Genomic DNA, 280,912 nt, shown 5'->3' on the forward strand with positions numbered 1-280,912 from the left:
TATGCCTTTCTCTAATTATATTTGTAGTTGTGAAACAATTTTTATAAACAACAAATTGATTCTAAATAAAATATCATATCGTCCTGTCCTGCTTCTCTATCGATACAAAGATAATTCAAAATTTGAGAGGTCACAAATTTGATTAAGCCATAATTTCAAATTAAGAATATGGACATTCTTCCATGAGTATATTATACTCAACTTTTTGCTAAAGTATATAGTCAAAGTTTATTGTAATAAAATATTGACATATTTAATACTTACTTGCCTTTGAAGGATTTAATTTACAACAACAACAACAACAATAATAATAATAATATCTAGGCAATGTGGATTGCAAGTGGACAAGTTCATACGTGCCATAATTACTGAAATTTATATTGGGAGCCAATCTTTTTAATACTGTATATTCTTTAATCAGTTGATTGAGAATAATGATTTATTATGAGCCCACGTTTTTCAGAAAATTATGCTACAAGCCATTTTTAAATCAGAATCAATAATGTCAGGTTTTTTTATAAAAATAAAAAAATCTAATTTAAATTTTCAATCCAATACAATAAGGGTCACGATCTTTAAGTGCTTTCTTTCTTTTCTGGGTATTTGCCTCTTCTTCTCCCCATTCAACATACAGCTTCATATACCTTCAATACAACTTAATATACCTATATCATTTTTCAAGTACGGTACAACAAACTAGATAACATTCCAATTTTGCTTTTTATTGTTTCATCTGTATCCATCTTCCTTCCCTCCACTTCCCTCTTTCTATCTCAGGCCTCTACTGGCTACTTTCTTACTCCTTCTCCCTCCTTCTTTCTCCTACTTTTCCTCTATTCTCTCCCCTTTCTCTCCTTCTTTTCCTACTTCTCATCCACCCTCAAAATCCTTCCTTAAGTGGAAAATTCTATTACAATTACATGACAAACTAGAATGTTTCTCTAGATCTTACCTTTCACAATCATCCTTCTTATCCCTAAATCTCCTATCTATTACAGTGGTACCTCTACTTAAGAACTTAGTTCGTTCTGTGACCAGATCCTTAAGTAGAAAAATTTGTAAGTAGAAGCAATTTTTCCCATAGGAATCAATGTAAAAGCAAATAATGTGTGCAAACCCATTAGGAAAGAAATAAAAGCTCGGAATTTGGGTGAGAGGAGGAGGAGGAAGAAGAGGAGGAGGATAGTCGCTGCCGAAGGAAGAAGGTGAGATGAGGGGAATCAAAAAAATCCAAAACTTTAAGGTTTAAAAAAAAAAGAGGGACACTGAGGCAGCAAGGAGGACATTGACATATTTAATACTTAATTGCCTTTGAAGGATCTAATTTACAACTATAACAACAACATCTAGGCAATGTGGATTGCAAGTGGACAAGTTCATACGTGCTATAATTGGTGTTGGGCGAACCGAACCCGCACAATTCGGGTCTGTACCGAATTTTGTGGTGTTCAGTATGCCGGACCCAAACCCGAATGTTTTTAAAAATTCGTGCTTTAGTTCGGCGTTTGTGCCAAACACCGCGAAAGCCACCGCCCAGCTGCCACCTGCTGAGAAGGAGGAGGAGGAACCGGGCGCCGGTGGTGGCGGAGGAAGGTGAACACCGGGGAGCTGTTAGCCGGTCGGGAGGCTGGGAGGGAGGCACAAAAGGAGCTGGAGAATCCCACGAAGAGATTCCGGGTGCGGAGCTTTGACGTCACGTACACCAGCAGGTTGCTAAGGATGTCAAAGTGATCACTTCCTGGATTCCATGGAATCCAGGAAGTGATCACTTTGGCGTCCTTAGCAACCTGCCGGTATACATGATGTCAAAGCTCCGCCCCCGGAATCTCTTCATGGGAGGGATTCCCCAGCTCCTTCAAAGGGAGGTCTTTTCGTGTAATTTTTTTTTATTTTTACAAAAAAGGATGCCTCAGTGGTGCTGCAAGCAAAGGGAGGACTTTTCATGTAAAAATAAAAGTTTTTATTTTCACGTGAAAGGACCTCCCTTTGCTTGCGGCGCCGCTGCGGCGTCCTTTTTCATAAAAATAAATAAAAATAAAAAATCCGTAAAAATAAAAAATGATAGGATTCCGGGGGCGGAGCTTTGGCGCCACGAACTGTTTGGGTACGGCCGAATTTTGCGTGAAGTTCGTCCAAACTTGCCGAACCCAAACACCGTTGGGTTCACCCATCACTAGCTATAATTACTCAAATTTATTATATTTGCAGCATAAAAATGGGAGCCAATCTTTTTAATACTGTATACTCCCATACACCCGGCGCGAGGCAGCCTTACATACACTGCACCAGAGAGAGAAACTCAGATGGGCGAGAGGGGGGAACCTCCCGCTCCTTTGAGCAAAAGGTGGTGGCTGCTGCTGCTGCAACCTGCTTCCTCTTCCTTCCCATGCTGGTATTCAGAAGGTTCTGTCCAGTTCTGGAGAATTGTTAGTGGAAATTTTGAGTCCTTCGAAGTGGTTATGACCTTATAAAGCCCTTCATGGCATCGGACCAGAATATCTCCAAGACCGCCTTCTGCTGCACGAATCCCAGCGACTAGATAGGTCCCACAGAGTTGGCCTTCTCTGTGGCGGCCCCGACCCTCAAATCAACTCCCCCCCAGAGATTAGGATTGCCCCCACCCTCCTTGCCTTTCGCAAACGTCTTAAAACCCACCTCTGCCGTCAGACATGGGGAAATTGATTCCCCTGGGCCATTTCCGCTTTATGTATGGTCTGTATGAGCAGTACGATTGTGTTTTATATCAAGGGTTTTAACATGTCTTAACTATTGGATTTGTACTGTTTTATTGTTGTTAGCCGCCCCAAGTCTCTGAAGAGGGGCGGCACACAAATCTAATAAAATAATAATAATAATAATAATAATAATAATAATAATAATAATAACTGGTAAATACCACCACTGACTCCCCCCCCCGCATCTATTTTCTGTCTCCCGTGTTCCAGCTGATTGGGAGGAAATTGTTATTTTGCAGTAATTTGAAATGGAGAGGCAAGGGAGATCTTACAGTATCATTCTCCTGCCACACCCACTAAGCCACACCAACAGAAACAGTAGTAAAAAAAAATGAATCTCACCACTACTTCAATACAATTGTATAAGTATCTGGAACTTAATTACTTTTCAAGCTTTTATATAGCCATTACAAATACAGTAGATAACGTCTTTCCTGTCAATGACTATTTCACCTTCAACCACAACAACACACGAGCACACAACAGATACAAACTTAATTTAAACCGGTCCAAACTCGACTGCAGGAAATACGACTTTAGTAACCTAGTAGTTGATGCATGGAAGTCACTACCAGACTCTGTAGTATTATCACCTAACCCCCAAAACTTTACCCTTAGACTATCTAATGTTGACCTCTCCCGATTTTTAAGAGGTCAGTAAGGGGCGTGCATAAGTGCACCAGAGTGCCTTCTGTCCCCTGTCCTAATGTTTCTTTTTTACTAGAATCATGTGTGTGTGTGTGTGTGTGTGTGTGTGTGTATATGTGTGTGTGTGTGTGTGTGTCAAATGTTTTTTTTTTGCTGAATTTGAAAATTAAGGGAGACTAGGATAGATCTATTTTGGCGTTATTTTGGCCTCATCAGCTAGCCATACCCACTGGGACTTTATATATATATATATATATATATATATATATATATATATATATATATATATATATATATATATATATATATATATGTTAAATGTTTTTTAGCTGGAATTTTAAAATTAAGGGAGACTAGTATAGATCCATTTCGGCCTTATTAGGCCTCATCAGCTAGCCACACCCTTTCTTTACTGGGATTCGATCTGGGAAGCTTCTGCATTGTAAAGCAGAGAGCTAGCAATTAGACCCATCAGATCTGAATCCTCCCAGCTCTGTACCAGGGAGGGGGTATATGTTTTTCTTATGTCGGATCACCCTGGTATATTTTTAAGGAACGTCACAGCTCCTTTTTTGCCTCTAGGCCCAACCCGGGCCACTGCAAGGCAGTAATATATTTATAGCCGACAAACTATATTTTGTATGTGTTAAATGTTTTTTAGCTGGAATTTTAAAATTAAGGGAGACTAGTATAGATCCATTTCGGCCTTATTAGGCCTCATCAGCTAGCCACACCCTTTCTTTACTGGGATTCGATCTGGGAAGCTTCTGCATTGTAAAGCAGAGAGCTAGCAATTAGACCCATCAGATCTGAATCCTCCCAGCTCTGTACCAGGGAGGGGGTATATGTTTTTCTTATGTTTTTCTTATATATATACACCGTATTTTTAGCTCCATAAGACGCAGTTTTTTTCCTCCCAAAGTAGGATGAAAAATCAGCCCCGTCTTATGGAGCGAAGATGCAGGCAGGGAGGGGGGGGAGGCACTGGAGCAGAGGGGGGGCGGCGATATACTTACCAAAGGGCCCCGGGGAAATTGAATAATGGGGGGGCCCCGGCGCTTCTCCTGCTGAGCCCAGCTGCTGCGGCTGGAGGCGCGCCCGCTCTAGCGTTCTTTTCGGCCGGCCGCCGCCTGTGCAAAGTTTGGCTGTGAACTCGGAAGCGCCATCCCGCCGGCTGGCTGGCTAGCTGCTGCCTGGCCCCCTCCCTCCCGGAGGAGGGTCTCCCTCCGCACCACCAGCGGCGCTCCCTCCGCCAGCCAGCCAGCCAAGCCCCGCGCCCGCCGGAACCGGCTCCTCGCTCTCCCCCCGCCGCCCGCCGCGTTTGCAGGAGGTGGGGAGGGGCGGGCGGCCCGCCAAGGCCAGGAGGGATGCCGCTGCCCCCCCTTCCCTCTCTCCGCCCACCGCTGCGCCTCCTTGACGCCGAGAGGAAATGCCGGCAAAGGTTTTTCTTATTTTGAATATTCCGAGTGGGCTAGCAGGGAGATAGGAAGCACGTGCAAGAGAGGGAGAGAGAGAAAGAGAGGGAAAGGGGGGAGAGGGGGGAGAGAAAGAGAGAGGGAGAGAAAGAGGGGGAGAGAAAGAGAGCAAGAGAGAGAGAACAAGAGAGAGAAAGAGCGTGAGAAAGAAAACAAGAGAGAAAGAGTGAGAGAGAGAAAGCAAAAGAGACAGAAAGAAAACGAGAGAGAAAGTGAGAAGAAGAGAGAGAAAGAGGGGGAGAGAGAGAAAGAGAGGGAGAAAGAGAGTGGGAGAGGGGGGAGAGATAGCAAGAGAGGGAGAGAGAGAAAGAGAGAGGGAGAGGGGGGAGAGGGGGGAGAGGGGGGGAGAGAAAGAGAGAGGGAGAGGGGGGAGAGATAGCAAGAGAGGGAGAGAGAGAAAGAGAGAGGGAAATGGGGAGAGAGGAGGGAGAGAAAGAGAGAGGGAGGGAGAGAGAGGAGATAAAGGAAGAGGAGAGAGAGAAAGGAAGAGAAAGAAAGAAAGAGGGATAGAAAGAGAGAGAGAGTGAGAGATGCTCAGTGAGCCTTTCTTTGAAGTTGCCTTTCTTTCTTTCTTTCTTTCTTTCTCTCTTTCTTTCTTTTTCTCTCTTGCTCTCTTGCTCTTTCATTCTTTTTTCTTTCTCTTGCTTTCTTTCTTTCTCTTGCTTTCTCTCCTTCCTTCCCTCCTTCCATTTCTTTCATTCCCCCTCTCTATTTTTATTTCTCTTTCATTTTCTTTCTTTCTCTCTTTCTTGCTTTCTTTCTTGCTCTTTTTCTTTCTCTCTTTTACCTTCCCTTCCTCTATTTCTTCTTTTCTTTCTCCTTCCTACCTTCTTCCCTCCCTCCCTCCCTTCAGTCCTTCCTCTCTTACTCTCCCCTTTCATAAGTTTCCTTGCTTCCTTCCTCTGTTCCTGTCCCTTCCCCCTTTCTTTCTTTCTTTCTTTCTTTCTTTCTTTCTTTCTTTCCTTCCTTCCTTTCCTCCCTCCATTTCTTGCTTTCCTTTTCCTTCCTCCCTTCTTTCCTCCCTCACTCCCTTCTTTCACTCCTTCCTCTCTTCCTCTCCCCTTTCACACCTTTCCTTGCTTTCTTTGCACCCTTCTATGTTATTGTAATAAATATTTTAGCCCACTTTTTGGCTCAAAATATTTTTTTCCTATTTTCCTCCTCTAAAATCTAGGTGCGTCTTATCAGCAGGTGCGTCTTATAGAGCAAAAAATACGGTGTGTGTGTGTGTGTGTGTGTGTGTGTGTGTATATATATATATATATATATATATGCATTTATCTTTAAATGTATGTGGGTATGTGCATGCGTGAATATATGAATATATACAGGTAAGTAAGGTTTTAAATAAGGAGCATGTAACAATTATTTTACATTATGTATTTTACTTCAATTAGTCCAACTTTAATTGCACAGAAATACAGCTGAGATATTTCAAAACGTAATAGCATATTAGCAATTTTAGAGTAGAGATTGCTGCAATTTAAAGTACCTTACTGCTATTGTCATGATTTATATCCCCAGTTATAAAAGTCTCAAGATGATTTACTATGAAAAATAAAGCTACTGTAATCATTGATAAAAATAATAACAGCATGCTTCAACAAAATAAAGCACTGGAAATTTAAAAAGTGTTCCAAGTAAAAAAAAAGTCTAGGAATATTTTAAAAATCCTCAGCTCTTTGCATTGCTATGAGCATTGCCAGTATATTGAACCTTTTATTTCTGTTCTTTCAGAAAAAGAGTGATTGCATACAAATGAGGCATTCTGGATTCTTGACAAGACTCCAGTACGTCCCTTCTAGAGTGAAACTGAGATAGATAATCACTTTCCTTTTAAATCTGGCTTTGTCAGTGTTTGAGCTGGGAAAACTCAAAACAAAGTTGCTTAAAAAAAAATACAAACGTAACATCTGAATACCATAGGTGAAAAGGCACAGTTTAAAACTGACTGGATGGCACAAATGTAAAAAGTATATAGTCACTTAAGTCCAAGCAGTTTGTTTCTTAATGACTGCAAGTACACAAAACAAAACATAGTATTATTGCAAAAGAAAATAAAAAAGTTGGGATCACGGGTTTCCTAATCACATGGAAATGGAACTATTTTACCACCTGATGGCCATATCTTATATGTTCAGATACAAATTTACAGGGTTCAGGTTTGCAGGTAGTCTAAGACTGCATTTATACAACAAACTTAATTTAATTTGAATTTACCAATTTATTTTTAAATTCACACAGTGCACTAAATGTGTTCTTTGTCACTGTTTGAATTAGACTATTTAATTCAACTTCATCACTAATTTCGGGATTGTGTCATATTGCCATAGCGATGTGCATATATTACTTTGATATAATAAAAATTTTAAATGCAAAGCCAAAGGCACATAACATTTAAGATTCAGCCTTTCCTTGATATATGAAGTTGTGATGTGTGGTATGTGAAGGGAAGAATATTGAAATTTATACTGCTTCTCAAAAAGAAAAGTTATTTTCATTGTCTTTATTTATATCCTGCCTTTGTTATTTTAATTTTTACATAATTATTAAATATTAACAGTGGACGCCTCCAGATGTATTTGGCTACAAAAACCTCCCCATGAAGCATGAGCATCCTAACTGAAGTCAATGGGAAGTGCAGTTCATCATTTTTGATGAGGGCTGCAGGTGGAAGAGTTGTAGCAACCGCAGCTTGGAAAGATTGTGTGTTCACTTGCACTAGATAAAAGTTTTGCTGCAAGAGGGTAACCACTACCTCCCCACTACTTAAAGCGTGGGTAGAATTTGTACAGTTACGCCGTTCATCGAGATTGTTGTATCCTGGAATGGCTACCTTGTAACGCTGTAAATAGTTTGTTCCTCTTTTCCAGCGCTGTCTGAGCCCAAGCAGGAAGTCGCTCCTGATTGGCTCAGACGCGGCCGGCTCTAGCTTTGGCGGGAACCGCAAAAGTATAAAAGAAGCGGTTTCTCCCGGCAGAGCCAGTCGGTACTCGCTGAATTGTCACTTTACCTTGCTGAGCTGTCACTTGTTCTCTGAGCTGAATAAAAGTACCGATTGCTCAAACCCTGTCTCTGGGTCTACTTCACTGGCGACGAACGAACGGAAGAAACTTCGCGTGCAACATGGACAAAATCCAGATCGGCCAGGCTCCAGAACTCTTCGATTCCGAGAAAATGACATGGGACGAGTACATGGCCACCTTCGAGATATTCCTCGAGGCGGCGGGAATGCAGGACGCCGGAGCCGATCGCAGACGGGCTATTTTTCTCAACTACTGCGGCGCAGAGATCCGTAGACTTGCCCAAACTCTCACCGAACCAGAACAAGCAAGAGCCACAGCGTGGGACGTCCTTCAACAGAAACTAGCGAGCCATTTCAAGCCAACCAGACCAGCCATGGTTTACCGGCATCAATTTCACATGATGGCTCAGAGAGAAACCGAGTCGATCAGCCAATTCACAACGCGGCTTCGAACGGTACTTGCTCAATGCAAGTTTCAAGACCCGGAAGCTCGCCTCACCGACGCCTTGGTTTTCGGCATGAAGAGCAACACAGTGAGAAATAAACTCCTCACCGAAGAAGAGCCGACTCTACAAACCGTGATTAAATTAGCGCAAACCGCGGAAGCAGCCGACGCAGCGGCAAGAGAATTAAAAGAGCACGGAAGGCGAGAAATCATTGCCAAAATCGACGCTGAGTCTCCCAGCGCCATGGGAACAGACGACCGCAGCCAGCCAACTAGCAACGGGGACAACTGCCTCCTCCTGCAAGACCAGCCGAGACACCCTAGAGCGACTCACCCAGCCCCCTGCGCGGGCTGCCGGGGAAATCACCAGCGCCATCGATGCCCTTTCCGAGACGCTACTTGCCACCGTTGCAACCGGAGAGGCCACATCGCCATCGCATGCAGGGCAACGGCACCAGAAGAAACTTTTGCCACACAACAATACCAGCGACCTCAAAACCACCACCCCCAATCGCGAGAAAGGAGACCGTTCCGCAACCCGGGTCAAAGGAATTACTCCACCGCTAACCAAGACTACAATAGAGGTAACTCTCAATTTTCCGTGAATAACACGGCAACCAAAAAGGGGGCTAAAATTGTTATCTCATTGTTACTAAATAACCAGCCTTGCTCAATGGAGCTGGATACGGGCTCGAGATATACCATCATGCCCTGGGAAAAATTTAAGCTATATATGCCTAATGTGTCTAAGGCTGACCTAATTCAAACCTCTTTGGTGATCAGAGACTTCCAAGGGGGGGTAATCTCGGTCCTGGGAACAGCAAATGTACCTATTGCATTTAAGAATGTTAAATGTACCCTTCCCATGCTTATTGTGACGGGGGCCAAACACTCCCTGCTAGGTCTAGCGTGGATGGAACCGTTGGGGATCGAAATTTCGGGTGTGTGTAATGTAAACTGTGATATTATGCCTAACTTTGTGAAAGAGTTCCCTGAAGTGTTCAGCCCCACCTTAGGATTGTATAAGGGACCCCCTATATCTTTCTCTATTGACCCCAAGGTCCCACCGGTTAGACTGAAACCTCGCAGGGTTCCCCTTCCGCTTCTCCCCAAGCTAGACATACAGCTGGACAAACTCATTAGTCAAGGTATCTTGGTCCCTGTGGAACAGGGGCCATGGGAAACTCCCATAGTGACACCCCTGAAGCCAGATGGCTCCTTAAGAGTTTGCGCTGATTACAAATCAACCCTGAATAAGGCACTCCAACACCACCCCTACCCCATTCCGGTTGTGCAACAACTCTTACACTCCCTGGGGGAGGGGAAAAGGTTCGCAAAGATCGACCTGGCGCAGGCTTACCAGCAACTTCCGGTCGATGAACAAACAGCAAACGCTCAAACGATTGTAACACACAGGGGGGCTTTCAAATGCACGAGGTTACAGTTTGGGGTAAGCATAGCCCCAGGAATATTCCAGAGCATCATGGAACGCCTATTGTCAGGGGTAAATGGGGCAATTCCATATTTTGATGACATCTTAATTGCAGGGGAAAACCAGGAACAAGTGAACAAAAGAATAAGGGAAGTACTTAAGAGGCTACAGGACAAAGGGTTACGAATCAAGCCTGATAAATGTGTCTGGGGAACTGACAGTATTGAATTCCTTGGGTATAAGATAGATAAAGAAGGTATCCACCCCACAACAGAGAAGCTGAGAGCAATTAGAGAAGCCCCAGAGCCACGAGATAAGAGTGAGTTGCAGGCATTTTTGGGCCTCCTTAATTTTTATTCCGTTTTTTTAAAGCAGAAGGCAACAGTAGCAGAGCCTCTCCATCGTTTACTCCAGAAGGAAGCCCGCTGGACATGGGGGAAAACTGAACGTGAAGCTTTTTGTCAAATAAAAAATTTATTAACGTCTAAAAGTGTAGTAGTCCAATATAGTGCTTCACTACCCATTAGGCTCACGTGCGACGCTTCGCCGTACGGCATAGGAGGAGTTTTAGCTCACGTTCTACCCAATAAGACAGAGGCCCCAATAGCATTTTTTTCAAGAACCATGACCAGCACGGAGAGGAATTATAGCCAATTAGACAAGGAGGCTCTAGCATTAGTGGCAGGGGTAAAGAAGTTTCACAATTACATTTTTGGAAGAAGCTTTGAGCTAGTCACTGACCACAAACCCCTACTAGGCCTGCTAGCCCCCAACAAGCCCACTCCACCTTTTATGTCTCCAAGACTAATCAGATGGGCCCTTTTCCTCTCAGGGTATCAGTATGAGCTCACCCACAAGGGGGGGAAGGAAATCAATCATGCAGACGGCCTCAGCAGATGCCCCATAGCAGACTTAGTAGAAGACCCTGTTCCTGCCACAGATGTGCTAATGATAGAACTCGAGGAAAACCCACTAACCACAGCAAAAGAGGTAGCTGCACACACGCAGCAAGACCAAATCCTTAAACAAGTGGTGAACTGTGTTCTAAAGGGATGGCAAAATGATATTGTTAAACCTGAATTGTGTGATTTTAAAAACAAAAGGCTTGAATTATCATATGTAAAAGGTTGTTTGCTGTGGGGGGATAGAGTGATCATCCCCAAACGCCTAAGGGAAAAGGTACTCAGAATGTTACATGTGGGCCATCCTGGGATTGTCAGGATGAAGAGCCTAGCAAGGGGGCATTTATGGTGGCCAGGGCTAGATGCTGATATTGAAAGTTGGGTTTCAAAGTGTGACCCGTGCCAAGAGTCAAGGCCCAGTCCCCCCAAAACAACTCCGGCTGAGTGGGAACAGCCTGCTGGCCCTTGGTCTAGGATCCACATTGATTTTGCTGGCCCAGTGGGGTCTCAGTACTTTCTAATAGTGGTTGATGCCTTCTCCAAATGGTTGGAAATAATAGCAATGAACAACATAACCACAAGTGCCACTATCAAGGTATTGAGCAGACTGTTTGCATCCCATGGTTGCCCTGATCTATTAGTGTCTGACAATGGGCCACAGCTAACAGCCAGGCAATTCGAATTATTCCTAGATGGCCTAGGGGTCAGGCATGCCCTCATCTCGCCTTACTCGCCCTGGGCTAACGGGTTGGCAGAACGTTACGTAAGGGTGGCAAAGGAGGCATTGCACAGGTCAGGCCCTGGGGATGTGCAACAGAACTTGGACCAATTCTTATTAACCCAGCACATTACCCCTAACTCGCACACACATGTAAGCCCTGCAGAGTTATTGATGGGGAGAAAGTTGAGGTCACCATTAGACAGGTTAAATCCAAGGTTCTGTGTGAACAATAACCAAATGTGTATGAAACCAGAAAGAGAAATGTATTTGGGACAAAATGTATATGTAAAATGTTTTGATGGAAATGTAAACTGGATGAAGGGAATTATTGTTAAGCAAAACGCACCCAAGACTTATGTTGTTAAACTGGAGGATGGTCGTTTGTGGAAACGACACATAGACCACATTCGGAAACGAACTGAAAACCAATTGCAACAACCCGCTGACTTGGACTCTCCCCCTTCAACAGACTTTAGTACATTGCCCGAACTAAGAAACACGCAAAGAGACTTATCGGGCCAGGGGGAACCATCCAGCGACGCCGAGCCATCCTCGTCCTCCGAGGCCTTCGTTGGGCCCGCCAGGCCAAGTCCGCCGCACCGGGAGAGCAGCGGCGAGCCATCCTCCACAGTCAGTGGCGAAGGAGAAATTGGACTGCGCAGGTCAGCGCGAGAGCCTCGGAGGCCTCACCGATTGGACGACTTCGTCACATGGCTTTCTTGATGGATGAGTCCAACTATGAGGGGAGGGGTGTTGTATCCTGGAATGGCTACCTTGTAACGCTGTAAATAGTTTGTTCCTCTTTTCCAGCGCTGTCTGAGCCCAAGCAGGAAGTCGCTCCTGATTGGCTCAGACGCGGCCGGCTCTAGCTTTGGCGGGAACCGCAAAAGTATAAAAGAAGCGGTTTCTCCCGGCAGAGCCAGTCGGTACTCGCTGAATTGTCACTTTACCTTGCTGAGCTGTCACTTGTTCTCTGAGCTGAATAAAAGTACCGATTGCTCAAACCCTGTCTCTGGGTCTACTTCAGAGATTGAAAATAAGGGTTGGGAGAGGGGAGAGATACCGTATTTTCTCCCTTCCTACCTTCATTTGCAGGGTAATCCCATCCATGTTTATTCATACACCTGAGCCCCGTTGATGCTCTATAGGAGAGCAGCAACCCACTGGCCTCTAACCCCCACCTCACCCCTTACACCCAACGGCAGCACCAGCAATAACCAAGGAGCGCGTCAAGGGGCTGGGACATGGCCAAAAATCAGCCCGGAGCGCACCCGGAGACACCATCGCGTCTTTTCAAGGGGAGCGGCTTTAACAAGTAAGAAGCAAGGGAGAAGGAGAAGGAGAAAGAAGAGGAGGAGGAGAAAAAGAAAGAAGGAAGAGGAGGAGAAAGAAGGGGAGGAGAAGGAGAGGAAGAGAAGGGAGGAGGAGGAGAAAGAAGAGGAAGAGGGGGAGGAAGGGGAGGAGGAGAAAAAGAAAGAAGAAAGAAGAGAAAGAGGAGAAAAAGAAAGGAGCAGAAGAAGAGAAGGAGGAGAAAAAGAAAGGAGAAGAAAGAGAAGAAGAAAAAGAGGAGGAGGAGGAGAAAAAAGAAGAGGAGCAGGGAGGAGGAGGAGAGGAAGAGGAGAAGGAAGAAGAAGGAGGAGGGAGAGGGGGAGGAAAGGGAGGAGGAGGAGAAAAAGAAGGAGGAGAAAGAAGAGAAGAAAGAGGAGGGGAAGAAGAAAGGGAGGAGGAGGAGGAGAAAAGAAGGGGAAAGAAGAAGAGGAGGAGGAAGAAGGGGAAGAAGAAGAAGAAGAAGAACTAGTTGTAGTAGTAGTTGTTGTTTTCGCGTACTACCCACAGAGAAGTCAAGGTGACAAGAAAAGCCACCTCGAAGGAACCGGCCAGGAAAGGGTCAAGGGAACTTAACGGGGCGCAAAAGCCGGAGAGTCACTGCGCGGCAATCCACACCGAGCCGGCCGTTTAAGGCTGCGCCGGCTCCTCCACAACCGCCGTCCAGCCGGCTTTTGGGGAGGGTTTTCCTGGCTTCCCCGCCGCTCTCCGCCAACGCGCCGCGCCCTTCGCTTTCCATTCCCAACCGGGATTTCCTCTCAGGGGGAAAAGTGCTTGGAAGCTGGGCGAAGTCTCCGCGCCCGCTTTGGCTGTCGGACGCCGGTTCCCGCCCCCCTCTTCCCTTCGCCTCCCTCTCCCTCCCGGCGGAGTTGGTCCCCCTCGGCCACTCCGGTCCAGGGAAGGACGGGGACTCTCTCGGCTGGGAGCCGTCATGTGACCCGATTGGGCTGCCTGGGTCGGCGCCGCACCATGAGGGAACTGGGGGCCGGGCAGGGCGCGAGCCGGCGACACCAGGTAGCGCCCCGGGGGCCGCCGCTGCTCCTCCTCCCTCGCCTCTTCTGCCTGCTCCTGCTTTGGACCAAAGAGAGCGCCGCGCTGGCTGACTTCTCAGGTAAAAGGACGCGACCCTTGGCCGCCGCCGTCACCTCCCCTCATTCCCTGTCAGCTCCCCTCAAGGCAAGGCGGCGGGGAAACGATGGGCGCCGGCGAGGGACGTCTAGGGACCCTGTTGCTTTAGAAGGGGATGTTTGAGCGCTTTTGGCGATTGCGCAGTCTGCTATCTCTGTTTCTGAAGTCCAATAAGGACGAGATCAGGAAAGAAAGCTTTACCTGTCAAGTTCCTACTCACCCTGGAACTTTTCAAGGGTCGGCAGCAGCCTTCGCTGACATAACCAGATGAGTACTTGCTGATCGGTACCCAGCCCTCCAGGGTCCTCTGGGAGTTGGGCGATAGATAGCAAGCATTTAGACTTATATACCGCTTCACAGTGCTTTCCAATTCCTCTCTAAGCAGTTTATAGGGATATTGCTATTGCTATAGCATAGCAATAGCATTTAGACTTATATGCTGCTTCACAGTGCTTTACAGCCCTTTTTAAGAGGCTTACACAGAGTAATAGCATAGCAATAGCATTTAGCCGCCCCGAGTCTACGGAGAGGGGCGGCATACAAATCTAATAAATAAATTTAGACTTATATACCGCTTCCCAGTGTTTTCCAGCCCTCTCTAAGCGGTTTATAGGGAGTAATAGCATAGCAATAGCATTTAGACTTATATACCGCTTCACAGGGCTTTTCAGCCCTCTCTAAGCGGCTTACACAGAGTAATAGCATAGCAATAGCATTCAGACTTATATACCGCTTCACAGTGCTTTCCAGCCCTCTCTAAGTGGTTTACAGGGAGTAAGCATAATTGCCCCCAACAATCTGGGTCCCCATTTTATTGACCTTGGAAGGATGGAGGGATGAGTCAACCTTGAGCCTACTGAGGTTCGTTCTGCCAAACGGCTGGCAGTCGGTGATCAGCAGAAGGGGCGTGCAGAAGTGCACCATTGTGCTTATCATCGCTGTGCTACTGTTCTACTGTCTTCTATCATTATTTTTTATCATTACTTTGCTAATGTTTCATTTCTACAAATTACCATCCTATAATTGTTTGACAAATATATAAATAAAATAAGTAAAGTACTGTAGCTTGCAGCACTGTACTCTAACCACTGCACCACCGAGGCTATAGATAGATAGATAGATAGATAGATAGATAGATAGATAGATAGATAGATAGATAGATAGATAGATAGATATGATAGGTAGGTAGGTAGGTAGGTAGTCCGGCAGGCTGGCAGACAGGCAGGCAGGCAGACAGACAGACAGATATGAGCCCACTATATTACAAAACTGATATGCCATGAATGTACCTTTGATATTTCTTTCTAGTTAATTTTAATATCGGAGTCCTTATCCATTCTGATATTATCCAGACCCTCCAGTAGAGACAGTTGAATAATTATTATCAGCTCTGTTCAGTCAGGACATACTGTACAAGTCCTGAATGCTTTCAAACAAGCAGGGGACAGGAGCAGGGGAATCTGGTCAGAAATACTGTATGTATAAGTACAATGCATATGAATAATGCAGAGATTGTTAGATGCCTGTCCTTGTTGTGAAGTTTACTCGTGCTGGGGATATGGGTGGAGAGGAAGGAAAACTCCATCTAGAAGGTATGTTTAGAAAAGATAACATTCATTTTTAAGTATTCTAGAAAAAATATGTGCATATGTAATTCATTCTCCATTCTTTTATACATCACAATCTAGATAACTAAAAGGCTTTCTAAAAGGGTAAAACAATAATTCTGTAATATTTTCCAAAGAAAAATATTTCAATATCTGTTCATAGGTGGTAAGAATCTAAGTAACATTAGAGGTTTCATTTTTTAAAAATAGAAAAATACATTAGTTTAAAATAAAAAAGCCAATAGGCTTTTTAAAAGAACAATTATAAATTTCAGGGAACTCTGTCAATGTTCAGAGATTTTGAGAGCTGCAATTCAAAAATCTGACAGGCAGCTGATTGCCTATAAAGGTTTAACCATTAAAATAATAAATCGTTTAGCATAAACATTTGAAATGTATGATATAGTTATTGTACCAAGATGATTACTAAATAGTATGTTTGAATGATATTTAATTGTGTGCTACAGGTTGGTAAGAAAATGTTTGATAAATAGCTACACTAAAGTAGTCAGTCCGCAAATATGACCAAAATACATACTGACAGAATAAGTCAAAATCCCCAAACACACTCAGAAAATAATTAGGAAGCTATCATTGCTGAGACACGTTGATAGATGCTCAGGGATTCTGGACAAAACTTGAGTACATTAAGTATACAAGAAAGAAAATCTATGTGCTATGACTACATAAAACAAACATGAGTCAACAAGAATTCACATATTTCCTCACCCACACATGCAAGTGATATAATTGAATGGAAAAAGTGCTGCATGTTTAATCATTCAATAGCCATTGTTTTTGGAACCGGAAAGTCATATAGTTTAGGTACTTAAAAGGGCACAGAACGTTTGCTAGAAATTCCCGTATTGCACAAGCACAACTAATAAAGCATGAAAGGAACTGTAAAAAAATTGGTGCTTAATTTAACTAAACCCCCTGCAATTGTTACTTTTTAAAATTATGCGTGAAATAATGATTTTAAAAAACCTAAGGAAGGATTGCTTGCATGTTATTAGTTAATAATATGTTTCTTATTCCCTGTAAGATACAAGAGTAGAACATGGTACTTCACACAAGCAAAAGACATACATCCATTTTACTAGATAAATGGTCAAAGCAATGGAAACTGCAGTTTAATGTTTCCAAATGTATAATAATGCACTTGGGGAAAAGGAATCCTCAATCTGAGTATTGCATTGGCAGTTCTGTGTTAGCAAAAACTTCAGAAGAGAAGGATTTAGGGGTAGTGATTTCTGACAGTCTCAAAATGGGTGAGCAGTGTGGTCAGGCAGTAGGAAAAGCAAGTAGGATGCTTGGCTGCATAGCTAGAGGTATAACAAGCAGGAAGAGGGAGATTGTGATCCCCATATATAGAGCGCTGGTGAGACCACATTTGGAATACTGTATTCAGTTCTGGAGACCTCACCTACAAAAAGATATTGACAAAATTGAACGGGTCCAAAGACGGGCTACAAGAATGGTGGAAGGTCTTAAGCATAAAACGTATCAGGAAAGACTTAATGAACTCAATCTGTATAGTCTGGAGGACAGAAGGAAAAGGGGGGACATGATCGAAACATTTAAATATGTTAAAGGGTTAAATAAGGTTCAGGAGGGAAGTTTTTTTAATGGGAAAGTGAACACAAGAACAAGGGGACACACTCTGAAGTTATTTGGGGGAAAGATCAAAAGCAACGTGAGAAAATATTATTTCACTGAAAGAGTAGTAGATCCTTGGAACAAACTTCCAGCAGACGTGGTTGGTAAATCCACAGTAACTGAATTTAAACATGCCTGGGATAAACATCCATCCATTGTAAGATAAAATACGGGAAATAGTATAAGGACAGACTAGATGGACCATGAGGTCTTTTTCTGCCATCAGTCTTCTATGTTTCTATGTGTGAAGGGACTTAAGGAACAGAGCAGGAAGTTGTCTCTTGACCATGAGACTGCAACCCAACATGAAATATTGTGCATCTTAAAAGCTCATCTTGAATGCATGTAGAGTTTAACCAGGGGTGGGCTACTGACCGGATGGAGGGGGAAGCAGTGGGGTAGCAAAAATGGAGCTCCACCCAGAGCACCCAATTTGCATTGACAGATATTGAAAGAAAATGCAGGGCGTCCTGCATAAGCCACGCCCACAGTGTGGTAGTAAAAATTTTGGTAGCCCTTCACTGAGTTTAACTATTCTAAAATTAGCAATTGGTTAGTGGGGAGGGATGAAACCAAATTCTATTCGGTCCATTTTATGTAGTTTTTAAGCTGAGTGTTTAAATTTTTAAATGTATGTATGTACAATCTAGTTCTTCAGTCTCCTGCAGGACAATAGTAATATGTGAACAGCTACAAGCCAAGGGCTATATATTTATTTATTTTATTTATTCGATTTTTATGCCGCCCTTCTCCTTAGACTCAGGGCGGCTTACAACATGTTAGCAATAGCACTTTTTAACAGAGCCGGCATATTGCCCCCACAATCCGGGTCCTCATTTTACCCACCTTGGAAGGATGGAAGGCTGAGTCAACCTTGAGCCGGTGATGAGATTTGAACCGCTGACCTTCAGATCTACAGTCAGCTCCAGTGGCCTGCAGTACAGCACTCTACCTGCTGCGCCACCCCGGCTCTATATATATTTAACCCAATGAAATGAACCCAGTTCTTAAATGCAAATAGTCCTCGAGTTATGGAAGTAATGGTGCCTGCCTGTTATAATCATAAGTTGTAATAGATATGAAAAAAGATTATAATGAATCCAATTTTAAGAGGTTTTTTACAGCAGTTGCTATGCAAATGCTATAACCATTATATGAATCCATTATTTGCTGTGGCTCTGCCAAAATACAAAAATACCAGTTTTCAGCAAAACCAGTGCGATCATATGACCCTGGGATGCTGCAAATTGCTATGTATGTCCAGCTATGTTGCTAAGCACCCAAACCTCAGAATTTTCGATCTGGGTGGTAATTGCCCTTTTCAGGTAGGTTGTGACTTTGAACCGTTGGTAATCAACCAGCTGTAAATCTAGGACTGCCTGTATAAAGTTTTTAGTTTACATCAGTTTAAATACTAGTATTAGATGATCTGGTTTATGGAGTAGAACCAGAGGACTGTTTCTTGCAGCTGGATGCTATGGACCAGGGGTGGGTTCTGGATCCTTTTGCTGCCGGTTCAATCAAGGTCACACCACATCCTCAGCAATCAAAAAATAGCTTTTCTATATATGCAGAAGCAAAATCCAAGATTGCGATGCCCATGGAGACACTGACAGAACTGACTCCATGACATCATCGCCGAGTTACTAACTGTTCTGTCGGGCTCTCTGGTAGAATCCTCCCAAAAATTCACAGGTACAAATTTCAGACACACACACGTTTGAAAATTCAAAACAATGTTCTTTATAATGAAAATTCACTTAAACTAAGCCCTCTTTTGGTATAACAAAGAGCACCCCTCTCCAAACAAACTGGTAATTTATACAAGTCCCTTATCAGTTCTGTGATACTTAGCTTGCAGCTGTGAGGCAATTCACAGTCCTTCTTCTTTCACAAAGTGAAACACACTTTGCTCTGGTTTAGTTTCAAAATGGGGAAAAATCAGCACGCACAAAAAGTCAAAGTCAGTAAAGCAGTCACGAAACACAAGGATCAGATAATCCTCCACAATGGCCAAACCCACAGGCTGCTCTTTATAGCAGCCTCACTAATGACCACAGCCCCACCCAACCACAGGTGGCCTCATTTTCTTTGATAATAATCTCTCAGTTGTTGCCTATGCATCAATCTCCGCATGCGTGGCTGTATCATTAACTCTTGTTCTGAATCCAAGGAGGAGCTAGATAATTGATCTCCTTCTGAGCTGTCTGCCACACTCTCCTCCTCCCTGTCACTCATGTCTTCTTGGTCAGAGGAGCCTTCATCAGCAGATTCCACCAGGGGCAAAACAGGCCTGCAGCATGTGGATGTCTCCCCCACATCCACAGTCCTTGGGGCAGGAGCTGGGCCAGAGCTAACCACAACACTAACGGCTTTAAAGAAGGTAGAAACCTACTTCTGCTATGGATGCCAAATAAGACACGAATATTCGTACAATTCCTGCAAGATAGTGAACATCTGATTCCTAATATTTTCTGAAGTATTTGGATTTTCTGTGCTCTAGACTTCAGGTTTATTTGATCTGGATGGGTTTGTTTGACTGAGTGACTGTCATCATTAATTAATGTCTGAATATTATACAAATAGCATGTGATGATCCAAGGCTTAGCCTGGTAAGGATCTGTTGGTACTTTATTGGGCTATTTTGATATTTGCTATTAAACTTTTGGAGAGTTTGCACTTCACTACAGTTTGGGGAGAAGGGGGGCATTGATAGCAAAGCTTCTCCAGACAGCATGCTGGTTGGAGAATTCTGGGAGTTGAAGTCTATACATCTTAAAGTTGCCAGATTTGAAAAAAACAGTCATACAGTCATATTTTCCATTTCCAAAAATTTGCTAGTAGATGTTCTGTCCGGGTCACTCCAGAAGCCAATAGCAACCCAAAAAGAGAAGCCAGACACACTGGTAAAAGGCAAAGGCAGTTTTATAAAATTCAAGAAAAACACAGGTAACAGAAAATGTCCTTACAAACAGGAAAATGCTGTATCTTCAGATATATCCACGAAGGCAAAAGTCCATGCAGCAATACAGAATTCTTGCTGCCAAGCCGAGGCTGTAGATAGCAGACCTACATCTCCCACGGGTCTTCCAAAGCTGCTGGGCCACAAGCCAGGAACAGAGACGCTGAGAAACAAGACAGGATAACGCAACTCCAATTGATAACACTCCACATGGCTTCAAGGGCTTGCCTGCCTTTTAAACCCTGCTAAGGAGGATCACACCCAAACCCAGCTGTTCCTAATTCAGTGCTGATAATACTTCTTTAATTGCTCCTTTCTTTGATCTGACCGTCTCTGTCGCATGTCAATGACGGCTTGAGCATCATCACCTAATGACTCCAAACTACTGGCTGGGGAGAGCCCCCCCCCCCGGGGCTCTCATGCTGTTCTCCTTCATCCCATTCCTGATTTTCCTCTCCCCCGTCCGACTGTTCAGCCCCCTTCTCTTCGCTGTCATCCTCCTCTGGGCATGGAGCCAGCAGAGACACAGCCGGTCCCTGAGCAGCCTCAGGCTGAACCACAACAGTAGAGTTGACAGCCAACAGGATGGCTGTCAAAGGACAGAATTTTGATCCAGGTTTATACTATGCCTTAAATCATGGGTCTCCAAACTCAGTCACTTTAAGACTTATGGATTTCAACTCCCAGAATTCCCCAGCTAGCTTTTCTGGCTGAGGAATTCTGGGAGTTGAAGTCTACAAGTCTTAAAATGGCCGAGTTTGTAGAGCCCTGCCTTAAATAAAGCTTTAGACAATGTATTCTGGCTTTCTTCCCCTGAAGGAGTATTAGCATTCCTTATCCTTTCTTCCAATACAGCTGATTTTTTTTCCAGGGGTACCTTGAAGCATAAACAGCTTTTGAACTCTTGCAAATAATTGAATGCTTTTCCATATTAGTATATAACCCCTCAATCTAGCCAAACATCTGTTTATAACATGGCACTAAATGACAGCCCTTACTTTAACACTAAACAGAATTTAGAACTAATTTGATTTTCCATACAAGTCATTCCGGGGTAGAGAATAGAAAATCATTATTGCAGCATGTGGTCATAAAATTTAATTTCTGTGTTGGCAAACACTGCAAGATTATTTCTCTGGCACTTCAATTAGATGTTTCAGAAATAACTATTCAGAAACAGTGCCAGGTTACTTTAGTTTCACAGGTTCCAAATGGGACTTAGGTTTAAACTGCAACTATGAATGTGGTTGCATGGCACAGTTTCTAGCTGGATGTAACTTTTCAAAAGGATTGTCCTAAAGTTCCAATGCTTTTAGTAGCCCCGTAATGAAGCTATTGTAACACTAATATAACTTAATCGTGATCTTATGCTCAAGGAGTAATTTGGCTAATAATGTAGCAATAGTTCAAGAAATAAATAACATTGATCAATGCTCCACAGCATCCTTTGCAAGTCAAGAATCACTTGCAAGTCACAATGCTACATGCTGAGAATCCATCACGAATAAAAGACTTCAAGATCATATAGGACAGTAAAAGGCGAAAGATTTATACGATCTGAAGAGAAACGATATTAATTAAACAAAGAGAACTAAGAGATTTTAAAGAAATAAAAACTGCAGCACTGGAAAGTGCTGAAGCAGTAGTGGTATTGGGTTGGAAAGAGTCTATAAAATGGACACTACAGAAGTGGTACTGGTACATGGTGGATCACATTCATTTTGAAATCATGGAAATAAGATTAAACAACTTTGATGAAAATAAACTGGAGAAGCTGATGGTACGATGGAATAAGGTGAAAGGTTATATGCTGAGTAGAATCTGTGACTAAAAAGTGAAAAATAAACTCCAATCACTCTTTCAATAATAACAAATGCAAAGTAGAGCTAAGGAAATATATATATTTCATTATATATACATTCCATTTTACAACAGCACGAAGCTTGGAACTTCAGCCTGATGATGGTGAATGTGATTTCACCGAAACGTCGCATAGACATGCAAAATATTACACAGGGCAAAACCCGAACTCAGAACAATCTACATACACACACACACACACACACACACACATACATACTAGTAAATATTTGACCCCCCCGCAATTGGTGGTGGTGATGATGGTTATTGTCAGTCGGGTGATGGGCACATGCACTGTGCACTGTTTTATGTTTTTTTTATGTAACCTTATGTGCAAAACCAATAATATGTGCCTACACCCATAATTCAATGCCTGGGGAGGCAAAAATAGCTTTCCACACCACCAGAGGCCCTCTGGAGGCCGTAAATGGCCTATTTTCCAATTTCCCATGGGCCCAATAGGCTTGTGTTTCATCCTCCCCAGGTTCCAAAGGCTTCCCTGGAGCAGAAGGAGGGTAAAAGTGCCCTCCCCCATCCCCCCTGGAGGCTCTCTGGTTGAAAACGCCCTCCCAGAGCCTCTGTGCGAGCCAAAAATCAGCTGGATGGCACACACATGCATGTTGGAGCTGAGCTAAGGCAACGGCTCATGTGCCAGCAGATATAGCTTCATGTGCCACCTGTGGCACCTGTGCCATAGGTTCGCCATCACTGATATAGAGTATCAAGCTCTTCATGGCAGCGGACCAGAATATCTCTGGGATAGCCTTCTGCCGCACGAATCCCAGCGACCGATTAGGTCCCACAGAGTTGGCCTTCTCCGGGTCCTGTCGACTAAACAATGTCATTTGGCGGGGCCCAGGGGAAGAGCCTTCTCTGTGGCAGCCCCAATCCTCTGGAACCAGCTCCCCCCTGAGATTAGAACTGCCCCCACCCTCCTGTGTGAATGCTGTCAAAGTCCCTGATGAAGACAATGTCTTCAAAGGGGCTAAGTGCAACCCAGCCGTGTGGGATCACTCACGAACGCGAATCCTAGAAAGAAGACTTGGACACATTCTCTCTCTGGGTGAAGTGACACAGCATAGATTTGTGCACTTCCCTTTATTTGGGAGCATAAGGAAATGGGGATAATTACACGTACATGTCAAGTGATACACAAACATCGAATAACATAACTTCAAACATATATTTGAGTTCTTCCTTTTCCCACAGATATCACAAAACAATTTCCTAGAAACACTTCCTCAGAGCAGATGTTTCTCACACCTAATTTCTCTGAAGCCTTCTGCCTTATCACAACTAATCTCCTTAATCACCCTCTCCTCCTGTGTATGCTTCAGGCAATGTAAATCTCCCCCTGTCTGGAGTGATGTAAATTTGTTTATCAGTGAGATGTTTATTGAGCCCTTTTGTTTCCCTGTTGTAATACACCAGTGATACTGACTAAGCTGTTAGTGCCGTCCTATCCTGGCTTATAATAGAATCAGGGTAGCAGAGTATTTTTATGCTAGAGGTCCAGATATATATATTCTATTCTAACATTTATGCCATACTGCAACACTCCTGGCCTTTCATAAGCTCCTTAAAACCCACCTCTGCCGTCAGGCATGGGGGAACTGAGATAACTTCCCCAGGCCTATACTGTTTATGTATCGTATGTTGTGTGTATGTTTTCTTAAATTATGGGTTTTTAGTTTTAATTATTAGATGTGTATTGTACATTGTTTTTTCTATGACTGTTGTGAGCCGCCCCGAGTCTAAGGAGAGGGGCGGCATACAAATTAATTAATTAATTAATTAATTAATTAATTACATACATACATACATACATACATACATACATACATACATACATACATCATCCTATACAGCTGTGCCACAAGCAAAATAATAGCTAACATTATTTCCCATGATAAATAGTTGGAGAAGGCTGTCTATTGATTTTCAGAGCTCTCAGAAAAAGAATTATAGTTTTGTTGGGGTGCTCATAAGGTCATGCACAACTTGAATGGTATTGATGTTACATGTAGCATGTATAGATGCTGAGCAACCATTGGGAAAGCAGCTAAAGTTAGCAGAAACAAGTCCAATCCAAACTGTAAACTTTTAATGAGCTTTTATATTTCTCCTCCAACTGTGGTTTGTATTTTTGTTTTTGGGATACTTATTATGATGGGTTTTTTTAATATTTATATTTGCTGGTTTTATATTTTATTTTTTAAATTATTGTTGTATACTACTCAGTGGTGCCTTAGGTAAGATAGCAACTATTATTATTTATTTAGTAAATATTTATTTATCAAATAAATAAAGTCTCCCATGGAAGCTAGAGTGAGTAGAACTGATGGATTATCTGTAATTATTTTTTCATGTTTTTTCACTTTGCCAGATGTGTTGAGATCTTTGTTTGAGTGACAATATGTAGCAATCACAATTAGCCATAGCAATAGCACATGGATTTATACGAGTAATACATATACCACTTCATAGTGCATTATAGTCCTCTCTAGGTGGTTTACAAAGTCAGCATATTGCCCCCAACAATCTGGGCCATTAATTAATAATTAGCTATTATTAATTATTTTATTTTATTTTAGAAAATAAATATTGCTGCCTACTTACACTGGCAATTCAAGGCAGCTTACACGGGTTAAAAAAACCACATAAAGAAAATGATAATAATAAAATAATAAATTAGTAAAATAATAATTCCCCACCCCTTTGTCGACAACACACATTCATACAAACCATTTAATGGGCTCCATCCTGCTCTGGATTTCCAAGACCATTGACAGAACCATGTCTTCAGCATCTTCCAAAAGAGAGTGGGGGCTAATCTAATGTCAGGGGGAATAATGTTCCAGAAAGGGGGGGGGGCTACCACAAAGAAGGCCCTTCTTTTGGGTCCCTCCAGATGTATCTACCTAGGTTATGGGCTCCACAACATTCCTTGGCTGACAACTCTAATGGGTCAGGTAGATGTGACCAGCAAGAAATGATCCCTCAGATAAACCAATCCAAGTCATGAAGAGCTTTAAAGATAACAACCAGCATATTGAATTGCCACCTGGAAACAAATTGGCAAGCAATGCAGTTCCCACAGGAGAGATGAAACATGCACGTTGAGGTCTGCATAAAACCATGTGGCCCATTGCACACTGAAGCTTCTGGATGCTCTTCAGGGGCAGTCCCATATAGAGCGTGTTGCAATAGTCAAGACAGGAGGTGACTAGGGCACGAGTGACCAAATAATAAATAAATAAATAAATTGTTGGTCCAGGAAAGGGCATAACTGTCTCACAACTCGCAGTTACAAAGGTCCTCCTGGCCACAACTGCCACCCGCTCTTTCAGCAGAAGTTGTGAGTCCGGGAGAAACCCAGATTATGCACAGGGTCTGTTTGGGTCAGTGCCACACCATCCAAGACCAAAGGTGGCAATTCTCCATGGGCCAAAGAATCCCAATCCCAAAGCCACTTGGTCTTGCCAGGGTTCAATTTCAACCCACTGCTCCCCATTCAGCTCCTAACGGTCTCCAGGCACTGTGAGAGGGAGGTCATGGAATCGCTTAACTCACCACGGACTGAGACATATAGCTGAGTATCATCAGCATATTGATGATATCTCAGTCCATGGTGACGGATGATCTTACCCAACGGCTTCATATAGGAATAGGAGCAAAGAGAGTAAAGCAAAGCAGTGGGCGAGGGCTGGATCTCTCACCTACTATTAACACTGACTGAGAGCAGCCACAGAGGAGGTAATTGAGAAATTATTTCCTGCTATGATCTCCAATGATAGTATTCTTTACATCATTGCTTCTGTATTTCATTATACAGTTTAAATAGTTTTGAATAATTTGTTTAATTACTTTTTCTTTGATTTGCTTAAAAATGTATTATTTTAATAAGAATAGAATATGATCCAGGTTTTAATTTGTAGCTATTTGTCGACATGTATAAAATCGTATCAATTTGTCATTATTTACAAGGGTTAGTGACCATAATTACTGGAAACAAAGACAAAATAAGGATTGCCAATGGGGACAGGAAATTTTAGAGTTGTGGTTTCCTGCTCATTCAAGTTTGTGTGAATATAAAGACTTGCAGTTTTAAAGAACTACAGGTTGTCACAATATTCTAAATACCAGGCATCTAAAGTTGTTGATCTGGATCCAACTTTCTCTTCCTTATTAGTAGCTACAGAATAGATTTCTTTCTGAGTGTGTGAAAACAAATCCTTTAAGAGAGACAGATTCTTCTTCCTTGTATAAACAAAAAGTTTATTATAGGGAAAGTTGGGAGTTACATTTGATTAATAATTCGCTCTGTGTTTCATATAAACTTTTTTCCAGTAAAGTAAAACTTCATATTTTATTTGGCAGCAACTGCTGAAGTGTTACAATGAACCTTGCCAAGAAGTAAAAAGAAAAAAGAAAAGAAAAGAAAAGGCAACACAAGATCCAAAATACCAAGAATTTCTGCATCCAATAATGAGATGATTAATGAGGCATTTAAAGTTAAAAAAATATTCCTGGTTAAGCCCTTTCTCATCTGCATGAGTCTTCAGCTTTGATATTAAGATTATTTAGTGATCTACTTTCCAGGGTCCCTGATTTTGAAAATGTGGTTTTTATATTAAAGAGACTCAGGGTTGTAGTTTTTGTCTACTCACACATGCCAATAATCAGCGTCATTAGTCTGAAGTACTGCAGTAATTTCCTTACTTCCTGTGAATAAAATATATTTATTTAAGTTGTTAGACAGAAGACATCCCATTTTTTCCAGAAGTCTAGAAATAGATTTGGTTGCATCATCATTGTTGAAGGTTTATAAAACAACACAATATGCTTCCAATTGTAATGGATTTTAACTGTCAGATTTTATGCTTCTCAATGTAAGAGTTGATGTAATAATGGTATCAGATCTTTTATTTTCCAAAGCTGCAGTCCTTAGCATTTTAACTGAAAGGTAGATTTTATTGAAATCAATATTGCTGACTTAATTGGGCACATTAAGTATTTTGAAGTAGGTTCTGAAAATTATAATTGACTTTATTTTCAATGTGCAGTGAAGTTTAGAATCACTAATTTGTAATTTTATTGTTATAGCTCTGAAGTGGGCTCCATTTAAATCTGTAGACTTTATTTTCAATATGGTATATCAAACACTCATATGATCATGATTATTATATAATTATATAAAGCATCTGTCATATTTGTGTACAGCTAATCTCCAAGTTATGATAGTTTACTAAGCAATTAGGCTAAATCCAAACTTGGTCTTTCTTAAAGAAGACTCATTGAAATCAATATGACATGTAACTTAATTGTTTCCAGTCTATTTACTGTAAGGACTTTTCCTCACTACTGATTTAAGAAAATTATAATAGCCAATGGTATTTGTGGAGGCATCAGGGAGGGCAGAAAATCGATCAAGATGACACTTACAACATTCTGACCGATTCCCCATTCTGTTTATACATGAACAAAAAACATTTACACATATAAAGTGCCGAGGACTTTTGATCATGATGCCACCCCTGATATCTTGTCTAGTTTGACCTCCCTCCCATGAAACTACTGTGTTTTGCAGTGTGTAAGACACACCTTAATTTTGGAGGAGCAAAACAAGAAAAAAAAATTCTGATAACAAGCAGCACAGATCTCCCCATTTAAAAGAATTAAACTTCACTTTAAACTCCCCAGTTCCAAAAACAGAGCACCCAACTGTGTGGAAAGAGAAGTTGCAGAGCACGAGATCGCGGTTCTTTTGAAAATGCTGACATCTTTAAAAGCTATGCGGGAATCTCAAACCCCAAACTGTCAGTTGTGCAGAGACCAAAGAAGGGCATCACATTTTGGGTGGCGGGCAGCTCTGCTTGCACACCCTATTTTGGGAATGGAGGAAAGAGTTTTTGGGCAGCAGCGCCGGCCGGAACTGACCGCCGCCTGATATGCAATGTTCTTTTTTGGTCTCTGCATGCTCCAATTTTGGAATCAGAGTGGGGATTGCTGCGCTGCAGCCTGAAAACCTCCAAAGGGTGGGGGCTGGGGTGTGGGGGGGGGGCTACATTGGAAGTATAAGACGCACCTGGTTTTTTACCCTCTTTTGGGAAGTAAAAAGGTGCGTCTTATACACTGAAAAATACGGTACTCATATTGGCACATAATTTGCAGTCCCTATTAGTGATTTCTACCTTGTATCTATTTTCCTTTATTTCAAGTGACTGCATTCACTTTAAAGTTTCCTTCAAGGTAAAGGGTGACCAAGCCTAAGAGATGTTAAAGGCTATGAGGTTATCCTTTGAATGTAATTGGAATAAGGGAAAATATTACACTACAGATTCAAGATAAGGACATTTCAAGTTTGTCTCATTAATGCACTAAGAAGGAGATCAGGGCAACATAATGGTGCAGAAAAAAAGGATGGGAAAGAAAGAAATGGGCATGTTTGTACCACCATAGTTAGGTAGAAGCAGAGAAGGCGGCATGTAGAGATTAAATTTGTATCTAACTGAATGTTCTCAATATGAACAAAGTGTTTTGTCCTTGGCTCAGTTGTAATAGTAACATAATACAGTGTTATCTTTGGTTCAGCAGTACACAAAGTTCCGTGGCACTCAACCTTGAGAGCTTTCAAGTATAATCCACAGAGATGTTACATGTGAAAATTATATCTGGCAATCCTTAGTCCCAAGGAAGATGTATGCTGACATGTATGTTCTGTATGTTTAAGACAGATGTCAGTTGCACATGAAAACCAAGCAAATATTGTTCTTTCTTAATAGAAACTGCTATGGAGCACATACACACACACACAAAAATAATACAGGGTATCTTGCATGAATGTTATTCTTTCTGAGCTAATGGCTGAACCAAGAAATAAAACTTATTCTCTGTGTTATGTCTTATGCTAAAGGAGATGCTTGAGAGTTGACTGTTTTGCTGATTGGAGCTGATAACTAAATTTTTCAGTCTGAACATCTACACCTTATTACAAAGAGTTAATAAGATACAAAGAATTGTCAACTTGCCAATAATCGAAAGAAAGGCTATTGTGTATTGTGAATGTTTTCCTTCTTTTGCCACTGTGAGAATGGGCATTGCCAACCCACATTGCAAAAATTTGAGTAATGTTTACAATCTGCAGTGGAAACAGAAAAAAAGGAAAAAGATAAGAGTTAGCTTTGTGTAGCTGTTCTTGGCTGGCTGGGTTTTGAGACAGCATGATTAGTAAATATTGGAACTTTTAAGAAATGGGAGAAAAAACAGAAAGGCAAATCTGATACTGAAAGAACTGTTAGGGACAAAAATTAAAGTCTTCAGCAATGGAGAATCAATTGACCTACAGATGTTGTTAGATTTCAGTTCCTATTAGTCCAGCCTAGAAAGTGATTAATGAATAACAGATTATGGTAATCATGTTTTTTTCTGGGTTGGACATCATTTCATCAGATGTATACAATATTGCCCTGAAAGAGGACTCACAAAGAGTCTCACAAACATAGAGACAGATCAATTTGGGAGATAGAAACTAACAAAAGAACAAAATTATTGGATTAACACAAGTATTCTTGCATTGTTGAGTTGATTAATGTCTTGTCCTGTTCCACCAAGAAAGACATACTGAGTTTCCTCTAAGTAGTTCTTCTATTGTTCCTCATCTTTAGAGAAAAATATTGCAAATTAAAGCAATTTACTTGCAGCACAAAGATATTATTTGAGAACTCCTAGGGAGCAGCTGTCTTCATCCTCTTCCTCCCAACCAAACATTGCTGTCTCTTGCTCCTCTGGAATGCATCCCTTCTCTCCTGGGAGTTTGGGCTGCATTCCACCACATTTCTATAGTGTAATAAGAAAATTTGACCTCTGATTATTCTGTGAAAAACTGTGGCTTAGCAAAGAATAAGCAGCATACTAGTGAAGCTACTCAGATCTGCCCATGTGTTCATCTTATATGTGGGCAGTTAATGGATACAAGTTAATAAAGGAAAGAAATCTCATTTATCTAACAAAAAAGAATATTTATTTATTTATTTATTGGATTTGTATGCTGCCCCTCTTTGGAGACCTGGGGCGGCTAACAGAAATAATAAAACAGCATATAATAATAATCCAATACTAAAAAACAGTTAAAAACCCATTACAGTATTATAAAAACCAAACATACATACAGACATACCATGCATAAAATTGTAAAGGCCTAGGGGGAAAGAGTATCTCAATTCCCCCATGCCTGGTGGGAGAGGTGGGTTTTAAGCAGTATACGAAAGGCAAGGAGAGTGGGGGTAATTCTAATCTCTGGGTGGAGTTGGTTCCAGAGGGCCGGGGCCGCGAGAGAGAAGGCTCTTCCCCTGTGGCCCGCCAAGCGACATTGTTTAGTTGACGGGACCCAGAGAAGACCCACTCTGTGGGATCTAACTGGTCACTAGGATTCGTGCAGCAGAAGGCAGTCCCTGAGATAATCTGGTCTGTAAATAGGAGGATGGATACATAGAAGAATATATTTTATGATTGTTATTTCATCATCGTAGCAAGTTTATGCTTTTAATCCAAAGCCCATGTTTGAGTCAAAACCTTAGATTTACTGCTTTGCAAGTAGAGTAGGAAAGATTGCTCCATAAAACCTTAAGAATGGCTACCACTTTTTCTGGAAAAATATAATAAGGAAGATACATATTTAATTGTTCGTGTAATTACAGCAGCTAAAATTGCATTTGCACAAAAATGGAAGGCAACAAAAATTTCTTCTGAAGGAGAAGTGATCGAGAAAATCTTGGACTGTGCAGAGGTGAATGAAAATTAAAGACAAGGAAGACACAGAATATTATAATGTATGGGTGAAGTTTTATGAATGGATAGAAAATGAATATACATAGAAATTAAACTAGAATGACTATAAAATAAGAAAATGGAGAATGTATGGTGGTAGACCCAGATGACAAAATTAGGTTTTGAGGAAGCAGCATTAGATAAATAGCAAATACGCAAAATAAAAAACTGTATGCATATAAATGATTTTAAAATAACAAATCTAGAAGAGACACTGACAGTTTTAAAATGTATGGGAACAAGTTGTCACTGTTAAACATGAGATGAATCAGGATAAGAACCACTCAGGGAAAGGTTAAGAAGGAGAAAAGGGAAGTAGAAAGGTGAAGGGAGAAGAGAAGGAGTGGAGGGAAGTAAGAACGGGAGGGAGAAGAAGTAAGAAGATAGTGGGGAAGAGATGGAGATAGTGGGAGGGGAATGTAAAGAAATGAAGAAATGAAGAATAACAGACTGATGAACAGTCAACGAAGCAGTGGAAGTGATGTGTCGGTGCCTGGAGGCTGTTGGGGCCTGGATGGGTGTCAACAGACTCAAACTCAACCCGGATAAGACGGAGTGGCTGTGGGTTCTGCCTCCCAAGGACAATTCCATCTGTCCATCCATAACCCTGTGGGGGGGCGGAATTATTGACCCCCTCAGAGAGGGTCCGCAACTTGGGCGTCCTCCTCGATCCACAGCTCACATTAGAGAAACACCTTTCAGCTGTGGCGAGGAGGGCGTTTGCCCAGGTTCACCTGGTGCACCAGTTGCGGCCCTATCTGGACCGGGACTCATTGCTCACAGACACTCATGCCCTCATCACCTCGAGGTTCGACTACTGTAATGCTCTCTACATGGGGCTACCTTTGAAAAGTGTTCGGAAACGTCAGATCGTGCAGAATGCAGCTGCGAGAGCATTCATGGGCTTCCCAAGGTATGCCCATGTTACATCAACACTCCACAGTCTGCATTGGTTGCCAATCAATTTCCAGTCACAATTCAAAGTGTTGGTTATGACCTATAAAGCCCTTCATGGCATCAGACCAGAATATCTCCAGGACCGCCTTCTGCTGCACGAATCCCAGCGACCGGTTAGGTCCCACAGAGTTGGCCTTCTCCGGGTCCCGTCAACTAAGCAATGTCGTTTGGCGGGACCCAGGAGAATAGCCTTCTCTGTGGCGGCCCCGACCCTCTGGAACCAGCTCCCCCCAGATATCAGAGTTGCCCCCATCCTCCTTGCCTTTCGCAAGCTCCTTAAAACCCACCTCTGTCGTCAGGCATGGGGGAATTGAAATTTCTCTTTCCCCTAGGCTTATAGAATTTATACATGGTATGCTTGTATGTATGAGTGGTTTTTTAAATTGGGGTTTTTAAGATTGTTTTTAATATTAGATTTGTTTACATTGTCTTTTTATATTGTTGTTAGCCACCCTGAATCTTCGGAGAGGGGCAGCATACAAATCTAATAAATAATAATAATAATTTAAAAAAGTAATATAAAATAGGTGAAAAATAGGATATTGATTTAAGAATGATTGGATAAAAATGTATAATTATGTATAGTATTGATATACTGTATTTTAAAGTATATGCATTGATATTGTGGAGAAAAAATAAAAACAATTATATATATAATTATATAATTATCCTGATTCATCATATATATGTACCATTTGTCTTAGGTTTCCTGCCTAAGTAGGGGGTTGGACTAGAACAGGGGTAGGCAAAGTTGGCTCTTCTATGGCATGTGGACTTCAGTGCCCAGAATTACTGAGTTAGCATGATTGGCTCAGGAATTCTGATAGTTGAAGTCCACAAGTCATAGAAGAGCCAACTTTGCCTACCCTTGGACTAGAAGACCTCCAAGGTCCCTTCCATCATCATCATTATCATCATCATCATCATCATCATCATTTTGCAAGTACTTGGACTAGAAGACCTCCAAGGTCCCTTCCAACATCATCATCATCATCATCATTATCATCATCATTATTTTGCAAGTACTGTGATGTCTATATCCAGATTAGATGGACCCATTCAATTGTTCCTAAAACCTGAAGAAACATTAACAAATTCAGCAGTACCCTTTGATATTCACTTATGGAGTTTTAAATGGAATGAGATAATCTTGCCAATATGATAGCTTGCACCTTACTTGTTGTTCTGTAAGTTTCTGACTTCACCCTTCTTGTTGATTGCTGTTGGTTGTTTGCTGTTGGTTGTTTGCTGATGTTGTTATACATTTTCCAGTTGCATCTGACATATTCTTGTGAGAACTTGATGGATGAGACTTTTAGGAACCTGGCCAATCAATTGTGTGGTACTCGCTCTATTTTGATCTGAAATAAATAGGTCTGTAATGAAAAATATATTTTTCAGTCAATAGTTCTTATTACAAAATATAAATTGAACTGTTCCAGCCAATATAATTAACATTTATGATGAGCCGGGGTGGCGCAGCAGGTAGAGTGCTGTACTGCAGGCCACTGAAGCAGACTGTAGATCTGAAGGTCAGCGGTTCAAATCTCATCACCGGCTCAAGGTTGACTCAGCCTTCCATCCTTCCGAGGTGGGTAAAATGAGGACCCAGATTGTTGGGGCAATAGGCTGGCTCTGTTAAAAAGTGCTATTGCTAACATGTTGTAAGCCGCCCTGAGTCTAAGGAGAAGGGCGGCATAAAAATAGAATAAATAAATAAATAAATTTATGTTAATTGTCTTAGCTTGATGATACTCATGTTAGCTCCTGAAATAAAAGACTGGGTAATACTTGCTTTCCTGGAAGCATTCTGCCACTGTTGTGATTGTGGTTTATGAAGGGTTTAGTTGTTTTTCTTTCAATACCAAGATCTGCCACTTAAAGCCTGGTGCCATAGATAACCACTTAGAATTTAAAAAATTCTATGGTCAGGAATTTATTCTGAATAGCAAGAGTAACTGAAAATAACAGCACTTCTACATAGAAAAAAAACAGTCTTGGTTATCACCACAATTTTTATTTTTGCTTCAATAGTGTAATTTAGGTGGTGAAAAATATAAAAAGATTGGGTCTGTGGGGCTTTTGTGGCCTCTTGTGTCACAAAGCACCTATTTCTGCCCTTTAATTCTGTCCAACACTCTTCAGGAAATTGGGCTTGTACCTCCATGTTTGGAAAGTGGCCTTCAATGTGCTATATGAAGGGGAATCATTGTTGGTTAAACAATTAAAATCAGAGCTCTCCATTCTATCAATAGATTCAGGTCTACTGTTTAAATTTATTATTCACTGCATTTGTGGAGATACCCAAGGTATTATCAGGAGATTTAAAAAGGCGTGTTTCTTATTTGTCACTCAGCACATGCTTTGTGGAAAAAAAATGTTCTCAGAATATAATCCTTTAATTAATCCCTTACTGTGTTTCTGAAGGCAAATGTCGTTTTGGTCTAAAATACTTACAGTAGTTAAAAACAAATATTACATACTGTATTCAGCATCGTTATTTAGAAACATTTTCTAGTGGTATTAATTACTATTAATGCAGTAATCAAAATCTTGAAGCCTAACTTGCTCATGTTCGTTATTAAAAATCCATACATATATTATTTCATGTGCTGTGCATGCTTAAATAATGATTCAATAATTTTTGAGCTCATGGATATCCAGCATCTTTTTTATTTATTGTTTTGTTTTGTTTTGTTTTGTTTTGTTTTGTTTTGTTTTGTTTTGTTTTGTTTTGTTTTGTTTTGTTTTGTTTTATTATTTTATTTTATTGGATTTGTATGCCGCCCCTCTATGTGGACTCGGGGCGGCTAACAACAGTGATAAAAACAGCATGTAACAATCCAATACTAAAACAACTAAAAAACCCTTATTTATAAAACCAAACATACATACAAACATACCATGCATAAATTGTAGAGGCCTAGGGGGAAAGAATATCTCAGTCCCCCCCCCATGCCTGACGGCAGAGGTGGGAAATCTTGCTGCTTTCATTAAAGCATCCTGGCTTTTTTCAGGCGTCTGCAGAAGTCTGAAAAATGATGATGATGCTTTAAGAAATCATCAATTAAGGTTAATATGACTGTTAAAGCAGAAAGAGCCATGTTCAAGTTTGTGCTAGACTCAGGATAGAGGGCAAGAGAGTTAGTTATCTGGCATTGGTCTGAAACTGAAATCAGAGTTACATGTAGACATTTGTCATTTTCATTTGTGTTTTTCTCTCTGTGTATTATTGCTAAGAGCTTCAAGAGTTGCAAATGGCTTAGATCGCTGAAAAACCTACATGTGACTTACTCTGTTGAGTCAGTAAAACTGCCATTGATCAGCACAAAATATGGAGGAGTTGGGTCTGGGGAAATGATGAACCCTGAGTACAGTTAGAACTGTTATATAGATTTGCAATACATTCGTCCAATTTTATTTTAAAATGTTTTTGTTTTGTTTTGTGTATTGTGTCTATATATGCATTCAAATAAAATGTATTTTTAATTCAAAAAAACCCTACAGCCATTGATTTCATGAGATAAAAGAGGCTATATAAATGCATTACTATCCATTGTTATAGGTGTAGTGTAACCCAATGTCAAGGGCATTAGTGTGCTCCTACTGGTGTGCCTAATTTCGCACAGCTCCACGGCTCTTGCACGCAAGCGTGCATTCGAACGAAATTTTGCTTCCTGCACCTGTGCAGGTAGCAAAATCTCACACGGGGATGCACATGCGCAAGTTTTTTTGCTTCTGCGCAGGCAGACAGAAAGAAAGATGAGGGGGAGTATTGTGGTTCAGCCTGAGGCTGCTCAGGGACCAGCTGCGTCTCTGCTGGCTCCATGCCCGGAGGAGGAGGACAGTGAAGAGGAGGGGGCTGAGCAGTCGGATGGGGGAGGGGACAGTCAGGAATGGGACGAGGAAGAACAGCATGAGAGCCCCAGGGGGGGGGGCTCTCCCCAGCCAGTAGCTTGGAATCATTAGGTGATGATGCACAAGCTGTCATTGACATGCGACAGAGATGGTCAGAGCAAAGAAAGCAGCAGTTAAAGAAATATTATCAACATTGAATGAGAAACAGCTGGGCTGGGGTGTGGTCCTCATCAGCAGGGTTTAAAAGGCAGGCAAGCCCTTGAAGCCATGTGGAGTGTTATCAGTTGGAGTTGCGGTGACCTGTTTTGATTCTCGGCGTCTCTTATCTTGGCTTGTGGCCTAGCAGTCTGGAAGACTCGTGGGAGGCGTATGTTTGCTATCTACAGCTTCGTCTTGGCAGCAAGAATCTGGTATTGCTTCATGGACTATTGCCTTCGTGTATATATTTGAAGTTTCAGCGTTTTTCCTGTTTGTAAGGACATTTTCAGTATATAATTCCTGGAATTATATAAACTGCCTTTGCCTTTTACCGGTGTGTCTGGCTTCTCTTTTTGGGTTGGTCTTGGCTTCCGGAGTGACCCAGACAGAACAGGGAGGGAGAGAGATAGGAGAGGGAGAAAGAGAGGTGGCGAGAGGGGGGTTGGAAAGAAAGAGATAACTTTTTCTCATAGAAAAGAAATCAGAGCCACAAAACCTGGATAGCCACAGCTGGGGGCGGTGTCATGTGACTTGGTGGTGACTTGGTCATGTAACATTGAGTTGGCCACGCCCATCCAAGTTTTGTGACTCCAGGTGTTTTTTTCCTCTGGGAAATGGGTCCAAATGGCTCATTGAGTTTTTAAGGTTGCCGACCTCTGTACTAGAATAAGGATGATCTAAAGCAACGTGGAAAAGACCAAAACTTGCAGCCTATTAGAAGCTTCTATTCTATTCTGTTCTGTTCCTATTCCCAATTTCTGTTTGGATGCTCTTCCTTTGCCAAAAGATGAGCTTGCAGAGGGTGTGTATGAAGCTAATAATTCTCTGGCAATATCTACAGAAAATTTCTCTCAGCCCCTGCAGGTATGGATCCAGGAAACAGGACCTGACTGGACCAGCCAGTACTAAGAGTTACTTGAACCTCAGAAGTCAGTGTAAATCCAAGATTTCAGTTTAAATAATTTCCTGTTGGGGCTTGTTTTTATCCTGATTCAATATAGTTAAAAGCCGTAACTAAGAGAGGATTCCAGGATAAGATCCTTTGTTTCTCCTTAACTTGAAGTAAACATCTATAGAATGTATTGGCTTCATATTAGGAATTTAACTTCAAGATGGAGAAAACAGAAAGTTGATGAGATAGAATACAAAGAAGCATCTGAGTTTTAATTTAGATAATTATGAATAGAGGACTTCTATATGCCTCACTTTATGCAACCTCCCTAGGCAGGATATTTTAATTCTTAGCCCTATATTTGCAGCAGCATATTCCTACCTCCTTTCTTACTTTTCACCCGTGTATTGCAAGGATGTTTAATATCTCGCCAAAACAAAATAATCAGAATGGATTCCATAAATGAAATAAATCTAAATAATCTAAATAATTTTGAGTTCCTTGAACATAGCAATGACTGAAAGCCTTGCTGTACTAATTCTGGGCAAGGAAAGTAGCTACTGTTTGATATCTTTATATCAATCCAAATAAAAAATAAAGAAGAGATGGATGTATGAATCCCAGCGACCAGTTAGGTCCCACAAAGTGGGTCTTCTCCGGGGCCCGTCAACCAAACGATGTCGTTTGGCGAGACCCAGGGAAAGAGCCTTCTCTGTGACGGCCCCGGCCCTCTGGAACCAACTCCCCCCAGAGATTAGAATTGCACCACCCTCCTTGCCTTTTGTAAGCTGCTTAAAACCCACCTTTGTCGCCAGGCACGGGGGAATTGAGATACACTTTCCCCCTAGGCCTTTAAAATTTTATGCATGGTATGTCTGTATGTATGATTGGTTTTTATATAATGGGTTTTAACTGTTTTTAGTATTGGATTATACTGTTTTGTTACTGTTGTTAGCCGCCCCGAGTCTGCGGAGAGGGGCGGCATACAAATCCAATAAATAATAATAATAATAATAATAATAATAATAATAATAATAATGTAAATTATGATTGTCTCTGGAGATAGTATGGCCTGAAAAGAAGCAGTCTACATAACAGTACACCAAGTTTCCTTATCAAATGGAAACAGTAAAATCCCATAACTATTTTCACCCTTTATGGTGCACATATGGCAATAATATCACTTTCATTTAAATGACACTTCAAGGGATAAAATTTCTATTGAATACCTGGTATTTTTTCATTTTTGTCTGACAAAATAAATGTTATTGAACCATTCATGGAGCCACTGAATAATGAAATTGATGGTAAAAAGTACTTAGGCACAAGGATAGGAATTTGCAGATCAAAATAACAGCTAAAATGCTCAGAAACTCATTCAAAAGTCTGCATAGCGAATATCCTCAAGAGAATACTGGGCTGATTGGTGCAAGGGAACATTTTGTTCCAAACAGATAGGAAACCAAATGAGCATAGATGTAGGTCCACATTCTTCAGTGTCCTGCGTAGATGCAACTTGCAATCCCTCAAAGGCTGTGATTACAGATAAACAAAATACGGTACATCTTTGCAGAAGATGACAACGAACTTGCAAGAAAAGCAGTATGAAGCAACAAATACCAGCCATTGTTTTTCTTTTTCTCTTCACTGCAAAAAAACTGCTGGAAAATAGCAAGTGACAAGCAATCTTCCAGCTACGAAATCTTTTCCCCTCTCTGTTTCCTTGCTTCCTTTTCTGAACTCCACTTCTCTGAAACTTTCCTTATTTCCTCCTTGAAGTTGAAAAGAAGGCTCTGTCTACTCCTACCTCTTGCTCACTCTGAGTAGCAGACAGAACTGGTTTCACCTGTTCTGTTCTGTTCCGTTCCAATACAGGCAACTGTACGCTGAGCATAAACAGTTACCTCTGCCGGCGTGTTTATCCTTCAACTTTTAGCTGTGTTTTTTCTGTAAAAGTGGTGATGGTGGGTTTGCTCCTCTTCAACACCTTCCAGTAAAAAGGGACAGTTGAGAAAAATTTATTTATTTATTTATTTATTTATTTATTCATTCATTCATTCATTCATTCATTCATTCATTCATTCATTTATTTATTTATTAGATTTGTATGCCGCCCCTCTCCGAAGACTCGGGGCGGCTAACAACAATATAAAAAGACAATATAAACAAATCTAATATTAAAAACAATCTAAAAACCCCCAATTTAAAGAACCACTCATACATACAAGCATACCATGTATAAATTCTATAAGTCTAGGGGGAAGGGAAATTTCAATTCCCCCATGCCTGACGACAGAGGTGGGTTTTAAGGAGCTTGCAAAAGGCAAGGAGGGTGGGGGCAACTCTGATATCTGGGGGGAGCTGGTTCCAGAGGGACGGGGCCGCCACAGAGAAGGCTCTTCTCCTGGGTCCCGCCAAACGACATTGCTTAGTCGACGGGACCCGAAGAAGGTCAACTCTGTGGGACCTAACCGGTCGCTGGGATTCGTGCGGCAGAAGGCGGTCCTGGAGATATTCTGGTCCGATGCCATGAAGGGCTTTATAGGTCATAACCAACACTTTGAATTGTGACCAGAAATTGATCGGCAACCAGTGCAGACTGCGGAGTGTTGGTGTAACATGGGCATACCATAATGGTGGTAGTTGCTTTGTGATAAGATCTGAATGTATGGGAAAATGTGGACATGCTGTCTTTTCTCTTCACTAGCCAGTCTCCATCTCAGCCTTCTCCATTTTCATTCTTGAGTTATTTATTTATTTATTTATTCATTCATTCATTCATTCATTCGATTATTCGATTATTCAATTATTCAATTATTCAATTATTCAATTATTCAATTTGTTTTTTGTTTGCTTATTTACTTATTTACCAAATCGTGTACAAGATAGGTATAGTATAAACATAAACAAAAGCAAAGTATGTATAAATAAATTTGGACAATAGGACAGTAGGACAGGGACGGTAGGCATGATGGTGTCCTTATGCACACCCCTCACAGACCTTTTAGGAATGGGGTGAGGTCGACTACAGACAGTCTAAGGTTAAAGTTTTTGGGGCTTGGGGAAGAAACCACAGAGTCAGGTAGTGCATTCCATGCATTGATCTCTCTGTTGCTGAAGTTGCATTTTCTGCAGTCGAGTTTTGAGCGGTTTACATTGAGTTTGAATCTATTTTGTGTGCGTGTGTGCTGTTGCAATTGAAGCTGATGTTTTCATTGTCCGCTAGGTCATTGTGGTAGATGATTTTATGAACTACATTTAGAACAATGAGTTCCTGATTAAGACATTGTATTTTTCCCACTTTCTGTTTTTGACACAATCTCCCCAGGTTTCCAGCCAGATACAGCAAAAGGCAGCAAATGAAATATACCTGTATTTGTGTTTATCAGTTTCCTCTACATTTGTCACTTTCAATAACTTCCACTTTTATGGAGTAGTAGCCCAGCAGATAATGAGTTCATTTCTCCCACTGTTAGGGGACCTAGTCATATACGCAATCATAAAAGGGACAACTCCTCTTGAGACCTATACAGCAACACTATTTATTGGGACTTGAAAAAAAGACATAGTTGAACAGGGATTAACAGGAACAGCAAATTTTATTCTGGCATTGTTTTATTTTAAAGATAAGTGGACCTTTCCTGGCATCCCAAATTCAACAGATTAACAGAGTTGGAAGGGGACCTTTGCAGGTCATCTAGTCCAACCCCCTGCCCAAGTAGGAGACCCTACATCTGCTTCTACCTAGGATTGAACTCTCAACCTCCTGATTGTGAGGCAAGAGCTCCACCTCTAGGCCAAAGCACCTGATACTATTAACCAAGCCAAAAGTTATTGATCATTTTAAATTCAAATTTAGAAGAGAAAGGAATATTGCTCCACTGAATGTAACACAGTTAAATATTTTTTTAGGTTACCTAACCAAACTCCTGCGAAACCATACTGTGTACGCCTGTGACGGTGATCATTTGAGTCTCCGGTGTCCTCGACATTCAACAATAAGTGTCCAATCTGCATACTATGGGCAAGCTTACCACTTGTGTAGTGCACAGCAACCTGAAGTCATGGTGAAAGAGCCACTAAACTGTGTGGCGTCTACTACCTTGCAGGTATAAAATACTATATTGTAGCACTTAAAACTAATCAGGAATATTTTAGATAATTTATTTACAGTAGATTAAAAATGATATGAATAAAGATTCAGCATGTTACATCTGGAATATCAGTTATAAAGCTTGATTAAGTTTCCAAATGAGTCAGTTTAATTTGCTGGAGGATTTTTAGTATATAATTAATTTTGAGACCTTGTCGGATGACATTTCTTCATAATTTTCTCTCTTTAGAATAAAGAGTTTGTCCGTATTGATATAGAGAATAAATCTGTGTACAGTGTTCCCTCGCTTTTCGCGGGGGATGCGTTCCGAGACCGCCTGCGAAAGTTGAATTTCCGCGAAGTAGAGATGCGGAAGTAAATACACTATTTTTGGCTTCCCTTAACACTTTAAACCCCTAAATTGCAATTTTCAATTCCCTTAGCAACCATTCAGATTATTACTCACCATGTTTATTTATTAAAGTTTATTTTAAATTTTTTTTATTAAAGGCAGCGAAAGTTTGGTGATGACATATGACATCATCGGGTGGGAAAAACCATGGTATAGGGGAAAAACCCGCAAAGTATTTTTTAATTAATATTTTTGAAAAACCGTGGTATAGACTTTCCGCGAATTTCGAACCCGCGAAATCGAGGGAACACTATATTTTTAAAGCTGATATTTGATTGTTCAAAAATTATAAAATGACATTCACATTTTAAAGTCCATAACTTTTTAAATGAAACTGGCTGAAGCTTGAACTAGAGCGGCCCAAGCTATTCAAGAACGCATTGGAGCAGGGTCTTATCGTCGTAAAAGCAATCCAGTTTGGGAAGTGGGAAGAGTTGTCACACACACACACACACACACACACGAGTTCCTGCCTGAGTTCCTCTCTTGCCAAGCAGATTGGGACAAAAGACCATCTAACAATGTGAATGTCTATTAAGATTCATGACCAATGGTCCAATGTTAATTTGTGCCAATCCACTAGTTTTGTCAGAATTGTCTTGGCATTAGTTTAGGTCAATGGAGTTTCCTGAAAGACTTAAATTGATATTGCCAACAGAAAAATTCTGGCTCCAGATTTTCAATCAGCCACAAAATGTATAGCACAGCATTGATAAGATAATGGAATACAGTACTACTAATAATACGGTAAGTACATTGAAATATCAACCAATTTTCTACTGAAACTGTTTAGTACTAGTCTAACAATTCAAAGGATCTATACAGAGATTTTCTGGTTTCTCACCTTTGGCCTTTTTGGTTTCCTTCTTGGAGACACGAAAATAAAATTGTAGAGCATTTTTATGTTCCAAGCCATACTAATGCTACAGCCCAGTCACTTCATCATTCATTCATTCATTCATTCATTCATTCATTCATTCATTCATTCATTCATTCATTCATTCATTCAACTTTTATGCCATCCCTTTCCAAGGACTGGGGGGGGGGCTCACAACATACTGGCTAATTATACTTACGTTTTCTGGAAATATTGCTAATGCTGCCCTCTTCTAAGGTAAGAATTATTTCCTTAAAACAGTAACTTAGATATAGAAACATAAAGAATAGGAAAGTCTTTCCCTGAACAAAAATAATGACAAAAATGTGGTCAGACCTGAATGTACCCTACACAATAGGATCTTTAGTCCTCCTAATTGGCATGATATTTGCACATGAGTTCCCATTGTATTCATTCAAATCCCATAAAAACATACCACTGAACTGTAGAGGTTTGCAAAGCAAATAGGATTGTAGGTTGAAGCTTCATATTCCTGACTGAGTTTAGAAGCAAACTCACTGATTTTGGTTTTGGTTCTGCATTTTATCCTGTGTTTTATCCTGCTATATTAAACGGAGAAATAATAATATATTTCAGCATTATTCTTGTTACCACAGAATTCAAACATTTTTAGAGGAACAAAGTGAAAGGATATAACTTTTCACATCTAGGATATACTGTATATGTATATGTATATGCAGGGGTGGGCAGCAGGCATGACAGGGTGGAACGCAGTTCCACCGGCAGAAATGAAGATGCATGTGCAGCTCCAGCTCTCCTTTTTTCCCTGCTGCTACTGCTGCATCTGCACTCCTTGCTTTTTTCCTCTTTTCTCCTTCCTTGCCTCATACGAGCTTCCCTCTCTCCTGCCCCTCAGCCTCATGCGGCCTGAGGTGCAAGCAGAAGGCATGGGTAGAAGCGGCGCTGGCAGCATTTATGCTTCTGGCAGCACCCATTCGCCTAGCTATCCAGCCTGAGGCAGGGGGGCGACCCAGGAAGGAGAGCGCAGGAAACGCAAAGCAAATTGTTACCCCAGCGAGCGACACTGGGAAGGACTTAACAGTTTACTTGAACGATAATGATCGTTCAAGCCACTCCCACTTGGTCACATGGCCGACAAGCCACTTCTACCCAGTCACATGACCATTAAGCCACACCCACAAAATAAGGCACACACACAGTGTGGCAGTAAAAACTTGGTCTGCCCATTACTGTGTACAGGTCGTTCCTTACTTATGACGGGGATCCATTCCCACGGCCAGTTGTAAGCCGAGTTTGGTGTAAGTCGGAATATTCCGATTTACATGAATATTCTGACTTACACGGGGGCGGGGGCAGGGGCAGCGGCTTCTTCAAGGAACCAACAGCCGGTCCTTCTCAGTGCTGTGTTGCTGCAGCCTCTGAGGCTGCCGCCGCCGCCACCTCCGTTCGGGCGAAAGGATCTCCGTGGTGGGAAGCCCTGGAGGCTACAGCAACGCAGTGCCAAGAAGGACCGGCTGTTGGTCCCTTGAAGCCGGTCCTTCTCGGTGCTGCGTTGCTGTAGCCTCCAAGGCCGCCCACCGCGGAGAGCCCTTTGCCCAAACGGAGGTGGCGGCAGCAGCGGTGGCTTTGAAACTGACTCCGGGTCGTCGTAACGATGAAATGTCGTACATCGGGGACGACGTAACCCAGGGACAACCTGTATATGTATATGAGTGTGTGTGTGTGTGTGTGTGTAAATAGATAGATAGAATAGAAAAAGAAACAAGTTTAATACTTTAGTTACAAACTAGATTTGAACATAAAAATTGAAGAACATTTATTTATTTATTTATTTATTTATTTATTTATTTATTTATTTATTTATTATTTAGATTTGTATGCCGCCCCTCTCCGCAGACTCGAATACATGAATACAAAACAAAGTCCTGATAATTTATTTAGGATTACTATTATAGCTAATTACTTTTATTTTGCTTTAGTAATAATGAGCATTCAGTATGCAGTATTTGAATCACAATAAAGATAGTGTCTCTTACTGCTAAGCAGAAATCCCCACTATATTTTTTGATGGTAGATAGTCTATATGTCACTACTTTCTTATTCCTGGCTAGGTAGGAACATATCCAAACAAATCACTGCAACCACCTGTAATCTTTTTTCCCAAGAAGCCATTTTGAGCCAAATGTACAGTAAACTCTTTGATATAAAGGTGATGCTTAAGGGTTGTAATTTATCTTTAGGCATGCCATCTTTCAATTTTTAATGTATTTCACACTTTTAATTTTACATTGAGTGGGACTATGAAGTGTATGGGACTCAGTGAGGTATAGATCTTCATTCCGAGTCTTCGGAGAGGGACGGCGTGCAAGTTTAATAAATTATTAAATTATTATTATTATTATTATTCTGCAGTGTATTGATTTGGGCAGATTATATTACAAATATGTAGGTGTATGTTCCTTTTTTGTCCTGACCCCTCAATTTCTTTCTTCTAATCTTTCATATTTTGCAAAATGCAGCATTTAGCCAACCTACTGCAGTCCTTCCACATGCATACTTAGAAGTAAAGGGCATTATGGTCAATACAGCATTTGTCCAAATATGTTTGCATAGAATATTCCTATAAATGGGATAAACGTGACTGTTCTTAATCAAATAACTTTGCAGCTACAGAAGATAAGATAGGAACCACCATCATTTTTTACTTAATAAAAACTCATCATTGTTATTAAAGGAGAATCATAGTGCCATGTGCTAGAACAGTGGTTCTCAACCTTGGGATTGGGACCCCTTTGGGGGTCGAATGACCATTTCACAGGGGTCGCCTAAAACCATGGGAAAAGACAAATTTCCAATGGTGTTAGCAACTAAAGCTTCTATTCTGGCATCTCAGAACATATTTTTACAATCCAACCAATCAGGTGTTTACAGTGGGGTGTCCCTCTGACCTCTTGCCAATCAGCTTAAAAATCTGTTGGAAGAATTGGCGCTAAACCTATAGTTGGGGGTCACCACAAGATGAGGAACTGTATTAAGGGGTCGCGGCATTGGAAAGGTTGAGAACCACTGTGCTAGAAGTTTCATAAGCTTGATTTATAAGTGCTGCTTTGCAACAGTGGAAGTCTGTGCAAGTCCAGCATTTTTTTAAAAAAATGTGAATTCACATCTGTACTTGGAGTTCTGACTGGACTGAAATGAAAAATATTTGTCTGGTTTTATTTTAATTTAAGAGACTTCCAAAAATGTTCTAAATATACATCTGATTGTTCCTATTTCAGATTGTTCCTAATTTGGTTAGAGTATTATTTTCCAGAATAAATGCTTTATGTACATGATTTTTTTGCTGAAGTTCCGAAGGAAAATTTTAATATATAAGTATTCAGACCATTTCCATGCTTGAGCACTGAAAACATCATAAATAGGAACCAATTGCCAAGCCTCCCAATTTTGATCATGTGGGCATGGGGATGTTGCAGTGGTCATAAATGTAAAAAACGGTCATGTCACTTTTTTCAGTGCTGTTTTAACTTTGACCAGTCACTAAATTAACTGCTGTAAATTGAGGACTATCTGTATTCTGTTTCCTTTTTATATGAAATGAGTGTAAGTTTTTTGTCATTTGAGGTCTGGGAAAGGGATATCATTTGGCTTATAGTTTTTAGTATATATTTATTGAATTTTTTTGGGATATTTACATTTGGCTTATAGTTTTTGAACTCTTCCTTTGTCCAGGTGTAGGGAAGAAGGTGATTATTGACTGATTTATTTTATTTGCTGGTTTTCTTATTTCAGGATTGAAATAGACGGAGAAAATTGTGGCTTACTTTCACATTGTTTTTTGAGAAACTGATTGTACATGGAAATGCTGGTGGTGTGGAAGAACCCTTAAGTCTGTCTGTCTGTCTGTCTGTCTGTCTGTCTGTCTGTCTGTCTGTCTGTCTATCTATCTATCTATCTATCTCTATCTATTTTATTTATTTATTTATTTTATTCATTTGTCCAATACACAAATACATAGGAAGAAAAAAAAGACATGTGGTAATATATATAAGGGTAAAAGTGAACTTAGAGGAGAGGATATATGAAAGGAAGAGAATATATATGATACATGAAAGAAAGGAAAGACACGAAAGCACAGGAATTGTATTCTCATTTATGCAACAAACAATACGTTTTGGCTATTAGAATCACAAGTTGAGCCATAAAACAGATGCAAGCAACCTTAGAATAGAATAGAATGGAATAGAATGGAATGAAATAGAATAGAATGGAATGGAATGGAATGGAATGGAATGGAATAGAATAGAATAGAATAGAATTCTTTATTAGCCAAGTATGATTGGACACACAAGGAATTTATCTTTGGTGCATATGCTCTTAGTGTACATAAAAAAGATACATTTGACAAGTGTTAAATCACTGCACCGGAATGACCGAGCTCATGGTTGCTTAGCGGGAGTTCAACCTCCTCGTCGCCACTGTTAAATCACTGAACCGGAGACTCTTGCTTGTTCAAAACATATTTATTTCCAAAGACATAACAACCAACTGTTCCTCTCAATAGCAACTCCCAACAAGGGCAACGGCTAATCCGTTGCCCTATTTATACCTTTTCTTATGCGTGGGCTTTTCCACTGACAACCGTTTATTTTTGGCGGCAACCTAAAACTAGCTGCGTCTTAACCAATCAGCAATTTTCTCTTATTTCTTTAAACGAACACAACAACAAGAATCATGAAGTACAACACAATGATTGTCACAGGGTTCAAATAAGCAATCAGGAAACGATATTAATATAAATTGTAAGGATACAAGCAACAAGTTACAGTCATACATCATAAGTGGGAGGAGATGGGTGATAGGAGGGATGAGAAGACTAATAGTAATGCAGCCTTAGTGAATAGTTAGACAGTGATGAGGGGATTATTTGTTTAGCAGAGTGATGGCGTTCTTGTGTCTAGATGGCTTGGTGTGCAGTGCTCTATAGCGTTGTTTTGAGGGTAGGAGTTGAAACCATTTATAATAGAATCAATGATCCATGAAAAGAGATTAAGAGCTCCAGTTGTCAAAACCAAGATTTCTCTCCTCCCCGCCCCCAGGTTGAGGGGAATTTTGAAGAGTTTGGATTCTAACTACAGTATGTTAAATACAAGTAGTCCTCAAATTACAACAACTCATTTAGTGACCATTTGAAGTTACAATGGCACTGGAAAAAGTGACTAATGACCATTTTTCACACTTAAGACTGTTGCAGCATCCCAAAGGTCACATGATTTACATTTGGATGCTTGACAACTGGTTCATATTTATGACTGTTCCAGTGTCCTGAAGTCTTGTGATCATTCTTTGTGACCTTTTGACAAGCACAGGCAACGGGAAAGCAGTGATTCACTTAATAAATATGGTAAAATGGGGCAACACTTACTGACAAATTTCTCACTTAACAACATAAATTCTGGGCTTAACTGTGATCATAAGTCAAGGACTTGTACATGTCATGCCAGGGATGGTTGGTTATTAGGACTTTGATTACAGTTTCAATATATTTTTCTCCTAAAATTTACTTGAAAACTGTTTTCTGCAACAGGGGTTCCAGGGAGCTTTAAAACAATATTCCCCTTCTTAAATTCCAATAGCTAGATTGTATTAAAAATATAGAATATAAAATTATTAGGTAATAATTTTCACTATATTGTAGTTCTTTTAGTTCTCTTCTATGTAATGTCTTCTTAGTTCTTTTTATTTGTTTGCATGCAAATTATAATGCCTTGCCCATTTAAAATATTTTGGCTCAGGATATTTACTTTCAGAAATTTGAGGAAAGCGGTTAAAAGCACTTTGCTTCTTAATGCTAATAATGGCAGTAAAATCATAGTATATAAATATTTGAAGCCTTAAACAGCCCTTCATTAGAAGATAATTTTAGGACAGCCAAGTATGATAGAAATGCATTATGCTTTCATTATAAATTTCATTTACTAGTAGCTGAATGTGTCTTCATTTAGCTGGGTTGGGGAGAATTAAAAATGGTAATTTCAGAAGTGATTATGATCATAATGTTTAATTATGTACTTAAAATTCAGTGAATTGTCAATCTTCAAACTGCTTCTCCCTTGACCGTTTCTGAAATGGTACCCTAATATTACTACAGCTTCCTGTTTTTACAGCATTGGTTTTCATAAAATAACCTGTAGTGGAGATTTGAATCAAAGCTTCTTACTTTTAAGTTTACTCTTTAGAACAGAAACATCTCTGGTAGTGATTTGTTACTAATATTATTTCACATAATTTGCTTTGGAAATCTTATTTTAGTGCTCTAGAAGATAAATTTATTACTGTTACTCAGTGGATAAAGTTTGTCATGGTAGATGTTAAAAGTTGGGATTTGTATAGTTTTTTAAAGTGATTTTTAAGACTTTTTTTTTTGTCACTGTTGTAGAAAGTCTTTGATGAATGCCAGGACCTGAGAGACTGCCAACTCCTTGTTAACAGTAGACTTTTTGGATCTGAGTTATGTCCAGGAGTCACTAAATACCTCCTAGTCTCCTTTAAGTGCCGACCTAGTAAGTAATTTGCAGAATGACCACTTTTTATGTATGTTTCTTTCAATTTAGATTGTGATAACAATACAAAAACCCTTACATGGATTTCTGCAAAGCCCTGACCTGACTAAATTCAAACATTGCAATCACATGTAAAAATGTTTGTTGTACCCTTACCCTTACCCAATCTTACTAATCTTGTAGATTAGCGAATCTCCCTAACCAGGATAAACTTTAATGATAATTCTTTGTATTGGAGTCCCTATAACAGGAGGACACCTAGAGCAGGAAGCACTGGCTAGTAGTAGCTGATAATGAAGAAATTATAGTTCATGGGTTTGCATGTGATGTGAATTGTAGTTTATTAAGTAAACTATGGTTATAAAAGTGTAGTTTAGCACAGTGTGCAAGCCAATCAAGTTACTGCATAAAATCTTGAGGATATTTTTGAGTGCATTATTCTTCCCTATTTGTATATTTGTATGTAATGCTAGACAATATACACAAAGATTTGACAGAGCACCAGCTTCTTGTAGCTGCTTTTCCAATATATTCACACAAAATGGGTGAGCAGTGTGGTCGGGCAGTAGGAAAAGCAAGTAGGATGCTTGGCTGCATAGCTAGAGGTATAACAAGCAGGACGAGGGAGATTGTGATCCCCTTATATAGAGCGCTGGTGAGACCACATTTGGAATACTGTGTTCAGTTCTGGAGACCTCACCTACAAAAAGATAAAGACGGGCTACAAGAATGGTGGAAGGTCTTAAGCATAAAACGTATCAGGAAAGACTTAATGAACTCAATCTGTATAGTCTGGAGGACAGAAGGAAAAGGGGGGACATGATCGAAACATTTAAATATATTAAAAGGTTATATAAGGTTCAGGAGGGAAGTGTTTTTAATAGGAAAGTGAACACAAGAACAAGGGGACACAATCTGAAGTTAGTTGGGGGAAAGATCAAAAGCAACGTGAGAAAATATTATTTCACTGAAAGAGTAGTAGATCCTTGGAACAAACTTCCAGCAGACGTGGTTGGTAAATCCACAGTAACTGAATTTAAACATGCCTGGGATAAACATATATCCATTGTAAGATAAAATACAGGAAATAGTATAAGGGCAGACTAGATGGACCATGAGGTCTTTTTCTGCTGTCAGTCTTCTATGTTTCTATGTTTCTATGTGTTACATATCCTGTGCATTTTCTTGATAACCAGTTGTACCCCATTGGACTAGAAAAGTAGGGCAAGAGTTTTCTTTGGCCATAGTCCAAACTAATCCCTTAGTATACTGGATTAAGACTTTAAGAAAGAGAGAGGATTCACTCCCAGTGACTCTGGATACTGATTGGCAAATTGTTGCCTCTGGGCTGCATGCACCGCTAAATCCTTTTTTGTTTCCCAGCATCTATTGGGAAACAAAAGATGTTGGCAACTACAGAGACTTCGCCCAGCATTTCTCACCAGACCCTTGAAAAGGAAAAAAAAGTGATAAAATTTAAAGGGATGTCAGTAACATCTTTAACAGGCCTTCCCAGCTCCAATGAACCAATGATGCTGCATGGTAATGGAGACTGAATGCACCATCACTTTTCTATTAGAAAAACAGAGCATTAATGTAATATAAAGAGGGTGGCCTTCTTTTGTTTTTGTTTGTTTGTTTTTGCTTATACTACTGTATATCCACTCAAACAAACTCAGAAGAAATGTGGCTAAAACAACTCAGGCTGTAGAGATGAACCCACAACCATTTGTGATGACTCTACAATTTTTATTTTGGGATATTTTCTGGCACAAAAGTACTGGTTGTTTCTGAATAATATGGGAAAACATTTGCCAGGCATTTCTGATAATAATGTTGTATATAGAAACATAGAAACATAGAAGACTGACAGCAGAAAAAGACCTCATGGTCCATCTAGTCTGCCCTTATACTATTTCCTGTATTTTATCTTACAATGGATATACCGGTATGTTTATGCCAGGCATGTTTAAATTCAGTTACTGTGGATTTACCAACCACGTCTGCTGGAAGTTTGTTCCAAGGATCTACTACTCTTTCAGTGAAATAATATTTTCTCACGTTGCTTTTGATCTTTCCCCCAACTAACTTCAGATTGTGTCCCCTTGTTCTTGTGTTCACTTTCCTATTAAAAACACTTCCCTCCTGAACCTTATTTAACCCTTTAACATATTAAAATGTTTCGATCATGTCCCCCCTTTTCCTTCTGTCCTCCAGACTATACAGATTGAGTTCATTAAGTCTTTCCTGATACGTTTTATGCTTAAGACCTTCCACCATTCTTGTAGCCCGTCTTTGGACCCATTCAATTTTGTCAATATCTTTTTGTAGGTGAGGTCTCCAGAACTGAACACAGTATTCCAAATGTGGTATCACCAGCACTCTATATAAGGGGATCACAATCTCCCTCTTCCTGCTTGTTATACCTCTAGCTATGCAGCCAAGCATCCTACTTGCTTTTCCTACTGCCTGACCACACTGCTCACCCATTTTGAGACTTTCAGAAATCACTACCCCTAAATCTTTCTCTTCTGAAGTTTTTGCTAACACATGAAGTTTTTGCTAACACAATGGTGAAGAATATCAATAATTATGAATATTTAAATCATCCAACATAATAGGGATTGGTCTTAATCTTATTTGAATTTTCATTCTACCTTTTTACCAGAGAAAAATATGTGTGTATGGCACTCAGTAGCACTCAGTGGTACAGAATAAAAATATGTATTTTTTTCTCTGAAATTAACTAATTGACAGTGATACATGGAGTTATTTCTGTAACATTTTGTTAAGAAAAATAGAATACAAAAGTGCATAGAATGGAAACTACCTAAAACTTAGTTTACTGATTGCAGCTTCTCTATCAGGAATATTCTAATTGAGTATACTATGTATAATTCTGCCACAAACACTATGAATAGTCCCTTTTTTCCATAGCTAATAACTTTTTAAAATTTATTCTATAACAACGTTTGAAAAGTACAAAACATCCAACCAAGTACAAAAACAAAAGTGAAGAAAAATATTAACCAGCAAAAGTGGAACAAATTATAAACAGTCGAGATATAACACATATAATAAATACCTATCTCTAAAATATCTATTAAGGCTACCTTTGAAACAAGAACCAACAACACCTGTATATGAATATTTCAAATTAGAACTATTTTTTAATAAATTATGAAATCTGTGCTAAAAGGAAATGTATTGTATCATTTTTTGGAATGGTAAAAAGACTGTTTTCAATAATTGATATGACAGGTGTATTGCATCTAGTCCCTTACTGCTTTTCCAATTTCTCACAATAATTTACTTAGCAATTCCTCAAGCTCCAATTTTGTAATCAGCGATCTCAAAAATTATTAAATTCCACGTGTTAATATAATTCAATATTTAAATATTTAACATTAAGAAATGTTTCCATAAATCTATATATACATTCAAGTATTGTTCCAAAAAAGATGTCAATACTGTAAGTCACAAGACTAAATCATTTGAGTTAACAAACCCCAATTTAGAACTATGATCTCTCAGTAAATATGTGGATCTCTCAGTAAATATGTGATGCTTTCACCATTTCATCATTTATTACCACACTAGCCTCTGCGTACACAAGTGGCAACAGGACCTACACATAATTTCCCCCCCTGCTTACTTAAGAGCCCAGTTATCTCTCACTATTACTTTCTTGTTCTTTTCTCTTTCAGGTGAATATAAAAGTAGATCAGTGTGTGAAAATGAAGAACTGAAACTACACTGCCATGAATCAAAATTTCTCAACATCTATTCAGCCTCTTATGGCAGGTCTGCCCACCAGATGGACTTCTGTTCAACAAAAATGGATTACATCCCCCAATATGGTAGGCTGACAAAGTTTAAGTGAGACTCTTTATTCTAGAATTTAAGGGTTACAATGTTTGTTTTTATCCCAGAGGAAAAAATAACAACAATGTACCTTTCCTGACTCCCATTAGCATGGGAGTTGAATGCTTGTAGTTGTTTCCCAATTCAGAATTCTTGGAATTGATCAACTGTGAGGGTATGACATTAAATTTACCTTGGAAAGTCAGTGATGGCTTCCTTATAATCATGTTGCTTTTTTCATGCATTCCTTTCACTCTGCGTCTGTGTTATGGAACGGCATAAGTGGTTAAAAATGATTAAATGGAAATAGTTCTTATGGAAATAGAACTATGTAGATGTTAAGTATGTATTGATTACTATGACCTGGACATTGTTAACTTCCAGGTATATATTGTATCAAACAATGACTTAAAAATAGGTCAAGAGCTTCAAAGAGCTTCAGATCACATTGTGTATAAAAATAAGATGGGTTTGGTTCAGGGTGAAATGTGAAATTTTTCCCTACTGATTCTGTGGGGGTGGCTTATTTTGTGGGTGTGGTTTGGAGAGCAAGTAGGTGTGGCCAGGCTGTCATGTGACTGAGTGAGTGTGGCAAATTTAACAGTCCATTTTGCCAGGGAGCAGGGGATTGGACTAGATGACCCCTGAGCTCCCTTCCAGCCTTTGCTGTGCTGTTTCAAAGCATCCTCTGAAGCCAACCAGGTGTGTGGCCCCTCCTTTCCTTCCTTCCTACCTACCTACCTTCCTTCTCTTTCTCCCTCTCCCTCTCTTTTGTTAGAAGCACACACATACACACCCCAATTAAAATATTATTTATTTATTTTATTTTTTTATTTTGTCCAATACATAATACATATTGAAGAGGATAGACACGAAGTGTTATATATAAAGAAAAGATATAAAAGTAGAGGAGAAGATATATGAAAGGAAGAAAAGATATATGAGACAATTGGACAGGGGACGAAAGGCAGGCTAGTGCACTTATGTACGCCCCTTACTGACCTCTTAGGAACCTGGAGAGGTCAATCGTGGATAGTCTAAGGGAGAAATGTTGGGGGTTAGGGGTTGACACTACTGAGTCCGGTAATGAGTTCCACGTTTCGACAACTTGATTGCTAAAGTTATATTACTCATAAGAAAAAGCTCACAGAAAAAAAAAAAGGAGAAATCAAGATTTCTGAAGCTCATTCCACATTCCTGCCCTATAGAGATAGTAAGATAATGACCATATAGAAAGTGGAAGCCTGACTTTTGGCTCCATTCACACAAGCAGGCAAACAGATCTAGAAAACCCATTCACAACCCGATCAAAAACTAAATAGAAAAATCCTTGGAAACTGAAGGAGTGAGGAACAAGTTACTGAAGTACAAGGTGGAATATTGGACTTGGAATTGTATTGTCGAGAATAACAATGCTCACTTTCTTACTGGTCTTTCCTTCAAATCCTCTTCTAAAATGGAAAGATTTGGCTGACAAAGTAGAAGTGACAATATTGATTTCTGAGATGGATGCAGCGAATCATGTCTCTTTGCTTTTGCTGAGCCGGGCGATCCTTTTGGGCAAAGAGAGCCATACATTCCCTGTCTTTTTTGTGGTTAGTACTATGGCAATGACCTTAAATTCAAAGAAATATTATAAGACTTGTGTATACTCAATTTGAACAAGTTGACATAAGTAATTCAAGCCTATCTCTTTAAAAATGATTAAAAATAATAATGGAATCCCATGTTAGAACAAAGAAGAACAATACAAAATTTCAGTTGATTAACTTAATGATTTATTTAAATAGCTGGTCCACTGTATTTATTAGTCCGCCCAGTATTTTGGATTGGCTAAATTAGGAGGTTTAGCCAATTCAAGCTTAGTCCTTAGTGTAATTTCAAACTAATTGTTTGCCTTCAGATTCCTAATAACCAATTAATAGGTAATATATCAGTTGAAAGACAATATATTGCCCAAGGTAAATTTACCTGAAAGTATCTGGCTAAAAAATTAGGTTAATTTTTGCTCCTAAAACATACTCTAGGTACCATGCTTGAAAAAAGGTTGTACAGTACATAATTTAATGAAAAGATCACGTTCATGGTGAAATCATATGTAACAAATACGTGGCATCACTTATTGTTTCTAATATAGTCTTTCTATATAATATATTTAGCAGAACAGAATAATCTCTATTTAGCATTTTCAGCTTCAACCGCAACAACACAAGAGCATGCAACAGCTTCAAACTCAATGTTAATCGCTCCAAACTTGACTGTAAAAAATATGACTTTAACAATCGAGTCATCGAAGCGTGGAACTCATTACCGGACTCAATAGTGTCAACCCCCAACCCCCAACATTTCTCCCTCAGACTCTCCACGATTGACCTCTCCAGGTTCCTAAGAGGCCAGTAAGGGGCGTACATAAGTGCACTGATGTGCCTTTCGTCCCCTGTCCAATTGTCTTTCCTTTCCCTTTTATCATATATATTCTTTCCTTCCCACCCACTTCTTTTCCTCTTTACTTCCTATCTTTACTTCCTATCTTTTATATATCACTTAATGTCTATTCTCTTTCATATGTATTGTATATTGGACAAAGAATTAAAAAAAAAGAAGAAAAAAAAAAGAATGGTGTTTCTTCTTCCCATTGTTGTGATTCCAATTAAAAATAATTTCCCTGAAGCCATTGCTAGTCCTAGGAATTAACTCTCAAAAGCGAATTGCTCTGAATAAGAGCAGAAAGGAATCTGCACCAGAATCTATATGCCACATTCTTATCCTTCGCGTTCCCACCCCACGGTATTTAGAGCTTTGATTAATACTCTTCTGTTTTCCAAACATAATTGAGATCATATTTCTTTCCGACACATATCCTTCCAGTATTATATGCTCACTAATATACACATTTGAATGCCAAGGAGCCTCAATTTCACTATAATTGGCTGCAGTTATTCCATTGAATAGATAGCTTTTGTGTAGTAGAGAAGAGACACCAGAACTTGAAAATAGAAGAGGGTTTCAATAGAGACAAGAAGACTTGTCAGTTTTATTAAACTTTGGGCAATTTATGGCTTCAACAACTCCGCATAATTTGCATGTCAAAAACCAGCTAATTGGTGACTTAAAGGATCTTTCCCTTGAAAACAACAGATGCTGGACTATTAAATAGCAGCTCAGACTAGGGCTGATGTTTTACCACTAGTCTCAGAACTGCTTTGAGGGCTGTTTCTTTTATTTCCAGCTGGATATATGTGGGCCAAATAAAAACGATCAGCATTATTTGGCACCTGTCTGGTTGCTAACCACTAACTGGAAAAAATGGGCAAGGATTGCCAGGGTTTAGAGTGAACAGTATTTTTCCTCCAGAGGTGATAATGAAACACAGTTTGTTTTGTTTTTTGCTTTTAATTCCTGTCCTTTATTTTCAACTTAAATGAGACTGCTTTGATATAGTTTTTTAATGGCATGGACCTTTCTTATCCTAAACCCATTCACTACATTTGGATATACTATTGATTATATTAGAAATCGCAGTCTTAAGAAAGGGTACTTCATCTAAATGACATGCAGTCTTAAGATGCATAAAAGGGAGATAGTTTGCATTTTCAGGACAGTGTAGAAGTATCTTAATATATTTGCAGTCCTGTCATGTCCCTCCCTGTAAGTACCAGCTGAATCAATAGTGCACAAATCTACATGAATTTAAGGTTTTACTGCCTTGTTTTGAAATAACTATTTTCATCTCTTCCAAGATATTTCTCAAATAGTCTTTTACAGCAAAACTGCAATTTCGGTATGGTAATTCTGTGTGTTTATTTATGTGAAGCAAAGAAGGAGAGGGGTATCATCGTCACATTCTTCTTCTTCTTATTATTATTCTTCTTCTTATTCTTCTTATTATTATTATTAATTAGATTTGTATGCCGCCCCTCTCCGTAGACTCGGGGCGGCTCACAACAATAACAAAGACAATGTAAGAACAAATCTAATAATTTAAAAAACGCTAAAAACCCCATTATTAAGAGCAAGCATACACACAAACATACCATGTATAAACTGTATAGGCCCAGGGGAGATGTCTCAGTTCCCCCATGCCTAATGGCAGAGATGGGTCTTAAGAACTTTACGAAAGGCAAGGAGGATGGGGGCAGTTCTGATCTCCGGGGGGAGCTGGTTTCAGAGGATCGGGGCCGCCACACAGAAGGCTCTTCTCTTGGGTTCTGCCAAACGACATTGTTTAGTTGACGGGACCCGGAAAAGGCCAACTCTGTGGGACCTAACCGGTCGCTGGGATTCGTGCGGCAGAAGGCCGTCCCAGAGACCTGAAAGCATTTTTTCCTATTATTAATTAAAGTAAATTACTGGCACACATATTAATGCTTAAAATCTAAACCAAAAATAATAGGGAATCCACCGGTATTGTTATTCTAGCAGTAAACAGTAATATATATACAGTATGTATGCATGTACATACAAATGCATATATCAATAATGAAATATGCTTTCATTTTAAATTAATTAGAATAATATATTAATTCTATTTTATTTTAGGAAAATGTCTAGAATTTTAATCTTATTTTAAATGAAAATTTTAGGATGCAATGGTTTTGTTCTTAAATTTGATGATTCTAAATCAGACATGCTGTATTTGCTCCAGAACATACAGTATCTAAATCCTTCTTCTGATTCTAAGACTGACCCTGGGGTGTTGGGGTTTTGTTTTTTGCCAAAATTCTATTAGTTGGCTAAATGGGATTGTTGTATTTAATAATTAAATTTAGCTGGTCTTGAACTGGTTTACCCTAACTCAGTCTGTGCATTCAGTCCACAGGAAAATCTCTTTTTGCTTGTCTCTACAATGTGTTGCATGGGGGTCACATAATTGGCTCGACCATACATTTTTATACCATCACTGCATAGAGCCAACCACAAATTCTTGGAAATTGTGTAAAGGATCACTTCTTCCTTGCCATCAATGGCCTTCATCAGAAGCAATAGCTATATTTATCGTAGTTGGGCTTTCTGAGTTAGTGTTATTTTTGCACCAATAGATTTATATCTCTGTAAGCAGGTACCAATAGTCTCTTCAGATAAATCATTTTTGTTTATGTGTGCATATTTCTTTCTCCTTTCAGATTGTTTTTCTTATTCAGCTTTAGAAGTCTTGTCAAATAAGTGCTATGGAAAGCAAAGGTGTAAAATTATTGCTAACAGTCACAACTTTGGAACACCATGCATGCCTGGTGTGAAAAAATATCTCAACGTCAGCTATGCATGTGGTAAGAAAAGTATGGAAACCATAATTTTCACAAACTGTAAAACCTGGGCATCTTGCATATGTAGGCAAAATTCATATTATTCCCATATTTTAATATCTAAGATAGGTATGGTATGATAATAACTTTGTTTACAATTTATATAATTTGACTAGAAAACACATTGGCAAAAATCTAATTACTGTATGTTTCTTGGACTGATCCAGATTCTTTTGGGATGATTATAGCTTTGAAATTAGTCAAGTAATATTTGAAAGGTGTTGTAGAGCTTGGCCTGTTGATTGTTGAACTTTCATATGTTTTCAGTTAGTTTATGACTGGCAGTGAAGCAGCAATGCAATGCATAAAAGCCCCCAATTCAACAAGTGATTGGTATAGAAGTTGACTTCTTTTTATAAATATTCTTGATTGATTGACTGACTTCTAAAATGTGAAGTGTGAAGGAAAATAGCTGCTAGCCAACTTTCCAGTTTTGTCTGTAGGAGGAGCAAGATATACATATATACCTGTATGTTTTAAAATCAACAGATAGCATTTCTTATTTTCAACTTTTCAGTTCCCAGATTCATATTGGCGGCTGTTAATCCAATGGTTACCATACTCCCTACCTCTTGGAAGCCTAAAGAAGAGAAATATGGTAAATTTAATTGTTTGCTATGGACATTTGCCTTTAAGTATTTGAGTAATTTAATGAACTAGAAGAGGAGGGGGTCACACAAAAAGTGATGAGGCAAAGACACAGAAATGGGCAGAGCTATGTAGAAGTTGAATCTAAACTAACTAAAAACTGACTTCATTGACTTCATTGTTGTTTATCACATGAACCAAACTTTATTGCAGAACTTATCAATAAATAAAATAGTCATCACTTACCGTATTTTTGGAGTATAAGACACACCAGAATATAAGACGCACCTTAGTTTTTTGGGAGGAAAATAGGGAAAAGAATCTGCTTACCAGGCATTCATCTGGCTAGCGTCCTTAGTCTGGTCAGCTTCAACACATTATTTTCTCTCCTGGTTAAGGGCTTAATTTTTAAAAAATTTTGCGAGAGTAACAATGAAAGAGCTTGCAAGCCAGTAAGAACTGGGCTTGGGAAACATTCTTCACAGAGTGTAACTATGAAGGAGCTTGGGTACATTCATAGCACCTGGCTAGGGCTGGAAAGAAACATTTGGAACAAATAGAGAATGAAAAAAAACAAACACAGGGTTTGGAACATATTCTTCGCAGAGAGTAACAATGAAAGAGCTTGCAAGCCGGTAAGAGCTGGGAACATCATTAGCACCTGGTTAGGGCTAGAAAGAAACATTTGGAGCAAGTTAGACTAATTGGAAAAAAATCCTGCAAAGTCTTAGGGCTTGGAAATAATCTTCACAGAGAGTAACAATGAAAGAGCTTGAGTACATTAATAGCACCTGGTTAGGGCTGGAAAGAAGCATCTGGAGCAAGTAAAGCAATGGGGGGAAAAAATCAAAGACAGGGTTTGGAAAACATTCTTGACAGAGAGTAACAATGAAAGAGCTTGCAAGCCAGTAAGAGCTGGGAACATCGTTAGCACCTGGTTAGGGCTGGAAAGAAACTTACTCAGAGCAAGTTAGAGTAATAAAAAAAACCTGCAAAGACTTAGGGCTTGGAAAACACTCTTCGCAGAGAGGAACAATGAAAGAGCCTGCAAGGCAAGAGCTGGGAAGATCGTTAGCAGCTAATTAGGGCTGGAGGGGGGGACTACATTCAGAGTATAAGACGCACCCAAATTATCAGCCTCTTTTTGGGAGTAAAAAGGTGCATCTTATACACCGGAAAATACGGTAATTATTAAGTTAAAGAAGTAATTCTTCTCACATCTAGCTGGTGAGAATCATAGCTTGGAAAAGCGATCCCTACCTAACCTTTGTAGCTTGGTGTTCAGGCTAGGAGAAAGAAGAGGGGAACTGGGCCATGCAAGCAGTGGGCTGGCATGTGCACAAACGCATGCAGCCCTTGCATAAATGCTGAGCCCTTGCGCATGTTCACTCTGGCCAGCCACAAAGGTGGCCCAATTCTGAATAGGCCATCGCCCAATAGTGGACCATGGTCTGGGGAACCCCTGGCTTAGAATATGTTTTGTGGGAAGAAATCTCTTATTAATTTCCTCATATCAACAGTGCTAAAAAATTCCTAGGGAAAACAGGAAACAAGCATATTGTCTTAAAAGACATTCTCATGTATTTATGAGTTGGATTATATAATAAAGTAAACTAGAAATTAAAAATTAATTTTGCTTTAATGCATAAAATGTGTTATTAGACAACATGGAAACATGGAGACATTAAAGAAGGTAATTGCTTGTGGTAGGATATTTAAATTATTCATTTAACAAATACACATTTCTTTTCAATTTGGAAAGTTAGTTCAACTGCAATCTGATTTAGGAACCTTTTTCCCCCCTTTCACACAGATATAAATTTTGATCCAAAAGAATCACGAATTCCAAAGAAGGAAGGAATTATAATTAGCAGCAGTTTGGCTACGTTTGCATACATTAGAGGTAGACCACTTTACCTTATATCCTTGCATTCTGATAAGAAATCCTGTTAATGCTAGCAGTTACATTTTCCAGAATTAGTATGAAATATTAAATACACATAATATTCGCAGCATTTTAAACTTCATTGATTTATTATGGTACAATATATCCTTTTGTGAACAATATCCTAATTAACAGGTGTTTAAAGTATTATTTTGATTTAATTACCTCCATGGAGGAAAAACCCTTGTAAAGATATTTTTTCTAGTACAGTACTGGTGGCTACAGGCTGAGCTAAACAGTAGCATTTTGCTGACCTTGAAAAATGGGAGGAAATGGATTGTGAGCCGCCCGAGTCTCCATACAAGTATAAATAATTATGATGTTGATGATGATGATGATGATGATGATGATGATGATGATGATGATGAAATGAATTATTAAGGTCCACGGACCGAATCCGGTCCGCGGGATGCTTAAATCTGGCCCATAGGATTGGGCTAGAGTGCCTCTGGCAGCCAAAATTGAGCGCAGGAGGGGTGGTGCACGGCCCCTAGCCCATGACCAGTACCCCATTTTCTGCCTGAATGGCCTCCTCCAGCACCCTGCCAGCCAAAATGCACATACACCCCTGTGGCCCAGTTTGGTCAGCAAAGTACTGTAGAAGGCCATCCAGCTCCCTCCCCATGGCCCATTTTGGCCAGCAGAGTGCTGCAGGGTTCAAGTCTCCCCACTCCCCCAGCTGGCCCAAGGAGAACTACAATGCTGACCCGGCCCTCAAAGAAATCCAGCTTGAAACCCCTGTGTTAGGACATCCAGATTTGTAGGCACCAAAATTGGAATCTCAGAAGAAGATAGCAGTAAACTATTTTCATATTGTTGCAAGAAATTGTATAGATCCATCTCTTATGTCACCTAACATCATACACTGCTCAAAAAAATAAAGGGAACACTTAAATAACACAATATAACTCCAAGTAAATCAAAATTCTGTGAAATCAAATTGTCCACTTAGGAAGCAACACTGGTTGACAATCAATTTCACATGCTGTGGTGCACATTCAACTTTGTACAGAAAAAAGTATTCAATGAGAATATTTCATTCATTCAGATCGAGGATGTGTTATTAGAGTGTTCCCTTTATTTTTTTTGAGTAGTATATTTTACCTAAGAATTTTCTTCATTTTGGTTTTGTACTTTATTTTCATTTCCAGTAACATGTTATCAAGGTCTGATGTAGATTTAGATATTAAAAGTTTGTCTCACAAGCTCTATGCTTTTCAGAAACGACAGCAAATTATTATCATTCACATCCATCTATCTGTACCTAAGGCTCTAGTCTGTAATTGTGTTTCTAATTTCAGATCACCTTGAAAGAGCTGCTCTCTTGTTTGTGTCTAGTGTTTGCGTTGGCCTGATGCTCACACTTTGTGCTCTGGTAATGCACATTTCTTGCTGTGATGATTTGATCAAGCTACGGAGGATGAAAAAACATCTGGTGCTAGAAAATCAGAAGGCTGATGAAGACAATGAGGAGGAAGAGGAAGAGGAAGAGAGAGGGGAATCTTCTGATTCAGATTTTACTGATGAACTAACAGGCTTATGCAGGACTTCATACTCAGCTTATTGTTCCCTGGATGCAGCCGAATTGGCTGAAAGGATAGAGCGGCGAGAACAGATTATGCAAGAAATATGGTTGAATAGTGGCTTGGAAGCATCTCCTACTAGAAGCCTCAGCCCATTCTATATAAATGAACAGCAGTGCATTTGTTTTGGATAAAACGCACCTCTTTTCTTAAACTACCTTCTGTGAAGGATCATCTGCCATGTAATATAATAATTATTACAAAGCTATATAAATAATTATTTAAAACACCTTAAAACAATTTTTAGTGTGGTATATTTTGAATGCTTGCCTCTGTTCTGCCTGGCAAATGGCAATTAGCCACCCACGAGTTCAGAATGAAGTCAAACACACAACCATTAAATTAAGAAAGTCTCTTTATGTTCAGAGGCTAAACGTCGGCTTGAAATGCAAAAACCAATTACTGTTTTATTTAGTCCCAAGAGGTGACAGTTACTCACACCAACAGTTCACTTGAAGTGGAGGCTTGTGCCAAAGCAGAGGGGTGATTTATGGATCAATAAAGCAGAGTTCCACACAGCCTTTTCGGGCTGGAGTGTGTCAGAGTTCACAGGAATCCCGAAACAGGAGCAAACCACGCTGCTCAAATCTTCTTTCTTTTTCTTCCAAAACGATAACGATAAACACCCATGCCCAGCATTCCAAACCTCCCTTATTTATCAGAGTCTCAGCAGTGTAATTAACCTCTGAACAGCTGCACTCCATTATCTGTTTTGGCGCCTGTGCAGCTGTTCCCTCCTTCCCACGATCCTGCGTATACGGGGATTAAAGATAGGGTTATTCATGACGTCTTCCCCTTCTGAGTCAGAGGACGCTCCAGCTGGGGAAATAGCTGGTGGGCTGACTGCACCCATTCCCCTGTCTGTCTCTCCCTCCCCCCACTGTCTGTCCCTGCTGGTGATTCACCTTCACTGTCCAAGGCAGCTGGCAACCAGACAGGTCTTCTATAAACAGAGGACTCCCACAGATCCACATCAAAATCCCCAGCTACAGGAGCTGGCCTAGAGCCAACCACAACAGCCTCCAGTTTATTCTATTTATTTTATCTCTGAATTGTTTGTAATTGCTTGAAAATGAGAAGGTATGTTAAAAAACAGCACTACATATATTTGCACTAAGAAGAACCCAGTTTTGGAGCATAAAAGGTAAGGCTGATACAGCTAAGGTCATTATGCAGATCATTTTTTTCAAAATAACTTCTAGATATGTTCCATTGGTTCAAGCCAATCAAGTCTGCATGTATTCGTGTCTTGGAAATATCCTATATTTTATTGCAATCTGCAGGAAACCTGAAGAACAAAGGGAGGAAAAATGTCACTTCCTACTTAAGAATTTTAGAAGTGTCTAAACTTTCTCTATATGTTTATATAGTGGCATGAAATGTAACGGGTGGAGCACCTTTTGATTTTGTTTTCTTTCTGATGGGTTTAAAGTAAAAAATTGGACCTTGGGAAAATATATGCATGATTTTTTCCCCAATAACTAATTAGTGAATTAATATTGTACTGGGAAACTTCAACTGATTCATTTCCTAGTAGCGCAGGACGTCAACATTTGCCAAAAGAGTTTTTTTTTAAAGCAAGAATTGACATTGGTATTGAAAAGAACTATAATGTCATTCAAAGTCAGAAAATAAGTCTGATTTAGATTGATTGACTATGCTGTAGGCAAAGAGCAGATGCACATTCTATCCTCTGTGACATATAATATCCATACCCATAATGTTCATTCTTTTGGGGGAAACAGTGCCATGCAAAATAACAATAACAATAATAAGGGGAGGAGGAGGAAGAGGGAGAAGAAGAAGAAGAAGAAGAAGAAGAAGAAGAAGAAGAAGAAGAAGAAGAAGAAGAAGAAGAAGAAGAAGAAGAAAGTAGTAGCAGTCGTAAGCAAAATAACTCAAAGAGAGAATATATGAGGAAATACAACTAATTGGAATTTACACCAGCACTTCATACACTTTTCAGTCTTTCAAACCAGATTTGATTTCACTGTGTACATACACTTAGTTGTTTTTCTTTAAGTTTGCACTGGGTTTTCAAGGAAGTTTTTAACTTTTCTTACCTCATTCACTCATATTTGTTTTTTTATTTTATCCTATTCATTGTCTGTGAAACCAAACCTTAACATCAACCCTAATCCAAACTTCAGTTAATTTTGTCATTTGAGTCGTTCATATCTGTATCTTATCATACAGCTTACTATTTAACGCTCATTGCAAATCATTTGGGTTCTCAGCCACAAACAGCATCTTTTACTTACAAAACTGCACAGTAAAGCCTGCCCAATCAGCACATCCATACAGTAATGTAACACCAGCATGTATTATGTGTAAAACAACCAAGGGAACATCATACATTTTTGTCTTACTCTCTGCTTGTACCATTTACCAACATTCCATTTATTTTCAGCCATGTTTTACTTTGATTGTATACAGTTTTACAGTAATTGCATTCATAAATCAGTCTTTAATTCAATATTCATGCAAAATGTTTCATAATTATAGGATTTAAAATATTTCAGAGTATACCTCTGTCATCTCAGAAAGCTAAAAGAAAAAAAATTGACAATACTAAAGTACAGTTTTATATAATCTTAAGGTTGCTAGAACTTTAACACCATGTTACAAAAATACATAAATCGAAAAGGTAATTCATTAACACTTAAGGCTGGACAAAACCCTTCTTCCTAAGATACATATCTTTGGCTATTGTTTTTTCTCAGTTGTACCCTATAACAGAGTTTTAAGAAACAAATCATATAAGCAGAAATTTTGAAATTGGAACGAAAAAAGAGAGTATAAATAGTCCTTGACTTACAACCATTATTGAGGCCAAAATTACTTTTCCTATGTTTCTGTTTCTGAAAGTAAGTTTGCCCCATTTTACTATCTTTCTTCCACAGTTGTTAAGTCAATCATTGTAGTTGTTAAGTTAGTCAAACTGTTGTTAAATTAATCTGGCTTCCCCATTGACCCGTCAGAAGGTTGTAAAGGGGTGTGTGTCATATGACCATGAGCGGTGGTGGTGAGCTATGAGCCGGAAGGCTAAATTGTGTTTGCTGGCGCGGCTCATAAAGTTCCTGTGGGACCAGTGTGATTTTGCTGCTGCACCAGTGGAAGAAGCAAAATCATGCACGGAACCGCAGGCGCGCCCGTGTTTTGGGGAGGTTTTTTTGCTTCCCCGCATGCTGAAACACAGGCGCACCTGTGGTTCCGTGCACGATTTTGCTGCCTCCAGAGGTGCCGAAGCAAAATCGCGCTGGCCCCGCAAAAACGTACAAGTCGCGGCGGCGATTGCAATTTAGTGTTCCAGCTCGTAGCCCACTGCTGACCATGAGGCACTGAAGGTGGCATAAATATGAGTCAATTGCCAAGTGTCTGAATTTTGATCACATGTCTGTAGGGATGCTACATTAGTTGTAAGAGTAAAAACTGGGCTATTGTAAATTTGAACAGTCACTAAACGAACACAGAAAAAAAAGGAAACCCAGCTTTTATAAAATTCCTGACCTGCAGGAAACATGAAGTCTGCTTGGAAAGTCCCTTTTCAGGCTTAGTCGAGTACTATTTTAGCTCAGACGAGTCAAGCTAAAATAGGACTCAACTAAGCCTGAAAAGGGACCTTCCAAGCAGACTGACAGCATTTAGAAACATAGAAACATAGAAGATTGACGGCAGAAAAAGACCTCACGGTCCATCCAGTCTGCCCTTATACTATTTCCTGTATTCCATGTTAAGATGGATATATGTTTATTCCAGGCATTTGGGTGTAAATGCTGGAACACAAGAAAAAAACAACAGTTGCTAGCATAATTTCAAAACAAGTATCCTAAATTGAAAGGCAAAGATTTAACAGTATGGCACTGTTGAAGAATACAAATGTAATAATAATAATAGAATGGATAGCAGTTTGATCTACTCAAGGGAATAACAGAAGTTTATCCGTTATTTGATTGAATGCCATGCATATTAAACTTAAGTTATACAGTGATCCCTCGAGTTTCGCGATCTCGATCTTCGCGAAACGCTATATCGCGATTTTTCCACCCGATGACGTCACTCTCTTCCTTCCTTTCTCATCTTTCTTTCTCTCTCTCTTTCTCTATCTTGCTTCTTCCTCTCTCACACTCTCTTCCTCCCTCTCTCATCTCTTTCTTTCCTTCTCTCTCTTTCTCTATCTCTCCCCCTCTTGCTGGCGGGCGGCGGGCGGCGGGCGGGCGAGCGGGGGCATCAGCGAGGAGCCGGGGTTTCCCCTTTGCATGGGCGGCTGGGAAACCCCGATCTTCGTCTGCTCGCTGCTGCTGCGCCGAGCAGATCAGCTGCTGGGCGGCCGAAGGAACCTTCCCTGGGTCTTCCCCCTCTTGCTGGCAGGCGGGCGAGCGGCGGGCATCAGCGAGGAGCCGGGGTTTCCCCTTTGCATGGGCGGCCGGGAAGACCCAGGGAAGGTTCCTTGGGCCGCCCAGCAGCTGATCTGCTCGGTAGCGCAGCAGCAGCGAGGAGCCGAATCGGGGTTTCCCCGCACGCAAAGGGGAAACCCCGATTCGGCTCCTCGCTACTGCTGCGCTACCGAGCAGATCAGCTGCTGGGCGGCCCAAGGAACCTTCCCTGGGTCTTCCCGGCCGCCCACGCAAAGGGGAAACCCTGGCTCCTCGCTAATGCCCGCCGCTCGCCCGCCCGCCAGCAAGAGGGGGAAGACCCAGGAAAGGTTCCTTCGGCCGCCTAGCAGCTGATCTGCTTGGTAGCGCAGCAGCAGCGAGGAGCTGAATCGGGGTTTCCCCGCACGCAAAGGGGAAACCCCGATTCGGCTCCTCGCTGCTGCTGCGCTACCGAGCAGATCAGCTGCTGGGCGGCCGAAGGAACCTTCCCTGGGTCTTCCCGGCTGCCCACGCAAAGGGGAAACCCCGGCTCCTCGCTGATGCCCGCCGCTCGCCCGCCCGCCAGCAAGAGGGGGAAGACCCAGGGAAGGTTCCTTCGGCCGCCCAGCAGCTGATCTGCTCAGTAGTGCAGCAGCAGCGAGGAGCTGAATCGGGTTTCCCCTTTGCGTGGGCGGCAGGGAACGCAAACTCCACCATCTACGCATGCACGGCCATAGAAAAAAAGGGCGCGCATGCGCAGATGGTGTTTTTACTTCCGCAACCCTACATCGCGAAAAATCGATTATCGCGAGGGGTCTTGGAACGGAACCCTCGCGATAATAGAGGGATCACTGTATTCCAATCTTACAAAACTGCATATGCATCCAGATACACACATTGCTCCAGCAAATAATTTTTATACTTAAATTTTGATATCAGGTTTTTGTGGAGATTTGCAGATTTTGTTGTTTGCTTTTATTCTGTGTGTTCCCTTGAAATAGGCCACCCAGGAAGCAAAGGTTCATCAAGGCTACCCATACTAAAGCAGAGAAAGAAAGAAAAAGGGAGTGGGAAATATTCTTGTTTGAAAACTAAGCCGTTTATTCAAACTCGTTCAGCTGTTGCATGTACATTTGTCTTGGTTTCCTGGCGTGCAGCTGCACTGGAATTTTCAAGACGTTATTTTGACTAGCCAGCGAGAGCTTCACCGCTGAAGAAGGGTGGAGGAGGTGACAATGAAAATAGGTGTGACATTGCCCTAAAGAAATGTTTAGGTTTCCTTCTACATGAGGATGTGAAACACTTGAGAAAATAAAACAACTAATGGGCATGTTGGAAACGAAGGACTGGAAAGAAAAAACCCTGGAAGCAGTTCAATTGGCTTGACTTAAGTACTGTGAGAAGTCTAGATGTTTTGTAAGCTGATCTATTTCACCGTAACATGGCTGAGCAGCATAGGCAGGCTTATTTTATTTATTGCGAGCCACACAGTGATAGTCATTTGAGACTTAAAAGCACTTATTTCAAAACCAGTTGATGTTGGAATCCTGAAATGGCCTTGATGGTGGTGTCCGATAAAAGATTAGATTTCCTTTATGACTCAGGAATTTTATTTTTTAAAAATATTTTCCGGTCCTTTTTATTCCAAAACAAAAATGACTCTTAAACTTATTTTTAATATTATAAGCTTAAAAATATTTTGGGGGGATCTCAGAAAAGACTACAATCTTTTTAAAAAAGATATTAAATCTTTTGTAAGAATACTAAATTGAATTATCATGTTTTTTGGACTATAAGATGCACTGGCCACTCCAGAAGCCAATACCAACCCAAAAAGAGAAGCCAGACACACTGGTAAAAGGCAAAGGCAGTTTATATAATTCAAGGAAAACACAGGTAACAGAAAATGTCCTTACAAACAGGAAAAACGCTGGAATTTCAAATATATACACGAAGGCAATAGTCCATGAAGCAATACCAGATTCTTGCTGCCAAGACGAAGCTGTAGATAGCAAACATACGCCTCCCACGAGTCTTCCAGACTGCTAGGCCACAAGCCAAGATCAGAGACGCTCAGAATCAAAACAGGTCACCGCAACTCCAATTGATAACACTCCACATGGCTTCAAGGCCTTGCCTGCCTTTTAAACCCTGCTGATGAAGACCACACCCAAACCCATCTGTTTCTAATTCAATGGTGATAATATTTCTTTAACTGCTCCTTTCGTTGCTCTGAACGTCTCTGTCTCATGTCAATGACAGCTTGTGCGTCATCACCTAATGACTCCAAGCTACTGGCTGGGGAGAGCCCCCCCCCCCCGGGGCTCTCATGCTGTTCTCCTTCATCCCATTCCTGACTCTCCTCTCCCCCGTCCAACTGTTCAGCCCCCTCCTCTGCGCTGCCATCCTCCTCCGGGCATGGAGCCACAGAGACGCAGCCGGTCCCTGAGCAGCCTCAGGCTGAACCACAACAGTGTGTAAGACACACTAAGATTTCAAAGAGGCAAGGAAAAAAAATTGTCCTCCCTGGCCCTTAGGAGCACTCTACAAGCCTCCCAAACCCTCTACGTGCCCCATTTTTTGCAAAACAGAGGCATTTTGCCTTTTCCCCAGCCCCCAGGAGCACTGCAGGCCTCCCAAACTACTGCGCACCCCTTTTTTTTTTTTTGCAAAATTGGACCCATTTTTCACCCATTTTTACAGAAAATGGGAAACGCAGAGGGTTTGGGAAGCCTGCAGAGTGCTCTTTGGGGCTGTTAGAAGGCAAAAATGCCCTCGCTTTTGTAAAAATGGCCCCCTTTTTGCAAAAAACAGGGTGTTTTTGCATTCCCCTAGCCCCCCAGGAGCATTCTGCAGGCCTCCCAAACCCTCTGGGCACCCGATTTTTGCAATGGGATGAAGGGCGAAAAATACAATAGTTCTACAATGGATGCTGGCACATTTAATTGGGAATTATCTGATCAGGCCAATATATCTGGAAAGTAACATATTGAAAAGCTTTATGGTGTTAATGATATGTAATTGATTATTCTGTACTGAAGTACTACAAATAATACATTACAAAGCTAAATCTTAATTCAAAACTGAGATCTTATGAGCATGATTGCCACTCCAAATAAAACAGACATAACGTTGACAGAGACAGCAGTGCCTCCATCCTTGGAAACCTGTTTACATCTTGAAAGAGAGATGCAAGGCTCTTCTTGGGAAGAAAGAAGCAAGTGAGCCAATTAGATGGATGGGACAGACTGATTCAGACAGTTCGATCTAAACATAGCATCACGTTCTGGCACTTTGCTTCCTTAGTGGCAACATAATTTAGATCCAGAGTGGATAATTTAATATGGGAGGACATTCAGATGCTTTTTGTCATGAATTATTTAAAATTGATACATGCCTAATACTTTCCAACTTTCTGTTAATGAACCCCAATGGTGTTGTGGTTAGCTCTGGCCCAGCTCCTGCCCCAAGGAATGTGGAGGTGGAGGTGGGGGAAACATCCACATGTCACAGGCCTGTTTTGCTCCCGATAGAGTCAACTAGTGAAGTATCCAATGATGAAGGAAGTGTGGGTGTGATGGAAGAGGGGGGCTTGGCTGACAGCCAAGGAGGAGATCAATCTTCCTTATCTTTTTTGAATTCAGAGTAGGAACGTATGACAGACACACGTATGCATAGAGCTATGCATAGTAGAGAACAATTTAAGACATATTACATGAGATAAGAGAGGCCACCTGTGGTTGGGTGGGGCTCCAGTAATTAGAGCTGCTGATAAAATAGCAACGTGCTGGCTTGGCCGTTGTGGAAGATTATCTGATCGTAGTTCGTCAAGGTTAATTGTTGTTTCCTGATTGTATTCAAGACTGTGTTTGGATTCCTGGATTCCTGGACTTTGGATTATACTTCATTGTGAGTGTTTATCACTATTTGGACAACAGTATCTGTGACCCAATTTCACAGTTACTGAGTTAATAATTGGACTTCATTCTTGTATTGTATTTCAACTGTGCCTTGTTGCTACAAGAAATCCCTTTGAAGTTTAAAAGGGAGTTTTTTCTTCTCTTCTGTTGATAAAGAACATTTATTTGCCTACTATCTTGTGTGTGTGTCTGCTTGGACTAATTAACCTGTAATTAAGGACGGTTGGCACACGCCAGCAGAACAAATGGGAGATATTGAATCTAATTGTTTGAGTCAAGCAAAGCTCCCATACTGACCCGATCATCCCAAAAGTAAGAACTAATGATGGATCACTAATCAACTTCCTTATTTATTCATTTCAGCCAATTCTCTACAGATCCCTAAAGAATGGACCAAATCTATCAAAATGCGAATATACAATAAAGGTGATAAGACCAACCTAGCTAACTATCTTAAAAACAATTTACTATGTAAAACCAGTAAACTATATGCAAAACAACTCTATCATAATTTGCTTACTCAATGAACGAAGAAAAAAAATAGCCAAGGAATAACTGGTTTTAGGTCATGCTTTTCTACTGTAGATCAATGTCTCACCCTGTGCTATTTGTCTGCAAAGCATGCCAGCCCATCAAAGATTCCCTCTATGGTGCATTTATAAAATTGAAAACATTTAATTTTTCAGGAAGGGTTTCGGTGCAAACTAGAAACCTCCTCCATCAATCACTAGCTTCTGTAATTAATTAGGATAATGCAATGCAGATGTCATGTTTGAATGATGAGGAATTGATTGATGAAATCCCAAACACTAAAGGAGTCAAATAAGGCTGCATACTGACTCCTATTTAATTTGTATGTCAATCCAGGTCTTTTCAGAATTCTATTCTCTCACTCTAGCTAGCAAACTAATTTCTATTTTTTTTAAAATGCTGATGATGTATGTTTCATATGCTGAGAGTGCTGTTATTCTTTCTGTATACCAAATGGGATCATGATCCAACCTCCATATATTTTCCTTTAATTGTTAAGGTTGAAATGCTGGAACTCAAGTACACAAAAACCCAAAGTAGTGATATTACTAAAGGCATTCAACCACATTCGGACAATTGATTGCTATCCGATTGGGCATATGAAACATTTACTGTAAGTATCTAGGCCTACATATCTATCTATCTATCTATCTATCTATCTATCTATCTATCTATCTATCTATCTATCTATCTATTATCTATCATCTATCTATCTATCTACCTACCTACCTACCTACCTACCTATCATCTATCTTCTTCTTCTTCCTCCTCTTCCTCCTCTCCTCCTCTTCCTTCTTCTTCACATTTCTGCATGCCCAAACAGCATCTAATGCCATAATTAGATACAGACCATATTTTTTGCTCCGTAAGATGCACCTGACCATAACCTGCATCTTGATTTAGAGGAGGAAAACAAGACAAGAAAAAAATTCAGGCAGAGCCCGAGAAGACCACAGATAGGTGACCTCTCATGTGCCAGTTCTGCCTATAGACTCTTGCACTGTGGAAAAGAGATAGAAGAGGCCGGCAATGACAAAGACAGAAGAGGCTGGATTCAGCACTGTAACAGGACCCCGCCACTGCGGCCCAGCTGTTATAGCTGTGCTATAAAGACGTACAAACATTTCCACCCACTTTTGGTGGGGGAGTGTGTCTCATGCAGCAAAAATTACGGTAATCTGAAAAGTCAGTGGCTATAATTCTGTACTTCAGTGGTGCGTTGCTAGCAGTGTGGCTGTACACCTTAGCGACAGCTAGATTGCGCAATTTGTGTGTGGCCACTCTAGTGCTGGTCCTTTGGGAGCTGCCATCTTTTTTCTTAAATTTTTGGTCTTTTTTTCTTTCTGCGCATGCGCAGAAGCAAAGTCTCGCATGGGTGGGTTTTGGGTGATTTTTTTGCTTCTGCACATGCGCGGAAACAAAAAATCACCAAAATCTCATACCCAAGTGCATTTCTTCACAAGAATTTGGTGCGTTTTTGCATCCTGCACATGCACGGAAGCAAAATCACACTGGGAATGCACACAAATGAATGATGCACACACACGATAATCTTCATGCTGTGCATGCAGCGCACCAGTAGCAGGAGGTAAGAGGAATCCACCCCTGTTGTACTTCCAAGTGTTGAGATTTTTTATTGTGTGGTGCCTCTTGAACATCATCTTTGGAGCTCTGGACTTCATGTTTGAGAAGGAGAACCAGCAGTCCACCCCAAAGCCTCCCTATACAGTGAAGGCCATGTGGTGCCATCCCAGAAGTGGGCACCATTTTGGAGTAGATGCGGTTAATTGCGTCTGTTCCAAAATGGTGCCTCCTTTTGGGATAGCGCCATGTGGCCTCCCTTGTATAGGGAATAGTTGGCTGTTCTTCTAAAACACCATCTTTCAGAGTCCCTTGACTACAACTTTAGATTATCATCTTGTACACAACAGGCCAAAAGTAGGTAACAAGTGGTTCATACATTCAGATTTTATATTCCTGTTTGGAAATAAAAAGAAAGTTTAGTACCACTCAACTTCCTACATACTTTTAGTGAAATGCTTTACTGCTGAAATAAGATATTTTCTTCATTAAGATAAAAATGTTACCCCAAAATTTGCAAGCTATTGCATTCAGTAAACACCCGTACAGATATCCTCAACTTACAGTAAATGCCGTAACTTCAATTAAGACTTATTAATCATACTTCAGTTGATTATTTCTTTAAAAAAAATTCCCCTGTAATTCATAACCTTGAGACAAAAAAGCAATCGGAAGGGTTTTGTTTTTTTAACTTCTAAAGGAAGTGCCAAGTTTTCTAATTTTCTATAAACTTCCTCATTCCAAACACCCTCCCACCCTCCCCAAATTTACTGCAGTACACTGTGTACTTATTGGTGTAGAAAGAAAAATGAGCAAGTCGTGTCTTTGAAAAAACAGGGACAGGCTTAGTTGTCTCTGTCTGCGTGCATGACATGTGCTTTCAAGTTTTCATTTTTAATACTCTATGCATAAAAACTATTGATTGTTTTCCATCTAGCCATTGACTATAAGAGGATCTGAGACTCAGTAATGTGAAAGTAAATGATTTTCTTCTTACAGGACTCAAACATAACAGAATAGTGATGGTGAGAATAAACAACCTGATTTTGTTTCCTAGGGAGTTGTTATCAATATTTCTGGTTCAAATTGCCTGATAAACAGGCTGCTTTACAACAACTCAGTACATAATACTGTATTTGGGTTAGCCAAGTGCATGGCTTATTATGGGATCAAGCAGAAGATTGCATTTCCTTCCAAGACTTCTTTGGATTTCTACACTGCCTTCTGACTATTATTTTACACTTGCTTCTGCTGATGGATTTCAGATTCTCATAAAGAAATAAGGTTGAAATCTGCACATTCTTTAAGTCAGCAGCTGTTGGAAGTCACCTTAGTGAATTATGAGAGATTAAATTAAATTAATTTGCAATAAGAAAGGGAAGGCTCAGTCTGGTGTTTTTTGCAGTGGGCTGATCGGGGGCTTAAAATAAAGGGGGAAATGACATCTTCCCACCCTCCCCAAATTTACTGCAGTACACTCTGTACTTAATGGTGTACAAAGAAAAATGAGTCTCAGACCCTCTTGTAGTCAATGGCTAGATGGAAAACAATCAAGAGTTTTTGTTCTACCGGCATGTTTCAACCGCCTGTAATTACAGGGTAATTAGTCCAGGAAGACACACACCACACGATAAAAGGAAAACCCAAAAGTTTTTATAAACAGAAAAACAGAAACAGCTCCCTTTTTAAATGTCAAGGGGATTTTCTGGTACACACAAGGCACAGGTTAAATGCAATCCAAATGCTCACCCAATAACTGGGAAATTGAGTCCAATTCTAAAGTCCAGAGAGTCCACACACAATCTTGAACAGCACAAAAACCACGATCTTGACGAAACAATGAATCAAATAAACTGCCACAAGGCTAAACCTGCACGCTGTTCTTTTTATCTGTAGCACTAATTACAGCAGCCCCACCCAATGACAGGTGGCCTCATTTTCTCTTGTAATAATCCTTCAGTTATTGTCTCCTATGCATCACTTTATGCATGCGTGGATGTGTCATTAATTCTTGTTCAGAATCCAAGGATGATAGAGACGATTGATCTCCTCCTGGGTTGTCTGCCAAACTCCCCTCTTCCCTGTCACTCACGCTTCCTTGGTCAGAGGAGGCTTCGTCGGCAGATTCCATCGGGAGCAAAACAGGCCTGTGGCATGTGGATGTTTCCCCCACATCCACCTGCACATTCCTTGGGGCAGGAGCTGGGCCAGAGCTAACCACAACAAGTTTTTATGTGCAAAGTATTAAAAACAAAATCTTGAAAGCACGTCAACTGAGCCTGTCCCTGTTTTTTTTTATCAGTCCCCCTTTCAACGGGGAGTTGAAAAACCACCCAACACGCCCATCTGGAGATTGTGAGATAAAAACCCTTCCATGGAGAAATTGAAACACTTATTATAAAATGAAATAAACACTGTTCCTACCATTTCAGACTGGTTCCACAGAACTGTTAATGACTTGGGGGCCTAAGTTGCTGGAACCGGCAGCGATCCAGGCCTGCCATGCCCCCGAGCCGGTTCTCTCGGTGGCACCATAAGTGGCATCAAATAGCAGAAGTTTTTTTTAAGTACTGTGCATGCATGCACCCGTACACAAAGCACGTGCTCGGCACACAACATGCACCCGTCTGCACAGCACGTCCTTGAGTGAACCGGCAGTAGCAGAATCTGGAACCCACCCCTGCATTGCTCATATTGTGAGAGCACAGACTATCAAGCTACCGTATTTATTTATGTTATTGCCACAAAATCTTCAAATGGATCTTTTCTTAGCAACAGAAAGCACTCAGAAGACTGGATCAATAACACATTCTCACTATAGTTACTGGGCTATTTCTTCTCCTTATGTAACAGTAACTCAACATACACTCAGTGTGCAAAAGATAAAGAGAATCATTTATATATGATTTTTAAAAATATATGAATAACTGTCTTTTTCCTATGATTGGGGAGGTAAAGTTTGCTCTGTTGCATACAATAGTTAGAATTTTAGTTGGAGTGTATGCTTATATTCACGACACAGGATGTGTCATGCAATCTTATATTATTTTGTATATATTTTTGAAATTCAGTGAAGTACCTAAGGCAGGGGTAGGCGAAGTTGGCTCTTCTTCCTCCAGAATGTTCTTTCTGCGCCAGCTCAGGAACTCAAACTGCCCAAGGAGCTGCTGATACAGTTCTACAGAGGAATCGTTGAGTCTGTCATCTGCACCTCTATAACTGTCTGGTTTGGTGCTGCAACCCAACAGGACCGACACAGACTTCAGAGGATAATCAGAACTGCAGAAAAAATAATTGCTGCCAAGCTGCCTTCCATTGAGGACCTGTATACTGCACGAGTCAAAAAGAGGGCGGGGAAAATATTTACTGACCCCACACATCCTGGACACAAACTGTTTCAACTCCTACCCTCAAAACGTCGCTACAGAGCACTGCACACCAAGACAACTAGACACAAGCACAGTTTTTTTCCGAACGCCATCACTCTACTAAACATATGTATGACTGTATGACTGTAACTTGTTGCTTGTATCCTAAGATTTTTATTAATATTGTTTCTTCATTGCTTATTTGACTCCTATGACAATCATTAAGTGTTTATCCCACATGCCTGGGATAAACATATATCCATCCTAAGATAAAATACAGAAAATAGTATAAGGGCAGACTAGATGGACCATGGGGTCTTTTTCTGCCGTCAGACTTCTATGTTTCTATGTTTCTATGTTTCTATGATTCTTGACAAATGTATCTTTTTCTTTTATGTACACTGAGAGCATATGCACCAAGACAAATTCCTTGTGTGTCCAATCACACTTGGCCAATAAATTCTATTCTATTCTATTCTATTCTATTCTATGACTTGTGGACTTCAATTCCCAGAATTCCTGAGACAATATTGCTAGCTCAGGAGTTCGGGGAATTGAAGTCCATATGTCATAGAAGAGCCAACTTTGCCAACCCCTGAGACCCAAGGCAAAAAAATAAATTATGATGCATGTCACTTAGTTTCTTATCAGGCTGATATCAGTACAGTAAAAAAGCGATCTAGTATCTAGCTCTGAAGTTCTTAAATTTTAAGATCCAGGCCAATTGGCCCACCTGTTATCCTCCTAGTTTTAAATTAATTCTAGCAGGCATGCCCATTGTTAACAGTTGGTACACCATTAGGATATCTTTTAAGTTTTATTTTATTAGACAGGAGGAAAGTTTGATTTGCATTCATTATGGTGATTGCTCTATTATGTAATAAATACATCGTTGTTATATATATAACAACAATCTGCTGCAGGTGGTAGCAATTTAATGGCTACCAATATATCTCCCCAAGGTACATTTCATAAATGTGAAAAGGGATTTAGAGATACCATTAACTTCCTTTTGTTTAGTAAACATTTTTTTCAATGTTTGAAATGCTACTTCACAATCTCACCTAATAAATCCGATTCCTTCAGAAATAAATATGATGGTCAAGAGGCACAATCATTTTTTCTGAGGTATATGTAATGGTAAATACATGATTTGAAAGATCCCAGCAAACTGAGTGGCTTCGAGAAGGGCGGCATAGAAATCTACTAAACAAACTATAACTTGCTAACAATTTTTTTTGGTCCATTTAATTCTTCAAGCGATAAGCAGAGATCCCCATTTTTAGAAACATTACTAGAGCTAACACCCATTTCCTTTGGTTACTTAAGCCCCAATCAGCTACTTTGACATTCCCTATGCTCTCCTTGTTCTCTCACTTCCAAAGACACCTTCCTTGTCTTAATTCAGATACATTTTCTTTGGAATTTCTTTTAAAGAAATTATTTTAAAGCACTTTCTTGTTTTTCAAAATATTGTTGTCTTCATCCTCTACTTATCCTTCTTCTTTCATCTCTGTAGTCTTTTATCCTCTATTTACATGTCAGGGCCTTTTTCCAGTCTTCAAAATGCCCGAGGTTTGATTCCCTGAAACACTGAAATCCTCTTCATCACAATTCAGTACAGTGATATCTCTACCTACAAACGCCTCTACTTATGAATTTTTCTAGTTAAGAACCAGGTGTTCAAGATTTTTTTGCCTCTTTTGAAGGACCATTTTCCACTTACAAACCTGAGCCTCTGAAACGGTAACCAGAAAAGGCAGGGAGAAGCCTCTCTAGGAATCTCCTGGGAGGAAACAGAGCCGGAAAAGGCAGGGATAAGCCTCCGTGGAGCCTCTCTAGGAATCTTCTGGGAGGAAACAGGGCCAGAAAAGGCAGGGAGAAGCCTCTGTGGGGCCTCTCTAGGAATCTCCTGGGAGAAAACAGAGCCGGAAAAGGCAGGGAGAAGCCTCTGTGGAGCCTCTCTAGGAATCTCCTGGGAGGAAACAGAGCCGGAAAAGGCAGGGATAAGCCTCCGTGGAGCCTCTCTAGGAATCTTCTGGGAGGAAACAGGGCCGGAAAAGGTGGGGAGAAGCCTCCGTGGGGCCTCTCTAGGAAGCCTCCGTGGGGCCTCTCTAGGAATCTTCTGGGAGGAAACAGAGCCGGAAAAGGCAGGGATAAGCCTCCATGGGGCCTCTCTAGGAATCTTCTGGGAGGAAACAGGGCCGGAAAAGGCAGGGAGAAGCCTCCATGGGCCCTGGCAACTGGTTTATATTTATGACCATTGCTATGTTCCAAAGATTATGTAATCACTTTGTGTGATCTTCTGACAAGCAAAGCCAATTGAGGAAGCCAGATTCATTTAAGCAGGTTACTAACTTATCTACTGCAGTGATCCACTTAACAACTGAGGAAAGAAAGGTCGTAAAATGGGACAAAATTCACTTAACAGATAACTCACTTAACAAAAGAAATTTTGGGTTCAATTGTTGTAAGTTGACGACTGTACTTTCTCATACATACAGGACGATATAAAGAATGTGCTTCATTTATAATCAGTAGAGCTGACCAGTTCCACTATAGATTCACTTACCATAATTCAAGAAAATAATGCAGGAGAAATATGGCATGGGCTAGGACCAGCAAAATATTCCTCTGACTAAAACACCTTTTAAGTTGATTGAATCATTAGTGAGAAAATTGAATGTACAATAAAAGGATTAAAAAATTTATTTTTCTATTTTTTTATTTATTTGTTCAATTTCTAGGCCGCCCTTCTCCAAGGACTCAGGGCAGCTTACAACATAAATAAGACGTAAATAGTACATAAAAGCGCATTAGAAATTGAAAGTTTTAAACTAAATTAATAATTAATCCCAATAAAACATTTAAAAAAACCTTTCCAACCGGACTCATCCAATCCTGTAGGATTGGGCGGCATAGAAATCAAATGAATAAAGAAACAAACATTCAAACCATACATTCAATCTCCACTCATACTAGGGCTGAAGCAGTATGTCCAAGCTCAATAGCCCCAGGCAATGGAGGAATGAATGTAATTGGCTGAGATGGCAAAATTAACAACTTTCATTAGAGAGAAGACATTGAATTACTGTTGACTTTACACTAACATGATGTACTAAACCAGTATTGCTTAAAATATAATGATTTCTGGAAACTTACCTGATACAGTGATACCTTGTCTTACAAACTTAATTGGTTCCGGGACGAGGTTCTTAAGGTGAAAAGTTTGTAAGACAAAACAATGTTTCCCATAGGAATCAATGGAAAAGCGATTAATGTGTGCAAGCCCAAAATTCACCCCTTTTGCCAGCCGAAGCACCTGTTTTTGCACTGCTGGGATTTCCCTGAGGCTCCCCTGCATGGGAAACACCACCTCCGGACTTCTGTGCCAGCGAAGTGCCCATTTTTGCACTGCTGGGATTCCCCTGCTGGGATTCCCCTGCAGCATCACAAAAACCTAGAAGTCCGGAGGTGGGGTTTCCCATGGAGGGGAGCTTCGGGGGAATCCCAGCAGCGCAAAAACGGGTGCTTCAGTGGCAACGTAAATCCAGAGGCGGGGCATCCCAGCGGTGGCGGTGGGTTTGTAAGGTGAAAATAGTTTGTAAGAAGAGGCAAAAAAATCTTAAACCCCAGGTTTGTATCTCGAAAAGTTTGTATGACGAGGCGTTTGTAAGACGAGGTATCACTGTATATATTTTCCTCCACCAATCTGAGTTTCCCTTAGTTCCTTCTAGGCTAAGCTATACTAACTGGAATAATTTTATTTAAATGCAAAAATGTAAGGAGATGGAGAGGGATAGCTTTATTGTTTTTAATAATAGTTTAAAATAATAATATGATAGCCATGTCAGTATTTTTTAATATGAACTTTTCATCAACAATCCTAGAAATATACCATAGATTTATTGAATACAAGGCAACCAACATTATAAATAAATATAGATCTAATATTTTATTTAGCTTTAATGAGTAAATTTAATGAGTGCATTGATATTACCAAATGTATCTTGATGTGTTAATTTATCTTAAATATTTTTTCTTGAATAATTGCTTTATCTTGGTCTCCACTTAATATCCTTGACACCATGAAAATGTCTTTTCAAGGCATGCGTATCAGCCCATTCAGAATCTAAACACGAATCATCATCATTTTCTTCCAATTTCTGAAAAACATGAAAAGAAAAATGAATTATATATTGCAAGTAAAATGTAGATCTCTTGTTTTCAATAAAGTAACAAAGCAACAACACTGGATACCTTGAGTTCTTCTTGTCTTCTGTGATAAAAAAGAATCATTTGTTTATGATCTTCACTACTTATGACAGGTTCACGTGCTGGAACTCCTTGCCCTTTCTGGAAACATAACAGAAGTTAATCTATTTCAACCTGCCTTCATCTGACAATGGAATGCCTATTGTTATGATGAATAAAATGTCAGGTGAGACAAACATTAATCCCTCTAGAGCAGGAATAGGCAACATAAAATTCCAAATACAGTGGTACTTACGAACTTAATTTGTTCCGTGACCAGGTTCTTAAGTAGAAAAGTTTGTAAGAAGCACAGGAATCAATTTCACACAGGAATCAATGTAAAAGCAAATAATGCGTGCGATTGGGGAAACCACAGGGAGGGTAGAGGCCCTGTTTCCTCCCAGGAGATTCCGAGAGAGGCCCCATGGAGGCTTCCCCCCACTTTTTCCGACCCTGTTTCCTCCCAGGAGATTCCTAGCAGCCCCATGGAGGCTTCTCCCCGCCTTTTCTGGCTCTGTTTCCTCCCAGGAAATTCCTAGAGAGGCCCCACGGAGGCTTCTCCCCACCTTTTCCGGCCCTGTTTCCTCCCAGGAGATTCCTAGAGAGGCCCCACGGAGGCTTCTCCCTGCGGAGGTTTGTGTTTGTAAGTGGAAAATGGTTCTTGAGAAGAGGCAAAAAAATCTTGAACACCCGGTTCTTATCTAGAAAAGTTCGTAAGTAGAGGTGTTCTTAGGTAGAGGTACCACTGTACTGAATTGCAATGTCATAGCAATAGTATTTAGCATTTTAGACTTACATACCACTTAATAGTGCTTTACAACCCTCTCTAAGCGGTTTACAGAATCAGCATATTGCACCCAACAATCTGGGTCCTCGTTTTACCCACCTCGGAAGGATGGAAGGCTACCTTGAGTGGTGGTGAGATTTGAACTGCTGAATTACAGCTAGCAGTTAGCTGAAGTGCTGCACTCTAACCACTGCGCTACCCCGGCTCTTTATGGTGAATGCTGAAGAATGTTACAGGCTGTAATTCAGCCACACGTGGAATGAATGGGATTCTCTGCTTCTACTCTACAAAGGCAAGTTTCTCTGTATTGTGTGGCACTCAGTAGCTACATTTGGCTCCCTTCAAACTGGAATAGTGCAGAGGTATGATTATCCATTTTATAGCAGTCAATGAGGTCTACCTTGTTTTTGAACATCATTCTTACCTATACAAAGATTTAAAAATATAAAATATGATAAAATCTGAAACATAATAAATATTGCTTTGGGTGAGTGTAAACCATATAAAAACTTACTTTTTGTATTTTGATAATGATTTTTGTTTTCTCATTTTTGCCAACGTAGTCAGAAAGGTGGTTTGTTCTTTTCAGCTCCTTTGCTGCCCACCACAGCTGGGCTTCTGGTTCTTCAATAACCTCAAGGGCAGCCTGTAACAAACTGAGCTTTACAATAGGCAGAATCCAAGGGCACGCAAGCAGAAGGCTGCTCACAATAGACTTCCTTCCTTCCTTGTACTACTCTCAGTAGCCTTTAAATCTGCTCTGAATGGTTAAAAGGTTCCTTAGAACATGGTTGATATCTATAGAAGAGATCTGCAAAAAGAGAATTGCTCATCTACCATTTAGTTACTAAAAATCACCAGTAACTAAAATGGAATTTATACACACCCACACACATCCACACCGTAACAAGACAGAGTGGCTGTGGATCTTACCTCCCAAGGACAACTCCATCTGTCCGTCCATTACCCTGGGGGGAGAATCACTGGCCCCTCAGAGAAGGTTCGCAACTTGGGCGTCCTCCTCGATCCACAGCTCACATTAGAGAACCATCTTTCAGCTGTGGCGAGGGGGACGTTCGCCCAGGTTCGCCTTGTGCACCAGTTGCGGCCCTATTTGGACCGGGAGTCACTGCTCACAGTCACTCATGCCCTCATCACCTCGAGGCTTGATTACTGTAACGCTCTCTACATGGGCTACCTTTGAAAAATGTTCTGAAACTTCAGATTGTGCAGAATGCAGCTGCGAGAGCAATCATGGGCTTTCCCAAATATGCCCACGTTACACCAACACTCCGCAGTCTGCATTGGTTGCCGATCAGTTTCCAGTCACAATTCAAAGTGTTGGTTATGACCTATAAAGCCCTTCATGGCACCGGACCAGATTACCTCAGGGACCGCCTTCTGCTGCACGAATCCCAGCGACCAGTTAGGTCCCACAGAGTGGATATTCTCCGGGTCCCGTCAACTAAGCAATGATGCCTGGTGGAACCCAGGGGAAGAGCCTTCTCTGTGGCGGCCCTGGCCCTCTGGAACCAACTCCCCCCAGAGATTAGAACTGCCCCCACCCTCCTTGCCTTTTGTAAACAACTTAAAACCCACCTCTGCTGCCAGGCATGGGGGAATTGAGATCCTCTTTCTCCCTAGGCCTTTACAATTCTTTGCATGGCACGTATGTATATATGTTTGGCTTTTATATTACAGTGGTCCCCCGATCATTGCGAGGGTTCCGTTCCAGGACCCCTCGTAATGACCGGTTTTTCGCAAAGTAGCGCTGCGGAAGTAAAAACACCATCTGCGCATGCGCAGATGGTGTTTTTACTTCCGCAGCAGCAGCGAGGAGCCGAAGATTGGGGTTTCCCCACCGCCCACGCAAACTCCTCGCTGCCGCTCGCCCGCCCTTCGCCCGCCCACGCCGTTCGCTCGCGCCGCTTCCCAGCTGAGTCCTGAAGCGAATTGGCTTCAGGACTCAGATGGGAAGCGGCGCGAGCGAACGGCGTGGGCGGGCGAAGGGTGGGCGAGCGGCGGGCGCGCGGGCAGGCAGGCGGCGGACAAGCCGTTCGCTCGCGCCGCTTCCCAGCTGAGTCCTGAAGCCAATTCGCTTCAGGACTCAGCTGGGAAGCCGCGCGGCTGTTTTAAAACGTCGCCGCCGGCATGGGGGGCTTCCTAGCAGCCCCCCAAACCTGGGTTGGGGGTCCGGGGGGTGCTGGCAAGCCCCCCATGCCAGCGGCGACATTTTAAAACAGCCGCGCGGCTTCCCAGCTGAGTCCTGAAGCGAACTTCCGCGTTTGGCTTCGGGACTCAGTTGGGAAGCCGCGCGGCTGTTTTAAAACGTCGCCGCCAGCATGGGGGGCTTGCCAGCACCCCCCGGACCCCCAACCCGGTTTTGGGGGGCTGCTAGGAAGCCCCCCATGCCGGCGGCGACGTTTTAAAACAGCCGCGCGGCTTCCCAACTGAGTCCCGAAGCCAAACGCGGAAGTTCGCTTCAGGACTCAGCTGGGAAGCCGCGCGGCTGTTTTAAAACGTCGCCGCCGGCATGGGGGGCTTGCCAGCACCCCCCCGAACCCGGGTGGCCGGGCGAGCAGCGAGCGAACGGCGGGTGGCCGGGCGAAAGCCGGGCGAGCGGCGAGCGAGCGGGTGCTGGGGGGGGCTTCTCGCCCTCCCGCCAGCAAGAGGGGGAAGACCCAGGGAAGCCGCCCAGCAGCTGATCTGCCTGGCGCCATCTACGCATGCGTGGCCATAAAAAAAAGGGCGCGCATGCGCAGATGGTGTTTTTACTTCCGGGTTGAAAAATCGCGATTTAGCCCGTTCGCAATGATCGGGATCGCAATACCTGGGGGATCACTGTAATGGGTTTTTAATCATTTCTAATACCAAATTACTATTGTACACTGTTTTATTGTCGCTGTTATCCGCCCCGAGTCTCCGGAGAGGGGCGGCATACAAATCCAATAAATAAATAAATAAACTTATAAAATTTCTTTTTGCAGAGTGCTGGGAGCAACAGGGAAATGATTTAGATTTTACATTTGATTAACTCTCAGTGAAGGAAATATAATGACTTAAAAATGCTTTGCTTTAACAGTGACGAAGGGTGTCATACTTCATCATCAGTTTTTTTCAATAAAATCTCCAGCATGATCTTTGATTTCCAAGTCTAATACATATGTTCTGCCGGGCTCTCTGGTAGGAGCCTCCCAAAAATTCAAGGGTACAAATTTCAGACACACACACGTTTGAAAATTCAAAACAATGTTCTTTATCACAGAATTCAAAAGAAACAAAGCACCCTTTTTGTATTGCAAAGAGCACTCGTCCCAAAACAACCTTGTAGGCTATACAATTCCCTTAATCAGTCCTTAAATACTTAGCTAGCAGCTGTGAAGAAACGTCACAGCCCTCCTTCTTCCAACGAAGTGAGACACACACACACTTTGCTCTGCTTTGGTTTCAAAGGCGTGAAAAATCAACAAACAAAGTCTGGAAAACAGCAAAACACGGTCCTGAAGAACTGCGATCAGATAATCTTCCACAACGGCCAAACCAACACGCTGCTGTTTGTATCAGCAGCTCTAATTACTAGAGCCCCACCCAAACACAGGTGGCCTCTCTTATCTCCTGTAATATGTCCTCAATTGGTCTCTTCTACGCATAACTCTGCGCCTGCGTGGGTCCAAGACTTCCGCATCCAAATTGACCGAAGATAATGGAGATTGGCTTCCTGGGCTGTGTGCCAAGCCCCCCTCTTCCAAGTCACCCCCACCTTCTTTTTCATCCGAGGAAACTGCACTACCTGCCTCTGTCGGCAATAAAACAGGCCTATGACGTATTGATGTTTCCCCTGCATCCACCTCCACATTCCTTGGGGCAGGAGCTGGGCCAGAGGCAACCACAACAACATAACACTTTTTAAGATGTATTTTTGTTCAACACTTACCTTTACCAAGCGGAAGGAACAAAATTTACTTTCTTACAATGAGAAAATATCGAAAATGACCCTTTTTCATGTAAATATATAGCACTGTGTAAAAGTTTTATATACTGTATAGCCAGGGGTGGGTTCTACTTACCTTTGCCACTGGTTCGCATTGCGATGTTTCACACATGTAACTTGCTTCGCTTGCGCGCACCTGTGTCCCCTCATACAATTTCACTTCCATGCATGTTTAGAAGGTGGATTCATCCTGAAACACAGCTGAGGAGCTTATCAGCTGTGCTTCGGGTGAAGACATAAAAGTCAGTATTAACCCGGGGATGGGCAGGAGGGCTTTTTTCAAAGCAGAGAATGAAGAGAAGCCATCCAAACACAGGAAAATGCGGCAAAAATTCAGAAAAAAAAGATGGCGGCGCACACGGAGTGGCACTGACAGAACCGGATCTGTGACACCAACGTTACGTCACCAGCGGGCCGCTATGGTTCGGCCGATCTGGTATGAACTGGGAGGAACCCACCCATGTGTACAGCAGTATAGAAACCATATACAGTTTTCCCTCGATTTTCGCGGGGGATGCGTTCCGAGACTGCCCGCGAAAGTCGAATTTCCGCGAAGTAGAGATGCGGAAGTAAATACACTATTTTTGTCTATGAACAGTATCACGAGCCTTCCCTTAACACTTTAAACCCCTAAATTGCAATTTCCCATTCCCTTAGCAACCATTTAGATTATTACTCACCATGTTTATTTATTAAAGTTTATTAAAAAAAAATATTTATTAAAGGCAGACGAAAGTTTGGCGATGACATATGATGTCATCGGGTGGCAAAAACCGTGGTATAGGGGAAAAACCTGCGAAGTATTTTTTAATTAATATTTTTGAAAAACCGTGGTATAGACTTTTCGTGAAGTTTGAACCCGCGAAAATCGAGGGAACACTGTAAACGCATGGATAATGAATAAATTACATTACCCAAACATCTCTCTAGGAAGAACAATACTTTTTTAAAAAAATAAAAACCATAAAATCAAAACCAACACTTACTTGAGTTCCTGACAAATCTTCTTTATTTTCAAATTCCATTCTAATTGGGTCGTGTGGAGGGAGCCCCATTGGATAAACAATCGTTACAGCTCCTCGGAGCTGGTCAAGGGCATCTTTCACCATGCTGGTAGTAACACATACATTGGCTTCCAATTGTTTCTGCAACACAGAGAGAAGCAACTCAAATCAAAAAGAGGGATCTTGGTGTCCTAGTGGACAATCACTTAAATATGAGCTACCAGTGTGCTTTAGCTGCCAAAAAAGTACACACAGTTCTAGGCTGCATTAACAGAGGGATAGACTCAAGATCATATATATTTGGACCGGGAGTCACTGCTCACAGTCACTCATGCCCTCATCACCTCAAGGCTCGACTATTGTAATGCTCTCTACATGGGGCTACCTTTGAAAAGTGTTGGTTATGACCTATAAAGCCCTTCATGGCATCGGACCAGAATATCTCCGGGACCGCCTTCTGTCGCACAAATCCCAGCGACTGACTAGGTCCCACAGAGTTGGCCTTCTCTGGGTCCCATCGACTAAACAATGTCGTCTGGCGGGACCCAGGGGAAGAGCCTTCTCTGTGGTGGCCCCGACCCTCTGGAACCAACTCCCCCCAGAGATCAGAATTGCCTCCACCCTTTTTGCCTTTCATAAGCTCCTTAAAACCACCTCTGTCGTCAGGCATGGGGGAATTAAGATATTCCTTCCCCCCAGGCCTATACAATTTATGCATGGTTTGTTTGTGTGTATGTTTGATTTTTAATAAGGGTTTTTAGCTATTTTAAATATTAGATTTGTCATACGCTGTTTTATTATTGTTGTTAGCTGCCCCGAGTCTACTGAGAGGGGCGACATACAAATCTAATAAATGAATGAATGAATGAATGAATGAATGAATGAATGAATGAATGAATGAATGAATAAATAAATAAACCAACCACTTTTTAATGCCTTGGTAAGATCACACTTGGAATACTGCATTCAATTTTGGTTCTTACAATATAACAAAGATGTTGAGACTCTGGAAAGAGTGCAGAAAAGAGCAACAAAGGGACTGGAGCAGTGTTCCCTCTAATTTCTTTGGGGGGGTGGACGGAAAAGTATAGTGTCTGAGCGGCAGTCCCTTTGGGACTGGGCGGCACAGAAATAATAAATAAATAATAAATAAATAATGAATAAATAAACAAATAAACAAACAAACAAAGAAACAAATAAAAAACCCACCCTGTTTTGCCTCAGAGAATTTCAAAATAAAATACTGTACTGTGTGTCTATAACAGTGAGTTCATAGTAGGGCAACTCTATCAATATCAAAATGCCACTTAAATAGTTGATTTTGATTTTCTCTCTCTCTTCCTTACTCCCATTCTTTTTCTTTCTCTTTTCCTTCCTCTCTTTTTTCTATCTGTTTCTCTCTCTTCCTCTCTCTCTCCTTCCCTCTCACTCTTTCCCTTTCGGCTTCTGGGCAGGTTTGGAAAACTCTGAGTTGATGATGATTTTTAAGTGAGCGATTGCTCACTGCTCAGCTTAGAGGGAACTATGGACTGGAGGCTAAAACATTATATGTTTTATATAAGATAATAAACAAACAAACAAACAAACAAACAGACAAATAAATGAGATAAATTTATATAAGAACAGGAATTGGGTAGGGATGACATGATAGCAGTGTTCCAATATCTCATGGGTTGCCACAAAGAAGAGGTAGTCAAGCGATTCGCCAAGGGCAGGACAAGAAGCAATGGATGGAAACTAATCAAGGAGAGAAGCAACTTAGAACTAAGGAGAAATTTCCTGCCAGTTGGAGCAATTGATCAGTAGAACTACTTGCCTCCCAAAGTTGTGAATGCTCCCAACACTGGAGGTTTTTAAGACGAGATTGGACACCTATGTGTCTAAAATGGTATAAGAGTTCTTGCCTGAGCAGGGGTTGGACCAGAAGACCCCTCCAAGGTCCCTTCCAACTCTTATTGTGTTATTCTTTCAAATGAATAAACCAACACATTACAGAAGAAAGAATTCTTCCTTTGACATTTACAACGAGACAGCACAGTATGAGATAAAGCCAAATAACAAAAAACATTTCCCAATTTTAAGAATAACATTTCTCTGTCTATTAGCATTATTCACTACCAATGTGTCATCTATTCAAAATTAATTATATTAAACATTTTTGTTCAATTGAGGAATACCTATTGTGTACCTGTGCATCTGGTTTTTTCTACCTAAGTGTTGAACTTTACATTTATCACTTCATAATATTCAATGAATAGCCCCCAGTGTTCAAGTCTTTCAAGTTTCTTTTGAACTATGAACCTGTCTTTCAGATACTAGCTTCATGGAACAGCAACATAGCCAAGTTGCTGGCACGCAAAAAAAGCTGAAAAAATAGGCCTGTTGTGATAGGTATTCAGGTGTGAAGAATAGAACTGGGATGCCTTTTTGTTTTAGGGGGCTTTTAATTCTGGTTAATTTTTATGTTTGAAAGTGACAAATTATAATGGGGGTTGAAGTGGGGGGGCATATAAATCCAATAAATAAATAAATAAATAAATAAATAAATAATGGGTTTTATTGTACTATTTAATCCTGTTAAGAGTTTATTTAAAGAACATTAAATAGTACCTACATTAATTGATAGTCAAACAAATAAACAAACAAACAAACAAATAAATAAATAACAAATCTGTTTATTTAAAAAAATGTTTTATAATGCATTAGGTGTGAATCCAGAGATGTGGTTATTTAAATAAATACAAATTTACTTCAATTAGTGGTTTGGATCAGACTTCCTGCTATTCTTTGAATAGATTAAGAACTCATAAATTATATCATATTTCACACCAATATTATAGAAACATAAAAGATTGATGGCAGAAAAAGACCTCATGGTCCATCTAGTCTGCCCTTATACTATTTCCTGTATTTTATCTTAGGATGGATGTGTTTATCCCAGGTATGTTTAAATTCAGTTATTGTGGATTTACCAACCACATCTGTTGGAAGTTTGTTCCAATCATCTACTACTCTTTCAGTAAAATATTATTTTCTCATGTTGCTTCTGAGCTTTCTCCCCACTAACCTCAGATTGTACCCCCTTGTTCTTGTGTTCACTTTCCTATTAAAAACACTTATCGCCTGAATGTTATTTAACATATTTAAATGTTTTGATCATGTCCCCCCTTTCCCTTCTGTCCTCCAGACCAGTGTTTCCCAACCTTTTTTGAGCCGCGGCACATTACAGTGGTACCTCGAGATACGAGTTTAATTCGTTCCGGACCTGGGCTCTTAAGTCGAGCAGCTCTTATCTCGAACGACTTTTCCCCATAGGAATTAATGTAAATAATTTTAATTGGTTCCAGCCCTCAAAAAACTCACAAAGTTAGTCTAAATTATGCAGAAAGATATGTTTTTAATGAAGAAATGTACATGTACATATAAATGAATAATGAAGTTTCTTTCACTTAACTTGTAAACTTTCTTAAACTTTTAAATTTACATATGTTCAACTTCTCTGCCACCCAATCCTGTAGGACAGAGGTCCCCAACCCTTTTTGCACCAGGGACCGGCTTTAAGCGATCAAGAGAGGAATGGGTGAATGAATGGACGGAGGGTGGGAAGGAAGGAAGGAAAGAGGGAAGGGACAGGAACAGAGGAAGGAAGGAAGGAAACTTATGAAAGGGGAGAGTAAGAGAGGAATGAGTGAAGGGAGGGAGGGAGGGAAGAAGGTGGGAAGGAGAAAGAAAAGAAGAAATAGAGGAAGGGAAGGTAAAAGAGAGAAAGAAAAAGAGCAAGAAAGAAAGCTGCAAGCACCCCCCCGAGCCCCCCAGGCCGGCTGCAACCTTTTAAAACACGCGCGCCGCTTCACAGCTGTCTCCTGAAGCCGAACGCGGAAGTTAGCGTTTGGCTTCAGGAGACAGCTCCTTGGCGCTTGTATCTCGAATTTGGGCTTGTAAGTAGAACAAAAATATCTCTCCCCTCCCAGCTCTTATCTCGAGTTGCTCTTAAGTAGAGCAGCTCTTATGTCGGGGTTCCACTGTATTCATATTTTCAAAATCCTGGGGCACATTGAAAGGGGGGGCGGGGGGGGCTAAAGAAAAGTTTGGACAAAAAAACCCTCTCTCTTCCTCCCTTTCGCTCTATTTCTCCCTCTTTCTCTCTTTTCCTTCCTTCCCTTCTTTCTCTCTCTCCATCCCTCTTTCTTCCTTTCTTCCTCTCTTTTTTGCTCTCTTTCTCTCTCCCTCCTTCCCTTCCTCTATGTCTTTCTCTCTCCCTTGCTCTCTCTCTCTGTCTCTCTTGCTATCTCTTTCTTGCTTTTTTCTCTCTTTCTTGCTCTCTCTCTATCTTTCACTGTCTCTTGCTATATGTCTCTTTCTCTCTCTGTCTCTCTTGCTATGTCTCTCTTTCTTTCTCTTTCTCTCTCTCTCTGCCTCACTTGCTAAGTCTCTCTTTCTCTCTTGCTATGTCTCTTTCTTTTTCTCTCTCTCTGCCTCTCTTGCTATGTCTCTCTTTCTCTCTCTCTTTCTCGCTCTGTCTCTCTTTCTCTGCCTCTCTTATATGTCTCTCTTTCTTTCTTTCTCTCTCTCTCTCTCAGCTGACTGCAAGCGGGAGCCCTGACGGCGGCAGCTGGACGTGCTGCTGGACGCAGTATATGCCAGGCCCGCAGCGCCAGCATGTACGGCGTCCAGCAGCACGTCCAACCGCCACCGTCAGGGCTCCCGCTTGCAGTCAGCTGAGAGAGAGAGAGAGAGAGAGCTCCCTCTCGCCGCCGCCTGGAACTCCCTCTCGCCGCCGCCATCTCCCCGTGACTGCCTGCGGCCGCTGCAGCCGCCCCCCCCCCGCTCCCACCACCAGTGCCCTCCCGCCGGGCCCCAAAGGACACTTGCTGCCGACGCCAGGGAAGCTCCAGCTGGGCGGGGCGCTGCCGGTGCCTCTGACCTGGGGCTCCCACTCGCAGCTGTCCCCCGGCTCCTGCCTGATGCCGTGGTTTCTGGCGCTCTCCTGCTGGGCCCCAAAGAAGGAAGGCGGGAAAAAGGCACGAAGAATGAAGCTCTCCTTCTTCCTGCCTTCCTTCTTTGGGGCCCAGCAGGAGAGCGCCGAAAACCGCGGCATCGAGCAGGAGCCGGGGGACAGCTGCGAGCGGGAGCTCCAGGTCGGCATCGGCAGCGCCCCGTCCAGCTGGAGCTTCCCTAGTAGCTTCGCGGCACACCTGATTGTGTCTCGCGGCACACTAGTGTGCCGCGGCACACCGGTTGGGAAACGCTGCTCCAGACTAAACATATTGAGTTCATTAAGTCTTTCCTGATAAGTTTTATACTTAAGACCTTCCACCATTTTTGTAGCCCATCTTTGGACCTGTTCAATTTTATCAATATATATTTTGTAGATGAGGTCTACAGAACTGAACACAGTACTCCAAATGTGGTCTCACCAGCGCTCTAAACAACTTCCCTCTTCCTGCTTGTTATACCTCTAGCTATGCAGCCAAGCATTCTACTTGCTTTCCCTACCGCCTGACCGTACTGTTCACCCATTTTGAGACTGTTGGAAATCACTACTCCCAAATCCTTCTCTTTTGAAGTTTTTGCTAACACAGAAATGCCAATACAATACTTAGTTTGAGGATTACTTTTCCCCAAGTGCATTATTTTACATTTGGAAACATTACCTTACCTTAGAAATCAGTGCCATAGCTTCTTCTACAGTTGCTTTTAAAACTTGTTTCATTTTCTCATTTGGAGCTTTAAAAAAAAAAGAGATGATAGTATAAAGTATTGTATAACTGAAGTAATATAAGTAATAATGGTTTGTACTGAAAGAGCCTGTAAATTAAAAATGAGCTATTGTGCTTAAAAATCAGCTATTATCTTAGACAATCCAATATTAAAAGATCATAAAATCCAATGATTTGCAGACTCTGGGCTTTAGCTTATTCCCATTAGAAAACTTAAGTGTGTGGAATTGACCCAAGGGAGCCAACAACAAACCTTCTGATCAAGAATGTTAAACAGAAAAATTCATGTCTATTCAGGAATAAATCTCAGCAGGGATTAGATCTAATTTTTTTTTGAAGCACAGCATGATATTGGAGCCAGAGGCAACAAAGAATAAGGGTTAAACAAAGGAAAGAGAGCTTACACAGCAATTAAAAAAATTGCAAACAGTAGCAGGCTCTGTTGAGTAATTTAGCCCCATATAACCCTGGCATTTGTCAATATAGCATGTTAAAGAAATACATGGGCAGTGGGATATATTGAATAGAAAAAGCAGTGGTAATGCCATCTTACCTAGCACAGCATAGATTCTGGAAGCTTTGTAGGAGGGTGGCATCAAAATAAAACATACGTAAGCCTCAATTGGCAAGAGGGATGGAAAAGGGAGCAGTCGACAGACCAGGAGTAGTAAGCATGCCAAGTAGCTTAATATTGTTATTAATAGGAATGTGAGTAAAGTCCCACATTCCTCCCTTTTCCACACAAAAGCACTGACACAAAAGCAATGAGGCCCTGACTGACTTTTTGCAAAGGAGAGCAGGACTGTCCTTTTCAACAAAGGGGATCTTTGTTGGTTATGGGAATATTGGTTATTACCACCTTCTCTGAACTGCTAGGATGGGAGAACAAAGGAGAAAGATGGCAAATGACAGGTGTGGGATGAGAGGGATATATATGTGCAACAACTGTACTTGGAATCTTATGGCTCGCCTGCCTCATTAAAATACAGGCCCCAGAATTGATGGAAATGGGGGGAAAGTCCATTGAAGAATTTTTGTAGAATACTGATATGGCAATAAATAAAATAACGGAATAATAAAAATGGTGCAATAAATTAAGTCAATAAAATCCTAAAAATGCTCTCTGGAATAATTGTGTTTTTAATTATTTACTAGCTTTTAAAAGGCCAGTAGGGAGGGGGCAAGTCTGATCTCTAAGAGGAGGCCACTCCAAAGCAATCATATTGCAGGGAAGGGCTGCCCATCGCTGGCGCTCCTGGTGCATTCCCGGGAGCGGGCGCACACATAGGCGCAAGATTCAGCTTTCTGTGCATGTGCAGAAGCTGAATCTCATGCGAGAATCCTTGTGCGTGTGAGATTTCGCCAATTTGCATATAGATTGCATAGATTTTGCATGTAATTATGATACAATTTGCATACAATTTGCATATATTTTCGCATGCACAAAAGCAAAAAAACAGCAAAAATCAGTGAACTCTCACGTGTGTGAGTGTCCTCACGTGAGATTTGGCTTCCTGCACATGCACAGAAGCTGAATCTCGCACCAATGGGCATGCCTGCCAGCCGGTCAGCTGGAGCTGTACACACAGCTCCATTTTTCCAATCACAGCTGCGCACCTGACCATACCCAGCTGCAGCCCAATACTGCCACATTGCTAGAGAAACGGTGCCGCCAAGCTCCAGCTAATCTTGCACTTCAAAGCATGGAATCATTAGCAGCTGTTCCCTGTAAGAACTAAAAGGTACCGGTACTTAGGGAGAAGATTGCCCTGAAGATACTCAAGGGAAGGGATTTAATGTTTAATATCAGAACCTTAAATTATATTCAGAAATATAGTGCCAAAAGTCTACAGTGAATTTTAGAAAGATGTTTTAAGTTATGGCTGGCTGAACATTCCTGCACACAGGGCGCATAATGTTGCATCTATCATTGATATTGATTAATCAAAATTTGAAAGTGTACAATATGACATATTTTTTTAGAAAACTTGTCAGGCTATTTTTTATATGCAAAAGTGATATACCCATATATATATATTTATTTACCATGACCATTTCTTCGTCCAATGTCATCTTTTTTAAATGTGCTTCCACCACTGGGAATACATTTTTTTGCCCATTCATCTGTCAGTTTCAGCTCTTCGATTTGCTCATCTGTCAGACCTTGCATGTTAGGAGGTATGAAAATACCATGTTCTGCCAGTGTTTCTATTTCTTTCAAAAGAAAAAAGAGTGGGACATGGAAATGTTACATAAAATGTCCTATAACCATCTATTTTTGAGAAATTGTTAAAATAAAGCATCACTGCAGCAGTAAAACAAATTGTCCAATTTATTTAATGTTATTAGAATATACAGTATTTCAAATTTCCCAGAGGACATAATCATACTTTTAAAAGATTATAATCCTTTCATATTTGGATATATTGTAAATATTGCTAAACGGTATATTTAGAAAAAGAGACAACAGCTAATAACAAACTGAAAGACAACAGTAATCCATGTAGAGAAACTTTAGAAAAAAGTACAGCCAGCAGAATTGGTTGAGTAGTTACCAATATTCAGACAATTCACCTGTGATAAGAATGGCCCAGAGTTGCAAAGAAATGCATTTAATAATTATTAAATTATAATCAATATAATTATAATCAATAATTATATTAAAATTATTATTTATTATATTTATTATTTATTATGTTTATATTGTAATTATAATATATCATATAATAAATTTTTATTAAATTATTTATTTGTTATATTTTTACCTAAGTAATTTAGGTAAAAGGGCAAAATAATAAATTGACATATTTAATACCTGTGCAAAGACGTTGAACTTTGAGTCTTCCGTTGTAGATTCTGCTCACTTCCTGTGTTAAGTCTTCAATGGAAACCTTACCTGTTGTTTCCAGAAGAAACTGGCTCTCATCTCCGTGCTTCACATGGAGCAGAACCATTTCTATTAAAGCAGAAACACACAAAAATATATTAATTATGTATAATATTAATTATGAGTTTTTCTGCCTTGGCAGACTGAAATTTAGACCCATGGCAGAGAATAATCATATTTCCCCTTGGGGTGATGTGAATAAACTTTGTTGAAAACTTACAGACAACTAGACACCAGAACATTTTTTCCCCAAACACCATCACTCTGCTAAACAAATAATTCTCTCACCACTTCAAACTATTTACTAAGTTTGCATTACTATTACTATAAATCTTCTCATTGTTCCTATCACCCATCTCCTCCCACTTATAATGTATGACTGTAACTTGTTGCTTGTATCCTTACGATTTATATTAATACTGTTTCCCCATATTCACTAATATGCACCAAAGACAATTTCCTTGGGTGTCCAATCACACTTGGCCAATAAAGAATTCTATTCCATTCCATTCCATTCCATGGCTGCATTACTATTACTATTAGTCTTCTCATCATTCCTATCACCCATTTCCTCCCACTTATGACTGTATGAAGGTAGCTTGTTGCTTGTATCCTTAAGATTTTTATTAATATTGATTGTTTCTTCATTGCTTATTTGATCCCTATGACAATCATTAAGTGATTCTTGACAAATCTATATTTTCTTTTATGTACACTGAGAGCAGATGCACCAAAGATAAATTCCTTGTGTGTCCAATCACACTTGGTTTTTTTTTGTCAAGAACATATTGGTGGTATACAAAGATATAATAATAATAATATTCATATACATGATACTAATAAGAGAGAAACATTAGGACAGGGGATGGTGCACTTATGCACGCCCCTTATTGACCTCTTAGGAATAGGGAGAGGTCAACAGTGGATAGTCTAAAGGTAAAGTTTTGGGGGTTAGGTGATGATACTACAGAGTCTGGTAGTGAGTTCCAGGCATCAACTACTACTCGGTTACTAAAGTTGTACTTCCTGCAGCAGAGTTTAGAGCGGTTTACATTAAGTTTGTTGTGTGCTCATGTGAATAGAATTCTATTCTCTAATAACCATGGCTTCAAACCCACTACCAGCTTCTGATTGGTAAATATACTGCTCAAAAAAATAAAGAGAATGCTCAAATAACACATCCTAGATCTGAATGAACTATTCTCATTGAATAATTTGTTCTGTACAAAGTTGAATGTGCACAACACCATGTGAAATTGATTGTCAATCAGTGTTGCTTCCTAAGTGGACAGTTTGATTTCACAGAAGTTTGATTTATATCGGAGTTATATTGTGTTGTTTAAGTGTCCCCCCCCTTTTTTTTGAGCAGTGTATAATCGACTGCATTTATCAATGTCATCTGCCACAACTGTGGAGGAAAGAAGCAAAAGCAAAAATAAAAAGAGCCAGAGAAAGGGCGAAGCGTGTACTGCACTGTAGTCGGTATCCATGGCAACCAAGAGACGCAGTGGCTTATTGATCACCTGAACCTTCTCGATCACCCCGACAGCCAAGATCGAAACGTTTCTCACCTGGATCGGTCAACCTCCTAGAACTAAGCCTGGAGATCGAACTTCCCCTCTAGTCCGGCAGAAGCTCGGCAACAGCGGGGCTCGCAGATCCCTGCCCGGTGCACCAAAGGCGGTTCTTGACCCAGGAAGCCGCTGTGTCTGAGAGCCTATCCTAGAGAGGAGCTCGGCGATGACCTCTGGAAGACTCGCAACTTCCCTGTCACTCAAAGTCACCTGCGCCGCCTCTAAAAGGGGACAGAGCGCTTTCCATTGGCCATTTAGGGTTGCTATAGAAACCAGACTTTGCTGAAGAGAAGGGAAACGCGCGGGCTTTCCTCTGGCGGCGGCCTCTTGAGTTTATATTACTATCTTCTGGGCGAGCCTTTGGCTGAGTCTGAAGGCAGGTTAACTGAATTGTATAGCCTCAAAACGGACCGCAGCTACTGTCTTTCTTATTCCCTACTACCCTTGTGGGTGTCCGCTATTATTATTACTCTATGGCAGGGGTAGGCAAAGTTGGCTCTTTTATGATATGAGGACTTCAACTCCCAGAATTCCTGAACTAACTTGACTGGCTCAGGAATTCTGGGAGTTGAAGTCCAGAAGTCATAGAAGAGCCAACTTTGCCTACCCCCTGCCCTATGGTAAAATAGGTGGCCAATAAATAAATATTACATTTATTAGCCGTGTATCTCGCTAGGCAGCTCATCACCATTAAAAACCGAAGAAATAAAACAACAGGGAAAAGGAAAACACATCTCAATCAGGAGTCTCTCGTTTCCTTAACCCCTCATTTCAACCCTGAGCTACAAATAGTCTCCTTTATTGGTACATCTCAATCAGTCAAACAAAATGGAGCTGGAAGGGAGCTTGGAGGTCTTTTAATAGAAGTCGATTACTACTTCAGCTTCAACCACAACAATACACGAGCACACAACATATACAAACTTAAAGTAAACCACTCTAAACTTGACTGCAGGAAATACGACTTTAGTAACTGAGTAGTTGATGCATGGAACTCACTACCTGACTGTAATATCATCTCTTAACCCCCAAAACTTTCCCTTTAGACTAGTGTTTCTCAACCTTGGGCATTTGAAGATGGGTGGACTTCAACTCCCAGAATTCCCCAGCCACCCATCTTCAAATGCCCAAGGTTGAGAAACACTGCGTTAGACTATTCACTGTTGACCTCACCCGATTCATAAGAGGTCAGTAAGGGTCGTGCATAAGTGCCTTCTGTCCTGTCCTAATGTTTCTCTCTTACTAGTAACATGTATATAAATATTATATCTTTGTATACCACCAATACGTACTTGACAAAACAAATATAATAAATAAAAAATAAATAAATATAGTCCAACCCCCTGCTCAAGTAGGAGACCCTATACCAGTGATGGAGCATCTTAGGCACTGAGTGCCTAAAGTGCATGTGCACACTGAAAACTGCAAGATTTGGATGCATGCACATGTGCCTCTCGCCTGAATATGCACCTGCACCGCACCCAAATTGTAAGGCATGGGCATATGCGCCCCACACAAATGCGCGGCAGATACTCAAAGACCAGCTGGCCGGTGGGAGGCATGGCAGAGCCCTGAAACAGCTGGGGCGACAGAGGATGTGCCCACAGAGAGCTGTGTGCGCCATTCCAGACAAGTTAAAAACCTCCAGTGATGAAGCACCTACATTTGAAGGCAAGCTGTTCCACTGGTTAATTGTCCTCAGGGTTGGGAAGTTTCTCCTTAATTTCAGGTTGCTTCTCTCCTTGATTTGTTTTCATTGTTTGTCTTGTCTTGTAAAAAAAAAAAGAGTGTGCTGGGAGCAGATAAGGGAGGAGTCTGCTGTCAATCTAGCAAACTATCTCCACAATTGAATATCCACATTGGGGAGCCCAATTTGCAAAGCCAGGCCCTTACTGAAGGATATTGAGGACAGAGCTTACCCCGGGGTGCTGGTGAAATACAGTGCAATACCATACTGTTTATTACTTGCCATTTGGTATGATTCAGAAGTCTAGATTGCACTACTTTGTAGCTTTAAGTTTGCCTATAGATATTTTTTAAAGGGTTTTTTTTTTTTGCTATTGATGTTTTTATGGCCAACATGGTTACTTTGGTATTTTTGCCCTACTGCAGGACTGTCAAACTCCCAGCCCATGTGTCAGATGCATCACATGCTGGCCACGCCCACACTCAGTTGAGTGAAGGGGGGGGGAAATCCCAATATGTCACATGACGCCACCTTGACGTAAGTTTGACACCCCTGCCCTACTGGATTAAATTGTGTTAGTTAAGAGCTTTCCTGTTCCCCAGGTCCTGCTGTGTTGCTTCATCATGATAGGGGGAGACATTCCTGGGAGAGATGAGGGGAGATTATTGGGAATAATACTATATGTCACGCATACACACTCCCAACAGTGTCACATGTAAGGCATAGAAGTTATCCCAATTCCCAAGCAAAAGCTAGTGATACTTACCGTATATTCTCATAATAGTGAGAATTGCTATAAATGTCACTTTAGTGATGACAGTAAAGGCATCATTTCATACTATGCAGAGAAAGGTAAACTATTCCTGTGTTTTACCAAGAAAACAACATGGAAAGACAACATTTTGTAAAGTGATTGGCAATGTAGTGCCAGATGATGGGCTTCTCAGGTCACATGGACGCAACAACTTACTGAGAAAGAGCTGAGGAACTTATAGTTGTTTATGATATACAGTGGTACCTCTACCTGCAAACACCTCTACTTATGAACGTTTCTAGATAAGAACCGGGTGTTCAAGATTTTTTTTGCCTCTTCTCAAGAACCATTTTCCACTTAGAAACCCGAGCCTCCGAAATTGTCACCAGAAAAGGCAGGGAGAAGCCTCCGTGTGGCCTCTTTAGGAATCTCCTGGGAGGAAACAGGGCCTCCACCTTCCCTGTGGTTTCCCCAATCGCACGCATTATTTGCTTTTACATTAATTCCTATGGGAAAAATTGCTTCTTCTTACAAACGTTTCTAGTTAAAAGGTCACAGAACGAGTTAAATTCATAAGTAGAGATACCACTGTATTAAAATCTTTGAAGTGACTAGTTGCTGATGTTACTGTGTAGGACAAGAAAACTGGAAGCTGCAAACACAATCTGGACCTAATTCTCTGCAGAGGTTCATAATTCTAGGAAAGGTACTGTATTAGGATGGAGAGAGGACAATTGGTAGCAGGCTGTATGGACTAAATTACAGTAGAGATACTGTTTATACACTATTGAAAGACTTGAAGGATCATGAAGGAGTGTACTGGAAAATCCATGTGGTTGTTAAGAGTTGACACCACCTTGATGGAAATTTCCTATTATTATTAATCAAAACTATATGGCCCCATTTCAATCTAAGGCTCTAGGTCAGGGCTATTTAACTCATAGCCCCAGGCCGGATGCGTCATGTGCTGGCCACACACGGTTTAGCTAAGGGAAAAATAGGTGATACATCTCAAGGCAACGCCATGATGACACACTTTTGACACCCCTGCTCTAGGTGGCTCAAAAAACAAAAGTAGAATGAGGATTATCATTAAAAAATTATTGCAGCCATTCCATGTTTTCACTTTTTCCAGTCTGTTTTTACAGGTTACAACTGTTAGGGCATAGAAACTGAGGCAGCATTAAGATGGAAGTAAGAACCAAGAGAATGTTCAGACCAGATATTCTGCAAAAGCTTTCATCAATCAATCTTATTGCTTCAAGGAGTTTGTTGGTTCCCGATATCCTGGGCCTTTATATAAAGATTGCCTCTGATGATCTTAGATTAGAAAATGATCTCAAAATTTTAAGTCCACGAGCGTAAAGCCAAATTCTGACAGCATCAATAATGGAGATATATTCCTAATAATGGAAAAATTTATTTCATAAAGTAACATGTTTCACAGTATATGTATATGCAGTATTGTAAACCATCGATATTAATATTTTAATGGAGATAGTCAATTATTGCGTACCACAAGCAATAAATTGTTATACACCAACAAAGCAATTTGCACAGGAAAACACCTAAAGAAAATAGATAGGATTTTAGACTGTTGTAACTTTGACTCTCTAATATTGATTTCCTTTAGCAGTACACATTATAATAAATTATTCATCCTATGCTCATACATGCTTTGTTGCAATTTTTGTGGTACTTCGTTGCCAAATTTTATAATCCATTGAAGATGCTGAGGCCTGTAATTTGAAATTTAATAGAACTGTAGAAACTAAAATTAAATATTTAAACAAGGAGCACATATAAAAGAACTCTAATTGCACTACCGAGAATACAGTTGTGTTGCTAACATTATAATACCAGTGCATAATACAGATGTTAATACATTATGGAACCAGAATATTTATAGTTCTGCTGCTGTTTCAAAATGTACACTTTTAAAAGCACAATATAGAAGTCACTCTATTTAATGACTGTACTTTAATGAGAAGTGTTATATGAGATGATTTATATAAATACATTGGAACAATATCAGAGAAATTGAAATGATGGTTTATTTTTACTGCTTCATGGAATGAGGTGCTTCACTCAGATACCACAAAAGGAAAATGTTTTGTAAACAGAGCATACTATAACAGTCTGCAAATACAGCGAAAAGAACAGACATTTAGCATAGCCCTTCTCAAAAAATTTGAGAACTTTCATAAATTTAAAAAAGCAAGCAATATAAATAAGTGTGACAATATGACTAAGAAAAGACTATCTTGCTTAACAGTAGTATAGAACAGACATATATTTCCTTCAGGACATGAAAATACTACATTTAAGTGCCATCTGTTGTAAAGATTTTGGAGGCAGACTATTTCAAGTTTACAAAGCATTATGTAGAGGATTATAGAATCTGCCTCGAGAAGCATCACCTATAACACTGATATTTATCTGTGGAAAGTGATATATTTAACTTGTCAAAATAATACATAAGCTATTGTTTTGTTTGTTGATACCATATTTGAGACACATTACTTCTATACATTGTAAAGGAAAAAGCTGGGAGAGTTGAAATATAAGGACCATCTATCCAATTACTTCTTTACACAGATCTTCCTATCAAAATGAATATAAAATTTCCTTCAACTTAGAAAGCAACATTCATATTAGAATAGGAAGGTATATAATAAGGTCAGGAGAATAACAATAAAGCTGCAACAAATCTTCTCATATCTGCAAAACAAAGCATGTGCAATGATAGGAAAAATATATTACTATATATTGTTTAAAATTATTTCAATTGTTGGGGGAATTCACTTTTACAAATCTTCATAAACTTCTATTATAATTTATTTCCCAACATTAATAAACAATTGGCATCTTAATTAAACTTTGACATTCTTTGGTGAATACTTACGTATAATAAATATACCAGTTATCAGATACTGGAAGTGGTTCTATGTTCTAACAGAAGGGCATTTAAAACGGTATTTAAATTCTTATATAAGAATATTCAAGAAACAATTGTTTAAAACTCTTATGTGCGTTATTCAGAGAAACCAATGCATGCTTGTTGGTCTTGAAAGACAAAATGCTATACTTTCCTATGAACTAAAGTGGAATTGAAACAAGCATAACTTTTCCTTGCATTGTGTCCATTAAAGGAATAGAATGAGATCTCTACTTAGATTCTGTGCATGATTCACCACCTTGCACCTTTGTGTAGTAACCTAAGAATTAACGTTCAGTGCATCTGATTAAAATATTGCACATACAGAATTAAACCAATGCCCAGTTCTATTAGTTAATTTTTAACTAATAATTTCTACCCAGTTTAAATAATTCTATCTTAAATAATTTATCTTTCCATAAAATCTTGTGTCGGTAATGTTTTAGGTGCTAAACAAATTAAAGGATCTGTGCTTGAATTGCTGTTGGTAGATCTGGATGGTATAGGAGGTGCAGGAGGAGGTCTTGCTGGCAATAGATGAAAAGATCCAGAATTTTTGTTGTGACCACTGTAAACAGTAAAATTTGAGTCAGTGATATTTTGTTCAGTGCCCAGTGAAAAATAAGTTGCTTGCAGGGAAGAAGCTCTTTTTAAATCAGTAGGATTGGCCAATGGTTTCAGGGTTAATACTAAATCGTCCTCTTCAAATGTTACCCAATCTTTTTGTTTTCCATTGTTAGATATAGAAGATGTACTCTGCAAACTAAAATCATCTTCAAATGTATCAACATAAAATGTAGCTTTGCTTTTCTGATGAATAGGAGGCTTTAGAGATGGAAAAGGATTAGAAGTGGGTCCTTCTGCTGAACAATGTGAAGTTGCTCCAAATTCTTGAGATTTGGTTCTAAATGGATTTCCAGTAGTAATATTTTTTTCAGTAAAAGGGTTTGTGGTGTTTAATCTGGTAGCAAATGGATTCAAATAATTGGACATGTGTACCTCAGATTTACTGTGTGCTAGTGTATGTGGTGTACTTATGTTACTGAAATTGAAATTGTCTGTTGTAGAAGGCAGGTTTGTCAGCTTCTTTTGACTTAAAGATACAATCGGTGACATTTGAACTGACTGAATTTTAGATTCAGAAAACAGCTGAAAGGACAGATCTTCAAAAGGATCATTGTTTAGTTGTGTTTCTTGCTGAACTCCATTTCTTCTAATCTGAAAAATAAATATAGCGTTCAATTATGTAACTTGTCTCATAAAAGATCCATTGTTGCAGTGGATTTGAACATTGTCCTTTTGTAATTTGCTTCATACTTGAAAAATATTCCAATTTCTATTCATTATTTCATTATTTTCGCTGCATTATCCCTGTCAATATACAGTATATGCAAATGGGTTTACTATACACAGACATACTAATACATACTTATAGTTTAAAAGAAAAATTACAGGAAGTTTTAAGATCATAACAGAATGTTTGGGTTAAAAGCACTGCATGGTATAAAGAATTGAAGCATTAAACTGATAAAAATTCATGTGAAGAAAAAAGGTAATATAAAATATTTTTTCATAATAAAAACTTAATAATTAAGTCTCAAACCTTCTCATTTTTAAATATGGGTTATGTTAATTTGAAAAGAGTAATGGAAAGTTCTACTCGTACTTGATAAACAGGCCAAAATGGAAAATAATTTCTCTATCGTTTATCTATTAGAAATATGTCCCATGAATTTCAATAGAATTAAAGCTCTGTGAGAATGGAAATCATACACAAGCTCCCAGCCCTAACCAACATTCTCACACATCCAAAGCCTTTCTCTAGTGAGCTCAGACAATTGCCCTAAGGTGCAAGCCAACGACCTGGCTCAAACTCCCAGCACAGGGAACGTAAGACGCCCTTGCCCAAGTGAAATGATCTTAAGCTTAAAGACAAGTTGTTTGTAATCATTTAGACATAGTCTACATGTTTCTTTTAATATTAAAATATCTATTATGTAAAACTAAACTCCAATAAATATAATATTTAGATACAATGTAAAACCATCAAAGGTTATGACTGGAAATATTAGACTCTAATGTTGAGATTACATTTAGCAAAGCTTGACTTGAAAATTCACTATACTTAATGATCAATATATAACACTGAAGCTTAACGGTGGAATAAATAGATATAAAACAGTTTAGCAGCAATTAATGTCATTAATTAGATTACCAAAACCGAAAATAGCAGCTTATAACATTTTAAATAATGCTTCTTGCATTGATCTCAGATGCAAAGAAGCTTTTGTGTTTTTTTGTTTTTAAAAAGGTAAGATTAATTTAAACTTAAACTAGATAGATTATATGTTAAAAGTAACATTTTAAAAAATATGATAGAGTAGGGTTGACTTAACCAAAAATAAAATTTGAAAAAGGTTGAAACCAATATTTTTCCTGATTCTGAAATGTTGTCTCAGGCTACTTGTGTTGATCAGTGTTAAATAGTTTCAGATAGTGAGAGAATCAAGCACCCTCAGTTGCAAGAGTTCTCAAAATGTGAGTAAGGTACACTTGGAGAATTGTAAATAAGACTTCAATTTTTCATTTTATTAAATGAGCTGCTAAACTGATCTGCTCCCTTTTACCACGGCAGTAGCAAGAATCTGTACATCCCCATCTCTCTTGTCAATTAATGTCAGGAACAAAAATAAGGCAATTTTTGAATAAATGCTAAGTCTGTCTAGCATTCTGTCATACTACTTTCATTCTCTCTACTTCCAAAGAATAATTAACAATTAAATAAATTAAACACATTTTGAAAACTCTTGCCCTATAGGGCATAGCATGTCAAGTTAAGTAAGTTGCCTTAAATGTCAATAACATGATGCATATTTGCCTACTCAGACAGGCAGGTGATTTCAGTGCAAGCACAGATGTATGAACATAATTGTTCATACATCTTTTATGCTAGAATTTATGGAGAACATAGAATGGATGAAAAAAATGTAAGATCAGTAAAGAATCAGGTACCTTTTACCCTGAAGGTTGATCCTGCTTGTGAAAAGGAGACAGATACCAAAAGAAAACATTAGGGAGAAATCCAAGGTAACATGCTTCCAAAAGACTCAGTATTATGTTGATCACATTAAGGGGAACTATAATTCAGATACAATGTACATACAGATTCCTTTTTCCTGCACTAATCTGAGTACCTCAAAACAAACAGCTTTTCTCTATGGGCCAGGTTTACAGAGAAGGCTGCTGGTTGCAAGAAGTGCATTTTCTGTTGCCTTAACAAAAACGCGTATATTCTTATCCTTACTCAAACTTTTTTATATTCTTATGAAAAGTTGGGCAGGGTTTGGATAACGGCTGAATTCTCTTAAAATAAATTGGATATAAGGTAAATGTTACTTACATCAAATACCAATTATATTGTACATTATGGAATTGCCAAATTATAGAAATTCTAAAGGCTCATAATTTTTCTCTTCCTGTTCTATTTTCTGAAGACAAATTAATAAAGGTATTAATTTTCCTATTTGCTTCATAGATCACAATAATATGCTGCATGTATGTACAATTGCTAACATACATCAACATTAGGACAGGTTAAAATCTATCAAATTAAGTGTTTCTTAAAAATGGATTTTAAGACATTTTTGAAAGTTATTTTACTTTTAAAACAGCAAAGGTAAATGGGCACATACAATTTTCAGATTTGCAATTATTTTCTTACAGCCAATAAAAAACTGTATTTTTCCATCTGGCTGATCTTTGATTGTAATGGATTAAATATAATTTATTTGCCCACGTTTTAAAGTTTTAATTACTCCCCCTCTTTATTTTGTTGTTGCAAATTTTATTCCGTATTAATTTCAATATTTGTAATTTTTTGCCTTTTGCAAATTTAAATATTTTAAATATTTTTCTGTAAACTCTTCAGGGAACAATTTACAGAAACAGAACCTCTCCAGGAAATAAAATTCTGGCACAGATTTTGTCTATGATGAAGATAAACCTAACTAACGTCCAATGTACTGAATCCAAGATAATTCTAAACATAATTTGTTCACTTGAATTATGCCTATGCTTCCTTGTGACAAGAGATTAGGAAGCGAGTGATGGAACACTTCAGCCTTAATTTGGACTTTAATAGTTTAAGCCTATATTGGCAATTTATGAGTTATTCAGCTTTCTACACTGAATACAGCAGTATTTTTGAGTTGAGTAGTACAGAAGAAGTAGTAGATATGTTTCACCCAAAAGAAAATGTTTAAAAAAATATTCAGTACATACTTGCTTCTGTGATGGAATGCTGTCAGAAGGCAAACTTTGGGATGATTTGCTGCGGGGGGGAGGCTGTGGTGGTGCCTCCAGGTTTGATGGAGCAGCTGTTTGAGACGTTGCTGTCATGGGTATAAGTGGCTCCTGCATCTTTACACCAGACGTGGGTTGAACAGGAACTGCTCCTTGTGGTTTAAGTGGTTCGGGAAGTATAGATGACCCTATAAATACATTCAATATTTTCTTAGATTCAATACCCAAAATATTTTTAATAATGATAGTGATAATAGCAGTAATGCCAAACCCAGTCTGAACAACTGGCTGACTGTGCAACAGACTATAATGATTTTTTTAAACTATTGGTTAGTGGGACACAGATACACTTGATTAACCTAAGAACAAAAAACTGTTATTCCCTGAACATTATTTTAGAAGAAAATAGATATAAACCAGTGATGGTGAACCTATAGCATGTGTGCTGGAAGTAGCATGCAGAGCCATCTCTCCAGGCATGCCAGCCATCACCTATTGCTCTTCTGGAATCCGGTGTGCACATGTGTGCCAGCCAGCTGGTCTTTGCATGCACGGGAATGCTGTAAACCAGAAGAGCAGCTCCCTGACATGCATGTGAACGCCAGAAAGCTGAGCTTCTAGTTTCCAGCGCACCAGCTGTTCTTCAACCGTGCATTCATGCCAGAAACTGGAAGACCAGGTGACCAGATCAGCTCTTCTGGTTTCCAGTGCTCCTGCTTCATCACTCAGTGCTGAAAAGGTTTGCCAACACTGATATAACCTTAAAAATAAATAAATAAGTACAAAAAAATTTAAACTCTATAATTCAGTTGCACTTTCAGTACAGTGTGCAACTGATATCTAGGCTGCATTTTAACTGACAATTTCTTTGCAATACAGGAGAATAATACTAATTTCTGAGCAGTTGTGTTGCTATTCAGTCTCAAAGTGAAGCTCTACTGAAGAGAAATTGAAATCTTGCTTAACACTATACATACGCATTATAAAGAGCTCCAACTGTTTTATAATCTGCATTACTACTGTAATCAATATGGATCAGGAACAGTGCATTTTCCTTGAAACTTCCAAATACAAGAAAGCCGGACATTAATAATAGATACTGGTACCTACAGTTATCTCAATATTTTGTTACATTCCTATTAGAATGATGGACTTTTATTTGTTTGCACTGAAAAAGTAATTTTTAAATTGCTTTTTAAATATTTAGACATTTTGAAAAAAATACTAATATTTAAAGGAGATTGACATAAAATGACCTAACAATTTCCCCTATTTTTTCCGATATTATATGGATACACCACTACTCAAAAAAAGCTATACCACAAATCCTGGATTCTAGAATTGTTTCATATAATGCAGTAGTTATTTTAGATTTGAATACCTTAAAAAATAATTGGGAATTTCCTTTTCCAAATCACTGTTAAGACTGTTAATTTATTAAAAGCACTAAAAAAAAGTAGTAATTGTTTCTTATAGACAAGGAAAGCAAAACATACTTTGCAATCTTTATTTTATATATTAATAAAATTTATATGATGGCCCAACTCACGGTGAATCTTGCCTTATAGTTGACCTAAGTTGCTTTAAAAATAAGAAGTGAATATTTTGGAAATAGATTTCATCCAAGGGATAGCATCTGTATTTCCTTGACTGAATTTATAACATTTTTTATGAAGAAGAATTATATTAAAAATAAAAATGCATAATATACTGACCAATTTTACCTGTTGTTAATTCTGGTGGCTTAGGGTGATGTTCAGGCATATGCTTTCCTGCAGAAGATCGCACATGACTTTGTGGTGCACTAATAACTCCAGCTCGTGGAGGAACAATCTGAAATGGAAGTATAAACTTTTGAGCATGACTAATTTGGAGTTGGTTTGTTTCAAAGTAAGCTGGCAACTTAAGCTAGTTTTCCCTAGCTTAGGGTCCTGCAGATTCATCGGGCTTCAGTTCTGTTGTCTTCTAGACTGATAGTTTCTAGATGCCCATTCATGTGGAGGTTCTCAAGTCAGGGAAGGCGGCTTCACCTATTTCTTGACATCTTAGCAATTAATAAAACTTTACATTCTTCAATATAAAAGTAAGTACGTATAAAGGAATAGCTATTTGATCTGCACAACTCTTAAAAGTAATAAAGTCAAGGAGAAAGAGGCTATCTTGTGGTAACCTGCAAGGTGTGTGCTATGTTTGTATTGCTGCCCGAGGCCTCTAATTTATACATGCATTTATTTATTTATTATTTATTACTTAGATTTGTATGCCGCCCCTCTCCGAAGACTCGATGCAAACTGATCAAACTACAGGAGGAGAAAGTGCAAGACCTCCAAATGTATAACCACTCAGAGACTTATCTGTGGAAATGAGAAATTCTGGAAAAGAAGTCTGTCTACAAACTGAACCCACCAAGGAAGAAACAACTACCAAGAAAAATGGAACCTTAGAAGAAAAAGGAGGCAACAGGTCACTCAAAAGACAAAACACCTGAGAGGACTATGCTTGCCACTGGAGCTTAAAATTCACTTTCTTACCCTCCCTCTGGAAGAACACATGCAGACATCTGGAGAAGAACCTTCATCGACTGTTACAGTAACAGGAAGAAAAATAGCTCAGACTGTCACAGAAAAGAAGAGTCTGATGGGTATCCAAGAAGAGGAAACCTTCTCAGAAATACAAATCAGCAGTCTGCAGACCAGACAACCTATAAAGCTGCTTCCCAGGTACAAGGTTCAAAGAAGTGACAGAGAGGCTTACCCAACTAATTGAATTCATATTCCTTTCTCCTTGTTCATGTTGGGACGAATGATACAACAACTACAACAAAAAGCCTGGGGAAAAAAAATCAAGGGAGGCAGAAAGGCAAAATGAGAGAATGGAGGATTTTTGAGGTAAACTGGTTCAAGGGATAGTGCTGCCTGGACTGTTTTCTATCTACTTATATGTAGGGCTCCTGGCAAGAGACAGGGTGCACCTCACAAAAACTAGGAAATATGGGTTTGAAATATCTTGCTTGAGTCATCTGAAAGGCTTTAAATTGAATCTGGAGGCCAATCTCTAGGACCAAACATGAAGCATAAATACCAACACAATGAATCTCACAATAAGGAAGGAAGTGGTGATGAGGAAATGACACTCAAGTACAAAACAGGAGATGCAGCTAGCAAATGCAAGATCAGCCATAAAAGGCTCGGATGCCTGTACACAAATAGGGAGAAATAGGGAGAATCTGAAGTTGTAGTGCATGCGGGAAGCAATATTATATTGCTGCTATTACTGAAAATTGTTATGATGGAAGCCATGATTGAAGCATACTGCTAAAAAGAAATAATAGGGAACAAATAGGGAGAATCTGAAGTTGTAGTGCATGAGGGAAGATATAACATTGCTGCTATTACTGAAAATTGTTATGATGAAAGCCATGATTGAAGCATACTGCTAAAAAGAAATAATTTGTTCAAAAGAAACAGATGCAACAAAAATGGAGCTGCATTGTATGTAAAAAATACTAGACCTTTACAGAAATACCCAACACTAAGGATGAAGGTCTTTTGAAAGTATTTGAGTGAATACTAGGAGGAAAAAAGAAATAATGAGTCAGTAAGCTGAAACGTGCAGGAAACATACCACTGGGGATTTTACCCTGACATCAACTGGGAAAATTTTGCAGCAAGTGGAAGATGGAACAGCTACCTAACATACATTGTTGACAACTTTATCATACTAAATATGAGGGGGGGAACTACAGGATCAGCTATACTGGATTTCATGCTTAATAGGGATAAAATGACTGTGGAAATGGAGAGTGACCATGTCATGCTACGATTCACCATAATGCAGGCAAGGATAACTGAACAAAGTCAGATTCGTGTTCCAGATTTTAACAGAACTTCAACAAACTAGGAGGATGAACAGGGAGGATTCCATGGATAGAAATTCTGGTGGGGAAAAACAGTTCAGGATGTTTGGAAAATTCTGAAAAAGTAAATAAAAAGACCCAAACAGAAACAATACCACAGAGAAGAAAAACAAGACATCTAAGGAGTTTGGCAGGATTGTACAAAGAGCTCTCTGACAAACTGAGGGACAAAAAAGACAAATATAAAAATGTAAAGAGAGGCTTAATAACTGCAACAGAATACCAGCAAATTAGCAAATTGTTGCTGGAAAAGTTGTGATATTTTGATTGTTAGTTACTCAGACCCTTTGTCAAACCTTCCAGGAATTGCCCAAATAATCCCTCCCCCTTAATTTCCCCATTTTAAGAAACTCTGTCCCATACAACCAATTATGCCCTCCCCCCCAATATTTCCAACTTTGGTATCCCATTATCTAATCACAAGCAGCACATCCTGCTTCCATGTTTTGTCAATTTCAAATTGAACTCCTCAACCTCTTCTTCAGTATCAGAGATCAATGGGTTATCAATCAAGTCTAATTGATACCATTCAGTCATGGACCCCATGGTATAGTAATGTTCTTGCTATATCCTGCCTAACCATGAAAGCAATATCATTTCTTCTTTGTTTTCCATGTAGTAAACAATTTGGGGAGTAAACAATATGATTTTCTGACTGAAGATGTCCAGTTCCAGTCCAGTTAGTTTGCTAAGAAATAAGCTTCAATGTATCCAGTTAATTCACTAATTTGGAACTAACTCTTGTCAGAAATTCAACCATGTTTGTTATTGAAATATCCTAAGTGAGGGTACAGGTTTATGTTTACAAAATGGTGAAATGAACTATATAACAAGGAACTAGATCTTCATCCTTCTATATAATTTCACTACATCCATTTTTCAACTCCAGCCCATATTTGAAGGTGGAAATAAGCCATGCAAAAAGAAAAGTGATTGAGATAATAGACTCAGGATTTCTTTTGGTAATATTAAAATTAACCACACACTTTATAAATGGTAATGTTTATAGAGATATCCTCAGATTTAGCTATATGGATTTAAACTGAAAAACTAGAATATTTAAGATCATGTTAAAATACACACCAGGGGCCTTCTGGTTGGTATCACTAGAAAATATTTTTTTAAATGTTTCATACTGTATTTTTCAGTCTATAAGATGCAACCTTTTACCTCAAAAAAGTAGGGCAAAAAGTGGATGTGTCTTATACATTGAATGTGGCTGGGGGTGGGGGGGGGAGTTGGGTGGTGGTCAGCAGCGGCGGCAGCCCTCCCGTAGTCCTGCAGTGGGGGCTTTTCATGTGGTTTGGGGGCTGGCACCAGGCACCACTGCCAAACTGTGCGAGAAGCCACCACTGCCAGACTACAGGAGAGCTGTTGTCGCCGCTGTTGAACGCCACCACTGCAGTATGTGAGAAGCCGCCACTGCCAGACTACGGGAAGCAGCTTCTCTCAGCAGTGGCAGTGGCGGCTTTCCCGTAGTCCGGTGGTGGCAAGCCGCCTCTCTGCAACCCCGTATTAGAGGCTCCTGGACCCGCTTCGCAGGCTCCTCTCCCCAGGGATACAAATAAAAATAGACCCGCGCTGAATTCAGCAAGGAATTCAGCAGCGATTCCTCCCGGCAAGCTGTGGACTAGTTAGGGCTGCAGATCAGTCTTTTACCACAACCACCACCATCCCAAAAAACCCACAAACCGGCACTCGCCGAGCTGACTTAGGCGCCAACTCATTCCCGCGGTAACGGTTGGCGTGCGAGGCTCCCAATCTTACTTCCTTGGATCCTGCCTCCTGTGCGAGTGGTGGGAGCCAGTGGCGGCAGTAGCGGCTTTTCTGAGCACGCGAGGCTCCCAATGGGGAGGGCAACCGAGATGGCTCTCATTGCAAGCGCCACACTGCTCTCTTCGGCGGCCGGGAGGGGGAAGGAAAGATGGGCGCTCTCGATCTCTCCACTCGAGACAAATCTATCAAGGGAGAGAGGCGCCCACACGATAGAGGACAGAAGCTTGACTTTCCCCCATGCCTGCCAAGTTTCACGGCATTACCAGAAAATATATATCCTTACCGGTCTACATGTACTGGGTCCAGATGTTCCTGTGTTTATTTGTCCAGTGGGAGGCAGAGACTGATTATAAGCTAAAGAAAGGGGATGCTTAATTAGAATATATTTCTAAATTCAGATTCTCTATGATTAATAAATATTTAATATTGATATATAGCTTCTATTATCTTTGTGGAGTAGGGGGTTTCTGAGCTTTCAGATATGAAAGGATGCCCCCGCTTCCAAATCTCTTGTGCATGTTGGTCACTGAAACTACACACTGAATACTAATGATTCTTGAAATACTAGAAAATTACAATTTCAAATTCAACATCCCATTTAAATTTTTTAAAAAAAATTTATGGAATAAATGGAGATATCAGTTAATGCCAGGTATTTCTCCTTTAACACCGGTGGTAGAAATGAAGAAATTCCCTAAGATTGGATTAAAAGAAGAATGGATTAATAAATTAAAAGAAAACCAGATATATATGCTAAATGGGAAGACTGGAAGAAGATAAAGAATATAACACAACTGAACAATGTTTTATCATATATTAAATTAAACTGGTTGAATTTAATACAGTGACAGAAATTGATAAAAATGAAAGAGAGATTCAAGGAAAAAAGACAGACAACAAAATTTGAAATGATGATAAAAGAATGTGAGGTGAATGAAGAATATATAGGTAAAGGAAGAATTGGGAAAATATGTAGATTATTAACTGGATTATAAAATCAGGCAAAAGGTTTAAAATTAATTTAGGAATCAGATTTAGGAGAAATAAATAATAATGACTGGAAAAATATTTGTAAGTGTATATAAGAATATGAGAGTTAAGAGTTAAGGAAAATGGATATAAAGTTATATGGAGGTGGTACTTAGCACCAAGTAAATTAAATCGAATAGATGTTAAATATACAAATATTTGTAGGACGTGCAAGAAAGAAGTTGAACATATAAACATATGGGTGGTATTGTAATAGTACACAAACACATGGCACATGATGTTTAGGGAAATTAGAGCACTTCTGAATGTAAATTTAGATATGTCACCGAGGATTGTATTAATATTGCTAGTGGAAAAACAGGATATAAATGAAACAAAAAATGAATTGATTGTAAATTTGTAAATGGCAAGATAGATTAGTAAAGGATAAATACTGGGGACAAAATTGGGATATTCAAAGAAATGAGTGGTAGCAGGGGTGGGATTCTGCGCAGCTTGGTGGACTCATGTGACTGATTGGGCATGGCCAATTTGACATCACTCATGGCAAGGTGGAGTGGCACCTTGCTGTGAGTGACATCGAGTTGGTCATACCCACTGAGTCATATGAGTTCAATCAAGTCTTGAGTGCGGGTCTGACAATGGGGTGCGGTCATACACATGCATCAGCAGGCAATGGAGTGCACGTGTGCAGCCAGCACAAAGAACAGGGTGGCGATGAGACTACAGGCCTCTATTTTGGACTGTAGTTTTTGACGCAAGAAGCCTGCAACCACCACCTCTGCCAGCCAGACCGAGCCGGCAGTGGCGGCTGGAGGCTTCTTGCATCAAAAAAGTAACGATGGGTGCAGGCCTTTTATGCCAAAAATTACCAAAAATTATAGGCTGAAAAGAGGCCCGAAGTCCCGTTGCCACATTGTTCTTTGCACCGGCCGTGCACCCTATTGCCAGCCAGAGCTACTTGCGGCCAGACCCAATCAGGAGAATAGCCTGCTGCACTAGAGCTGCTCAGAAGGCAGCCAAAAACTATTGGTGGCTGGAAGCTTCTTGTGAAAGGCGGCTGAGCCTCACCTTGTCCCCACCCCACCAAGGAGCGGATGAAGGTAAGTGAGGTGGAAGATGAGCGGGCAGCGGCATGCTGAGGCCCCAGGGAAGCCCAGAGCTGGGGAATAGTGTATTCCCTGACCTGGTCAAGGCGAATAGGTGGAGGTTACAAGGCAAGGCTGGAGCTAGGAAATGGCGCATTCCTTGACCTGGTCAAGGCAGACGGAGTCTTTGGCCAAGGCCGGAGCCAGGGAATGATGAGTTTCCTGACCCAGCTGAGATGAATGGCAAGTGGGTGAAGGCTCCAGGGCCTCAGGGAATGGCACATCCCTGGGCCCCCGACTCAAGGCGAAGGGAAAACTAGCGGCATACTTAGTTTTGGTAAGCACAGCGTTTGAGGCACGAAGGTGAGGTGATTAGCTGGGCAACATATATAGGATGGGGTGGGGGCAAGCAAGGGGGGTAAGGGGTGGAGGCAGGTCTAGGCAGAAGTGGTATTTGCGGGTTTGGTGAACCAGTTAAAATTTCTGCTACTGGTTCACGTGAACCGGTTTGAACCAGCTGGATACCACATCTGGAGTGGTATAAGAAATTAGAGTATGGCAACAAACGACAGAAATTAAATTTTAAAAAGGGATGATGAAAGTAAATAATTATAATGAAACATGGGAGGACTTTATAAAAGCAGTGTTGGTGGAAGGCAAAGGGAATAAGTCTATTGAAGAATATATATTGTATTGGATAAGAGCACAATTGGAATATATTGTGTATCTATTACTTGTTATAGAAGAAGAAATATAGAAATTTTTTTTTGTCTACTGCCAAACTGAACTAGCTTGTTAATGGCACAGGTAAGAATGTGAATTATTATTGAAATGAATAAGTTGACCATTCCAAAAGTCTACAAATAGCTAACAACATGATTCTATTTGGTAAGATTATTTCAAACATTAACATTAAATTTATGAAATATAAAGAGAAGTCTAAATGTTTATTACTTGTACATATGAAATTTAGAGATTAAATATTTATATATTCACTTTAAAAATTCAGCATGACATTAAGAATAAGAGTACCTTCTTCTTTCCTAGCTACAACAGGGCTGGGAGGAGCACCAAAACCTTATCAGAGGAAAGCAGAAAAGTAAGCATGTAAGCAACATACTAGATTAAGAAAAGGCAAAAATAAAAAGAATTGTAAGGTTTTTTTTAATAAGATGATTAATAAATGTTTTAATTACAATAGTTGCATTGTATATTATTGTAGTAAGAAAAATAAAAGCTGACAATCTTAAAATAACACAAATAAGTGGAAACACCAATTTACCACTGTCATAGCCCTTGGGAGGGAATGGTCATCCCCCACAACTAGGCGTAAGGAATGTGTGTTCTTTGCCCTAGAAGGACTTAGTTGAGGCCACCAAGTGCTTGGGCGAGTGTAGACAAGAGTAGTTGAGTCCCTTGAAAGGTGGGATGGGTTGTAGTGCTATGCATATGTGAAGAGCCGTGTATGTGTGTATGCATGTGAAGGTGAGGGAGTAGGCAGGAATATAATCATGGTGATGGGAATACAGGATCCAGAATTTGCAAGTGGTCTTGTTGTCTGACAGCAAAGCACTCAAACTTTAGTCCCTGGTTATTAGAACACTGAGCTCTGCTGTTGTTTTTGAATGTCAGATTACGGTAGTTTGTAATAAGGCTACCCTCGTCTGTAATCTTATAATAGATGAGAGTGCCAACCTGACAAAATCTGGGTGGGCCTGAAAGAGGGCATTACTCTCAGAATTATGCCAGCTGGGTTTCGGTTTATGGTTATACATCAGCTGAGATACTAGTGGAGGTAGAAGGAGAGGCAGCTGTCATTGCTGTTTTGCAGATTTGAGGTTCTTTGATTAAAATTGGGCACTAGGGAACCGTTTGGGATTGTTTCTGGTATTGCCTTTCATACTGCCCAGCATCATCCTTGTCTGAACTGTTGAATTCCGTTGCCTGACTGGCAATAAAATCTCTGAGGTTGTTAGTACTTGGATTTCAGTTAGCCAGAACAGATTAAGCAGGCATACTTCAGGCCCTTCCCTTTAATGTTGCTATCTAGTGGGGAAATGTTGGTAAACAACATCTGGTCCGACATCTGGAGCAGTTGGAGTATGCTGTCCATTGTGGACACAATGGGCACTTGCCTTCCGAGGTCGGCAGATCTTGGTGGAGACGCAGCTACTGCTGCTCTGGGGCTGAGAAGGGGGGCAGCAGCAACAGCAGGGCTCCGGAAGGCAAGCGTATGTTCTGGGGCTGCACATGCACTCTCAGACCCCCCCGGAACTAGAGGAATAGCTGCAGCAGCGGCCGCCAATTTCTCAAGGGCTTAGCTGCAAACTGGCGTCCCTATCCAACCTGGCTGAGGGCTTCCCCCACTTCTCTCTCTCTTTTCACCTTTGCAAGCCTTGCCTTCATCCCGTGCAGCTCAAAGTTCCTGCTGCCTGAGCCCTAAACTGCCTCTCTGTGCTTTTCCTGCATACTCTTAGCCTTCCCTACACAGCCTAACTTTTAGCTTCTCCCAACTTCCTTCCACTCTGTATGCACGTTTCTCTATTTCTCTCTCTTTCTATTGACCCTATGAGCCTTGCTTCTCCTCTCCTCCCGCCCTTTGTAGCTCCAGGTTTCTGCTGCCTGAGCCCTAATGGGAGAAGAGAGAAGGAAAGGAAAGAAAGAAGAGGAAAGGAAAGAAGACAAAAGAAGGAAAGAAGAGGAAAGGGAAGGGAAGAAGCAGGAAAGCAAAGGAAGAAGAGGTAAGGAAAGAAAGAAGAGAAAATGGAAGGGGGAGGGGAGGAGAGGAACTACAGCTACAGCTCTGGAATATGGGACTGACTTTCCCAACAATATCAGCAAGCCACTGTCAAATAAGCTTCAATTATTTTACAATACTTACACCAACTTTAATAATTTTGTTACAATTAAAACAACCTTTAAAGATTTTGTTATGATTAAATAAGCATTTATCATTTTGTTATAATTAAATAAGCATTTATCATTTTGCTATATTAATTAGGTACATTTCATATTAATAAAATGGAAGTTCTCTGATCATTATTTTCCAAATGTATTTATCTTTTCCAAAAAAAATCTTATTAGTGGGCTGTGGGACTTAAAATTATGAATTAGGGTCTGTGGGATTTAAAATTATGATCTTGGTGGTCCCTGAGGTCCAAAAGGTTGGGGACCCCTGATCTAGTAGAAGCATGCACTTTTTATGACAGTCCTTCTTCTGTAGAACACCCTTCCTCTTTAGTCTCTGTTTTAACCTTCTGCAAAGCTGTAAACAGCTGTAAAAACTGGCTCTTTTGTAACTATTTTGTAAAACTTTTTGGGATTAGTTTTATTGTAGCCTTATTTATTGATTGGTTTTATGTTATTCTTTACTTTGTGAGCTACCCAGCCAACTAAAATCAGCATGAAAATCACTAAATAAACAAATAAATGAACAAAACATCTGCATTTGTTAAGCCATAGTTAAATAATCATTACCTCCAACTTCTTTTCTAGTAAGTGCAGGACTCTTACTCCCTTAGGAGTAAGAGATAAAGGCAGCAGTAAAAAAGTATTAATTGAAAAATGATTAGAAAGAAATTAAGAATCATAGTAAACAAATTTATTATCATTCATTATATGGGAGCTTCGGGCTTATATTGTGTAATGACAATAATGATAATATTCCCGTATATACATAATCCAGAGCAGCTATCTTATAGAAAGCTAAGAAGTCTTGCTAAAACTTCTGTTATGTGCAAATAAATAATGTGATTACAGAGAGAATTTAGTATGGAACAAAATGCGGAGATCCAATCTGAGTCAGTCACTGGGAAATGTGGAGAATATTAATTATAATTGGGTTTTGAATCAATAGAAATGATGGTTGTAACTGTTTCAAATAAAGCATGGTTAACACTATATCATCAGAATTGATAGAAAATGGGTAGACCATTAAGTAATAACAGAAGCAATTCCAAAGTCTTTCTGAAACTGCATCAGAAGGGTAGGAGGGTAAATATATAAGCCTGAGAGTCATCTGTTTTTTCCATGTCAAACCAAAGTAAAAAAAACAAAAACCTGTAGCCTTCTAGCTGTTAATGAGTATCATGACCCCAAAGTAGCATATCCAATAATCAGTTATGAATGGGACTCCAACAGCTACAAGACTACACATTTCGAAGCACTGTGCTGAATTACAATTCAACATATCTAAATGTGATGGATAATAAACTTATGTTATCTAAAAATAACAGAAAAATCTTATGTCTATACTGTTTTCATGTTTATTCCATTACCTGATGGAGGAGGGGGTCTTTGTGGTGGAGCAGGGCGAGGAGGTGGCATTCCTGGTCGAGGTGGAGGTGGGCGTTTTGGTTCCAAGCCTTGAGTAGACTCTTTTAGTTGAGTTATAGGTTGAAAGTCTACTGGTGAATGTGAAAATAATGTAAAGGGATAGTTCACAGAGGAAATAATGCTATCACTGTGTTAGTGTGTGTATTACGAAAAGCACTTCAAGGATTATACCTTAATATAATCTCACATTTTTGAGATGTTTGGTGAGCAGAAACCATATGTATATGTGTGTGCATGCACATCCCTCCCCCTAGAACTAAACTGGCACCAATAAAGGTTTCTTAGTTGCTTTGTGTATTTTTATTTTAGTTTCATATTTTATTTATGTTTTTGTATTTGGCTTTATGTACATTGAATATATTGTAAAAAGTCTACACACCCATGTTAAAATACCAGGTTTTTGTGATGTTAAAAAAAAATCAGATGAAGTAACCAGAATTTTCCCATCTCTAATATCACATAAAAGGCTATACAATTCAATTGAAAAACAAACTGAAATATTTTAGAGAGGAAAACAAAAAAGTACAATAACATGATTGCATAAATGTGCACACTCAAACTAATATTTGTTGAAACACTTTTGATTTTTTGACAGCATTCAGTCTTTTGTGATAAGAGCTTAACAGCATGATATTTCAGGCAACCTCTGATGATTGCTGGCTCTCTGCAGTTTAGCAGTTCAATTCTTAATAGCTCAAAGTTGACTCAGCCTTCCATCCTTCTGAGGTGGGTAAAACGAGGACCCAGATTGTTTGGGGTGATATGCTGACTCTGTGAACTGCTTAGAGAGGGCTGTAAAGCCCTGTGCAGTAGTATATGTCTAAGTACTATTGCTATGCTGCCTTTTTCTGGTGAAGTTATTTTTTTGTTCATTTGGAAGTTTGCTTTGGATCATTGTTGTGTTGAAACGTGGAATTCCTTTTTATCTTCAGAATTTTAGTAGAGATCTGAAGATTTTGTGCCAAAATTGACGGATATTTGGAACTGTTCATAAATCTCTTACTCTTGACTATAGCCCTAGTTATCTCTAAAAAAAGCATCCCCAAAACATTATGCTACCACTACTTTTCACTGCAGTTGTGGTGTACTTTTGATGATGCAGTGTTGTTTTTGTGCCAAAATACTTTTCTAAATTATGGCCAAAAAGTTCAACCTTGGTCTCAACAGACTATAACACGTTTTCTGATATGCTTTTGTCAGTCTTGATATAGGTCTTACAAAATGTAGCTGGACTTATGTGTTTTTTCCATAAGAAAAGGCTTCCCTCTTGCCAATCAAGCCCAGGCGAATGAATTATATGGGAGATTATTGTCACTTGTAGTACTTGCCCAGAAATTCCTGCTGCTCCTGTAATATTGTAGGTCTTTTGCAGGCTCTTGGACTAATTTTCATCTTGTTTTTTCAGCAGTTTTGATAAACATTCAGCTCTTGGTAATGTCACTACCATGCCATATTTTCTCCAATTATTGATGACTGTCTTCACTGTATTTCATGCTATATTGGAATTTTTTTTGTACCCTTCTCCTGACTGATGCTTTCCAACAATGAGATCTCTTTGATACTTTGTAACGGCCTAAGACCATGTCTTTTGCTGTAAGAAGCAACTATGTAAATGTTGGGAAAATTCTACTGGAACAGTTGAACTTTATATGTACTTGATCAGAGTCAATTTAATTGATGACAGGTGGATACTGATTACTATTTAACACTAGTTTGTATGTGATATGTTAATTCTGAACACAGCCACATCCTTACTTATAAGAGGATGTGCACATTTATGCAAACCAGGTTATTATACATTTTTAAATTTAATTTCCCCCCAACAGAATTCAATTTGTTTTTCAATTGAATTGTACAGCTTCTATATTATCCTAAAGCTAGGATTTTTTTTGAAGTTATAATTTCTTTTACATCTCAAAAAACTGCTTTCTATATTCACTATAGTTAATGTTAGTGCCTTTGAGAATGACAGAATGGAAGTTTGATTAATGAATAAATATCTACCTTGAGAAGACACCGGAGGTCCAGGCGTCTTATTAGGTGTCCTGCTTGGCCTTGATGGTAGAGTTGGAGGCAGACCCTCTGATGGAGTAGGGGACTGGCAGGGGCTTGAACGAGGGGAAGAGGCAGGTGAGGCTCCAAGATTAGAGCCTGAAGCTAGCTGTAGATGTTGTGGGATAATTTCTTCTACTTCAGCACTATAATCATCAACATCACCTTGAAATGAAGAAAAATATTCCTATAAATGTTACCACAATTGGGTGATACGCTGACTACCACAATTGGGTGATATGCTATAAAATGAAAATTATTATGCAGAAATGTCACACTTTAACATGTAGTCTCAAAGTTTAAAATGTGGATACATCCAGATTTCATTTATTTTAATGTCATATAGTGCAATGTGAATTATTTTAATTTATTTATTTAAGCACCTTTCAACTCCAATCTGATAAAATAAATGTTAACAGTTATATAAAAATAAAGAAACAGGAACTGATGGTAGACCTAGCTAAACTAAGCCTCATACAATTTGATAGGGAGCCCAGCTACCCTAATCCAAGGCTTGGGACAACAGTCAAGTCTTTAACTTTTTTGGTACACTGGCACAGTGGAAAACATATAGATATTAGCAAACTTATTGCTAATTAAATTATTGGAATCCTGGCATCTTGACAATAAATAGGAGCTTAACTATTATATACTCCTCAGTATTCTATTTGAAATTTAGGTACACTTTAACATCTCATTCTGGTAAATATGTGCCAAATAAAAGGTAATAATGACATATAAATTGTTGCTGCTAACGGTCCCATACAGAATCAATAAAGTAAATTTAGAAAAGATTTTGTTGATAGACAAGTTTATGAACTAAGTATAGGAATGTGGTATTAACAGATGAGAAAAATAGTTTTTATTCTCATCCTAAAATTCAGTGAATTCAATAGATTCGACTGTGATGTGTTATACATTAGCAATATGTGCTATAAGATAGCACCCACTGAACAGAATCAATCTTAAATCTAGCAAACCTTCCATATCGTAGTCTGCAGTAACTTCTGCATCTTCACACAGCAAAGTAGAACTTGTTGATGAAGGCAGACCAATATTAACTCTCTCCAAACTAATTTCATCTTCTAAACTCTGAATCCAATCAGGGTTTTTCAAAGAAATATTAGCAGTTTTCCCAAGAACCTGAATTTCAACCAGAAAAAATAGTTTACCCAATTTCTTAAAAAATCAAACCAAAACAGCTCCCAAAAAAGTTCTTTATACGGTAATTAAAGAGAAATGTACAAATTTGAAAAATTTAATTTGAAAAATTAACCAAGAAATACGAACATCTGCAGAAGTGTGCCCAATGATGTCATAACCTAAATGATATTCTGTCCCTTTTTGTTTGTCATGATATCCCTCATAAGTAGGATTTTATATGACACAATACAGGTAGTCCTTGACTTACAACTGCAATTGAGCCTAAAATTTCTGTTGCTGAATGAGACAGTTATTGAGTTTTGCCCCATTTTATGACCTTTCTTAACACAGTTGTTAAGTGAATCACTGCAGTTGTTAAATTAGCAACACAGTTGTAAAGTGAATCTGGCTTCTCCACTGATTTTGCTTGCCTGGTGGTCACAAAAAGGTGAGCACATGACCGCAGGATACTGCAACTGTCATAAATATGAGGCAATTGCCAAGCATCCAAATTTTTATCATGTGTCATGGTGTGCGGGAATGGTCCGAAATATGAAAAATGGTCATAAGTTACTTTTTTCAGTACTGTTGTAACTTTAAAGAATCAATAAGCAAAAGGTTGTAAGTTGAGGACTACCGCTATATATTTTGCTGAGGTTGCCATCATTGTGTCGAGCTGCAAAACAAAATGGCTGTACAGTAATGCCTCGTCTTACGAACCTAATTGGTTCCAGGGGAAGGTTCGTAAGACGAAAAGTTCGTAAGAAGAAACATTGTTTCCCATAGGAAACAATGTAAAATCAATTAATCCGTGCAATGAAAAAAAAACCCTCACAAAAAAACACAGCCGCCCGGCTCTCACCTTTTAAAACAGCCGGGGGGCTTCCCAGCGTCCTCCTGAACCCGAACGCCAAACCCGAACTTCCGGGTTCAGCATTCGGGAGGCCTCCGAGAAGCCCCCCGGCTGTTTTAAAAGGTGACAGCCGGGCGGCGGGGCTTCTTGGCGGCCTCCTGAACACCGAACCCAGAAGTTCGGCAAAAGTTCGGGTTCGGGAGGCCGCTGGGAAGCCCTGCCGCCTGGCTGTCACCTTTTAAAACATCCGGGGGGCTTCCCAGCGGCCTCCCGAACGCTGAACCCGGAAGTTCGGGTTTGGCATTTGGGTTCAGGAGGACGCTGGGAAGCCCCCCGGCTGTTTCAAAAAGCGACAGCTGGGTGGCGGGGTTTCTCGGCGGCGGCAGCAGCGGGTTCGTAAGAAGTAAAAAGTTCGTAAGAAGAGGCAAAAAATTTCTGAACCCCGGGTTCGTATCTCGGGTTGTTCGTAAGACGAGGGGTTCATATCATGAGGTACCACTGTACATGCAAACATATGTGGAAATAATTAGGGAAAATTTTAGAAACAACCACTTCACATTACTTCATCATTCCAAAGCTGACTCAGGAAGAAATATGTACATTGAAGCACAGTCCAGCTCAAAATTAGGTCCCAAATTTCACAAGAATGACTTATCAAATATCTAAACCTAATGATTATAGAATACTAAAATGAATCACAATGCCACACACTCTGCTTACATCAGAATTATTTACAGAGGTATAAATAGGAATATAAATGATTATTACCTCAATACCATCCAGATCCAAAACATTTAAAGCAGAGCTGCCTTCCAAAAATGTTACCCACATTTTATCTTCTACAAATCTGTAAAGTATAACAAATTTTAAACATGAATGACACAACATGCTGAAGATTACTACTCATCTATATTTTGTCTTTGTAGTTTGTTTTTTTCAATATTTCTACTTTGGCCAAACTGACTAGCATGATATGGTTACCTGAAACAAAATGTGGATGCAATAATATCTATAAAACATTCTAGAAAGTAATTTAAAAATTTATTAAAAAGAATGAAGAGAACCCTCCTGCCATTCCAATTTGGTTTTTCTATGAGCAGAATACTGGAAACAGTCATAATTCTTAAGACAACTTTATGTATTTAACATGCAGCGTAACACAGCTGACATATAAACACTAAGCCATTAAACTACTTCAAAATGATTTGGCATAGGAAATGTCCAAATATGTTACAAATTATTATTTACAAATGTTGATAAGTTAAACACTGCTAAACAAAACTGCCAATGCTGTTCAATCTATTATTCCCATACCATTCGGATTGTTTCAATGCTTCTTATTAAACAATATTATACTACAGTACATCACTTCTGATAAATATCCAATCCCAGGTATCTTCATATTTACAAGCAATGCATTTTATAGCAATATTTACAAGCAATGCATTTTATAGTATTTTCAGTTATAAGCATGGTCAGTATAAAAAGGCCTGAAACAAATACGTATAAGAAACTCTAAAACGAATACCTATAATTTGTATTTTATATGTCTACTGCTGAAAATATATAAGTAGCCTTTGACTTTCGACCACAATTGAGCCCAAAATGTATATTGCTAAGTGATACACTTATTATGTGAATTTTCTCCAATTTTACAATCTTTCTTGCCATAGCTGTTAAGTGAATTACTACACATGATTGTTTGGCTTCCCCATTGACTTTGCTTGTTAGAAGGTCATAAAATGGTGCTTTATTTTTTGTAACTTTGAATAGTCACTAAATGAACTCGTAAGTTGAGGACTACCTGTAACTGTATTATCATTAGTCTCATAAAAGACTATGTTGGGAAGCTTCTCTGATAATTGAAATAATTTTGAATTCTGTCCTACCATAATCTCCCCAAAATATTGTAGACAACATAAAGATTTATCATTTTAGTTTATTCTAAATAAAAGATTTTGAACATTTTAAGAAAAAGTTGCAGTATTTACAACTGAATTTGTTCTAACCTTATAAGTATAACTTCACCATAAGTTGCAAATTTCTGAAGAAGTTCATCAATCAAATTATCATCAAAAAAGTTATCTTCTAATGACGATCCTTTAATGGAAATCATTATAGTGCCATCAGGAGGTCCCTGAACTGCAATTACTTCCTTGTAAACTTTATGTCGCTCTTCTGCATCAACTTCAAAAATATCTATATCAATCAGTGCAACAACAGGCCTGAAAATATATAAATAAAAGTCATGAATTATTCCAAAACTATGGATCATATTGGAACAGTTTTTCAAAGGATGATAAGCTATTATGAAAGGATAAGTTCAGACCTGTGGTCAGATGTTTTTAATTCTGCCCGTCCATAATATAGAAGACTTCCTGGATTCCATGTGTAAAGAAGTTTATTTTCATCATCAAAATTGGAGTTCAAAAGGTCCATGTCTTCCGCTAAAATTAAAAAAAAATGTGATATGTTCTAGAGACCTCAGATTAGGACTACAAAGGGAAAAAGAAATCAGTCTGAAATTCTCACTTCAGTTTTGTACTGAAACATACATTCTACTGTGTTTCCTCTATAATAAGACATGTCCGATAATAAGCCCAACAGGGCTTTTTGGGACATAATAATAATAATAATAATAATAATAATAATAATAATAATAACAACAACAACAACAACAACAACAACAACAACAATTTTAAAAAAATTATTATTATTATTATTATTATTATTATTATTATTATTATTATTAATTAGATTTGTATGCCGCCCCTCTCCGAAGACTCAGGGCGGCTCACAACAATGATAAAAACAATATTATACTGGCACAAATCTAATATTAAAAAAAACCCTAAAAACCCTATCATAATTTTTTTTAAAAAAACTTTCTGGGGGAAGCGGGGACATGCCAAGAGCCTCTCTTTCTCCGGTGGGCACTCTTTTGGCCAGGAGAGCAAGAGCAAGTGGGAGGCTTGAGAAGCAGATATCCCTATTGGGTGGCTCTTCCTGCAGGTCATTTGCATGCACTGCCCTTGCCAGCATCCCCCGTCTGAAGGACGCCAGGAGGGAGGTGGAGGGTAACAGGCCTGAGCCAGCCAGTCAGTGAGTGAGGCGGTGGCAGGAAGCGGAGCCGAAGGGGAGGCAACAGGGACGTCTCCTTCCCAAGCCCTGTGCTCATCTGGGCTCTGCTTATGACAGTTTGAAATGTGCTCCTGTTTGTGAACCCACAAGCATAGGGCTTGAGAAGCAGACGTCCCTGTCACCACCTCCTCCCTTCCTCGTTTGCCGGCCCAGGCCTCTTCATCTTCCACCTCCCTCCCCGCAACTTTCAGACAGGGGAGGCAGGCGAGGGTGATGCATTCGAATGCCCTGCCGGAACAGCCATGCATTCCTCAGTGCTGTGTATGCTGACCCTCCTCTGCCTTTGGCTCTCAAGTAAAGCGGGAGGGGAAAGACACTCTTGCGGGCTGTGTAAGAAAGCCCATCTGTCAGTCAAACTTCCAGCCGGGCTGAGCCACACTTCCTTGTCTTTTCCAAACATCTTTCTCTCTTCAAAACTCCACCAGAAATGAGTGTTCGTGAGACTCTTGGAGCGAAAGGGGAAAGACTTCTTGTGTTGAGTCCAAAGGCTCTTTCTGGTACTTTGTCTTACATGCACTCTCCCCCCTCCTCATTGTTTAGAGGAGGATGCGAGGGGGGGTGGAGACAAGGAAGTGCATGCCTGGCTGCTTCTGCCATTGAGCTCGACTAGAAGTTTGGCTGCCAGCTCTTCCTTAAGCATCCCTTAAGAGTTTCTTCAATCGAGAGCCGGAAGTGGGTCAGTGGACACAACATCAGGAATGCAACGGAGTTACAAGGCCAATGTAGAACACGCGTCTTGCAGCCCACCTTGTACTACTGACACCCCCAAATTCCACCCCGCCTCGAACACGTGTCCTACCTGGCACTTGTACCAGTACTTCCATCATGTTCCTCAGTGTTGTGTCCAAGGTAGCCCGTTCTAAAAGAAAACAACTCTCAAGTTTGAGAAGTTTGATTGAACCTGAGAGACATTTTCTTTTAAAACGGGCTGCCCTGAACACAACACTGAGGAACAGAGGTAGGATGCGCGTCTCTTGGCCCGCCGCGCCCAACCTGCCATCCCCAAATTCTGCTCCACTGCAACATGTGTATCCTACCTGACACTGGTACCTTTGTCGTGTTCCTCAATGTTGTGTTCAGGGCATCCTGTTCTAAAAGAAACCGTCCTGCAAGTTTGATTGAACTTACAAGACTTTTTTTTAGAACGGGCTGCCTTGGACACAATGCCGAGGAATGTGACAGAGGTACAAGTGTAAGATAGGATGTATGTCTCACGGCCCACCCCATCTACTGCACCGTCCCAAAATAAACCATCTCCAATAATAAAGCCAAGAGCATTTGGGGGGGGGTAGGTAAAAAAAAGTAAGCCCCTGTCCTATTTTGGGGAAACATGATAAATATAATCTACAAACACACAAATTAAAATACTTGAAGCAATGAACTGGAATTTCACTGCAGAGCTTTTTTCACAATACCTATTTATTAGAAAGAAACTTTTAGAATGTATTCAATGCATTTCTAGTATTATAATGTTTGTGTTCCCACATGTAAGTAAAACCAAAAATATCCATGAATCAGATAAAATTATTTCTTATAATTGTAATACAGTACTTCCCATTTTTTGTACAGAACTAATCCTTGTCACACTACTTTGTATTGGTAATATTAAATTTCATTATCTGACCTGATCGATCAAAAGGCCATTTTCGTCTTCTCCACAATATCCGATCTGTCCAAGCTGGTGTACGACATTTTTCACTGGTATCGTAGTCATCCGAAAATAAATCGTATTTGTACGTAGGAGCAAAAACTACTTTTCCCTCAACAAAGCCTCTAAATATCTGTAGGAAGGAAACTAGAGCATTAGGAAAACTTTAATATTATACAAATATCATACAAAGCTACAAAGCAAAACTTATCCTTGCTGTATAAAATTTATTAATGACATTCTGAATATTATAAGTGGTATTAATACCTTAATTGACACTGCTAATAGATTAGATAGAATTTAGAAAAAAAACACTGTCTACCACAAAAAAGAAAAAAATCCGAACATAAGTGCTGCAGACTATATAAATGACAGATATATTTGAAGAAGTGACAAAATATAATTATTAAAAATAGTCAATATATATTTTATGAATGTTGGTGTTAGGGATTTTTTTATTCCTATGATCTCCATGGCTCTTCAAAGATGGGGAAAATGTGGCATTTTACAATACTCAATTGTACTGTATAATAAAGAGAACTGCATAGTAAAATCTAAAGTATCTTTGATGGGAAGGCCAAATTGGTATGTGCAGGTAGGCCTCGGTGGGATCGATTGAAGTGAGGAGGTCCCCCTGCCGAATTCCATTTAAGAAGGACTGAAGCATCTGCTTCTGTTAAAACAATGTAAGTGCAATCAAGGAGCTGCGATGGTACTTCTGGAGCCAAACTCCGTGGCCAGACCAAAATGCTTCTAGACAGCTGAAATAAAGGATGGAGCCACACTGCTGATGCCAATACAAGCAAGAACATGCTTACTTAGATCAAAGGGCCCTCAGCTGGAGGCTTGGCAAGCAGAGCGAGCCGAAACCCACTATCGCACTCAACCCAGCGATTATAGATGAAATGGTAATCTGCTGGGGAGAATAACTCACATAATCTACTCGATGACAGATGGAAAAAAATACCTCAAGAATGGGAGCTGAAAACACAAGTCCAATCTTGTCTGAGGACTGAGTCAAAGAGGGGGAATTAAGGAAGGGGGGCGAAGATATACAATTTGTCAGGCAGTGCTCATTGGTTGAAGGGACGGTGTTACCCCATTCTTGGAGGTTAGCTCCACCCACTATGGAGAATGAACTTCCAGTTTTCGATGTATGCATGGACATGGGTTTCTAGCATGCATGCACATGCGACAATCAGCTGGCTGGCGGGCATGCTCACAGGAAAACAGAAGACCAGCCCTTCCAGTTTCCAGCACACACGAAGCTCAGCTGATCATCACATGTGTATGTGTGCCAGAAACCTCAGAGAGGATGCCAGCTGACATGACTCTGTGTGCCACCTCAGGCACGCATGCCATAGGCTTGCCATCATGGTATTAGGGAGCATGCTTTCAATTTTTTATTTGCATGATTTTATTCTCACCAGTCAAAAGAGAAATCCACAAGTGTTTTAAATCAATAGGCTATTCTCTTTCTCTCAGCAGCTTCTGAAACATTTTTTACACTTTATTATATACACTATACAGTATCTTCATTTAAGCTGCATAATCATAATCAAACTATAAGCTGCTATCTTATTTGGATTCAGCTTCCATTGACTGAGGTAAAGTGATACACTAAACATCAAGAAAGCAATATCTGAGCAGAACAAAGGCATTCAAATGTTACTTAATTTACCAATACCACATGTACAATATATGCAAACTATGGTTAAGACGGGAGCTTATAGGATCTTTGGCAGATAAAATAAGAAATATCAAAAGGTTCATTAATATCAAGAACAAGAGGATCCTAATGGCCCAGTAGCAATGAAAAATAATAGCTTTTATAATAAAAAAAAACCCTAATCTTTTCAAGTTGTGCAAAAACAAAGAAGGCAGTTCTAAGGTTTTCTTTGCTTAAGTGCAATTAAAAGACGTTCTAGAGCAGTGGTCCCCAACGTTTTTTCCACCAGGGACCAGTTTCAGCAAGACAATTTTTCTATGGCCCAGTGGGGGCCAAAAGGGGCGTGGTTGGGGGCGGGATTAAGCATGGGGGTGCTGGTCCTCCCCGCCCCTCTTTCCCGCCATCGTCCTGTGGCCGGCAGAACCTGCCTCCCAAGCCCTCTTGCCCAGCGGGAGCTAAGCGCTGGAAAGAGGGGGTCAGGCTGGCCCTCCTGCCTCCCCCCAGCCAAAAACGCAAAAGCGCCCTGCGGCAGAAGCCAAAAGAGGCTTGAGCCTCTCGGTCCTTCCCGCCCCTCTGTCCCATCCATTGTCCTGTGGCCGGCAGAACCTGCCTCCCGAGGCCTCTTGCCCGGCGGGAGGCGAAGCGCTGGAGGGAGGGGGTGGTGGCATGAGGGCCGGCAGCTGCTGACTCCACGGACCGGTGCAACATGCCCCGCGGCCCGGTACTGGTCCGCGGCCCGGTGGTTGGGGACCCCTGTTCTAGAGCCTCAAATATGAACTGAAAACTTCCTATTTGCAAACAGAAACATATTAATCTGGGGCGCAAAATAGCTGATATGACCCACCAGACTAGTCATACTTCTAAAAAGCCAGGTAACTAACCAGCCTTTGATACTGAAAATATTATGCAACACTCAACAGTTAACAGCAAAGAGAAAAACCATAAATCTTTAAAGGAAATATGCAATGTTACCTGCCCTGCATTTTTCTGATTAACAAGTTGATCTCCTGCAATAAGAGCATCCCAATTCTGCTGCCGAATTAGTTCTTTTACTTCCTCATTAGGAAGATCTATACGATAATTAAAATCTCCACACCAAAATACATAGTCATGTGAAAACAGCATTCTGCCCTAAAACACAAGAAGAAATCAGTGCAGCCACTTTGAATTTGGACACAACACGTATTTGTTATTAAATTACAGTACAGTACAGTTGACATACAACTGTTAATTTTATGAAATTTTGAAGTTACAACAGCACTGAAGAAAGTGACATATGACTGATTTTCACTCTTACGATCATGGTAGCATCCCCATGGTCATGCAATCAAAATTCATATGCTTGCAATTTATATTTATGACGGTTGCTGTGTCCTGAGGTCATGTGATCACCTTTTTGACGTTCTCAAAGGCCAACGTGGAAGCCAGATTCACATGTTGCTAACTGGTTAACTACTGCAGTGATTCACTTAATAAGCTTCACACTTTTTTCCCTCCTTCATTAATCAGGTCACCGCGTCTCTGGACCTGGTCATGACAGCCAGTTTCTTTTATGCTGAAATTGAGGGGTTCCTCCTATTACAGCAGGGGATTGCTCTTCTTCCCGTCACCTCTGGTGTATCTTCTCTACGATGCCCACACCTCCAGAGCTTCACATTCGCCTCACTAGCCTCCAGACATAGTAAATTGGACAGTGAGAAGAGCTCTGTTCTCCTGCTCCGTACTAACCTGCAAGTTCTTAGCTTTTGAAATTTTACTACACACACACGTGTATGGTATGTGTGTATGTGTGTAGCTTTTGAGATTTTGTGTGTGTGTATGGTGTGTGTGTGTGTGTGTGTGAGAGAGAGAGAGAGAGAGAGAGAGAGAGAGAGAGAGTTGATTTATAGTTGTCATGTCTCTGTTGGAGTCTGACTCTGCAGCAGAAGATGAGCTGAAACAAGAACGGACAGTGAGTGAGAGGGCAGCTCAGACCAGGAGCATTAACCACCCCCTTCTGATGCAAGAGCTTGGAGAGTGCAGAGGAGATGGGATCAGCTCCAACAGAGGAGCCCACTAATGAGGAGTGGGCTCCACCCAGCTTTACCAGGCACACTTGGGCAATGAGACTTAAGGAGTCGCTGTGGGGAGGGGTATTTGTTGGGAACAAAAGTTTAGTTCCTGGAGTGTTGTGTGCTGATGTTTGAATCCTAGCTTTCCTGTGTGGTGTTCTGGACTGATTATCTTTTGTCCCCTGAATTCTTCGTTTTGTTTTTGTTTTGCTAGATAAATTTGGGATTTAGTGCGGTGCAGACAGCACTGCATTGGACTATTTGCGACCAAAGGCTGTTTGAAGTTTGTTTGGGGGAGATTTGGAGCAATAAAAGGGTCGGTTTGAACTGCCAGCTGTTTGTGTTATATTTGTGCCGTCACCCTGGGTCATCACAATAAGTGAGAGGGCCAGCATATAAATTAATAAACAAAATAGTAATAAATAATCTGGCATACTTCATATATATGCCAATTTTTAAATGCACAGTACCTGCTCCTTTATACTCACTGCAGCAGATCACTTTTATTCCCCCCCTTTTCTGCATAGATTTATGGTAATGTTATAATATTATTCATTAAAAACTAATAAAATTAAATTTTATTTTTACTTTTAAAATATTCAAAAAGTAAATGCATATTAATAAACAATTTTTTCAATTATTATTAAACAATACCTAATTGATTATGGAATACCAATTCTTTTATTGAAATATAAATAAAAGTACACATGAAAATCAAATCTTAGCCTCTGATTATAGTTTCTTTGCACAAACATGTTCATGTAACATTTATTGGGGGCTTCTTAAAATTCAATATTTATTAGAATCTTTTCAGACAATATCTGAGTTAGGAGATTTAATTTCATCTCACCATTGGGAAGCTCAGTTTGCGACATATTTCCACAAAATCTTCATTTCTCTCCTTGACTTGTGACTGCCCTGCAGCAAAGTGACTGCATACAAAGCAAAGACTGGATGTATGAAACAACATTCGAATAGCTACTGCACCCTTATTGCCAGTAGCTCCTCCCATACCTGTCTTCACAGTGTCTACTGCAACATCCCTAGGATGAAAATTAAAACAAATTGAATTAGATAGTCAAAAGATGTAATTTGAATTTTTTTGTTCAAGTTTTCAAAGCATTCAACTCTTATCACTTGCAAATAATTATAACTATGTTAGGTGATCAGAATCTATCATCACTGAGTATGTTCAATGGTCCGGCACAATGATATTCATACAATAGTATAGTATTTTACCAAGAATATTTATTATTATATCAGTTTCAATCTGAATTTTTGGGTTCATGCTGGTTGGGAATATTTTGATACTGTTTGAATAGAAAATACAATGGGAAATATTTTTTTCCAATTTTGAAGTGAGGGTTTTCTCCCCTCAGAATATCATATGTATTTGTTATAATATACCATGGACAGCGCCTTAGAACAATTATAACTATAATCAACTTGGTAATAGAATAAAATACTGTATGTATTCCTTAAAAATAAAGAGCTTTCAAGATTATTTTGTAACATAAAAAACATTTTAATAATTAATTGTTATAGTATTTAAACCACAACAGGGTATGTTAGAGAGCTTTTCCTTCAATTATGAAGGTTTCGAGCCTTCTGTATCAAAAATTGGACTTTTGATGCTAAAAATCCACCTTTGTACTCCACAGATATTCCAATCTTCCTGCTTTCTACGAATACACCATTGCTTAGTTGAACTCTATTATTTATTAACTTGTTATTCTTATTTCTTTCACTCAGTAAATGTTTTATCTTCCCATTCCTATTTGGGCATGACCAGTCACAAAATACTGTTTTGTCACAATGGTGATCAATGAATTTGTTCACTGCCACCCTGTACATTATCTGATATCTCAATTCAGTATTGTGAATTGAAATATACATACATACATACATACATACATACATACATACATACATACACACACCTAGTCTTCCTTAATTTTCTAAAGAGCTAACAGAGGGTAGGAAGTTATGCAAAATGCTATGACTTTATGGGTGATGCTATGACTTTACTTGCCATACACCAGCTTTTTTAAAATGAAAAATTAAAGAAATGTTAAAAAAAACAATTAATGAAATTAATCAGGAAAACCAAACCCCAAAATGCAATATATTCTATTTGTATGGGGAAGGGATGGGTGGTGAGGGAAAGCTAGGATTCATTCAGTTTGTGCACAAATAGAAAAGCAATGAGGATGAGAAATTCAAGTTATATCAAATCCAGGGATTTTATGAGGGACATATAATATAATCTGTTTGTTACAAGCAGATCTCTAACTTCTCTGACACACTCTAAAATGCCCTATTGATTGTCTCCTGCGTCTCTGTTTCTCTCTCTAGAGAGCTTTCTATAGTGCATTTTATAGCACGAAAAATATTTGCAAGCACATACTAAATGAAATGCATATCAACACTTTTTTCTCTTTATCAGTTACTTTGGTAAGTATAATCACAGAAAAGTTGATTGTGACAAAAAAGTAAAAATAGGATAGGAATATTCATTGTCTGTGGTAATCTCTGTTAGCTTGTTTCATGAAGGTTTTAATATGTAGCTGGAATACACACATTTAAGTGATAAAATGACCTTTAACATCTCAGAATATTTACCTGATAAAAGGAGCATGCTGAGGTCTGATGAATACAAAGAGACATACACCCACCAATTGTTCCGAAGCCAAGAGAACATATTTGTAATCTCTTGAGATCGTCTTCTGCAATTCAGCAGCCCATAATTTCTGATTAGTTGTACTGCCAGTATAGACAAAATAATATTTTAGGTTTTTCATCTGCAAAAGTTTATTTTTTCCACATTCCACATATAAACATCAAAAGATATACCATAGTATCTTATCAAGTATTAATATAAATTATACCTTATTATCCAATAAACAAACATAATAATCTTACACATATCATTACCAGGTTGCTCATCTGTTTTCCCATATCATGTCATGTCACTCCCCTCTTACCTCCCTTTTTCTCTACCTTCTTTCTCCTTCTCTCTATTCTTCCTACTTCCTGCTTCTCCTCCTCCTCCTTCCTTCTAACCTTCTTCTCTTCTTCAGCCTTTACCCCTCCTTTTCTCCTCTACCTCCTCTTCTTCCCTCTTATTTCTTCCCTGAGTGGATTCATTTATAATCTATTTTGTAGTTAACAGACAAGTGACTCATCTCTCTAGTTTCCCTTAACCTACAGTACTAATATTAATCTTCAAGTCTTTTTTATGCCAACACTTCTATACATATTAATCATTCTAGGTATATTTTTATACTAATGTAATTTTGTCGCCTGAGTCTCACATCTTTAACTTTTCATTTCCCTCCCATTTTAGTTGGTATAACTTATCTTCTATCCATATTTATTTTCCATCCAATCATAAAATTTTTCCCAAATATTATAATATTCTGAATCCTCCTTTTCTTTAATTATCATTGTTAGTCTGTTCATCTCCATACAGTCCAATGTTTTCTTGCAGATATATCATTATTCTAATTAGGTAAGTCATCATCAATACTACTGTAGGAAGGAGTGCTGTTTGTTATATTCTGGTGACTTACTTGTCTGTGTGGACGGAGGTGTACTTTTATATTTATTATGTCATTGCTTTTATTCTACTTTTTACTGTTCACTGCCCAGAGTAAAATACCCAGCTTTACAAATTCATTGAATAAGCAAATAAATAAATAATTAGAGATTATTTATTAAAAGTCAGTCTTGACTTTTAATAAGTTATAATTTATTAATTAATAAATCTTGGCAAGATTTCAGAAGTATCATGCTATTATTTTCTTCTCGGGGCCAAGACAGAGTGACTGACCCAAGGTTACCCAGTAGGCTTTGTGCCTAAGGTAGGACCACATATCTCAGTGTCCCTTTCTAGCCTGGTGGCTTAACCGCTAGCCCAAACTGGTTCTCAATAAGAAAGTATATTCATAGTGAATTCATATTTGCTCTTTGTGCACTAGCTGTGTATACTCCATCTGTTTAAAATGCAAGTTGCGATAGTTTTCAGGCAATCATTTATAGTTAACTGTCTAGAGTTTTTATATTAAGCTGCAGAATATTGAAGCAAGGATTCAGAATAGGCAGGGACAAATATAAGCATTTGATTTTAGGTTCTGAATTACTCAAAATTATTTCATTTTTGAACATATCTTACAGATTAAATTAATATTTATAAAGCAGTGGCACCTACCTTGCACTCACAATGTTTCCTGCATTTAGCTCTACCATTTCTTCAAACCCTATAGCGAAAATGTCAATAGGCTTGCTCTTTCGATCTGAAATTCCAGAGTGAAAATTATGACAACTGCTTTAAAGAATAAAGATGCAAAATGAATAAAAATCAAAATAAACCCAACAACAACAACAAAAATGATAATAAATACAACAAGGATTACCTTGGAATTCACTAATGCAAGCTATCTTTGGTGCATCCAAAAGCCAGTCAGTCAGAGTCTGGTTTCTAAAGGCAATGCTTCGAAATTGCTTCCCACCATTGACATTCCATGTTCCAACACAAATTCGAATTTTTTTGGGCTTTGAATATTTGTAAAAGTTCTCACACATGTTCTTCAGTATTTTTGCTGATGCTACAAAACATTGTTTACACAAAAATATTTTATTTTGTAAGTAAATTTTCAAATCTTCAAGTCAGCAAGCATTAAGCTTTAAAAATAAATCCATAAAAAAGCATTCAAATGAGCAAGCACCTTCTCAATTAAGGGTTTATCAATTTTTCAAGTGATAGTTCTACATAAACAATAACTCAGAAAACTAAATTGAAAGTCACATTTAGCCATATTTTAAAATCTCAATTATATTAAATATCTGTGGTATGTTGTTTAAACTTTTTTGAAACTAGATTCCCCATTTATGAGCATAGAAGAAGTTTGTTACAGTTTATGATTTATTCTGATTGTGTATGTCTGTTTAGTTTCTCCCCACAATGCTTTCTAAGAGCCACCAGATGGTTTAGTATTTATTTTATGAATTGTCTGCTTGCTGCTAAGAAGATAAAGAAAATTGACATCTGATTCTTTTAATAGCAGACAGAATCTTAAAATTAATTTTATATAAAACAGTGATGGCCATTTGCAATGTAAATCTTAAGAGGTATTTTTTATCTTGCTTTCAGCAAGTAGTACAAGGTCAGCTACTTTCAGTAACTAATGCTTCAACAGTATTTCTCCCATGTCTTGCATTTCTTGGTTTTAATGATAAATAATAGAGTGCTTTTACCACTTCAGTTCATAAAATGATTTTACCATTTTGGTTGGATGACAAAAGAGCTATAGAATCCAAATTTATGCATTTCAAAATCTGAAGTTCAGCACCAAAAATTTCTATAACTTCTCTGTTAAAGAATTAATTGCAAAATTTTCCCATGACAATCAAGTCTCATGACATTATTGCTAAGAATCAAGAGTCATTCATTAAACTGAGGACTGTCCATTTTTATTATAACAGTAAAGCTACAGTTTATACTCTATCCACTCTACTTGCCTTTTACTAGTGATTATGTTATTTTATGTTTAAGAATAAAAATAAGATGGACTTAAGACTGAATATATTTGAAACTAACAGACAGGAAATAGTTCCTAGAATAATAGATCAAACTGTTTAAAATAGTGCATAAAATAGTCTGCATGCATTTCAAGGAAACAAAAATATCTGAAAATGATTTAACATTGGCTATCATTCCATATATTGATAATTATGGGTGCTATACTCTACCTGATTGCAAAGTTTGCTCTGAAACTACCGGTATGGATGCAATGAGAAAGGAAAGAATATAAATTAAACGAATTGTTAGAGGTTACCAAATTGTATTGAAAGATTTCCAGGATACACTGAATGTCAAAAATTTAACTACACAAAAAAATTTCCTAATCTTCTGCAGAGTATTGCATATAATATAGCCATCTATATAATGTCGTGTAATCCAAAAATAGCGGCAAATTTAATTAACTAAAATTTGAAATTATTATTCAGATTTCCAGAACCAGAATTTAGATATATATACTTTAACCCACAAGTATAAATAGTTGTTATGTACAGGGTGTTGCAAACAGTAGCTAGATTTGATGTAGATATGGGATTTTTTCTTGAATTCATACAGTCTATTCATACATACATTTGAGATATAATAAACAAGAGATTCCTTTATTTTCTGAGGTTCTCCAAAATAATTTAAACAAAGCCTAGCCAAGTCTTTAAAGAAAGGGGACTGTTCTTATAAGCACTTTGAATTTTTCTTACAGCACACAGAATACAATAGCTAAAAAATTATGAACAGAAAAAAAATGCTACTGTTTTTCTACAGTAGTATGAATTTGTATACTGAAAAACACAGTGTGTGGATTACAAAGTAATTCTCATACTGTACTTCTACAAAAATTTTGCAAGAGGTATTTTGGTTTTGTCTTTTTTTTTCGTTACACAATCCTCTTGCAAAAAGGATACTTTAGATTTTGGTACCGCGCCCAGCTCTAAATTGATTCTAGGCAGCTAATCTTCCACATGCAGAAGTGAAACCTTGGATGCAACCAGTTTTATTAGCAGCCATATATATTAAGAATCTAGAAACACATACCACGTAAACTGCCGGTGGTCAAGAGAGCCCGTGCTTTGTCTGCTAGATCACTATTTAGGGTATTGCCCAACAACAAAACATCAATAGCTTCCTGCTTTGAGCTATCAAAAAAATTATTTTGAATTGTTCTAGTCACGGAACGTGCACCATCTTTCAGCTTTCCGGCCTGGCAGAAAGGAAAATTTATAAATATTTTATAAGCTATTTATATAAGTTTGGCAAACAGACATAATGTGGTTCTAAATCAATTTACAGTCTTTTATTAAATAAATTCGTTTTCATTGAGTATTAAACTGAATTATTACAAATTTGCAAATCAATACGTTTTATGCTGGAATAGGATGAAAGACAAACATAAAATCAAATTAGACAAACCAAAAAAATATTTAAATGTGGGGAAAAATTACATAGAGTGGTCATGCACATCTTGCATTTATGAAAAGTAAAATATGCTTCTATTACAAAGCTATTTATTTAACATGTGATGTAAAAACTATTCATAAGTGCTTCAGTTGTAATTGGTTGCTTTCAGACTTTTTCTTAGTAGAATTCTGCTTGCATTGGAGAAGAGACACAGGCAGTGGTATTCCTAAAACATTTTCCCACTACAGTGTTGTTATATCTTTATGTATTTCATCTTTTCTTTTACATCTACCTCACTTGTGTGAATTTGTTTCCCTCACTCCAGAGAGAATGCTGCCCTTTCTCTCAAACTGTCTTTCATTTGTGCTCCTTTGCTGAGCTGAATAAAGATGGTTTATTTCAGGTTGCCTAAAGCTAAAATGTGATACATGTTACATATTGTTACAAGTAGTGTTATTTGAAGATATGGGCTCTCTGAAGAAGAAATAAGTCTGTTCTCTCAGAATAGACACCTTTAGTTCCACAATGGCACTGTTGTTACATAGTAATGATGCAGAAAATTAGACATAGGAGACTTTTAAATCCGTCTGCCATATATAATATTGTGGTTATCTTGGGAGAGGAGGTGGATAAAATCCCACAGTTAAAGGAAGTCCTGAAGTAATTCTGCATTTCATATAAAAATACTATTTTTGAACAGTAGCTGAATAGCACCATAGGTAAATAATACGTTGCATAGACATTGTAAACTGCATCAGATAAATGTGGATAGTTTATTCATGGTTGTATCTTAATTCTGTCCTTAAAATGTGATCGTGGTTTAGTGTATACTGATGATCACAATTAGACACAAGCACAAACATTAACACATTACCTTTAGACACAAGCACAAACATTAACACATTATCTGAAGAAACATTCTGACAAAAGTTATTGTTAGGAATTCAAACAAATTTAATGGTGTTTGGGGAAATCTGCACAGTATCATTAGTAGTTAATTTATAATGTGTTAAATTATTGAGAAAATAAAGATCAGTGTTCCACATGCTACATATTTTTGAAATGGTAATATAAGATAGAACATGTGAAGAAAAGAGAATGGTTTATTTAATGGATATCTCAGTACCATCTCAAGAAATACTATTTTAAAAAAGATTAAAATCATATCCAGTTTTTTTAAAAGATTGGGGTAATTTTAGAAGACATCATATAGCACTCCTAGCCCTATTTTGACCAAAGAAAAAGGAAGGCACACAGCAATGGAAAACAAATAGCAAAATCACAAAAGGTACTGACAATACACTACTGACATATTCAAATATTTACAACTCAAAAGCAAATATGTATTTACTGCACATTTATAATGCATAAGCATCTATCTACATGTCTGCATATATATGTATTTAAATCATTAAAAAATACTTTCTTTAACCATTGATTTGCTCCATAGGCAGCATAAAGTACTGCAGTTTTTTTAATTTCATTTTTCATTGTTCCTAGCTATTATATGTAATGGAAAAAGACTGCAACAATTGTGAGCCAACAAAAATATATTTAATTTGGAAAAGATAGGCATGAAGTTGTCTATCCTCTAAACAGGATAAAAGAATATCTTCCAATTCCCAACATTTATTTTTCAAAATATTCTAAACTTTACAACTGAACACTTCTTGAAATGGATGAAAAAATATTTTCTAGATATTTTGGCATATTTCAGGGTCACCGTTAAATAAAGTGTAAGTTATGAAAGTATAGTCATTGTAATAGTCCAACCTAATTTATTACTGAGAAGAATCTTAGTTGTGAGTTATTTGCCCACACATAGTTCACATAGAGTAGTGTAATACTTCATTTATCCCAACTTTTTTTCCAAAAACGTTTTTAGTTGCTTTATTTTTATGTTTTTAATATGGCATAATACTATTTGTAACCAACACTGGGGATGGGGGCAGAAATTGTTGGAAGCAAGAGTTTTTTAAACTAAAAAGTATCTATATAGCATTAATTCTATACTAATTTTTGAGGTCTGAAATAACTATATTTAAGAATCCAACACTGGTCTTTAAACAAAAAAAAAAGTATCCTAGAGGGAAAGCTATCCTTTAAAAAAGCAAACAAGACTTTATATCAAATCTTACAATTTTGCTTTCTTAAGTTTGATGTACGCAAGTATTTTTAAACACAATACAGAACATTTGATAATATTCAAGAATTACACTCACCAATTACATATCAGGTAATAGAAATGAACCGAAAGAAAAGGAAAAGAAAGATTAGTCAAGATGTTAAAGACTATATAGAAAAAAAAAGAATATTTCAAGTTTTAACTTGAAAAAGGTAATCTTAATGGTATTATTAAAGAAATGCATGCAATGAAAATGTAACAGAATGTTATTTTCCTCAATTTAATGACTATGTAAACTTCTGAAAAGTCATAGACAAAATGCATAGAAATCAAAGACTAAAAATGTATCTACTAATTTAGTATCTAATTTAATTTAAAATGTATTTACTAATTTACAACATACAGGCAATTCAGGCAAAGGCAAGCTGTATGAAACCTTTAGCCTGACTATTCTAATTATATAGTATCACTTAGAACTCGCTAACAGCTACTTAATAAAACTTATATCTAATGTGGTTAGTCATGTGCATTGCCAAGCTAAATCTACAAGATTATCTGCAAAACGTAGTAAAAAACATGGGGAAAACAAGGCATATTAGTTTTTATAACAATCATTGCAGATTTTTAAATGATAAAGAACTATAGAAAAATGATTAAAAGAGGTTGAAATTGTCAAATACCCCAACTCAAGGATAAATGCAACGCTTCACCGGGATTACAATATGTAGTAGTTCAACATACTGTACAGGAAAGATCCACCGAGTTAAGATACCAATAGTGAATTTACTATGAAAATATTACCTTTGCTTTTCCTTCAAGAGCTCCAGTTCCAGCATATATTTTACTGACTGAGTCACCATTAACAGACCACATTGACCGAAAAACTTCCTGGAATCGAGTAACGAGCTGAGGTTTTTCAGCTAAGCCTAAAACTTCTAATTGTTTTGTTAGCATCTAAAATGAAGTAATGAAAAAGTTAATTTAAACAATATCGACCAATTTAATTTAAAAATAAAAAAGCTTTTGGGCAATCTTATAAAACTGTTACTTAATCAGTTTCTAAAATTTATAGAATATATTCTAAAGCTAGATTATATAATTATTATAATTACAATTAGCAATGACAGGAAGATCTACAGAGTAAGATGAGCAAGAACTGTCCTACAAAAATGTTATGTTCTTCTTTCCTGGCTTATTTATTTAGATAGAATGAGCATGGGCCAGTTTAGTGCAGTGGTTAAGGCTCCAAACTTAAAGACGGAAGCCCATTAGAGGAAAATTCAAGGAGGAATTTCCTGACAATAAGAATGATTAATCCATGGAACAACTTTCCCCCAGAGTTGTTGGTGCTCCATCGCTGGAGATCTTCAAGAAAAGATTGGGCAACCATTTATCTGGGATGGTATAAGGACTCGGGCCTTTGACAGGCACTGGACTAGAAGACCTGCAAGATCCTTTCAAGCCCTATGATTCTATGACTAAAAACCAGGAAACAGAGTTCTAGTTTTGCTTTAGGCACAAAGCCAGATTGATGACTTTGGGGCAGTCTCTTACTCTTAGCCCTAGGAAGCAGGCTGTATGTCTCCTATTTTCCCCAGTACAAGAAACCTGTGAGGTGAATTGGGCCGAGAGATGATGACTTGCTCAATATCATCCAGTTGTTTTTAATGACTAGGGAAGACCTTGAAATCACAGTATCCTGATTGTTAGGTCAGCATCTTAACCACCACATGAGATCAGCTCTATATTACAAACGCAATTCAAATACATGGTGAGGATGGGAAGAATGATGCAGATTCTATCGTGTTACATATTTTTCAACTTTTGGTGGTTTCTTGTTTGCTACAAATTATAATTTGGAATCTGAAAATTATTTCAGATCACTGTCAGAATCCGAAATTAGGTTTGATATGGAATTTAAAATCTCATATGGCATGGAAATTATTCTTATAAGTCGATTTAATATTTAAGATATATCATCCAATGAATATTAATTTCCATGGTTCCCCCCCCCCCAAACTATAGTTGGAGAATTCAATTAGGTTCTTACCTCTAAGCCAATAAATGCCTGCACACTATTTGTTCTATCAAGACAATCCAAGCAGTTTGTTCTTATAGTACCACTCTGTGATCTGCCCCAAATAAAAAAAAAAATTAAATAATCTGCATATAAACCACAAAACTCTTTCACAAAATGTTAGTCAGGACATCAAAAGTAAAATGTTACTTCACACACATTTGTGCAAAACTGACTTTCAATATTTATTCCTGTAGTGGAAGAAGACAAACACAGGATAAATGGTGTTATTAGAGCAAAAGCAAAATATAATTTTCTATTTGTGAATCAACAGAAGTGAAATAACCAAACCTTTTAATTTCTTTTCCATCAAAATAAAAAAATCCACATTCAAAGAATTTCTGGATTTGTGGCTTAAGAACACCATGCAGCTTTTCTGCTTTTCCACCTTTCACCATTTGATGATAGTCAAAGTTTACCATTTTGATGTCATTAGCATGTTCAGATGCCTTCAAGTGGCTCTGTTGAGATGGCAGAAGACAAGACAGAAAAGTCAGTATCTGAAACAAGTAGACAGATGACAATGGAATCTGGTATAATATGATGCTGCCAACAATTGCTATTTTAACTCTTTGCTATATTACTAATAGTTGCAAATGAACATTTAGATAAAATAAGTTTCTATTAAAATTAATGTAAGATATTTTCTGAAAATCAAGATGCTTTAGTGGGATTACTGAGATATTACTACTGATACTCCATCTGTCATTTATTAAGATCTGAATTTCTTCTATAAAATCAGTGTTCATTGCCATGATCTTAAAAATAATTTTGGGTTATTAGCATCGTGTTTTAATAAATTAATACTGGACTAATTTTAATTGGTTTATATTTTCATAATTCACTTAAAGTATTTTTTTTTAAATACAAAAGACAATCTTATTGATGTCAGAGAATTTTTTTTTCAAGTGTTACCCGGAAGTAAGTTGCAAAGAAGTCCAATTGTTCTATCTTTATGAATGCAAAGATTTGATAACTGTAGTACTTGTTCAATATTGCCAGAATGGAAAATTTAGTAACGGTTGCAATATTCTTACCTGAAAAGCTTTGCTAAGCATATGCTCCCCTTCTTTTGAACCAAGAAGATTCACAATTATCTGTTTACCATATATAGTTTTAAGAGTATGAAAATGCCTGCAAAGTGAAAAAGATCTGTTATCTCTCAGAATGAAAAAAGTCTAGCAACTTTAAACATTTGAGTGGAAGATGCTCTTATTCTTTAGCTATTACCAAACAGACAGATGAAGCTTTTTCCATTTCCAACTCTTACCTTTATAGGAAATTATATGGAAGCTCTACAAAAAGAATTTTAATTTTTAAGGCAAAGGAAAGTTAAGCTTCTAACAAAGTTTACTTTTGATATGAATTCATTACTCAGAAAACAAATTATAACTTCTCTTAAACAATTAAAATCCTAACATAAATTATACCATGTTTTTAGGCTTGAAAATAAGCACTTGGGCTTATTTTCGGGGAGGTATTTTTTTAAAGATGCAGGAGGCGGAGAATGCTGTCACCTCATGGCTCCTGAATCATGACCTGCAGATCAGCTGATCCAGTGAAGGCTGGGAGTTCTGTCTCTCTGGATGCCTGGAGATATTTCCAGAGCACTCTTGCTAGCCCCAGCCCTACCCACAGTGCCAGGCAACTGTGCAGCTGAAGGCCTCTGTGTTCTGCAGCTCACCTTGTGGCTATGGAGCAGGCAGTGAGCACAGTCTGTGCTCTGCTAGGCCTGGAGTTTAGGTGTTGCTTAGGCTGCTGCTACAATGAGGCAGAAAGCCATCCGGCCCATCAGAATCGTCTCCCCCACTCTGCCTCTACCCTGCTGCTGCTTGAAAGCAATGGAAACTGCAGTTTAATGTTTCCAAATGTAAAATAATGCACTTGGGGGAAAGGAATCCTCAATCTGAGTATTGTATTGGCAGTTCTGTGTTAGCAAAACTTCAGAAGAGAAGGATTTAGGGGTAGTGATTTCTGACAGTCTCAAAATGGGGGAGCAGTGTGGTCGGGCAGTAGGAAAAGCAAGTAGGATGCTTGGCTGCATAGCTAGAGGTATAACAAGCAGGAAGAGGGAGATTGTGATCCCTCTATATAGAGCACTGGTGAGACCACATTTGGAATACTGTGTTCAGTTTTGGAGACCTCACCTACAAAAAGATATTGACAAAATTGAACGGGTCCAAAGACGGGCTACAAGAATGGTGGAAGGTCTTAAGCATAAAACATATCAGGAAAGACTTAATGAACTCAATCTGTAGGACAGAAGGAAAAGGGGCGACATGATCGAAACATTTAAATATGTTAAAGGGTTAAATAAGGTTCAGGAGAGAAGTGTTTTCAATAGGAAAGTGAACACAAGAACAAGGGGACACAATCTGAAGTTAGTTGGGGGAAAGATCAAAAGCAACATGAGAAAATATTATTTTACTGAAATAGTAGTAGATCCTTGGAACAAACTTCCAGCAGACGTGGTTGGAAAATCCACAGTAACTGAATTTAAACATGCCTGGGATAAACATATATCCATCCTAAGATTAAATACAGGAAATAGTATAAGGGCAGATTAGATGGACCATAAGGTCTTTTTCTGCCGTCAATCTTCTATGTTTCTATGAAAAAAGGACAGGCAATTATGGAAGATTGCGGGAAGCATGTGCTTACGATAGAAACAAAACGTAGTCTGTCCCTTTCAAGCGATAAAATGGGCAGGGCTGGTTCTAGCAAAAATATGCTGGAAATATCTCCAGGTACCCGAAGAGAAAGAACTTCCAGGTCTCACTGGATCAGCTGATCCCCAGCTGGGGTTAAGGGGCCCAGGGGCCCAGCAGTCATGAGGTGACTGGGGAAGGAAAGAGCTACCTCCTGTGCTGGCCATGCCTACTCCCTTCACTAGGACTTATTTTTGGGATAGGCTGTGTCCTGCCAGGCCCATCCCCCAAAATCAGTCTAGGACTTATTTTCAGGGTAGGCTGTATTTTGGGGAAAACATGGTATGTTACAAAATGTTAAATCATAATTTAACAATGTACAGGTTAATCTTTAGGTTCATTTTGGTTCCACTGAGATTAATTACAGTATATGTTAATTATGAAGATATATGATATTAGAAATAAATCCATTCTTCTTTAAAAAAAATTAACCTGTCAAAGGCTGGTGCATTCGCTTCAAATCCTCTTGACATTCTGACACGATGAGATCCAACCTGAAACAGAAAAGTGATTTAATTACTATGTCTTTGGATTAATTTCATTTCGCAAAAATTTAGACTCAGCAAATTTTATTTCTAAACTACTTCTATCCATTTTCACTGGAATTAAGTCCATCCATCTTGCTGTAGTTGATCAGCATGAACTGTCCAAAATATGATAATTTTAAGCTAGATAATTTGTGTCTTCAGCGAGAATTCTGCACTTATTTTCTTGACCTTCTATGGAATTCTTAGCAGTCTTCTCCGAAACCAAAGTTATGCACTAATCTCAAATGGGGAAGTAACAGCACACCCAAGTGGGGGGTGGGGTGAGGAACCATAGCTAGTCAGTTTTGTCAGAACTGAAACTTCTAATCTTCTTGATTTTTCAATATTTGAGATTCTTGTAAGAAGTTTTACAACTCAGTGCTCTTTAAATCCTGGCTGGGTATTATTGGGGTTAAAATACAAAACATTTAAAATCACTTGAGCTACAATAAGCAAGATAGAAGCAACTCTGATGTCTTCATAACCAATGCATCTGACAATTTAAACAATTATGTTTTCCACAGTTTCCAAACAGAGATTAATTTCTTCTAGAATGTATTGGTTACCCCCTCTCTAAATAGTTTATTCAATTATTACAGGAAAACACAATGGAAAAGTGATACCCTTCATACCTGTAAGCCCGGTTGCTCCCAAAATAATGGAACAGATCCACGAATTTGTATAAAAGAAGACACACATTCATCTAGAAATATCACCTGTTGAACATATATTTATTGTTTTAATTTGTCTTAAAACAAATAACAAGGCAGAGTTTTTATTTTGTTTTTTACATATTCTTCCACAGTTCTGCTTATTTACAGAAGTGGCCAAAATTGTTGAAAACTTTTGGGAAAAGCGTACAGCATTTTTGAGGTTTGAGGGCTAATAACACCACTTTTGGGGGGAGTAGTACCACAAAAGTATACCTCCTCCATCCAGGTAACATGGGTTTTAGCCCAGTGTAGTCTTTTAAACCTTTGTTTGAGAGATAAAAGTGGGGGGTTTTTTTTGAAATTCTAGATTTTAGGCCAAATTTCTGCAGTCTGTGTTGAACAATCCTTGCACTCAATTTCACATTGCATTGCGCCATTTCATCTTGTATACACCCAGATGATTTTCCTCTGTCATGTAGGTACAGTCTCTTAATTCTTCTATCATGACTTGCTGTTGTGCACCTTTTCCTGCCTTTACCAGTGTGATTTTTTAGTGACTGAGTCTCCTTATACCTCTTCAAAAACTCGGACATTTAACCAAAAGTGGCATTTCTACGAAATTTTTCGTGTAATTTCTTTATAATTGTAGCCTTGTTCACTTAATAATACTATTTTACATCGCTTTCTGGGTGACCAGTCAAACCTTTGCACTATTACTTTAATTTTATTATGTTTGACAAGCTCACTAAATGAAACAACACAAAAAACCCAACCAACTTGATAGCGATCACCTAACATAGTGACAAATGTACTCCTCTCAGCTTCAATAAAAGACATCAATAATTGAATCCTACTGTGATCTGATTGGCTCATTGCCAAAATAAGATGAGACCTGATTGGCTCTCTAAACACTCTTGTTCATTGGCTACAATCAGATGAAGGGAACCTACCTGATATCAACTTAAGCAAGTTGTGCTTCCTTTTTCTGGTTATTTGGCTATATCGTTTTATAGAATATAGATAACTGAACAAACCTGGTTGCATTACATTCTGGATTAAATTATTTTTCCATCAATACATAATCTCATGGTGCTACTCCAAAAATAAAGCGGTGTTATTAGCCCTCAAACCTCCAAATTACTTTCCCCAAATGGTTTCTACAATTTTGGCCACTACTGTAAATTTTAACACTGAGAGTGCATTCCATGGATTAAGTGCATTCTACGGATTAAAATGAAATTAACATTGAATTGTTACTTAAAATGCAGATAATCATTATCCTTCAGGCTCATCTGCTAGGTTATGACAATTTCTCCTATATGCTCTATCTGTTCTATATGTTCTTGGTGCTCTATGGGTTTTTAAAAGAAACAAAAATATCAAAGCACCACCTTGCCAATAAGCAATACCCAGATAAACAGAGATTAACACAGGCAAATAATCAGTAAAGAGTAACCTAATAAAATAACTACTAAAAAGAATTACCAAGGAAAATACAACATCCTAACCAACATGGACAGGGTAAGCTGCTTTGTATTAAACAGAGAGCAAATTCCACTCCCTTCTAGCACTGAAGACTACCTAGTTAGATAATAAAATGTCTTCAAAAAACCAACCCAAGTTCTGAGAGTACCAACTACCACAATTCAATCCTGAGCTTCTTTGCTTGTTTTATTTATTATAAAAATTGCTATAGTGCCAAATTCTGTGCAATATGTTCAATAAATATTACTTCCTAATATATGCTCTGAGAAGTTTTGCTTAAAGAGCAAATTTATATAGAAATATTGTTTCTATGCTATGCTATGTTTCTATAATTTCAAATCCATACTATTATGACAATATCCATGTATCTCTTGCAGGTGTAGTGGTTGCTATCACCTACAGAAAAACTCCCAATATACATGCTCCAATTAGATTAATTGACAGTTAAGTCCTTATCATACCTGCTCTGTTTCAACAAAATTGGCTACATGGCCATCATCATTTGTTCCTCGAACATTAAATCTGGTCCCAGCTCTCTCACAACTTAGTCGAGAAATAATGCAAGCCTTTGCTTGTTTGTGAGCTGCATAAATAGTTCTAATCTCCACTCCGCCACACATTAATCGTAATAACCAGTCATCACACTTCACTCCATAATGTTTCAGATGCAAATGCAATGATTGATTCCTATCAGAAAATTAAGGATAATAGTTTAATGCAGAAATTAAATTTAAACAAATATATATTATATAAAAATAATTCTAATATGTGAATTTAGGAAAATAGGAGGAAAGTAAAAATTATTCAGCCTTTAAAATGTACATTTGAATTAAATTCAAAACATTTCAAATATTTCTACATCAAACAATATTTTATAAATTAGACTTAATAAATGGCGTTAAACAAATTACAGTTTACCTCCATTGGGAATTACAAATGACAACTTAGAGAGAAAATCTAAATGAAAATAGCAGATGGAATTTCTCATTTAACATTTATTACTTGAGAATGATTTTCCAACTATTTACAGCCTACTGCTATGTTTCTCCAGCTTAACACTGACTATATTGAATATTATTTTGATGTGAATATATACAGAATTGGAGAATGTTTAAACAATAAAGTGATAACAATATACTACACATTTAAAACAGAGAAGTTTTAAAGACTTTTGTAGAGTGCTTTATTGTTTCTTTAATTTTGGAGATAAATGTTTACAACCCATTTCTAAACTCAGATTTGTGTTTTCCCCATAAATGGAAACTAAATATTCAAGAAAATTTCTTCAACTATCACTGCAAGATATGATTTTTTAAAATAATATATTGTTTTAAGAAAAAAATTGGCAATTTTTAAAAAGTAGATAGATAAAAATCATAGACATTTCCTAACAGAGTTACATAAACTGGATAGAACATTTAAAACAAAACTCACCAGAAAAATCTATTATCAGTGCTTTCTTCTTGCATGTTACGATGAGCATTTAGACTAAGATCTAAACTGACTCCTGTAGATGACCAAGCAAAATAAAAGTTTCCTGAATTCAAGACTTTGCGCACTTCAGAGACACGTTCCTCATCTGAAGGATCAGTTCTTAGTGATATCAAATCAGTGGAAATCACACGAAAAACTTCCGAATCTTGAATTTTTCCAACAGACATGCATCCTGTGACAAGCACTAAATAATGCAGTAATGTATCTCCTGTAATAAATATAGTAACTGATTACTATTCTTCAAGAAAAAATATTTCTCATTTGTTTTACTGAACTGAATTATTTTAAAATAATACAGAACTGAATTATTTTAAAATAATACAGAACTGAATTATTTTAAAATAACAGAACTGAATTATTTTAAAATAATTACTTAGTAAATAAATTTATCAGTAATTATTTTCAACTCACTCAATAACATCTTGGTGTATTAACGAAAATATTTAATTTCTTTGAAAAGTAAACATACTAATCTACAGAAAAATATCATGAACAGTCTAAAAGAAATTCTAACAAGTATTATTTTTCTGAAGTGAAAACATAGGCAGACAATTTCGTATGTAAAAAATAGAGGGTACTTACCAAGGTTTAACCTTAATACACCTAGGAGTCCATATGCGTCCATTACCTTGGAGTACATGTTCTTGATTGCCTCTTTCTCGGCGCATGCTGTTTAAATAAATGTTCAAAATTTACAGGTCTGCCAAAAATTTTGTTTACAAATTAATTCTAAAGTTCTTCATTTTGCTTCAAAGTATTTACAATTCCAAATAAGCAGGTAGATTTGTATAATTGACATATGGTTGAATACTTAAGAAAATAGATGAATGTACTGTATATGCTACCCCAAGTACTTTGCAGAACTCTCGAGGTTTTGCATGAACCTAAGGGGTTCCATGACAAACTACAGGTAGCTTCTAATTTACAATTATTAGCTTAATAACTGTTATGACAGTGCTGAACCAGTCTTAAAAGCTACAGCCATTGAAGCATCTCCAGTGTCACAAGTTCAAAATTCAGGCACTTGGCAATTTATGACTGCAAAAGCACTTCAACTTTTCCCACCCATCTCTCCCATCTGTGCTCTTTTGTTCCCTACAGTTCTAGCTGACCTTCATTGTCTTCTTCCTGCCATGATCATGCGTGGCTGGTCTGGTCCTTTGAGAGGTTACCGTGGGCTGCAAAATTTTCTTCCTATGGTTATGCATCTTAGTTTCCTTGTTACCAGCTGGAGAAGATGGTCTCATGTGGCCAACAGCTGCCTTGCAAAAGGACAGGGCAGGCACATCTTATCAGCAGTGGGAATAACAAGGCAGTGAAGGTCAGCTGGGATGGCATTTATTTATTTTATGCTAATTTTGTTGGTGTTTAGCATCAGGGGTTTTTTTTGGGGGGGGGGCTCATTTCATTTTACTGTTGATCATTCCAAGCATATACTTTTTTTTAGTGAGATGGTTGCTTGATATGGTCATAATAAGGTGCAATTTTGAGATTTTTATCTTTCAGCAATATGTCTGGTTTTATACGGCCAGTAGTTGCTTGTCACTTCTGCCATTCAAGGCAAGAGCTGGGTCCAACACCACAGCCTGAATTGCTCAATATTCCTCCAAGATGTCTATTTTTTTCATTATTCAATTTTCACAACTGCAGATAGCTATGGGAAACACAAGAGTGTGGACTAATATGCATTTAGTTGTAGGCTGGTGTCCTACCTTTTCTGTATTTCATTCATGCTCATCCTTGTTTTGTGACCCTGGGGGGATTTGATCATTTCTGGACTGTATTTATTGCTTTGAACAATCTGTGATCAAAGGAAAGGGAATCCATGCATGCATTTGATCTCTTCATTGTCATTTGTTACTTTGACATTTCCATTCTTTCCAGTGGTCATGTCAAACTTAAATCCAGAAACAAGATGGTGAGAGCCAATCAAGTCCAATTCTTTATTTGCTTACAACCAATAGACAGAATCTTGCCATATTATAGCTGTAACTTTCTAAGCTATTAAATATATCCTGAGAAGATTCTACACTGTCTCTTGATACAGGTCTCTTTCCGATGAAGTTCTGATTTGGCAAAATCCTTCTCTTCTGTTGCTGCAAGTGCACATTCCATCACAGATCATGACTTTGGTGTTTTTGACATTTAGTAAAAGGCCAAATTTCTTGTCTTTAGTTCTTTTCACCAGAAGTTTCAGGCCTCTTTAATTTTGGACAGTTGTGCCATCAGCATATTGAATATTGTTGATGAACCTTCCTTCAATCTTGACACTGATTTTTGATTCTTCAAGTTCCAACTTCCTTATGATAACTTCGGCTCATAAGTAGAACAAGAAAGGTGAAAAAATGCAACCTTGTCACTCCTTTTTCAATTTTGAAGAGTTAACTTGTCATGAGATGGACAGTTAATTTTTTTTACTAATAATTAAAATTTCAAACTAATCAATGTTTCTGTGTTGTATTTGCAGGAGAATCTTGTTAACATGAGGGATGGGGCAATTATCTGCTAATTGAGCAATCCTAGCAATGACCCTTTTTGGCAATGGAATGAACATCAATTGTTTCCAATACTGTGGCCATGTGTTTGTTTCTGGCACAAGACTATGATGGTGGTGGACGATATAGGCCTCAGCAATGCTGTGTGAATGGTAGCAACATGTTAGGTCCCACAGAGTGGGCCTTCTCCGAGTCCCGTCAACTAAACAATGTCGGTTGGCGGGCCCCAGGGGAAGAGCCTTCTCTGTGGCGGCCCCGACCCTCTGGAACCAACTCCCCCCCCGGAGATTAGAACTGCCCCTACTCTCCTTGCCTTTCGCAAGCTCCTTAAGACCCACCTGTGTCGCCAGGCATGGGGGAACTGAGACATCTCCCCCGGGCATATACAATTTATGAATGCTATGTGTGTATGTATGTGTGTTTAGAAATGGGGTTTTTAAATGTTTTTAGTAGAAATTTAGATTTGTTATAAATTGTATTTTTTGCACTTTGTTGTGAGCCACCCCGAGTCTGCGGAGAGGGGCGGCATACAAATCTAAATAAACATAAACATAAACATGTGGGGTCTTTGTTACTTTGACAGTTGGCTCTTATCCCTAAAGAATCATTAGTTCTATTTCTGCTTCCCTTCCCTCCTCAACTTGAGGAGCCTAGGCCATTTTATTGCTGCCATATACTATACTATTACTGTCTCCTTATTTAGTTAGAACTAATGATTTTCTTTGGTTGTTTTATGAGCAGCAAATAGTGCCCAAATCCTTTTGACTTGCACAACCGCTTTCCTAATGTGGATTTTCATGCTTTCCTCTTCTAACTGCTTGTAATACTGGTTCCTTGCTACTCCTTAGAAATACACATTCAATCTGTTGCTTCTTCTTCTTCTTTGTCCACTATTTTGGCTACTTTTCTTCACTTGGCCCTTCTGGTTTTATCTGAGAGCCACCTGCACTTCAATTTTTCTTTGGCTTTTTGTATGGTATATGTTTTAATGATGGGCAATTGTCAATTTTTTTGCTACAATTTGTTTGACATCTTCTCAGCAACATCCAGCAGTTCAAACCTTTTTTTTTGGGCCTCAATTGCACACATAGAAAAGATTTTGGTGATGTTAAACTACTTCAGTGATCCTGTATTTTTAATGTCATATAACTCTGATCTTAAGCCACCAATAATTACATGATCTAAATCAGCACCAGGATCCATTTTGACAGGGAGGACTGAACTGGAGCAGTGATGGCTGCAGAGGACACAGTTAATCTGATCACAGTGCAATTTATATCATGAGGTCCAAATGCATAAACACACTTGTGCTGTTTGAACCATGTACTCATAATTCAAAATCGATTTCCAAGGAAGAATTGAACTACTAAGTTCCACCAGTTTTTTTCAATGCTGGCGCAAAATCCCTATATTTCAAGCTTCACTGCATCAATCATTGGGGCACAGATTGGACAACTATGATGTTGAGAGGTTTGTTACAAATTTGGATGATCAAAATGTGATGGTTAACTGTTGGAAATTTTCCATTGCTTCAGTATGTTTCTTGCTTGTGATAACGCCACTTCATTTATTTTTCTAGTGTTATATCCCAGTTATATACTGTATAGTGCCATGACGACGAATCTATGGCATGAGTGCCAAAGGTGGAATGCAGAGCCCTCTCTGTAGGCATGTTTGCTGTTGCCCCACTCAGCTAGCTGATTGTCAGGTTTCCAATGCATGCACGCGAGCCAGCTAAGTGATCATTGAGTTTCTGGTGCTCTGGCATGCATACGTCTTCCGATTTGGGACTCTGTGCCTAAAAGGTTTGCCATCACTGATATAGTGATTTCCTCAGACTAAAAATAGCCATTGTCTATCCAATGTAACTTGCTGATGCTTAGGAGGTTTGACGATTTACACTGACTCATTCCTCAGACATTCCATTTGCTATTGGATGTGCCATTGTATACAGCATATATCCTTGCTTTTATCAATGCCTGCATTAATAGTTGGGATTCCTACTGGATTTATCCCAGGCATATTATTAATGTTTTGACTACTCACTGCAGATCCTCTTAACTTGTTGCAAACTGTCTGGTCTTGGGATCCTTCCATTCGGCACCATTTCTAATTAATTTGAAAGTCTTTCCTTAAATTTTTCTTGGCAAGATTTTTACAAAATAGGTCCCCAGGTTTTATTTCAACTATCCCCATTTATCCAGGATTAAGACTGGAATGTAAATATTAGATAAGTTTATCTAGTAAACTTAAAACAAACATTCCAATTTAGAGTTACTAATCACTTTATAGCAGCTATTGCAGAAGCAAAAGTTGATGTTGCAACATCTAACAATGCATCAATATCATATCCCAGACCAGTTAAAAACAGTTATATATCACATCAATAGAATAGAATAGAATTCTTTATTGGCCATGTGTGATTGAACACACAAGGAATTTGTCTTGGTGCATATGCTCTCAGTGTACATAAAAGAAAATATAGATTTGTCAAGAATCATGTGTACAACACTTAATGATTGTCATAGAGGTCAAATAAGCAATGAAGAAACAATCAATATTAATAAAAATCTTAGGATATAAGCAACAAGTTACAGTCATACAGTCCTAAGTGGGAAGAAATGGGTGATAGGAATGATGAGAAAAAACTAGTAGAGATAGAAGTGCAGATTTAGTAAAAAGTTTGACAGTGTTGAGGGGAAAAAAATGTTCTTGTGTCTAGTTGTCTTGGAGCACAGTGCTCTGTAGTGGCGTTTTGAGGGTAGGAGTTGAAACAATAGATAGGAATGAAGCTTTATCTTTCTTCTCAAAAAGAAAATATATTTTTATTAAAGTGAGTTTCATTAATGCAGCCTATTTATAAAAAGAGAAAATAATTAATCTCATATGTTTTCGAATTTGAATTGGGCCAAATTGCCAATGTAACCCCCATATAAGGGAATCCAAGCAATATTTGTATTTATTTAGGAGATTCAGGCCTTTCAGAAAATCATTACCCCAACTGGTAAGACAGGATGAGGCAGGCCAGTGGACAGGATGGTTTGAAGTTTACCCCTCTAGCATTTTCAATGGCATTAATTTTGTTTGTTCTGAGGAGAATAAATCATAAATGGAGTATGGTGTATACGTGCTCATGTTTGATCGCTAACTGCAAGCTGTTTGAACGCACAAGCTATGAACTATTCTGTCAAAAACAACAATAAAAAAATCCCATAGCATTATTAGCCCTACTGACTGATTTATCAATAATTATATTTCAGTCATATAGACTACATTTAGCACAATCATTAAGGATTAAGGGTTAAGGATTATTAATTCTTCAATTCTATCTATCATCAATTTATCTACCCTAATAAAATATGCTAATCTGAAAACTGCAATGTAAAAGACTAAAACGAAAACGATTAGAAATCATTGGGCAGATGAAGTTATTAGCCAAACACAAATGATGACTCAACACCATTTGTTCTGTTTCAATCTTTCATTTTTGTACATATTATCAGCAATCTGCTTATATCTGCAATGATCATCAACTTACAGAGAACAGCCACAGCTCCAGATTCAAACATGAGACATTCTTCTTTGTTTCTGGCTTCCACAATTACACTGAATGGTGGTGGATCCAGTTTATGATAGATACGATAGCCTTTACTGAATGCCATTTTTTCTTTATGAAAGGCAGAACTGCAAAAACAAAAAAGAAACCACAAGACTTTTCTTAATATTTAGAGATACCCATAATCAAACTATCTTAAATTAATATCATTTCAACTGACATAACATATTCTGATTTTGTATGCAATTAATTATCATTATACTCACCCGATTAACGCAAGATATCACATCACAACAAGAAGATTCAATTCAGAAACTGATGATCTAAAGTAATTAATAAAAAATAATTTAATTTAAAACCAGGTATAAAACAAACATACATACAACCATACATACATACATACTACAGGCCAGGGCAGCATACAATCGCTCAATGGCCCCAGGCCTGCCAGCATAAGTGAGTTTTCAAAGCCTTTAACTTGCACCCCATCATATCCAAAAGTAAAGATGAGAGTCGGCTATTTTTAAAGGTGATGCATTTGCAAATAATCATTCTAATTACCATTGAGCATTCCACATTCATTTAGGACTTAGCTTGAGCTGGGATAATCTGACTCAGCTTCACAACACAGAAATTGATTTGCTTTTACTGTCATCTGCTAAAGGAGAGCAGTCAAATTCCAAAAATATGTAGACTAGAATATATAATCATATCAGTAACAGCAACATAATAGGTAATTTGTTCAGAGCGATAAATAACTGTTGCAGACTACTATAAATAAATTGAATATCATATTCATCTATAAAAAAGGCTGAAAGTATCATCTGGTTTATGCATATTCCTCTTCTTGCTTACATATGCAAAAATGTATATTATGCTTTAAAAATATTCTATTTAGGAAAAGTTATAGCAGAATATAAAGCACTGATTCTGTTATGAAGTAGCATTTACCTATCCCATTTATCCCCCCCTTATTGGGAGGTGCAGTATTTTTCCAAAAGAAAATTGATTTCTTGGGGAAACAGGAACAAGAGAAAACCGACTACTAAAGGTAGCAGTAAAAGAAGCACAATATATATATTTTAAAAAGCAATAGTTCCAGGAACATAAACGGCACCTTATAAAATTAATAGAGGCAGCACGGAAATGGTTTTACCAAGCAATATGCACTGACAAGTTCCTTTTCCGTCTCTATTATCCACCCCTTTCTAGGCTGGGTAACCGCACTGAAGATGACTTAGCTCACTAAGTAACAGCCACCACCACCACCACCCGCCCCCCGCCCCGCTATCCTTGCATTTCCGCATTAAAGATTTAGGAAAGCAGCAAAAAAGCTATTTTGGTCAGTTGGGTTAAAGCAAAGCAATTGCAAGAAGTCCTCCGGTGTCCATATTAAAACAGGCTGTTATGCTGCGACCACCAGACTCCCCTCGTTGGACTGTTAGGTTGGTGGTTGTGAGAGAGGCTGCAAAGGTAAGGAACTGCCTTACCAAAGCCATTCCAGTGAAAAGACCCAGGCAAAATAAAATAGTAATAAACAGCAAAGAAGCCGCCGAGTCAAAGCCTCCCCCCCACCTTGACAGGCTGACACAGAGAAATGGGGGGGGAGGGGGCTGTCACCGCGGTTCATAAAGCCTCCATCTTGTGCGAGGACAATCACTTCCCTTCACACCTCTGACAGACCCGCCACTCCGGAAAAAAAATGGAGCCGGTTCTTTATGACAGTTAAAGGCTCGCCGAAGGATGAGGTCGAGGACCCCCCACGAACAGGTCAAACCAACCGTCCAAGGCTCCTTACCGCTTCCGACGGAGCTTCTCGGTCCGAGACACCTGCCTCACTTCCTCTGTGACTGACCCAGCGACTTCCGCATTATACCGCCTCTCGCCGGAAGTGGTGGGAGGGAGGCTGGGGAAGGAGCAGGGCCGCAAGCTGGTGGCTGCCGTGAGGCGTTTATAGGTCTCGCTTGTGTCGGCTCTGATTCAGAGGCGTCTTCTTCTCCCCCCCCCCCCCCCCGCCGGCGCCTTGTCGGCTCTTAGTACTTCACAATGAGGTATTAAGACGCCAATAGCGGACAATAAGTTCTCCCTTAAGTCCGTGAGCTTTTTTCTCCGACTCATAAGCGAATAAACAAACCGTACAAACAAACCGTAAGAGGCGTGCATTAAATCAGTGTTTCCCAACCTTGGCAACTGGAGATATTTGGACTTCAACTCCCAGAATTCCCCAGCCAGCAAATGCTGGCTGGGGAATTCTGGGAGTTGAAGTCCAAATATCTTCAAGTTGCCAAGGTTGGGAAACACTGCATTAAGTGCACCAGCGTGGTCCTGTCCTGTTTCTTTATACTTTTTACTAGTATCATGTACATGAATATTATTATATCTAATGTTTTTCTTATTTTTCTTTTTACTAGTATAATGTATATAAATATATCTTTATGTACCTCCAATATGTATTTGACAAAACAAATAAGTAAAATAAAACAAATAATGTGGCTATTTCATTTGTCCAACCAGCTTCCCTCCCACTCCCTCACCCGTCCATTTCTGAGCGCAAGTTCATGCATATTACTTACAACTCATCTTACATGTGAAGTGACTCGTCTCTGCTCTGGCAACCAAAACCATTAAAAAAACCCAAACTGATTGGTTAGTACCAATAAAAGAATATTTGCCATTTAGGGTTGACATGAGGGGTCCTTGGTCCTCTCCGAGCTTTCTTTCTTTCATAGGTTTCATTACCCAAAATAGGTAACATAATCAATGCTAATCTATTGAGTTTAAGGAGTTTGCTTTGCATTTTGTTTTTTTCCCCCCTTTTCCCAGCATGTCTCTAGGATTGACAGTATTCATGATAGTTGTGGCCAGTCTGTATGCTGTGAGTCTGTTCCAACTGTTCTGAGGTTGGTGTGCAGGTATTTTTTTCAATCTGAGATGTCAGTGTGTGATCATGAGCGATTTTGGTTTTTGCCCAGTTTCTTAGGCTATTTTGTGATCATGAGCTGTATCATTATACATTATATTATAACATTCCTCTACAGAGGAATCATTGAGTCTGTCATCTGCAGCTCTATAACTGTCTGGTTTGGTGCTGCAACCCAACAGGACCTACACAGACTTCAGAGGATAATCAGAACTGCAGAAAAAACAATTGCTGCCAACCTGCCTTCCATTGAGGACCTGTATACTGCACAAGTCAAAAAGAGGGCGGGGAAAATATTTACTGACCCCTCACATCCTGGACACAAATTGTTTCAACTCCTTCCCTCAAAACGTTGCTACAGAGCACTGCACACCAAGACAACTAGACACAAGAACAGTTTTTTTCCAAACGCCATCACTCTACTAAACAAATAATTCCCTCAACAGTCAGACTTTCTACTAAATCTGCACTTCTATTCTACTAGTTTTTCTCATCATTCCTTTCACCCATTTCCTCCCATGTTGACTGTATGACTGTAACTTGTTGCTTATATCCTAAGATTTTTATTAATATTGCTTCTTCATTGCTTATTTGACCCCTATGACAATCATTATGTGTTGTACCACATGATTCTTGACAAATGTATATTTTATTTTATGTACGTTGAGAGCATATGCACCAAGACAAATTCCTTGTGTGTCCAATCACTTGGCCAATAAAAATTCTATTCTATTCTATTTTTTTGCCAGCTGTGTAGCTCTGATTTTAGCTAGTTTGGGTAATGAAAGATTCGCAAGAAAGAAAGAAAGTTCACATAGCACCAGGGTTCCTCTGATCAGTTAGTTTTGTATCGCAAATTCTCCCTATACAGTTAAACCAACTTCGGTTTTCAAATGTGCCTTCATTGTAGGATATTGCCTCATTTGTAATTTTGAATGGTAAGATAAAAAAGTTTACCTATTTGTGTGGCTTTTTTTAAAGACCGCAGAAATACTTGGAAAAAATTTAAGCAAGCCATATTATCAATGAACTTGTGCTTTAGACATTGACTAGTTTATAGTATAACTTCAGCAGACTAAATCTACGGTCAATGGGATGGTAATTTAAGCACGTTTTAAGACATTTCAGTGGGAGGCAAGTAGACAAGGGACTGTATCCTAATTTATCATTCCAAATATCCAAGGAAGTTATTTTTTAAAAAAATGCTACATTTCTTGTATGTAACATATTTTGAATTGTGAATACCTCTATCCAAAACATGATTCTGTTATTCTAAAACTTGTTTTGGCTTTTACTTTAAAATGTTTGGTAATTGACAAGACATTAGGACAAGAATATTTTCCCCCTTGAATATTCAGCTTTGTTAGTTCTGTGACAGTCAAGCATAATGCTATTTTTAAAGAATCAGTATTGTACTGTAGCAGTATTTTTTGTATTTTACATACATTTCTTGGTAATTAATATTGCTACCATTGCTTTCCTGTTTGAATATTTCTCAATACATTATTTCTTAAAAAGCCGAATAATAACCTTCAAAAGCAGACTGAGTTTCATCAACTTGTTTTTCTAGCACTCTGCACTATGTATCCACAAAGTTATGTGTCTTAAAATATTTTTATCAGGGCACGACTAGGGCATTTACTTAAAAACTACTTACTGGTAGTAGTTTTTAACTGTATATTATTATTATATTGCTATTATTGTTACAATCTTTAAGAAACAGTGAATTGACAATCTGATAAACTACTGTTTTTTTTACAGAATTGAAGTAGAAGCCATATTGAATGAAACAGAAATTGTGCTAATCTCTTATTAGTAAAGAGGCTGAAATATATATATATTGCTACATTTTAAATAATTCAAAAATACACATATTGCATTGACAAAGGAACATTTGAAAAGTTTCAATTCTGTGTTTTGGTGACTGAATTATTTATACATCTACTCATTTCATAGAAACATAGAAGTCTGACGGCAGAAAAAGACCTCATGGTCCATCTAGTCTGCCCTTATACTATTTTCTGTATTTTATCTTACAATGGATATGTTTATCCCAGGCATGTTTAAATTCAGTTACTGTGGATTTATCTACCACGTCTGCGGGAAGTTTGTTCCACGGATCCACTACTCTTTCAGTAAAATAATATTTTCTCATGTTGCTTTTGATCTTTCCCCCAACTAACCTCAGATTGTGTCCCCTTGTTCTTGTGTTCACTTTCCTATTAAAAACACTTCCCTCCTGGACCTTATTTAACCCTTTAATATATTTAAATGTTTCGATCATGTCCCCCCTTTTCCTTCTGTCCTCCAGACTATACAGATTGAGTTCATTAAGTCTTTCCTGATACGTTTTATGCTTAAGACCTTCCACCATTCTTGTAGCCCGTCTTTGGACCCGTTCAATTTTGTCAATATCTTTTTGTAGGTGAGGTCTCGAGAACTGAACACAGTATTCCAAATGTGGTCTCACCAGCATTCTATATAGCGGGATCATAATCTCCCTCTTCCTGCTTGTTATACCTCTAGCTATGCAGCCAAGCATCCTACTTGCTTTTCCTACTGCCTGACCACACTGCTCACCCATTTTGAGACTGTCAGAAATATTTCAGCTAGGATCAGAGGAACATTCACATATATGCATATTTGAGCAAATAAGTTATTGAAATTTTAGAATAACTTGTTTTAAAGAATGTTTTGTTAATCTTTCAACTGAAAAATTTCATTACCTATTTGACAAAAAATTAGGATAATTACTCTCAAACTGTATTTCAAAATAATAGTATTTTGAAATTTATAAAGGCCCTAGATAATGCTTATATTTTTCAGAAAAAGCAATCCATGCTACTAAAAAAATTGTGATTTTTAAAAATAAAATAAAATGGCATCAAAATATATCGCAGAGCAAGCTCCTAAAAAAGGATGGCCAAATAATTGTAATTTATCTTAAGGGATGTATAAAATAATTTAATTTTGTCATTTATCAAAAAAACCCCTAATATCTCTAAATTTTAGAAAAGGTTTCCTTATATATGATTTCCACAAATCCTGACTTTGGATATGTGGGAAAATATGGGATATTATGTGAATGAATGATAAGAATTTTTAACTCTCTGCAAGCAGGCATAAAATGAATCAGCATTATTCTTAATTGCTATTTTCCCTCATGACAAATCTCATTGTAGCTTCATAGGTGGCTAAGTCTTTGGATTACATCTTTTCAGATGTACCTTAATAAATTCTTTGTATCATTTACTCCAAAATTTCAATGTTAGTCTTAGCTTGTAAATTGTTAAAAGTAATTTTAGTAAAAATTTAGTAAATATTATTGTAATCAGTTTTACATAAGAATGTATCCTGTTTCTTCCTTTTTTAAAATCATAAGAGAATTTGGTTATATAACTGCTTAATAAGATAGATGTGTATTCAGATGACTTCTTATTGCACTGTATAATAGAAATATTGTATATCGGCCCTAATGTTTTCCTGCCAGTGGGAAAACTCTTCTGCTGAATAACGTTGGAGACATTGTGGGCATTGCAAAGAAAATTAATTGCTAAAGTTGTCCTTCCCATTCAATATTCTAGCTTAGTAAAAAGATATGATAATCCACCATAAATAATGCCAAGAATTTATCAATATAGATTGTATTTTCAGACTCCCAGGAATATTAATTCTATTTATTCATATAAAAGTATGGAAACAGACTTCTTCCTTACCTTTTCTCTCTGAAAAAGAGAAGAAAATAATTGCAAATTGCCCACATTGAATTCTACTGATGTCTGCCGCCAATATAGTGATATTAATTGCAATTTCTTGATGTTACTATGTAAGTCTGAAGGCTTGACACAATTTGGGGATATGATTGAAAAAATCATGGCAAGAAATTATTTAGTGTCCAAAATGCAAACTGTACATTTAATATTTTCTTTCCATCACACGACAAGACCATGATAAAGTACGATGGTTTCGTAGTCCATTTCTTTTTTCAGGTACAAAGGACTACATATCAAGCTAGGATCAAGAAGGCTTCTACAATGATAGCATTCTTTTCAATTCAAACTAAACTTAGCAGCAAGCCATGACAACCGAACGGTTAATCTTCAGTGAATGATCACAGGATATAAAATCCTATAGACATAGTGAGATTTTAAATTACCATATGTTATGAGAAAACGCATTCCAAAATGCATTTCAAATAATTAGAAAAAACAATGCAATTTAGGAGTGTTGCTCCTAAAATAAGAATCTAACTTACACAGCACAAATAATTTCACCTGAAATGTAATTTATTGGGTAACTGAAACTGACTGCAGGGTTTTTTTTTCTCTTTAAATTTAAAGAATATTACTCTATGATCAATGTGTGCATTTTTAACAATGAAGTATTATTTGGAAAGCTTGTTTACTCTCACAAGGCCATACACACTATGTAGTTGTGACCAATTCCAGCCAACAAAAAGTTACTTCAAAAAGTGTCATTCAAACACGTAACTATGGAGGTATAAATATCTGAAATCATCTAATCATGTTATCATACAGAATTTCTTTCCTACTCTGAAATTAATTGAATAGATGGCCATCATGGGATATAAAAGTTTTTGTAAACAAAATGCATGTGAAAAATCTTGGCTTTCACTTTTCATCAACACTATTACATACGATGTATTTAATTAAGAATGCACTTTGTCTTAAAAACAATCTTTTACAGTTTAAGAAAACTTTACATATGTACAAAATTACAATTCAGGAATGATTTTATATTATAGAATTAATTGTCACAATTTTATTTTCCATCACTTAAGTTCTTTAACTCTTTCACATTATGATCATTTGCTACTGTAAAAGCATGGTCCAGTGCTCGAATACTTGATAGAAGTTTTATTATCTGTTTTATATGTTCCCTACAAAGAGAAAGAACAAAAAATCAGATTGTTAAAAAAACATGCAAAGTACAGCTATATCTATAGTATTTGGCAAATATGCAATACAAGTATACCAAATAAATCATGTAACAATACTTAAGATGCTCACAAAGTCTCATTGCTACAAAGACCATGAAGTGCAGAGTTCAGAAAAGATTCAGTATTATCCTTCCAACAACAATTTGTTCCAAAAGGTTTAGCATTTTAAACATGCTTAATTGTTTGCTCCAGAAAAAGAACACAGCTCTACTAACAGGTGATGCATCAGCAGTACCACAGCCCATCAAATAGAGAATGCCTTTGACACTGTCTTTTTTATGTTCTGCATGAAATTGGTTTGAAGTCTACCCATAAATCTTACTTGGTCAAAAATAAGCATTTAGTTTGTTGACTGCCGCATAGCACTACGATCACATTATACCCATCTTGCAAAGCTCTATATTATCAGTAGCTTTTTGGATGCAATTCAAAGTAAAAGTGGTTGTCTCATAAATTCCTATATTGCTTGGTGTTCATATATAGAGGCCACCTACTGTATCTTGAGTTAACTGTCAGGGTAGCCCTCCCATCAAAACTATTAGTGGTGCCATAATTTTATCAGTTGACAGGACTGAAGCTAGAAAGCACTGCCCCTTCTTCATGGCATCAATACTCTGTAACAATTTTCACATGTAAACTGGGCTGGTTTACCTGGTAACAGTTTTCAGAAGTTGGTGAAAATCAAATCTTTCTGAAGGGCTTTGGGATTGTTGCCATGAGTTAAGAGTATAATAATGTAAAAACAATAAAAGTTATTTATTGATACTACTACTATGATTTTTCTGAATGCTTTATTATATTGGAATGTTTTATACTTTGGTTTTACTACATGATGTTATATTGTATGTACTGAGTCTGGTAAGAATTGGTGATCAAGGACTGGGGGTGGGGTCAGAGCTCAGAATAAATTTTGAGGCTCTAAAATAAAAGCTGAATCGCCCCCGTCGTTGGGGGCCCTTGTGAACCAGAGCTGTCCTGGAGGAACAGTCAAGAACCGGGGCATGGGCTAGCATGGATAGAGAAACTGCAATTTCCCTAAAACGCCAGTAAAAAGCCCTAGACCAGGTGCTATGGCAGACAGACAGTATAAGCTGCCAAAAGCTGGGGCAACCAATCTGAAGAAGTGAGGAACAGCAAGTGAAACATTTGGGTGAGATATTTTTGTTTGGTCTTGTAAACAAGAACCCTATTTTTAAAGTGGCTCTCCTTTAAGGAAGAAATTGGAAAAAAAGTTTGGAGCAAAGTGAAACAGAGTGGAAAAATGACTAGAGCGTCACACAAATAACCGTGGCGGACGATTAGAGACTGGAAAATTAAAAACCTGAAAAGACTTTTAAATGAGGAATTAGAAAAAAATCAGGAAAGCTAGATTGGCATTTTTAGATTTTTACATTCTATATCTTTTTCCTTTAAAATTTATTATATTAAAAGTTAAAACTGAAAGTACGGTAAATGTACTCAGTTTTGGAGCACAATACTGCCATCTAATGGACAAAGAATGAGAATAACATGATCTTGGACAGCATCAGATAGTCATAATAGATGGCTGAAGGTTTTGTTCTTGTTAGGAATAATAGTGAAGAGACTTTAAAATAGAAATTTGAGATACATAGTTCTCATATCATTTTTGGGGGGATACTTCTCTTTTTATTGTTGAAGAGATAAGAATGGTGAAATTTGGTTGGGGAGTTATTATTTTTCTCCCTTTTCTGGGGAAGTAAATCCCTCTTTTTAAAATTTGTGCTATTAAATTTTCAAATAAGAGACTGTATTATTTTTTATTCTTATTTCTTTCTTTGATAAGTTTTTTTTCTAGATTGTTTTTTTCTTCTTTCTTTTTGTATATACCTTTTCCTACTTTTGGGCTTTGTTATCACATTTACTGATTGAGGTAACAAGAATCTGAAGGTTGTGATTGGGTTTTTTTTCTTGATAGATTTTTTTTGTATTTTGTATTTTATATTTTATATTCTCTATTTTTTATGTAAGAAGTACTTAATGATTTGTTACTGAAGGCCAAAATCACAGATACATAGACAGAGCATATTTAACTCTTATACCTAAAGAAGACTCTGACTTACAACAAATAAAAAATTATAAACCAATTTCTTTACTGAATCTAGATTATAAAACAATTGCTTCAATTATGGCAAGATGGTTGAAGAGACTACTGAATAAATTTATTCATTCAGACCAAAATGGCTTCCTATCTAAAAGAGATAATATGAGAATTGTTTTAAATACATTGGAATATTATGAAGTACACTTTGAAACTAGGGTTATTATTTCTAGATGCATAGAAGGTTTTTGACAATGCTAATTGGAAATCTATGACATTTATTTATTTATTTATTTATTTATTTATTTATTGGATTTGTATGCCGCCCCTCTCCAGAGACTCGGGGTGGCTAACAGCGACAATAAAACAGTGTACAATAGTAATTTGGTATTGATGATTAAAAATCAATTAATATAAAAACCAAACATACATACATACATACCATGCATAGAATTGTAAAGCCTAGGGGGAAAGAGGATCTCAATTCCCCCATGCCTGGCAGCAGAGGTGGGTTTTAAGTTGTTTACGAAAGGCAAGGAGGGTGGGGGCAGTTCTAATCTCTGGGGGGAGTTGGTTCCAGAGGGCCGGGGCCACCACAGAGAAGGCTCTTCCCCTGGGTCCCGCCAGGCGACATTGCTTAGTTGACGGGACCCGGAGAAGATCCACTCTGTGGGACCTAACTGGTCGCTGGGATTCGTGCAGCAGAAGGCGGTCCCTGAGGTAATCTGGTCCGGTGCCATGAAGGGCTTTATAGGTCATAACCAACACTTTGAATTGTGACCGGAAACTGATCGGCAACCAATGCAGACTGCGGAGTGTTGGTGTAACATGGGCATATTTGACATTACAATTAGAAACAATGAATTTCGGAGAAAACTTTTTGAATATGGTAAAATCAATATATAATAAGCAACTGATAAAAATAATGATAAATGGTGAAGTGACAGAGAGAATTAAGATAAAGAACGGTACTAGACAGGGGTGCCCTCTATCTCCACTACAATTTTTTTTAATATTGGAAATATTAAATAGAAAAATAATAGAATATACAGCAATAAGAGGAATGAAAATCAGAAAACAAGAATATAAATTACAAGCTTTTAAAGATGATTTGGTATTTACAATGGAAGATCCAATAGAGATTGGCTCTCAAATATTAAGACAAATAGAACAATATGGAGAAGTGGCAGCGTTAAAAATTAATAAAGAAAAAAGGAAAATGATAGTCAAAAATATGACAGAAAAACCAAAAAGTAAAGTGGAAGAGAAATTGGGTATCCAGATAGTAAAAAAGATTAAATATTTGGGTATATATTGAACAACAAAATGTATAATGATAAAAGATAAGTATAACAAATTCAGAATGTAAATTGAAGTAGACTTGGAAAAATTTACAAAAGAATTGGTGATCCAAGAATAATACATATTTATATGATTCGTGAGGATTTTATTTATTTTCTTTGACCATTTTGGACCACTTGACAATAGAAGATGTACATCCCTACTGCCTATGTTGCTAGTAGCTACAAGATTCAGTAACACTGGTTATGCCAAGGAAGTATTTCTAGGAAGTAGGACTTGGAGATGCTGCATTTGCCTGTATTTTATTTATTTATTTATTCTTTTGTCCAATACACAAATACATAGGAAGAAAGATAGACATGTGATAATATAAGAGGGTGAAAGTGAACTTAGAGGAGAGGATATATGAAAGGAAGAGAATATATAAGATAGGTGAAAGAAAGGAAAGACAATTGGACAGGGGATGAAAGGCATTCCAGTGCACTTATGTACGCCCCTTACTGGTCTCTTAGGAACCTGGAGAGGTCAATCGTGGAGAGTCTAAGGGAGAAGTGTTGGGGGTTAGGGGTTGACACAATTGAGTCAGGTAATGAGTTCCATGCTTCGATAACTCGATTGTTGAAATCATATTTTTTACAGTCAAGTTTGGCGCGGTTCGTATTAAGTTTGAATCTGTTGCGTGTTCTTGTGTTATTGCGGTTGAATGTGGCACAATGATCCTAAAAAGACTATTCTTCAGTCCTTAGGTCTACAATGTTTATATATAAATAAAGTCCTAAGAAGTAAGTACTGGAATTTTAAGTTTGAATAAAAATGTTATGATGCCCAGCTTTCTCTCCACTGACTGAATGGTGCACTGATTCTAAGATGTTCTTAAAATCCTGCACCTTTGTCTGGATGGAGTAAGAGCCTGGAACTATGCCTATTTGACCAAAGTAGTTGCTGCTAGCTAGCTAGCTATTTATTTATTTATTTATTTATTTATTTGATTTTTATGCCGCCTTCTCCTTAGACTCAGGGCGGCTTACAACATGTTAGCAATAGCACTTTTTAACAGAGCCAGCATATTGCCCCCACAATCCTCATTTTACCCACCTCGGAAGGATGGAAGGATGAGTAAACCTTGAGTTAGCAGCTGCAAATTATAGAACTTCCAACCAATATTGAAATAGTTTCATTTGCTTCAATGTAAGTAAACATTTGTAATGTTTAATTAAACAACACCTGCCCTTTGTGCTCCTAACAGTGTACACTTGAGAACCTCATGGCAGCATTACAGAATATAATTTTCAATGCTAGTTTATAGGCAATTTCTGGTTAATTTGTACATATTTTAATCTTGTACAGTGGTACCTCTACTCAAGAAGGCCTCTACTTAAGAACTTTTCTAGATAAGAACCGGGTGTTCAAGATTTTTTTTGCCTCTACTTAAGAACCATTTTCTACTTAATAACCCAAGCCTGGAAAAAATTCCCAGGAAATTTGAGAGTGGCACAAAGGCCCGGCCAGTTTCCTGCCATTCCCCCTTTAATCCCGGCCATCTGGGCTGCCAGGGGAGCCTTTTGGTGGCACTTAAGAAGGCTTTGGCAGTCCAGAGCGAATGTAGCATTTTCCCTTCTCTGGGCACTTGGACAGGGAATAAACTTCTGCCAACGCCCAGAGAAAAGAAATGCTCCCTTTGCTCTGCGCAGCTGAGGAGTCACCACAGCGAAAGAAAGACGCTGGCTACAAAGCGAGCGAGCGAGAGGGGAGCCCTTCAGCATGGGAAGGAAGAGGCAGCAGATAGCAGCAGCAGCAGCAGCCAGTGTATGGGAGGCAATGTATGAGAGGCAGCCTCGTGCCGCGTGTATTGGAGACACATGCCCCTCCTTGCTGCCTTAGAGTCCCTCTTTTTTTAAAAAAAAAAGCCTTAAAATTTTGGATTTTTTTGAATCCCCTCACCTCACCTTCTTCCTTCGGCAGCGACTGTCCCCCTCCTCCTCCCACCCAAATTCCGAGTTTTTATTTCTTTCCTAATGGGTTTGCACACATTATTTGCTTTTACATTGATTCCTATGGGAAAAATTGCTTCTACTTAAAAACGTTTCTAACTTAAGAACCTGGTCACAGAACGAATTAAGTTCTTTAGAGGTATCACTGCATTTTATATTTTATGTCATACAGTATGCCTTATTTTAATTGAGATGCTTCTGACACAAACATTTTAAATACTCTTGTTGCTAATATAGAATGACTCCAATCAACAAACATTAAAGTAGAGTACCTTGAATTTCTTTTCTCTACATCAGAGCTTCCAATGCTATTTCGGTATATTGTATCAGCAAGGTGAACAAGATATCTACAGAGATTTTCTAGATGAGATACTGTCTTATTTCCTTTAAGATTAGTGAACCATTGTTTAGGGAAGCAGTTAATTACCTAGAAAAAAGATTATTTTAAAATAAAATTAAAAGTACAGAACCACCTGTATAGTACTATAAACTCAAAATATCTAGTTGTTTGTACAGTACACAAGGCAAGATTTTAATATATGCCTAACTATGATGTTCGATATTTGTCTGCAGCAGTATCTGCCAACTTATTTTAAACTGAGATTTTTCATCAATTTCAGTGTTCACCTCTCATTATTTAATTAAATCTTTCATATATAGGGAACAGGAAGAAAAACATTAATTGTAAGTGGATTTCCATGTAAGAAAAACTGACCATTTAACTGTAGGCCATACGTATGTAACACCCTACTTCAGCACTGCAAAATTGAACCACTGAAATTTTACAGCAATATAGCTATTATAACACATTGCCTCTGAATATATGAGCAATAGACTAAAAAAGGATTTTTTTAAAAAATGAAGTGAAATTTAAAACATATTTACTTACGTTCTGAGCTTTCTTAATGCTATCATCCCCATACTCAGAATTCTGGAAAGCCATAAGAATGTATCTATTTAGCAAACCATCTATTGATAATTCTTGTAATGTTTTGTTGGAAAATATTCCATACCATTGAAGAAAGTTTCCCAATAGCTATAGAAATAGAAAAATATAACATAAATAGCAAATCAATAGTGCTGCATCAATATTTGCTACTATTATTTGAGGTTAACAGAAACATTTTAAATGAAATATTTTTAAAAGTAAACAGCCAAAATCAGAATGTTCTCAGAGATGCTTACTGTATAAAAGGAGAGTAATGTGCCACAATTTAATTGACTATGTTCTATTTTTAAAAAATTCTTCCAGCAACCACCAAAATGGTCAGCTATAAATGTGAAATTTATCAATTACTACTATCAAAACATAGTAATAAATTTGGTCAGTTATAAAATTACGTAGGCTGGTTAAATAATAATTTATTCCTATTAAGCTAATTGCTAGCTGATTTCCACAATTAAAAGGTTAAAAATTGTATAAAGTTCTGTACTTGATAAATAGGAAATTCATTATGTACTAGTAGTTACAAATATCTTCTACTTTGTAAAAGTGACTCACTGTTACTTTTTGGTTATATTTGGTATGTTTTGAATGTGAATATTTTTATATTTAATTTTTGATGTTTCAGATATAAATTTCATTTCCAAATCCATCTTCTTTGCCTGTACAATATTCTCAAATTCTATGTCACATTGATGCATTGCTCTTTTCACTTTGATGGGAAAATGCAATTCAGAAAGCTTAGGTAATATGCATAGTGTTACAGAATCACACCCTTTTGGTACAATTCACATTAAAGATTCGCTAAATTTTATAGCAATATAAGATCTCAAAGGTATTGGGGTTCCTATGCACTTCACTCCAAAACCAAGCGAATCAATCCATCTATTTGGGAGAATATGAGTTGGATTACAGTGGTCCCTCGATCATCGCGAGGGTTCCGTTCCAGGACCCCTCGCGATGATCGATTTGTCGCGAAGTAGCGGTGCGGAAGTAAAAACACCATCTGCGCATGCGCAGATGGTGTTTTTATTTCCACAGCAGCAGCGAGGAGCCGAAGATTGGGTTTCCCCGCCGCCTCGCTGCTGCTGCTTGTCCGCGCGCGTGCCGCCCGCCCCCTGCGCTGTTGCTGGGGCCGCTTCTCAGCTGAGAAGCGGCCCTGGGGTTTCCCCCGCGCGCGCGCGTGCTGCCCGCCCCCCGCGCTGTTGCTGGGGCCGCTTCTCAGCTGAGAAGCGGCCCTGGGGTTTCCCCCGCGCGCGCACGTGCTGCCCGCCCCCCGCGCTGTTGCTGGGGCCGCTTCTCAGCTGAGAAGCGGCCCTGGGGTTTCCCCCGCGCGCGCGCGTGCTGCCCGCCCCCCGCGCTGTTGCTGGGGCTGCTTCTCAGCTGAGAAGCGGCCCTGGGGTTTCCTCCGCGCGCGCGTGCTGCCCGCCCCCCGCGCTGTTGCTGGGGCCGCTTCTCAGCTGAGAAGCGGCCCTGGGGTTTCCTCCGCGCGCGCGCGTGCTGCCCACCCCCCGCGCTGTTGCTGGGGCCGCTTCTCAGCTGAGAAGCGGCCCTGGGGTTTCCCCGCGCGTGTGCCGCCCACCCGCCCACGCCGTTGCTCGCGCCTTACCGGGGCAAGAGGGGGAAGACCCAGGGAAGCCTCTGCCCGGCAGGGAAACTCCACCATCTACGCATGCGTGGAAGGGCACGCATGCGCAGATGGTGGAGTTTACTTCCGGGTTGAAAACTCGCGATATAGCGTTTAGCGAACATCGAGATCGCGAAACTCGAGGGATCACTGTAGTTTTATTTCTTTGTTAGTTTACCTTAACTGAAGACCAAAACTGGCGCTGGAAAAACAAGTAAGGACCAGAGTTCTTGTTCTCTAAAACACTGAAATACAACAGATGTTACAATAAGCATAGAAGAATTGCCAACATGTTACATTATTACAAATGTAAATAATTCTCAAATAAAATAAACAAACTAGAAATTTTACCTTTTCGGATAAAGTGGCATAAATACATCATCATCTAGCGTTCGCCTCATTCTAAGTAAGAGGGCTTTGAGTAATGTCTGAAAGTTAATATAAATTACGTTAAAACAGTATTTTTATAATACATTTTAGTCCAAACTAGACCAAGCATTCTTCTCCACATTAGCTCCAAGCTATGCAAATTAAGAAACTACAGTACTTGGTTTTAACAGTATTTTCCATTAAGATTGTTCATGGAAATTCTTTCAGCAACAAGTTACTAGTAATTAGTAAAGATCTCATCTAAGACTGGCATTAATTCTTACTACAAATAATCCTCAGCATATGACCATTTGTTTAACAACTCTTCCAAGTTACAACAGTGCTGAAAAGTGACTTATTATAAGTCCTCACACATACAACTGTCTCATTGTTCCCACAGTCACGATTAAAATTTGGTTACTTGGCAACTGGCACATATTTTAAAAAGTTGCAGTGTTCCAGGGTCATGCAATTTCCATTTGGGACTGTGCTAAGAGGCTTCCAAGAAGCAAAGTCAACAAGGGAAAACAGATTCATTTAATGACCATGTGAATCCCTTAACGACTACAGCAAAAAGCTTGTATATTTGGATACAACTCATTCAAATCTGGGGGGGAAATTATATCTCACTTTTCACAGAACTTTCTCTTTCTAGTTTCCCAACAAACACCCTCTGTGCAGGTTTTATTAAGAGGGACTGGCCCAAATCACCCAGACAGTTTTCATGTGTGGGTGTGCACAAGAACCTGAATTATTTTCAGTATCTATTTGTGTTTTCACAATATATTTTCTTTGCATGGATATTAGATTCAAACCATTAAGTTTATCTTTTCTATTTTTTTAACAAATTACTCATATGTGAAGCAACAACATATCCTATCTGAATTTAGGTCTTTGAAGATACAGAAGCATCATGAAAATTATAATTCAATACTAGTAATTGAAGCAATGTATAAAACCTCATGAATCCAAAAAAAGTTAAGCAATTTTTTTTGTCACCTGTGTATTTTTGTTTTCTGCATGTACTACTGTAGGGTATCCATTAACTAGTTTTTGGGTAATAGCAATCATCCTGGATGTCTGGGTTGTAGAAAAGGGGTCCCATACATTTTCAGCCAGCACTAACAAAGAAGGAAAAAAATAGAACTTCTCAAACTTCAATTAAATTGTACTTTGAAAAATGAAAAAAAATATTTTATTAATACAAAGTACCTGTTAATTTTGGTAAAACCACTTTTTCAACAATTGTAGGCAATAGTGAAACATCAGCATCATCTTTCTCCTGATCAAATTCTTCACATCCATAAAATAGCAAGGATTCAAACCACAGCATACTTTCAAAATCTTGACATTTGTCCTATTAAAAAAATAAATGCTTTATGTATCAAGTGTGTTTAAGTTGAGACGTATAAACATCCCCACACATTCACCAATGTAAATTGTTTGGCTGTGGCCTTCACTTCTCAGGATGTCTTGAACATCATCATATCAAATTCTATTGGTAAATTCTATTACTTGTTCATAGAAATATGACATTTGTGTTTTTTATGTCACCACAATCTTACATTTCTCATCACTGGCTTGCCTGTCTGAGCTACTGATGTTGTAATTTAGCATTGTATGGAAGGCCAGAGGTCTTTCACGCACACCCCTGAACTATTTTGTTAATGTACCTAAATCAGAAACAACAGAAGCTTACCAATCTTGTCCTGATATACATTTCCCTAACTACAGTACTATAAATATTTTCAAAGTACACTGATGAAGCTGTCAAGATGTTACACCTACCATTTTGACATTTATCAAGTAAACTATTAAAATGCATTAAAAATGGCACATCAGCATTAAAGTGGAAATGTACACTATAAATCCAATCTATGCTCAAGAGAAACAACTTGTCAATTAAGAATAATTTCATATGACTATGATATTGAGCCGCCCCGAGTCTTCGGAGAGGGGCGGCATACAAATCTAATAAATAATAATAATAATTAATTAACATTTAACCTTGTTAAACAGACTAAATATACTCTTAACTTGCTCTTACCTCCAAAGGATTCCAGATAAGTAACTGAAGTCTTATTAAAGGATTTAACAGCTTGGGTAAGCAAAGGCCAATATATGCATCCTTATATGAAGACAAATACTTAGAATGCCAGGCTTCAAATTGTGATTTGATATAGTCAATGGATGAAAAGTTTTCTAATACATCCTCAAAAACTTTGCCAGACTCCTTCAAAATGCGATCTAGGATAGAAATTTTTTAAAATTATTTTTAAAAGTTCATCTGTTTTTCTGGTTTATTGCAGAATATTTTTGTAATCTAATATATGAAATTCATGAAGCATTCCATGTTTTTATTTTGCAATGTTTGCATGGTTGCTTTTGTTTTGGCATTTATCTATGTTTTAACTGGAAGTTGCCCACACAGTCAGCTCTATAAATTGAACTAACCCTCATTACCAAACAAGTTAGGAAAATGTAACAAAAGATTGTTAACAATTTGAATGCTTTATTCTAGCTTTTCTATATATTTAATTATATTATGGGGTGTCTCCCCCCCCCTGCTTGTTTTAAACACATATTTAACCTGCTTGCTTAAATTTGTGAACAGATCTTGTGATTTATTTTGTATGGATGAATTTAATTAAGAGCATGAAGAGAAGGAACGTACTTTTCAGTAAGTCTGGTTTTTGCTACTGCCAAGAGGAATGAGTACTTATAGCTCCCTACAATGGTCACTTATGAGATAATAAAAGCATATCCTACACTATCCTATATTTCAGCAAGTTAAGGAAACTATTACCTCAACCCAAAGCTAAAATAATAATAGTAAACTAGAATTTATTTTTTCCCCTTCAGACCTTATATTAAACCATGCCATTAATCTGCTCAAGTTGTCTACAAACACTGTGTTTCAAAAATTACTATTTCTATCATTAAGATGAATAATCTAACCTCGTTCCATGTTGAAGTTTGTTGTATCTGTTGAGGTTTCTTCATCATCACTAGAAAGACCCTCAAGATGATCAGCCATTTTCCCAGATTGCTCTCTGGCAAGTCTACGACGAGCTCTGTCACAAAGAATAAATGAATGGTTGCTGAATTGAAGTAACATCCCAGCAACAAAGAATGCATAATATTATAAGGGCAAATATGCATTACCCTTTTTCATTTGAATCAGAACTATATTTAACCCATCCATCATAAAGTGAAATGGAATATACAACATTCAGCCATAGCCTTTGTAGCCACCACATCAGATTTTTAAAGCTATTCATAAGGGAAATTTAATTAAAAATACATTTTGACTATTTTTTTATTCTAGTATTCTGAAGAATGGCTCTGGGATATCAATCAAAGGTTCACAAAAATATGTGTTCTTGTTAAGCAATGAGAAACCTTGAATATTTTATTATTTCCCCCTTTTATTTTAGTGTGAGACTGTTCATATACAGTACTAACCTGTAATTTTCCATCCCTAGCAACTACTTCAATACTACGCTGTGCATGATCCAAACAATACAACTAAAAGGCTACTGACATATATTTCTGATTGTGCATTTATCTCCATTTTGCAAATTCAAAAGGAAAAAAAATACTCTTTTTAAAGACAATTATCATTTGGAAAAGTTACATACCAATATGGATGGTATACTATAATGGAAAAGAATCTGCAGCCCTTCCTATCTTTTAAAACATATGCTGTGTCTGGCGCTGATAGGAGTTGGCCAATGATCAAGGACAATGTATCATTCTCCAGATATTAGGAGACTATAAGAATAACCCTTTAAACCCCACATAATGCTTTACTACCTTCTAGCTTCCCTTTCTGCAGTCCGTCTTTTTACATGTTCTTGGTAGAGGCTTCTATCTCGCCCGAAAGAATCAAGGTTTGGTGCCATCAGTGCTTTATCTGTAAGAGTACAAACACTGAAATTAGGACTGCACCTTTTGTAAGGAAAAGAAATATTGTGTTTGTGTGTGTGCGTGTTGCAGTTTCATAGATGCTTAACAAATGTCAACATACATGCATACATCTATTAAGTTTGATTATACTACTTCTTACTCATTCTTTTATAGAAAAAATCGTATCAAGCGAATTTCATTTTTGGATGGATGCTAAAAATATTGGGACTTTCTTCAATATTATCAGCAAAGTTTTAAATGTTTTACCACACCATTTAGAACTTCTAAATGGTAAACAGAATATTTTAAGTCTTTGTTTCTATTTTTTAAAGAGTTCAGCGTTTTCATAAAGAATAATCTTTCCATATCCTGCTGAATAACTTTAATGCGCAACAGGAATTAATATATTTTCAGATGAAGTTAAGGCAATTAGTATTGAAATAGAATACAACTTAGTATCTGATGTTTGCCACGTGTGAAAGCAATAAAATGTCTGAAATGTGGAGGTTTCTTGGATGAAAATAGTTTAACCAGCTTCTACCAATGAAAGCATGAGATTTCATAGGAGCGGTTATCTTCATTTTTAATGGAAAATTTGCAGCATTTATTTTATAAAGTAGTCCAAGCAAAATTGTGTAATATGAATTTATTTAAAACAAAACAGGTTAGCGCTAATGTTTTAAAATAGGAAGATATGACAAACTACCTTTTGTGTTTATTTTAAACCAGTATTACTGAAACGTAAACTGCTAGCAGAATAGCCTTAAGCATTTTCAGGTTCAGATAACTTTCTGTGAAATACTTTTTGGGGATGAGTAAGATGGTATATTGTCACATAAATTACTAACTTGTAAACGATTTTTCCTATTTTTAGCCATGGCAAAAAAGTTTAGGAAAAGTACTTTAAAAGTATGAGTTAGATTTCTTTAATCTGATTTTCTTTTATCAGATTTAAACCAAGACATACTTTGAAATTTCACTTTATATTATAACTGAACTATGTAAACAAGGTTGTTTAATGAATAATAAAAACCTTCAAGATGGACTGACTTGAATGGCTTGAAAACTCCGAAGATTCATCTTTAATATCATCTTGTCGTCTTTGGACAAGGCGGGAGGCGCGCTGTTTGTACAGCTGGTGCATTGCTGTTTCAAGTTCGTTAATCAGGAGCACCTGTAAAAATATAATACTTCGTAATAAACATATTTTCAAGTGTTTAATTGTATGGGATGCCACACTATTCCAAAGTGTACTGCTGCACTTTCAGTTTACTATTAATTTTTAATTACTGAATATTTAATAGTGAAGAACAAAGCTAAAGCTCCCTAACTAGAAACAAACTATTAAGCCTGTACAAAAAAATACAAAAATGTTATAAAGCTACCACACATTTTCATTATCTTGCCCTCAATATCTGGCACATTGGAACAATGGTTAATTTGGAATAGTCTGAAAGAAAGAAAAAAATGCTGTTTCCAAAGCTTCTTAATATAAAAATGGATAGATTATTTTTAGATGACTAAGTAGATTGCAAACCACAATAAAATGCAAGTCTCTTAGAAGATTTTTCGTGATTTAAAAACAAATAAACCATTATACAAGCCTTTTGGGATTTCCAAATACTCTGAAATGTCTTCTACCAGCGTTCACTATCTCAAATTGAGCAATAGGATGTGTCAATCTGTCACTTCCCTGGTCTTCTCTCACAAAACACCATCCCATGAAACATAACTTGTCATAGCTGATCTTCAAAAGGCTAAGCAGGAATGGGTCTAGTTATGACTCGAATGGGAGATGAACATGATATCTTAAAGATTATAGATGACACTGGGAAACAAAAAAGAATTCCCGGGAGAAAGAAAAATCAAATCACATCTCTAGTGTCCCAAATAAAAATAAAAAAATGCATGGATGTTTATCAGCAGTTTTCAGGCTGAGCAGGGAAGAGTTTACTTAAAGTTGACATGATTATAATCTAATATCTGGATTTGAACATACTTATTTGTAAGTAATTTATTTTAGTGGAATTTATTTAGAAACAGATATTCCTATGTAAGTTACTACTGGTATGACAAAAAAAGGTCCTAATATTGAAATGAAGTTTCAATAATAGAACTTAAAAATAAAAGGAATATATAGGAAAAAATATTAGATTCTTAAGTTTTTTTAAAATTAAAATTTATTTTTGTAAGCTTTTATAGGGAAACAATACTCTCTCCAGTTTTCAGACAGCTACATTTAAAATTGTATAACCCCATTTTTTGTTACTTGAATCTGTCCTTTTTCTCCTCTTCTACCAATTTAACCCAACCAATGTTTTCAAATGGTTACAAAAATGTTAACTAATATATTAAGAACAGTTTATATTATAATATGGAGTTTGACAGTAGGATTCAGAAAGCTAGTTAAGCTATTAACACATACAAAAATGTAACAAACACAACTTTTTACCCAAAGAAAATGGGTAAAATATGAATTTGAAAACAAGGAAATTTCTTACTCTGACAAGAAACTTTTTTTCATTAGTGAACATTTTTTATATATATTGTGAACCAGTGAAAATATTTTTAAGAAACCAGAACTTGAGTAAGCGCAAAACGTCGAAAGAGCACTTACAATTACAATCGATCAAAAAGTATCTACCAAAACAGGATTTAATTGTTGCTGTAATACTATTTTTGTATTAGTAGTCTATTCTTATCTACGCTGCCATTAGGAACAGAAATATGATCTGCTAAAACAGTTATCAAATCCAAATCATGTGGATATACTTTATATTTTCACAAACATTATGTTTGCTGATTTGGTGTGAATAAGACATAAATTCAAAAATAATTTAAGTTTTTTCCCCCTTGCCTCTCAATTTGAATTTTGTCAATGCAAGTAAGAAGAAAATGAAAGAAACATGTGAAGAGGGCACAAAAAAGAGAGTAGCACAACTGATGGATATCCCACAATTGTTTCACCTACTGAAATTCTTTTTGTGAGAAAACGCTGTCCTACATTCAGCTCACAATCCATAATATACATCAGTGTTGTGATGTATAAAGAATTTATCTAAGTATGGTATCACTGAAACAGTCTAAATCATACATATTTTTCAGGACCAATATAAATTCTACTGATTACTACAGTAAGTTTGTTTAGCAGATGCTCCTATAGAAGTTAGTTTAGCTATGCATGCACATGGCCTTCTTTCTGATTTTCTGGAAAGATCTGGAAAGTTAAATTACGGCAAAAGAATTATTTGAAAATCCATAATCTACAGATTAATCATTGTAAACTTAATATAAATCTGGATGGGAATAGCTATGAGGGCAAAATAAGATAATCCTGTTGATTCTCCTGCTGATTGTGTTTATAATATACCATAATCAGTGATGGGCTCCTACAGGAACAGTCAGGGACGCAGTTCCGGTAGCAAAATTTGGAGCTCCACCCCAGAGCACCCAATTTGCACTGAAAGATGTTGAAACAAAATACATAAGCCACGCCCACGGTGTGGTAGTAAACAATTTTGGTAGCCCATCACTGACCATAATCATATATATGTTCAAACATAAACATCAATGTATACTGAGTAGCTGGTAAGGAAAAAAACCCCCAGATCTGCCTGTTCAAATTTTCTTCGTTTTTATTTTGGCTCGTTTTATGAATGGTTTTACTTTCTAAACCAATCTTATAAATTACATTACATATTCATTTATTTTTCATGTCTCCTTTCTTTCTCAAACTCCCAAGTCTTCTCCAAAGGTTTGCAAGCTGTTTTCTAACAGCAAGACATGTGAGGTTCAGAATGGAAATTAGAAAAGAGAAATGATGGGGCAGGGATTTTTTTTGGGGGGGTGGGTTCTTCTATTTTTGGACTAAAGATAAAATGGTTTGCAAGTTGTGTCAAAGCCATGGAATCGAAAAAACTTTTTAATTTTGTTATAGTGGATTTTACTCTCCAATGTCCTTGTTAAGCCTGTTGTGATTTAAATATTTCATTGATATACATCCCAAGTACAAACATTAGACTGAACTGTCCATGCACATAACCAAGATATTAAATTTCAACAGGGAAAAAATAGATTTAATACACAGAGATAAAAAATTAAAATTCTTACTCATTTTGACTGTGTATTATTGAAATAAGAAATATTTATATTTAGCAGTATAAAAATTATGCTGCAGTAACACATAATCAAATTACAGTAAATAATACTCAATTTAAAACTAGGTATAAAGAAATCTTCCAGTAGCAGTTACATGTACCTAGCAATTGCACAAGTATTTAGTAGTGCAAGCATTCCCAGTAGGGAATTGTGAAAATATGTGAAGTAATTTATAAAAAGAAAATCAAAGAATTAGATTTGACATATAAAGATGAAAACTGTTTTCCACTTTGTACTAGCAGAAAAGAACTGAAACAATATATACTAATGTATAATATATATTATACTTTGTGTATAATAAAAAAAGATGAGATTAGTAGCTAGTCCTTGATTCATGACTGTAATGGAACCTGCTCATTACAAACTGATGTCATGACAGGTATTAAATGAATGTGATTGCCTCATTTACAACCCGATCCCTGCTCTCTCTAATGCAATTATTAAATCAAATGTGTGGGTTGTTAAGCAGGCTATGGGGTGCCTCAGAGGCCACAAGGAGACCTTGGGACACCTAGTGTCCCTAGCCCTATCTCAGGCCCTTAAGGCTTCCCCCATCCTGAGGCACCCAGTGACTTGGACTTACTCCCCCCCCCCAAGCCTCACACCCTCCTTCTCCTTATGTTACCCATCATATATTTAACTTTTGAAGATCTTTGGGTCTCAGGATAGGGAAGAAGGGCAGGCCATTCCATTGCTAGTTCATCAATCCCGGAAGTGGCCATTTTCTGAGCAGCCACAATTCAATGTAGCTGCTCAGAAAATGATGTCTGCTGCCAGGATTGCATTGCATGGCCCAGTAACAGAGCCACTTTCTATGCTTCCCTAACATGAGCTCTGCAGTGTTTCAGCGACAGAGCAGCCTGTCCTCTTTCCCTAAACCGGGAATCCTTTGAAAGGTGAACAAGACTGTGAAGCCCCGTTGGGTGTGAAGCAGGTCCAACGTCTGTGGCACCCAGTGTGGGAGATGGAGGGGAGGTAAGACAGGAGAGCACTACAGTATCCCTGTGATTGGTTATAAAGGTGAACAACTGTGGGGATACTTCAGTGGCCATAACTTTGGGACCGAGTAATAACTAGCTTGGGGGGGGGGGGGAGTGTCCTCCATAACTTTGACCATTTGTAAGTAAAGGACTACCTGTATAATTATTTATTCCATCACATGAATGTCTGTATGTCTCTCTGTGTGTATATCTCTCTGTGTGTATCTATAATATATATACTGCTCAAAAAAATAAAGGGAACCCTCAAACAATACATCCTAGATCTGAATGAATGAAATATTCTCACTGAATACTTTGTTCTGTGCAAAGTTGAATGTGCTGACAACAGCACGTGAAATTGATAGTCAATCAGTGTGGCTTCCCAAGTGGACAGTTTGGTTTCAAAGAAGTTTGATTTACTTGGAGTTATATTGTGTTAAGTGTTCCCTTTATTTTTTTGAGCAGTGTATTATATATTATACACTTTATAGCGCACATTGTATTAGGTAGGGCTCTGTACAGACAGCTTAAAGTTTTAATTAGGCTCCAATTATCTTCAGAGCAAGACCTATTTAAAAATAATTTAGTTTAGTTTTTGTTTTTTTAAAAAGCTTTAAGCTTACAGTGCAAACCTATCATTTGTGTAGAAGTGAATGATATAGGACTTACACAGTGCGCAAATAGTTGTGAACTTGATAAATAGGCATCCTTCAGCAACCACAATATCAATTAAACAGTATAGATAAATACTAAACTGAGAGAAATCAAGTTTTGGAAGTGTTGAATGGTATTTGACACAAAGCGTCAGGCTTCAGAACAAGAGGTATAGAATAACTGCATATTTTACAATTTATAACTCCTTGGAATCCAACGTGAAATTGGCATGAAACTGAAGTTGGTCTGGTTTCAATGTTCTTAACTAATTCTAATTGTAAATAATTGGTGCATAAACCTTCATTTGGATCCAATGTTTTCCTGCAATTACCTTGTAATGCCTCAAAAACTGTAAAATGTAATTTAAAAAGTATTGGAGCATAATTGTGAATCACAATGATTTTCTGGAAGAAGGTATCTTCTAAGAATTATAAAGCTGGTATCAAAAGTTTATCTTGTTTCAAGAACTATTCCAAAAGTTAACTTACTATGCTTTTTTTACCACCTTTAAAGCCAAATCTTCAAACATGTGCTTTCACTGGCATGTATAAGACAACATGTTTGAGCACAGAGTAAACTTCGTTACTGAAAAAGATGGGATATAATTTTGCATTCTTACCTTTTCACTGAAACACTCAAGCAAGTCTTGGACATACCCTCGCATTTCTTGCAGAAATTTATACCGTTCACCAATACCCCCAGAAGACCCTTCTAATCTTTCAATTGTCTTGGTAGAATCATCACGGTTTTGCTGATGCCTCTCGTGGTGTTGCTGATTCGTTTTGTGAAATTCTTTCAATGACTCCAACCTAAAGGTCAAGAACAAACATGTTTATATCCAAAAGCACAGTATACGTTACAGTATATGCACATGGGAAGAGGGGTTTGTACAGCAAGAAACAATCCTAAGAATGACAATGTTGCTTTCAGGAGACAAAGCTCCTTATTCCTTATTTCTATGACAAAGTTGGTTTTTTTACTTGTCATGTCAGTTGCTAGAATCACAATTTATATGAAGAATCTTGTAGGATCTTCAAGATTAATTTTTTTATAATTTATCTTGCATTTTTTAAATTAACTTTTATTATTATTGTTTTATTAAATAAATAAAACAAGACCCCACAAGAGATTAATTAATTGTGGGAGAGCTTTCTGACAAGGACAACTCTAGAATACCACATATCTGCTATTTTAAGTCTTTTGTCCAAAGGTGCTTTTTCAAAAGGCAACAGCTTCTTGGATGAGAAGCAAAATGTCTTCAAGAAAAAAAAAGGGGGGGGGAGTTCAGTTGCCTTTTGAAAAAGAACCTTTGGGGCAACCATGACCGGGATGACTGAGAATCTCCATAGACATTCAAGACATTTGTGTTCCTTTAAAATGGCGACTAACCTGAAAGCTATATACTCAATACATAATTGTTATTTCTATCTCCATTCAGCAAATATCTTTCAAAATTACTACCTTGCTGTCATCTAATCTCAGTTATGATGGACACAACCCAGTAATTTTGACGTACAGTGATTTATTGTTGAACCACTTAGATAAAATACTTGATTTAAATAAAGACAGAAATATTTTTGGCTATTTCTGCTATTACTTTCTCATACAGTGTCTTACCTACAGAAGTATCACTTTGGCATAGTAAGGACCCTTAATTCCTGATGGTCTCAGTAGAAATCAGAGAAGCACACAAAAATCATGAGAGGCAATTTCTTGGAGGTTAACATCAAGTTTACAAATAGCTAACCTTTCATTTATCATTTTTTTTACTAATTTTGTTCACTTTTCATAAACATGAGCAAATATTTAGTGTACTATACATATTTTGAGTTTCCAATTAAAATATTTAAAACTTTTTAATTTAGTTTGAATTGCTTAAATTCTTATATAAAGATTATATAGCAAATTGAAAACATCATTGGGTGTTTTTTTTTCATTTTTTTAAGTTACAAAATTATTTTTCCAAGAACAGAAGATGAACCAGTCTTCACAATGGTTCAAGCTTAATTTCCAGAAAAGAAATGCAAATAGCCTCCTGAACAGTTTTTCTTACGTTTTGCAATGCAGGATCCAGTCTGTGGGCTTCCGTTGATGAAATTCTGATCTGCCCCCCAGACTGAAACCTAGAGGACAGGTCTTACATTTTAATAAGTTGATCCGCCCTACCTGTCTTTAAGCTGTTTCTTTACCAAATCAATAGTAACAGGAGCCATCTCATTACTGGGGGTTTTGAAAGGTATTATGTTATCTGTTTTTTGAGACTTTGTCTCTGATCCATATGCAGCATATGTATAAGGCATGCCATAAGATGAACCATAAGGCATTGTCTGGTAAGCATTCTGGTAGTAGAGGTTATTCACTTCAACAGGATGACTTGCTTGAACCTATAGGAACGAAACATGTTGTACAGACATATAAAAACTGGGATTCTGTAAACTATATTACAAACCAAGATTATTTATCCAAAAACAACTTTAGTAGTTACTGTGAGAAATTACCAAACTAATTATGATCCCAGGGCAAAACAGTTTGTGTCAAAGAAAGCAACACCTGAAAACTAGGAAGCGGAAAGCGTAAAAATAGCAGCAATAACAAACTTTGTATTCTTCGTATATGTATTCTTTGTGAACGCTAAGTTTATAAGGGGTATCATTTTGATGAGGGTAAAGAATGCTATACTACCTGAACGATTTATGCTTCTTGCTGGTGTACTGATATATGAGCAGCAGATGGCATTCATCAGTAGACTAGTCTAGGGATCACCAATTGCTGATTCTGATGCTAAAGAATTAGTACTGAACAGTAAACAATTAGCACAAAATATGAGTTAAAAAACCATCAAATCTAATTACCATATTTTTCAAAGGATAAGACACACTGTTTCCTCCCTAAAAGAGGCTGATAATTTGGGTGCATCTTATACTCTGAATGTAGCTCTCTTCCCCTCCCCCCCCTTTCCAGCCCTAACTAGCTGCTAATGATCTTCCCAGCTCTTTCATTGTTTCTCTCTATGGAGAATGTTTTCCAAGCCCTAAGTCTTTGCAGGTTTTTTTTTTCATTGCTCTAACTTGCTCTGAGTAAGTTTCTTTCCAACCCTAACCAGATGCTAACGATGTTCCCAGCTCTTACCGGCTTGCAAGCTCTTTCATTGTTACTGTTTGCCAAAAATGTTTTCCAAATCCTGTCTTTGTAGGGGTTTTCCCCCCATTGCTTTACTTGCTCCAGATGCTTCTTTCCAGCCCTAACCAGGTGCTATTAATGTTCCCAAACTCTTTCATTTTTCTGAACTTCTGGTTTGGATGTTTTGCTGTTGTTTCACTTCTTAGGCCTCAGTGAGGCCTGTGCACATGTACGGAGATGGGAGGGGGATTGTGCGCATGCACAGGGGGATGCAAATGCATGGTGGGCGGAAGGGAAAGCTGTGGGCATAGGCACGCAAACTAGCCTACCCACACACACCCTTTCGGCACATGAACCGAAAAAGGTTCGCCATCACTGGCCTATATAGTATTCTTTAATTGTACCACATGGAAACCTGACTTCATACAATTTAACAAAATCTGAGTTAATTTCATTTAATGAATCGCATATCACTGAACCTTTTGTTTTCAATAACATCTATGTTCAGGTAAGTCTAGCTCTAACTAGAGCAGACAGGGTGAAATGGTCTATCCTAAGTTTTCATGGGCAAAAATACTCTGCTACAAATGTTCATTCACAATTTTCTCTTTTGCTTTGGCGAATAGCTTGGGATCAGCTATTGCTAAAACTACTGTTGTTGTTCCAAATCCTAAGATATTTGAATACGTGCCTGAGGTATATTAATGCCTTTCCGTATCTGTTCTTGCTCCCACCGGCTTAATTCTTCATCCTGTTCTCCAGCAATCAGAGCTTCATCATCACTTCCCTCAATACCTAAACACAAAGGCAAACATAATAATACAGCCTTGTACAACTATCAGAATTAAATATTGAAAGTTTTATTGTCTCTGTGATGGTTTTTCAGGGAGAAATATCAAGAATGGTCTGGTGTCTACAGATACTTTTAGACTTCTATTCAGGGCATCTCTGGTTTCCTGCTTAATCTGAATTATTTTTTTAAATACCCCACATAAATTTTATTTGAAATAAAAATGGTAGGCAGATGCAGTTTTTTTGTTTCAAAATAACTATCTAACAAGGGAAAGGGTATACCGAGATGGAAAAGAACATCAGGGAAAATGGTAAACCTGTCCTTTATTACTAGTTCTCTCTCATCTAACAATTGTTATGTAAACAAGTCCCCATGCTTTAAAAGGTCTAAAGATATGAAAAGCTTAAGGATTCCTGTTCTAGAACTTCTACTCATATTGTACATTGTTTAGAACACAGATTTAAATATCTTTCTGAATACTATATAAAATAACCTGATTAAAATAGAATTCAGCAAACCACCAGAATTCTAATTTTTCCACTGCAATAATGCATGTTTTTAACATTTAAATAGATAAAAACAAGCAATGTTATAGGAGTTTTAAATCACACTTTAATGCACAAATATAAAGAAATTATAGGTGTTTTTAAAATTAGTCAAAGAAACCAGGAACACTGTTCACTCTTGATAACATATGTTTCACTATTAGCCTACACTGTCATTAATATGCACCCCATGCTTAAATTCAACTGTTGATTTTCTTACCTATCTCAGGATGCTCCACTAGTCACTGCAGGTTATAGTCATAGTTTACAATCAGTACAGCAAGTTATTGCAATTGGGTTATTAATTGTAGTGTCCTGACATAAATTCATCGATGACAGGATCCAAAGGGAAATGTCTGTACTGTATGTGTGTATGTATGTGTGTGTGTATACGTGTGTGTGTATAATCACTAAGGTAATTCTGCAAATTGATAGGATGCTTGTCTTTTAATCTACTGAACACCTGGGATTCCATCTAATAAACCATCACCATTAATGTCTTCTAAGATCTACCATACAAATTCATGGAGGAGTAACTGTGCAAAGGAAAAGTTTAAAACTTCCCTAATTGGCCACTTCTTTGAGAACAGTCTACAATTCCATCCTAGGTACTGGAAAAAATTATTTTCATATCTGGATCAAACTCAGGCTGGCAGGTGAACAGTGCAGGAGGAAGCTATATAACACACCATGATTGGAAAACAGAAGACCAAAATCTAGATCTCCTTGAACTGTTTGATTCAGATGTACAGTGATACCTTGTCTTACAAACTTAATTGGTTCCGGGACAAGGTTCTTAAGGTGAAAAGTTTGTAAGACGCTGCAATGTTTCCCATAGGAATCAATGGAAAAGCAATTAATGCGTGCAAGCCCAAAATTCACCTCTTTTGCCAGCCGAACTGCCCATTTTTGCGCTGCTGGGATTCCCCTGAGGCTTCCCTCCATGGAAAACTCCAGATCTGGACTTCTGTGTTTTTGCGATGCTGCAGGGGAATCCCAGCAGGGGAATGAATCCCAGCATCGCAAAAATGAGCGCTTCACTGGCAACAGAAGTCCGAAGGTGGGGTTTCCCAGCGAAGAGAGCATCAGTGAAATCGCGGCATCACAAAACCACCAAAGTCCTCAGAACCCCACCTCCGGACCTCTTTGTTTTTGCGATGCTACGATTTGACTGAGGCTCCCCTCGCTGGGAAACCCCACCTCCGGACTTCCGCTGCCAGCGAAGCGCCCATTTTTGCGCTGCTGGGATTCCCCTGCAGCATCGCAAAAACACAGATGTCCGGAGGTGGGGTTTCCCATGGAGGGGAGCCTCAGGGGAATCCCAGCAGCACAAAAACGGGTGCTTCGCTGGCAATGGAAGTCCGGAGGCGGGGCATCCCAGCGGCGGGGGTGGGTTTGTAAGGTGAAAATAGTTTGTAAGAAGAGGCAAAAAAATCTTAAACCCCAGGTTTGTATCTCGAAAAGTTTGTAGGACGAGGCGTTTGTAAGACGAGGTATCACTGTATTGTCAAATACGATCTGCTGGAAATTTCAATCAATGTTTGGTGACCCAGCCTGATCAAAATGCCATGTATGAAATAATCCATTCAGAAATAGATTAAGACTTTTGGAAAGTAGCTGAGAAGGGGAAGAATGTTTCCTCTGTCTACATGTATGAGTTAGCATATTTTATTTTTATGTCAGACGTTTTACATAGCTATACCATATATTTGAAATGTAATTTTTTTAATCTTCTTAAAAGTTTACCTATTTCCTCTGCAATCTTTTGTCTCTGTGACTTCTCTTTCACTGAAAAAACGATTCTTCGCTTCTCATCATCATCCTCATCATCACTGGCATCATTTTCGTCTTCTCTCACAAGGCGCCCTTTACCAGGATCATTGTCAAGGGGAAGAAAGTCACCATGTTCACGAGCCATTTGGCGTTTTTTCCTAGCAGCATGAATAAAAGCAGCATCTGGAATTTCTCCTGAGGGGAAAACGAGTGAAGTTTTAAAAGTTAGCTGTTACATCTGATCATGGGTTCTACTTGTTACATTGCAACTCTAACTGAAAATCTGCATCAGAAAAATAGGCAAGACACTATAACTTTTCTATCAACATGACCAGCATCAAATGCCAGTCAGCTAGTACTCTCTCATTGCTTTCTGCCTCAGCAGCCATTCCCTCGTTTTCTTTCAATAAAGAATTAATACACTACTTGCAACCTTGTAGATACGTAAGATTTTTGAATATTTGCAGAATAAAGTCATAAAAAATAACATATTATCAGATCAGAAAATAGAAAATTAGTATCAAACCAAAGATATAACAAAATAATTTTGAACACGTTGAATAGAAACAAAAAATTTACAAAATTATACACAACAGAACAGGTAAATTCGTTCAGAAAAGGCAACTTTTTATAGAATATGAAAGAAAAAACAAGATATTGGAGTCAAATCAATGTACTCAACTGCCTTGTAACTGAAATTTGGTATTTAACAGATTTTTACGTGAAAGTTTTGTCCTGGTACTCAACACATAAGCTAGAAACTGTCAATGTTGGTTTCCTTGTGACTCATCATATTGTTCCTTATGGGAATAATTAGTTTGGTACTCATCATTTCTGGTAATCAATATGCCTCCCAGAACCAATTAATGATGAATACTGAGGTACCACTTGTTGTGGTTCAGCCTGAGGCTGCTCAGGGACCGGCTGTGTCTCTGCTGGCTCCATGCCCGGAGAAGGATGACAGCGAAGAGGGGGGGGCTGAACAGTCGGACGGGGGAGAGGAAAATCAGGAATGGGATGAAGGAGAACAGCATGAGAGCCCCAGGGGGGGGGGCTCTCCCCAGCCAGTAGCTTGGAGTCATTAGGTGATGACGCACAAGCCGTCATTGACATGCGACAGAGACGTTCAGATCAAAGAAAGGAGCAATTAAAGAAGTATTATCAGCACTGAATTAGAAACAGCTGGGTTTGGGTGTGGTCCTCCTTAGCAGGGTTTAAAAGGCAGGCAAGCCCTTGAAGCCACGTGGAGTGTTATCAGTTTGGAGTTGCGTTATCCTGTCTTGTTTCTCGGCGTCTCTGTTCCTGGCTTGTGGCCCAGCAGCTTTGGAAGACCCGTGGGAGGTGTAGGTCTGCTATCTACAGCCTCGGCTTGGCAGCAAGAATTCTGTATTGCTGCATGGACTTTTGCCTTCGTGGATATATCTGAAGATACAGCATTTTCCTGTTTGTGACATTTTCTGTTATCTGTGTTTTTCTTGAATTTTATAAAACTGCCGTTGCCTTTTACCAGTGTGTCTGGCTTCTCTTTTTGGGTTGGTATTGGCTTCTGGAGTGACCCAGACAGAACACCACTATATAAAGAATTATATTCAAAATATGAAATAAAATATTTAACTTTATAAATTATTTAAAAATGGACAAAACCAGAAAAACATACCAACAGAACTAGAAACACTTCTTTTCTGAAACAATATTTATTTATTTATTTATTTATTTATTATTTATTTATTTATTTATTAGATTTGTATGCCCCCCCTCTCCGTAGACTCAGGGCGGCATACAAAGTATATCTTTTAACAGTACGCTATTACCGTAATCTGTATTAATTTACATTATTTTTACCTATCAAGCAAGGAAGAATTATTCAACTCCTGAAAAATATGAAGGAAAATGTGCTAACCTGGACGAAGAACATTTAGAGATGACAAAGCACTGGAAAATGCCCCTGCAGCTTTGTTTTTTTCCTCTTCCTTCTCACTTTCAACTTCCATTTCTTCTTCTCCTTGTTCACTATTTGTATTCCCATCTTCCTGAACTATCTCTTTAAACAGTCCTAGTTTGTCTGTAGTTTGTTCATCTGTCAAACAAAACTATTTAGTACTTCAAATCTCCTTATGGAAAAGTTATTTACACATACTACATTTATACATTTCACTTCATTCTAGTGAAGCATTATATTCAATTCATTAAACATCATACATTGCATACATTTATTTGGTCCTGCATGCACCAAGGTAACCAAAGATTTCACCTACTCTCCATTGTAGAATCAGGACCTCTGTCCTAATGTCTGTTGTGATGCAACAGGAATTAAGTAGAAGTATCTTTGTCTGTGCCCAATTGTGAGACAATACAGTTTGCTTTATAATTTATTCAAAATGTTCTCTCTTTTATAATTTATTTATTTCCCAACCTTCCAAGTTGAGGACAGCAAATGGGAGATTCCCAATGCACAACAGAACACAGATCCAACCCATAAGCCAACCCATAAGCAATTTTATTTTGTGAATGGATATGCATGCTATTTTCAAATTACAGTGGTACCACGGTACTCAAACGCTTTGGTTCTCGTACATTTCGGATAACGAACAAAATTTTTGGCAAAAATTTGCTTCGGTATCTGAACAAAAATTCAGATACCGAACAGCCAGAGAAAATTTTGTTCATTATCCAGCAGCTTCGGGGGGCTGAGCTCCAAGCTGCAGGAAGGGTGGGGGCTGCTGCAATTCCGGCAGCTTAAAGGGGCTGAGGAGCTCTATAAGAGCTCCAAGCTGCAGGAAGGGTGGGGTCTGCTGCAATCCCACTCCTTTCTGCTCCTTTCCTTTCCTCAATGCTTCCTCTTATTACCTGTAAGCAGCTGCAAAAACTTTCTCCCTCCCGGCGGCTGCAACAGCTTCCCTTCGAGGAACAACAGCGCCGGGAACGTCATGTGATGAAGGGAAGCCGCCGGAGCCATCTCAGCAGTTGCCGCCGCTCCAGCAGCTTCCCTTCATTACGTGACGTTCCTGGCGCTGTTGTTCCTCGAAGGGAAGCCGTTGCAGTCGCCGGGAGGGAGAAAGTTTTTGCAGCTGCTTACAGGTAATAAGAGGAAGCACTGAGGAAAGGAAAGGAGCAGAAAGGAGTGGGATTGCAGCAGCCCCCACCCTTCCTGCAGCTTGGAGCTCTTATAGAGCTCCTCAGCCCCTTTAAGCTGCCGGGATTGCAGCAGCCCCCACCCTTCCTGCAGCTTGGAGTACCGAATTTATTTATCCCATTGGAAATAAAGAAAATAGATTTAATGGGTTCCCAGCGAGTTAACAGAGGCTGGGAACCAATTAAATCCATTTCCATTATTTCCTATGGGATAAATAAATTCGGTACTCGACCAAATCGGTTCTCAACCACACTTCTGGAACGAATTGTGGTCGAGTACCGAGGTACCACTGTATATATATTAAAAATAGCGGAAAAAACTAGAATAACTGCAAATAATGACACTGAAGTTATATTATTTAAAATATTGCTATATTGTAAAGATTACAAAAGGAGATTGTTTTATTGTATTTAGCCTCAAATCTATTCCAATGGTGAAAAAAACTGTATAGTTACTGTCAAGGGTTTATCAAAGGAACTAATATATCATGTCATTAAATTTAATAATACTTTGGAATGATGAACAATGGTTTTATTGTGATTGGATTACAACAAAGACATGTTCTAAAAAAGGCATCAAATTTCAAAGATTGGTTTAAAGAAATTTGTGCCCTTAGTGCTTGAATTGGCTCTTTACTGATGCAATGGAAAAACCCAGACACTATGATCCCATGTGGTCAACATATACTTTGTTAAACAATTTAAACATTGAACTGAAATAGTTTTAAAATTTGTAAAACTGTATTTGAAAGGTTTAAAAAATGTGTGTTTTTGTATTTTGACATTCTAAATTTTATTTATCTTTTTAAAGCAGTTAATATCATTCTTACTGCCAGTACATCATGAATATATTCCTGTCTTTCCTGTTTTGTAAAGTTCAAAGTCTCATGCCATACTTATATGGCATCCTAAGATGAGTAGAGAACTGGCACAAGAGAACAAACTCAGGGTGAGGAAAGTAGAAACAATAATAGGATGAGACAAGCAGTACTCCCAATTTTTCACCTCTAAAATTTACAAAATCAAGGAGTTTTGATTGTAGAGAACTATTAAATCTATTAAACTATTAAAACTATTAAAATAGCAAAAAAAATGAATGTGAAATGTTCTGTACTCAATGCAGAATCTACTTTACTCCATTTTTAGTGCTAGAAAAATAAAGAAGTTCAGGTGACAAAAATGAAAAAAAATTGTTTCCCCCCCAGATTTGTATGCTTCCAGAAAACTGTGTTTATTTGCCACACTTAAAATAGAATAAACAAATAAGACTGCATTTCAATCTGTTACAATTCTACTTTGGGAGTAATTTTTAAAAATTATGTGAATAGTTTTTCTGCAAGCTCATTGGCTCTTACCGCTGAATATCGATTATCAGTCCAGTTATTCTTGTAGTAATGAAGTCAAAAAGGAAGGGAGCAAAAAAATAAAACTAAAATATTATTGTTTCCAATGGTCAAAATACCAGAACATGCAGTTTTGCGGAACTGCTAAGAGCACAATGAACTCAGAAAACTCTAAACCCAAAGCAAAATATTTTTTCCTCATGCAACTTTCTAATATGGACAGTTAAAAAGAGTAATTTTTGTGCACTGATTTTGTGCATCTTTGAGAAAATATGCTGAAAATATTTAGCAGAGGTGTGTGTGTGTGTATACTGTTATGTTATGTATGTGTGTACATGTTGTGTATGTGTGTACATGCGTGTATGTGTGTACCTATGTATATAAGATGTATATATGTATGTATATGTATGTATGTCAAAATGTTTTGCAAAATATTCCATCCATCTGATGGGGGGAACAGGTGAGAAGGTTCTTTTCCTAAACCTAACTAGTCAGAATTCTTTAACTGAGAGGGTCTGGAGTATATGTTCCCTGCCTGGCAACGTGGGAAGGATTAATATAAATAAAATGAAAAGCAACTGTTATGTGCCCCAAACATTTCTAAAATGTTGCTTATTTTCTATTCAGAACAATCCAAATGTTACATTTTTAAAGTATGATTAAATGTGCATTGAAAGGGTTCACATTAGACTCTTAAATCCAATAGATTGAAATAGATATAACCTTTAATGGAGAAATATAACCATTTAAAAATATATAACTAACATTACCATCTGCTGAAGAATTTATTTCTGGCTTTGTCTTTGATTTTTCAAGATCTTCTTTGTATTCTTTCTTAAGCAGCTTTACTATCTTTTTGCTGTAACTTGATTTCTTCACTTTAAAAACTTCAGTTTCTTTGAGAAAACAAACAAATCAATTAAAATTGTTAAAATTGAATTCTGAAGCAGAATAACTACTAATAATTTTAACAAACAAAACTTCTGAAGCCACAACAACTAATGCAAGAATGAAGAAGTCCTGACCAAATGCAGACTGCCAGATTTCTTGGGCAAACTGCGAGGTTTCAAGTGAATTGCCAAACCTTCCACTGGTGATGTGGGAAATTCACTGATTTAGGTACAGAACAGTCAAGATAGTTCTAGCAGACTGGCATTTTTCAGAAGAAATACGCTGAACCACTGAGGTGTTTCAAACTTATTCTATGCAAAACAATCTGTTTCAGGGCCAGACCATCCTTGGGATACAATAGAGCACTTTCCATTTGAAAGCTTTATTTTAAAACATCAAATTATCCCAAAACAATATGGCCTGGTTAGAGATTGGGCACAATTAAGTGGGAAATGAAACTCTCAATGCTTTTCAAAGCTGTTCCATTTCCAGAAAAACAATTATCATACAGATGCACTCTTTACTTCTCACTCCACTGTATGCAGAATGCAATCATCCCTATCCATCTCACATGCAGCAAAAAGGCAGTGCCTTTATACCGGGGTGGGCAATTAATTTTGCCATGGGGCCGCATGAGAAATTGGGATGGTTTTAGAGGGCCAGATTAATATAATTAACTCAGTTCTACCCAATACTGTATATTATTGGGTAGAACTGAATTAATTATATTAGCCAGCCACCAGTATTTATAGAAGGAAGGCAGCTTAGGTTTCGCAGTGTTCGCCTTAGAACAAGGACAGAAACACCAGCCTGAAGATGATGAGTGGGACCTCATCGAAACGTCGCCAGAAATTTCCAAATCCTACACGGGAAGAAACCCGAATATACCAAGGCCGTCATACCTGTACCCGTGAAAATCTACAAACACACACACACACACACACATATAATTATTATATTATTATTATATTATAATTATAAATTAATTGCCCATCCCTTCCTCCCTCCCTCCCTTTCTCCTTCCTTCCTTCCCCAGATGGAGAGAAGCTTCTGTCTCTCTGATTTTCTCTGCCTTTTATTTCTGCTTTTGGGCAGTTCTTTACTTCTCTTTCAAAATATTCCTTTCAGGTGCCTCTCTTCAACTGACCTATATTGTCAGTTGAGAAAACATACTACAGGCTTGGCCTGAAAGTAGCTTTGGATTCCTTTTCTTCCTCCTCCTCCCTCTCTCCATTTCTCCTTCCTTCCTTCTTTCCTCCCTCAATTTCTCCTTCTTTCTTTCTTTTCTTCCTTCATTTCTCCTTCCTTCCTTCCTACCTCCGCGGGTCGGTCACAGACAGCTGGCGGGCCGCATCCGGCCCCCGGGCCGCACTTTGCCCAGGTCTGCTTTATACTAATGTAGAAAGATGTTAAGAGAAATCACATTTTTATTCTTTCAGCCTAGAAAAGACAACTTCCTATTTTACTTGGATCACAAGGAGCCCTTCTAGCCATTATATGAGAGAAACCCTGGAAAAAAGGCTCCTTTTCTTCTTTAATAAATGCAGAGATGTGTGAAGCCAAAGAAATTTCTAAACTAATTAATCCATTTTATGGGAAGAATAATCTTGCTTATATTTATGTAATTCATAAAACATGGATTCATTAGCTACTCTCATTTGCTAAACTCAAGAAAGATACTTCCTTGCCTTAAATCAGTTTATCTTAAACTACTTTAAATTGTAAATAACTAGACGGTAAGCTGCTCTTGGTAGTCTCAGTATAGCTATTAAGATGAGACATAAATATGGTAAAGCATAAGGAGAATGAAGGTGCTGAGGAAAAAGAATTCTCCCAAGATTGCTAGTCAAAAGGTGAATAATAAAATTAGACAGTACTTATAAAGCTATCAAATAATATCTGGAAAATCATCTTCATGACTCTTCACCAAAAACTTTTAAATGATTATTTTGGATATTCTTTACAATGCAGAAATAGGATTCTTAAAATGGATCCCACAATAGCGAGGTATCAAAAAAGGTTACTTCTTCAGTTCCTACTTGCCTAACCAAGAGATTAAGGAATGTAGAGAACATCACTTTTCAGGATATATTAAGTTACTTAACAGGTGATATGGGAACATCAGATCTAATGGAACTTTATTGAGCAAAGCCTAAAAACATGAGAAGTATATAAAACAAGACAATAAATCCATTGAGGATTACCATTAATATAGCTATTCAATCAACCAACCAATCAAATAAGCCAAGTTTATATTCCTTTTAACAATCTTGGTCATTAGTCCCTTCAAATAATGGCTTAGAACTTGATTTATTTTCTTTTTCTTTATCCCTTCTGAAAAAATTATTTAAAGCTTAATAAGCCTCTTTTGTCAATCCAATATAGGAAAATTACCCAGGTCACTCTTGGTTTATTTTTGTTCATCTCTTTTAATTAAGACATAAGATGATTTCTTTTGAATATCCAATGTAACATCTTTTCTGTAGAATTCTTGCAACCTATTATTTTTAAATCTACTTTCAGACAAGTCTCAATCTTGTCAGTAACAACTTGTTCCTCTCCATTATATTTTAAACATTCTATCTATAAAGATATGCACTCTGAGTCCGCTGTTCAAAAATATCCTTCAATATGTCCAATATTAAAATATTGGGTGAAGGCACAGAGTGAGTTACCATCAGTATGCTGATGATACTCAGCTATACATCTCCAGCCTGTACCTACTCAGTGAAGCAGTGGAAGTAATGTGCCAGTGTCTGGAGGCTGTTAGGGTTTGGATGGGTGTTAACAGGCTCAGACTCAACCCCGACAAGATGGAGTGGCTGTGGGTTCTGCCTCCCAAGGACACTTCCATCTGTCTATCCATTACTCTGAGGGGAGGGAACTTTTGACCGCCTCAGAGAAGATCTGCAACTTAGGCATCCTCCTCGATCCACAGCTGACTTTGGAACATCTTTTGGCTTTCGCATCACAGTCACTGATGCCATTATCACCTCAAGGTTCAATTGCTGCAATGCTCTCTACACGGGGCTACCTTTGAAGAGTGTTCGGAAACTGCAAATCGTGCAAAACTTTTCCAAGTTTGATATAAATTGTGCTGTTTTCTAAATGGGAATGCTTCGAAGTAGAGGAAACTTAACTTGGGAAAAAGACTGAGTTTCAAGTAAGCATAAAGAAAGGAAAAAACCAAGAGTTGATGTGGCACATTTGGATAATCTAATACAGATAAGTCCCTGACCACAAGTGAGACCAACATTTTTTATCGTTCAGTGAGATATTTAAGTGAGTTTTGCCCCATTTTACAACATTTCTTGCCACTGTCATTAAATGAATCACTGCAGTCGTTAATTTTACTAAATTCGTGTTACTACGGGATTTTGCTAAGGAATGTTTTACGTATACTGTTTTAGAAATTATTTTTATCTATTGGAAACCACCCAGAATCCTTTAGGAATTGGGCAGCATATATATATGTATATATGCATGTATGTATGTACAGTGGTACCTCATGATACGAACCCCTTGTCATACGAACTTTTCAAGATACGAACCCAGGGTTCGGAATTTTTTTGCCTCTTCTTACGAACTTTTTTCACCTTACGAACCTGCCGCCGGCCGCTGGGATGCCCCACCTCCAGACTTGAGTTCCTCCCGTTTTTTCCCACCCTGTCCTGCCCCATTCTCCCCTCTGGATCTCCATGGGTTTCCTCCATTTTTCTCCACTCTGTCCTGCCCCATTCTCCCCTCTGGATCTCCATGGGTTTCCTCCGTTTTTCTCCACTCTTTCCTGCCCCATTCTCCCCTCTGAATCTCCATGGGTTTCCTCCGTTTTTCTCCAGTCTTTCCTGCCCCATTCTCCCCTCTGGATCTCCATGGGTTTCCTCCGTTTTTCTCCACTCTTTCCTGCCCCATTCTCCCCTCTGGATCTCCATGGGTTTCCTCCGTTTTTCTCCAGTCTTTCCTGCCCCATTCTCCCCTCTGGATCTCCATGGGTTTCCTCCGTTTTTCTCCACTCTGTCCTGCCCCATTCTCCCCTCTGGATCTCCATGGGTTTCCTCCGTTTTTCTCCAGTCTTTCCTGCCCCATTCTCCCCTCTGGATCTCCATGGGTTTCCTCCGTTTTTCTCCACTCTTTCCTGCCCCATTCTCCCCTCTGGATCTCCATGGGTTTCCTCCGTTTTTCTCCACTCTGTCCTGCCCCATTCTCCCCTCTGGATCTCCATGGGTTTCCTCCGTTTTTCTGCACTCTTTCCTGCCCCATTCTCCCCTCTGGATCTCCATGGGTTTCCTCCGTTTTTCTGCACTCTTTCCTGCCCCATTCTCCCCTCTGGATCTCCATGGGTTTCCTCCGTTTTTCTGCACTCTTTCCTGCCCCATTCTCCCCTCTGGATCTCCATGGGTTTCCTCCGTTTTTCTGCACTCTTTCCTGCCCCATTCTCCCCTCTGGATCTCCATGGGTTTCCTCCGTTTTTCTGCACTCTTTCCTGCCCCATTCTCCCCGCTGGATCTCAATGGGTTTCCTCCGTTTTTCTGCACTCTTTCCTGCCCCATTCTCCCCTCTGGATCTCCATGGGTTTCCTCCGTTTTTCTCCACTCTGTCCTGCCCCATTCTCCCCTCTGGATCTCCATGGGTTTCCTCCGTTTTTCTCCACTCTGTCCTGCCCCATTCTCCCCTCTGGATCTCCATGGGTTTCCTCCGTTTTTCTCCACTCTGTCCTGCCCCATTCTCCCCTCTGGATCTCCATGGGTTTCCTCCGTTTTTCTCCACTCTTTCCTGCCCCATTCTCCCCTCTGGATCTCCATGGGTTTCCCTCCCCCCACTCCGTTCGCCTCAGCTTCGTCTGCCGGCAGCTTTTTTTTTTAAAGCCTTAATGTTTTGGATAATCTAATACAGATAAGTCCCTGACCACAAGTGAGACCAACATTTTTTATCGTTCAGTGAGATATTTAAGTGAGTTTTGCCCCATTTTACAACATTTCTTGCCACTGTCATTAAATGAATCACTGCAGTCGTTAATTTTACTAAATTCGTGTTACTACGGGATTTTGCTAAGGAATGTTTTACGTATACTGTTTTAGAAATTATTTTTATCTATTGGAAACCACCCAGAATCCTTTAGGAATTGGGCAGCATATATATATGTATATATGCATGTATGTATGTACAGTGGTACCTCATGATACGAACCCCTTGTCATACGAACTTTTCAAGATACGAACCCAGGGTTCGGAATTTTTTTGCCTCTTCTTACGAACTTTTTTCACCTTACGAACCTGCCGCCGGCCGCTGGGATGCCCCACCTCCAGACTTGAGTTCCTCCCGTTTTTTCCCACCCTGTCCTGCCCCATTCTCCCCTCTGGATCTCCATGGGTTTCCTCCATTTTTCTCCACTCTGTCCTGCCCCATTCTCCCCTCTGGATCTCCATGGGTTTCCTCCGTTTTTCTCCACTCTTTCCTGCCCCATTCTCCCCTCTGAATCTCCATGGGTTTCCTCCGTTTTTCTCCAGTCTTTCCTGCCCCATTCTCCCCTCTGGATCTCCATGGGTTTCCTCCGTTTTTCTCCAGTCTTTCCTGCCCCATTCTCCCCTCTGGATCTCCATGGGTTTCCTCCGTTTTTCTCCAGTCTTTCCTGCCCCATTCTCCCCTCTGGATCTCCATGGGTTTCCTCCGTTTTTCTCCACTCTGTCCTGCCCCATTCTCCCCTCTGGATCTCCATGGGTTTCCTCCGTTTTTCTCCAGTCTTTCCTGCCCCATTCTCCCCTCTGGATCTCCATGGGTTTCCTCCGTTTTTCTCCACTCTTTCCTGCCCCATTCTCCCCTCTGGATCTCCATGGGTTTCCTCCGTTTTTCTCCACTCTGTCCTGCCCCATTCTACCCTCTGGATCTCCATGGGTTTCCTCCGTTTTTCTGCACTCTTTCCTGCCCCATTCTCCCCTCTGGATCTCCATGGGTTTCCTCCGTTTTTCTGCACTCTTTCCTGCCCCATTCTCCCCTCTGGATCTCCATGGGTTTCCTCCGTTTTTCTGCACTCTTTCCTGCCCCATTCTCCCCTCTGGATCTCCATGGGTTTCCTCCGTTTTTCTGCACTCTTTCCTGCCCCATTCTCCCCTCTGGATCTCCATGGGTTTCCTCCGTTTTTCTGCACTCTTTCCTGCCCCATTCTCCCCGCTGGATCTCAATGGGTTTCCTCCGTTTTTCTGCACTCTTTCCTGCCCCATTCTCCCCTCTGGATCTCCATGGGTTTCCTCCGTTTTTCTCCACTCTGTCCTGCCCCATTCTCCCCTCTGGATCTCCATGGGTTTCCTCCGTTTTTCTCCACTCTGTCCTGCCCCATTCTCCCCTCTGGATCTCCATGGGTTTCCTCCGTTTTTCTCCACTCTGTCCTGCCCCATTCTCCCCTCTGGATCTCCATGGGTTTCCTCCGTTTTTCTCCACTCTTTCCTGCCCCATTCTCCCCTCTGGATCTCCATGGGTTTCCTCCGTTTTTCTCCAGTCTTTCCTGCCCCATTCTCCCCTCTGGATCTCCATGGGTTTCCTCCGTTTTTCTCCACTCTTTCCTGCCACATTCTCCCCTCTGGATCTCCATGGGTTTCCTCCGTTTTTCTCCACTCTGTCCTGCCCCATTCTCCCCTCTGGATCTCCATGGGTTTCCTCCGTTTTTCTTCACTCTGTCCTGCCCCATTCTCCCCTCTGGATCTCCATGGGTTTCCTCCGTTTTTCTCCACTCTTTCCTGCCCCATTCTCCCCTCTGGATCTCCATGGGTTTCCTCCGTTTTTCTGCACTCTTTCCTGCCCCATTCTCCCCTCTGGATCTCCATGGGTTTCCTCCGTTTTTCTGCACTCTTTCCTGCCCCATTCTCCCCTCTGGATCTCCATGGGTTTCCTCCGTTTTTCTGCACTCTTTCCTGCCCCATTCTCCCCTCTGGATCTCCATGGGTTTCCTCCGTTTTTCTCCACTCTTTCCTGCCCCATTCTCCCCTCTGGATCTCCATGGGTTTCCTCCGTTTTTCTCCACTCTTTCCTGCCCCATTCTCCCCTCTGGATCTCCATGGGTTTCCTCCGTTTTTCTGCACTCTTTCCTGCCCCATTCTCCCCTCTGGATCTCCATGGGTTTCCTCCGTTTTTCTGCACTCTTTCCTGCCCCATTCTCCCCTCTGGATCTCCATGGGTTTCCTCCGTTTTTCTGCACTCTTTCCTGCCCCATTCTCCCCTCTGGATCTCCATGGGTTTCCTCCGTTTTTCTGCACTCTTTCCTGCCCCATTCTCCCCTCTGGATCTCCATGGGTTTCCTCCGTTTTTCTCCACTCTTTCCTGCCCCATTCTCCCCTCTGGATCTCCATGGGTTTCCTCCGTTTTTCTGCACTCTTTCCTGCCCCATTCTCCCCTCTGGATCTCCATGGGTTTCCTCCGTTTTTCTGCACTCTTTCCTGCCCCATTCTCCCCTCTGGATCTCCATGGGTTTCCTCCGTTTTTCTGCACTCTTTCCTGCCCCATTCTCCCCTCTGGATCTCCATGGGTTTCCTCCGTTTTTCTCCACTCTTTCCTGCCCCATTCTCCCCTCTGGATCTCCATGGGTTTCCCTCCCCCCACTCCGTTCGCCTCAGCTTCGTCTGCCGGCAGCTTTTTTTTTTAAAGCCTTAATGTTTTGGATAATCTAATACAGATAAGTCCCTGACCACAAGTGAGACCAACATTTTTTATCGTTCAGTGAGATATTTAAGTGAGTTTTGCCCCATTTTACAACATTTCTTGCCACTGTCATTAAATGAATCACTGCAGTCGTTAATTTTACTAAATTCGTGTTACTACAGGATTTTGCTAGGGAATGTTTTATACTGTTTTAGAAATTATTTTTATCTATTGGAAACCACCCAGAATCCTTTAGGAATTGGGCAGCATATATATATGTATATATGCATGTATGTATATGTATGTATGTATGTGTGTGTGCATCCATACACACACATACATATATACATGCATGCATGTATTCACACACATGCATACACACACACACATGCAGACATATATACATACATACATACATACATACATACTAAGATCACAAAAGGTGATCACATGGCCCTGGGATACTGAGATCACCCCAAATATGAGTCAAGTGCCAAGTGTCTGAATTCTGACGATGTGCCCATGAGAATGGGGTCTCCAACCTTGGCAACCTTAAAGCTTGTGGACTCCCAACTCCTCAACCAGCAAAGTTGAAGGCCACAAGCAAAGCTGGATGAGGAACTCTGGGAGTTGGGAGTCCACAAGTCTTAAAAGTTGCCAAGATTGGAGACCCCTGCCCGCAGTCTGCATTGGCTGCCGATCACTTTCCGGTCACAATTCAAAGTGTTGGTTATGACCTTTAAAGCCCTTCATGGCATTGGACCAGAATATCTCCGAGACCGCCTCCTGCCGCACGAATCCCAGCGACCGATTAGGTCCCACAGAGTGGGCCTTCTCCGGGTCCCGTCAACTAAACAATGTCGGTTGGCGGGCCCCAGGGGAAGAGCCTTCTCTGTGGCGGCACCGGCCCTCTGGAATCAACTCCCCCCGGAGATTAGAACTGCCCCTACTCTTCCTGCCTTCCGTAAACTCCTTAAAACCCACCTTTGCCGTCAGGCATGGGGGAACTGAAACATCTCCCCCTGGGCATGTTTAATTTATATATGGTATGCTTGTGTGTACGTCTGTTAGTATATGGGGCCTTTTTTAAATCTTTAAATATTTTAAATTTGTCAGATTATTTATGATTTCTTTCCACGTGTTGTGAGCCGCCCCGAGTCTTCGGAGAGGGGCGGCATACAAATCTAAGTAATAAATAAAATAAAATAAATAAATCAAATGAGGATACTGCTGTGGTCGTTAAGTGCGACAACGGTCACAAATAACACTTTTTAAAAAGTGGCCTTGTAACTCTGAAGAGCCACCAAACAAACGGTCGTAAGTCGAGGACTACCCGTATCTCCGAATAACGAGTTCGCCGAGTTTAATGTGACCAGCCCAAGCGCTCGTATACGGGGTATGGGGGGGGGGGGATGAGGTACTATCACCCACCACCCCGGGAGGGAAAAAGAAAGACAAGGAAAACCGGGTGGTGCGACGCGTGCTTACCCTCTTCCTCGTCCTGGAAGCTGAGCAGGTTGCGGCTTCCGCGGGGCAGCCCAGGCGCGGCTCCGGACTCTTTGCCCCTTTTCCGCTCCTTCGACGGCTTCGAAACAGCAGACATGTGCCCGTTGTTGCCCAACGGCAGCTGCTGCAAAGGTGGTGGCGGCGGCGGCGGCGGGAGAAGCGCCATCGGGGGTGGCTGCTGCTGCGGCGGCGGCTGCAATTCCGGCATATTGGGGCCTGCCCGCCCCACCACCTCGGGACTGCTAAAAGCGAAGCCTCCGCCGGAGGACGGGAGGTCGTCGGCGGGGGAGGCCAGAGGGACGCAGCCGGTGGGAAGAGGCAGCAGCGGCGGCTTAGGGGCCGGCAGCTCGGGCTCTGCCGCAGGCCCATCACCTCCCGGGGGCGGCGGCGGGGGCGGCTGCTGCGACGGTAACGCTTCATCTCGCTCTTCGTCGTCGTCCTCGGACTCGTTCCGCTTCCGCACATTCACGCGCCGGGCCTTGCGGAACATTCTCCCTCAGCCAAACCGCCGCCGCTGCGGGAAGGTTTGAAGAAAAAAGAGTAAAAATCGGGGGGAGGGGGAGAGAGAGAGAAAGAGACAAGCGCGGAAAAAAAAACCCCAACTACTGCAACGGCGCCGAGAACGCGCACGCCGCGAGTCGCTCCCTCCCTCCCAGTTGCTGCAGCAAGAGCAGCGTCATCATAGCGCCCTCTACTGTACGCCGCCGCTTTTGACTTTTTTTTCTCTCTTTGCTTGCCATGGGCAGAGGAAGAAATATCAGTCGGGGCTCTAAACCGTCGAGTTCGCCTTGTTGGCTAGAGCGCCTCGTTAGACCATAGATTGAGGCAAGCCGGGAGAGTAATTAAAGAAGTCGGCCATTTTGGGACAGAGTGGGGGGACCCGTAGGTGGAGAAAAGGGAGGAAGGCCTGTGACGTAAGTGGTCTCTTGGCAACAGATGTGGAAAGGCGGGAAAGTGACCACTTTGTGATCGATCGTTTGTAATAACGAAATGAAAAATAGAATATATTTTTTTTCAAAATATCCTTTGGTTTAATAGGCTAAATAACATACATTTCTGAGCAAGCAGCAAGAGATTTTACAAATAGCTGGGAACAAAATATCAGTAAGCTACAAATTAATCGCTCCTTATTGAAGTGTGCAATACTAACATCCTATTAATTAATTAATTGGATTTATAGGCTGCATCTCCGAAGATTCGGGGCAGCATATAAATCCAAATCTTGACTTAATGGACTTTTGTTACAACGGATAAAATTTGGTTTTGACTTCATTCTCATTTAACTGAATCCATTAAATCGCAGACGTTTCTGGTATATCAAGTTTTTGCTGCAACAGTTGCCATGTGCATCAATTTTGTAATACAGATGGTGTAATCATGTCATATTTAATGACATTAAGTCTCTCTGCAACAAAATGTTATATTAAAACTTTATAATTCACTTTTTGTCTTTCAGGACTTTTTGCAGAGAGTTTTCTTTGAATCAGTTGGCTCAACCAGTTTTTTCAGCACTATAGAGATTGAAAACTGAGAAGATGAAAGAGTACAGGAAAAATGATTATGTTATTTTGATACCCTCAAATGAATGAGAATGCTAATTATTTGCTGAATCCCTAAGAAAAAAAAATCCACTTGTCTCTAATTCATGGTTTATGCATATATCATGATCATGTCCAACTAATGAATATAAAAGTAAAGTATGTATGATGAGACAATAAGGAGATATAACATCAAGTGCATTGCTGTTTTTAATTGCACAATGGTAAGGCCTTGAATCATTGTTTTAAATTGCATCTGCCATGCTAGCAAAAGAAAACAGAAAAAAAGAAGGTAAAGTCCTTATCTGATTAAAGATAAAACTCTTGAAGATAATTTACAGATGCATGACAGTATGTTTTGGTGGTTTTCTATGAAAAACACTGTTTCATTATTGTTTATTGTACCATGTTACCCAAAATTAAATGCAGTGGAAGAAAATTTGTTGTTCACTTCTTTTTCTTAAATTAATAAATCGCTGTTTCTCATTCATATTATAACTTTTTCACTTTAATAATATTTAGGACCCTGTTTTGTATTACTAGGGGGCAGCAGAATCTTAGTTACCGATTATTCTGCTATTTCTTCTTGACAGAGTAGCATAATGTAAGGGATTTAGCAATCAGATAAGATTTTTGAAAAGTGCTTAACTCCAAGATCATATATCTAGAAATAGATATAACGTATATCTAATTATATAATTAGAAATTGTCTTTGGAAATATTTTTGCATTTTATACAGCATAAATAATTTTTTTGTCTGAGGAACAGTTTCATACAATGTAGTTAAATTCCACAAGCAACCCAAGGTATATCAGTAAATAATAGATATTATTTAAAACATTTAGTATGGCAGTTGAAAACATAATTGTATGATTAAATGAATTCAATTTTTAAAGAATAGTTACAATGGGAAGAACTATAAACTTAATCTATAAAGTGTACACCGAATTATAATTTAAAGGAAAATTGGTACAAAATGTACTTAGATAATATACAACTCTGACGATAATATCTGAGAGAGACAAACCATACTTCAACAAATCCTTGAAAATGATGGACATATAAAATAATCCCAAACAACTAGAAAGAGATACAGAGTACAATGCAGAACATTTTGGAATTAAAATTTATAATGAAACCACATCTTTTTTTTTACTAGATATAATCTCAGAAAAAAATCACCAGGAAACATAATTTAATGAAATATATGGTTATAGTAGCAAAAATAAAATTTGAATAACATTGGAAGAAAAATATAGTAATGGACAATTCTCTGGATGGAAAGAAGTGAGAAGTGGGGTACCCCAAGGTTCAATTTTGTGACCTTTACTTTTTAATTTATTCATTAATCATCTGGATGTAGAAGTAAATAGTGAAGTAGCAAAGTTTGCTGACGACACTAAATTGTTCCGGGTAGTGAAAAGTGAAACTGATTGTCAGGAGCTCCAGAAGAATCTCTCGAAATTGAATGAGTGGGCAATAAAGTGGCAAATGCATTTTAACCTAAACAAGTGCAAAGTTATGCATATCGTGACAAAGATCCACAATTACGGTATACCTACCAACTGATGGGGACCAAACTTTCTGAGACAACCAAGAAAGGGTTTTGGTGGACAGCTCAATGAAGATGTCAACCCAGTGCCCAGCAGCAGTTAAAAAAACAAATTCCATGCTTGGCATGATTAGGAAGGGAATCGAAAATAAGTCGGTAAGTATTGTATTGCTTCTGTACAAATTGATGGTGAGACCACGCTTGGAGTACTGTGTACAGTTCTGGTCACCGCACTTCAAGAAGGATATAATGGAACTGGAAAAGATGCAAAAAAGTGCAACAACTGTAACCAAGGAAATGGAGCACCTCCCTTATGAAACCAGGTTGCAACGCCTTGGTCTCTTCAATCTTGAAAGATGGCGTTTAAGGGGTGACTTGATCGAAGTATATAAAATCATACATGGTATAGAAAAGGTGGATAGAGAAAAATTCTTTTTTATGGAATTCATTTCCAGAAGAGGTCGTGACAACTGTCAGCCTTGATAGCTTCAAGGCAGGATTAGACAGATTCATGGATTCTAAGCCTATTGGTAGTTATTGAAACGGATGTCCATGTGCTGCCTCTATGTTGGTTGAGGCAGGCAGGATTCCCTTTGGGTACCATTTGTTGGGGGTCAAGGGAAAGGGAGGGTTTTGCCTTCTCTTTCTGCTCAAGATTCACTTGTACAATTGGTGGGCCACTGTGTGACACAGAATGCTGAACTCCATGGGCTTTGGCCTGATTCAGCATGGCTCTTATGTTTTTAATGAAAATATCTGATTGCCTTTCGTAAACTCCTTAAAACCCACCTCTGCCGTCAGGCATGGGGGAACTAAGACATCTCCCCTTGCCTATGTAGTTGTATGTATGGTATGCTTGTGTGTATGCTTTTTAAATAATGGGGCTTTTAGACTTTTAATATTAGATTTGTTACTGTATATTGTTTTATCACTGCTGTGAACCGCCCCGAGTCTACGGAGAGGGGCGGCATACAAATCTAATAAATAATAATAATAATAATAATAATAATAATAATAATAATGTCAAATAGAAATATCATATGGCTTCTAATATCTACCATATTATAAATTAGCATATCTACAAAATGTGAATAGCAATAGCAGACTTATATACTGCTTCACAGTGCTTTACAGCCCCCCTCTAAGCAGTTCACAAAGTCAGCATATTGCCCCCAGCAATCTGGGTCCTTACTTTACCAACTTCAGAAGGATAGAAAGCTGAGTCAACCTTCAGCCAGTGAGAACTGAACAAATTTAACAAGGAATTAATAGAAAAATATAAAAATTAATAGAAAAGCTATTAGGTTTTCTATTAATTCCCTGTTAAATTTGTATTGCTTATCTACAGGTTTTTTTTCTTTACTTTTTTCTATGAGTCGTCAGAGAGGGGCGGCATACAAATCCAATTAATTAAATATATACACATACACATGCATATTGACATATATACATACAGTATGTAGCAATCATACAATGGAAGTTTCGATGATAAGTAATCAGCTCAAAACTGAAATCTGCATTGTAGAATAAATTCTTTGATGTAATCTGCAGCGATTTCTCTAATATCCTCAGTTTTTTATGAAGGCAAAAATATGCTTAGAATATGGATTTCCCCCCCATATCTGCTAGCACACAATCAGTTGCCCATCTCAGCTCCAATGTACATGTGGGTGCCAGCCAGCTGATTTTGGGCTCGCCCAGAGGCTCTTGGAGGGCATTTTTGGCTTCCAGAAAGCATCCAGGGGGTGGAGGAGGGCATTTTTACCCTTTCCTGGCTCCAGTGAAGCCTTTGGAGCCTGGGCGGGTGAAACAAGAGCCTAGAAATTGGGAAACAGGCCATTTCCAGCCTGCAGAGGGCCTCCATGGAGTGGGGAGAAGCAGTTTTCGCCCTCCCCAGGCATTGAATTATGGATGTGGGCACTCATGCATGTGCAATAGCATGTACGCATGCTCTTTCTGCACCCAAGGGAAAAAAGGTTCGCCATGACTGCCCTATATGATTTCAGACAAATAGCTGTCCAGTCTCTTTTTAAAAGCCTCCAGTAACAGCGCCCACAACTTCTGAATGCAAGCCGTTCCACTGATTTATTGTTCTCACTATCAGAAAATTCCTCCTTATTTCTGGGTTGCTTCTCTCCTTTATTACTTTTCATCTTTTGCTTTTTGTCTTGCTTTATGGGGCTTTGGAAAATTGGTTGACCCTCACTTGTTTGTGGCAGCCTCTCAAATATTGGAACACTGGTATCATGTCACTGCTAGTTCTTCTTTTGAGTAGACTAAACATACTCAATTCCTTCAACTGTTCTTCATATGTTTTAGCCTCCAGCCCCCAAATCATCTTTCTTGTTCTCTGCACTCTTTCAACATTTTTTAAATATTGTAGTGACCAAAATTAGATGCAGTATTCCAAGTGTGGACTTACCAAAGCAGTACTAACACTTCACATGATCTGGATTCTATCCCTGTGTTAATATAATTATTATTTATTAGATTTGTATGCCGCCCCTCTCCGTAGACTCGGGGCAGCATACAAATCTAATAAATAATAATTATATATATAACCTAGGATTGCACTGGTTTTTCGGTGGCTGCAGCACACTGTGCTGGCTAATACAGTGGTACCTTAAGATACGAACTTAATTGGTGCCGGGGGGAGGTTCGTAAGACCAAAGGTTCATAAGACGAAACATTGTTTCCCATAGGAAACAATGTAAAGTCAATTAATCCGTGCAACAACAAAAAAACCCCGCAAAAAAAACGCTTCGCCTCCCGCTGGGCAAGAGCGCTCGGGTGGCAGCCCCCGCTCCCCCGGCACAAAACTAACCCCGCCCCCTGGACAGCCAGAAGGCTCCTTTGGGAAGGCGGCCGCAGGGGGAGGAGGTGGAGAGACAGGATAACTTTGCGCCGCTTCGGAGCCCGTTTCTTTCCTGCTGCCACTATCTTCTTGAAGGTTTTCCCAACGAAGCGCTGCGCTGGGCTCCGAAGTGGCGCAAAGTTCTCCCTGCCTCCTCTGCGGTTGGGAGGCTCCTTGGGGAAGGTGGCAGCAGAGGAGGCAGGGAGAACTTTGCGCCACTTCGGAGCCCAGCGCAGCGCTTCGTTGGGAAAACCTTCAAGGAGATAGTGGCAGCAGGAAAGAAACGGGCTCCGAAGCGGTGCAAAGTTATCCTGTCTCTCCACCTCCTCCCCCTGCGGCCGCCTTCCCAAAGGAGCCTTCTGGCTGCCCAGGGGGTGGGGTTAGCTTTTTGCCGGGGGAGCGGGGGCTGCCACCCGAGCGCTCTTGCCCATCGGGAGGCGAAGCACTGGGGTGGGGGTGGGGCTGTCGGGACACCTCCCACCCCAGCACTTTGAATCCCGCCGGCCAAGAGCACTCGGGCAGAAGCTTCTGCCAGACACGGGCGATGAGGGGGAAGCTTCTGCCCGAGTGCTCTTGGCCGGCGGGATTCAAAGTGCTGGGGTGGGAGGTGTCCCGACAGCCCCACCCCCACCCCAAAGATCTTCCCGTCTGCAGAGGCTGGCTGAGCCGGAAGATCGCAGCGCGCGTTGCCTGCGCTGGCGAGGGAAGCCAAGCCGGGAGTGATCTTCCGGCTCAGCCAGCCTCAGCGGATCAAGCCCGGCTCGGCAGCTGCCTTCCGTCACTGAGCCTCGCCGGCCGGGAAGATCACAGCGTGCGTTGCCTGCGGCGGCGAGGGAAGCCAAGCCGGGAGCGGCGGCGACGCTGCTCCGGTTGCCTGGTCCTCTCCTGCCTCCCACGCTGATGTTCCCCGCTGCGTCGGGTGCTGCCAGCCCCGAGTCGGACGCACCCTCCCCGCAGCGCCCAGCCGCTGCCCGCCCCGTCCTAGCCGGAGCCTGAGCCGGGTCCGCTCGGTCGCGCCTCCTCGCCCGCCGCCCGCCCAGGATGCAGACCTGCTGCCTCTCCCCGCGCCCGCCGCCGGCCCGATCCTGCGCCTCCTGCTTCCCCCCCCCCAGCCAAAAATACAAATGCAGTCGCCCGCGGAGCAATGAGAAGCTGAAGCCGCTGGTGGTTTCAGACTCCCGCTGCTCCACGCTGCTCCGCCCTGCTGTCATGCGGCGGCAGACCCTCTTTGTGTTTTTCGCTGAGGGTGGGAGCCGGAGGACCTTCCTGACTCCCTCCCCCAGCGCCGGACCTCCAGCCAAAAACCCAAAGCGGCCTCCCAAGCTGCCGCCGCCGCCGCCCGGCTGTTACCTTTTAAACAGCCTCCCGAAGTCGAACGCCAAACCCGAACTTCCGGGTTCGGCTTCGGGAGGCTGCTGGGAAGCCCCCCAGCTGTTTTAAAAGGTGACAGCCGGGCTGTGGGGCTTCCCAATAGCCTCTGGAATGCCGAACCCGGAAGTTCGGGTTTGGCGTTCGTAAGACGAAAAAAGTTAGTAAGAAGAGGCAAAAATTTCCTCAACCCCGGGTTCGTATCTCGGGTTGTTCGTAAGACGAGGGGTTCGTATCTTGAGGTACCACTGTATTTGTTCTGCCGGCGTGTCTCAACCACCCGTAATTACAGGGTAATTAGTCCAGAAAGACACACACCACACGATAGAAGGAAAATCCAAAAGTCTTTATCAACAGAAAAACAGAAACAGCTCCCTTTTTAAATGTCAAAGGGATTTTCTGGTACACACAAGGCACAGGTTAAATGCAATCCAAATTCTCACCCAATAACTGGGAAATTGAGTCCAATTCTAAAGTCCAGAGAGTCCGCACACACAATCCTGAACAGCAAAAACCACGATCTTGATGAAACTATGAATCAGATAAACTGCCATGAGGCTAAAACAGCAGGCTGCTCTTTTATCTATAGCACTAATTATAGCAGCCCCACCCAACCACAGGTGGCCTCATTTTTCTCCTCTAATAATCCTTCAGTTGTTGTCTCCTATGCATCACTCTATGCATGCGTGGATGTGTCATACATTCTTGTTCAGAATCCAGGGATGATAAGGATGATTGATCTCATCCTGGGTTTTCTGCCATACTCCCCTCTTCCAAGTCACCCCCACCTTCTTCTTTTTCCGAGGAAACTTCACTACCTGACTCTGTCAGCAATAAAACAGGCCTATGACATGTTGATGTTTCCCCTGCATCCACCTCCACATTCCTTGGGGCAGGAGCTGGGCCAGAGCCAACCACAACAATATTTAAGTACCATAATTATCCATTAGGATTCCAAAATCCCTCTCATAGTTACTGCCGTTGAGCCAACAACATTCATTCTTAACATTTTTTTAAAAAAAATATAAGTTATGCACATAGCTACAAAATATCTGGGTCATTCCCCTCCTTATTTTGGGATCTAATTATGCCTTTCTAAAATTTCAGTGCCTTTCAGTAATAATTATCACAAAACTAACAGCCTGCAATAAATCCAACTATTTGGATGTCTCTTGCCTTCTGGGTTTTTACTATTTTTTTTCTCTTTTAAAATGAATTACTGTAGTTAAGCAAACTTCAGCATTACCTTAATTGTTCTAATTATTACATCAATATATTTCCTGGCATTAACTATGTATAATTTTGTGATCTAAGAGGGGCTGGAGGCCCAATGTAACACACACAACCTACATGTTGATTAGAAAAATTTCCAATGTGGTTGACTAAAAAGTGGGCTTGATATATTGATACAGGAATAAGGAACACATCATTATGGGATTCTTTACGAACACTGCATCTGTAACATTTGATTTGAATATTTTATGTGGAATTAAATATGGTACTTACACTTAGTAATTTCTAATGAACCGCATTGCAATTAACACTCTCTTTTCTCACAGTTGATTTCATTAGGAAAATGGGCATTTTTAGAAGATAGAGTGGGATTGTAATAGAAGTAAGAGGGTTCATTATATACTTATAGGCCCACTCAGGAAATACTAGTTTTTAACCAGATTATTTTAGAAACTATTAGTCAATCCCAGTTAAAATAATACTAATCTTTAATGCAAACATTTTAATTATATGCCAATGTACTACATTATGGAAAAGCAGATTTATGTATTTTTCCCCAAATAGGTTCTCATCTATAAATTCAGAATTATGTGATTTAGAATGAAATGTTAATAAACATATGTGGTCATATGTGTGATAGTAATAAAAGATTCTGGAATATTTTTCTGTACTGTAAAATAGCAACATTTTTCTATCTACAGTGTACAATGAAACCTGAAATTTTGAAATCCAGACTGTAAAAAAAAAATCATTTTAGGGATATTTTTCTCTAATTTAAAGGATGTATTAGATCAGTGTACTTACCTTAAGATGGTTTCCTTTAAGTCTTGCCTGATAAATCAAATGTATTTGAATATTTTTTTCCAGGACTAGGATACTTGCTAAGAATTACTATCACACATATTGATTTTGAAAATATATAGTAAATCAAATTAGAGTAAATATAACAATGGGAAAATAGGTTCACATAAAGAAGCTTTTGTTTACACATACCAATCTTACCTTTATGAGCTGGCAAATAAAATATCTTTCACTAACTATTGTCTCTTATTTTGCTCAGATTTACAAATATTAATAGTTTTGGAACAAGTACAATATAAAGTCAGTTTCAAATCATGGAATAATGTGGCCTGGCTTACTCTGTAATTGTACTGTATAACAATTCAGACTCAATGAGGAAACTACTTAAGGGAAGAATATATTTTCTGGTTGGTATCAAAATAGAGTGTCAATTTCGTGATTAAAGGCACCGGGCTAGAAACTGGAACACTATTAGTTCTAATCTGACCTTAGACACAAAGGATCACAAAAGGCACTACAGCTGGGTGACTTTGGGTCAATCACTCTCTTTCAGTCCTAGGAAGAAGGCAATGGAAAACCACCAATTTTACCTAGAAAACTACAGGCATTTGTCCAGAGAAATTGCCAGAAGTCAACATCAACTCAAAGGTACACATGCAAAGTATGAGAAAGACTACAGTGATACCTTGTCTTACAAACTTAATTGGTTCCGGGACGAGGTTCTTAAGGTGAAAAGTTTGTAAGACGAAACAAAGTTTCCCATAGGAATCAATGGGAAAGTGTTTAATGCGTGCAAGCCCAAAATTCACCCCTTTTGCCACCCGAAGCGTCCGTTTTTGAGCTGGAGACTCCCCTCCATGGGAAACCCCACCTCCGGACTTCCGTTGCCAGCGCTCGTTTTTGCGATGTTGGGATTCCCCTGCTGGGATTCCCCTGCAGCATCACAAAAACATGGAAGTCCGGAGGTGGGGTTTCCCATGGAGGGGAGCCTCAGGGGAATCCCAGCAGCGCAAAAACGGGTGCTTTGCTGGCAACGGAAGTCCAGAGCCGGGGCATCCCAGCGGTGGCAGTGGGTTTGTAAGGTGAAAATAGTTTGTAAGAAGAGGCAAAAAAATCTTAAACCCCTGGTTTGTATCTCGAAAAGTTTGTATGACGAGGCGTTTGTAAGACGAGGTATCACTGTATATGCAACTAAAAAGGTACATTTCTCAGAAGAATTTAAATATTACACCATATGCCTTTATCAAATAAATTAGCCTACATTATTAATATAACATGACTTGAACAATTATTATTTATCAGAGTTAAACATTGATAAAAACCTTGGTGGCGCAGTGGTCAGAATGTGGTACTGCAAGCTACTTCTGCTGACTGCCAGCTACCAGCAGTTGGGCAGTTCAAGTTTCACTGGCTCAAGGTTAACTCAGCCTTTCTCTCAGTAAAATGAGGACCCAGATTGTTGGAGGCAATATGCTGACACTGTAAACCGCTTAGAGAGGGCTGTAAAGCACTTTGAAGCAGTATGTCTTAGTACTGTTGCTATTGCTATTCTGGGGTTGAATTAAGCTAAAATATTCTATAGCATTCTGTAGACTATACTGAAATAGGAGCTATTAGGACTAAAGTTTATTCATCTCCCTGTTATTATATTTTTTGTAATATACTGCTCAAAAAATAAAGGGAACACTCAAAGAACACATCCTACATCTGAATTAATGAAATACAGTATTCTCATTGAATACTTTGTTCTGTACAAAGTTGAATGTGCACAACAGCATGTGAAATTGATTGTCAATCATTGTTGCTTCCTAAGTGGACAGTTTGATTTCAGAGAAATTTGATTTACTTGGAGTTATATTGTGTTGTTTAAGTGTTCCCTTTATTTTTTTGAGCAGTGTATAAAGAGCAACAGAAGTTTAGCTTCTACAATATCTCAGGATGACCCAATTTATAATGCTTATATTAGAGAAATGGCCAAGATCTGTGTGCTAATAAATGAATGTTATGATACAACTTTTGTTACTTGGAGTAAAAAAATTGTCCAAATGTGGAAACTGGACTGAAATGTTAGAAATTTTTTCTACACTGTATGCTTTCAATGGGCCACTGCCATTGAAAAGAGATGTGTCTAAAACAGCAACATGAGTAATCTTGTCTTTGTATGACATCAACTTGCCTTGGGCTCCATTGTCCATAGTAGAGATTGTTAAACCATGCTGTTTTAATTGGCCGTTATTCTCACTTCTTATTTGTAATTTTTGTAATCCCCAAATAGTCAAATATTTTGTTGTCAAAGGAATAGTGCCACAGAGCGAGAGTTTTAGATTGTGCACAGATGTAACATTTAACAGGAGTCTCAACATATCAGCTTCAGTGAACCAAATTACCAAATTATTATAGTAGGTTTTGTCTACTGTATAGGGCAAAACAGTCCTACAGTTACAAATTAGATTTGCCAAGCTATAATCACAGTCATTAATACTATCAGGACACATGCACTTACGAATTGTATTTTCTTTGGTAAAAATAAGGGTGTTATTTTTTTCACTGCACACAGAACTATCTGCACAGAAACTTAACAGACCAATCAAAAAAAGATTAATCCTGTGGGCTGAAAAAGCCATAATTCTTGTGGAGATAATAGCTCTAGGAGGACCCTTACTTAAATCACTGGAGGGGGACATTTCATTCAGAAAACAAGTTTCGCCCCCAAAATTTCTACACCATCCATTTATATGTGGGGGCACAATAAAATGGTTGAAGTTGGTATCAATAGTTCTTGGAAAATATTCTGTCCTCTTTACAGCACAGAAATGGATTAAACTCAGGCTGAAATTATTATGTCTTTATTGGAATTTTCCCATTTTTCTGTTTTTTGCTTCCATTAGGACTGTTTTCCAGTTTTGTTTCTTCTTTTGAAAAATTGAGGGAAAGGATGATCTAATTCATAAGATAATTGGAAGGATAAAAAAGGCTGGCTACGTCCAAGTATTGATGCAAAAATGTATTCCTTCCTCGTAGGTTTCAGTATAACTCTCCTTCAGGCGTCAATATAATAATAGGATGAACCAATTTTTCCAGAACTTTCCTTGAGGTTCAGCTTGATTGCATATCTGTTTACCTGGTAATGCTTAGAGATGTTCAGAGATGTTTGTTTATAGTGAAACGTATCTTAAATAAGCATCAGGGCCATATGCGGCCATTTCAGCAGATCTGAAAAACAAATAAGCTTTATTTATTAATTATTACTAACATTTCCGGGCTACTCCATTCCAGACTGGCAGGATGTAAGAAAAGGTAATGCATGAAAGAAAGCAGAAGAAAAAAAATACAGTAATGAAGATATAATCTATTAGGGGTCTAATATAATCAGACCCAGAGCAAAGGACAGTGAACACCACTGCAGGCATCGGTTTTGCATCAATAGTATGGTAGTTGCACTGATTTCCTCACAGGCTGCTGACTTGTAGAACTCTTCAGCCCATTTCAGTTGCATTAGAACAGTGTTTCCCAACCTTGGCAACTTGAAGATATTAGTAGTAGATCCTTGGAACAAACTTCCAGCAGACGTGGTTGGTAAATCCACAGTAACTGAATTTAAACATGCCTGGGATAAATATATCCATCCTAAGATAAAATACAGGAAATAGTATAAGGGCAGACTAGATGGACCATGAGGTCTTTTTCTGCCATCAGTCTTCTATGTTTCTATGTTTCTTTTTCTGGCTGGGGAATTCTGGGAGTTGAAGTCCAGATATCTTCAAGTTGCCAAGGTTGAGTCTCCCAGGAAAAAAATGACCAGTTATCTACACAGCGGTTTGTTTGTTTTTAATAAAGTAGTAACTCATCCAATCATTTTCTAAAGGAAAACAGTCACAACATTTTGTTACCTTATTTTTCTTAGAAAAGTTATGTGACTGAAAAATATGTGACTGAATTAAGGCAGCAGTGACATCCCTGATATGTAGTTTTTGATTGAACTATTTGGAATTGTGTTTTTCCTCTGCAGGCAAATTTCTAGTAATCGGAACTTATTCCCATTAGAATGATTTTTCCAAGAGGGTACATTGTTTCTGTAGACAGATTTTGTATACTTTGAACAGAGAATTTAAAAGGAAGTTGAGACTGAAAGTCACTGACTTCTGTCTCATTCCAAATAAGAAGCATCCCCTATATATCCGCCTTCTGCCGCACGAATCCCAGCGACCAGTTAGGTCCCACAGTGTCGGCCTTCTCCGGGTCTCGTTGACAAAACAATGTTGCCTGGCTGGCAGGACCCAGGGAAAGAGCCTTCTTTGTGGTGGCCCCGACCCTCTGGAATCAACTCTCCCCGGAGATTAGAATTGCCCCCACCCTCCTTGCCTTTCGCAAACTCCTTAAAACTCACCTTTATCATCAGGCATAGGGAAATTGATTCCCCTGGGTTTTGTTTTACGTATGGTTTGTATGAGATGTATGATTGCTTTTTATATTAAGGGTTTTAAACTGCTTTAACTATTGGATTTGTACTGTTTTGTTGTTGTGAGCCGCTCCGAGTCTCCGGAGAGGGGTGGCATACAAATCTAATAAATAATAATAATAACAACAACAACAATAACAATTTTATACTGAAGAAAGAATTTTGTGCTCTTCATGCTGATCAAAGTACCATACTTAGAAGAAACAATGCCCATTACAAGCCAGGTTCTGTGAAAGGGGACTTATATTCTAAATCTTCAAGTATTCACACTGTCTGTTTACATTTGTGTTGTAAAGTTTCTATAGTTTTTGATTGAACTATTTGATATTCTAAATTGAGGAAAACAACTTGGTGTCTCTATGTCCCAATGGGTCCTCAGGAATCTTTACTGATGTGCTGCATGCTCATATCCTCATCTGGCCTAAGTTACAGAATAATGGGACTCATTATATCTGAGAGAATGAAATTTGGGGAAGTTGTGACAATTTCACTACCGCATGGTTGATGCTGCTTCCATGCTGTCAGGCTGCTGTTGTAGCCACGTGGTTTTCAACATTCCATGACAATTTCCCAGCCACTCATGCAATCCTTCACTTTCTCCCCCAGCCAGCACCTATCTGCCTTCTGTCAATGGGAAGGAAAGGAAAGGAAAGAGCCGGGGTGTTAGAGTGCTGCATTGCAGGCCACTGAAGCTGACTATAGATCTGCAGGTCAGCTGTTCAAATCTCATCACCGGCTCAAGGTTGACTCAGCCTTCCATCCTTCCGAGGTGGGTAAAATGAGGACCCGGATTGTGGAGGAAATATGCTGGCTCTGTTGAAAAGTGCTATTGCTAACATGTTGTAAACCGCCCTGAGTCTAAGGAGAAGGGCGGCATAAAAATCGAATGAATGAATGAATGAATGAATGAATGAATGAATGGAATGGAATGGAATGGAAAGGAATGGAAAGGAAAGGAAAGGAAAGAAGGATGGTAACAGGAAGAAGGAAGGGAGGGAGGAAGGAATTCACATACACTCTTCCTGATCTATACCAGTGTTTCCCAACCTTGGCCACTTGAAGATATCTGGACTTCAACTCCCAGAATTCCCCAGCCAGCAAATGCTGGCTGGGGAATTCTGGGAGTTGAAGTCCAGATACCTTCAAGTGGCCAAGGTTGGGAAACACTGATCTATACTATCCCCCATGTGCCTTGTCCAATATGTACAGAACATCATGCACACCCCATTCAGCCTCTCCTCCTTGCACTGCCTCTTGTGCATTCCCCAGCCTAAGCAGCACCACTTGCGCACATCCTCAATCCACATCTTCCCTCCTGTGCACCTTTCATGATCAACACAGCACCTTTCCTAACTTGCATTCCATACATGCTATGCCCAAGCCAGTCAGTACCTCTCACACTCCTGCAACCCTCCCTATTCACCCTTCTTAACTACACTGACCTCTAGCACTCCTCCCAGACCCGTAGGGGAAGAGTAAAATGTTTTTGATTCATTTAAAGGTATACCCTTAATTTTCTGTACACTATTACCCACCTCTACATCATAGTGATGATGGTTTTTTAAACATTATGCAATCATAGCTATGCTTTTCAATATATATGATTAAGTCATAGTTTAATCACACAGTAGAGTTATTATGCTTACAACATTTTAAAATAACATTATTTTAAAAATTAGATAAGATATATAGAAAAAAAACCAGGCCTCATATTCGGTGCCTGGAACTAGTTTTCTTTTAAATAAACTTGCAAATGCCAATGGGTGGATCACATTGCCAATGTTTGTTTTACCCAAGCAGTTGGTATCATAGCAGCCTGTCACTCCCACGAAATATTTGTACTGATACTGGAAGACCTTTAAGATGAGATTGAGCAAGTTAAGTATTCAACATTAAAATATGTAATATAAAATGCCAGGAAACTATAATCTCTGAAAGGCATATTGCAAAAGTGGCAACTCAAGTATTTTATATTGACATGTAATATATAACAAGGTACTGTACTGTATCTTTCTTTCTTTTTTTAAAAAAAAATATACTTTATTAATTTATACAAAAAGGAATAAAACAGGGGGAAAGGGGGATGGGAGTAAAGAAAAGAAAAGTGGGAGGGGAGTGGGGTAAACAATATTGTTATATCACAGCTTATATATATTATTGTATATACATTTCAGGTATTTGTCCATATGTAAATATTTCGTATTCAGAGTTCTTATTTAAATATCTTACAGCTGTAATATTTGATAATCCAACAGTAATGTGGGAAAAGAAAGGGTAGAAAGGGAGAAAGAAGAGAGAGATAGCAAGATGAGAAATAGTACCTGCAAGCAAGCAGGGGTTTGGGTTGTGACAACTTAGATGGATTATATTTATTGTTTTTGTTAGTAAAATTTAATCATAGGTTGTAATATTAGTAGATTTCTAATAGTTATCAAATGGATTGAACTCAGACAGGGATTGGGTTATTTTTGATCCGATTTTTGGTTATACATATCTTTATTTTGGTACATATTAAGCAATTTTGGTTATTTTTCGCTTTGTCATCTTTGGAGTTGGATAGCCATCTGAACCATTTCTCCCAGGCCTTGTAGAACTCTGAATCATTTTTGTTCTGAATTTCCATTGTTAATTTTGTTAGTTCGGCACATTCCATAATTTTACTAATGATGGTTAGATTTGTTGGAATGTCTTCGTTTTTCCAATGTTGTGCATATGTTAGTCTGGCGGCCGTTAGTATTTGGATGGTGAGGTATCTGTCTTCTTTACTTAATTTCTGTCTAAAAATGCCCAAAAGAAATAGCTCTGGTTTAGTTATGATCTTTGTCAATATGACTTGGTCTGTATCTTTCAATAGACCTTAAAATGTATTTTTATAGCATAAGATTTTAAAACGTTTTGGTGTACGGTTGATTGATGATGCTAACAAATATAAATCTTAAATATTCATTTCAGAAGATTAGTGAAATAAAATTTTAAATTAGTAGATAACAGAGTTTCAGGGTGTTGAAAAAAACTGCAAGTGGACTGCCCCTTTCACAATTTAGTTATATTCAATACTATTTATCTAAATGCAACAGCATCTTTTATTTGCAATAGTTCAAACAGCAACTGTATTCAAGTTTAAGCCTAAATTTTGGCATAGTCCATTAATTGAATTCTGGCTAGCATAGCAGCTATTCTTATAGGAACTTCATCAAAGTTTGAAATCCTACATTTGTTTTTTGTTTTTGTATTTGTAGCGTAGGCCAACGTAATCTGGGCAAGAAACAGAGCCTCCTTAGTAATTTGTCAAGAAACTTATCTGCCGACAAAGAAAACCTCCCTCCCTGTTCCTTCACACACACACACACACACACACACACACACACACACACACACAAATTTGGCAGCTGTAAGTATTTGCAGTTGTGGCTTAAACGGGTATAACCAATTTTTATCAATATACCTTCACTACAGCATGTAGGAAAAAGTTTTGAAAGGTCAAAATCATCACTCCAAATCTTGCTGGAAATTTCTTCTGTTCTGCAAACAGTTGAAATATATTTCAGTTTTATTTTGCTTTTTCTTTCATGTTTGAAGGATTTGTTTATGCACTTTGCAAGTAATTCAAAAGAAGCAACATTGAAATGTTTTAAAACTGGAACATCAATAATTCTTACAGAATTTATTTTGTTTCATTGTGATACTTGTGTTGATTCAATCATACCATAGAAAACAATTTATGTATTGCATAATATATCTGCTTTTTATTGTGTACTCAGGGCACACTTAATAGGGTACCAACTTTATTTTGGTTATACTCTTATTATCTTAATCTATTAAATAGAAAAAATAATAGCACAACCCTACTTAAAGCTTATGTTGTTGAAATCAGTCTAAATTAGTTCAAAAGGACTTTCTACTGGATAAATACTTTTAAAACTTTAGCATTTACAATCAATTCAGTAATTTTTCAAAAATATATTTGTTTTAATTACAGTAATTTCAGAGCCAAATAATTGCATAGAATAGTATCTTTGACTAAATTACACAGAGCTGGAAGCTGTATAAGTAAAGCAAACCACAATCCTACTATTTTATTAGGGGATCCTCTTTTACATCTGTGCTTCTACAAACCGAGATGGGATTTTCTAAACAAGATGAGATAAGATATGGCAGATTCCTCAAGGATAAAACAAGACCATCAAATCAGGCTTTGATCCTTAGATAATTGTAGTTTGGTACCCACTACCCTGTGACTGATCTCAGTGGAATGGAGGAAAATTCTCTTTGGCTAAATCTGTAGAAGACTGCTAAGAAATTTAATGGAAAAATGTTTCCCGTTTACTCTTCTTCCAGCAGCCTTTCTCCATATCTCATAGCATTTCAAAAAGTTTTTTTAGAGTGGCAGTTGACTGTAAGAAAGAGGTGATGGGATATTGGTTTTTGTTCCTGTATATCAGTGTTTCCCAACCTTGGCAACTTGAAGATATTTGGACTTCAACTCCCAGAATTCCTCAGCCAGCATTTGCTGGCTGGGGAATGTTGGGAGTTGAAGTCCATATATTTTCAAGTTGCCAAGGTTGGGAAACACAGAAAAAGAAACATAGAAACATAGAAGACTGACGGCAGAAAAAGACTTCATGGTCCATCTAGTCTGCACTTATACTATTTCCTGTATTTTATCTTAGGATGGATATATGTTTATCCCAGGCATGTTTAAATTCAGTAACTGTGGATTTACCAACCACGTCTGCTGGAAGTTTGTTCCAAGGATCTACTACTCTTTCAGTAAAATAATATTTTCTCATGTTGCTTTTGATCTTTCCCCCAACTAACTTCAGATTGTGTCCCCTTGTTCTTATGTTCACTTTCCTATTAAAAACACTTCCCTCCTGTACCTTATTTAACCCTTTAACATATTTAAATGTTTCAATCATGTCCCCTCTTTTCCTTCTGTCCTCTGCTGTATATCATCTTAAGCAAAAATATGCACATCTTACAGCAATAATTCTGGATTGCCACTTATTTTACAAAGCTCTACATACAGATGTGAAAGAAGCCTCTTTTCGTTCAGAAGATCTTATAAATCTTTTGATAGTAAAACAGCACAAAACTCAAGATTCAGAATTACAATTCCCTGATGATATTTCTGGTTGACTGTGATGCAATGATGCTGAGGTCTAGCTGCTTATTTCTTAACACAAGACAGTTCTCTTCTCTCTTTCTGAAATAACCAATGTATAATTTTTGGGGGAATATAAAGAGTACTTACTTTTGCAGCTGGTGAGCAGTTTCTCTGTGTGTTTCCTCTCTTTGTAGATCTTGCCTTCTGACTGTCGATTTCCCTTGCTTTCTTATGACAGCCTGGTTAATCAGCAAGACTAAATGGAATGCGCAGCCTTGCACTTGCTGTTCCTTTATGTTTTCTGGAAGCTAGCAGCGGCCCTAGTTGCCATGACAACCAGGACCAATGCTGGAAGCCTTCACTAATAATTAAATAAATCAAATACCTGGTTTATTAATCCTTTTTTGCATTCCTGGTTGGGTGCTTCATGCCAATAGATTTCATCTTGGACATTGAGAGGACCCTTCTAAGAAAACAACCATGCAGTTTTGAAATGAAATCTTGGCATTTTCTTAGATGTCTGTGTGTGGTATGAGCAATTTTTTTTTCTTACTTGTTTTCTTTCAGACATATGCTAACAGTATGAAATATGCATAAAATTGTGGATAGTGTTAAATTGATTGATTCGATTACTATTTACCTGAAAAATATTCCTTTATGTCTGTGTTGTGTAAACTTTCATAAACCTGTATAGAGGATTTTTTTTTTACTAGTAAAACTATACAATCAGTTCATCACCTCGAGGTTCGACTACTGTAATGCTCTCTACATGGGGCTACCTTTGAAAAGTGTTCGGAAACTCCAGATTGTGCAGAATGCATCTGCGAGAGCAGTCATGGGCTTACCTTGGTATGCCCATGTTTCACCAACACTCCGCAGTCTGCGTTGATTGCCAATCAATTTTCGGTCACAATTCAAAGTGTTGGTTATGACCTTTAAAGCCCTTCATGGCACTGGACCAGAATATCTCCGAAACTGCCTGCTGCCGCACGAATCCCAGCAACTGATTAGGTCCCACAGAGTGGGCCTTCTCCGGGTCTCATCAATTAAACAATGTCGGTTGGCAGGCCCCAGGGGAAGAGCCTTCTCTGTGGCAGCCCCGACCCTCTGGAACCAACTCCCCCCAGAGATTAGAACTGCCCCTACTCTCCTTGCCTTTCGTAAGCTCCTTAAGACCCACCTTTATCGTCAGGCATGGGGGAACTGAGACATCTCCCCCGGGCATATACAATTTATGAATGGTATGTCTGTATGTATGTTTGTTTAGAAAATGGGGTTTTTAAAATATTTTAAAACTGTAATTTAGATTTGTTGTAAATTGTTTCACTTTGTTGTGAGCCGCCCCGAGTCTGCGGAGAGGGGCGGCATACAAATCTAAATAATAAATAAATAAATAAATAAATAAATAAATAAATAAAGTTCAGATTTGTAAATCACATACACTGCTCAAAAAAATAAAGGAAACACTTAAACAACACAATATAACTCCAAGTAAATCAAACTTCTGTGAAATCAAACGGTCCACTTAGGAAGCAACAGTGTTTGACAATCAATTTCACATGCTGTGCACATTCAACTTTGTACAGAATAAAGTATTCAATGAGAATATTTCATTAATTCAGATGTAGGATGTGTTCTTTGAGTGTTCCCTTTATTTTTTTTAGCAGTACATATATGTTTGTGTCAAAAATTAACTTTTAAAGGTGATCATTTGTGTGTTGGGCGTAAAGGAAGTTGTTACCGTATTTCTTCTTGTGTTACAGCCATGGCTATTCAATTCTCTGGCTCTTGTTCATGGTTCTTAAACTTAGTTGCTTTAAGCCTTACTTCCACTGGGAACTTGATGTCTTCAGATAGATTGGATTTTGCATCATTTAAAATGGCTGGAGATGTTTCTCAATACCAGAGCTCCCCCTACTGGTAAAAATGCTGACAATTTGAGTTGTTTTAGGAACAGATGGGATGGGAAGGGAAGTCACTTGCTACTATTAACTTATTCCACCTACTTTAAATATCCATGTTTCTTCTTGGAGAGAAGCATTGCTGTTTTCAGCAAAAAAAGTCCCAGTTCCTTGCACTAGTTTTTATGAGACTGGGTACAGATTAAGGGAGTGTACGTGCAAAAGGAAAAGACATTGCATTTTTCTTTACTTACCCTATTAAACAAAAGTAAATTATCTAGTGGGTGATGAAACAAATGGGGCTTAATCAATCAGGCATTTATGAAAAATAACAAAATACTATCTGAGTCTCAAATGAGTATTGTTTAATGGTTGTGTTTACAAACACTTAATCAAACCATGCAGACTGTGCAGTCATATGACATGTTAAACAGATTAATTATAAGATAGGCATGCATGTATATGTGGCTTATTATGTTGTTCAGATTCCAATTAATTAATCTAAAATGAAGCTAGACAGTGGGTTATTTCAGTAATGCCAAACCCATTGATCTCAATCACTCTGCACAGTGCAAACATACCACAATGGATTATTAAGAACATTAAAAATTAAAAACAAATTGGAATGACACCATTGAATATTAATAGCAATCTACTGTATATTATTTACACTTATACTGGAAATAGTCCACTAAAAAAAGGCTGTCCTTAAAAAAATCAATGGAATTTACACTTAATTGTGTTGGTTTATTTTTATCCCGTTTAATCTCTAGACTGGCAATAATTCTTTCAAAATCTCTGATTTTCATTTTGAAGGACGTTATAGTCCTTCTCATATAACTTGTACACATAAAATCTATCACTCAATGTAATATTAATTGTACTCATCAATGCATATGTTTTGCACAGAAAAATAGAGAAGCTTACAGTAACAAAGATTAATGCTAACTTTAATGAAAAAAAAGGATGAGGGGTGACATGATAGCAGAGTTCCAATATCTCAGGGGTTGCCACAAAGAAGAGGAAGTCAAGCTAGTCTCTAAAGCACTTGCGAGCAGGACAAGAAGCAATGGATGGAAACTAATCAAGGAGAGAAGCAACCTAAAACTTAAGAGAAATTTCCTGACAGAACAATTAATAAGTGGAACGACTTGTCTCCTGAAGTTGCGAACGCTCAAATACTGGAAGTTTTAAAGAAGATATTGGACCACCATTTGTGTGAAATTGTATAGGGTTTCCTGTCTGAGCAGGGGGTTGAACTAGAGGACCTCGAAGGTCCCTCCCTGCTTTTCTATTCTATTCTGTTCTATTCTATTCTATTCTGTCTCAAAAAATGTTATTGCCTATTTTTTCTCCTATTTTGTAATAGAAACATTTTATATTATACAGTAATGCCTCGACTTACAAACGCCTCATCATACAAACTTTTCAAGATACAAACCCGGGATTTAAGATTTTTTTGCCTCTTCTTACAAACTATTTTCACCTTACAAACTCACCGCCGCTGCTGGGATGCCCTGCTTCCGGATTTCCGTTGCCAGTGAAGAACCCGTTTTTGTGCTGCTGGGATTCCCCTGAGGCTCCCCTCCATGGGAAACCCCACCTCCGGACTTCCGTGTTTTTGTGATGCTGCAGGGGAATCCCAGCAGCGCAAAAATGGGCGCTTCGCTGGCAATGGAAGTACGGAGGTGGGGTTTCCCAGTGAGGGGAGCCTCAGTGAAATTGCAGCATCGCAAAAACATGGAAGTCCGGAGGTGGGGTTTCCCATGGAGGGGAGCCTCAGGGGAATCCCAGCAGCACAAAAATGGGCGCTTCGGCTGGCAAAAGGGTGAATTTTGGACTTGCACGCATTAATCGCTTTTCCATTGATTCCTATGGGAAACATTGTTTCGTCTTACATACTTTTCACCTTGTCTAAAACTAAAACCCCATAAAAAGTTATTAAAAGGCAGTCATTTACATTTGAATATTTATTCAAATCAATATTATATGGATCTTTTTGTTAAATTTGTTTTTCCTCCCTTCTTCTAGTTTGCTTATTTAATTACTATTTTGCCATGATAGCAAACTTATGGCACGCGTGCCACCAGTGGCACATGGAGCAATATCGGTGGGCATGCGAGCTGAGATCCGGTATGCATGCATATGCCAGCAGCCACTAATTTTTCAGCCTTATGTGCCCACTGGGACTTGGGAAACAGGCTGTTTCCAGCATCCGGATGGGGTGGGGAAGGCCTGCTTTTTGCTCTCCCCAGAGCTTTTCTAGGAGCCTGGAGAGGGCGAAAATGGCCTCCCTCCAGAGGCCCTTCGAAAATTGCCTGTTCCCCAACTTGAAATGGACAATTTCTGGCCCCCAGAAGGCCTCTGGGGAGGCCGTTTTCGCCCTCCCCAGGCTCCTAGAAAGACTTTGAAGCTTGGGGGGAGGAAAAAATAGGCATGCCAGGAGTATGTACGAAGGGTGGGGGACCACTGCATGGAATTATAGGGGTGGGGAGGCAGACCAAAAAAGTTTCACCATCAGTGCCCTACAGTATTTCTATTTTATTGATGTTGAAGTTGTTTGTATTCCTAATACAAATTTTATAAATAGAAAAATTATAAATAAAAAAATATATCTAAAATTTATAATAAAAAAATTTAAAACTGATGTTTAGTTGATCAATCTTAATGAATAGAATAAACAAATATGGATTTGTGTTAAGCCGATTAGGAACTTACAGTATAATTGTGGTGTATCTGCCATGTAGGAAACCAGTAAATATTTCTTAAAAGAATATTGACCTGATCTATGAATTAATGTCATAGTTTTTATTGGAATGAAATATTTTGCCAAAAAAAGCAATTACAATTTTTAAAAACTCAAAATATTTCTGTAAAAAAAATTAATGGTACACTGTACATTGGAGCAGTATTGCTTTGATTGCTTTCCTTTGATGGCTATAGTTTGTCAGCAGAACATTTGAAAAGAGTGCCTGCCTGGAATTACAAATTCAACGTTCTGATTGTTCCATCTCAATGACGATAGTAAAGCAGATCTTATATGAAGTGCCTTGAAGTGGGATATCCTTGTAAGATTGATAAAAGAAGGGTGTATGTGTCAAATGGAATCAAGCTTAAAGAGGCTGCAGATTGTGGCTATTGTCTTTAGCTTCTGCTGGTAAATATGGGATTAAAGAGGACGCCACCTCCTGTCTCGTTGGGTCCATTCTTATTGTACATGTTTCAAAAATTATTGACAAGGATGGTTCACAGCTGACATCACCAATATCCTAACCGGCTTTAGAGGGTCACTGCAAAAGAGACATTTTATTCATTCTTAGTTCATGATCTGTCATAGCAGTTTTGAAAAATCAGATTTTCTTGATATTAAGACCTTTCTATTAAGAAAAAATACTTTGTTATTATCTTGGAATGTCATCTGAACACAGTATTATTTTTACATTATTAAGATTGCATATTAAGATTGGTAAATCCACAGTAACTGAATTTAAACATGCCTGGGATAAACATCCTAAGATAAAATACAGGAAATAGTATAAGGGCAGACTAGATGGACCATGAAGTCTTTTTCTGCCATCAATCTTCTATGTTTCTATATATATTTAGTGGAATCACATAGTGTATATTACTCTTTCTCAGCCTGGCACTTTTCCAAATATATGTAACATTGTGAAATGGATTATGTAGAATAAATGGCAGTGTTCCATTCTCTTTAAAAAGTGCAAAAGGCTTGTTTTCCAATATTGGTATACCGAAATGAAACAGGTAGCTATTATACATTTTAAAGTATAATTTGTTAATTGTTGTTAATTTTGAGCATTTCATCAGATATAGTGAATGAGTAAAGTGATCAAATAAATAAATATATTTATTTCAAATATTTTTCGTTTTAAAGCATTATTTTTCTTTACCAAGGGATAAATTTGGTATTGGAAAATCATATTGGAAATTCGGGTGAATGTTCTGGAGGAGCATTTCAGCAAATTTTAAATTATTCTGTAGCAAAACACTTTTTATTATGATTATGCTGTAAATTAACAATATAATTCTGCTAATATTGCTTACTTTCACAGTTTATAAGATAATGACATTACAATCTTTCTGTACTCTCAAGAAACTCCCAGGATTATTCCCCAATAAATTTACAGTGCTTAGAATTACAGCTAGAGTTCCACTGAATATATATGAACTACATGATCACTTTTTGCTTGGATATGAAAAGGACTTTTGAATAGATTTTGCTCAGTACTTTGAATTTCTAATTCAAATGTCCTTTTCCCCCACCCTCCAGCTCCGGTCTATGAGAGACGTAGGGTTAGCACTGATGATATTACCTAGTTTGGTAATGAAACATCTGCTAGAAACAACCAAGCTCCTAAAGCACTAAAATCCCCACAGTTCAACACTATAAATAATCTTTTTTATCAGTAGACATAAAGTTCTTAAAATCGACACTACTTTTCTGTGGAACAAAAGAGGATAATGATATTTTAAAAGGTTTTTTTAATAGCAACTATAACTTTCCTGGTTCCACATGTAAAGGTTCAGTCCATGTTCCCACCAATCTTTTTTAATATAAATTAATCTCACAAAGGAGCAATTATTTTCAGGGAAATTAAACTAGTATATGTGAAACTAGAGTATAAAACTACCGTACATGGAATGATTTTGGCAACCCACAAGATGGTGCTGGTCTACTATAATTACTGTGCTAGATCTCTCTCTTTTTCCAAATTAGATATCTGCTGACACCCAGTTTATAAAGAATAAATAAAGAAGTAAGTAAGTAAGTAAGTAAGTAAGTAAGTAAGTAAGTAAGTAAGTAAGTAAGTAAGTAAATAAATAATGCAAAACAGTCTGCATTATATAGAGTAACCTACTTGTGCAGCATAAAAAGAACAAGTGATAGGAAAGTTTAACATTATGTATTACCAGAGAGGGAGCCAGTTCACTTAGCTGTCAATCTGGAGGTGCCGCCCAGTGACAGCGAGGAGTCCAGTCCAGAAGATCCCAACATCTTGTCTGAGCCATTCCAGAGATTCCTAGAGAGGGAGCTGGAGAGGATGTGTTGTCTCTCTCTAGCTCTCTCTCTAGAAACGTCTGGAATGGCTCGGACAAAATGTTGGGATCTTCTGGACTGGACTCCTCGTTGTTGTTGGGCGGCTCCTCTGGATCGATAGCTAAGTGAACCAGCTCCTGGGATTTAGTCATAGCTGTAGGGAGAACATGGTCAGGGGTTGGGTCTACCTCCCAGTTAGTGCTCAACGGTCGGTAGTCGCATAATAGATCTGTATATTTCTGACATTTTTGGCCATTTCCCAAGCCTATTATGTAGGATTTGAAGCCTGTTATTTCAACGATTTTTCCAGGTAGCCATAGGGACCCCGAGGCGAAATTTCTTGTATATATGGGGGAGTTTATTTGGAATGTTCTGATTCCCTCTGTTTTGGGATTTTCCATTTTATTCCAATAATTTGGGTGCAACCTGTCAAGGATAGATTGGAGCTTCCGGCCCATCAGACGTTCAGCAAGGTTTTTGCCCGTAGTTGTACCTGGAGTTACGTGCTGTGTTGTTAGGAGTTTGTCGATTCGGGCTTGCCAATCCCCTGGACACATTCGGCCTATTGCCTCCTTTGTAGTTCTTACGGTTCATTCCACTAGGCCATTGCTGCTCAGCTTGAATGGAGCGATCAATGTGTGTTTAATCCCCAGGCCTGCTAAAAAACCTTCAAAAGGTGTTGACATTAGTTGTGGCCCATTGTCAGACGCTAATATATCTGGCAAACCATGTGTTACAAATAATTTCCTTAAAATCCTGATAACTGTTTCTGTTGTCGTGCTAGGCATCCATTCCACTTCCAACCATTTAGAGTATGTGTCGACTATTATTAGAAATGTTTCACCATGACATAGACCATGAGAAAATACAAATGTATGTATGACCAAGAGGCCCTGGTTACTCCCATTCATACACAGGTGACCTTGGGGGGAGTGATCAAGATTCCTGGCATGGAGTACATCCTGTGACCCAGTCCTTTATGTGTTTGTCCATGCTGGGTTTGTCCATAACTGTGCCAATGCCTTCCTCCTGACCACCCCTGGGTGCCCCTCATGTAGAGCCCTTAAAATACCCTCTAAGTCAGACCTGGGCAAGGGGCAGCCCACGGGCTGCATCTGGCCCGCCCGCTGTCTGTGACCAGCCCGCCCATCTGTGACCGGTTTCCTGGAGGAGGAAGCCATAGAGTGGGGGGGGGGGGAGAACAAGCACCTCAAATGAACAGGACAAAAAAGCACCCACCAACAAGGCTCTCTTAGAGCTCCACCCTCGTGGGACAAATTGGGGTTGCCCTTTTTAGTCCTGTTTTGCCACAGGAAAGCAACAATCCCTCCTTCCTCAAGGCTCTCTCCTCTCTGTGGTGCCGGATAAAAGGCAGCGGGTTGGGAGGGTGGGCAGTTGCTGAGGCTCAGGGCGGCAGCAGCAGCAGTCCAACCGTGGTGGGAACACGCTGGACAGCCGAGAGGGGGGGGGACAACAGCCCAGAGGATAGGATGCAAGGGCCGAGGGCTGCCTGCTGGGGGAGGTGGCAGCAGGCCGACACAGAGGGGAGGAAGGTGGGTGGGCGGCTTCATGCCATATTGGGTGTTATTGTGCCATATGTGAGTGTTATTGTGATAATGCGTGGGTGGGGCCAGCCGGAAGTGAGGTTGTGGGCTGCTGGGGAGGGGCAGTGCAAGTGAGGAAGTGAAGAGAGGAGGGGGAGGAGAGCAGAGGGGCAAATAAATAAATAAGGAAAAGGGGGAGGTTTGTGCTCTTTGTGTGTGTGTGTATTGGGGGTGGGTAATTTGGGAGAAAGGAAACAAGGAAGAGGGGAGAGCTGAGTTAATTATATTAGTCCGTCCGTCTAAAACCATCCCAATTTCTCATGCGGCTCCATGGCAAAATTAATTGCCCACCCCTGATCTAAGTGATAGAGGATCAAGGACATGATCACCCCATAGTAGATGTTAGATTGGTGAATAATGGAGGACCATGCTGTAGCTTTGACTCTGTTTTATTGGGGTTAAGCTGGAATGTACCTCAATCTATAGTCAATAGCAAGTATATATTAGAAAACAAAGAAGTGTCCATGCACGGCTTCTAGTCCTTTTAAAAAGTTTTTTCCTGTGTAGGCGAGGCTTGACAGTCGCTTGAATTTGGCCAGCCCGTCCTAGCCAATCTGCGGCTGGCATGCAAATGAACAGGTATTAGCATACACAACAGTAGACACACACCACTATTTCGTGTTGTCTGTTTGCAAAAGGCTGGAGGTTGGGCTTTGCCAGCCCTTGTGGCCACCCCCTGCTCACCCACCTCAAAATATTATGGAGTTCACCATCTTTTGTTGTTTTGGCTACAATGTCTGCTGCTGTGATTAGACCCAGCCCTGCAATGTTGATTAAAAGTTTTGGGACACCCTGAGTGGGCTTGTCCACCAACTCAGGCAAGGGGCAGTGGCTCAACGCATTGGCGTTACCCATGGCCCTGCCTGTGTGTAAGGAATAAAGACCATCTCAGTATTCTTGGGAGTAGAGCATCTAGCATTAACTTGTTCCCCTCTGTTCTGCCGGCGTGTGCCAACCGTCCTTAATTACAGGTTAATTAGTCTAAGCAGACACACACACACACACACACGATAGAAGGCAAATAAATGTTCTTTATCAACAGAAATGAAGAAAAACTCCCTTTTAAACTTCAAAGGGATTTCTTGTAGCAACAAGGCACAGTTGGAATACAATACAAGAACGAAGTCCAATTATTAACTCAATAACTGTGAAATTGGGTCACAGCTACTGTTGTCCAAACAGTGATAAACACTCACAATGAAGTATAATCCAAAGTCCAGGAATCCAGGAATCCAAACACAGTCTTGAATACAATCAGGAAACAACAATTCACCTTGACGAACTACGATCAGATAATCTTCCATAACGGCCAAGCCAGCAAGCTGCTATTTTTATCAGCAGGTCTAATTACTGGACCCCCACCCAACCACAGGTGGCCTCTCTTATCTCCTGTAATATTTCTTAAGTTGTTCTCTCCTATGCATAACTCTATGCATGCATGGGTCTGTCATACATTCCTGATCTGAATCCAGCGAAGATAAAGATGATTGATCTCCTCCTGAGTTGTCTGCCATGAGTTGTCTTCCATGTCACCCACACTTCCTTTGTCAGAGGATACTTCTCTGGCAGACTCTGTCGGGAGCAAAACAGGCCTGTGGCGTGTGGATGTTTCCCCCACCTCCACCTCCACATTCCTTGGGGCAGGAGCTGAGCCAGAGCTAACCACAACACCTTCTAATAGCCCTAATAAGGGCTGATGGTCAGGGACCAGCTCAAAATGCCTCCCATACAGATATTCGTGAAAACGTTTTAGGTTAGGTTAGGTTAGGTTTATTGGATTTATATGCCGCCCCTCTCCGCAAACTCGAGGCGGCTCACAACAATAATAAAAAACAGTACAGTACATAATACCAAATCCAATGCCCACCCATCTAGTTACAATTTAAAATTAATAATCTCATAAAAACAGTATATATAAAAAACAGGCACACAGTCAATCAATCAACAAAACAACATGGGCAAGGGGGAGGTGTTTTAGTTCCCCCATGCCTGACGGCAAAGGTGGGTCTTAAGGAGTTTACGAGTTTAGGTTTTACTCCGGCAACAGCAACAAGGGCTCGAGAGAGTCCACACATACAGTAACAGAAATCAGAAAAGGGTGGAGCTCCTCAATACCTACCGTACAGTACTTGGCTTTGGTCTTCTCACCAAAAGCGAACTGTGTTCAGAAGGGCCTAAATGAAAAATTGACACAACGAGGGAGTAGCAACTCAACTGCTGATATGGTTTTGAAACGGGTTCCACAGAAATTAGCGAAAAGAAAAACAGGGATAGGAGGCCAAGAACAGCTTGCAGCAGGGAAGGGAAATATGAGAGGGGGGAGAGCAGGATCATTTGCGTGTGTATCTATGTATGTGTGCATTTATCAAGGCAAGAACAGTTAGAAAGCAAGAATAGTAGATGAAGCAATTTCATTTAGATATTATTGAAACCTGAATATTCGCTATACAGAAGCGTTTAAAGTTATATCTTTGATGACAGCTATTGACTCTCTTAAGTTTTCCTTTCTGCAAAGGTGGTAAGGGGATATCAAAAAGGCTCACATGTTGAATGTGATAGATATTTAATCCCAGAAAGGAATTTGCCTCAAATGTCAAAATACTTACTTACTTACTTACTTACTTACTTACTTACTTACTTACTTACTTACTTACTTACTTACTTACTTAGTTCATTAGTTAGTCAGTCAGTCAGTCAGTCATGTGCGTATTGGTGGTATATAAAGATATAATAATATTTATATACATGATTAGAACAGGAGACAGAAGGCACTCTGGTGCACTTATGCACACCCCTTACTGACCTCTTAGGAACCGGGAGAGGTCAACAGTGGATAGAGTAAGGGTAAAGTTTTGGGGGTTAGGTGATGATACGACAAGAGTCAGGTAGTGAGTTCCATGCATCAACTACTTGGTTACTAAAGTCGTATTTCCTGCAGTCGAATTTAGAACGGTTTACTTTAAGTTTGTATCTGTTGTGTGCTCGTGTGCTGTTCTGGTTGAAGCTAAAGTAGTCCTTGACAGGAAGGACATTGTAGCAGATGATTTTATGGGCTATGCTTAGGTCGTGTTTAAGAAAACATAGTTCTAAGCTTTCTAAACCTAAAATTGTAAGTCTAGTTGCATAGGGTATTGTGTTGCAAGTGGAGGAGTGAAGGGCTCTTCTAGTAAAGTATCTCTGGACATTTTCTAGAGTGTTTATGTCCGAAATGCGGTGTGTGTTCCAGACAGATGAGCTGTATTCGAGAATTGGTCTGGCAAAAGTTTTACTCTGGTTAATAGTTTGAGGTTACTGGAGCAGGAGCTACCGTGTTTCCCCGAAAGTAAGACAGTGTCTTACTTTCTTTTTATCCCCAAAAGCCCCACTATGTCTTACTTTCAGGGTATGTCTTATATTGGAAAAAAATTGTCGAATTTTTTGTTTTAACCATAAAATTAACATTTATTAACAACCTGAACAGTATTGTATTCACCACAAAACAGAAGATGATACCCCAGTATGCCAGTGTGTATGTTTTACTGATGTATGATTAATACTGTGTGCATTACCGTATTTTAAGCAGGAGGCGGCAGTGACAAGTGCAGGGGACGGCGCAGTGACGTATGGAGAGGGGGGCGGCGCGGAAGTGGGCAGGAGGCGGCGCTCATTTGGATCAGACGGAGGCGGCAGACGTGGTGACGTATGGAGGGGGGCGGCGCGGAAGTGGGCAGGAGGCGGCGCTCATTAAGATCAGAGGGAGGTGGCAGACGCGGCGACGTATGGAGAGGGGGACGGTGCGGACGTGGGCAGGAGGCGGCGCGCAGCTAGATGAGAGGGAGGCGGCAATACCCCCGTGTTTTCCCGAAAGTCAGACATATGTCTTACTTTCGGGGTACGGCTTATATTAGCCGACCTCCCTGAAACCCCCGATACGTCTTACAATCGGGGGTGTCTTACTATCGGGGAAACAGGGTATGTAGGATTAGGTTAACAACCCTTAAAGTCTTTTTGGTGATGTTGTTGCAGTGGGCTTTGGCACTTAGGTCATCTCAGCCTACATCCCCTACGTTTTTGCTTAAGAGGAATTTGTTGCATTTTCTCAAGCAGAAATTGTCTTGACACATCCAGTAAGCCAAACAGTTTATCCTGAGCCTCCTAGCCTGCTTCCTTCAAGTTCAGAAGATGCCACCTTGTGCTTCCTTCTTCTCAGGGCCAGTCCTGTCCTTAAACGTTGCTAATCAGCTTTTCCATTCCAATGATAGGATGGGGATGAGAAAGAAGAAGAAGAAAAAAAAAGGATGCTACTTTGCATACTAAGTTCTGGGCCCAGGTGGGAGGGAGGGGGGAAGAGTACTTGGTTTTAAAACTGAGAAAGCTGTGATATTTTATGCATTGCCACATATATCCCTTTGGCAGAACATGACTTGTCTCTTCTAATAGGGTTTTATACGAAACAGTTGCCTTCCTCTTGCAGCTTTGGAACATTTCCTCCTCCAGAGATGAAAGCTTTCTTCTTTCAGCAGGGGTTTAACAACTGTTTACAAAGCTTTATTTCTGTTTGGTCACAGAGATATAATTAACTCCCTGTTTGCTTTGCAGAGCTAAAAAGAAAAGAAAGAAAGAAAAGAATCTCCAAGTGTCTCACTTCCAGTCCAGAGGAAGAGCATTTGTGTGGATATTTTCTCCAATGCTACCCAGGTCATAGTTCCCTCTAAGCTGAGCAGTGAGCAACCACTCACTTAAAAATCATCATCAACTCAGAGTTTTCCAAACCTGCCCAGAAGCCGAGAGGGAAAGAGTGAGAGGGAAGGAGAGAGAGAGGAAGAGAGAGAAACAGATAGAAAAAAGAGAGGAAGGAAAAGAGAAAGAAAAAGAATGGGAGTAAGGAAGAGAGAAAGAAAATCAAAATCTAGTTTGAAACTAGCTCAACTATTTAAGTGGCATTTTGATATTGATAGAGTTGCCATATTATGAGCTCACTGTTATAGACACACAGTGCAGTATTTTATTTTGAAATTCTCTGAGGCAAAACAGGGTGGGTTTTTTATTTGTTTGTTTGTGTTGTGATTCCGTCTGAGGCTCCTCAGGGAACGGCTGAACCTCTGCCGGCTCCATGCTCAGAGGGGGAGGATGAGGAACAGGAGGAGGAGGAGGAGGCCCAGGCAGACGGGGAGGAGGAATATCAGGCCGAGGGAGAGGGAGAACAGCCTGAGTCCCCCGGGGTGGAGCTCTCCCCAGCAAGCAGCCTGGAGTCCTTGGATGAAAATGCACAAGCCATCATCGATCTCAGGCAGAGAAGAGCAGCACAACGAAGGGGACAATTAGCCAGGTATTTCCAGCCCTAAATAGGCAACAGCTGGGTTTGGGCGTGGTTCTCCCCAGAAAGGCTGAAAAGGCAGACCCACCCTTCCTGTATTGTGGAGTATTATCTTTGGGAGTCCTGGGACCTGGCTGTGATCTTTGGCGTTTCTGACTCTGGCTTGTGGCCCTGAAGGCTGAAACCTTGGGGGGAAAGACGTGGGTCTTATTCTCTACAGTGGTGTGTGTGCCAGCAAGAAGTCTGCTGTATTGTCTGGCCATCATGACTCTGCTGTGAAGCCTCATAGCCTGTCTGTTGGGAAGAACAGGTTTTTCTCTGTGTTTGTTTTTCCAACTATAAAGTGCCTTTGCTTTTACCAGCGTGTCTGGCTGCTTTTTTCAGTTGGTGTTGAAGTCTGGGGGCACCCAGACAGAACAATTTATTTGTTTGTTTGTTTATTAATTTATTAATTTATTAATTTATTAATTTATTAATTTATTAATTTATTAATTTATTAATTTATTAATTTATTAATTTATTAATTTATTAATTTATTAATTTATTAATTTATTAATTTATTAATTTATTAATTTATTAATTTATTAATTTATTAATTTATTAATTTATTAATTTATTAATTTATTAATTAATTAATTAATTAATTTATTTATTTATTTATTTATTTATTTATTTATTTATTTATTTATTTATTTATTTATTTATTTATTTATTATTTCTGTGCCGCCCAGTCCCGAAGGGACTGCCGCTCAGACACTATACTTTTCTGCCCACCCGCCCCAAAAATTAGAGGGAACACTGACCCAGGTTGGAATATTTCCCCCCTTTTTTGACAGTAATTAAAATTAGACAGTATCTTACTTAATTTGGAGGTGGAAGAAACACACATTCCTTTGATGTATTTCCTAGATAAGGGCAAGTTGATGTCCTCAATTGACCAGCTAATGACTTTTGAAGAAGATCCATATGGTTTTTAAAAAATCTTCTTTTAACTTTTGATTTGGGAAATCATGTGCCATCGTATTGGCAGGTCTCATAAGTGAGGAACAGTGAATTACAAGGCCTAGCCTGATGTTAACAGTAATCTCTTTAATGACTGCAGTTGAATTACATACACAACAGGAAGTCCCAAGTATTTGGTGAGAGTTATATCCAATAGGAACATTGCTTCCTGGGTTAAACAAACAAACATAGATCACATTTTATATGGAAATGTGAATTAAGGTTTTTTTCACCCTTTGTATCAACATTCACAGATTTTCCAAATAATTCCTACATCTTTTTTCTATTATCATAAAGATCCTGAAATGTTACAATATAGCTGAGTTGTGACAAAACATTGTAAAATGTGCTTAAAATAATGGAGTTTTTTGTACAAATGAATCTGTTTATATATGACTTTGGTATATAGCAAGTGTTGTTTTGTTGTATAGTATTTTTTTGATTTTAGCTATTGTTGATCTTGGAGAAGAATATATTTTCCAGGGAACTACTGTTGACATAGATATACAAAACCACAAGTGTGTAGTATTCTACAGTAAGAAAAATTGGGCTCACCTTTGTGGCCTTTTTCACACTTTGATGATATATCTATATATATCTCTGTCTGTCTGTATATATTTATTTATTTAAATGTATTGGCTGTCTAACTACAGTGGATTTTCGATGATGTATAATGGCTGTACTACAATCATATTGTTGTGGTTCAGTCTGGGACCCCTCCGGGAATGGCTGACCTTCTGTCGGTTTCCAGCTCAGAGGGAGAGGCTGAGGAACAGGAGGTGCAGACTGACGAGGAAGAGGAATCCCAGGCTGAAGAAGCAGGACAGCCAGAGTCCCACCAGGGGGAGTTCTCCCCAGCAAGCAGCCTGGATTCCTTAGGGGAAAATGCTCAAGACATCATAGATATGCGACAAAGGAGAGCTAATCAGAGACGGACTCAATTGGCTAAGTATTTCCAGCATTAGAGGTCACAGCTGGGTTTGGGTGTGGTGCTCTTGGGAAAGGATAAAAGGCGGACCCACCCTTCCTGGCTTGTGGAGTTTTATCTTGGAGATTCGTGAGACCTGTCTGTGAACTTTGGTGGCTTACAATCCTGGTTTGTGCCTTGGACTATTGAAACCTTGGGGGTGTGTGCCAGCAAGAAGCTTGGGGTATTGACTGGACATCAGGACCCTGCTGTAACGTATTATAGCCTGTCTGTTGTGAAGACAGGTTTTCCTTTGTGCTTATTTTTTCCAGCTATAAAATACTTTTGGCTTTTACCAGAGTGTCTGGCTGTTTTTTCAGTTGGTGTTGAGGTCTGGGAAAACCCAGACAGAACACATATAATGACAGGAATTCCCGAGAGACAGCACTTTTCTTCAGGATGCTACTTTTATGCAAATAAAAATTTATCTATCTATCTATCTATCTATCTATCTATCTATCTATCTATCTATCTATCTATCTATCTATTTGATTTGTATGCCGCCCCTCTCCGTAGACTCGGGGCGGCTAACAACAATAACAAAAACAGCATGTAAATCCAATACTACAACAACTAAAAAACCCTTATTTTAAAACCAATCATACCTACAAGGAAACATACCATACATAAATTGTAAAGGCCTAGGGGGAAAGAGTATCTCAGTTCCCCCATGCCTGATGGCAGAGGTGGGTTTTAAGGAGCTTACGAAAGGCGAGGAGGGTGGGGGCAATTCTAATCTCCGGGGGGATGTTTCTCTAATGTGAGCTGTGGATCGAGGGGGACACCCAAGTTGCGGACCCTCTCTGAGGGGGTCAGTAATTCCCCCCAAGGGTAATGGACGGATAGATGGAATTGTCTTTGGAAGGCAAAACCCACAGCCACTCCGTCTTATCAGGGTTGAGTTTGAGTCTATTGACACCCATCCAGACCCCAACAGCCTCCAGGCACCGGCACATCACTTCCACTGCTTCGCTAACTGGACATGGGGTGGAGATGTAAAGCTGGGTATCATCCGCATACTGATGATACCTCACCCCGTGCCCTTGGATGATCTCACCCAGAGGTTTCATGTAGATATTAAATAGCAGGGGGGAGAGGACTGACCTCTGAGGCACCCCACAAGGGAGCAACCTAGAGGTCGACCTCTGACCCCCCACTAACACCAACTGCGATCGACCAGAGAGGTAGGAGGAGAACCACTGAAGAACAGTGCCTCCCACTCCCAACCCCTCCAGCCGGTGCAGAAGGATACCATGGTCGATGGTATTGAACGCCGCTGAGAGGTCAAGAAGCACCAGGACAGAGGACAAGCCCCTGTCCCGGGCCCGGACTAATTTGGTAATTAGTCATTTAAAATTGTTTGACCTTGCTAGAGGATTGTTTCCTGGATAATTCTAACCTCTGAAAGTTGATGTCACAAAAGAAATCAGAAAGCATTTTAGTCCTCTTCCCACCATCCTCCATTAAAATAAATTATAAACTAATGTATGTTGAAGAGAATCATCATGATGAAATCACCTGAGTGTCTATGTGGATGAATAGATATCACTGCTAGTTCTTCCACATGGAGAGGAGATACACTGACAAAAGCAGTCAACGAATAGTATAAGTGTCTCAAGAATCTGGATTTTAGAATTTGTCGCAGTGAGCACAGACTGGAAAACAGCAAGTTATGATGAGCTCTTTGAAATCCAGCTGGATGAACTGCTGCCATGGCTATTTCTGGAGGCGTCTGTAATATGGCAAATGCTTTAGCTTTACTAGATAAGTGGTCAAAGCAATGGAAACTGAAGTTTAATGTTTCCAAATGTAAAATAACACACTTGGGGAAAAGAAATCCTCATTCTGAGTATTGTATTGGCAGTTCTGTGTTAGCAAAAATTTCAGAAGGGAAGGATTTAGGGGCAATGATTTCTGACAGTCTCAAAATGGGTGAACAGTGCAGTCAGGCAGTAGGGAAAGTGAGTAGAATGCTTGGCTGCATAGCTAGAGGTATAACAAGCAGGAAGAGGGAGATTGTGATTCTGCGGTATAGAGTGCTGGTGAGACCACATTTGGAATACTGTGTTCAGTTCTGGAGACCTCACCTACAAAAATATATTGATAAAATTGAACAGGTCCAAAGATGGGCTACAAAAATAGTGGAAAGTCTTAAGCATAAAACTTATCAGGAATGACTTAGTGAGCTCAATCTGTATAGTCTGGAGGACAGAAGGGAAAGGGGGGACATGATCAAAACATTTAAATATGTTAAAGGGTTAAAGAAGGTTCAGGAGGGAAGTGTTTTTAATAGGAAAGTAAACACAAGAACAAGGGGGCACAATCTGAGGTTAGTTGGGGGAAAGATCAGAAGCAACGTGAGAAAATATTATTTTACTGAACGAGTAGTAGATTCTTGGAACAAACTTCCAGCAGACATAAATATATATCCATCCTAAGATAAAATACAGGAAATAGTAGAAGGGCAGACTAGATGGACCATAAGGTCTTCTTCTGCCGTCAATCTTCTATGTTTCTATGTTTCTATAGCTGTCTTGTAGGGGCAGTGAAGAAAGGAGAAACATTTTATGGACCATGAGGAATTGGCAATTTCCTTGCTAGAACAGAAACAGCTCTTCTGATTAGCAGTGGGGGTGGCGGCCATCTTTTTGTGACCATCTTGAAGCTGGGACAACTGGACCCAAGAATTGAGCTGGAGCGGTGTTTGGATGGAATGCTGGAACTAGGTGAGTTAATTGCCAATTTAAACTTAAAAGAAAATTTGGAATTGTCGTTTTAAAAAAAAGTATTGATCTTGGATCAGTGATTATCTGCCACTTTGCAAAAAAAAGGAAATACAGTGGAACCCCGACATAAGAGCTGCTCTACTTAAGAGCAACTCGAGATAAGAGCTGGGAGGGGAGAGATATTTTTGTTCTACTTACAAGCCCAAATTCGAGATACAAGCGCCAAGGAGCTGTCTCCTGAAGCCAAACGCTAACTTCCGCGTTCGGCTTCAGGAGACAGCTGCGAAGCGGCGCGCGTGTTTTAAAAGGTTGCAACCGGCCTGGGGGGCTCGGGGAGGTGTTTGCAGCTTTCTTTCTTGCTCTTTTTCTTTCTCTCTTTTACCTTCCCTTCCTCTATTTCTTCTTTTCTTTCTCCTTCCCACCTTCTTCCCTCCCTCCCTCCCTTCACTCATTCCTCTCTTACTCTCCCCTTTCATAAGTTTCCTTGCTTCCTTCCTCTGTTCCTGTCCCTTCCCCCTTTCTTTCTTTCTTTCTTTCTTTCTTTCTTTCTTTCTTGCTTGCTTGCTTTCTTGCTCTTTTTCTTTCTCTCTTTTACCTTCCCTTCCTCTATTTCTTCTTTTCTTTCTCCTTCCCACCTTCTTCCCTCCCTCCCTCCCTCCCTTCACTCATTCCTCTCTTACTCTCCCCTTTCATAAGTTTCCTTGCTTCCTTCCTCTGTTCCTGTCCCTTCCCTCTTTCCTTCCTTCCTTCCCACCCTCCGTCCATTCATTCACCCATTCCTCTCTTGATCGCTTAAAGCCGGTCCCTGGTGCAAAAAGGGTTGGGGACCTCTGTCCTACAGGATTGGGTGGCAGAGAAGTTGAACATATGTAAATTTAAAAGTTTAAGAAAGTTTACAAGTTAAGTGAAAGAAACTTCATTATTCATTTATATGTACATGTACATTTCTTCATTAAAAACATGTCTTTCTGCATAATTTAGACTAACTGTGAGTTTTTTGAGGGCTGGAACCAATTAAAATTATTTACATTAATTCCTATGGGGAAAAGTCGTTCGAGATAAGAGCTGCTCGACTTAAGAGCCCAGGTCCGGAACGAATTAAACTCGTATCTCGAGGTACCACTGTATATGAAAAAAAGTGAGGACTGTAAGTCAAAAGAAGTTTTATACTTGGGAAATAAAAGTGATTTTGGGGAGAAAATAGCATTTTTAATGTGTACTTTAAGCTCCCTGGATATATCGAAAATTAGCTGGTTTTAATAGACTATTTTGTATTGAATAGAAATGGAGAGTGCCATCTACTGAAAGAAAGAAAAAGTACTGTATTGTAATATCTTACTTAAGCAAACCAAATAGAAGAACAGCAGCTGGAATACCTGACATTGGCCATAGAGAAGAAGATAATTTGGATGCTGTGAGAATATTTAAGGAGTAACTGTGTTTTGCATTTGGTTTTTGGATTTTCTCCTTCTTTCTTGGAAGATAGCATTTTAAATGGGAAAGTAGACAATGTAATAATATTATTAATGTTGATGGTCTTTTAAATTAGAGTGGAATTTAAACAGTTATTGTAAAGTAAGAGAGAAGAATTATAGTGCATGTTGTGACATTATTTACATGAAAGAATTGAATAACAAAATGATAAAGAATTATCCAAAGAGAATAATATGGCAGAAGCTGAAATTATATGATATGGTGAAAAATGATTAATTTGTGATAAAGGATTATATAAAAGAGATGAATATTGATAACGTTGAAAAATTAGAATATATTAAAATTATGATTATGTATAAGGTGTGACCCGGTTAACACCTTGTTCATAAAATATGTGTGATGAAAAAAAATTGTAATAAAACTTGTTTTTTTTAAAAAGAATCTGGATTTCAAATTGCTCCAAAATTGGATTAAGGAACTTGGGAAAACAAGCAAAAGACTAGCAAATCTACAAAAAAACAGCTAGCTGTCACACATGAAAATTCCTTAATTCTAAAACACAAGGACAGAATGAACCACCGTTTTAACTAGGAAAATAATAGCATTTTAGTCCAAATGAAATCAAGAAATGCTATTACATTCCTAGAAGCTTCACATTCAGACAAATCACCAATTAATGCACACATAAAGATAAACCACATTTACACATCACAAAAGAGATAATTTTTTTTAAAAAATAGGAAGGAAACAAAATGATGTTAGAACACATCCCACAGCAGCCAACTTTCAGAGGAGCAGGGATCAACGCCAGTCAAAACATCAGCCGAATACAATGTTGTACTCTAATCAAGAAACCACCAAATATCAATTGGCAGGACAAACTACTATATATAAATAGGGAGCAAACTCACACTTGTGACACTGATGATGTCACCTAGTCAGATAATGAAATGTCTACAACCAATCTCCACAATGAATTTTGCATTACAGAGCTGGCTGATTATGGCAAACAGAATAATTCACAATAAGGTGTCCATATTGTATATCTTAACTTCAATTGAGAAAAAGAAGAGTAAATTCATTGCAAGAGTTTAAGTCTTAGGTAACTTGTTGCTTATATCCTAAGATTTTTATTAATATTGCTTCTTCATTGCTTATTTGACCCCTATGACAATCATTAAGTGTTGTACCACATGATTCTTGACAAATGTATATTTTATTTTATGTACGCTGAGAGCATATGCACCAAGACAAATTCCTTGTGTGTCCAATCACACATGGCCAATAAAATTCTATTCTATTCTATTCTAAAGTTCCAATAGAAGAGAAAATATGTAGCAATATATGTGGAATCATTGGTGTTATTGGATTAACACCATGGAAACAATAAGCAGTAAATGATACATTAATTAAGGAACTTCTAAGGAAAAAACCCCACACACCACCGAAACTGGCAGAGCAATCTATTTTATATAAACAGGGAACTAACCCCACACTCAGTACCACTGATGATGTTACCAAGTTGGGTAATTAAACATCTGCATAAAAACAACCAAGCCTAGAGAGCACCAAGGATTCCACTTAATCAAAGTGTTGTGCTGGTACAATAACATTTAATAAGTAAAAGAATAATTATTCTGGTTTTGCTGGTGTTCATTATAATGCTGAAATGCGTACACATTATTACGTTCTTTATATCTTTTATACATGGTTGAATTGATTATTTCTCTCTTGGAAATATTCTGCTCTGGCATCATTGACCCCAAGCAGCTAATTGTGCAATTATTTTTCAACTTTGGGGCTAAAGTGTTGCTTGTCCTTTATGCTTCAGTTTTGAAACCTATCATTGAACTTCTAGTCGCTGTATCCGAATGGCGGGGGGAAAAACTTTGTATTGTCTATTCTCCTCATTCTAATGGATTTTATACAGTTCCATGCAACTCAACTTTCTTCCATTTCAAATGCCAGCGGTTTTGCATCTTGAACACTTCTTGGGAAGTGCCTTGAGAATCCTTCCATGTAAGGTGCCTTTTCTGTTCCCCAAAGTCAGGGTCAACATATAGACATGATTGCTCTATAGCAGCCAATTAGGGTGTTAAAAGAATAGCAAGAGAGGAGGTCCTTGAGAGGTATAACTCACCCCTTTGCCAACCCCTTAGCCTGATTTGCTAAATATTGCCTGTAAGAAGAGCTAAGGTAAATGCCTTGTTTATTTATAACAGAACTTTAGATTTTTAATACTGTCTTTCCTCTAAGATTCTCTTAGCTACCAATCTATTAGACTCTAAGAGTGGCATGGTTCGAATGAGAATTTAAAGTGTTCAAATGATCTATGCCAGTGGTCCCCAAACTACGGCCCGTGGGCCACATGCGGCCCATTGAGGCCATTTATCCGGCCCGCCGGTGAGTGACAAGAGCACAGGGAAAAGAGAGAGAGAAAGAAAGAAAAAGGAAAGAGAGGGAGGGAAGGAGAAGTGGAGAGGAATGAAGGAGGGAAGGAAGGAGAAATGGAGGGAACAAGGAAGAAAGAAAGGAAGGAAGAATGAAATGGAGGGACAGAGGAAGGAAGGTCTGTTTGGGGTGGGGGTAATTTTTTTAAATTTTTCTCTCAACACACATTCAAACAACACAGTGTACCATCTAATTTTCCGTGAATAAAATGCAGTATTTTGTTAGTAACTAATATCAAAAAGGTTGCAAAGGTTTTTTTTCTAATTTTGTCATCCAGTTACATTCATTTTTTTAAATTAAATTTCCTCCTTAATGTTCCTTCAAAAAGTGCAACACCAATTATATTTCTAATTTATTAACCATTATGAATTTCATATATGAATTTCAGACCTCCTCCCCCCTCTAAATAGTACATTCCCATTTTATTTTTTACTTTAAAACAAGGTATGTGTAGTGTGCATAGGAATTTGTTCATAGTTTTTTTTTATAGTCCGGCCCTCCAACAGTCCGAGGGACAGTGAACTGGCCCCCTGTGTAAAAAGTTTGGGGACCTCTGATCTATGCAATACAAACACAAGTATTTCCCCCCCCCCTTGGAGAAAGTTGAGCTGCAATATCGGACACAACTGTAATTTATACATGTAACATGAACCACTACATCAGGGGTGTCAAGGCCTGAGGGTCTCCATCTGGCCCATGGGCTGTTTAGATCTGACCCATAGAGCTACCCTGGAAACAGCAAAGGAATGGCACAGGGTGAAAATGGAGTGAAAATGGAGGCCCATGGACGGCCCTCCCGAGCTTCATTTTTGCTGGCAAAAGGTTGCAGAAGGCCGTTGCGGGGAAAAAAAGGGAGCTCAGAAGCCCATTTCACTATCAGAGCACTTGGGCCACCACAAGTGTCCCCGATATCACTGATGTTGAGCTGGCCACGCCCACCTGGCCACACTCCACCTGGCCCTCCTGAGGTCAAACACAACCCTGCTGTGGCCCTCAATGAAATCGAGTTTGAGTGTACGGAGAGGGGCGGCATACAAATCTAATAAATAATTAATAATAATAATAATAATAATAATAATAATAATAATAATAATAATAATAATAATAAATTTCTTCCTATTTTTCATCTATGTATTACTTGGTATTTTTTGATGACTCCCCCAATAATAATAATAATGATGATAATAATAATAATAATAATAATAATAAATAAATAAATAAATAAATAATTTATTAGATTTGTATGCTGCCCCTCTCCGAAGACTCGGGGCAGCTCACAGCAATAATAAAAACAACGTTATAACGAAACAAATCTAATATTAAAAAAGAAAGCATATAAAACCCTATCATATTTAAAAACCAAACAACACATACATATCAAACACAAAATATAAAAGCCTGGGGGAAGGTGTCTCAACTCCCCCATGCCTGGCAATAAAGGTGGGTCTTGAGTAGTTTGCGAAAGACAAGGAGGGTGGGGGCAGTTCTAATCTCCGGGGGGAGTTGATTCCAGAGGGCCGGGGCCACCACAGAGAAGGCTCTTCCCCTGGGGCCCGCCAAACGACATTGTTTAGTCGACGGGACCTGGAGAAGGCCAACTCTGTGGGACCTTATCGGTCACTTCCCCAGATACCTCTTCTGATGTCAGTTTGGAGGAAGATGAACCAGTTCCTGTCACGTCAGGAGGGGAGATGGTCAATGGCTCCAAGCAGCCACCTGAGAGTAATTTGGCTGAAGCAAAGCTGCAGCAGGACAGCTCTGAAGCTTCAAGTGGGGAAAGCAGCTGGTCAGCGATGAGGAAGAGGAACTGCATCCAAGAACACACGGGGCAGAAAAAAGGCAGGAGCAGTGAAGGTTCAGCCAAATTACCTGTAAGGCGGCATCCTCACCCTTCTTGATGGTCTGCACTAGATGTTGGCTGTTTAACAGACAGAGATGATGCTGGGAACATTTTTGTTTTCTTGCTGTGTGTTCTTCCCATGAACCTCGGGGTTGTGTCTCTTCACCTGTTTTCTTTGGATTAGCCTTTGTCTTTGAACTTGCCTTTGCTTTGGGAACTTTATTTGGCCTAGTGAAGTGGACTTGCCTTCGCCTTGAGGGCTAGTGTTGGTTTCATTTGAGTAGCTGGTGGAACTCATTGGGGTTGAGCTGATGCTGGCACAAGGACTTGTTGGGGAATACCAATTCAAGCTCAGAAGCCTTAATAAAGATGCCTTACACCTGTGCAGTGGTGGGCTACTACCGGTACGACTAATTGCGCGCAGCTCCATGCAGTGAAGGGCTACCAAAATTTTTAATACCACATTGTGGCCGTGGCTAATAATAATAATAATAATAATAATAATAATAATAATAATAACTATTATTATTTATTAGATTTGTATGCTGCCCCTCTCTGAAGACTCAGGGCGGCTCACAACAATAATAAAAACAATGTTACAGTGGAACAAATCTAATATTAAAAGAGAAAAAATATATATAAAACCCCATCATTTAAAATCAAACAACACATACATATCAAACATAAAATATAAAAGCCTGGGGGAGGTGTCTCAGTTCCCCCATGCCTGGCGATATAGGCGGGTCTTGAGTAATTTACAAAAGACAAGGGGGGGCAGTTCTAATCTCCGGGGGGAGTTGATTCCAGAGGGCCGTGGCTGCCACAGAGAAGGCTCTTCCCCTGGGGCTTGCCAAATGACATTGTTTAGTCGACGGGACCTGGAGAAGGCCAACCCTGTGGGACCTTATCGGTCGCTGGGATTTGTGCAGTAGCAGGCAGTTCCAGAGGTACTCTGGTCCAATGCCCTAAGCAGGACGCCCTACATTTTCTTTCAACATCTTTCAGTGCAGATTGGGTGCTCTGGGGTGGTGCTCCATTTTTGCTACCCCACTGCGTTTCCCCCCATCCGGGAAGTAGCCCACACCTGCCTCCATGGCTCTGGCGCACGAGTGCAGGATCGGGCGCAATTTTGCTTCTCGCACCTGCGTAGGACGCAAAATCTCGCACAAGGACACATGTTTCGGCAAAGTTTTTTCTTCCCTGCATGAGGGGATGCAAAGAACCTCACCAAAACGCATGCACACATGTGAGATTTTGCGTACTACACAGGTGAGAGAAGCCAAATTGCGCTGGATCCCACACTCATATGCCAGAGCCGTGGAGCTGCGCGCAATTAGCCATACCACCAGGAGCCCACCTCTGCACCTGTGGTGTATGCGCATGAGTGGGACAGCACAACTCTGTGGTAATATCATATTTCCAGAAATATAGTAACTTCATAAATAGACGTATAACAAGCAGGAAGAGGGAGATTATGATCCCGCTTATAGAGTGCTGGTGAGACCACATTTGGAATACTGTGTTCAGTTCTGGAGACCTCACCTACAAAAAGATATTGAGAAAATTGAACGGGTCCAAAGACGGGCTACAAGAATGGTGGAAGGTCTTAAGCGTAAAACGTATCAGGAAAGACTTAATGAACTCAATCTGTATAGTCTGGAGGACAGAAGGAAAAGAGGGGACATGATTGAAACATTTAAATATGTTAAAGGGTTAAATAAGGTCCAGGAGGGAAGTGTTTTTAATAGGAAAGTGAACACAAGAACAAGGGGACACAATCTGAAGTTAGTTGGGGGAAAGATCAAAAGCAACATGAGAAAATATTATTTTACTGAAAGAGTAGTAGATCCTTGGAACAAACTTCCAGCAGACGTGGTAGATAAATCCACAGTAACTGAATTTAAACATGCCTGGGATAAATATATATCCATCCTAAGATAAAATACAGAAAATAGTATAAGGGCAGACTAGATGGACCATGAGGTCTTTTTCTGCCGTCAGACTTCTATGTTTCTATGTTTTCTATTAGAATAGGAAATGTGCCACACCATCGAATTTAGTACTGTGCTTTCCGGAAGTGCAATGGCATTCTACATTCATCATTGGGATTTTCCCAGCCTTGCCTAGACTAAATCTGAAACTTTTTGCCTGTAAATAGAGGCTGTAACATTGCTACAGCCTTTCCCTTTATCACGCTAGAAACATTAGTGGATATTCTATACAGCAAAATTAGAAAGAAGTGAGTGTTTCTCCTAGATCTCTCCAAAGCAGGTGTGTATTGTATATATTTGGAGTTGGGGAGGGGAAGTTTAAGGAACTTGAGTTCTAAGTCTCACGTCATTTAATGCAATTATGACACTTCTGAAACTCATGGTGGAGATAGTAACCCCATGTTTTTCAGATACTTTAAATTTCAATTCCCACAGCTTCCAGTGAGCTGGATGAATTGGGTGGGGATTTTTGAGCTGAACAAGTAGTACAAAATATCTGGAGAACAACAGGTTGCCAACCTTAAAACACCGAGAAGGATTCTTTCACTGGTATGTTCTAAGGATAAAAAATAATCTGCAAGTGCACTTCAGCACAAATAAAATCACCTTATTTCTAAAGGCAGGAAGAATAAATTAGATTCAGATTTCTAAATTATTATTATTATTATTATTATTATTAATAATAATAATAATAATAATCAGATTTGTATGCCGCCCCTCTCCGCAGACTTGGGGTGGCTAACAGCAGCAATAATACAATGTAAACAAATCTAATATTTAAGTTAATTTAAAACCCCAATTTAGAAACCAATCATACATACTAACATACCATGCATAAATTTTATAAGCCTAGGGGGAGGGAAAGTCTCAATTCCCCCATGCCTGATGACAGAGGTGGGTTTTAAGGAGCTTATAAAAGGCAAGGAGGGTGGGGGCAACTCTGATATCTGGGGGGAGTTGGTTCCAAAGGGTCGGGGCCGCCACAGAGAAGGCTCTTCCCCTGGGTCCCGCCAATGTTTCCATAGTATTTCAATGATGCTCGAAATGAAGCCCAGAAGCCACCAGTAGTGCAAGATAACCAGTTTGAAACAGCAAGTAGTCATGGCACTAGTATTAGCTACTATATGATCCTTAGGAGTGGAAGTTAAATATTTCTTTAATATTTTTCAGACAAATATTGTTTCTATGTAAGACATTGCAGTTAAATTCCACAATTATTGACTTGGGGAAAATCTCCATTGAATTTACAGCTTATTTTCAAGATTGTGTCCTAAAACATATCCAGTTAGGATTAGAGTTATTAAAACATGACTACATATTTCGATTCTTATCAACATTACATTACATGTTCATACAAAATATTCATAAATATACTGTTGTGGTTAGCTCTGGCCCAGCTCCTGCCCCAAGGACTGTGGATGTGGAGGAGACATCCACATGCTGCAGGCCTGTTTTGCTCCCGGTGGAATCTGCTGATGAAGGCTCCTCTTGCCAAGAAGACATGAGTGACAGGGAGGAGGAGAGTGTGGCAGACAGCTCAGAAGGAGATCAATTATCTAGCTCCTCCTTGGATTCAGAACAAGAGTTAATGATACAGCCACGCATGCGGAGAGGGATGCATAGGCAACAACAACTGAGAGATTATTATCAAAGAAAATGAGGCCATCTGTGGTTGGGTGGGGCTGTGGTAATTAGTGAGGCTGCTATAAATAGCAGCCTGTGGGTTTGGCCATTGTGGAGGATTATCTGATCGTTGTGTTGTGTGACTGCTTTACTGACTTTGGCCTTTTGTGTGCTGCTTTTTCCCCGCTTTGAAACTAAACCAGAGCAAAGTGTGTTCACTTTGTGAAAGAAGAAGGACTGTGAATTGCCTCACAGCTGCAAGCTAAGTATCACAGAACTGATAAGGGCCTTGTACAAATTACCAGTTTGTTTGGAGAGGAGTGCTCTTTGCTATAACAAAAGAGGGCTTGGTTTAAGTGAATTTTCATTATAAAGAACATTGTTTTGAATTTTCAAACGTGTGTGTGTCTGAAATTTGTACCTGTGAATTTTTGGGAGGAGTCTACCAGAGAGCCCAACAGAACAATATACAGACTATTTGTTGTGAATATTTTCAACAATATTCAAAACTGTTTCTGTTTTTGAGATATGGGGTTATTTAATGGCATTTGAAAATATTCACTGATTTAATTGTTAAGCTCACTAATGCTTGGCCAAATATGATTATTTCAAGATCCCTGAATGACTGACATTGATTTTGTGACGTATATAACAAGTTGTTCAAATTCAAATAAACCAGGAGGGATAGAAAAGCTGGAGCTGATGAGAAAACCTGTAGCAGAAAAGAGGATATGAAAAAGTCAAACATTTTCAAAGTTATGCTAGTTTTGACCTTTAAATGAAAATGAGAGCATTTATAAGACAAAAGCAAATGCATGTTCATGCTGTAGTCCCATATCTACCTACAGTACCTAGAAGTAGGTCCCATTTAATTCAAAAAGTTTTATTTTGGAGGAGGTAAATACAGTACAGGATTCTTGTATGTCAGGATTAAGTATTCCCTCAGCAGGAAAGTGTAACATTGTCTTTGTTGCATCTAATATTTATTTCAGCCCTTCACATAGTATCTTTGTGCCATTATTTAATCCTGTTTATCCAGCTATCATGTTTTAAAATCTAAAACAATTTAGTTTCGGTTCGAATTTTTTGAATTCCCCCCCCTCAAATTGTCATTAGCATTAAAATTGTCCTTCATTAATTAATTTTATTAAAACTCTGTGAGCCTTTTGAAGGAAACAATTATTTCTTCAGAGGAGTAAGGTCACATATGCTATTGTACCAGTCAGATTTTACCGCAGCTCGGTTGGCGACATGTGGAAGGAACTGGCCTTAAGCAAACCCATTTTTGAGTCACTTTATTTTCTTTGTAAACAATTTGAAGGCTCGCCCATTTGTACTTACAAATCTTTGGCATTAAGAAATCGGGGTCTCTAAATCCACATGCACACAAGCAGGAACTGTTTTTATGCCAAGCTGTTTGTAAGCCTGATTTGACTGCCTAGGCTATTCATTCTTTTGTGAGCCATTGGTCTAAAAATGTTAACCTGCATGAGTCTTGGGGTATGGGAGCGCTAAATCTTCCTTCTACAACCGTATAATGAACAGACTGTTTCATTAGGGAGACAATTCACTCGACAAATCCAGCCCAAACAACTTATTTCACAATTTGTGAGCAGAATTAAATTTCGAAGGGTTGTCTGGGAGGGAAGGAGGGACTAGACAGGAGTAGGTGAGTGGCACACAATGCACTGAAAGATCAGCGTATTAGGAGAAGTATTTCAGTCAATTTCATCGGCAGCCCTGGGCCTGCATCTTGCAGGACTTGTAGCATGCAGATCAGCGGATTAGGGGGTCCACAGCATCAGGTCAAGTATCCTGAGGGGAGGTGATAAACACCCCAAACCTGACAACAGATTTTTCTTTCTTCCTGCACCACTTGTTAAGTGTTAGAGCAAATCTTTTGAATGGTGCTGAGGTTTACTTAGGGGGCTTTTCTTCGAAGACACTCTATCCAGTTTCAGACGCTTTCTGGAATAAATTTACTCCACATCTTACACAAATGCACACACCCACCCTCCACCCTCTGCAACCCATTTCATTCCTTCCTTCATCTTAAATGTGCTCTTTGTCTCAAGGTGTGTGAACAGGGAGGGGGGGGGGAAGCCTTCTGCTGAGAATGGCTAAGTCCCGATGGATTACAACTTCATAGAATTGAGGCACTTCGAAAATGGAAACAAAGCTATTTTGTTCATTACAACAATTTTCGACTTTATTTTGAAAGGGTGCCTTAAAAATAAATATTAATATATTTCTACTAGTCTAGCAATGTGTTAGGTAAAAACAAGTCTTTTCAGAAGATTAAAATGAATCACATTAATGATTTACAAGAATGAACAGGACAGCAACTTATCTCATTTGTAAATTCTTACTTCTTTATAAAAACTATGTACTGAGGGAAATCGGTTCTGTAATATTGTTAAAATTCCTATAGATTCTACCGAAATTCACTGGAAGGCAAATTATATAGAAGCCCAAGTTTATTTTTCACCTACACATTTCTGAGTTCCCTATTTTTTTTATTCTCCAGCTGAACATTTTGCTTTTGAAAAATAAGAACAGAAAAAAAAGAGCTACAAGTTTTAAAGTTTCAGTAAACCATTTTCATACTGAAAAAAATGTGTTTCTCAATTCAAAGGTTTATAACAGGGGTTATCCAACTACGGCCCTCAGGCCAGATCTGGCCTGCCAAAGCCATTAATCTGGCCCACACGGGACCACGTGGGTCCACTACCCCACCCACATTGCCCCACCCACCCACTGGCCCCTACCCTTTAGCAGGACTTACCTTCGCGAGCCTCAAGCGTTTGAATTGGAAGGTCAGGCTAATGTTTTTCACTGGCAGAGTGCTTCTGGAGGTGAGAGGGGCCAAAAACAGTGCACAGGGAGGCCTCCCAGGGCCTCTGTGTGGTTGACAGAGGCTGCAGGAGGACTGGATTGGAGGAAGGTCACCCACTTGCCCACCCACCAGCCAGGGTAGTCTTCAAGTTTCAAGCAAAAAAGATGTGTTACTTTTGAGGAGACCACGGGATTGCCCCACCGCCCCACCAGCCAGCTGGTCTTCAGCACACCACTCATCAGGATGCAGACATCAGACATCACCACCCAGCACTAGTTCAGGGGTCCTTCCCTCCCCAATCAGGGAAGAGAGAGACAGAGAGGGAGAGAGAGAGATGTTGATTGTAAGCTCCTTGGGGCTGAGAAGAATTGCTGCAAAACTTAGTTTGCTGAAATGGACCACTAGAGACCTGTACAACTGTACTTCTAAGCTTTCTAAGAGCAAGATTTCAAGACTGGTTGCATAAGATGTACTGTCGCAGGTAGAGGAGTGGAGGGATCTTCTTGTAAAGTATCTCTGGACACTTTCAAATAAATTTATGTGTGATATGCGGTGTGGGCTCCAGACACATGAGCTTTATTCAAGGATTGGTCTGGTGAATATTTTGTACGTCATATTACCAGAGAAGAAGCTATGTAAGATTAGGTTAACAACTTTTGAAGCCTTTTTGGCGATGTTGTTGTAGTGGGCTTTGATACTTAGGTCATTTGATACGAGCATTCCAAGGTCTTTGACAGAGTGAGGGTCGTCTGCAAGGTCTTGTTTATTCGGCTTGTATTTGGTGTTCTGATTCTTTTTGCCAATGTGTAGGACAGAGCATTTGTTGGTTGAGATTTGGAGTTGCCAGATGTTTGACCACTCTGACACAGAGTCAAGGTCTTTTTGGAGGGTAGCAGTGCTGTCTGTGGTGTTGAAGATTTTTGCATCATCAGCGAAGAGAATGAAGTCGCTTGTAATGAGATCACAAAGATCATTTATATAGAGCAGTGTTTCCCAACCTTTTTTGAGCTGCGGCACATTATTCACATTTACAATATCCTGGGGAACATTGAGCGGAGTTCTGGCTCGCAGCAGACCACCCTTGCGCCGCCCAGCAGCTACTGCCCAGTGCCGCTGCTGCTGCTGCCCTCCTGCCTGCCGCCCTCCCACTGGGCCCCAAAGCTCACCTGCTGTCGCCGCCAGGGAACCTCCAGCTGGGCGGGGCGCTGCAGCTGCCGGAAAACTTGGAAGGTGCAAAGAAGGAAGCTCAGCTTCCGGTCTCACAACTTTTTGCTCTTCGCACTCTCAGCAAAAAGTTGCGAAACCAGAAGCTGAGCTTCCTTCTTCGCGGCACACCTGACCATGTCTCGTGGCACACTAGTGTGCCACGGCACACTGGTTGGGAAACACTGATATAGAGTATAAAGAGTGTTGATCATAGTACGCTGCCTTGGGGTACACTGCTGTTAACAAGAATGGGAATAGATAAGGTACTCCCTATTTTGACTACTTGCTGTCTTTTTGACAGGAACACAGTTATCCAGTCATGTAGGGGTTCAGAGATGCTGTAAGATTTCAGTTTCAGAAGACGTTTATTGTGAACCACTGAGTCGAAGGCTTTACAGAAGTCTATGCAAATTGCATCTATTGTTTTGCTATGGTCAAGTTTTGAGGTCCATATGTTTTTGCAGTGTAGTAGTTGAAGATTGCAGGATAATTTTTTTCCTGAAACCAAATTGCTTGTTTGAAAGTAGGCTATTGGTTTTTAGATGGAGGGTAATAGATTGGTTTATGATTGATTCCATGACTTTGCATGTGACATAGCATAGAGAGATTGGTTTGTAGTTTTCTACTAGACTGGCATCTCCCTTTTTGGAGATAGGAATGACTGTGGCTAGTGACCATAGGTTTGGTAAGGAACTGGTCCTGTAAGATTTTTCAAAGATTATGCTCAGTGGTTCAGCTATGGCTGTGGAGAGGTTTTTTTAGGAAGTTATCATGCATAAAGAATAGACAGAAAAGCTGTAAATCCTAGACTTTGAACTTTCTCTTTTTTCAAGTTCTCCATCATACTCACATAACATACATATAGCCTTTTGTTTAACAGTTTTTACTAAACGGGAGGTACAAATTAACACAAATTCTCTTCTCACGCTTAATATGTAGACTAATATTTAATCAATTATCAAGGGAGTTGGGGTCCTCTTCTTCATGAAATATATTTAAGAAGCAGTTAGAAAACAAAATTTCCTTCAGCTTGGATTGCTGGATTTAGCAGGAGCTGTTGACCTAAATGATCTCTTGCAATATAGTTTACACTGCAATGCTGTGACATATTTTTTGATATATGGATTGGCTATGTGCCATCAAGTTATTTTCAACTCTTAGTGACGATATATTCAGCATATGATTGTTCTGTTGTTTTTCAAATTATACATTGTAAAACTGTCTAAACTTCTAGGTGTTCCCAGAGAAATAAAGCAACAAATTTAATTTAAAAATTGCTTTCAGATATGCCAGCCATGATTTTATTATCAGTTCCTTCTTGTGCTGCAAAGAAGTGCATTCCATTCCAAGAAGAGCGATATCCAAAATAATTTGATGCTGTCAAATTGTTTTCTCTTTTTCTTTCTTTTCTTTTTTTCTTTTTGACACAACTGTTTGGTTTGGAAACAGCGTCTCCATGGATTAGAAAAATATGTTCCCTCTAAAATGTACCTGTGTAGAGTATTTATCAGCTAAAATCTCATCATTAGGATTACCAGTTATTAAAAATAAAAGCTACAAAATTTACATGCTGGCTGGCAGGAATGGTAACATGTAAAAAGGACTGAGGACGTGTGCCCAGAATTACTAAGTGTCAGATAAATAGGCTTAATTTATTTAAACAACTAGATTAAACAGCATGTTTTCTATCATCTGCATTTCTGAATACCTGTAGTATATTTGTAAACATGGCAATCTAACATTTCAGGAACTGGTATATTCAAATTCAAATTAACATAAATGAGGATTTAACAGTCGATTACACAGTATGAATAATAGCAACTAATTTTTTAAGTAGTAAAGTTGTACAAATTACAGTGCTAATGTCATCAATGAGAAATAAGATGCTTCGCAGTGCTGCGTGTGGGTTTTTTCTTTTAAGATCATGCCTTGAATCTTGGATGTAAACGATAGATACTTGATTACAGTGTGAGCAAAATGGGCAGTCAGAATGGAAAGGGAAAATCTGAGCTAGTTTAAGGGGTGGCGTGAAACCTTTTTTTTCATGGAGGCCTTCCCCTCTTTTATGAAGCTGATCAATGGGTCTTGGTGCCTATTGAATGCTGTTCCTCTTTTTGGAGGGATTGTTCAGAGGTGTGGCTTATTTCAGGCATTTAATCTCCACTGAATGGAGGCTGTGTTACCCATTTTGTTTTTGGTCCAGGGTTTGTAGGCAGCTGGTCAGGGGAAAGTAACAATGACCCTGAGTATAAAACTCTCTCTGTGTATGTGTGTGTGTGTGAGTGAGTGAGAGAGAGAGAGAGAGAAGAGAGAGGAGAGAGAGAGAGAGAGAGAGTGAGTGTATATATATATATATATATGGGCTTGCAGGAGTGCTTGTCTGCAGATGCCTATGTCCCCACCATTGACCTTGGTTATTCCCCTTCACGGGGTGCCTTGTCCATCTCAGCAGGAGCCTAACTTTTCTAACCATTGTCATTGTGAAGGCAGGAAAGGCTACCTGAAGGTTTTTGTCCCAACCTAATAACATTTAGACCCCAAAAGCATAATAACAGGGGGAGGCTGAGGCCATTATGGACAAGGCTGCTAAAAGCAAAACACAACAACAAAACCCTCTAAATTCCTTACTTGGGTTTCAGCCATCATTAGCTTCTCAATACACGCAAGTTGGATTCATTTACTGCAAGTCAGTGTGCTTGCAGGCATATGGTGACATGAGCCGCCATTCTTTCAGCCGAGTGCCGGGTCTCTCCCATGTCTGTTACCGCTGGGTAAGAGGAGAGTGGCATGTTGTTGACGGGCCCTCACATGAAAAAGTGGCTCAGAAGCACAGAAGCTACAAGTCAGGCCATCGGATGGTAGATCTCATCTTGGGCACCAAAAAGAGGGAACGGTGTCAATTACAATGAGGAGGACCGGCACACCAATCAAATTACTGCTCAACGGAAGTAAAAACAAGTTGGCTACAGTTAGAAGAATAGTTGTTAATGCAAGAGAAACAGTGCACTGTAGCAGTGATGGCTAACCTTTTTCAGACCGAGTGCCCAAAGTGCGCCCAAATCCCCAAAATGCAATGCACATACAAGCCACAGTTCATGCACCCCCATGGACATGCGTGTATACCTCTTGCACTCACCCTGCCTCCTGTGCATGTGCAGCAGAGACTCGACAACCAGCTGGCTATTGGGAGGCGCATGCACGTGCATAGCAGAGTTCATGTTCCCACAAAGAGGATGCTGCATGCCACCTGCGTGCGAGTCTACTTATCTATTTATTATCTAATAATAATAATAATTAATAATAATAATAATAATAATAATAATAATAAGAAGAAGAAGAAGAAGAAGAAGAAGAAGAAGAAGTTTGCCATCATGGCACTATAGTATTAAATTAGGATTGGGACTTCTCAATAAGATTTTGGATTAGAAACCCATTGTATATCTTTGCATCAGTTCTCTCTCTCAGTCCGAAATGGAGTTATTCTTGTTGGGATAAAGTGAAGCTCCCTTTTGCTCCTGGAGATAATATGGATAAAAAATAATATACATTGCTCAAAAAATAAAGGGAACACTTAACACAATATAACTCCAAGTAAATGAAACTTCTGTGAAATCAAACTGTCCACTTAGAAGCAACCCTGATTGAGAATCAATTTCACATTTATTTATTTATTTTATTTATTTATTGGATTTGTATGCCGCCCCTCTCCGGAGACTCGGGGCGGCTAACAGCAACAATAAAACAGCATATAATAATAATCCAATATTAAAAACAGTTAAAAACCCATTATTATAAAAACCAAACATACATACAGACAGACATACCATGCATAAAATTGTAAAGGCCTAGGGGGAAAGGGAATCTCAATTCCCCCATGTCTGGCGGCAGAGGTGGGTTTTAAGCAGTTTACGAAAGGTAAGGAGGGTGGGGGCAATTCTAATCTCTGGGGGGAGTTGGTTCCAGAGGGCTGGGGCCGCCACAGAGAAGGCTCTTCCCCTGGGTCCCGCCAAGCGACATTGTTCAGTTGACATTCAACTTTGTGCACATTCAACTTTGTACAGAACAATGTATTCAATGAGAATATTTCATTCATTCAGATCTAGGATGTGTTTTTTGAGTGTTCTCTTTATTTTTTTGAGCAGTATATTTGTTTGTATGTTAATAGCAATAGCTCTTACACACCACTTCACAGTGCTTCACAGCCCTCTCTAAGTAGTTTACGGTGTCAACATGTTGCCTCCAATAATCTGGGTTCTCATTTTACCGACCTTGTAAGACTGAAAGGCTGAGTCAACTTTGAGCCAGTCAGGATTAAGGGAATCGAACTGCTAGCAATGTGAGCAGAGTTAGCCTGCAATACTGCATTGTAACCACTTAGCCACCATGGCTTTTAATGCTGCCTTTTCACTATACACAACTTGTAACTTATATATTAAGCAAATAGTTTTCATATTATCCATATCAAAAATCTTTCCAGAAAAAATAAATAAATAAAATGACAGTTGTCATTTTACATAAAAATATCAAAATATTTATATTAGGGGACACTATGCACATACGTTCATAAACATACGTTCATAAACATAATATAAAAGTCATTATATGCCATAAAATGGCTTTGAAAAAAATATGCATAAAGAAAAAAATAAGGAAACTTAGAAAATCTTTGAAAACAATTATGAGTAACATACAATTGAGACCAGAGAGGGGTTTTTGGGGGGAGGGTGGAAGAATTGATTGACAAATAATTGGAAAAAGTCATGAAAATATGTTTTTGTATATATTAACTACCGTGAGATTATTGTATGCACAAACATACAATGATTCAGCATTACTCACAATGAAATAATGGATTATAAAGATGATTAAACTTGCTGAGATGATTAAATTGATTTAAGAAAATATTATTTACTGACTATGTATAATGCTAAATAGAAATCCCAAATAGTCTTTTTGCATAAAATAGAAAAAAGGAATTTATGGTTTATGGTTTTGACAATAAAAGAAGATAATTATAGAAAAATAAGTTGTAACAATATAGTGAAAGCTAAATTTATAATTGTACTTAAAACTGCTATAAATAAGTCACTTCTTTCTATTTTTTTCTATTTCTTCTGCTACTTTTTTTCCTTTTCTTACATTGCCAACTTTTTCTCTGATTTCTTTTTTTTCCTTCCTTTTTTCTTTACATTATATTAGTTTGTGATAGTTTTTATGTCTTATTTATAAATAAGAAAGTTAAATGAATAGATTTCATTCCCATCCTCAAGTTTCATCAAATCCTATTATCCTCCTATATTTTTTAAATGTGTTTTCATCATGGTTTTATTAAATATTTTGTATATAATTATTATAAGAGGTTTTAGGGAAATTTGCGTCCACTTTCTTATGCAAAGCAGCATCAAATATCATGCAACAATTACATGTTCTTCACCTGCTAGATGAAATGCCCAATACTATTATGAAAAATGCTGAATTATCATACTACATCCCAGCTACTTACCGGGAAACACTGCAAAGTACTTTCATTATGCATTCATTTCCATTCCTCACATTATGCATTTTAATCAGGAGGGACCATATGTTCCCATGGATCATTCCCTGATAAGCATTGTAACTTACTACAAAACCGGCTTTGAAATCTTGCACACAAGCCAACACCTCCTACTTGGTATGGTGCCATGTCAACTTGTAACAGGCATAAACTTGTAAAGACAGCCTTTAACACTTCTTGTACAGTGAAAATGGAAAAATGGCTAAAGAAAATGGCTAAAGAAAGCTATCAGAATAAGAAGGAAAATCCTCACTTTAGATAGGATTGTAAAGATATATAATTGGTTATAGAATGGATCAATATGGACTTCCTCACACATTTGCTAAGAAATCTATGATTTAAAGGTGATCACGTAGGCATGCCATATTTTGCTATAGGGAGAAGAAATGGACTAGTTGATTTCCTAGTCTTTCCAACACTCCTGTACAATCTTTTATTCTTATTATGTTGTTAATTTTTAAATAGGGAAGAGATTATTACAAGTGGGTAGCATTTATTATTTTTATATTTGTCCTAAATCAACTTTTTCCTCAGCCTGTTTTAAAACTCCCTTTGGATAGTACAATGAAAAGTGAAAATCAGCATGTCATTTACTTCACATGAAAAAGGCATGAGGCAACTCTACTGAAAGAATTATGAGCTTAAATTGTAAGACATGTTCTGACTGGTCAGCAGCTGTAGCTCCCCAAGACATTGCTATTTTCAAGTTCTTCATTACTTTCTTCCTCTATCTAAGGACACTCAGCATACAAGAAACTGACTCTCTATTTCAATAGGAAGCTTTGCAAAAGGAGAGATAATGGCTTTCCACAATTAATAGCTCTCAACAATTTATTCTGAAATTCTGGGGCACTGGGAGTCTTTTGGGCCTGCATTTCTATGGAATAAAAAGATTGCATTTCTGGTTACTATAAACAATTTGTAATTTTTTAAAGCTTAGTTAGAGCTAAATTACAAATTTAGCAGAACTAAGCTACAAAACTGGAGTTAACCGCTTGATAAAACTCTACTTAGATTTATTTATTTATTTATTGGATTTGTACGCCGCCCCTCTCCGCAGACTCGGGGCGGCTAACAACAATGAGAAAAACAGCATGTAGAAATCCAATTAATAAAACAACTAAAAACCCTTTTGATAAAACCAAACATACACATAAACATACCATGCATAGATGGTGCTACTAAGCTAAAATTGGCTTTTGTTGAAGTTGTCTTTGAAGCTTACTCCCCTTAAGGCAGGAGTCCTCAAACTTAGCAACTTTAAGACTTGTGGACTTCAACTCCCAGAATTCTCCAGCCATCAGACCTCTCATGGAGCTGTCCAGGGTACTGCCTGAATTTCTGCTTTATTGTTAACTTCTTTTGCTTTATTGATATACTTTGCCACTTGTTCCAGTTGTGCCTTTCTGGAAATAGCATTTTGCTTTGCCTGGCTCTCCTTTGCCACAGCTTAATCTCTGAAGTGAATACCCTAAATTGATTAATTATAAAAAAAATCATGCATGGATCTAATTCATTATGTATTGAAACTTGTCACCTTTACACATATGTATTTGTTGATGCCTTATAGTTATATTTGTGTTTGTGTATATATAATGTGTTTTATTAATGTTGTGTAACAATGATTGCCTGACCTATGTGGCTGTTATATGCTAAATAAATAAATAATGGAACTGAAAATGAAACAATATCTTCCAAATAGTTTAGAAAGGAACATTAAAAGGAATCCAATGTTGCTTTTTAAAATAACAATCCTGCATTTCTTTGCCCTTCTTTTCCAAAAAGGGAAAATAACAGAAAAATAAAAAAGTAAAGACAATGAATTTGCTGTAACTGCAAAAATGGCAGTGAAGGGATGCCGGAAATAGATTAACGTAAAATTACTACAGCCACTTCAAGGGTAACTGTTTTTGGTAGGATTTGAAACATAACAAAATTCCAGATTTCAATTCCACTTAAAATTTTAACTTGAATTTACTCTGGTATGTAAAAATGATGTTTTGGACTATTTAAAATTATGTATATTAAAATATGTTGTACTAAAGTCTAATGTGGTTTTCTTCTGTAGTTCAGATTTGACTCTGGTATACTTCCTACTTTCTGTTAGGTTTTGCAAGCTCGTAGAAGTGTACTGTGGCTACCAAGTTCATTTCCTATAAATTGGAGTGCCAGTATAATCTAGTTCTATAAATAAATTTAAAATAGTTTATTTTCAGTGCCCCCCCAGGAAGCATAAAACTAACATATTTTCCTTCTATATATTTTATTTAATGGCATCATTATGAGTTCCCATTCATATACCTACACATTCACACACGCATACACAGCAGGTGTACATGGAAATTTCAAAACTTGGTATTCACACACACACACACAAAACACACCACACACAGCAGGTGTGGATGGAAATTTCAAAACGCGATATGCATTTCTCCTGGAGCAGGGGCAGCTGGGGAAAAATCCCCTGGTTTTCTACGATTTCTGATCTCTTTGAAGCCGACTGAGGATTTTAAAAAAATATCCTTCTGATTAACAAGATCTCTTCATTGTGGTATCTGTTTGAGAGGGCAAGAAAGTAAGTTAGCAAAAGTGATCTCAGTGCTTTCACGCTTAAGAAAAGTTCTGTACAAAGTAAGATTTTCTGTTAAGACTCTTATTTAAGGAAAGAATAAAAAGCACACGTCCCCCCCCTTTTTTTGTTTGTTTTTGTAAAACAAATGTGTATGGTATGCCGTTATTGTAGCTTTGGACTTTAAGCCACCCCATCTGGTGGTGTTATCTGCCTATGACAGAAGGTCTACCCCTTGCTGTTAGGAAAAAACAAAAACAAAAAACCTCCAAACAAGTATTTTGATTAAACTTGCATGCACTTAAGCCATTCCTTTGAACCTTTATAATTTGGCAGCAGGCACACCGACTATGAATGTCTTCATCTGGATTCAACAAGTGGGACAATGCAATGCACTTAAATCCCTTAACTGGAAATTTCTTGCCTTTCATTTGTTTAGCCACAGTAGAGAAAAGACTAGTCACAAAACTTTCCCTTGCGCTTTAGAAGGCTTCTCCTTTGAAGTAGCAACCCACAATAATATTGTAATAGAAGCAAAGCAGCAAAGCCTGTTCTCCTTTCCATGGAACATATTTCTTTCTGGAGAAATGCACAGAAACTGCAGGACGAACGCAGGACTTGCAAACTAGCAGAGTTTTCTCTGCTTGTCTCTGTTTTGTCCAGCAGCCATAATACGGAGATACCAAAGAGTTAATTTGTGTTTTTTAAACCTCCTTCCCAATATCCTCTCTCATTCCTGCATAAAAACCTCATGTCCAGACATCAAATCAGTAGACCCTGTTGCCTGTCAGAGAATACAATGTCAGGCCATTAGTATGTTAATAAGTCCGGAGGGTGACAGGTGGCCTACTAGACAGCTCAATTAAGCTGCTCATTAAACACACGCTAACGAACAGCCAAGGCAGGGCTTGAACAGCACCATTCTGTAATGACATGATGTCAGAATGAACAAATGAGGAAAAATAACAAAAACATTACAGCAGTGACAGACGCCACTAATAAGGACCCCTTGCACTACATCAGCCTTCAAATCAATGAGCAACAGGGATCAAAAACCTCGACCCAATATTCTCAGGAGACTAAATGCAGCAAGATTTGGGGGTCATTTTAAAAAACGGAGAAATTATAACATATCATAACTAATTGTTGAGGGGGGGGAGACTAGAGGAAGAGTTCATTTCCTCTTAAATCAATCGCCCCAAAGGTGTTGTAGGCTGAGGGGAGACGTGATTGTTTAATAGAATTCTCAGTAAATGTGGCTAACATAATGTCTTTGGCATCTTTGAATCCTTAGGTAGAATCCACTTGCAATACCTGCTCAACCTATATTTTGCAGATGTTTTACCAATGTAAAGACAAGTAGCTCACTTTAAATGACAGATTTCGACCTATTATTTTTTTTAAAGAATGGAGCAATGGCTTGTATCTGAAAAGAGTTCATTGTTAAGTAAGGAGCATCCCATGTAATAAATTCAAGCATGCAGCTACAGTAGAACTGATTCACATGTCAGAAACTAATAGGCTGATAGACCATTATAGGGTCATGACTTTATCTTTTATACATTGAATTCAGTATTATATTAAAGAAGTGGTTAACACCTCCATATGTTTCCCTAAAGATTGGGCACTAATAATGTGAAATATATGTATACCAGAATGTATATACCTGTATATGTATACCAGGGGTGAAATCCAGCAGGTTCTAACAGGTTCTGGAGAACTGGCAGTGGAAATTTTGAGTACAGTGGTACCTCATCTTATGAACGCCTCTTCTAACGAACTTTTCAAGATACGAACCCAGTGTTTAAGATTTTTTTGCCTCTTCTTCCAAACTATTTTCACCTTACGAACCCAAGCAGCTGCTGCTGGGATGAAGGGGTTTCTTCCCCCCCTTTTTTGAAGAAATAAAAGGGAGGGGCGGCTTGGAGGAGGAAAGATTTTGCAGAGAACAACGTGCTTGCAAAGGCACTTTTGAAGAAAGAAAAGGGAGGGGCGGCTTGGAGGAGGAAAGATTTTGCAGAGAACAGCTTGCTTGCAGAGGCACTGAAACAGTGTCTTTTGAAGAAAGAAAAGGGAGGGGCACCCCCCTTGTCTTTCTTCCTTCCCACTCACCCTTTAGCCTAGCCTTGTTTCTTCCACCCTCCTCCTTTAGCTGCTCCTCCCTGCCCTCTGTTTGCCTCCCTTCTAAAGTTTGGGATTTTCCTGAAGGATTTGCATGCATTATTTGCTTTTACATTGATTCCTATGGGAAACATTGTTTCATCTTACGAACTTTTCACCTTACGAACCTCCTCCTGGAACCAATTAAGTTCGTATGATGAGGTACCACTGTAATTCAGAGAAACAGCAAATACTACCCCGGGCTGGCCCCAGAGTGGGGTGGGAAAGGGGATTTTGCAGTATCCTTCCCCTGCCCATGCCCATCAAGCCACACCACACAACGCTCCCCAAGCCACGCCCACAGAACTGATAGTAAAAAAAAGTGGATTTTGCCACTGATGTATTTATTTATTTACTTATTTACTTATTTATTTATTAGATTTGTATGCCGCCCCTCTCCGTAGACTGATTGTTTATGTGTTTTTATCATTCACTTGGAATATTATTCTTGTGCGAGGCAGTACTGAAAATTGAAGTATTATTTGATAATGGCCTTCAGATGTGCAAAATGTACCAAAGCTCAAGAGCTCATAATTCTCGTACCAGATTTAAGGCTTACCTTAGGAGGGAAGTATGTGTTTGCATTGCAAGGCAGCCATGTGCTAAAAATAGTTTTTAGATAATAGTTTATCTAGACCTGGCTGGATTCTAGAATTGACACAGTGCAAACTCAAAATCATCCTAGACTGGGTGATTTAGACAAGTTTTTAAATTGCAGGACAGATTATCCTAATCTGTCTTCTCCCTTCACCTAGAATTTTCACAGAACTCTACTTCTGATATATAGTTCAGAACCTTGTCATGTAACTGTTGTGATTCTGTCTGAGGCTCCTCAGGGAACGGCTGAACCTCTGCCGGCTCCCTGCTCAGAGGGGGAGGATGAGGAACAGGAGGAGGAGGAGGAGGCCCAGGCAGAAGGGGAGGAGGAATATCAGGCCGAGGGAGAGGGAGAACAGCCAGAGTCCCCCGGGGTGGAGCTCTCCCCAGCAAGCAGCCTGGAGTCCTTAGATGAAAATGCTCAAGCCATCATCGATCACAGGCAGAGAAGAGCAGAACAACGAAGGGGACAATTAGCCAGGTACTTCCAGTCCTAAATAGGTAACAGCTGGGTTTGGGTGTGGTTCTCCCCAGAAAGGCTGAAAAGGCAGACCCACCCTTCCTGTCTTGTGGAGTAGTATCCTTGGGAGTCCTGGGACCTGGCTGTGATCTTTGGCGTCTCTGATTCTGACTTGTGGCCTTGAAGGCTGAAACCTTGGGGGGAAAGGCGTAGGGGCTTATTCTCTACAGTGGTGTGTGTGCCAGCAAGAAGTCTGCTGTATTGTCTGGCCGTCAGGACTTTGCTGTGAAGCCTCATAGCCTGCCTGTTGGGAAGAACAGGTTTTTCTCTGTGTTTATTTTTCAAACTATAAAGTGCTTTTGCTTTTACCAGCGTGTCTGGCTGCTTTTTCCAGTTGGTGTTGAAGTCTGGGGGCACCCAGACAGAACAGTAACAAAGGAAAATGAGACTTGTAATTGCGCACCTAAACTGCCTAGTGAAGAGGGAGGGAAAAGAAATGATCTTTCAGTTAGAGTTATTTTTGCAATCAGGTTACTACTGGCCTTTTCAGTCCTAGCATTTTAGGAGAGCACATTTTAGCATTTATAACATTTTAGAAAGAGTGCTTCCCGGATTAATCATTTGTTTATCACTGCTTTCCACACCTTCCATCTTACAAGTTGAAGGAAGAAAATATTGTAGTTGTCTTAAATTCCTGATAGACAATTTTCTTGTCTGAAAAAGATGAATGAATCAATCTCTCCTACTTCCCCTCTCTCCTTTGTTCCCAACTGAGAATACCATTCCATTCATAAAGGATAATTATACCTTGCTATCATTCCCTCCCTTTGCATAACCCCTGTTAGCTTATGTGTGTGATATGTGTGATTACGCATATCATTCCTCCAAGCACCAATTTCTCTGCAATGTGGTGCACTTCTTTCCTTAAAAGTTACCAGACTCTAAAATGCAGTTAGTTTTGATGAAAAACAAAACTTATGGGCAGTTTAAAAAATTTAAAGGCATTTATTTCCCACATTGAAAGGTATGTAGTTCAAAACATCCATATTTGTCTCTATAAATTGTTTATCATTTCTGCTTATCATATACTAACACTGTGGCAACCTTTTAAAAAGAATGATAAGTTGTAATTTCCCCCACATTAGATAAAGGAAAACAGACCTTCCTTTTTCCCAATTCACGTTTCAGAATCAGGAATGAGGCAGGATGCAGACTTAGCACATTGTCTGGATGGAACTATAATTAATGTTAAATTGGCATATTTTAAATACCATGTAAAATTAATCAATAGTAGTTTAATGCAAAATTACTATTAATACTATTAGTAATACTCCTCTTTGGAACAGACGTGCGTTTGTTGATTTTGCCTCCAGTTTTAAAATTAATTTCAACAACCTTGGATACTGTACATCTTGGTATGGAGGTGAGAAACGCCATTCGTTGTTCATTGGTTCATCTTCAGCCAGGAAATTTTATAAGTTTGTTTCATAAAAGTGCCATGCATGTGTTCTGTCTGGGTGCCCCCAGACTTCAACACCAACTGGAAAAAACAGCCAGACACGCTGGTAAAAACAAAGGCACTTTATAGTTTGAAAAATAAACACAGAGAAAAACCTGTTCTTCCCAACAGGCAGGCTATGAGACTTCACAGCAGAGTCCTGACGGCCAGACAATACAGCAGACTTCTTGCTGGCACACCCACCCACCTTTCCCCCCCAAGGTTTCAGTATTCAAAGTCACAAACCAGAATTACAAGACGCCAAAGATCACAGCCAGGTCCCAGGACTCCCAAAGATAATACTCCACAAGCCAGGAAGGGTGGGTCTGCCTTTTCAGCCTTTCCGGAGAGCACCACACCCAAACCCAGCTGTTGCCTATTTAGTGCTGAAAGTACCTGGCTAATTGTCCCCTTCGTTGTGTTGCTCTTCTCTGCCGGAGATCGATGATTGCTTGTGCATTTTCATCTAAGGAATCCAGGCTGCTTGCTGGGGAGAGCTCCCCCTCGGGGGACTCTGGCTGTCTTCCCTCTCCCTCAGCCTGAGATTCCTCCTCCCCGTCTGCCTGAACCTCCTGTTCCTCATCCTCCCCCTCTGAGCAGGAAGCCGGCAGAGGATCAGCCATTCCCTGAGGGGCCTCAGACGGAATCACAACAGCATGTAATCATCTGAGCATATTCAAATGGCATATCTACTTATTAGTCTATATCTCAATGTCAGGTTTTGGAACTTAGATGGTTCCAAAAAGAAGCCTCCAAGGAAGGCAATAGCCAGGATCTCATGAGCATTGAATAACAGAAATAATTCATCATGTGGAAGGACACTTGAAAAGAAAAACCCCTTAGAAATGTCCTTTAACATTTGCTGAAATCATACCAAATAGAACCTGCCAATGTATTGTTTGATGGCTAGCATCACTCCAGCAGCTGGCAACCTAATCGTTCGCAGATTCTTCTCTGATAATATTGATCTGCTACCCAGAGCTTACCAAACATTTGTCAGACCAATCCTAGAATACAGCTCATCTGTAGGGAACCCAAATTGCATATCTGACATCAACACAATTGAGAGAGTCCAGAAATATTTCACAAGAAGAGTCTTTCACTCCTCTTCCTGCAACAAAATACCAGACTTGAAATTGTTCAATTAGACAACTTACAACTCTGTTGTCTGCGTTCCAACTTAACTATAGTTCATAAAATCATATACCAAAAATGTTCTTCCAGTTAGTTAGTCTTCTATCATTACTTTTTAGAATTGCTTATGCAATGTTTTATTTATACAAATTACCATCCTATAATTGTTTGACAAATATATAAATAAATAAAATAAATAATAAACCAGCTTCCACCCAATGTCCGTACTGCTCCCACCCTGCTGGCCTTTCGTAAGGCCATGAAGACCTGGCTGGGGGCCATAAATTTTTACATCCTAAACAGCCAATTTTATGAATGGTGTACATGTGTATGACTGTGACTGCCTTTTAAATTTTTACGGGGGTTTTCGTTTTATAACGTTTTAATCTTAGAAATGTTCAACTTCTTTTATCTTTTGTATCTATTTTATTGTGTTATTATTATTGTTGAGTCCTTCGGGATTGGGCAGCATAGAAGTTGAATAAATAATAATAATAATAATAATAATAATAATAACAACAACAACAATAATAATATTTCCACTGGATCTTGTGCTGGAACTACCATTTACCAGTGGCAAAGAACTGGTGGGATCATAAGACCGAAAAAGTGGTCGAAAATGAGCAAGCAAAACTACTGTGGGACTTCCGACTTCCGACTGACTGAATTCTGAAGCATAACACACCAGACATTGTGATCGTGGAGAAAAAGAAAGTATGGATCATTGACATCGCAATCCCAGGAGACAGCAGAATTGAGGAGAAGCAGCTAGAGAAATTAGTGAAATACGAAGATCTAAAAATCGAGCTGCAACGACTCTGGCATAAGCCAATGAAAGTGGTCCCAGTGGTACTTGGCACACTGGGCGCAGTACCAAAGGATCTCAGCGGACATTTGAAAACCATTGGAATTGACAAAATCTCCATCTGTCAATTGCAAAAGGCCACTTTACTGGGATCGGCAAACATAATTCACCGCTACATCACGCAGTCCTAGGTGCTTGGGAAGCGCCCAACTGGTGATGAAATATGAAATCCAGCATAGTGATCTCGTTTGCTGTGTTGCGCTGACATAATAATAATAATAATAATAATAATAATAATAATAATAATAATAATATAAAAATAAATAAATAAATACATAAATAAATACATAAATAAATACATAAATAAATACATAAATAAATACATAAATAAATAAATAAATATTGATGAGGTCTGGAGGTGCTGGGGAAGCTTCCCATCATGTCTTTTATGGTAGATGTGGCTGCAAAAATCTAAATAGCAGTGATAGCAAATCCTTCTTAATGATAGTGACATTAGGGGTTAATGGATCTATGATTTTTCAAAAGTGCTGGCAGGCCATATAAATATTATGCAGGCCTTATGTGGAGCTATCATATCTATGTTGCAAAAGTCTGGATGATCAGGATGACAGTATGAACCACGCAAATCATTAACTCCTTATTGCCATCTACTGGCCACTCAGTGATTTGCAGAGATTGTATCACTGAAATCAGATGCATGTTTGGAAATGTTTCAACGCTATTAAATTCAAAGGTGGATTCCTCCTGTTGTGGTCCAGTGTGCACACTCTGGTATTGGCTCGCTGATGATGCAGTTTTGGCAGAAAGGCTCTGGTGCTGTCTTTGCCGGTCTGTGTATGCTAACTTTTTTTTTTTGTAATTTTTTGTGATTTTTTGGCTCTCTGAGCATGCGCAGAAGTAAAATTGCACAAGGTGACATGCATGCATGTATGAACATAGCATGCACGCAAAATGTTGCAACTCTCTCCAGTAGGAAAGATAAGAGGAACCTGCCCCTGATTATATTACATAGACGTAGACTCAAACCTAAACCTAGACACACACACAAACACAGAGAAATATTATATTTTCATTTAAATAATCACAAAGAGTATTTTGCTATACACTTCACTCTGTTCTAGGGTGTTTACTCTTTAACAGAAGTTCATTATTTTACTGAAAGAGTAGTAGATGCTTGGAACAAACTTCCAGCAGACGTGGTTGGTAAATCCACAGCAACTGAATTTAAACATGCCTGGGATAAACATATATCCATCCTAAGATAAAATACAAGAAATAATATAAGGGCAGACTAAATGGACCATGAGGTTTTTTTCTGCCGTCAATCTTCTATGCTTCTATGTTTCTATCTATGAGGAGATTCATTATTTCATTGAGGAACCAATCAACTACAATAGAGATATGTAAACTAAGGCTTAGGCATTTTGTGGAGACTTTCGAACTTATTAGAGAGTACTCATTTCAATAGGACAGAAGAGGAAAACCTACTAACTATCTCGCTTCATTTTGCTTAGCCCCACCCACTGTAATTTACAGTTCTCCCATCAATCACTGAAAAGCCAAGGTACCCATTCAGTCCAAAAAACACTGCACACACTTCAGTTATGATAAATAAATTACATAGCCACAAAGATGACTCTGAAGGCAACTAGCTTCTACATTATAAAGCCCTTCATGGCATCGGACCAGAATATCTCCCGGACCGCCTTCTGCCGCACGAATCCCACGACCGGTTAGCTCCCACAGAGTTGGCCTTCTTTGGGTCCCGTCAACTAAACAATGTCGTTTGGCGGGACCCAGGGGAAAAGCCTTCTCTTTGGCGGCCCCGACCCTCTGGAACCAGCTCCCCCCAGAGATCAGAATTGCCCCCACCCTCCTTGCCTTTCGTAAGCTCCTTAAAACCCACCTCTGTCATCAGGCATGGGGGAATTGAGATATTCCTTTCCCCCCGGGCCTATACAATTTATGCATGGTATGTTTGATTTTTAATAAGGTTTTTTTAGTTATTTTAAATATTAGATTTGTCATATGCTGTTTTATTATTGTTGTTAGCCGCCCTGAGTCTATGGAGAGGGGCGGCATACAAATCAGATAGATAGATAGATAGATAGATAGATAGATAGATAGATAGATAGATAGATAGATAGATTACTTAAATTCCTATTTCACGAAATAGCCTCTTGAAAGCTCTGAGACTCTTATTAAATTTAAGTTTGATTAGATGATGACTTAGGGACTGTTTCTAACCACGATCTACCCCAGAAATTTGCTTTGCTATTTTAGTTCTATATCGATTAATTAAATTATTATTTACATAAACCCGAAGGGGAAGATTCTAGAATAACATTTTAACTTCACAAAATTGGAGTGTGAAATATCTTTTTCTCTTCAGTTAGCCACTAACATATCTACAGAACACACAGACGTTTTGTTGCTGCTTTTAAAAGGGTTCTGAAAAGGTGTCTCTGTCCTTTGCTTTTATAAGATTTAAGGTGATGTGGGTGATCCATCTGAGTAATGTAGAGTGGGAGTATTCCTTCTCAGCTTGTTCCCTTGGAAGATGTACAGACCCAGAAGTAAGTCCAGGATAATAGGGGGGAAACACAGTCTCCTTCTCTCTCTCCCTCTCTTTTTAAAAAATGTTATTGCTCCAACAAATGCCGCTTTTCTTTTTGATTCTGCATAGTCCTGCCCAGGATTAGGATAGAAAGATACTTTATAAACCCAAACAGTGATAATTAGCCTGGCTGTGCAAACCCGTAAAGGTTAAAGCAGACCTCTTCAGCCGCTACAGGCAAATTAAGATATCTATATATGGCTTATTTTTCTCATTGGTCAAACAGTCAGTAGGTGGATTTGGCATTTATTGTGCTAAGGATATTGTTGCAGGTTGCAAGTATTTTGCCAGTGATTATTTTGCAAATGACTGCTGTAGTGGTGATGGTATTCAAATGGTGGTCCAGATATTTGGAGATTGCATCAAAACAGCTATTACTATCAGTTCTATCTTTCTTTTGCTACTGTCATTCTACAGTACTTCTATTTTCAGATCTTTATATTTTGTTATTTTCCCCAGTTCTTGCTCTTTTATTCTGCTGTCTCCAGATATTGCAATGTCCACTATCCAGACTTTTAACTTTATGAATGTAATATTAAAAATATGTAATTTATTATACTTATACAGTGATCCCCCGGTTATTGCGTCCCCGACCATTGCAAACAGGGTAATTTGCGATTTTTGAACCCGGAAGTCAGAACACCATCTGCGCATGCGTGCCCTTTTTTTCTATGGGCACGCATGCGTAGATGGCGCCAGGCAGATCAGCTGCTGGGCGGCTTCCCTAGGTCTTCCCCCTCTTGGCCGGCATCAGCGAGGAGTTTCCCCACCACCGCCCACGCAAACTCCTCGCTGCTGCCGCTTCGCTCGGGCCGCTTCCCAGCTGAGTACTCAGCTGGGAAGCGGCCCGAACAAACGGCTTGTCCGCAGCCTGCCTGCCTGCGCACCCGCGGCTCGCGCGCCCTTCTCCCGCCCACGCCGTTCGCTCGGGCCGCTTCCCAACTGAGCCCTCAAGCCAAGCGCAGAAGTTCGTCTTTGGCGCTTGGCTTGAGGGCTCAGTTGGGAAGGTGCGCGGGTGTTTTAAAACGTCCCCGCCGACATGGGGGGCTCGCTAGCACACCCCCAAACCCGGGTTGGGGGTTCGGGGGGGTGCTAGCGAGCCCCCCCATGTCGGCGGGGACGTTTTAAAACACCCGTGCGGCTTTCCAATGAGTTCCGAAGACAAACGCGGAAGTTTGACGTTTGTCTTCGGGACTCATTGGAAAGCCGCGCGGGTGTTTTAAAACGTCGCCGCCGACATGGGGGGCTCGCTAGCACCCCCCCGAACCCCCAACCCGGGTTAGGGGGGTGCTAGCGAGCCCCCCATGTCGGCGGCGATGTTTTAAAACAGCCGCCCCGCCCCCAATCTTCGGCTCCTCACTAGCGCTGCGGAAGTAAAAACACCATCTGCACATGCGCAGATGGTGTTTTTACTTCCGCAGCGCTACTTCGCAAAAACCCGCTCGTTGCGGGGGATCCTGGAACGGAACCCTCGCAACGAGCGGGGGATCACTGTATTTACTTGGAATACTTATACAGTGGTACCTCATGATACGAACCCCTCGTCTTACGAACAACCTGAGATACGAACCCGGGGTTCAGAAATTTTTTGCCTCTTCTTACAAACTTTTTCCTTCTTACGAACCCGCCCGGCTGTCACCTTTTAAAACAGCCGGGGGGCTTCTCGGCAGCCTCCCGAATGCTGAACCCGGAAGTTCGGGTTTGGTGTTTGGGTTCAGGAGGACGCTGGGAAGCCCCCCGGCTGTTTTAAAAGGTGACAGCCAGGTGGTGGGGCTTCCCAGCGGCCTCCCGAACCCGAACCTTTGCCGAACATCTGGGTTCGGCATTCGGGAGGCCGCCGAGAAGCCCCGCCGCCCAGCTGTCACCTTTTAAAACAGCCGGGGGGCTTCTCGGTGGCCTCCCGAACGCCGAACCCGGAAGTTCGGGTTTGGCGTTTGGATTCAGGAGGATGCTGAAAAGCCCCCCCGGCTGTTTCATTTTTTTTTTCAATATTTTTTTATTAATTTTCTTTAAAATAACATACAGACTTACAAACATTTAACATACAATATAGGGATGTATCATCCCTGCTCTTCTCAAAAGTATAAATGCAGATACAGAAAAAGGAATACACGATTGAATATCTAATTCAATACTACTAATACAAAAAATATCTAATAGAGAAAAAGATTAATATCATATAAAAATTTCTAACTAGTTTCAAGTCAAAAAATCTTTAAAAAAAAACAAGTTTCTATTCTATCTATATAAACTAAATCTAATATAAATTTCAATGAGAAAAAATTATCTAAAGTATCTATACTTATTATTACTCTTCTTTCTTTATTTTTTATTCTTATCTATCCATTCATAAACATTGTTCCATGTTTCATAAAATTTGGTTTCTTCCTGATCATTCAAGCGTCTTGTCATAATGTCAATTTCCGCACAGTCTAATATTTTTGCAATAACTCCCTCTTCTTTGGGGATATCTTCCCCTTTCCAATTTTGCGCGTAGATAATCCTTGCCGCTGTAAAAATATGTATAATCAAATACAAAATTTCTTTTTTGTAATTTTGGTTAGTAATTCCTAGCAAACAAAACTCCGGGGTGAAATCTATTTTCTGCTTTGTAATCTCTTTTGTCATTTTCTCAATCATTTTCCAATACATTTTAGCTTTATTACATGTCCACCATTGATGATAATAGGATCCTATTTCTTTCTTGCATTTCCAGCATAAGGGTGATGTCTTTGGGAACATTTTTGCTATTCTACTTGGTGGGAGATGCCATCTATAGAACATTTTAATTTGGTTCTCTTTCATAGAAACTGACTTTGTCATCTTCCAATTACACATCCAAACTTTCTCCCATGTATCTAAATCAATTTCTTTACCTATGTTTCTACACCAATGTATCATACTATCTTTTCAAAAGGTGACAGCCGGGCAGCGGCAATTTTTTGCGGGTTTTTTTCGTTGCATGGATTAATTGATTTTACATTGTTTCCTATGGGAAACAATGTTTCGTCTTCCGAACTTTTCATCTTACGAACCTCCCCCTGGAACCAATTTTACTGTATTACTGTAATTACTTAGAATACTTATATTTTACCCTGAATGTATATGTATGTGTGCGTATGTGTATGTGTACATATCTCAAGGCAACGAACATACCTAATATTCCTGCCTCTAATTTTCCCCACAATAGCAACCTGTGAGGTGAGTTGGACTGAGAGAGAGTAACTGGCCCAAAGTCTCCCATTCTTGCCTAAGGGAGGCCTAGTATCCATGGTCTTCTGGTTTCTAGACAAGCATCTGAAACACTACCCTACACTGGTTTTTTATTGTAATTTTATAATAGCTATTTACACTATACTGTGCAATTAAATCCACTGAAGATAAAAAGAGCAGAATATTAGTGAAATTCAAATTCGGATATCAAAATAAATCAGAACACCTGTTGGGAAAGCAGTGAAGGAATTGGAGAAAATTAACCACAGATTAGCAGTCTTAATGAAAAGATTTGTATTTACTCTCTGTGAAGCAGATACAGGATCATCCAGGGAGACAAGCGGATTGATTTACATTTGAATGAAATGTGGATTTTCTTTAATGAACATGTATGAAGGACAGTTTAAAACCAGTAAATAAATTAATCAAATCCAATCCTATGTATTAATCAGAAATAATTTGATGACAGTTGTTCCTAGAACAATATGGCATGGTAAAGTTTGGGAAAGGAAAAGGTTAACAACCTCTTTCCTATTTTAGCTTTATGAATTGTGGTAGTGACTATTATGATGGCCGATTTACTAAAAATACTAAATGTGCTATATAGTGTCATTTCTTTGTATCATCAACATATGGACACTTTCTATAACATTTTCCAATATGGTATCCCATCATAAAACAGCAAACAATCAAAACACAACTAATAGTTGCACTTATTTGACTGCAATGAACCCTCAGAATTATCTCATATGCTTACATTTTGCAGTTGAAGTAGACTCACCAGCAGTCTATATTTGTAGAAGCCTTAAGGGAATTCAGAAATGAACTTTTAAAGATTCAGTTACAATGGTAGGATCTTTGTAACTAGAAGTTCTATGGCAGGAATCACAGGGACTTTCATAGAATGATGAAAGCATCGTAACATTATTCTAGAAACATTACTAAGTCCATGTTGCTGAGATAAATCATCAATAACTGTATGCTCACCCCAATTAAGTTCTGGTTTCCACCAGCACATTACTCCTGACTACCAGGTACCACTGCCCTTTGCTGTAGCCAAGAACTTCAACAACTCTCTGCCTTTTGATGGTCTTTCTTTACATGGTGGTGTCCTGAGGACTGGAGGTAGAGATAGAGTTCAGAGAACTGAGCTTCAAAAATCCACCAAATTGTTAGAGGGCAACAGAGTTAGCTGTGCTGCCATTTGGCATTCAGTGAAAAAAGAATTTTTTTTAATTACATTAAAAACAGGGTACAGAAAAGTAAAGGGAATATATATAATGTACATTCTAGCAATTATAGTTTACTTATATAGCATGCGTGGTTGGGGAAGGAGAGGGAAAGAAAGGAAAAGGGATTTAGAAAGAAAGGAAAGAAATACAAGAGGAAGAATAGAAAAATAGAGCAAGAAAAGAGAAGTAAGAAGAGTGTGGGGGACCAGCGTTAGAGCTGGAGCTTCTATGCCTGTAGTTTAAGCATATAGGTGGTATAGATTTCCCTGAAGTTTTATCCATGTGTATTTGACGTAGTTGCTAGTGTCATCATTTATCAGCGATTTATAAATTTATTCATTCAGTTTCTTTGTAGTTCAAAATTTGTGTCGATCGATGTTTACATTTTATCATTTCAATTTAGTATTATGATTCATGTCATTATTTACTGGTTTTACATGCTGTTTTAGTTGGACATTTTTCTTGATGTATAATTTTTAAGTAATTTCTTTTTTTTAACCAATGGTGAAATATTTTTTTTGGCTGATGTTTGCCTCTGCGCATGCACAGAAGTTGAGTTTTTGGCACTGCATATGTGCTGCCATCTTGTTTTCAGCTCTCTTTTTTGCTATTTTTTGGCACTGCACAATTGGGTGCAGCCACGCAGCATGGGAGGAAGCAAACTGGCAGCGAGGTAAGTTAGAACCCACCCCTGTTCTCTACTCCCAGTATATAAATGCACCTTATCTCTCCTCCTGTCAGTCAGCAGAAGGCTTCTAAAATATTTTGAAAGATAATGACATTTCTTGGATAATTAACAAGGGTAAATCAATTCAGAGAATTAAATTCAAATTATGAAGAATAACATGAAGAGGGGAGGCTCTGAGGAATGTGCTATATTTGACTGAATTATGGGACAGTTTTAATATTTAGAACTTAACTCAGCCAAAGTTTATCATGACTAAGTTTTATCCAAATCAACACTTATGGATTGTGTTCTGCCGGGCTCTCTGATAGGAGCCTCCCGAAAATTCAAGGATACAAATTTCAGACACACACACACACACGTTTGAAAATTCAAAGCAATGGTCTTTATCACAAAATGCAAAATAAACAAAGCACTCTTTTTGTATGGCAAAGAGCACTCTTCCCAAAACAACTGTACAATTACCCTTAAGCAGTCATTAAGTACTTAGCTAGCAGCTGTGAAGAAACTTCACATCCCTTCTTCTTCCAACGAAGTGAGACACACACACACGTTGCTCTGCTTTGTTTTCCAAGGTGTGAAAAAGCAACAAAGTCCAGAAGACACAGGATTCCTGATGAACTCCGATCAGATATTCTTCCACAATGGCCAAACCCACATGCTGCTATTTATAGCAGCAGCCCTAATTACTGGAGCCCCACCCAAACACAGGTGGCCTCCCTTATTTCCTGTAGTATGTTCTTACTTGGTCTCTTCTACGCATAATTCTGCGCTTGCGTAGGTCCAAAATGTCATTATCTGAATCAATGGAAGATAAGGGAGATTGACTGCCTGGGCTGTGTGCCAAGCCCTCCTCTGCCGAGTCACTCCCACCTTCCTCTTCGTCCGAGGAAACTGAACTCTGAACTGATTCTGTTGGCAATAACACAGGCCTGTGACATGTTGAATTTTCCCCTGCATCCACCTCCCCATTCCCTGGGGCAGGAGCTAGGCCAGAGCCAACCACAACAGATTGTATGCAAATAATCTCAGGTTAAAACTCTTCAGGTAATTCTAGAAAATTTATTGTCTGATAATCAGGAGAGATAAACTAGTGGGCCAATGCTAAGGTTGATTATGTAGCATCTGCATATGTTGCCAAATATAACTAATATAAAACCAATTTGTTTATAAACAGTGGTGGGATTCAAAATTTTTAACAACCTGTTCTGTTTCTGTGGTTTATTTGGGGGCATGCCTATCTGGTCATGTGATTGGGTGGATGTGGCCATGTGTATAAGGACTACTCAGAGGGCTGAGAAAAATGAATTATGACTGGTTCTCGCACTTACAACCTGTCCTCACACTTATGATCATCCTCGCATTTATGCCTATTGCAGCATTCTTGTGTCACTCAGGTCACGACTGCAGTGCTTCTCTTCACCACGGTGAGAAGATAGGGAGCAAAATGTAAAATGTGAGGAGAGTCGTAAGTGCGAGGACCACTCAAAAATCACTTTTTCAGCCCTCTGAGTAGTCCCTATGTGGTCATGTGACTGGGTAGGTATGGGCAACTAGACGGCACTCACGTCAAGGGCTGCTTCTCCTTACCTGGCCTCTCGTAACTGCGTGGATGCTGTGAAGGTTGCAAGCATGAAAAAAAATCATGTCACTTTTTTCAGTGACATTGTAACTTTGAATGGTCACTAAATGAACTGTTGTAAGTCAAGGATTACCTAAACAAAAATACAAAAAGTTTTTTTACTTGCAAAAAGCTACCCTAAATACCAACCATTAGATATCTGCAAGCTGGAGTTACAAATCAGGCAGGATGCCAGAGCACCCTGAGGAATTAAAATAGTTAAAATGCAATGATAATTATCAGCAGCCAACTCATAAAGTGAAACTCTTTAACAGAGATGTCATTTAAGCTCTCCAGAAAGAGCACACCCAGGAGAAGCAATCCTTAGATCCATTTGCACCACTTAAAGATACCAGTTGGTCTCACTCACCTCATAAGATATCCTAAGGAAATCATCCAGATTTAAGGAAACATCACATGCCCCCTAGAAAGGCAGTAAAAAAATCAGTGCCAAGCTTGCATCCTGCCTCTTGGAAGTACACCCCAAAAGGATAGTGTCAAGAACCACTAAAGCAGTGAAGGAAGACCCTTCCTCGCCAGATAGAAAAAGCACTTGAGATAAGCCTAACTAGAATGAAGTAAAGGAGCAAGCATAGTAGCTGTTGCATGTTAAACCAGAACAAATAGACACAGGACCTAGCCAGATTTCTGAAGCTGCTTCTTTTCAGGAACAGAGATTAATGTTTTTCCTCCAAACAAAGCTGAATAGGGAAAATTATCCCATCAATAAACACAGGATTAAACATCCTCAAGCACAGAATTAAACATCACCAAAAATCAATTTTAGATCAAAAGTCAGAAAGGGTATATATACGTTTGAATGTCAATCTTTTTAGCTAGCCAAGAAACCTTCTGAATGTTACTCTTCTTGGTTCCTTGTCATTAAAAGCTTCTTTCCAGCAGCTCTGGACTGGAAGAAATCCAATAGGGGAGTATTTCCTCCCAACAGCAGTGTAAAAAGCTTCAAACAACCATTCCACTTTATGAAAGTCAAGCAAAGGAAAAAAAGTACCAGCAAAAGAAAAAAAAACCCTCTGGAAACAGTAAGTCTAGGCATACTGCCAAGAATGTAATAAAGGTTCATAGAGAGGTAGTTTCTGTAAGCAGGGCAATAAAGATTAGGCTATAGCAGTGTTTCCCAACCTTTTTTGAGCCGCGGCACATTATTCATATTTTCAAAATCCTGGGGAACACTGAACTGGGGGGGGGCGCTAAAAAAAAGTTTGGACAAAAAAAAATCTCTTCCTCCATTTCGCTCTATTTCTCCCTCCCTCTTTCTCTCTCCTCCTTCCTTCCCTTCTTTCTCTCTCTCCATCCCTCTTTCTTTCTTCCTCTCTTTTTTGCTCTCTTTCGCTCTCCCTCCTTCCCTCCCTCTGTCTTTCTCTCTCCCTTGCTCTCTCTGCCTCTCTTGCTATCTCTGTTTCATTCTCTCTCTTTCTCTGTCTCTCTTGCTATCTCTCTTTCTTTCTTTCTCTCTCTCTCTCTTCCTATGTCTCTTTCTCTCTCTCTCTCTCTGTCTCTCTCTCTCATTCTACCATGCCAACAACAGCGGCATCAGGCAGTAGCCAAGGGTGGCGGCAGAGCCGCTGACTGCGAGTGGGAGCCCTGACGGCGGCAGCTGGACGTGCTGCTGGACCCCATATATGCTGGCGCTGCACTGGGCATGGCCGTGGGGCTGGCACCTCCAGCCCAGCCAGCGAGCCAGTGCCAGCCCCGCAGCGCCAGCATGTACGTCTCCAGCAGCACGTCCAACAGCCACCGTCGGTGCCTCCACCCTGGAGCTCCCTCTCGCCGCCGCCATCTCCCCGCAACTGCCTGGGGCCGCTGCAGCCGGCACCCTTCCGCTCCCACCGCCAGTGCCCTCCCACCGGGCCCCAAAGGACAGTTGCCGCCGACACCAGGGAAGCTCCAGTTGGGTGGGGTGCTGCTGGTGCCTCTGACCTGGAGCTCCCACTGGCAGCTGTCCCCCAGCTACTGCCCGGTGCCACTGTTTCCGGCGCTCTCCTGCTGGGCCCCAAGAGGGAAGGTGGGGAAAAGGAGAGCTTCATTCTTCGCGCCTCCTTTTTCCTGCCTTCCTTCTTTGGGGCCCAGCAGGAGAGTGCCAGAAACAGCGGCATCGGGCAGTAGCCGGGGGACAGCTGCGAGTGGGAGCTCCAGGTCGGAGGCACCGGCACCGGCAGCGCCCCGCCCAGCTGGAGCTTTCCTAGGAGCTTCGCAGCACACCTGACCATGTCTCGCGGCACACCGGTTGGGAAACGCTGGGCTATAGAAACAACACCAGAATGTTGTAATTCCTTACAAGATTAACCCTGTAAAGTGGGGGGGGGGGAACAAAAGGAGATTTCTTCTAACAACCAGTACTCTAAATTGCTTAGAAAGTTAACAATTCATTTTAGCAAACTGGTTAGAATTGGTAGAATCCCACCTCTGTTTATAACTGATTTAAATCCCAATGCTTTGCACGGGACTTAGGGAAATTTGGGCTGTGCTGAATTAATGCTTGATAAATGTTAAAATTATCATTTAAAAAAATATTGCAAGTATTTTCACTGGGATTGTTTATATTTATTTATTGGATTTTATCTTGCCTTTATTACTTTATATGTAATTCAAGGCAGTGACCATACCTAATACTCCTTCCTCTCCTAATTTTCAGAACAACAATCCTGTGAGGTGAGTTGGGCTGAGAGAGTGACTGGCCCAAGATCATCCAGCTGACTTTCATGTCTTAGGTGGGACTAGAACAGTAGTGGGTTGTAAATACCATTGCTACCCATTTGCTTGTGTGCTCGCAATGCTTCTGTGCATGTGCAGAAGTTTCCTGGGTAGGTGGGTGGGTGGAGCCTCCCACCGCTGCCACTACCGGTTCACTAAACCAGGCCAAACGAGGAGCAACCCACTGCTGGACTAGAAATCACAGTCCTCTGGTCTGAGCCAGAACCACTACATCAAATTGGTTGATTATCTAGGTTTGGATAGAACTCATCCATTCCTGAGAAAATCTGAATTCCAATACAGTGGTACCTCATGATACAAACTTAATTGGTTCCAGGAGGAGGTTCATAAGGTGAAAAGTTCGTAAGACAAAACAATGTTTCCCATAGGAATCAATGTAAAAGCAAATAATGCGTGCAAATCCTTCAGGAAAATCCCAAACTTTAGAAGGGAGGCGAACAGAGGGCAGGGAGGAGCAGCTAAAGGGGGCGGGTGGAAGAAGCAAGGCTAGGCTAAAGAGTGAGTGGGAAGGAAGAAAGGCAAGGGGGGCGCCCCTCCCTTTTCTTTCTTCAAAAGACACTCTTTTAGTGCCTCTGCAAGCACACTGTTCTCCTACTTTTGTTAATGCAAAGTTTTCCCCCCTCCAAGCCGCTCCTCCCTTTTCTTTCTTCAAAAAAAGGGGGGGGAAAGAAACCCCTTCATCCCAGCAGCAGCGGCTTGGGTTCGTAAAGCGAAAATAGTTCGAAAGAAGAGGCAAAAAAATCTTAAACACCAGGTTCGTATCTTGAAAAGTTCGTTAGAAGAGGCGTTCGTAAGATGAGGTACCACTGTACTTATTTTAAGTTTTATGTTTTATTGAATTTATAGGCCGCCCAACTCCTGATGGACTCTGGGCGGCATACCATAATAAAAAATATACAACAATTAAAATCCCAATAAAAATAATCATCAATTCTGGGCCAGAGCAGAGTGCTATATAACTCAATGGCCCCAGGCCTGCGAGCAAAGCCATGTTTTTAAGGCTTTCCATAAGGCCAGGAGGGCAGGGGTGATGCAGATTTCTGGGGGTAGTTAGTTCCAGAGCGATGGGGCTGCCACAGAAAAGTACTGCACTACTTGAGTATATATTTGTAGTGAAGTCTGTAAGTATTGCTGATGAATATGAAATATAATATTTTAAAACAATGTACAGTGGTACCTCTACCTACAAACGCCTCTACTTACGAACTTTTCTAGATAAGAACCAGCTGTTCAAGATTTTTTTGCCTTTTCTAAAGAACCATTTTCCACTTACAAACCCAAGCCTCTGAAACTGTAACTGGAAAAGGCAGGGAGAAGCCTCCTTGGGGCCTCTCTAGGAATCTCCTGGGAGGAAACAGGGCCGGAAAAGGCAGGGAGAAGCCTCCATGGGGCCTCTCTAGAATCTCCTGGGAGGAAACAGGGCCTCCACCCTGCCTGTGGATTGCTCAATCGCACGCATTATTTGCTTTTACATTGATTCCTATGGGGAAAATTGCTTCTTCTTACAAACTTTTCTACTGAAGAACCTGGTCACGGAACGAATTAAGTTCATAAGTAGAGGTACCATTGTATTCCAAATGATAGCAATAAAGCCTGTCTATAGCTTAAACTCTACAAAGCAAAAATTACAATACCTGTTTTTTCCTTACAAATGTTTATATTTTTATCATTTTAGATGACAGACTCCCTCCTGATATTTTGATATGGGTAATTATACAGTGATCCCCCAAGTTTCGCGATCTCGATCTTTGCAAAATGCTATATCGCGATTTTTTCACCCGATGACGTCACTCCCTTCCTTTCTCATCTTTCTTTCTCTCTCTCTTTCTCTATCTTGCTTCTTCCTCTCTCACACTCTCTTCCTCCCTCTCTCATCTCTTTCTTTCCTTCTCTCTCTTTCTCTATCTCTCCCCCTCTTGCTCTCGAGCGGCGGGCGGCACCCAGGGAAGGTTCTTTCGGCCGCCCAGCAGCTGATCTGCTCGGCAGCGCAGTAACAGCGAGGAGCCGAAGATGGGGTTTCCCCTTTGCGTGGGCAACGGGGAAACCCCATCTTCGGCTCCTCGCTGCTACTGCGCTGCCGAGCAGATCAGCTGCTGGGTGGCCGAAGGAACCTTCCCTGGGTCTTCAACTCCCAGAGCGGCGGACAAGCGGCGGGCGGACAAGCGGCGGACAAGCGGCGGGCGGACAAGAAAAGCGGCGGGCGGACAAGCGGAAAAGCGGCGGACAAGCGGCGGTCGGACAAGCGGCAGAAAAGCGGCGGGCGGACAAGAAAAGCGGCGGC

General features: G+C 39.3%; 5 protein-coding genes and 1 long non-coding RNA gene across 21 annotated transcripts in view; 2 read left to right on the plus strand and 4 right to left on the minus strand.

The window, feature by feature from the left end:
- Window positions 1-13,217: 13,217 nt before the first annotated feature.
- Window positions 13,218-62,106, plus strand: EVA1C (eva-1 homolog C). Of its 2 annotated transcripts, XM_070750327.1 has the most exons (8): window positions 13,218-13,820; window positions 40,572-40,768; window positions 48,463-48,586; window positions 52,294-52,446; window positions 57,574-57,717; window positions 58,271-58,351; window positions 60,155-60,244; window positions 61,588-62,106. In XM_070750327.1, the coding sequence occupies exons 1-8, from the start codon at window positions 13,679-13,681 to the stop codon at window positions 62,001-62,003; spliced, it is 1,347 nt and encodes a 448-aa protein (XP_070606428.1). In that variant the 5' UTR covers window positions 13,218-13,678; the 3' UTR covers window positions 62,004-62,106. The 2 variants fall into 2 exon arrangements, with proteins under 2 accessions (XP_070606428.1, XP_070606429.1); XM_070750328.1 differs by lacking the exon at window positions 60,155-60,244 and having other exon boundaries at window positions 13,588-13,820.
- Window positions 62,107-79,406: 17,300 nt separating this feature from the next.
- CFAP298 (cilia and flagella associated protein 298) lies at window positions 79,407-96,039 on the minus strand. The gene is made up of 8 exons (XM_070750329.1): window positions 95,839-96,039; window positions 94,196-94,336; window positions 93,427-93,594; window positions 91,320-91,387; window positions 85,643-85,801; window positions 81,180-81,311; window positions 79,885-79,980; window positions 79,407-79,790 (listed from the first exon to the last, which is right to left on the minus strand). Exons 2-8 carry the CDS (start codon window positions 94,332-94,334, stop codon window positions 79,680-79,682), a joined length of 873 nt encoding a protein of 290 aa, XP_070606430.1. The 5' UTR covers window positions 94,335-94,336; window positions 95,839-96,039; the 3' UTR covers window positions 79,407-79,679.
- Window positions 96,040-99,682: 3,643 nt separating this feature from the next.
- SYNJ1 (synaptojanin 1) lies at window positions 99,683-156,158 on the minus strand. 12 transcript variants are annotated; one of them, XM_070750340.1, is made up of 31 exons: window positions 156,076-156,158; window positions 154,544-154,600; window positions 154,260-154,405; window positions 148,809-148,895; window positions 148,167-148,434; window positions 147,194-147,419; window positions 145,227-145,310; window positions 144,500-144,561; window positions 142,397-142,493; window positions 141,651-141,820; window positions 141,333-141,414; window positions 140,084-140,236; window positions 136,795-136,960; window positions 134,600-134,791; window positions 134,395-134,479; window positions 132,807-132,947; window positions 131,035-131,227; window positions 129,106-129,264; window positions 126,441-126,597; window positions 124,005-124,122; window positions 123,685-123,900; window positions 122,444-122,522; window positions 120,660-120,822; window positions 119,632-119,844; window positions 117,570-117,695; window positions 114,325-114,369; window positions 111,498-111,568; window positions 107,247-107,355; window positions 105,502-105,710; window positions 104,233-104,253; window positions 100,319-102,438 (listed from the first exon to the last, which is right to left on the minus strand). In XM_070750340.1, the coding sequence occupies exons 3-30, from the start codon at window positions 154,381-154,383 to the stop codon at window positions 104,236-104,238; spliced, it is 3,813 nt and encodes a 1,270-aa protein (XP_070606441.1). In that variant the 5' UTR covers window positions 154,384-154,405; window positions 154,544-154,600; window positions 156,076-156,158; the 3' UTR covers window positions 100,319-102,438; window positions 104,233-104,235. The 12 variants fall into 12 exon arrangements, 11 of the variants coding, with proteins under 11 accessions (XP_070606439.1, XP_070606438.1, XP_070606436.1 ...); XM_070750339.1 differs by having other exon boundaries at window positions 102,365-102,438; window positions 107,238-107,355; window positions 117,570-117,698; XM_070750338.1 differs by lacking the exon at window positions 104,233-104,253 and having other exon boundaries at window positions 99,683-102,438; window positions 136,795-136,951.
- A 4,926-nt stretch (window positions 156,159-161,084) lies between these two features.
- PAXBP1 (PAX3 and PAX7 binding protein 1) lies at window positions 161,085-201,609 on the minus strand. 2 transcript variants are annotated; one of them, XM_070750343.1, is made up of 19 exons: window positions 201,394-201,547; window positions 200,864-201,059; window positions 191,626-191,751; window positions 188,281-188,457; window positions 186,354-186,575; window positions 183,961-184,064; window positions 182,316-182,533; window positions 180,769-180,958; window positions 175,408-175,531; window positions 174,265-174,364; window positions 173,407-173,522; window positions 172,496-172,695; window positions 171,661-171,805; window positions 171,448-171,569; window positions 170,431-170,507; window positions 170,258-170,324; window positions 168,399-168,545; window positions 167,782-167,936; window positions 161,085-162,097 (listed from the first exon to the last, which is right to left on the minus strand). In XM_070750343.1, the coding sequence occupies exons 2-19, from the start codon at window positions 201,045-201,047 to the stop codon at window positions 161,980-161,982; spliced, it is 2,592 nt and encodes an 863-aa protein (XP_070606444.1). In that variant the 5' UTR covers window positions 201,048-201,059; window positions 201,394-201,547; the 3' UTR covers window positions 161,085-161,979. The 2 variants fall into 2 exon arrangements, with proteins under 2 accessions (XP_070606444.1, XP_070606443.1); XM_070750342.1 differs by having other exon boundaries at window positions 200,864-201,609.
- Window positions 201,610-212,095: 10,486 nt separating this feature from the next.
- EPCIP (exosomal polycystin 1 interacting protein) lies at window positions 212,096-220,078 on the minus strand. 3 transcript variants are annotated; one of them, XR_011558985.1, is made up of 3 exons: window positions 219,941-220,078; window positions 218,132-218,208; window positions 216,764-217,463 (listed from the first exon to the last, which is right to left on the minus strand). XR_011558985.1 is itself a non-coding variant. In XM_070750344.1 (2 exons), the coding sequence occupies exon 2, from the start codon at window positions 212,909-212,911 to the stop codon at window positions 212,216-212,218; it is 696 nt and encodes a 231-aa protein (XP_070606445.1). In that variant the 5' UTR covers window positions 212,912-213,440; window positions 219,941-220,078; the 3' UTR covers window positions 212,096-212,215. The 3 variants fall into 3 exon arrangements, 2 of the variants coding, with proteins under 2 accessions (XP_070606445.1, XP_070606446.1); XM_070750344.1 differs by lacking the exons at window positions 216,764-217,463; window positions 218,132-218,208 and adding an exon at window positions 212,096-213,440; XM_070750345.1 differs by lacking the exons at window positions 216,764-217,463; window positions 218,132-218,208; window positions 219,941-220,078 and adding exons at window positions 212,096-213,440; window positions 214,615-214,765.
- Window positions 216,530-280,912, plus strand: part of LOC139166593 (uncharacterized) — a 72,960-nt gene continuing 8,577 nt past the window's right edge. Inside the window, exon 1 of the long non-coding RNA XR_011558986.1 lies at window positions 216,530-216,681. This is a non-coding gene — a long non-coding RNA (uncharacterized lncRNA). The remainder of the gene's footprint in view (window positions 216,682-280,912) is intronic.

Source organism: Erythrolamprus reginae, chromosome 4 (genome assembly GCF_031021105.1).
Source record: "Erythrolamprus reginae isolate rEryReg1 chromosome 4, rEryReg1.hap1, whole genome shotgun sequence".
Classification (NCBI taxonomy): Eukaryota; Metazoa; Chordata; class Lepidosauria; order Squamata; family Dipsadidae; genus Erythrolamprus; species Erythrolamprus reginae.

Coding starts and splice junctions, on each gene's coding strand:
- EVA1C (XM_070750327.1), top strand. CDS start 13,679: ATGAGGGAACTGGGGGCCGGGCAGGGCGCGAGCCGGCGACACCAGGTA. Junction 52,447..57,573: donor GGATTACATCCCCCAATATG/GTAGGCTGACAA, acceptor TTCTCCTTTCAG/ATTGTTTTTCTTATTCAGCT. Junction 57,718..58,270: donor CAACGTCAGCTATGCATGTG/GTAAGAAAAGTA, acceptor TCAACTTTTCAG/TTCCCAGATTCATATTGGCG.
- CFAP298 (XM_070750329.1), bottom strand. CDS start 94,334: ATGGTTCTGCTCCATGTGAAGCACGGAGATGAGAGCCAGTTTCTTCTG. Junction 91,388..93,426: donor TGGACGAAGAAATGGTCATG/GTAAATAAATAT, acceptor TTTTTTTTAAAG/CTCCAAATGAGAAAATGAAA. Junction 85,802..91,319: donor CTATGGCACTGATTTCTAAG/GTAAGGTAATGT, acceptor TCTGTGTTGCAG/AAACAATTGGAAGCCAATGT.
- SYNJ1 (XM_070750330.1), bottom strand. CDS start 154,383: ATGGCATTCAGTAAAGGCTATCGTATCTATCATAAACTGGATCCACCA. Junction 134,792..136,794: donor GACCACCGGCAGTTTACGTG/GTATGTGTTTCT, acceptor AATGTTTTGTAG/CATCAGCAAAAATACTGAAG. Junction 107,356..111,497: donor GACCCAGTACATGTAGACCG/GTAAGGATATAT, acceptor CTTCCATTTCAG/ATTGTTCCTCCACGAGCTGG.
- PAXBP1 (XM_070750342.1), bottom strand. CDS start 201,371: ATGTTCCGCAAGGCCCGGCGCGTGAATGTGCGGAAGCGGAACGAGTCC. Junction 174,365..175,407: donor GGAGTTTTCAAGCCATTCAA/GTCAGTCCATCT, acceptor GTACTCTTACAG/ATAAAGCACTGATGGCACCA. Junction 167,937..168,398: donor GCATTAAGAAAGCTCAGAAC/GTAAGTAAATAT, acceptor TCTTTTTTCTAG/GTAATTAACTGCTTCCCTAA.
- EPCIP (XM_070750344.1), bottom strand. CDS start 212,911: ATGTCCCCCTCCAGTGATTTAAGTAAGGGTCCTCCTAGAGCTATTATC.